This window comes from Pongo abelii, chromosome 1 (genome assembly GCF_028885655.2).
Source record: "Pongo abelii isolate AG06213 chromosome 1, NHGRI_mPonAbe1-v2.0_pri, whole genome shotgun sequence".
Taxonomy (NCBI): domain Eukaryota; kingdom Metazoa; phylum Chordata; class Mammalia; order Primates; family Hominidae; genus Pongo; species Pongo abelii.
In genome coordinates this window covers 223843389-224049748 of record NC_071985.2, presented here as the reverse complement: position 1 = coordinate 224049748, position 206360 = coordinate 223843389, and the positions used below count along the sequence as shown (strand labels likewise).

At 42.8% G+C, this 206360-nt stretch overlaps 1 protein-coding gene across 16 annotated transcripts; it reads left to right on the top strand.

Moving 5' to 3' along the window:
- The first annotated feature begins 31799 nt into the window (after positions 1-31799).
- KIF1B (kinesin family member 1B) lies at positions 31800-205682 on the top strand. 16 transcript variants are annotated; one of them, XM_054556604.2, is made up of 49 exons: positions 32228-32596; positions 37776-37822; positions 53838-54020; positions 77790-77866; positions 80041-80220; positions 83456-83521; positions 90243-90421; positions 91015-91126; positions 94355-94432; positions 95090-95155; positions 95868-95885; positions 98160-98235; positions 99060-99138; positions 100714-100856; positions 105127-105260; positions 113877-113956; positions 114844-114919; positions 117874-117953; positions 118445-118551; positions 119372-119455; positions 119684-119864; positions 119968-120040; positions 142988-143081; positions 144675-144823; positions 146828-147006; positions 147705-147842; positions 149052-149300; positions 157475-157593; positions 159596-159681; positions 160013-160142; positions 160310-160472; positions 162708-162798; positions 164988-165106; positions 166160-166215; positions 168774-168882; positions 170712-170778; positions 171610-171694; positions 175328-175433; positions 183609-183723; positions 184374-184507; positions 185985-186046; positions 189373-189518; positions 189682-189921; positions 192711-192782; positions 195173-195294; positions 198329-198478; positions 198867-199059; positions 199266-199384; positions 200570-205682. In XM_054556604.2, the coding sequence occupies exons 3-49, from the start codon at positions 53915-53917 to the stop codon at positions 200610-200612; spliced, it is 5331 nt and encodes a 1776-aa protein (XP_054412579.1). In that variant the 5' UTR covers positions 32228-32596; positions 37776-37822; positions 53838-53914; the 3' UTR covers positions 200613-205682. The 16 variants fall into 16 exon arrangements, with proteins under 16 accessions (XP_054412573.1, XP_054412578.1, XP_054412560.1 ...); XM_054556589.2 differs by having other exon boundaries at positions 105049-105260; XM_054556598.2 differs by lacking the exon at positions 95868-95885 and having other exon boundaries at positions 31800-32596; positions 105049-105260.
- Positions 205683-206360: the final 678 nt, after the last annotated feature.

Genomic DNA, 206360 nt, shown 5'->3' with positions numbered 1-206360 from the left:
CTTTGGGAGGCTGAGGCTGGTGGATCACCTGATGTCAGGAGTTTGAGACCAGCCTGGCCAGCATGGTGAAACCCCATCTCTACTAAAAATACAAAAAATTAGCCGGGCATAGTGGCAGCGCCTGTAGGCCCAGCTACTCGGGAGGCTGAGACAGGAGAATTGCTTGAACCTGGGAGGTGGAGGTTGCAGTGAGCCGAGATCGTGCCATCGCACTCCAGCCTGGGTGACAGCGAGACTCCGTCTCAAAAAAGAAAAAATATATATTTTTATATATATTATATATATATTTATATATATTATATATATATTTATGTATATTATATATATTTATATATATTATATATATTTATATATAATATATATATTATATATATAATATATATAATATATATTATATTTATATATACTTATATATATATTTATATATTTATATATATTTATATATTTTATATACTTTTTAAATATATATATATTATATATTTTTATATATTTTATATATTTTTTTAATATATTTTATTTATATTTATATTTATATTTATTTCTATATATTTATATATTTATATATTTTTTATATATTTATATATATTTTTATATATGTAAAATGGCCAGGTGCGGTGGCTCACGCCTGTAATCCCAGCACTTTGGGAGGCCGAGGCGGGTGTGTCACCTGAGGTCAGGAGTTCTAGACCAGCCTGGCCAACATGGTGAAACCCCGTCTCAACTAAAAATACAAAAATTAGCTGGGCATGGTGGTGGGTGCCTATAATCCCAGCTACTCGGGAGGCCGAGGCAGGAGAATTGCTTGAACCCAGGAGGTGGAGGTTGCAGTGAGCTGAGATCGCGCCATCGCACTCCAGCCTGGGGGACAAGAGTGAGACTTTGTCTCAAAAAATAGATAGATAGATATTTTCTAAATAAGGAAAAAGTTCATGATAGCAAAAATTTTAGACAATATAAGCAGAAAGAAAAAAAATCCATATTCTCACCATACAGAAGATTCTGTTTAATTGGGTTTACTTTTTACTAAACTTACATCTAAGCTTAGTGCCTCTAGAATTAGGATACTGACTGGCATCTTGCCTAATTTTGTTTGTGTGGTTATCTGACCAGTGTGTACTGCTTGTCTCCTCTGCATCCCAGATTCCAAACTCTTATTTTAATCCTCCAGTTGTCCCCATGAATGTAATAAAATGCTGCTTTATACTGCCATAGGCACTTGTCATTTTGAATAATTCAGAGGTTTCAAGGACTGCCAGATAGGACAGAGACACAGTCAGTCTCCTGCCTGTACTATCTCTAGGGGGAAGATGGTTTGGGTTTCCATTTTTAGAGTCTCAAGAGTTGCTGTTTTGTGTTTGTCTGTAGTCTCTTAATTGTGGATATTGAAATAAATCCCAAAATATATTAAAAGTAGGTCTTGGCTAAAAGGAAGATTGTCAAATAAGAGAATCAGATTGGCAGAAGAGAAATGATCCTTGAGAGAAAGATGATTAAAATCTGCCTTGTGTTGTGACTCAGTGTTGTGTAGATTTTAAAAAGATATTGATCGAATATCTTGAAAAAAAAGCTGAGCACACCGTTCACTTTTTGTAACCTCTGGGTTTGGTACATCAAGTAGTGAGTTTCACAGCAATTTGATTAGAGTGCTAAAGTGACATGAATAGGCCTCATTTGAGTAGGTACTTTTTTTGTTTTTTGGTTTTTGGTTTTTTTCAGACGGAGTCTCACTCTGTCACTCAGGCTGGAGTGCAGTGGCACGATTTTGGCTCATTGCAACCTCCACCTTCCAGGTTCAAGTGATTCTCCTGCCTTAGCCTCCCGAGTAGCTGGGACTACAGCACATGCCACCATGTCCAGCTAATTTTTTTTTTTTTTTTTTTTTTTTTAGTAGAGATGGGGTTTCACCATGTTGGCCAGGCTGGTCTTGAACTCCAGACCTCAAGTGATCCGCCTGCCTCAGCCTCCCGAAGTGCTGGGATTACAGGCGTGAGCCACCACGCCGGGCCTCAAGGTATGTTTTTGATTGAAGGAGACACAGTAGCCTATGAGCTTGATGCTGGTGTCAGATAGTGTTGGTGAAGAAAGTCATTCTGAATTGGTGATGATCATTTGCATTTCATGAGCATATTCTTTGTGCAAGTCACTCTTACATGTATAAATTTTTTTTTTTTTTTTGAGACAGAGTCTCGCTCTGTCACCCAGGCTGGAGTGCAGTGTCGGGATCTCGGCTCACTGCAAGCTCCGCCTCCCGGGTTCACGCCATTCTCCTGCCTCAGCCTCCCGAGTAGCTGGGACTGCAGGTGTCCGCCACCACGCCTGGCTAATTTTTTGTATTTTCAGTAGAGACAGGGTTTCACCCTGTTAGCCAGGGTGGTCTCGATCTCCTGACCTCGTGATCCATCCGCCTCAGCCTCCCAAAGTGCTGGGATTACAGACGAGAGCCACTGCACCCAGCCACATGTATTAATTAATTTAATCCTCCACAACCATAATGTAGTGGAACTGGCACATGAATCTAGGCCATCTGGCCTTTCCAGCCTCATCTCTTCCCGACTCCTGTTGTATGGCAGAGTTCCAGAATGCTAGAAGTTCAGAATAGCTCAGAATGCCCAAGGAGAAGCAGCATAGCATTTTGGAAGGGACTTTGGCCTTGAGGTCAGCTCTAGACCTAACCCCCATTTTAAACAATTAGATAACTTCAGTATCACGGCTTTCATTCGTTACTAGCCACTCACGTTGACCCCAAAGGTATATCTCAAACCCCCGCTTCTCTTTTTTTTTTTTTTTATTTTAACTTTTCTTTTTTTTTTTTTTTTTTAATTTATGAAGTATTTATTGATGATTCTTGGGTGTTTCTCGGAGAGGGGGATGTGGCAGGGTCATAGGATAATAGTGGAGAGAAGGTCAGGAGATAAACACATGAACAAAGGTCTCTGGTTTTCCCAGGCAGAGGTCCTTGCGGCCTTCTGCAGTGTTTGTGTCCCTGGGTACTTGAGATTAGGGAGTGGTGATGACTCTTAAAGAGCATGCTGCCTTCAAGCACCTGTTTAACAAAGCACATCTTTCTTGCACCGCCCTTAATCCATTTAACCCTGAGTTGACACAGCACATGTTTCAGAGAGCAGGGGGCTGGGGGAAAGGCCATAGATCAACAGCATCCCAAGGCAGAAGAATTTCTCCTAGTCAGAACAAAATGGAGTCTCCTATGCCCACCTCTTTCTACACAGACACAGCAACAATCTGATCTCTCCTTCCTTTCCCCACACTTCCTCCCCTTCTCTTCAACAAAACCGCCATCGTCCTCGTGGCCCGCTCCCGATGATCGCTGTCTCTTCAGAGCTGTTGGGTACACCTCCCAGACGGGGCGGCCGGGCAGAGACGCTCCTCACTTCCTCCCAGACGGGGTGGCAGCCAGGCAGAGGTGCTCCTCACCTCCCAGACGGGGCGGCCGGGCAGAGACGCTCCTCACCTCCCAGACGGGGCGGCCGGGCAGAGGCGCTCCTCACTTCCCAGACGGGGCGGTCGGGCAAAGGTGCTCCTCACTTCCTCCCAGACGGGGCGGCCGGGCAGAGGTGCTCCTCACTTCCTCCCAGACGGGGCGGCCGGGCAGAGGCGCTCCTCACCTCCCAGACGGGGCGGCCGGGCAGAGGCGCTCCTCACCTCCCAGACGGGGCGGCCGGGCAGAGGCGCTCCTCACTTCCCATAGGGAAACCCTCGCTTCTCTCCTGTATACTGTACACACTGGCCATCTCAGATGACTAAAAGGTCCTCAGACTTAACATATCCTAACCTGAACTCCGTACGCTTCACCCCACGCCCGCTCCTGTTAGTCTCCTCATCACAGTAAATGACAACTCCATCCTTCCAAGTCGCTCAGGCCACAAACCTTCGAGTCATCCTTGACTCCGCTGTTGTGCTCTCCTCCTATGTCCAATCTGTCCACAAATCTCTCTGCTCAGCTGGGTGCAGTGGCTCACGCCTGCAATCCTAAGCACTTTGGGAGACCAAGGTGGGTGGATCACCTGAGGGCAGGAGTTCGAGACCAGCCTGGCCAACATGGTGAAACCCCGTCTCTACTAAAAATACAAAAATTAGCTGGGCATGGTGGCGGGCGCCTGTAATCCCAGCTACTTGGGAGGCTGAGGCACAAGAATCACTTGAACCCAGGAGGCGGAGGTTGCAGTGAGCCGAGATCAGGCCACTGTACTCCAGCCTGGGCTACAAAGTGAGACTCTGTCTAAACAAACAAACAAAAAAGTCCCTCTGTTCTACCTACAAAATGTATCCCAGAACTTGACTGCTTCTCCCCAGGTCCCCTCCTGTCACTTTGGTTCGAGTTGCTGCTGCTGGCTCTCTCCTGGATTATTCCAACAGCATCACTGGTGCTCCTGCCTCTCCCCTTAACCTCCTTTCTCAGAAAGGCAGGTGGGATGATCTTGTTAAAACTTTGGCTGGGCGTGGTGGCTCACACCTGTAATCCCAGCACTTTGGGAGGCTGAAGTGGGTGGGTCACCTGAGGTCAAGAGTTTGAGACCAGCCTGGCCAACATAGTGAAACCCCGTCTCTATTAAAAATACAAAAATCAGCTGGGTGTGGTGGTGTACGCCTATAATGCCAGCTACTCAGAAGGCTGAGGCAGGAGAATTGCTTGAACCCAAGAGGCGGAGATTGCAGTGAGCCAAGGTTGTGCCACTGCACTCCAGCCCGGGTGACAGAGTGACACTGTCTCAAAAAAAAAAAAAAAAAAAACTATAGCTAGGCGTGGTGGCATGCACCTGTGGACCCAGCTACTCAGGGGCTTTGGCAGGAGGATTGCTTGAGTCCAGGAGGTTGAGGCTGCAGTGAGCCGAGATTGCACCACTGTACTCCAGCCTGGGTGACAAAGTGGGACCCTATCTCAAGAAAAAGAAAGAGGCTGGGCGCGGTGGCTCACGCCTGTAATCCCAACACTTTGGGGAGGCTGAGATGGGCAGATCACGTGAGGTCAGGAGTTCGAGAGCAGCCTGGTCAACACGGTGAAACCCAGTCTCTACTAAAAATACAAAATTAGCCGAGCATGGTGGTGCGTGCCTGTACAAGTCCCAGCTACTTGAGAGGCTGAGGCAGAATTGCTTGAACCCGGGAGGCAGAGGTTGCAGTGACCCGAGATCGTGTGCCATTGAACTCCAGCGTGGGCAAAAAAAGAGCAAAAATTGCGTCTCAAAAAAAAAGAAAAAGAAAAATAAAAGAAAACAAAGAAAGGGGCTGGAAAAAAACCCTAAAGCCAGGTGTGGTGTTGTACGCCTGTAGTCCCAGCACTTCCAGAGGTTGAGGTGGGAGGATTGCCTGAGCCCAGAAATTCAAGGCTGCTGGAGCAGAAGCTCCAGCAAATGCAAGGGGCTATGATCTAGCCACCACACTGCAGCCTAGGTGACAGACTGAGACTCCATCTCAAAAAAAAAAAAAGAAATCCTTATAATAACCTGGAAGGCAAAACGCTCACCTCGCGTTCTCTCTGATCTCATCTCCTACAACACTCCCCTTACTCCAAAAACTCAGCCATCCTGGCCTCATTGCTCTCCACCCCTGCTAGGGGACTAGAATACTTCCTCTATGAAGAATCCTCTTCCCACAGATATACATATGGGTCAGTCACTCCCTTATTTGCTTTAGATCTTTACTCAAATATCACCTTGGTGAGTCCTTCCCTGTCCACCCTATTTAAAAATGTAATTTATTCACCTAACCTTGCCATCCCTTGCTATTCCCTTTCTTTGCATTTTCTCCTTGGCATTTATCACTATATAACATGCTATATCTATTATTTACTTTACAGTCTACTTCCCCCCACTAGAATGTAAGCCCAGGGAGGGCAGAGATTTTTTTCTGTATCCTCAGCACCTATAAGTGTGCCTGGCAAATATATGTGTTGAATGAATTAATCTCTTCATATATTTGTTACTCTAGTTGTATCAGTTATTTATTGCTGCATAACAAAATCACCCCAAAATGGAGTGGCTTGGTTCAATAACCGTGATTTTATCCCCCACAGTTCTGGAAGATCCAAGAGCAAGCTTCCAAGAGGACCAGACAGAAGCTGTGTATTGCCCTTTTACAGCCTAGGCTTGGAAGTCACATAGTGTCACTTCAGCAGCAGTCACAAGCCTGCCTGGATTGAAGGGGAAGAAATGCAGAACCCGCCTCATGCTGGGAGGGAGGTCAACGTCACTCTGTGAGAAGAGCTTCTGGGATGGGAGATGTCGTTCTGACCATCTTGCAAATAAGATCTGCCACGTTCCTCCTCTGGCAACAATTTACATTCTTCATATCTACAAAATGATGCATTCTTTCCTTCCCGTGAGATTCCCAAACAGCATCCCATTAGGGCATCTGCTTCAAGTCCAGCATCTCATCATTGAAATCAAGTCCAGCTGCAGATGAGGCGTCTCAGATGGGATTCTTTGAATGTAGTTCCTTGAGTGTTAATCTTCCAGATTTAAAGATCTGTTAATGAAAGATACAAGTTACCTACACACACATGCACACACACACCACGTGCACACACACACACCACACACCACATAGACACACACGTGCACACACACACCACATGCACACACAACATGTGCACACACAACATGTGCACACACCATGCATGCAATGAAGGGACAGGCATGGGAAAACCATTCTGGATGATTCTGTTCAAAAAGGTGGAAAATGGTACCCCACAGGAGTCACTGGTCCGTAGTATTAATAATTCTGAGATCCAGCCAGGCATATGTCACCAGTTCCTTGTTCAGGGCTCAGTCCTACAGCCCAGGAATTGTTCACCAAGCCTCTCAGCTCCACCCTCTTGGCTCTTTTTTTTCTCTGAATCTTTTCTTCCTTTTCCATAAAACAAAAAACAAAAACTGAGCTTGCAACTAAGCCTTCTCAGTACGTTTCCTGCTTATTAAAAAAAATATATAGGCCAGGCGCGGTGGCTCATGCCTGTAATCCCAGCACTTTGGGAGGCCGAGGTGGGCGGATCACAAAGTCAGGAGTTCAAGAGCAGCCTAGCCAAGATGGTAAAACCCCCGTTTCTACTAAAAATATAAAAAATTAGCCAGGTGTGGTGGCAGGCACCTGTAATTCCAGCTACTCAGGAGGCTGAGGCAGAGAATTGCTTGAACCTGGGAGGCAGAGGTTACAGTGAGCTGAGATGGAGCCACTGCACTCCAGACTGGGTGACAGGCAAGACTCCATCTCAAAATATATATATATAATATAATATATATAATATTATATTATATAATACATTATTATATAATAAATATTATATATATAGGGGTTTAAAAGTCTCTTTTGATGTTGTACTTTCTCTGTCCTGTCCTTTTTCATTTAAGCTGGAGGCACTTTGACCAATTACCTTAAAATGTTGTGGGTTTTCTATGAATCTTCCTGGAGTTTGCTCTATTAGGCAAAAGCCACAGCTACAAGTCTCTTCTGGATAAACTTTTCTCTATTTTGGATTACTTATGTAACTCTTAAATCTTTCTGAGGTCTTAACAAAGGATTCTGAAGTCACTTTTTTTTTTTCGAGACTGAGTCTCACTCTGTCACCAGGCTGGAGTGCAGTGGCGTGATCTCAGCTCACTGCAACCTCTGCCTCCCAGGTTCAAGCGATTCTCTTGCCTCAGCCTCCCGAGAAGCTGGGACTACAGGCGTGAGCCATCAGTCCCAGCTAATTTTTGTATTTTTAGTAGAGACAGGGTTTTACCATGTAGGCCAGACTGGTCTCGAACTCCTGACCTCAGGTGATCCACCTGCCTCGGGCTCCCAAAGTCCTGAGATTACAGGCGTGAGCCACCGCGCCCGGCCTGCGGTCACATTTTTTACCCCATCTTTAGATATCTTCCCGAAAGTGCGCTGTTTTTGATTTCTGACCGGAAGCCATTTCTTAATTTTTTTAATTTTTGTTTTTTTGCCAGTTCATCTCACATTTTTCTACAGGCAATGAAAGAAGCCAAATGGTATTTCATTATTCTGCCTTCACATCTCCTGACATAGATCGTCGAGTTCGCTTGGCAGATTTTCTCCTTTCCACGTTACCGCAGACAACGGCTTTGACAAAATCTCCACCACTGCGTAACAGAGGTCCCCTTTCCTCCAGTTTCCAACAGTATTTACTCACTTTCCTATAAGCCTCACTAACGGTGTTCTCAATACATTTTTATCCTCTGCCTGCTACTCCATCCCAAAGCCAATGCAACATGCATTATACTTTGTTTCAACAGCACCCACTTCCAAAGACCTAAATCTTAATCACCCAAATCTAGTGCCTTAAAACAGAATCTATTAATATCTATCATGGGCTGGGTGCAGTGGCTTACCCCTATAATCCCAGCACTTTGCTTTGGGAGGCCGAGGCGGGCAGATCACCTGAGGTCAGGCGTTCAAGACCAGCCTGGTCAACATGGTAAAACCCCGTTTCTACAAAAAATACAAAAATTAGCCAGGCATGATGGTGGGTGCCTGTAACCCCAGCTACTCAGGAGGCTGAGGCGGGAGAATCGCTTGAACCCGGGAGGCAGAGGCTGCAGTGAGCCGAGATCACGCCACTGTACTCCAGCCTGGGCGACAGACTCCGTCTCAAAAAAAAAAAAGAAATTGTTAATGTCTATCATGGTTTTGGGGTTGACTGAGCTCACTGGGCTGTTCTCACTCAGGGATCTTATGCTGTTACCCGTCAGACGGTGGCTGAGGCTGGAGTCATCCTTAGGGCTTCCTCACTCACATATGGCTGTTGGCTGGCCACACCCATGTGTGCCCTCTGGAGCTAGGTTCCAAGAGCTAGCACCCTGAGAAGACCAGGCAGAAGCTGGGTTTCTATGGGCCAGCAGCCCAGAGGTCTTATAGTGTCACTTCCGCTGTGGCCACAGGCATGCTCGGTTTCCAGGAGAGGAAACACAGACCCCACCTCTCAGTAGGAGGAGTCTCAATGCCATGTTTCAAGAATAGCACGGAGGACTGGAGGTCTTGTTGCAGCCGTCTTAGAAAATAGAACTAGCCACACAGGTTTCTCCCTTTGTAAACTGTCTATCCTTATGTATGTGCTTTTCTGCCCTTTTTCCTCGTGTTTTTTAGGTTTTTGTTTGTATTATTCTAGAACTTACTTCCCAGTCAGTTTTATTTTAATTATTTTATTTATTTATTTATTTATTTGAGACAGGGTCTCACTCTGTTGCCCAGGCTGGAGTGCAATGGCATGATCACAGATCACTACAGCCTCAACTTCCCAGGCTCCAGTGATCCTCCCACCTCAGCCTCCTGAGTAGCTGGCACTACAGGTGTGCACCACCACGCCTGGCTAATTTTTTGTATTTTTTGTGGAGATGGAGTTTCACTATGTTGCCCACTCTGGTCTGAAACTCCCGGGCTCAAGCAATCCTCCTGCCTCGACCTCCCAAAGTGCTAGGATTATAGGCGTGAGCCCTTATGCCTGGCCCACCTTTTCTTTGTTTTGTTGTTGTTGTTTGTTTGTTTGTTTTGTTGTTGTTATTTGTTTGTTTATCTTTGGGCCCCATCTTTTTATTATAAAGTGTAACACTTGGCTGGGAGCAGGGCTCACACCTGTAATCCTACCACTTTCAGAGGCCGAGGCAGGCAGATCACGAAGTCAAGTGATTGAAACCATCCTGGCCAACATGATGAAACCCCATCTCTACTAAAAATACAAAAATTAGCTGGGCGTGGTGGCACGCGCCTGTAGTCCCAGCTACTCGGGAGGCTGAGGCAGGAGAATCGCTTGAATCTGGGAGGCGGAGGTTGCAGCGAGCTGAGATTGCACTACTGCACTCCAGCCTGGCGATAGAGCAAGACTCCATCTCAAATAATAATAATAATGATAATAATAATAATAATAAATAAAGTATAACACCTATGTTAGGCCATTCTTGCATTGCTATAAAGCAAGCTTGTCCAACCTGGGGCCCATGGGCTGCAGGCAGCCCAGGACAGCTCTGAATGCGGCCCAACATAAATTCATAAACTTCCTTAAAACATTATGAGATTTTTCTTTGCGATTTTTTTTTTTAGCTCATCAGCTATCGTTAGTGTTGGTGTATTTTATGTGTGGCCCAAGACAATTCTTCTTCTTCCAATGTGGTCCAGGGAAGCCAAAAGATTGGACACCCCTGCAGTGTAAAGAATATATGAGGCTGGGTGATTTATAAAGAAAAGAGATTGAATTGGCTCATGGTTCTGCAGGCTGTACAAGCATGTGGCATCGGTGTCTCCTTGGTGTTTGGGAAGGCCTCGGGGAGCTTTTACTCATGTTGGGAGGTGAAGGGGGAGCAGGCATTTCACAGAGAAACAGCAGGAGCAAGGTGCGGAGAGGCGCCACTTACTCTCAAACAACCAGATCTGGTAAGAACTCACTCACTATCACGAGTAGAGATGGCACCAAGCCATGAGGGATCCCTCCATGGCCCGAACACCTCCCACCAAGCCTCACCTCCAACACTGGAGATTACATTTCAATATGAGGTTTCGGCAGGGACAAATATCCAAGCTATTTCAACACTTATTCAGCAAAATGGATGAAACATAGATGTACAATTCAGTAAATTATTATATGCGAGGCACAGCAGCTCACGCCTATAATCCCAGCACTTTGGGAGGCTGAGGCGGGCGGATCACTTGAGGGCAGGAGTTCAAGACCAGTCTGGCCAATGTGGTGAAACCCTGTCTCTACTAAAAACACAAAAATTTGCAGGGTGTGGTGGTGCATGCCTGTAATCCTAGCTACTCCGGAGGCTGAGGCAAGAGAATTGCTTGAACTCGGAAAGTGGAGGTTGCAGTGAGCTGAGATTGCACCATTGCACTCCAGCCTGGGTGACAGAGTAAGACTCTGTCACCCAGGCTGGGTGTGGTGGCTCATGCCTGTAATCCCAGCACTTTGGGAGGCCGAGGCGGGCGGATCACAAGGTCAGGAGATCGAGACCATCCTGGCTAACACGGTGAAACCCTGTCTCTACTAAAATTACAAAAAATTAGCTGGGCGTAGTGGCGGGCGCCTGTAGTCCCAGCCACTCAGGAGGCTGAGGCAGGAGAATGGCGTGAACCAGGGAGGTGAAGCTTGCAGGGAGCCGAGATCGCACCACTGCACTCCAGCCTGGGCAACAGAGCAAGACCCCATCTCAAAAAAAAAAAAAAAAAAAAAAGAAAAAAAAAGAAAAGACTCTATTTCCAAAAAAAAAAAAGAAGGCTTATAGTTGGGTAATAACCACTCTGGCAAAGAAACTGAACACTCCCAGTGTCCCAGAAGCCCACCATGTGCTTGCTCCTATAATGATACTCCCAACCTCCATGTGCAGGGGTGCATTATCTGCTTTCTACGGTCACCATTTCCTTACTCTTCTTCATGTCTTTGTCATATAGATATACATCCCTAATCACTATCATTTATTTTTGCCTGTTTTATAAATTTTATTAATATATTTAAATTTATGTTTATTTTCTTTTTTTTAGAGACAGGCAGGGTCTCTGGCACCCAAGCTGGAGTGCAGTGGTACAATCCTAGCTCACTGCAGCTTCAAACTCTAGGCTCAACTGATCCTCCCACCTCAGCCTCCCTCCCGAGTAGCTGGGACTACAGGCGTGCACCACCACACCCAACTAAATTTTTAATTTTTAGTAGATACAGGCATCTCCTGCCTCAGTCTCCTAAAGTGCTGTGCTTACCAAGTGTGAGCCACCATGCCTGGCTTACTTTTTTATTATTAGTTTTAATTGACATAATAATTGTACATATTTATGGCGTGCAGTGTGAAATTTCAATACATGTCTACAATGCAATGTGTAATGGCTGGGAGCAGTGGCTCACGCCTGTAATCCCAGCACTTTGGGAGGCAGAGGCGGGCGGATCACCTGAGGTTGGGAGTTCAAGACCAGCCTGACCAACTTGGAGAAACCACGTCTCTACTAAAAATACAAAAATTAGCTGGGTATAGTGGCAGGTGCCTGTAATCCCAGCTACTCAGGAGGCTGAGGCAGGAGAATTGCTTGAACCTGGGAGGCAGAGGTTGCAGTGAGGCGAGATCGCGCCATTGCATTCCAGCCTGGGTGAAAGAGCAAAACTCCGTATCAAAAAAAAAAAAAAAAAAAAAGGCTTATTCTATTACTTGTTACCAATAGCATCTCTTATCTCTTTAAAGATATTTATTATGTTTATTTAAAACTTCTATTGTGTCCAGTCCATTCATTCTGCTTTCCCTGATATAAGCTGCTCAGTTTATTGTCTCCGATTTCTGGCCATTTGCTCCTCAGATGTCTGGTTATTTTCCCGGGGCTGCATAATCCCCTGGGTGTTATAACCCACCTGGATGGCAACAGCAGTGTGTACTGAGCAAGGTCAAGCCTCAGGCCCTAAGCTGTGCCCTCCTGGTGAGCGTGTGTGTGTTGGAGGTGGACAGAGTTTGTGGCATTAAATTAGAGGCCTCGTAATTCCCCATTTGCCGTCCCCGCACATCACCCTGCCGTTCAAGAAACCTTCCTGTACCTCTCCTCCAGCACTGCTCTTTTCCAAGAACCTTTTACATTTATTTTATTTTATTTTATTTATTTTTGAGACAGCGTCTCACTCTGTTGCCCAGGCTGGTGTGCAGTGGCGCAATCATGGTTCACTGCAGCCTTGACTTCTAGAGCTCAAGTGATCTTCCCACTTCAGCCCCCTGAGTAGCTGGGACCACAGACACACGCCATCATGCCTAGCTAATTTTTTTTTTTTTTTTTTTGAGACAGTCTTGCTCTGTCTCACCCAGGCTGGAATGCAATGGTGTAATCTCAGCTCACTGCATCCTCCACCTCCCGGGTTCAAGTGATTCTCCTGTCTCAGCCTCCCGAGTAGCTGGGACTACAGGCTTGTGCCACCACACTCGGCTAATTTTGTATTTTTAGTAGGGATGGGGTTTCACCATGTTGGCCAGGCTGGTCTCGAACTCCTGACCTCAGGTGATCCACCCTTCTTGGCCTTCCAAAGTGCTGGAATTACAGGCATAAGCCACCGTGCCTGGCCTCATTTTCGTATTTTTTTGTAGAAACAGGGTTTCACTATGTTGCCCAGGCTGGTCTCCAACTCCTGGACTCAAATGATTTTCCCGCCTTGGCCTCCCAAAGTGCTGGGTTTACAGGCGTGAGCCACCGCTCCTGGCCTTACATTTGTTTTAATCAGCTGGTCCTTAGGGAATGGAGAGAAGGGGACACTTTGCGTCAGCCTATCTATTGATGTCGGCCATCTCTCTGCTCCTCTCAACACAGTCAGGCATCTGTGCCTCCCTGAAACTCCTCCTGCACCCTGGGTTGCTTTTGAGAGGTGCAGGACTACAGGGTCATGGGGGCAGGCAGAAGACACGACAGCCTCTCCCAGCTTCCCTTCCGCCCAGAGCTGCACCCGTTCTTTTCCAAGCTGCCACCACCTCCTCTCCCAGAACCCAAATGCCTCTTTCTCCTCAGGATCTCTCAGTCTCTATGTGGTTTCTCAGTTCCATCTGCCTCCTTCTGTGTTCTGGCCTCTCCACTTCAGTGGTGTAGATTACAACTCCATCTGGCCGGGCTTAGAGGCTCACGCCTATAATCCCCAGCACTTTGGGAGGCCGAGGTGGGCAGATCACTTGAGGTCAGGAGTTTGACACCAGGCTGGCCAACATGGTGAAACCCCATCTCTACTAAAAATACAAAAATTAGCCAGGCATGGTGGCACGCGCCTGTAATCCCAGCTACCTAGGAGGCTGAGGCAGGAGAATCACTTGAACCCGGGAGGCAGAGATTGCAGTGAGCCAAGATGACGCCACTGCACTATACTTGGGTGACGGAGTGAGACTCCATCTCAAAACAAACAAACAAACAAACAAACAAAAACCCTCCATCTAATAATCCCGAGAACCTTGTGGTAGATACTCACTCTACAGACGAAGAAACCAAAATTCAGAGAGGTTATGTTACTTGCCTGAGACCACACAGCCTCTCATTGAAATCACTGCAGCTGAGCCTTTTCTCCCTGCCCCCAAATGCTGTAAGCCACTCTTGGGAGAATGAAGAAACACCAGCGAGAGCTTTGCTTCCGTCTTTCCAACCCCTGTGGGATACCAGAATGAATAAAGAAACTGTGGTGTTGCCGGTTTCCAGCAGGCAGTCTCTAAATCTTCCGTCCTTCTGTATCGCGTATTGCTTTTTACGACGGTTTAAATTATTTATGCTGTTTTGTTGAAAGCTAAGCACGTTGGAGAAATGGCCAGTAACGGAAAAGTAAAAAGGGGGCAGGCAGACTGCATTGTGATCGAATGTGATATCTCCAACCTTGTGAGACCTCGAAAGTCTGTTGGTGTAGAGAGAAAAAGAGAGAGAGAGAGAGAGAGTGTGTGTGTGTGTGTGTGAGAGAGAGAGAGAGAGAGAAAACGAAAAAGAGAGAGAGCTGGTTGATGGTCAGAGCTTATCTGGTTACTAGGTCTCTGGTCTCTGTTCCATGCACTGATGGGTTTCCAGCCTCTTTGGAGATTATTCCTCTACCTTTCAGTCTTTTTGTAAAATGAGCATGTTACCTGTCAAGATCACAGGTGTAGAAAGAAATTGCTGATGTCATCGCTTTTTTTAAAAACTTTGAACTCTTGTAAGGAAAAGCCTGCTATAAATAAGCAGGGTTAATTTTTAGTTATAAACACAGTCAATTGTTTATATAAATATTATAGATCTAAATGCTTAGGCTGGGTACAGTGGCTGACGCCTGTAATCCCAGCACTTTGGGAGGCTGAGGCTGGCGGATCACCTCAGGTCAGGAATTCGAGACCAGCCTGGCCAACATGGTGAAACCCCATCTCTCCTAAAAATACAAAAATTAGCCAGGTGTGGTTGCACTGCCTGTCATCCCAGCTATGCGGGAGGCTGAGGCAGGAGAATTGCTTGAACCTGGGAGTCGGAGCTTGCAGTGAGCCGAGATCGCGCCATTGCACTCCAGCCTGGGACACAGAGGAAGACTCCATCTCAAAAAAAAAAATTAAATTAAAAATAAATAAATGCCTAGCTTCTTCCTTAGAGTTGCCTTGTCGTAGAGGGCTGCGTTTTACTGTCTTTGCTTACAATCTAGGGAGGCCTTCAGTGATGCAAAAACGTTTTTCTTTTTATTTGAAAGAGAGTCTCACTCTGTCGCCCAGGCTGGTCTCGAACTACTGACCTCAAGTGATCCGTCCACCTCAGCCTCCCAAAGTGCTGGGATTACAAGTGTGAGTCACGGCGCCCTGCCAGGGTTTTTTTGTTGTTGTTATTTTGAGACAGGGTCTCTGTTGCCCAGGCTGGAGTGCAGTGGCGCAATCACGGCTCACTGCAGCCTCGACCTGCTGGCCTCAAGCGATTTCCCACCATGCTGGCTAATTTTTAAATTGTTTGTAGAGACAGGTTCTCCCTATATTGCCCAGGCGGGTCGCAAACACCTGGGATCAAGCAATCCCCCTGCCTTGCCCTTCCAAAGTGTTAGGATTACAGATGTGAGCCACCACGCCTGACACATTTTTCTTTACCACGGGCTAGAGTGCAGCGGTGCCATCATGGCTCATTACAGCCTGGACCTCCCAGGATCAGACAATTCTCCCGCCTCAGCCTCCTGAGTAAATGGGACTACAGGTGCACTTCACTATGCCTGGCTAATTTTCTTTTCTTTTTTTTTTTTTTTTTGAGACGAAGTCTCACTCTGTCACCAGGCTGGAATGCAGTGGCGCAATCTGGACTCACTGCAACCTCCACCTCCGGGTTCAAGTGATTTTCCTGCCTCAGCCTCCCAAGCAGCTGGGACTACAGGTGCACACCACCACGCCCAGCTAATTTTTTTTTTTGTATTTTTAGTACAGACAGGGTTTCACTATGTTGGCCAGGATGGTCTCGATCTCTTGACCTCGTGATCTGCCTGTCTTGGCCTCCCAAAGTGCTCGGATTACAGGCGTGAGCCACCATGCCCGGCCATGCCTGACTAATTTTTTAAATTATTTTCGTAGATACAGGGTCTCCCTATGTTGCCCAGGCTGGTCTCAAACTCCTGGACTCCAAGTGATTTGCCTGACTCAGCCTCCAAAGTGCTGGGATTACAGGCGTTAACAACCGTGCCCAGCACCAGCTGATTTCTTTAGGATGATTGAGAAATCCTATGGCAGCCAAAGGAGCCTCATCTGCAGGTCTCTCCATGCCTACTGCTTTGTGTCCTATAAATCTAGGGTGCAAACAATATTTCACCTAGAGCATTGCAGGCTGGCCCGATGTTATGACCGTTTATCTCAAATTTTTGTGGCCGGGTGCAGTGGCTCACGCCTGTAATCCCAGCACTTTGGAAGGCCGAGGCAGGTGGATCACCTAAGGTCAGGAGTTCGAGACCAGCCTGGCCAACATGGTGAAACCCCATCTCTGCTAAAAATACAAAAATTAGCCAGGTGAGATGGCACATGCCTGTAATCCCAGCTACTTGGAGGCTGAGGCAGGAGAATCACTTGAACCTGAGAGGCGAAGGTTGCAGTGAGTGGAGATCACGCCATTGCACTCCAGCCTGGGAAACAAGAGCAAAACTCTTATCTCAAAAAAAAAAAAAAGGGTGCATATCCATTTAAATGGCAAAAAAGGGGGTGGAGGGAGATGAGATGAATCAAATTGGTGGATTAGGAGCCATGCACTGATGAAAATAAGATACTTCTAGTAAAAACTGGACGATTTAATGTGTGTGCAGAGTTGGAACTGAGAGTCCATTCCTGCAGAGAAAAATATGGGCTCATTATAGACCAGGATTAAATTCAAACCCCAAATCCCAACTTTCCTATTAATTGACTTGCTTGGGAACTCAGTCAGGAAGGTAGCAAGTGAGGGGAATAAAAATCAAGTTTCTTAGTTCTTACCAATTTTCCTTTTGACCAAATCAAGGACAGAGTCCCAGTTGAAGGGGAAAAAAGGAAACAAATCTTTAAAAAAACGATAAGCAATTCTGTTTCTCTTTGCCAGGAGTGGACTAAGAGCCTGAAATTGCTGCCAAGTAAACTCTAGCCATAAATATCTCATCTTTTTTCTTTTTACAAACTGTATCCTTTTGTTCAAGCGCACTCATTCTTGGCCATTCTTGGCGGGGATGCAGGTATGACCTAATTTTGATGTAAAGTGTGTGGGAGAATTAACTTTTAAAGTAGCACATCTGAAGCTGGGATGTTTGCAGCAGAGAGGATGAATGTGGTTGAATCAGCCACTTAGAATGTTACCTCGCTATTGATAGAATTTCAGATTTTTTCCTCCTTCTTTATTTTTGTTAGTTAATACTTAGTCAATCTCTGTTTGTTTCACATATTCTTTTTTTTTTTTTGAGACGGAGTTATGCTCTTGTCACCCAGGCTGGAGTGCACTGGCTCGATCTTGGCTCACTGCAACCTCTGCCTCAAGGGCTCAAGTGATTCTCTTGCCTCAGCCTCCTAAGTAGCTGGGATCACAGGCGTGCGCCACCACACCTAGCTAATTTTGTATTTTAGTAGAGACGGGGTTTCACCATGTTGGTCAGGCTGGTCTCATACTCCTGACCTCGTGCGCTGGGATTACAGGTATGAGCCACCGTGCCTGGCCCTCTTTTTTTTTTTTTTTTTTTTTTGAGACGGAGTTTTCGCTCTTGTTTCCCAGGCTGGAGTGCAGTGGCGCTATCTCGACTCACCGCAAGCTCTGCCTCCTGGGTTCAAGCGATTCTCCTGCCTCAGCCTTTCAAGTAGCTGGGATTACAGGCAAGCGCCACCATGCCCAGCTAATGTTGTTAGTATTTTTAGTGGAGACGGGGTTTCACCATGTTGGCCAGACTGGTCTCAAATTCCTGACCTCAGGTGATCCACCCACTTCAGCCTCCCAAAGTGCTGGGATTACAGGCATGAGCCACTGTGTCTGGCTGTTTCATGTATTCTAAGGGGAAATCCAGTGTTGTGCTTTAGAGCATGAGGTTTGGAGCCAGGGGTTCCTGGATTTGAATCCTGTCTCCACCACTATTGACTGTGACCATAAAATAAATTACTTACCTCTGTGTTCGTTTCCTGTGGCTGCTGTAATAAATAACCAGAAATTGGGTGAATTGAAACAACAGGATTTTATTCTCTCATAGTTCTTGAGGCCAGATGTCCAAAATCAGCATCACGGGTTAAAATAGAGGTGCTGGCAGGATTATGCCCCTGGAGGCTCTAGGGGGAATCTGTTTCTCACCCCTCCAGTTTCTGGTGGTTGCCAGAGTTACTTGACTTGTGACCTCATCTCCCTGATGTCTCCCTCCATGTTCACACTGCCATGTGTTGTAAGATCTCCCTCTGCCTCCTTTTTTTTTTTTTTCTGAGACAGAGTCTCTCTCTATTGCCCAGGCTGGAGTGCAGTGGCACGATTTCAGCTCACTGCAACCTCCGCCTCCAAGGTTCAAGTGATTCTCTTGCTTCAGCCTCCTGAGGAGCTGGGATTACAGGCGTGCACCATCACGCCTGACTAATTTTTGTATTTTTAGTAGAGACAGGGTTTCACCATGTTGGCCAGGCTGGTCTCAAACTCCTGACCTCAAGTGATCCCCATGCCTTGGCCTCCCAAAGTGCTGGGATTACAGGTGTGAGCCACCTCGCCTGGCCCCTTTTTTTTTTTTAAGCCAAGGTATCACTTTATTGTCCAGGCTGGAGTGCAGTGTCATGATCATGATCATAGCTCACTGTCACCTTGAATTTCTGGGCTCAAGCGATCCTTCTGCCTCAGCCTTCCAAGTCGCAGGGACTACATGTGTGCGCCACCATGCCTAGTTAATTTTTGAAAATTTTTTGTAGAGACAGGGTCTTGCCATCTTGCCCAGGCTGGTCTTAAACTCCTGTGCTCAAGTGATACTCCCACCTCAGCCTCCAGAGTAGCTGGGATTAAGGGGTGAATCACCACACCCAGCCTCTTTTAGTAGAGATGAGGTCTCACTATGTTGCCCAGGCTAGTCTCAAACTCCTGGACTCAAGCAATCCTCCTGCCTTGGCCTCCCAAAATGTGGGTTTATAGACATGAGCCACCATGCCTGGCCTCCAGTGCCTGCCTCCCCCTTATAAGGCTACATGTGATTGCATTTAGGGCTTATTGTGACAATTCCAGTTAATCTCTCCATTTCAAAACTTTAATTTACTCACATCTACAAAGATCCTAATTTATATACAGTAATATACAAGTTCCAGGGATTAGGACCTGGTATCTTTGGTAGGGTTGTAGGGAAGGACGTTTTTCAGTCTCCATAATCCCGTTTTTGTTGTTGTTGTTGTTTGTAGAGATGGGGTTTCACCATGTTGCCCAGGCTGGTCTCAAACTCCTGGGCTCAAGCAATCTGCCTGCCTCAGCCTTCCAATATGCTCAGATTACAGGCATGAGCCACTGTGCCCAGCCATGGCTCCATAACTTTTATTGAGTTCCCTTTTTTGCAGCAATAAGAGGCTCTATTTCATAAAGCTGCCGTAAAGATTATAAAAGATCATCAAGCCCGGGCACGGTGACTCATGCCTATAATCCCAGCACTTTGGGAGGCCGAGGCGGGCAGATCATGAGGTCGGGAGATCGAGACCATCCTGGGTAACACGGTGAAACCCTGTCTCTACTAAAAATACAAAAAATTAGCCGGGCATGGTGGCACATGCCTGTAGTCCCAGCTACTTGGGAGGCTGAGGCAGGAGAATCGCTTGAACCCGGGAGGTGGAGGTTGCAGTGAGCTGAGCTCGCGCCACGTCACTCCAGCCTGGGCAACAGAGTGAGACCCCATCTCAAAAATAATAATAATAATAATAAATGTGAAGTGCTTAATACAATTCTTGGTTTATAGTCAATGCTCAATAAATACCAGCCATTGTCATTACTGTCATCACCATCAACTTAAATTCTTCCTATTTATGGATAGGGAGAAAAAAAACAGAGTAGGTACAGAGTGCTAAGATATTAGAGCCTGAATATACTTTAGAATTCAATTCATCTTCTCTAATTGCCTTATTTTATACGTCAAAAACTGAAGTCCAGAGATATTGACCTGCCCATAACTCCACAGCTAGGAGGTAGCAGGTTCATTTCCTTATAACATTTTAGATACTGTGATTCTGTAATCTGTAGATAGGAAAGCTCATCACAGGAGTGATAAGGGATGAGAGAGAGACAGAGAGACACACAGAGAGGGTTTATTGAGTTCCGGTCTCTTGACTTGAAGGAGACCATGGCTCTCTAGTTATGAACATGAGCAGACATTGCATTTTACAGTCACACTCTCCTTTGATTCCCACAACATGAGGGTGAGGTGGGTATTATCTTCATTCCCATTTTAGAGACCAGGAAACCAGATGATGGATGCGATGCAATTGCTCCACAGCACATAGCAAGTGACAGAATTAGAATCCAAACAGTCCAGCTGGAACGACCAGGTGCTCTCAAGCCCTGTCTAATGCCCTCTCTGTAGTAGATGCTGTCTGTCAGCATGAATTATATATTTACCTCAAGGGACTGTGCTCTAGGCAAGAGAAATATAAAGTTCAGATCAGCCTGGCCAACATGGCGAAACTTACCTGTCTCTACTAAAAATACAAAAATTAGCCGGATGTGGTGGCACGCACCTGTAATCCCAGCTACCCACGAGGCTGAGGCAGGAGAATCACTGGAACCCTGGGGGGCGGAGGCTGCAGTGAGCCGAGATTGCGCCACTGCATTCCAGCCTGGGCGACAGAGCAAGACTCTGTCTCGAAAAATATATATAAAGTTGAGTTTCTATGAGGCACTGGGAGCTGGAGCCCAAATAGGATTAGTGATGTCATTGGGATCATCTCCTTGGATTGGAGATTTGGAGAACAGAGTCGTCGATGGGGTCACCTGAGACACCATGACTCTGCTGTGTATTTTCAGCTGTGGGCATCGTGCTCCAAGCTCTCTGTTTTGTCTAGAATGTCCCTCTTCTTGTGTTCTGGGATCCTTCCTGGCAACTGAACTCGCTCTGATGCTGTAGGGAGCCCATTTCAGGCTTTGTGTCCTGCCCAAGTGTTCCAGGGCCATCTGTCACTGGCACAACAATTTCAGTAAACAACAATTTGGTTTCCTTAATCATGGCTTTAAGACCAAAGTTAATTGATACAAGGTTGTTCTTAATTAGTAAAAATGCCTGTTACAGAAAAATGATGCACGAACTGCAATTCACAAGAAGGAAATCTATGCAGAGTATTCTTATCTGGCCTAAATGATAGCTCCCCAGTCAGGACCAGGGAAAACAGCAAGACATGCTGATTACAGGGCTGACCATGTGTGCAAAGAACCCACAGCTGATGAAAACAAAATCTGGAATTTATCATTGGAAATTAAGAGAACACACGAAATTAAAATTTCCTGGCACTTTGGGACGCCAAGGGGGGCAGATCACGAGGTCAGGAGATAGAGACCATCCTGGCCAACATGATGAAACCCTGTCTCTACTAAAAATACAAAAATTAGCTGGGCATTGTGGCACATGCCTGTAATCCCAGCTACTTGGGAGGCTGAGGCAGGATGATTGCTTTAACCAGGGAATCAGAGGTTGCAGTGAGCCAAGATCGCACCACTGTACTCCAGCCTGGTGACAGAGTGAGATTCTGTCTCAAAAAAATAATAATAATAATTTCACTCTTTCAGTCTTTAAAAAAATAAGACTCTGGTTCTTGGTTTGTTTTTTCTGTCCGGATTCTTTGGTATTTACTATGTGGTCCTTAGGGCCATGGTGATCTCTGTGATTTTTTTTTTTTTTTTTTTTTTGAGACAGAGTCTCGCTCTGTAGCCCAGGCTGGAGTGCAGTGGCAATCTCGGCTCACTGCAACCTCTGCCTCCCAGGTTCACGCCATTCTCCTGCCTCAGCCTCCCGAGTAGCTGGAACTACAGGTGCCCGCCGCAACGCCCGGCTAATTTTTTGTATTTTTAGTAGAGACGGGGTTTCACCGTGTTAGCCAGGATGGTCTCGATCTCCTGACCTCGTGATCACCCGCCTCGGCCTCCCAAAGTGCTGGGATTACAGGTGTGAGCTACCGTGCCCGGCCGATCTCTGTGATTGACTAACCTGCAGTGTGATGAATATGTTACTTGGTAAACTGACATTCATTTAAATATAATTGCTGGGCGCGGTGGCTCAAGCCTGTAATCCCAGCACTTTGGGAGGCCAAGGCGGGCGGATCACCAGGTCAGGAGATCCAGACCATCCTGGCTAACACGGTGAAACCCCGTCTCTACTAAAAATACAAAAAAAATTAGCCGGGCATGGTGGTGGGCGCCTGTAGTTCCAGCTATTCGGGAGGCTGAGGCAGGAGAATGGCGTGAACCCAGGAGGCAGAGCTTGCAGTGAGCCGAGATCGTGTCACTGCACTCCAACCTGGGTGACTGAGCGAGACTGCCTTAAAAAAATAAAATAAAATAAATAAATAAATAAATAAAATTGAGCACTGGAGAAAAGAGAAAAAAAATGACACCAGAAGATTTTGCTACTGCTTGTAGGGATGCAGAAATTCTTTCTTTCTTCCTTCCTTCCTTCCTTTCTTTTTTCTTTCTTTTCCTTTCTTTCTCTGTCTCTCTCTCTCTTTCTTTTCTTCTTTCTTTCTTTTTCCCTCCATCCATTCATCCCTCCCTCCCTTCCTTCCTTCCTTTCTTTTCTTTCTTTTTTTTTGACTGAGTCTTGCTCTGTCACCCAGGCTGGAGTGCAGTGGTGCAATCTCTCCTCACTGTAGCCTCCACCTCCCAGGTTCAAGCAATTCTCCTGCCTCAGCCTCCCGAGTAGCTGGGGTTACAGGCACATGCCACCACACTCAGCTAATTTTTTTTGTGTTTTTAGTAGAGATGGGGTTTTACCATGTTGGCCAAGCTGGTCTCCTGACCTCAGGTGATCCTCCTGCCTTGGTATACCAAAGTGCTGGGATTACAGGTGTGAGCCACCACACACGGCCTAATTTGGTTTTTAAAAATAGCCAAAAGTCGGCCCGGTGCGGTGGCTCACGCCTGTAATCCCAGCACTTTTGGAGGCTGAGGCAGGTGGATCACGGGGTCAAGAGATGGAGACCAGACTGACCAATGTGGTGAAAACCCGTCTCTACTAAAAATACAAAAATTAGCTGGGTGTAGTGTCATGTGCCTGTAATCCCAGCTACTTGGGAGGCTGAGGCAGGAGAATCGCTTGAACCTGGCGGGCAGATGTTGCAGTGAGCTGAGATGGCATCACTGCATTCCAGCCTGGGTGACAGAGTGACACTCTATCTCAAAAAAAAAAAAAAAAAAAAAAAGCCAAACCTCCTTTGGACTCACATGTCGTCAAATAGCTATGTTTTCTGAAATTTTACATATGCTTTTAAAATTTTAATCTTTGTTGGAATAAGCCTTCTTCCAGCATTGCCCCCACCCCCATTTCCATTTTGCCTCTGTCGACCTGGTTAGCTAAGATTTCCAGCAATGCAGCATGTTAGAAATAGTGGTGAAATATCAATAAAGAGACATTCAACGCAGGTTGAGGAACTTTCCAGTGAAGAAGGTGCATGAGTTTTGCAGTCTCTTGGGCTAATTTTCTTTTCTTTCCTTCTGGATTCTAGGCAGTTGAAGCCACCATATAAAAATTGGCCCTAGGCCGGGAGTGGTGTCTCACGCCTGTAATCCCAGCACTTTGGGAGGACGAGGCAGGAGAATCACCTGAGGTCAGGAGTTCATGACTGGCCTGACCAATATGCTGAAACCCCGTCTCTACTAAAAATACAAAAATTAGCCGGGTGTGGTGGCACATGCCTGTAGTCCCAGCTACTCAGGAGGCTGAGGCAGGAGAATCGCTTGAACTCGGGAGGCAGAGGTTGCAGTGAGCCGAGATCACAGCACTGCACTCCAGCCTGGGTGACAGAGCAAGACTCTGTATTAAAAAAAAAAAAAAAAAAAAAATCAGCCCTAGGCCAGGCATGGTGGCTTACACCTGTAATCCCAGCACTTTTGGAGGCCAAAGCGGGCATATCACTTGAGATTGAGACCAGCCTGACCAACATGGTGAAACCCCATCTCTACTAAACCCCATCTCTGACTAATACAAAAATCAGTCAGGCGTGGTGGCAGTTGCTTGTAGTCCCAACTACCAGGGAGGCTGGGAGGCTGAGGCACGAAAATCGCTTGAATCTGGGAGGCGGAAGTTGCAGTGAGCTGAGATTGCGCCACTGCACTCCAGCCTGGGCGACAGAGCCAGACTCAGTCTCAAAGAAAAAAAAAAAATTCAGTCCTCAGCAAACTAGAGACTTGCTGTGCTTATTTCCTGACTAGGTAGCAGACCAGTTCTAAAGCATCTTCCAGTTTTGATTTTCTGATTCCAAATAACCCTGGCATAAGTGGTGCCACTGTACATTAATATTAATGAGTTAAACAAGATTGCATCCTGTTTGTTAAAGTATTCACTGGAAAAAAACAGAAAATGTATTGATTTGTCTTGAACTCCTTATTGTCATTATTTAATACAGTGTTTAATAGATACTTACATAAAATAGACATTAATTAATATTTATAAGGACTTTGCATAGGAAAGCGTATATTTTCTAGATTTAATGGGTAGAGAGCTGCCTAGGCTCTTAAGTCCAAAAACATAAGCAGTTCCTATTTTTACTCATGCAACCTGATCTAGGACTCAAGTACATGTGTTACCTGACCTTGGTTAAAATAACTGGAAAGTAATTCTCTTTATGGGCATGGATGATCCTGTAGAGGATTTTGCCAGAAATGAAATTGGGCTCTTCCCACATTTTTGTCAGTGCAAGAGTCGGCATGTGGCAGTTTTGAGTGAATATGGACTCAGTCAGGAAGGGATTTCCATAACACATTTAAAATATGTGTGGCCGAGACGCGGTAGCCTTTTACAGTGCAGGCTGTGAGACTAGGGCATCTGAAAACCAGGTCAGAGAGAGAGGATTATGGCTTGCTGTCTCCCACCCACTCACACACATTGCTCAGCTGCTGGGGATCAGTCCCACGCCCTCTGATGTAGCTGCCGACCCAGTCTGCAGAGGATTACTGGTGGCATCGCAGCTGGGATGCCTCTGGACAAATATCTTTTTTTTTTTTTTGAGATGGAGTTTCTCTCTTGTTGCCCAGGCTGGAGTACAATGGCACGATCTCAGCTCACTGCAACCTCTGCCTCCTGGGTTCAAGAGATTCTCTTGAATAGAGTATAGAACTGTGCCACCATGCCTGGCTAATTTTGTGTTTTTAGTAAAGATGGGGTTTCACCATGTTGGTCAGGCTGGTCTCAAACTCTTGACCTCAGGTGAACCACCTGCCTCAGCCTCCCAAAGTGCTGGGATTACAGGTGTGAGCCACTGAGCCTGACCTATCATTTTTTAAGTTATGAAGTTATTTACTTTTTTACAGGTGGGGTCTTGCTCTGTTGCCTGGGCTGGAGTGCAGTGGCTATTCACAGGTACAATAAAAGTGCACTGCAGCCTAGAGCTCCTGGGCTCAAGAGATCCACCCACCTCAGCCTCCCAGGTAGCTGGGACTACAGGTGCATCCCACCTTGCCCAGAATAAATTACACATGTATTTTTTAAACAGGTAGTAAAGTATAAAAACTAACATGATGGCCGGGTGTGGTGGCTCACACCTGTAATCTCAGCACTTTGGGAGGCTGAGGTGGGCGGATTGCAAGGTCAGGAGTTCAAGACCAGTCTGGCCAACATAGTGAAACCCGGTCTCTACTCAAAATACACAAAAAATTAGCTGGGCATGGTGGTGTGAGCCTGTAATCCCAGCTACTCGGGAAGCTGAGGCAGGAGAATCACGTGAACCCAGGAGGCGGAGCTTGCAGCGAGCTGAGATCGCGCCACTGCACTCCAGCCTGGGCAACACAGTGAGACTCTGTCTCAAAAAAACTAACATGATACCCACCCACATATACTGTATTAAACACCGTATTAAATAATGACAATAGGCCATGCATATAATTCCAGCACTTTGGGAGGCTGAGGCTGAGGTGGGTGGATCCCTTGAGGTCAGGAGTTCAAGACCAGGCTAGCCAATATGGCGAAACCCCGTCTCTACTACAATTTTTTTTTTTTTTTTTGAGACAGAGTTTTACTCTTGTTGCCTAGGCTGGATTGCAATGGCGCGATCTCGGCTCACTGCAGCATCTGCCTCCCGGGTTCAACTGATTCTCCTGCCTCAGCTTCCCGAGTAGCTGGGATTACAGGCATGTGCCACCATGCCGGACTAATTTTGTATTTTTAGTAGAGACGAAGTCTCTCCATGTTAGTCAGTCTGGTCTCAAACTCCTGACTTCATGCGATCCACTTGCCTCAGCCTCCCAAAGTGCTGGGATTACGGGCGCGAGCCACTGTGCCCAGCCATCTCTACTAAAATTACAAAAATTAGCCGGGTGTGGTGGCACATGCTTGTAATCACAGCTACGTTAGGAGGCTGAGGCACGAAAATTGCTTGAACTCAGGAGGCAGAGGTTGCAATGAGCCGAGATCGAATTACTGCACTCCAGCCTGAGCATCAGAGTGAGACTCCTTCCCAACAAAACAAAACAAAACAAAACAAAACAAAAAAGACAATAATAATAATGACAGGGCCAGGCGTGGTGGTTCACACGTGTAATCCCAGCACTTTGGGAGGCTGAAGTGGGCAGATCACCTCAGGTCAGGAGTTCGAGACCAGCCTGGCCAACACGGTGAAACCCCGTGTCTACTAAAAACACAAAAATTAGCTGGGCATGGCGGTGGGCACCTGTAATCCCAGCTACTTGGGAGGCTGAGACAAGAGAATCGCTCCGCTTGAACCTGGGGGGCAGAGGTTGCAGTGAGCCGAGATCGAGCTACTGCACTCCAGCCTGGGTGAGAAGCGGAGACTCTGTCCCTAAATCAATCAATCGGTCAATCAATCAATCAATAATAGACATTTGCAGAAAAGAAAATGGAAGGCGGAAAATCATCAATGGCAGAAATAACACCTCCGAACTCCAGCCTGGGCGACAGAACGAGACTCTATCTCAAAAAACAAACAAAAAATAATAATAACAATAAGGAGTTCAAGACAAATCAATAAATTCTCTGGTTTTTCCTCCCAAGTCAACATTTCCATCTTCCTGTTATTTTGTTTTTCGAGAAATAAAATATTACAGATACAGTTGCAGATTCTCATGTCATCCTCCCTTTTTTTGTTTGTTGGTTTTGTTTTCCTCTCTTTCTCTCCTGGGTTAATCTCATCCTGAATTTGATGATTGTCATTGTCATCCATGTTTTCACACTTGACTATACATAAATTTAGTCCTAAACAGTATAGTGCTCATATTCATGCTTCAGACTTTATGTATAAATGCCACTGTCCTGCACCTATTATCCTGCACCTTTTTTTTTTTTTTTTTTTTTGAGATAGAGTCTCGCTCTGTCACCCAGGCTGGAGTGCAGTGGCGTGATCTTGGCTCACTGCAAGCTCCGCCTCCTGGGTTCACGCCATTCTCCTGCCTCAGCCTCTGCAGTAGCTGGGACTACAGGCGCCCACCACCACACCCGGCTAATTTTTTGTATTTTTTAGTAAAGACGGGGTTTCACCATGTTAGCCAGGATGGTCTCGATCTCCTGACTTCGTGATCTGCCCGCCTCGGCCTCCCAAAGTACTGGGATTACAGGCGTGAGCCACCGCACCCGGCTTATCCTGCACCTTTCAAATTTTTATTTATTTATTTTTTTGAGACAGAGTCTCACTCTGTCACCCAGGCTATAGTGTCATAATCTCTGCTACCTGCAATCTCCGCCTTCCCAGAGTTAAGGTGATCCTCCTGCCTCAGCCTCCTGAGTAGCTGGGACCGCAGGCACACCACCACACTCAGCTAATTTTTTTGTTGTTGTTGTAGTTTTTGTAGAGACAGGGTTTCAACATGTTGCCCAGGTGTCAAACTCCTGCCCTCAAGCGATTCTACTGCCTCAGCCTCCCAAAGTGCTGGAATTATAGGCATGAGCCCCCACATCCAGCCAGGATCTATTTTTTTTTTTTAACCATATAGTTAAGCAATCATTTCAGTGCTACTTATCATTTGTATTTTCCATTTCCCCACGCTAATTTGTAATGCCAATGTAGTCATATGTTATTATCCTATACCCATGTGGTCTGTTTCTGAACTCTATTCTGTTCTTTTTTATTTTATTTTTTTAGAGACAAGGTCTCGCTCTGTTGCCAGGTTGGAGTGCGGTGGTGTGATCATTGCACACTGTAGCCTCGAACTCTTGGGTTCAAGCAATTCTCCCACCTCAGCCTCCTGAGTAGCCAGGATGTTCCATTTTTATATTTCTATATTCTTGTCAATACAACAGAGTACTAATCTGCACAATGTTACTGAGAATCTTGCTAATTTATGGGCAAGTCCCTATACCTCATTCTTCAAAATTGCCATGGGTGGCTTTGTTACATGATTTTTTTAAAAAAGGACAAGGAATATATTTATCATATAAATTTTACCATCACCTTGTCAAATTCCGTAGAAAATGTGAAATGTTGAAATTTTGATTAGAATTACATTAAGTTTATAGATTAACTTGCTTAGAACTGACATCTGTATTATTATTTTTTTCTTGTCTCAGAATAAAGAATACCTCTCAATTTAGTCATGGCTTCTTTAATGTGTTTCAGTACAGTTGTATGCCTTTTTCCCATATAGATCTTGCTCATTTGTTTATTACATTTTTTGAGACTGAATCTCACTCTTTCGCCCAGACTGGAATGCAGTGACACGATCTCAGCTCACTGCAACTTCCACCTCCCAGAGTACCTGAGATTAACTGCCTCAGCCTCCCGAGTAGCTGGGATTACAGGCATGCGCCACCACATCTGGCTAATTTTTTGTATTTTTAGTAGAGACTGGGTTTCATCATGTTGGCTAGGCTGGTCTTGAACTCCTTACCTCAAATGATTCACCCAACTGGGCCTCCTAAAGTGCTGGGATTACAGGTGCATTTATTCTTAAATATTAAATAGCTTTTATTGCTTTTTTTCTTTTTTTTTTTTTTGAGACAGGATCTCACTCTGTCATTCAGGCTCGAGTGCAGTGGTGCAATCACAGCTCACTGTAACCTTGACCTTCCAGGCTCAATTGTTCTTCCCACTCAGCCTCCCAAGCAGCTGGGACTACAGGTACATACCACCATGTCAGGCTACTTTTTTTTTTTTGTATTTTTTGTAGAGATAGGGTCTCGTTATGTTGCCTAGGCTTGTCTCAAACTCCTAGGCTCAAGCGATCAGCCTACTCTGCCTCCCAAAGTACTGGGATTACAGGTGTGGGCCACAGCACCTGGCCAGGAAGACTTGATTTTTTAAAAAGATCCCATTAAAAATAGCAATAAAGGCCAGGCTCAGTGGCTCACACCTGTAGTCCCAGCAGTTTGGGAGGCTGAGGTTGATGGATCACTGGAGTCCAGGAGCTGGATACCAGCCGTCTCTACAAAAAATAGAAAAATTAGCTGGGCGCGGTGGCGTGTGCCTATAGTGCTACCTACTCAGGAGGCTGAGGTGGGAGGATGGATTAAACCAGGGGCAAGTGTTGAGGCTGTAGTAAACTGTGATCACACCACTGCATTCCAGCCTGGGTGACAGAGTGAGACCCTGTCTAAAATAATAGTAATAATAAAGTCTTCCTATCAAAAAGGAACACTTCGGATTTTTGTGTATTGATTTTGTATCCAGAAACCTGATTGTGATTGTGATTGTGATGGGAGTGTGGCAGTGCACCACGTGACTAGGCCTTCTGATGTTCTTGTATCCTTGCATTCCAGAGACAGCACTACCAGATCATGGCTACGTTCAATTTTCTAGTAATTTATTTATTGTTTTAAAGAGATGCTTTTATACAGAATTTGTAATCTGAGAAACTGGCTGGGCAGTGTGACTTCATCTGTCAGAGAGGCAAAAGGCTTATGCAGAGGGGGCTGTTTGACCTTGGATCCTGGAGCAGCCTTCTTTGCCTTTATTGACCCTTCTGTGCCTTCTGTGTGCCCTTTGGCTAGCTTCTTCTCCTGCCAATCACAATCATATCCTCTTCACTACGTTTTTGTTTTAAATTTTATTTTATTTTTTGTTGAGACAGAGTCTCACTCTATCTCCCAGGCTGGAGTTCAGTGGTAGGATCTCAGTTCACTGCAACCGCCTCCTCGTCCACCTCCCGGGTTTAAGTGATTCTCCTGCCGCAGGTTCCCAAGTAGCTGGGATTACAGGCGTGCCCACCACGCCTGGCTAATTTTTGTATTTTTTAGTAGAGACGGGGTTTTGCCATGTTGGTCAGGCTGGTCTCGAACTCCTGACCTCAAGTGATCCACCTGCCTTGGCCTCCCAAAGTGTTGGGATTACTGTAGTGAGCCACCGCTCCTGGTTCTTCACTACGTTTTAGATTCTTTTTAGATTGTGCTCCATTGAGAGTTCAAACAATACAGCCACCCAGGTTTTCGTAACTCTCCATGGCGCTCATCACAGTACTTAGGCAAGGAGGTTCATGCTATGATGAAGTGGTGTCTACTTGATGAGTTCCTGTTTATTAACCTACTATAGTTTCATTTTACTCTTAGCCTTCAGGAAGCTAAGAGCTGAGTTCTGTGCTCAGTGGCAACATATTTCCTTGACTATGGATTTTTAAAATATTGTTTTTCTCGCCGGGCGCAGTGGCTCATGCCTGTATTCCCAGCACTTTGAGAGGCTGAGACGGGTGGATCACCTGAGGTCAGGAGTTCAAGACCAACCTGACCAACATAGTGAAACCCCGTCTCCACTAAAAATACAAAAATTAGCCGGGCGTGGTGGCGGGCACCTGTAATCCCAGCTACTCGGGAGGCTGAGGCAGGAGAATCGCTTGAACCTGGGAGGCGGAGTTTGCAGAGATTTGACATTGTGCCACTGAGCTCAGCCTGGGCGAGAGTAAAACTCTGTCTCAAAACAAAACATAAAAATTTTTCTTTCTAGGCATGGCTCTCATTCAAACAGCTTTTAAAAAGTCTCTTACTTGTTTCATTACTATGAATTTTATGCCTATTTTAATGCTATACGATTTCACTGCTGTATGCTTTAGTGTAAGCGATGTCAAATCCTTCTGCAGGTAGGTGGAGTTTAAATTCTAAATAAAATGAGAAGTGATCAATAAAAGCGGATGAAGAGTCTGAGGACTTGAGTGGTGGTGGAGATTTTCCAGAATTATTAGTGTAGAAAATTAATTTCGACGTTTTAGTGCATATGCTTGTACATAATACCTTTTACTCACAATAATACTGTATTTAATTCAGGGGAAGACATGTGATTTTACTTTCAATGTCTGCTAGTAAATAAAAAAAATTCACAACCTTATAAAGTAATAGTGCTCGGCCTGGGCCTGATAATTGAATATATTATCACTGAAGATTATATTTTATTAAGTACTGAATTGAACTGTTTCTGAACAGTGAGATTTTTCTTTCCAGCTGAACCTAAATCTGATTTTAAAGAAATCACTGCTCATGCTTTTGTGTCCTCCGGGTTTCTGACTTCCACTCTCCCTCCTTCAAGGGCATCTCCCAGAAGGGGGCTGGGCTCATTAACTCAGGGACGGTGCAAAGCGTTTGTTCCTCTCCTCACAGCCCTTCCGCGGTCTCCCAAGGAGACAAGTGGAATGCCCACCAAGTCATGCTTTTCCATTACTCATTCCGCCTTCTCTCCCGAGGTGGCGCGTGGGAGGTGTTGTGCTCGGGTTCGGTAAGAATAGGCCAGGCAGCTTCTCGCGGGATGCGCTCATCCCTTCTCGGGGTTCCGCTCCCACCGCGCCGCGTTCGGCCGGTTCCGCCTGCGAGATGTTTTCCGACGGACAATGATTCCACTCTCGGCGCCTCCCATGTTGATCCCAGCTCCTCTGCGGGCATCAGGACCCCTGGGCCCCGCCCCGCTCCACTCAGTCAATCTTTTGTCCCCGTATAAGGCGGATTATCGGAGTGGCTGGGGGCGGCTGATTCCGACGAATGCCCTTGGGGGTCACCCGGGAGGGAACTCCGGGCTCCGGCTTTGGCCAACCGGCACCCACTCACTGCGCCGGCCCGAGGGCCACTAGGGGGCGCTCGATGTCCCTGCAGCTCCCCGCAGCAGCCCCACTCCCCGGCTCCCCCTGCGATTGGCTGGCCGCCCCGAGCTCTGTGCTGTGATTGGCCACAGCCCGTGTCCGTCGCGGGCGCCGGGGCGGATACGAGGTGACGCGCAGCGGCCCAGCTCGGGGCGGTGTCCCGCGCTGGCGACTGCGGGCGGAGTTTCGCGAGGACCGAAGCGGGGCAGTCTGACGGCAGCGGTCCTGGGAGTCGCCCGAGCGCGTCGGAGCCGCTCCCCGTCCTCCGCAGCAGTCACCGCCGGCCGTCGCTGCGCCCTGGCCTCCCGCACTCGCGCACTACTGTCCGCCGCCCACCGCCGACCGCCCACCTCCCACCTCGATGTGGTGCCGGGCTGCTGCGTGATGGGGCTGCGGAGCGGCGCCCTGCGGCTCGCGGCGGCCGCTGTTCGAGCTGAGGTGCGTTGGTGCCCGGCCCCCCGCGCCCCCGCGCTCCGCGGCTCCTGTTGACCCGGTCCGCCCGTCGGTCTGCAGCGCAGCTGAGGTAAGGCGGCGGGGCTGGCGCGGTTGGCGCCGCGGCCGCGGGGTTGAGGAGGGGGCCGCTTCCGCGGGGAGGAGCGGCCGGGCCGGGGTCCGGGCGGGGTCTGAGGGGAGATAGCGCGGGACGGGCGCCGGGTGCGGGAGCCTCGCCCTCGGGGGAGGGGACCCCTCCCTAGGCCAGCAGCGAGTCTCGGGCTGGCGTCCAGCGGTCGGCTGGGGCCCCCGCAGTGCCCTGCACCGGCCCTCCGTTTCCCCCGCGCTGCCAGGCCCCGGCTGTGCCCAGCGCTCTCCAGACCCGCCGCTGCCGGGCCGTTCCCTGGGCTCCGCGCACGTTGCAGCCCGGGACGGCTGTGCTCCGTTTGAAGCCATCGTTTCTCATTTTCCCTCTCCCCTTTCCTCCTTTGTGGTGGGCATCGGGCTTCGGCTGGGAATGTGGTTATGCCCTTTGCCAGATGGCGATAGGAAAGGTCATCGCTTGGCGCTGGGGGAGCCGAGGGCTCGAGGCCTGGAAAGAGGGGTGCGATAGGAGGGAGGGGGCTTGTTGGATGCTGGCCAGGTGTGAGGAAGGCTGGTGTGGTCCCGGCGTTCAGCCGACTGGGATTACTCGGGCAGCCATATTGGGAGGATGATCTGACAAATCCTTTAGGAGCTAAGTCCAGTTGCTGGAAGGCACCGAGTGACAGCCCTGGCAGCTTTCAGGGTGACTGGCCAGACCAGAAGCCAAGTTGTGGGGGGTTGGGAGGCTGCTTGAGCAAGCTAGTCATTGTTCATGCAACACAAAACATTCCCGCCCCTAACGCCAGAATGGAGCTTCCAGATCCCTTTTTTTTTTCCTTGATTGCTAAATGAGCTTCCAAGGTAAACTGCCTTCAAGATTCCATTCTTGTTGGGGTGAAATTCCGTGTTTCTCTATTCATCTTCTGCGTCCAGTGCGGGGGCTGTGAAAGGCCTGCTGATGCTTTACATGTGCATAGGCCAATCTGAGAATTGCTAAGGCCACTGTATCAGTATGGAGGTCTCGAGTAGCCGTAGAGCATTGGATGGATAGATTTTCAGAGTCGCTCAACTTGCAGAGAAGAAGTAAACCAGAGTATTCTGATAGTGGGCGAAGCTAGTGGCGGCATTTCTGAGGACGCAGGCTGTCATCTTTGTGGAATCTCGAGGTAGCTGAAATTAGATTGTCAACAGATCCCTTGCTCATATCTCTTACTGCTCTGGGCAGCTGTTCTGCCACCATTGAACATTCCGCTTTGTGTCATGATGTGCCTGTCTGAGCCTGATGAAAGTGTGCTGATGAGATTTGAATAACTCTTAAGAGGTGATATCATGGTGGATATTTTATTTAAAGGCTGGCATTTTGTCTCCTTAGTTTAGTCATAACAAAATCTATTTCTTGTGTTCCTCTAAGAAGTGAGGTGGTGCTTTCTGATTAAGTTGGTATGGTTGTTGGATTATAGAGCAAGTGTTGTTAATGTACTGTTTGAAGGTGGAATATGAGAATTGCACATAGGTTGGTATTGTAAGCAGGTCTGGAGATGATCAATAACTGGGTTCAGCATGAGTCTGTAGATCTGTTCTTTCCTATATCCTAGATGTGGACAGGACCTGGAGAGATGGCATGCCTGCTTTCTTCTTTGTGGCCTTTGCTTTCATTCAAGTTCAATTTGTTAATAAATAGATTCTCATAACTTCTCAGGTTGAACTATGTAAAAAATTTTGGGATGGGTGCGGTGGCTCATGCCTTGTAATCCCAACACTTTGGGAGGCTGAGACAGGAGGATCCCTTGAGCTCAGGAGTTCGAGACCACCCTGGGCAACAGAGTGGGACTCTGTCTCTACAAAAATAAATGAATAAATAAATACCTGGGCATGGTGGCTCATGCCTGTATTCCCAGCTATTTGGGAGACTGAGGTGGGAGGATTGCTTGAGGCTAGCCTGGGCAACAGCAAGACCCTGGCTAAAAAAAAAAATGTGTAGATATATATATGTGTGTGTGTGTGTGTGTGTGTGTGTGTGTGTGTGTGTATATATATATATACATTTTAAAAATTTGGATAGGTTTTGCTAAGCAAAGTCTTAACACTGTTTTTTTGTTATTTTTGTCATCAAGCTTTAGTTTTAAAACTTGTTGAACCAAATGTAACTTCAACAGAAACTAGTGTTTTTTGCATTACACTAATATGAGAGAAATACAGAATGTCTGTTTTGAAATTCCATGCCCTAAGTTAGAAATATTTCGAAGTTTTTAATTTTTAGAGTTACTTTATTAGTATAAAGATCTGAACATTTTTGATTAAAAATAATTTCAGCATTTGGTAAAATCAGACCTGATTGTGAATCTGATATGAAGGCTAGATTTTATGAGTATGTGTAGCTCTGCTCTGATGAGTGTTTTTCCAAAATTTATCCAATTAAGTATAGCTTTTAAGGCTTAGAACAGACTGTTTTTCCTTTTCAAGACCAGATGTGAATGCACTTTTCCTTTTTTCTCGCTTTCTTCTTTCCCATTTTGATTTCGTGCAGGGAATAAGTGTCCAAGAAAGTCTGCCAACGGAGTCTGTCTTAAGGCCAAAGCTTTTTAGTCCATTTTCCCACTGTGGTCTTGTCCTGGGTACAAAGTAAAGGACAATGGGCCCCCTGCCTTCCTATTTGTAATCCCCTTCCCAGGCTGCTAATCAAAGTAGATCTTTTCCAGGAGGAAGCATATACTTTTGGTCTTGTAAACTAACATGGTATAATTTCATAATGCTCTGAAGTTATTTTATGTCTATTTCATGTATTTCTCTTTGAAAGATGGCCTCGTTTGAACAGATACTGGTGAATATCTGGATTCTATGAAAGAGTGTGAATAAGTATGCATACTTCTTGAACTTTTTTTGTGCAGCTTATCGGGATAGAAGAGAAATTAAACAGATGTGACTGTGGTAGGAAAAACCTGCAAAAGGTGCCTTGGGCCGGATCCAGTGGCTCACATCTGTAATCTCAGTGCTTTGGGAGGCTGAGGCGGGAGGATTGCTTCACATCAAGAGTTTGAGACAAGCTTGGACAACATAGCAGGACCCCCATCTCTACCAAAAAAAAAAAAATCTGGATGTGGGTGGTGTGTGTTTGTAGTCCTAGTGCCTCGGAGGCTGAGTGGGGAGGATGGCTTGAGTTTGAGATTACAGTGAGCTAAGACAGCGCCATTGCACTCCACTCTGGGCTCAGACTTTGCCTGCTAAAAATAAAAAGATGCCTTGGACTTCTCGGAGTTGAACTGTTTGGTTAATGGGCCACTGATTCATTGATGCTCTTTTACTATAGGCATTACCCATTAACTGAGGGTGCATGTAGAGATTTAGTTCTTTACCTTCAAGGAACTCACACTTTACCACTTCTTTCTTTCTTTCTTTTTTTTTTTTTTTTTTTAAGACAGAGTCTCGCCCTGTCGCCCAGGCTGGAGTGCAGTGGTGTGATCTTGGCTCACTGCAACCTCCGCCTCCCAGGTTCAAATGATTCTCCTGCCTCAGCCTCCCAAGTAGCTGGGATTACAGGCACCTGCCACCACGCCCAGCTAATTTTTGTATTTTTAGTAGAGACGGGGTTTCACCATGTTGGCCAGGCAGGTCTCGAACTCCTGACCTTCTGATTCGCCTGCCTTGGCCTCCCAAAGTGCTGGGATTACAGGCATGAGCCACCGTGCCCTGCCTTTTTTTTTTTTTTTGTGGGGGGATGGAGTCTTACTCTGTCACTCAGGCTGGAGTGCAGTGGTGTGATCTTGGCTCACTGCAACCTCCACCTCCTGGGTTCAAGCGATTCTCCTGCCTCAGCCTCCCGAGCAGCTGGGACTACAGGTGCACACCACCATACCCAGCTAATTTTTGTATTTTTAGTAGAGATGGGATTTCACCATATTGGCCAGGCTGATCTCGAATTCCTGACCTTGTGATCCACCCGCCTCAGCCTCCCAAAGTGTTGGGATTACAGGCATGAGCCACTGCACCTGGGCTACCATTTCTATATAGAAATGGTGAGATAAAGTTAACTCCAACTCATTTTCATTTTAGTACAATTTAGTATCCTGATATGGTTTCCGTGATTTCCAGTCAGAGCATTTTCAAAATTCTTTGTAATGTTGTATGTACATAATACTGTACTTATTATCTAATACTCAATTGGTACTTTTACAATTGTCTTGTGGTTTTTTGTATATGTGTTTGAAGTCACAAGCTTGTAAATGTTTGATGGATTTATATATATCTATATCTATCTATCTATCTATCTATCTATATTTTTTTGAGGCGGAGTTGCACTCTTGTTGCCCAGGCTGGAGTGCAACGGCCCGATCTCGGCTCACCGCAACCTCCACCTCCCAGGTTCAAGCGATTCTCCTGCCTCAGCCTCCCTAGTAGCTGGGATTACAGGCCTGTGCCACCATGCCCGGCTAATTTTGTATTTTTAGTAGAGATGGGGTTTCTCCATGTTGGCCAGGCTGGTCTTGAACTCCCAACCTCAGGTGATCCACCCACCTTGGTCTCCCAAAGTGCTGGGATTACAGGCATGAGCCACCGTGCCCGGCCTATTTTTTGTATTTAATATCACATTGTTTATACCAAAGCATATCATTCAACCATACTATCCTCTACCATTGCCCGTTTTTTTCCCCTTGAGACAGGGTCTTACTCTATTGCCCAGGCTGGAGTGCAGTGGCGCAGTCATGGCTCACTGCAGCCTTGACCTCCTGGGCTCAAGTGATCCTCCTGTCTCAGTCTCCTGAGTAGCTGGGACTACAGGCATGCGCTACCATGCCCAGCTAATTTTTAAATTTTTGTAGAGTTGGGGGGTCTCACTATATTGCTTATTGCCCAGCCTGGTCTTGAACTCCTGAGCTCAAGTGATCCACCTCAGCCTTCCAAAGTGGGGGGATTAAAGGCATGAGCCGCTGTGCCCAGCCCCATTGCTCTTTTGGATTACTATATTGTTGGCTTAGTTCTCTCTTTCATCCAGATTTTTGACATCATCTTGGCAGATGTCAATGACTATGTAAATAAACAATAACAGAAACAACAATAGTGATAAAATAGCTTACTCATATTGAGCACTTTCTGTGTGCCAGGCTTTTTTCTAAGCACTTTACGTTTATTAACTAATTTAATCTTAATAGCAGCCATATGAAATAAATACCGTTATTTCCATTTTACAGATGAAACTAAAACAGGCCAAGTGACTTCCCCAAGATCATAAGTACTAGTAAGTAACCACTATGCTGAGTTTCCTTTGTAACTACTGTTAACTGTAAAATTTCTTGAATTGAGCTCAAGCAAACATTGGCTTCATTCTGTTCCAGTTGTTCAGTGTTATGGCCACATCTTTAACTTGTCATCATGTTAAGGTCTCAAATTCACCTTCAAGTCTTAAACTGTGATAATTGATAGCTTTCACTTTCATAATCACTTTATGCGTGTTCTCCCACTCTAAGTCTCCTAAACTGTCAGCCTCTTCCAGATTTTACTTCTTTTCCTTCCTTTTCTATACTACGACCTCTGGGTTGCATTGCTTGCAGTTTTTATTCTTTCTTATTATTCTTCAGGACTTACTATGCAGAAGCCAGCCTCACATCATCCCTACCATCCATACCCTCCATTCTTACTCTGTGTCATGGAGAAACCTGCATAGTGCTGGGGATTAGTGCCACAATTAATGTGTAGTCCGAGGTCTCCCTTAAATCTGTCTTTGGTCCCTGTCGGAGCAGTTCTGCTTAGTTCCCTCCTCATTTCTCCACAGTTGCTATTATAAAATCTGGACCCCTTGACTCAAACCTCTCACTGCCCCATGCTTGGCAGAATACCTTGCCTGCCACCTCATAGGAAAAAAGGGCATGAACTCCCTGAGCTTTCCCTTCCTCTACTTACAAACTTCTCTGCCCTCTTTCTTCCGTTCTTTCCCCCAGTGTGAGAAAGAGGTTACTCTGTCTTGGCCTCTGTTAGGGATAGCACTGTTCTAATCTGTAGGAACTTGCAGTATTGGTTACTCTTCTTTTCCCTGCAGTACTTCCCCACTTTCTTTTTTTTTTTTTTTGAGACAGAGTCTTGTTCTGTCACCGAGACTGGAGTGCAGTGGCTTGATCTTGGCTCACTACAACCTCTGCCTCCCGGATTCAAGTGATTCTCCTGCCTCAGCCTCCCGAGTAGCTGGGATTACTCAGCGTGTGCCACCACGCCCAGCTAGTTTTTGTATTTTTAGTAGAGATGGGGTTTCACCATGTTGGCCAGGCTGGTCTGAAACTCCTGACCTCAGGTGATCTGCCCGCCTCTGCCTTCCAAAATGTTGGGATTACGGGCGTGAGCCATTGTGCCCAGCCTTTTCCACTGTTCTTGAACACACTAGGCACAGTCCTACCATAGGGCCCTTGCTCTTACTCTTTCTTTTTCTTTTTTTTTTTTTTGAGACAGTCTTGCTGTGTCTCCCAGGCTGGGGTGCAGAGGTGCAATCTCCTGGGTTCAAGCAATTCTCCTGCCTCGGCCTCCTGAACAGCTGGGATTATAGGCACCCGCCACCAAGCCTGGCTAATTTTGTATTTTTAGTAGAGATGGTGTTTCACCATGTTGGCCAGGCTGGTCTTGAACTTCTGGCCTCAGGTGATCCACCTGCCTCAGCCTCCCAGAGTGCTGAGGTTACAGGCGTGAGCCACCGCACCCAGCTGCTCTTACTCTTTCTTCTGCCTGGAATACTTTTCCCCTGAAATCTGCTTGGCTAACTCCTTCACCTCTTTCAAGTCTTTGCTTAAATCTCAGCACATCAGCAGGCCCACCCTGACTTCATTTATGCACCTGCACAGCAATCCTTCCCACCATCACAATCTTGATCCCCCTGACTTTGCTGTACTCCCCCATGATGCTGATTACATTCTCGATTCTCTATACCTGATTTATTAATTTTAATGTCCTCCCTCTCCCTACTAGAATGTAAATTCCTCCATGACAAGGAGGTTTATCTTTTTTGTTCACTGATTATTTTCCCCAGGAACTGCCTGTTGCATTGTAGGCACCCAGTAAATAGCTATTGAATAAAGTATAGAAATGTGCAAGTCTTTCCTATTACAAATAAAGGGCTGGGGGGAGGAAAAGCCCTCCTTCGTTTCTGTTCCTTCCAATAAAATCCTTTCATTCCTATTTGCTCTCTCCTGCTCATCATAGCCAGGCTCTGACAGTGTCATGGATACTGGCATTTCCCACTTCTGTGCCAACCCATTACAGGCTGGCTTCAATGTCCCCTCCTGCCCTCCACTTCATGGATACTGCCCTTGCTCTGGTTTCCAGCCTTTATTGCTGAAACCAGGAGGCACACTTCACACTTTTGCAGTACTAAGTATGTTACTCATTTCGTTTTTTTCTTCCTTGAACTTTTGGCTACTTCTGTTTGTGGGCTGGTGTCAGTCTTCTGAAACTGCTGTTTTTCTGGCCGCTCACATGGCTATTAAATTCATTCAACATAAATCTTTGTGCAACTTTTTTTTTTTTTTTTTTTTTTGAGACAGAGTCTCGCTCTGTCATCCAGGCTAGAGTGCAGTGGTGTGACCTTGGCTCACTGCAGCCCTCATCTCCCGAGTTCAAGCGATTCTCCTGCCTCAGCCTCCCGAGTAGCTGGGATTACAGTCATGCGCCACCACGCCCAGCTAATTTTTGTATTTTTGGTAGAGACAGCGTTTCACCATGTTGGCCAGGCTGGTCTTGAACTCCTGACCTCAAGTGATCCACCCGCCTTGGCCTCCCAAAGTGTTGGGATTATAGGCGTGAGCCACAATGCCCAGCCGATCTTTATGTAACTTTTAAAAGCTTGCTGTGTCGTTTGGTTTTATTTGTTTTTAGGAACTAGAACTTTGACTACACAACATATTTACAGTGTTAATAGCAGAATAGGCTATTACAGGAAGTTTTTATTTATTTATAATTTATACCAGTTACTACTTCTAGAAAGGATTTGAGCAGCTTACTACAAATATATACAGTGAAGCTATTAAAATATAAATAAGTAAAAAATTATGTAACAAGAAAAAGTAAATGTATAGGTTGCCTCGGCTAATGTGGTTATTGTAATTTAATTTGGAAACATGGAATTTAATGCAAAAAGGGAAAGATAAATTGTACAATTTTCATTCTGGTAAAAGAAAGCCTAGTAGTTTGTCGAGAGAAACCTTTTTTCCTAGTATTAAATTCTAAAGATGTTCTAAGAGAAAATTGTTATAAACATCCTGATATAAAGATATGTACCGTTGGGCGCGGTGGCTCATGCCTGTAATCCCAGCACTTTGGGAGGCCGAGGCTGGTGCATCACTGAGGTCGGGAGTTTGAGACCAGCCTAACCAACATGGAGAAACCCCGTCTCTACTAAAAATACAAATTTAGCCGGGCATGGTGGTGCGTGCTTGTAATCCCAGCTACTCGGGAGACTGAGGCAAGAGAATCACTTGAAACTGGAAGGCGGAGGTTGCAGTGAGCCAAGATCGTGCCATTGCACTCCAGCTTGGGCAACAAGAGCAAAACTCCACCTTAAAAGTAAAAAATAGGCCGGGCCTTATGGCTCACACCTGTAATCCCAGCACTTTGGGAGGCCGAGGCAGGCGGATCACCTGAGGTCAGGAGTTCGAGACTAGCCTGACCAACATGGAGAAACCCCATCTCTACTAAAAATACAAAAAAATCAGCTGAGTGAGGTGGTGCATGCCTGTAATCCCAGCTACTCGGGAGGCTGAGGCAGGAGAATCACTTGAACCCAGGAGGCAGAGGTTGTCGTAAGCCGAGATCGTGCCATTGCACTCCAGCCTGGGCAACAAGAGTGAAACTCATCTCAAAAAAATAAAAAATAAAGACTTACTAGGGCTGGGGACAGTGGCTCACACCTGTAATCCCAGCACTTTGGGAGGCCTAGGTGAGAGGATTGCTTGCACCCAATAGTTCGATATCAGCCTGGGCAGTGAAGCAGGATCTTATCTCTATTAAAGATAAATTTAGTGGCTGGGCGCGGTGGTTCATGCTTGTAATTCCAGCACTTTGGGAGGCTGAGGCAGGCGGATCACCTGAGGTCAAGAGTTCGAGACCAGCTTGACCAACATGGAGAAACTCTGTCTCTACTAAAAATACAAAGTTAGCTGGATGTGGTGGCACATGCCTGTAATCCCAGCTACTCGGGAGGCTGAGGCAGGAGAATCACTTGAACCCGGGAGGTGGAGGTTGTGGTGAGCCGAGATCGCGAGCCATTGCACTCCAGCCTGGGCAACAAAAGTGAAACTCCGTCTCAAAAAAAAAAAAAAAAAAAAAAAAATTACGTAGGTGTGGTGGCATGTGCTTGTAGTCCCAATAACTCCAGAGGCTGAGGGAGGAGGATTGCTTGAGCCTGGGAGATTGAGGCTGCAGTGAACTGTGATTATTCCACTGTACTCCAGCCTGGGCAACAGAGTGAGACCCTGTTTCAATAAATAGATAGGTAGGTAGATAGATATGTACTAAATGTTTTCAACAGCTTCTTTAAATAAAAGGAAAAAATGTTCTTCAAATACCTTTACAAAATAAAATAAAAAATAAACAGGGCAGTGATGCATGCCTATAGTACCCAGCTACTCCTGAGGCTGAGGTACAGCCAAGGAGTTTTGAGGCTGCCATGAGCTTCGCTCACACCACTGCACTCCAACCTGGGCGGTGAAAAAGTGAGACCCCTTTTCTTTGTTTTTTTTCTTTTTTGAGACAGAGTTTTGCTCTTGTTGCCCAGGCTGTAGCGCAATGGTACCATCTTGGCTCACTGCAACCTCCGCCTCCCAGGTTCAAGCTATTCTCCTGCCTCAGCTTCCTGAGTAGCTGGGATTACAGGCGCCTGCCGCCATGCCCAGCTGATTTTTGTGCTTTTAGTAGAGACGGAGTTTCACCATGTTGGCCAGGCTGGTCTTGAACTCCTGACCTCAAGTGATCCACCCACCTTGGCCTCCCAAAGTGCTGGGATTACAGGCATGTGCCACTGTGCCTGGCCAGATAGTAGTTAAAACATTTGGGGAGCGTGACTGAGTCTGTTTAGCCATATTGGAGATTGAAAATCTGATATGTCAGGAGACTACTCTTGTATAGTCCGATTCTTGGATTGGGTTAGAATACAGAAAGAAGCTTTTTTTTTTTTTTTGACATGGAGTCTCGCTCTGTCACTGAGGCTGGAGCGTAATGGTGTGATCTTGGCTCACTGCGACCTCCGCCTCCGAGGTTCAAGCAATTCTCCTGCCTCAGCCTTCTGAGTAGCTGGGATTACAGGCGTGTGCCACCACGCCCGGCTAATTTTTGTATTTTTAGCAGAGATGGCATTTCACCATGTTGGCCAGGCTGGTCTCGAACTCCTGACCTCAAATGATCTGTCCGCCTCCGCCTCCCAAAGGGCTGGGATTACAGGCATGAGCTATTGCGCCCGACCTGCTTTTCTAATATATGATTCATTTTGAACTTCCACAGCATGGCCCATGGTTAACTTTTATCCATAGAGTCAAAAATCAAGAATAAATAGTGACTACATACAGACACACACACACACAGCAATTCTTAAATTTTGGGGGGCCATTTTATCAGTATATCCATTGTCAGCAGCACAGTGTTCGGTCCGAAAACCTGCTTGGTCTTCATGGAAAGTATTGGACTGAGAGATGCAAAATGTGATATAAGGAGGACTTTTTCATAGCATCTGAAAAGGGGATCTCTAGCTACAAAAATTTATTTTTGGGTACATATTTATTCTTTAAATTATAATTCACACTTTAAAATGTAATTCAGAAGAAAATGTTATTTTTTAAATAGCTACTTGTTTCAAATTTGTTTTTGTATAACAAACTGTGCTAATATTGAATTAATTAATTAATTAATTTAGACAGTGTCTTGCTCTGTCGCCCAGGTTGGAGTGCAGTGGTGCAATCTTGGCTCACCGCAACCTGTGCCTCCCAGGTTCAAGCAATTCTCATGCCTCAGCCTCCTAAGTAGCTGGGACTACAGGCATGCGCCACCATGGCTGGCTAATTCTAGTATGGAATTTAAAAGACTGCATTTCTGTTTAATTCTAACAAATGTACTGAATAAAGTATTAGTATATGAGAGGTAAGGGAACTACTGACTGCAACATAGGGGCAGAATGAAATAAATGGAAAAGTGAGGAATCAGTAGAGTAATTTTATGGAGCAAAGGAAAAAAAAGGTATGCCCTTTTACTCAGAAAAGCAGACGGATATTAAGAAATGAATTAATGCATCCAGCTCCATGGTCTCATTTGACCTTGTCCTTGAAAGATGTGAACTTGTAATAGGTTGAGAAGGGAGATTGGGCTTCTAGGAACCCATGTGTATAGTGTAGGAAGGTGGTGGCTAGTGGAGAAGAGGGCTTAGAGTTGGGCAAGGAAAGCTGAAACCGGGGAAGTAGGTTGGATTTTGGAGGCCCTTGAACTTTTAGGTTATGCTCTGAGGCTGTGGCAACCAACTGAAGGTTTTTAAGGAGAGGCAATGGCATGAACTGATCATTTTTTTAGGAATATAATCCTGGCTGTTTTCTATAGAAAAGGGATGTTACAAACACAGACCAACCAAAAAACTAGTATTATTTCATTCTTGTTTATCACTTTACTGAAAGATCAATTTGAGTCTTCTCCTTAGATTCCTTATAATCCGAAGTGCCTTTGAGGGCAAGTGGGAATTCTACAAGATCAAAATTAAGCAATTGGGCAAAAATTGAGAAAAATTCAAATGAATTAGACCTAAATGTTTTATTGTCTCTTTAATGTTAGTGAATGCTTCTGGAATTTTTGCTCCATTCCACTTTCCTAACACTTCTAATTGTATGTCACAAGGAAAAGTGGTCAGCAGAACAGTTTAGAACTCAGGCTGTGTAAGTGATTTAGAGTATGTATGGTTACCTTTTCTACCTTTCTGCTCTGGCTTTCAAAACTTGGAAGATGTATTTTTTTGCTAATTATTAAGAAATGTTGTTTTCCTATAACTTCTTAAAAATACTCTATAGGCCAGGTGTGGTGGCTCACGCCTGTAATCCCAGCACTTTGGGAGGCTGAGGCGGGTGGGTCACGAGGTCAGGAGTTCGAGACCAACCTGGCCAACATAGTGAAACTCTGTCTCTACTAAAAATACAAAAATTAGCCAGGTGTGGTGGCACACACCTGTAGTCCCAGCTACTCTGGAGGCTGAGGCAGGAGAATCGCTTGAACCTGGGAGGCAGAGGTTGCAGTAAGCTGAGATGGCTATTGCACTCCATCTAGCCTGGGTGACAGAGTAAGACTCTTTCTCAAAAACAAAACAAAACAAAACAACAAAACAAAAAACACGTCTGTAAAATTATTGTTTCTCGCTGGATTTTAAACTTGATTTCAGACTTACATAATTTTTCTTTAAAGGAGCAGGGAGTTTTGAAACTAAATCTTTGATGGATGTCTATTATAATGGATACTGTTTATAGTAGTAGAGAAGTGACAGAATAACTCTCTGTAGTCCACTTAACTGTAGCTTTGAATGACTGGATAAAATTTTCACTAAATTTTGAAGATGGTTGCAAGGTGTTTATTTTATTTTATTTTTTTTATTTTTAGACGGAGTCTTGCTCTGTCAACAGGCTGGAGTGCAGTGGTGCGATCTTGGCTCACTGCAGCCTCTGCCTCCCGGGTTTAAGCAATTATCCTGCTTCAGCTTCCGGAGTAGCTGGGACTACAGTCACGTGCCACCACACCAGCTAATTTTTGTATTTCTAGTAGAGATGGGGTTTCACCATGTTGGCCAGGATGGTCTTGATCTCTTGACCTCATGATCTGCCCGCCTCAGCCTCCCAAAGTGCTGGGATTACAGGCGTGAGCCACTGCGCCCGGCCTGAAGTTTTTACCATGAGACAGTAAAATCAGAAAAAATATTTAGGTTTAGGTTGTTTTGGGAAAGTAATTAAATATAAACTTCTAAAAAGGATAGATGTTATTAGCACACAACAATGCCCGGCTAATTTTTGTGTTTTTTTGTAGAAATAGGGTTTCATATGTTGCCTAGGCTGGTCTTGAACTCCTGAGCTCAAGCCATCTGCCTGCCTTGGCCTCTGAAAGTGCCAGAATTACAGCAGGTGTGAGCCAGAGTGTACAGCCCTGACCATGGTTTTTGTTTGTTTGTTTGTTTGAGATGGAGTCTTGCTCTGTTTACCAGGCTGGAGTGCAGTAGTGCGATATCCCAGCTCACTGCAACCTCCGCCTCCTGGGTTTAAGCGGTTCTCCTGCCTCAGCCTCCCGAGTAGCTGGGTTTACAGGTGCGTTTCACCACGCCTGGCTGATTTTTTGTATTTTTAGTAGAGATGGGGTTTCACCATGTTAGCCAGGATGGTCTTGATTTCCTGACCTTGTGATCCACCCGCCTCAGCCTCCCAAAGTGTTGGGATTACAAGTGTGAGCCGCCGCGCCCAGCCTGTTTTGTGTGTGTGTTTTTTGAGATGTTGTTGGCTCTGTTGTCCAAACTGGAGTGCAGTGATGGAATCATGGCTAATTGCAGCCTCCAACTCCTGGGCTCAAGTGATGTATCCACCTCAGCCTCTCAAGTAGCTGGGATTACCCGTGTGCATGCCGCCACACCCAGCTAATTTAAACAAAAATGTTTTTTGGTAGAGAGTGTCTCAATATGTTGCCCAGGCTGGTCTTGAACTTCTGGCCTTGAGCGATTCTTTCACTTCAGCCTCTCAAAGTGTTGGGATTATAGGCGTGAGGTACCATGCCTGGCCCCAATTTATGTTTTTTATTTAATGCTGTTTAAATGTTAGTTTGTTGACATCCAGTTAAATAGGAATTCAACCAAAAAAAGTAACTATTGTATTCAAGACCTATCCTGTGTTGTAGGGCAGCTGTCCCCATTCTTTTCAGCCCCAGGGACTGGTTTTGTGGAAGACAGTTTTTCCACAGACAGGATTGGGGTGATGGTCTCAGGATGAAACTGTTCCACCTCAGATCATCAGGCATTAGATTCTCATAAGGAGCGTGCAACCTAGATCCCTCAGATGCACGGTTCACAATAAGGTTTGCACTTGTATGAGACTCTGATGCCACCGCTGACCTCACAGGAGGAGGAGCTCAGGCAATAATGCTCGCTTGTCCACCGCTCAACTCCTGCTGTGTGGCTGGTTTTTAACAGGCCGCAGACCTGCGCCACTCTGTGGGGTTGAGGACCTCTCTTGTAGAGGATTCGAAACTTGACTAAGGCTGGCTGTGGTGGGACATGCCTGTGTAGTCCCAGCTACTTGAGGCTGAGGCTGCAGTGAGCTGAGATGGTTCCACTGCACTCCAGTCTGGGTGGACAGAGTGAGGCCTTGTCTTAAACAAACAGACAAAAAATTAGCCAGGCATGGTGGTGCATGCCTGTAGTTGCAGCTGCTTGGGAAACTGAGGCAAGAGAGTCGCTTGAGCCTGGGAGGTTGAGGCTGTAGTGAGCCATGATTCCCTTGACAGAGCAAGACCTTGTCTGAAAAAAACAACAAAACAATAAAAAAAGTAATTTATTCTGCCTTGGGTAAGGTCAGTGATTTGAAAAGTGTTAAATAGAGGAGCAATTGTATTTGGTTTTGGGGTGGAGAGAATCCGTCAAGACTTTAGACAGGAGCAAGTGAGAAGGTCCTGGAAGAATAAATTGGAATTTAAAAAGAACAAGACGAAGGACACAGTGGGGAAAGGGAAAGCTGGAGCAAAAACACAGGGGCAGAAAAACTTGGGATGCATTCTGGAAGCCCTCTGGTGGGTGGTTGTAAAAGAATGTGGCTGGAAGGCGGTGTTCATGTGGGCTTGTAAAAATAGGTAGTTTATGTTGCAGAACACTTTGAATGCCATTGTGGGGAGTTCAGTCATTGCTTCGTAGACAGGAGGGGAACTTGGAGGATTTTGAAGTGGACAGTGATAGAAATAGATCTGTACTTCAGGAAGGTGAATCTTGGCAATATTATGTGGTACAGATGGGGCAGATGAAAAGGGATAATTCACCTAATTGGATAACTGGTAAAGATAATAAAAAATATTTTTAAAAAAGAAAATGGGGATATTGTGTGGTATGGATAGGGTAGGAGGAAGAGAGAGAAAGCTGGTTAAGAAGGCCTTGGGTGAGAAGTATTGAAAGCCTAAAAGGTAATGGTGGTGGTAGAAATGGAGAGATTTTATAGATATAAGCCATGTAATTTAGTGACTGATTAGATGGATAGACAAAGCAAGCTTTTAGCCTGTGTGAGAACAGCAGAATGGTGAGAACATTAAAAAGAAATAGAAAGGAGGCCAAAGAGCTGGTATTGTTTTGGGGATAGAGGTTTCGGCTTTAGTTGTGTGAGACTGAATGAAATGCTGGAAGGATAGCTAGGTAGAGGAGTCAAGTAGTCTATAGAAAAATGTATGTGTGTATGTTTGGGGACATTAGGTATTAGAGATGTTAATGTTTTGGTTCATAGTTACAAATACATAGTCCTTTATATCTAAAGCCCACCAAGGAGGTTTCAGCCTTTCTTGTCTTGTTTGTAACATTCAACACTTTGGTAGGTCCTAGGTAGAACACAAAAGAAAAAAGTTTTGTTTTGTTTTTTAAAATTTAAATATCGACAGTATTCAACAACTGTCAACATTTTGGCAATCTTGTTCTGTCATCCCCTAACAAATTCCTTAATATCACCCAGCCTATCTTCAGACTACCCTGATTATCTAAAAAATGTATTTTTAGGCCGAGTGTGGTGGTTCACACCTGTAATCCCAGCACTCGAAGGCCGAGGCTGGAAGATTGCATGAGTCCAGGAGTTCGAGACCAGCCTGGGCAACATAGTGAAACCCCGTCCCTACTAAAAATACAAAAAGCTAGCCAGGCATGGTGGCGTGTGCCTGTAATCCCAGCTACTTGGGAAGCTGAGGTGGGAGAATCACCTGAGCCCAGGAGGTCAAGGCTGCAGTGAGCTGAGATCATGCCACTGCACTCCCCAGCCTGGGCAACCAGAGCGAGACCCTGTCTCAAAAACAAACAAACAAACAAACAAAAAATACATTGTACTTGGTTGATAAATAATGCAAGTCTCTTTTTTTTTTTTTGAGATGAAGTCTCGCCCTCTCACCAGGCTGGAGTGCAGTGGTACGATCTCAGCTCACTGCAACCTCTGCCTCCCGGATTCAAACAATTCTCCTGCCTCAGCCTTCCAAGTAGCTGGGATTACAGGTGCACGTCACCATGCCCAGCTAATTTTTGTGCTTTAGTATGGACGGGGTTTCACCATGTTGACCAGGATGGTCTCGATTTCTTGACCTCGTGATCTACCCATCTCAGCCTCCCAAAGTGCCAGGATGACAGGCATGAGCCACCGTGCCTGGCCCACAAGCCCAGGGTTATAAAACCCTGTCTCCCCAATTATGCTATTTGTTTGAAGAAACTGGTTGATTTATTCTGTAGATTGTTTCATATACTGAATTTGCCTGTTTACATCTTTGATGTATCATCTAAGTTGCTTCTTTCCTCCCTGTATGTCTTCTAAACTGGTAGTCAGATCTAAAGCTTGATTTTATTCAGGGTTTGGTTTTTTAAAAAGTTTTTATTTTAAGGGGAGTGGGGCAAGAATACTTACTAAGCTGTGTATTTCCTTTGTTCGAGACCAGCCTGGCCAACATGTTGAAACCCCATCTCTACTAAAACCACAAAAATTAACCTGGTGTTGTGTTGGGCACCTGTAATCCCAGCTACTCAGTAGGCTGAGGCAGGAGAATCGCTTGCACCCATGAGGTTGAGGCTGCAGTGAGCCAAGATCGTGCCACTGCACTTTAGCCTGGGTGACAAGAGCGAAACTTCATCTCAAAAAAAAAAAAAGAAAAAGAGTTGGGAAAAGGTAACATTCTATAATTCTTTCATTTCTTCTGCATTTATTAGCTAGAATTTTTCTGTAAAGAACTTACCCTCAGCCGGGTGCTGTGGCTCACACCTGTAATCCTAGCACTTTGGGAGACTGAGGTGGGCGGATCATCTGAGGTCAGGAGTTTGAGACCAGCCTGGCCCACATGGTGAAACCTGTCTCTACTAAAAATACAAAAATTACCCAGGTGTGGTGGTGGGCTTCTGTAATCCCAGCTACTCAGGAGGCTGAGGCAGGAGAATTGCTTGAATCCAAGAGAAGGAGGTTGCAGTGAGCCAAGATCATGCCACTGCACTCCATCCTGACCTGGGTGACAGAGTGAGACTCCATCTCAAAAAAAAGAAAAGAAAAAAAAAAGAACTTACTTTCATTGACTATTTGGTTATCCTGGAATATTTTATACAGACTATATAGACTAGATGTATGCTTAGTTCTGTTTTATTTGCTGTTTTCAGGATAATGCATTTTTTTCCCTCTGTAACCATTGATCTATTAATGAAGTTTTTAAAAAAAAGTATCGTAAGCTTATGAATTTATATATTTGATTTTTAAAAATAAATTTGCAGTATTTTTTACATGTTAGGAACAAGAGAACGTTCTTGCTATTGGAAGTGACGTTGAAAGTCATGCTTTAGAGGGGTTGATCTTGCAACAGGGTTAAGCAGTGGTTTAAAGCAGTGCTTCTTAGCTGGGTATTTGTAGCATAATCTTTGAAAATTAACCCAAATCAACAAATCCATGTCTGGGGCCTATCTAGACTGAGAGAGTCTAGACTCCTTTGTTTTTCAAAAGACCCCCGTGTCATTCTGTTTCATACAACTCTGTTTAAGGACTATTGGATCAAAGACTAAAAGCTCAAAGAACAGTCCAGCTATTCCGAGTATCCTGGGTATGTGGTAGTAAGGACATGGATTGAGGTAATGTCAGTGGGAATGAGAGGAAGGGAGGCATAGAATAAAGCAACTTTGTATCTTAGAAGTTTCCATATGGTATTTTGTGAATAATGTTGGTAATAATACAAGGTTTCAAAGAGTAGTGACAAAGATGACTCCAACATTTATGGTATCGGGGCCTGGGAGAATACTGTTGATAGGGAAGATTGGCGGAGATTGCTAGTTTAGGGGAGAAGATAATGGTTTTTTGGACATGAGGAGAGTTAAGATGATGGCTGTATTTCAAAGGGAACTCAGGGAGGTTGCAATGTGTTTTATGTCTTGCTTTTTCTGAATGTATCATTCATTCTCTTGGCATAGTACTCAACTAGTGAATATAAGTCATGCTACATTGATTGGGAAGGTTAATAAATGCTAAGTTTTCATTTGATACATGTGATCATAAAAATATTTGATATTTAAATAAAGAACCATCAGTTTAATATAAAATAAAATGGCAAACAGACTAGAAAAAACATTGTAGCAAATAGAAAAAGATTAATATAAAAATATGTAAACATTTAAAAAAACAAAAAAATCAGTAAACTAGGCAAAGGACTTAAACAGATAATTCTCACAACTGGGAAATGTATTTCATTCATTTCATCAACATTTACTGAGTTCTTGTGTCAGGTACTGTTGTAAGTGCTAGCAAACGAGACAGGAGATCTCTGAGCATTCTGGTGGTAGAGTGAGAGACAGACAGTATGAGATATGGACAATAGATGTGCTCCAAAAAACAAGAATTTCACATAGTGATGATGCTATTAAGAAAATTAGGGGCCAGACGGCCGGGTGCGGTGGCTCACGCCTGTAATCCCAGCACTTTGGGAGGCTGAGGCGGGTGGATCACGAGGTCAGGAGATCGAGACCATCCTGGCTAACATGGTGAAACCCCGTCTCTACTAAAAAAAAAATACAAAAATTAGCCAGGCGCGGTGGTGGGCACCTGTAGTCCCAGCTACTCAGGAGGCTGAGGCAGGAGAGTGGCATGAACCTGCGAGGCGGAGTTTGCAGTGAGCCGAGATCGTGCCACTGCACTCCAGCCTGGGCGATGGAGCGAGACTCCATCTCAAAAAAAAAAAAAAAAAAAAAGAAAATTAGGGGCCAGACGTGGTGGCTCATACCTGTAATCCCAGCACTTTGGGAGGCTGCTGAGGCAGGAGTTTGAGAACAGACTGGGCAACATAACAAGACTTTGTCTCTACAAATAAAATAAAATCTTAGTTGGGTGTGTTGGTGTGTGCCTGTAGTCACAGCTATTTGGGAGGCTGAGGTGGGAGGATCACTTGAGCCCAGGAGTTCAAGGTTACAGTGAGCTATGATTGTGCCACTGTATGGTAGCCTGGACGGGTAGGGCATTGAGGTAGAGAGTGACTTTGGTTTTTATTTTATTTATTTATCCTTTTCTTGGGAACACATCGGTTATAGTGTTGTGTAGTTGGAGGTTAGCATTCCTAATTATCTGGAAAAAATATTGGTCAGATTTAAGTTCTGTTGTGGTTCCTGATAATTGGATTCGTAATTACTTTTCTTTTTTAGATTTTTCCTTTGTTTGGTTATTCTTGAAAAAGATTTTATGTTGGATAGAGTGTAGAGTTTTTCATGACTAGAAAAATTGGTTGTTTCTTTTCTTTTTTTTTTTTGAGACAGAGTCTCACTCTGTGACCCAGGCTGGAGTGCAGTGGCGCTATCTCAGCTCACTGCAACCTCCACCTCCTGGGTTCAAGTGATTCTCCTGCCTCAGCCTCCCAAATAGCTGGGATTACAGGTGCGTGCCACCACGCCTGCTTAATTTTTGTATTTTTAGTAGAGACGAGGTTTCACCATGTTGGCTAGGCTGGTCTTGAACTCCTGACCTCAAGTGATCCACCCACCTCGGCCTCCCAAAGTGCTGGGATTACAGGTGTGAGCCACCGCACCCGGCCGGTTGTTTCTTACAGAAGTTACTTACTTGGATTCTTTTCACACAGTAGTGTTGGCTTTGTTCTGTTGGGAGGGAAACTATTCCTCTAAAAAATGTTCACATTTTTCCTGTTACTTCATTCAGTAGTGAAATGTAATGATTTGACTCTGCCATGAGTCAGTGGCATATCTGAGGGATCTCTGAAGTTAAAGGAAATTGGCCAGGTGCAGTGGCTCACGCTTGTTATCCCAGCATTTGGGGAGACCGAGGCAGGTGAATCTGAGGTGAGGAGTTTGAGACCAGCCTGGTTGACATGGTGAAATCCCGTCTCTACTAAAAATACAAAAATTAGCTGGGCGTGGTGGTGTACGCCAGTAATCCCAGGTACTCAGGAGGCTGAGGCAGGAGCATTGTTGAATCCGGGAGGCAGAGGTTGCAGTGAGCCGAGGTCATGCCATTGCACTCCAGCCTGGGCGACAAGAGCAAAACTCCGTCTTAAAAAAACACAAAACAAAAGAAAACCCAGAAGTTAAAGGACGTCACTGCATAGTTAAAGGAATTGACTAGAAAGTGTCTTTGTCCTTTGCTGTTTAATTACACAATATATACATCATGTAACCAAATGTTTCACACTATAATTAATGTATAGAGAGTTCAGTGCACTTTCTTTTTTTTTTTTTTTGAGATGGTGTCTTGCTTTGTTGCCCGGGCTGGAGTGCAGTGGTGGGATCTCAGGTTCATTGCAGCCTCCACCTTCTGGGTTCAAGCGATTCTCCTGCCTCAGCCTCCCTAGTAGCAGGGATCACAGGCGCACACCACCATGCCTGGCTAATTTTTGTATTTTTAGTAGAGATAGGGTTTTACCATGTTGGCCAGGCTGGTCTCAAACTCCTGACCTCAAGTGATTCGCCCAGCTTGGCTTCCCAAAGTGCTGGGATTACAAGCATGAGCCACCATGCCTGGCCCAGTGCACCTCTTTAAAGAGAAGTAGTAAGTGGTTTGCACGTGGAAAGTTATCTGTTTAAGGAACTTCTTTAGCAAATAAACATTTTGTGTTTTTCATTTATTATTGAAGATCGATCCAGAAACACACACACACAGAGATACCTGTTACTTTGTAGTCACGTTTTTTATTAATAAATAGGGACTTTTTAGGTATAAGAAGGAGATAATAGAAAAGGAAAACAAATTTTAGTTTTTAATTTTCTATTTAATAATTTACTGTTGGGAATATAAGATTTGTAGGGGAGGCCAGGCACAGTGGTGTGTGCCTGTAGTCTGAGCTACTTGGGAGACTGAGACAGGAGGATCACTTGAACCCTGGAGTTCAAAACCAACATAACAAGACCCCATCTCTTAAAAAACAAAACAAAACAAAAGATTTGCACAGGAGAAAAGGGATGAATATCGTTTTTATAAATGGAAACAGAAATAGAACTAAGATACTAGTTCTTATGCTTAAGTTAGCCAGTTCTTGCTTTAATTCTAACTACCTCATACGGAATTTTTTTCTTTTCAAAGGAAACTTGGCTATAACTTCAAAAGAAGATTTGATTCTTTATTTCTGGACTGCATATATATATAACAAGGCCATTAAAATGTCGGGAGCCTCAGTGAAGGTGGCTGTCCGGGTAAGGCCCTTCAATTCTCGAGAGACCAGCAAGGAATCCAAATGCATCATTCAGATGCAAGGCAACTCGACCAGTGAGTACATGTTGTTTTCTCTCAGCTGTGTATCTTACTTTCCTTTCTTCCTTTCCCTGTTGTCTTGCTGTGTTCAGAATAGATGAACATTTGTATATTAACACTTTGAACTTTGCTATTCTGAATGATCCATTGAATGTATTCCCTTCTGTGGTATTTGCTATAGTATATTTAAATATGGACTATTTATTTTACCCTGTAAAATTGAGAAACCCTGAATAACTGAACTAATTTAGCAAGTGTTTATGCTTATTAAATTGAAATTTTAATGATAATAAAGGTATAAACAGTGCTTTTTGCCAAGTCTTAATGTGAAATATACCTATCGAGGCTGCAAGATTCATTGTTTTTCTTTCTAGATTTTAAATAATACTTGATTTTGCCAAGATGATCTTAGAACTTTTCAGTGATTCTTTGAGTTGAACAATGGATATAATACATAGTAAACTTATACATTATTACTAAAGTTATCAGTAATTGCTTCATAGTTTGTTTCTCTATAGAATTGCTTAGGTGAAAAATGACTTAAGTTGTTTCTTTTATACCTGCACTACCAAATTTCTTGGTATGGTTCCATAGGCAAATTATCAATTAAAATAGAGGTAGCCTCTACTGTCTTTAAATCTGTAATTTTGTGATACAGAAGAATCATCACTCTTTCAGGCACAAGTTACTGCTGAAGTACACATTCTAACCTCATTAGCTTGTGCTCCATTTGCCAATGTTCTGTGTAGAGGAGTCTACTGGTGGAAATGTTTGTTCCACCAAAATCTAGCTAGATATTGCAGCCCACATTTCAGGTAGTTCACATACAACTTTGAATGCTCCACTGCTTATACTCTTCTCTGAACTTGACAGATAAGGGCTTGCAACAATCTTTTTTTAAAAAAACATTTGAAGGCCGGGTGTGGTGGCTAATGCCTGTAATCCCAGCACTTTGGGAGGCCAGGGCAGGAGGATTACTTGAGTCTAGGAGTTGAGGCTGCAGTGAGCTGTATTCAGGTCACTGCATTCCAGATTTGGCAATAGAGCAAGACCCTGCTTCAAAAAAAGGGTCTATTTTTGAGATCTCATATATATATTTAAAAAAACTTAAAAGTAGAAGGCTAAACAGCTGTACCATTGTAGTTCACTCTTCTATGTCAACATTGCCAACAGTTCTGTGAATTATATCCAATGAAAAATTGTCAAAGAAAAAGAGATGCAGAAGTCAACATTGAATTGAATACTTTAAATCAGTGAACTTTATGATATATAAATTGTATCTCAATAAAGGTTTTTTTTTTTTTTTTTTTTTTTTGAGATGGAGTCTCACTCTGTTGCCAAGGCTGGAGTGCAGTGGCATGATCTCAGGTGCCCGCCACCACACCCGGCTAATTTTTGTATTTTTAGTAGAGACAGGGTTTCACCATGTTGGCCAGGCTGGTCTCAAACTCCTGACCTCAGGTGATCCACCCGCCTTGGGCTCACAAAGTGCTGGGATTACAGGCATGAACCACTGCGCCTGGCCAAGTTTTGGTTTCCTCAACTATAAACTGGAGGTAATATTACATATTTTACTTATATATATGGCTACCAAAGAGGGTTGTTTTCAGCACAATGCTGAATGCCTAGTGGCTTTTCCACCATACTTTGTCCAAAACCTTTCTAGAGAATAGGCTGACTGGCTCTGCTCTGCCTTGAGTATCCTTTCCATCCCTTCTATCAGATTTGCAAGTTTGCTGTAATGTTAGGCTGTAGGGATCACAGAGTTATACCATGGGACCCTGGCCTTAAGGAACTTTTTTTTTTTTTTTTGAGATAGAATCTCACTCTGTCATCCAGGCTGGAGTGCAGTGGTATGATCTCTGCTCACTGCAACCTCTATCTCCTGGGTTCAAGCAATTCTCCTGCCTCAGCGTCTTGAGTAGCTGGAATTACAGGCACCCACCACCATGCCTGGCTAATTTTTATGTTTTTAGTAGAGATGGAGTTTCACCATGTTGGCCAGGCTCATCGCAAACTCCTGACTTCAAGTGATCCACCTGCTTTGGCCTCCCAGAGTGCTGGGATTATGGGCGTGAGCTGCCGCGCCTGGCTGTTTTTTTTTTGTTTTTTGTTTTTTGTTTTTTTTTGAGACAGGGTCTCACTCTGTCACGCAGGCTGGAGTGCAGTGGTGCATTCATGGCTCACTGCAGCCTTGACCTTCCAGGCTCAATCAATCCTCCTGTCTCAGCCTCCCAAGTAGCTGGGGCTACAGGCATGTGCCACTATGCCCGGCTAGTTTTTTTCTATTTTCTGTACATACGGGGACTCGCTATATTGTGTAGGCTGGTCTTGAATTCCTGGGCTCGAGTGATCCTCACCTTGGCCTCCCAAAGTGTTGGGATTGCAGGTATGAGCCACTGTACCCAGCCTCCCTTAAAGAGTTTTTAAAATTTATGGTTGGAGAGACTAGACATACTAAAATATTTTTTTTTCTTTTTTTTTTTTTGAGACGGAGTCTTGCTCTGTTACCCAGGCTGAAGTGCAGTGGCGTGGTCTCTGGGAGACCAGTGGCTGGTCTCCCGCTCCTGATCTGAAACCTCCGCCTCTTGGGTTCAAGTGATTCTTCTGCCTCAGCCTCCTGAGTAGCTGGAATTACAGACACCTGTCACCACGCCTGGCTAATTTTTGTATTTTTAGTAGAGATGGGGTTTCACCATGTTGGCCAGGCTGGTCTTGAACTCCTGACCTCAGGTCATCCGCCTGCCTCAGCCTCCCAAAGTGCTGGGATTACAGGCGTGAGCCACCATGCTCGGCCAAAATAATTTCAATACAGGATAAAAAGTGATCAAAGTGGTAATTGCCATAACAAAGAATTATTATTTTATTTTATTTTTTGAAACAGGATCTCACTCTTGTTACCCAGGCTGGAGTACAGTGGCACCATCTCAGCTCACTGCAACTTCTGCCTCCTGGGCTCAAGTGATCCTCCCACCTCAGCCTCCCTAGTAGTTGGGACCACAGGTGTGCAGCACTATGCCCGGCAAGTTTTTGTAGTTTTAGTAGAGATGGGGTCTCACCATGTTGCCCAGGCTGGTCTCCCACTCCTGAGCTCAAGCAGTCCACCTGCGTTGGCCTCCCAGAGTGCTGGGATTATGGGCATGAGCCGCTGAACCCAGCCAAAAAAAAAGGATTATTAAAAAGTATAGGCCAGGTGCAGTGGCCCATGCCTGTAATTCCTGCACTTTGGGAGGCCGAGGTGGGTGGATCACCTGTCAGGAGTTCGAGACCAGCCTGACCAACATGATGAAACCTCGTCTCTACTAAAAATACAAAAAAATTAGCTGGGTGTGGTGGAGTGTGCCTGTAATCCCAGCTACTCAGGAGGCTGAGGCAGGAGAATCACTTGAACCCAGGAGGTGGAGGTTGCAGTGAGCCGAGATCACACCACTGCACTCCAGCCTGGGCAACAAGACCAAAACACTGTCTCAAAAAAAAAAAAAAAGCGTAAATGTGAGTTTGGCAGAAAGCAAATATAAGGATTTATTGATGATATTCCATTTAAGCTGGACCTTGGGATGTAAGATTTAAACTAAACATATAGTATATTTGGGCCGGGCACGGTGGCTCAAGCCTCTAATCCCAGCACTTTGAGAGGCTGAGGCGGATGGATCACGAGGTCAGAAGTTTTGAGACCAGCCTGGCCAATATGGTGAAACCCCATCTCTACTAAAAATACAAAAATTAGCCGGACATGGTGATGCGTGCCTGTAGTCCCAGCTACTCAGGAGGCTGAGGCAGAAGAATCGCTTAAACCCTGGAGGCGGAGGTTGCAGTGAGCTGAGATCATGCCACTGCACTCCAGCCTGAGTGGCAGAGCAAGACTCCATCTCAAAAAAAAAAAAAAAAAACCCATATAGTATATTTGGGAAAAATTTCAGAATTGTAGCTTATTACAGCTTATTAGTGGCAGTGTTAGGACTAGATAATGGTACTCCTACCCTCAGCTGATTATAACACATTGTTTCCCTGCATGTACAATTTCGGCAGGAGTAATTTGTGACTTTTAAATTAGCATTAGTCTACTGAAACAAAAATCCTCAGTAGGTTAATCAGCCTTGCAAAAATGCGGGTTAGTTTTCTAGCTAAATATTTTGTCCTGGCTCAGAGATTTACAGTCAGTTTGGTTCCTTTGAAAGGTATCTGTTCTTGGAAGGCAATTAATCATATGAGAACCATTATATCTATTGTATGAGGAACTTTTTTCTGTAGAATATTTGCATTTTCCATTTTCTACTTGTTTTCTGTTTCTGTTTTCAGCCTTCTATGGCAATTTCTTAGTAATTTGACTAATATGTATGCCAAATAATTTTTAAGTGAGAGATTTTTAACATTTGTGTGAAAGATGATATGTTTAGAAAGTATCATTGGCTTGTTTTTTTTTTTTAAACACCATTGGGCTTAGATTGGAAGTGGGCATGCATTTTGAACATAGACTTGTTGGAAATGAATATGCTGTACACATGTGTTAACTGCATTAAAAAGGCTGCTTTGCTGGCAAGCTGGCCTGGACTGCTGCTCACAAGGATTATAACTGATTGCAGATGGAATGCACTAGAATGTTTCTGCCATAAACTCTCTTATGAAAAAGTAGAAGAGTATGAAGACTACTTTAGGGAATGTGCTAAATCTGAAAACTGAGAAGTCGCTATTTTATTTAAGCACTTTCTGGTCTTGGAGGAAATATTTTCCATGGCACAAATAAATGTTACTGCCTTGACATTTTGGAGTCCCAAGCAAATGCAAATGGCTCTGTTCAATAATATCCCATTATATTCCAAGTTCTCCCACTTTAGAAGCATTTCTTATTGTCTTAATTACTTGGTAAAAAGGGAAATGAGCCAAAGTGAATGATCTAACCGCTTACATTTATGGTTAGGTTATTTGTGTAAACCTGGAGACATTAAACCTGTATAAATGTACTCAAAAACAGGAAGTTGATAAAATTGGTTTTCACTTATAATATGAGGTACACTCCATCAAGTGACTGAACTGTGATATTTTACTTTATTTTTACCCACAAATTGTCTCTTGCCCTTTGGTGAATTTCGTTCATATATTTAACAACCTTCCTTTGCCAGGACCTTTTTTTCCCCAGTGCCCAATCTTGGTTGGGATAGAAGTAGCCCTGACTTTTTTTTCCTGTTTATTACTCATATTATATGTCTTATAGGCTTTTTCATTCACATATACATTTCTAAACCAAATGCCGCACAGTATAACTGATACAAATAATGATTTCATGTCCACTATTGAAAATTTGGGGCTGGGTGCAGTGACTCAATGCTTGTAATCCCAGTACTTTGGAAGGCTGAGGCAGGCGGATTGCTTGAGTCCAGGAGTTTGAGACCAGCCTGGGCAACATGGCGAAACCCTGTCTCTACAAAAAATACAAAAAAGCTAGCTGGGTGTGGTGGTGCGCACCTGTAGTCCTAGCTACTAGGGAGGCTGAGGTGGGAGGATCACTTGAGCCCTGGAGGTCAAGGCTGCAGTGAGCCATGATCACGCCACTGTGCTCTAGCCTGGGCAATGGAGTGAGACACTGTTTCAGGAAACAAGAAAGAAAGAAAATTTGGGATGGAGGAAGGGCAAAATGGAGATTTTGGAAAGGAAGAGTTTAGAAAGTAACGCATTTAGGCTGGACACATTGGCTCACGCCTATAGTCCTAGCACTTTGGGAGGCCAAGTTGGGTGGGTCCCCTCAGGTCAGGATTTCGAGACTAGCCTGGGCAACATGGTGAAATCTCATCTTACTAAAAATACAAAAATTAGCCAGGTATGGTGGTGGGCACCTGTAATCCCAGCTACTGGGGAGGCTGAGGCAGGAGAATCACTTGAACCTGGGAGACGGAGGTTGTAGTGAACTGAGATGGAGCCATTGCACTCCATCCTGGGCGACAAGAGCAGAACTTCGTCTCAAAAAAAAAAACAATACAGAAAGTAATGCATTTAGGCCAGGTGTGGTGACTCATGCCTGTAATCTCAGCACTTTGGGAGCCTGAGATGCGCAGATTGCTTGAGCTCAGGAGTTTGAGACCAGCCTGGGCAACATGGCAAAACCCTGTCTCTACCAAAAATACAAAAAATTAGCTGAGCGTGGTGGTGCGCGCCTGTGGTTGCAGCTACTCAGGAGCCTGAGGTGGGAAGATTTCTTGAGCCCGGGAGGTGGAGGTTGCAGTGAGGCAAGCTTGTGTCACTGCACTCCAGCCTGGGTGAGACAGTGAGACTCCATCCAAAAAAACAAAACAAAACAAAACAAAACACCAAAAGAAAGTAATGGATTTAAATTTGTATACTTTTTCTAGTATAAATTACTATAACCACATGAAAATAAGTGTAAATGCATATAAATTATGAACATTGTGAATAATAAACGAGAAAGAAAAGTCATCTGTATTCTTACCTCCTTAACCACAGCGTACTGCTGCTTTTGATGGATTTTTTTTGGTACTTTTTTCTTTCAGTTTTTTTGTTTTTGGTTTTTTTGAGACAGGGTCTCACTCTATCACCCATGCTGCAGTGCAGTGGTGCAATCTTGGCTCACTGTAGCTTCCCCCTCCCTGGTTGAAGCAGTGCTCCCACCTCAGCCTCTCTAGTAGCTGGGACCACAGTCGTGTGCCACCACAACTGGCTAATTTTCATATTTTTTGTAGAGAGAGTTTCTACAAAATACCATGTTGCCCATGCTGGTCCCAACTCTTGGGCTCAAGTGATCTGCCCGTTCTTTCAGTTTTGATGAATACGGACACAAGCAAAATTATTTCCAATGTCACCACACAGAGAGAACTACCATTAACATCTGGATCTGTATTCCTCTAATCTTTTCCTTGCACTTTACACATATTAAGATTTTTATGTAATTGGATTATATGTACTGTTTTTTAGTTTGCTTTTTCTATCTTCTAATTTTTTTATTCTATTGCTGCTGAACAAATTATTTTCTAATATTTTTAATGTTACTATTTTTCTATACAACTTTTGAAATTTTGTAATATGGGTATATTACAACTAGTTTTGTTGGTTTTTTTAAAAGTGTAATTATATGCTTTAATATTCAGGACCAACATTGGAACACAAATGTGTTCCTAGATATTGAACTGTTTTCATTTTTATTTTTTATTTTATTTTATTATTATTATTTTTTTGAGACGGAGTCTTACTCTGTCGCCCAGGCTAGAGTGCAGTGGCACAGTCTCGGCTCACTGCAACCTCTGCCTCCCAGCTTCAAGGGATTCTCCTGCCTCAGACTCCTGAGTAGCGAGTACTACAGGTGCCCACCACCATGCCTGGCTAATTTTTTTTGAGACGGAGTCTTGCTCTGTCACCCAGACTGGAGTGCAGTGGCGCAATCTTGGCTCACTGCAAGCTCTGCCTCCCAGGTTCATGCCATTCTCCTGCCTCAGCCTCCCGAGTAGCTGGGACTACAAGCACCTGCCACCATGCCTGGCTAATTTTTTTGTATTTTTAGTAGAGATGGGGTTTCACCGTGTTAGCCAGGATGGTCTTGGTCTCCTGACCTCGTGATCGGCCCGCCTCGGCCTCCCAAAGTGTTGGGATTACAGGAATGAGCCACCATGCCCAGCCGCTAATTTTTGTATTTTTGGCAGAGACGGGGTTTCCGCATATTGGCCAGGCTAGTCTTGAACTCCTGACCTTGTGATCCACCCGCCTCAGCCTCCCAAAGTGCTGGGATTATAGGCGTGAGCCACCACACCCTGCCGAACCTTATTTATTTATTTATTTATTTATTTATTTATTTATTTATGAGGCGGAGTCTCACTTTGTTGCCCGGGCTGGAGTGCAGTGGTGCGATCTCAGCTCACTGCAACCTCTGCCTCCTGGGTTCAAGTGATTCTCCTGCCTCAGCCTCCCAAGTAGCTGGGACTACAGGTGGGTGCCACCATACCTGGCTAATTTTGTATGTTTAGTAGAGGCGGGGTTTCACCATGTTGGCCAGTCTGGTCTCAAACTCCTGACCTCAAGTAATCCGCCTGTCTTGTCCTCCCAAAGTGCTGGGATTAAAGCCATGAGCCACCACACCCGGCCTGAACCATTTTTAATTCCATAGTGATCTAGCAGTGCCATCGTAAATAGCACTCAGAGTGCAGAAAGGGGATTGCATAGAGTTGGATGGCTAGAAGATGTTATGGAAATTACCTTAAATATTGTTTTCTTCTTGTGATATATCCATTACTTTCAATAACATGAAAAATCAATATAAGAATGGACTGAATGGATTTAAGAATTTATGGGTAGTTCTTTTTTTTTTTTTTTTTTTGGTAGAGACAGGGTTCTAACTTTGTTGCCCAGGCTGGTCTTGAATTCCTGGCCCCAAGTAATCCTCCTACCTTGGCCTCCTAAAATGCTGGTATTACAAGTGTGAACCACCACACCTGGCCCTCATTTCTTAAATATTCCTCAAGAACATGATTTCAGTAGCTGCTTAATATTCTATTCTATTTATGAACCATACTTCATTTATATTCATCCTCTGTTATCAGACACTTGAGCCTTAGGTTCTTCATTTATTGAGTGGAAATGTTGCTGATGCCTTCCCAGTCTGCTCTCTCAGGTTGTGAGGATCAAATGAAATCATGTATACTATATAGCATACTATTTGAAAAATTATGTAAGTTGTTTTTGTGTTTAGTTTTTTTTGTGTGTGTGAGACGAGGTCTTGCTCTGTTGCGCAGACTGAATACAGTGGCACAATCATGGCCCACTGCAGTCTCAACCTCCTGGGGCCAAGTGATCCGCCTACCTCACACCCCTAGTAGCTGGGACTACAGCCACCACACCCAGCTAATTTTTAATTTTTTTGGAGAGGTGGAGTCTCACCATATTGCCCAGGCTGGTCTTGAACTCCTGGGCTGAGGGGATCCTCCTGCCTCAGCCTCCCAAAGTGCTAGGATTACACGCATAAGCCACCATGCCAAGCCTGTGGTTAGTTTTAGTGTCTAAATTTTCAGTGGGAATATAAGTTTAAAGGCAGAAATAATTGAACCTATCACTAAGTTGGAGGCAGTTTTTGCTATTGTGTATTTGGAGTTTCTTTTTATTACATGATATAATTTAATAAGCTTCTTTACCTAAATAAATATTTTTCACATCAAAATGGCTAAGAGAAATACTGGAAAAAATCATCTTGGTGGAAACGTCCTCTTTCTTTGTGCTTTGCATGTTGTTGTTGTAGTCTTTGAGATTGTCATAATTAAAATCCAAAGTAAACTTTGTGCTGCCTTTATATATGCATTTGTTGGTTTCTCATAGAAGAAAGCAGCCATGACCAATGTTTTTTTTTTAATGCCTTCTTTGCAACTCTCAAGAGGTGTTTTGGAGTTCATTTTTAAAAGTCTAGCCAATATCGTGGTGGTGATTGTTTTTGGTAGTTGCCTAGCGAAGTGCGAAGTGGTGTAATGGCAGCTAGCAAAGTCTGGAATGCAGTTCACAAGACCGTGAAAGGGATGCTACCTCTGTCTCTATGTCAGACAAAGGAGGCATTCATAGTTCAGTTTTCAGTGGCACCTGTTTATCAAGGAATGTGCATCGTATAGGTGAAAGCTGTTCTTAGTTGTGTTGTTTAGGGATGAATGCCTTGTACATACATACAGGTGATAAGAATAAGAAATACGAAGTTAGGTTTTTGAGAGCACCTATAGGAAATTAGGTTTTTGTTATTCAGTAAGCCTAGGTGTCAAAGCTTTCAGAGAGATTTTAGTATTGTCTTAGATAAATAATCAAAGCAGTGTGATGACTATTAGGAAAGCACCGAGAAAGGGCGTCTAAATACAGTCATGCGTTGAGAAATGTGTCGGTAGGTGATTTTGTTGTGCAAACAGCATAGAGTGTACTTAAACAAACCTACAGGGCGTAGCCTACTCCATACCTAGGCTCTGTGGTATAGCCTATTGCTCCTAGGCTATAAACCTGAATGTCATGTTACTGTACTGAATACTGTAGGAAATTGTAAGACGTTGGTGGTATTTGTGGATCTAAACATATCTAACCATAGAAAGGGCACAAATATGATAGTAACAGTACGATATTATTAATATAATCTTTTTTTTAGATGGAGTCTTGCCCTGTCACCCAGGCTGGAGTGCAATGGTGCAATCTTGGCTCACTGCAACCTCCGCCTCCTGGGTTCAAACGATTCTCCTGCCTAAGCCTCCCGAGTAGCTGGGATTACAGGTGCCCACCACCATGCCCAGCTAATTTTTGTGATTTTAGTAGTGACAGGGTTTCACCATGTTGGCCAGGCTGGTCTCAAACTCCTGACCTCATGATCTGCCCGCCTCAGCCTCCCAAAGTGCTGGGATTACAGGCGTGAGCCACTGCGCCCGCCCTATTAATATAATCTTACGGGATCACTCCTGTATGTAGACCTTCATGTATGCAGCCCGCTGATGGACAGGTCATTATGCGGTGCATGACTTGTAATTGAGAGGGATGGCAGGGAAAGGTAGGTCATGTCTGAGAAGCCCTTTTGGTTTTGGCTTACCAGAAAACTGTGGGGCCAGAAGTATCAGAAGCAACACAATGAGGAAATGATTTAACTACACTTACTCTTTCCGCACCACATTGTTCTGGTCTGTTACTGACGAGTTCCTTTAGCTGTGAATAAACTTGAGGAGGCAAAATGGGAGATTTTACAATTGCCTTTTAAAAAGGCCAGGTGTGGTGGCTCACGCCCGTAATCCCTGCACTTTGGGAGGCTGAGGCGGGTGAATCGCTTGAGCTCAAGACCAGACTGGCCAACATGGTGAAACCCCGTCTCTACTAAAAATACAAAAAAATTAGCTGGGCCTGGTGGCACATGCCTGTGATCCTAGCTACTCAGGAGGCTGAGGTGGGAAGAACGCTTAAACCTGGGAGGCAGAGGTTGCAGTGAGCCAAGTTCGTGCCACTGCACTCCAGCCTGGGTGACAGAACAAGACTCCATCTCAAAAAACAATTGCCTTTTAGTGGGGAAAAAAAATACCATAATTAGTAATTAACAACAACAAACACTTAAGTTGTGCCAGGCACAATTAGGCAGATTTTAACTTACTGAATCCTTGCAATAATTATATGGCAGGTACTGTTTCCCCATTTCACAGATGAAGGAATTGAGACAAAGAGATATTATTGGCTGTCTTGCCTGGGCTCACATATCTATTAATTGAGGGAAGTAGAAAATGAAGTTGGGCTGTCTCCAGAACCCTTACTATTGGAGAGCATATCACCTCTCACAATATTTATTAAGCAAGTTTTACTATTCTGTGCAGTAATGCTGAATGTCTATGCTTAATTTGAATTTAACTGTTAGATTAAAATTTATTTTGATTTATTTTCTTGATGGAGGGAAATTATGAGGAAAAAGCTGGGGGGAAGGGGCAGATGATTATCAGTTTACATGTCTTTGGGCATCTTAGGTTGAGTGAAATCTAGGCCTTCCAAATCATATCTCTTTAGAATCATTCAAAATTTGCTTAGGAAGAGCAGAATTGTTCATTGAGAGTTTATTCAATGTGTATGCTAAGCAGCATGTTTTATAGAAGAGTTATAATTTTTTTTCCTATTTTCCTATTGTATATTTATTTTTTAATACTCTGGGATCGAGTATACAGTGAATATATATAGTACATTTATCCCTGTTTTATAAGTAAACTAAATTTGTTGTAAATGATTAAGGAACTTTATGATTATAGATCTTTTGCTGAAATCTTCTTTATGGCAATAGGTTTTACTATGTTCCTGTATTGTGAGGAGGGGAGTGAGTTGCCTGTGGGTTTTGGTTTTATGGTTTTAAAATATAAGCAGTGTATAAAATATTTTTATTGTGTGCCATTTTTTTTTTTTTTCTTTTCTTTCTTTTTTTTTTTTTTTTTGAGACGGAGTTTCGCTCTTGTTGCCCAGGCTGCAGTGCAATGGCTTGATCTCGGCTCACCGCAACCTCCGCCTTCCAGGTTCAAGCAATTCTCCTGTCTCAGCCTCCCGAGTAGCTGAGATTACAGGCATGCACCACTATGCCCGGCTAATTTTTGTATTTTTAGTAGAGACGGGGTTTCCCCATGTTGAGGCTGGTCTCGAACTCCTGACCTCAGGTGATCCGACCGCCTCAGCCTCCCAAAGTGCTGGGATCACAGGCGTAAGCCACCGCCCCTGGCCTTCCTTTTTTTTTTTTTTTTTTTTTTTCAGACGGAGTCTTGCTCTGTCGCCCAGGCTGGAGTGCAGTGGCGTGATTTCTGCCCACTGCAAGCTCCGCCTCCCGGGTTCACGCCATTCTCCTGCCCCGGCCGCCCGAGTAGCTGGGACTACAGGCACCCACCACCACTCCCGGCTAATTTTTTGTATTTTTAGGAGAGACAGGGTTTCACTGTGTTAGCCAGGATGGTCTCAATCTCCTGACTTCGTGATCCGCCCGCCTCGGCCTCCCAAAGGACTGGGATTACAGGCGTGAGCCACCGCGCCCGGCCGCCATTTTTCTTAATTGTTGCTGTAGGAGGCTTTTAGAGCGGAAGATTGAGCTGAAGATGTCACTGGGATTTTTAACAAGCCCTAAGCATGCTTGGTTACTAAAGTTAATATAAAGTTGCAGTGTTGCCACACAGATAACATTAATTATAGTTGCAGGCAAAATCTTCAGTAGTTTGCCAACAACAGTGTAATTACTAGACACTGAGATATTAGATAAATTTATTCTGGAGAATTAAAAGGCGTTTAAATACTAATCTTGTTTTGACTGCCTTATTTTCTAGGGCTCAGTAATTAAAGTGTTATTTCTGCATCTTTATGTTAAAGTAGCAAAGTTGTGAATAAGGCAGGGAGAAAAGGGGATAAAATTAGGGAATTTAGTACACGGTCTTAAGTCTTAACTTGAAGCTTCTTCAAGAAAGAGAAGATAGTTGTGGTTCATCAGTAAACTAAGACCTTTGAAACATTTTGTGATAGTCATTTTGATGGCATTTACGTTTATCTTGGATAAAAGTCTTTAAGTCAGCCTTTCTGGAAATTATAGTGTCCTGCCTTTCTCCAGCTCTCCTAAGGTTAGTGTTGGCTACACCATTAGGAATAAAAAACCTGAAGACAAAAGGGAAAAGGTACAAAAGTTGTATGGAGAGGATAAAGGAAGGATAATCTTTCCTTTGGACTTGGAAAAAAATACATTCAGGTCTTAGGTGTTAAAGCTGCCTTTCAGATTTATGAAGGAAAATTTAGGAAAACAGCCTTGAAACCAGATGGGATTTGGATGGTAACCAAGAGGCAAGGCCCCGAGGTGAAAGTGAGCAGAGCAAGTTATTGGGGAAATCAGGAGATAGCCTGAACTCATTCTTCTAGAGAGTCGTGTAAGTGGTTATGATGATAATCATTGTAATAAAGGTAAGGAACATAACGTGACTGACTACTTCAAACAGTTCATTTTCTTGGCTCTTAGTACCCCATACTCTCCTAATTGCCTTCCTTCCTCCCAGGTTGGTTATTCTTTACCTCCTTAGGTTAAAAGTCCACCAGGCTTTTGTCCTCAGATCTCTCTCTCCAGAAAAGAGAGACCCCCTAGATGATTTCTTCTAGTTCTGGGGGCTTAAATGTCATTGAGATGGTGGTAACTCCCAGATTCACTTCTGTAGCCTGGCCCTCTCTCTAGAAGTATAGACTTGTCTACCCAGCTGCCAACTGAACTCTACTTGAAGGCCACAGAAGCATCTCAAACTCAACATGTCCTAAATATAACTATTGTTTTTCCCTTCCTGACCACCCAAAGTGGCTCCTCCTTTCTTTTTATCAATTCTTTTAGTTGCCCAGACCAAAAATACTGGAGTCATTCTTACCTTCTCCGTTTTTCTCATAGGCCACATACATCAATCAGTAAGTCTTGCCATCTTTGCCTTCACAATATATCCTGAATCAGTTACTTTTTGCCATTTCTACTCTAGTCAAGATAAGTACTGCAATAGCCTCCTGTCTCTGCTTTTGCCCTTGTTCCCATGCAGTAGCCAGTCATATTGTAGAAATATACATCAGGGCTAGGTGTGGTGGCTCATGCCTGTAATCCCAGCACTTTGGGAGGCCGAGGTGGGCGGATCACGAGGTCAAGAGTTGGAGACCAGCCTGGCCAACGTGGTGAAACCCCGTCTCTACTAAAAATACAAAAATTAGCCAGGCATGGTGGTGCATGCTTGTAGTCCCAGCTACTCAGGAGGCTGAGGCAGGAGGATCGCTTGAACCTGGGAGGTGAAGTTTGCATTGAGCTGAGATCGTGCCACTGCACTCTAGCCTGCTGGGTGACAGAGTGAGACTCTGTCTCAAAGAAAAAAAAGAAATATAAATCAGATTATGTCACCCCTTTGCAATCAGATCAAGTCACCCCTCTGCTTAAAATTCTTCACTGGTTTCCTGTCACATTTATTTCATTTTAATTAATTTTAATTTTAATTTTTTTTTTGGAGACAGAGTCTTGCTCTGTCGCCCAGGCTAGAGTGCAGTGGCACGATCTTGGCTCACTTGCAGCCTCTGCCTCCCAGGTTCAAGCTATTCTTGTGTCTCAGCCTCCCGAATAGCTGGGACTACAGGTGTGTGCTACCACACCCAGCTAATTTTTGTATTTTTAGTAGAGACAGGGTTTTGCCATGTTGGCCAGGCTGGTATCGAACTCCTGAGCTCAAGCAATATGTCCACCTAGGCCTCCCAAAGTGCTAGGATTACAGGTGTGAACCACTGCGCCCAGTCCTTATCACTTTTAGAATAAAACTAAAAATCCTCACTTTGGCCACACAACCTCACAGAATTTGGCCTCTGGCTGGCTATCTGATTTCACATTTGATCATTATTTGCCCACCTGGCTACACTGCTGGTCTTGCTGTTCCTTAAACTTCATTCAGGTTCCTGCTCAAATATCTCCTCAGAGGTGGCAGCTTGTTTGCTTTTATCTAAAATAGCCACCTCCACCACTTTCACTGTGATCTTTTATCTCCTAACCCGGCTTTATTTTTCTTTCCAACATTATGCTATTTGTATTAGTTAATTGTCTGATGCCATCATTAGAATGTAAGCTCCATGTGGGCAGGGACTTGTTTTCACTAGGTATCTATAGGTCATGGTAGACATGCAAGTATTTGTTAAATGAAAGAATATTTTGAACATTTACTTTATGCTAGGCCTTGAGCCAAAATGTGAGAATTAAATGACAGTTCTGTATAGTTAGGCACTATTATTAATATGCCCATATTACAGATAAGAAAATTAAAAATTAAGGCTTACAGAGTTTATTACATGCTTATAGATGGACCTAGGGTAATGTTAGATACTTAGAGTGGGATCACATTAAAGCCTCTACAGCAGTGGTCCCCAACCTTTTTGGCACCAGGGACCGGTTTTGTGGAAGATAATTTTTCCACAGACGGGGGTGGGGGCATATGGTTTCGGGATGAAACCGTTCCATCTCAGATCATCAGACATTAGTTAGATTCTCATAAGGAGCAGGCAACCTAGATCCCTCACATGTGCAGTTCACAATAGGATTTGTGCTGGTATGAGAATCTGATGCTGCCACTGATCTGACAGCTGCTCGCCTGCTGCTCACCTCCTCCTGTGTGGCCTGGTTCCTAATAGGCCATGGACAGTACCGGTCTGTGGCCCAGGGGTGGGGACCCCTGCTCTACAGCATTCTACTTCATCGGTAAAGTCTTTGAAAATGTCTTCTAGAAATATTTTTAAGGTCACTTTACCTTTTGATCATTGAATATTGGGTCAATTTTGTTGTTGTTGTTGAGACAGGGTCTCGTTATGTTGCCCAGGCTGGATGGAGCGTGGTAGTGCAGTAATGGCTCACTGTAGCTTCAACTTCTTGGGTGCAAGTGATCTTTCTGACTCAGCTTCCTGAAAAACTGGGACTACAGGTGCATGCTACCATACTTGGCTAATTTTTTGTATTTTTAGTAGAGATAAGATCTCACTATGTTGCCCAGGCTGGTCTCAAACTCCTGGGCTCAAATGATCCTCCTACCTCAGCCTCCCAAAGCACTGAGATTACAAGTGTGAGCCACTGTGCTCAGCTGACATAATCTTTTGATGTATGAATGGACCCATCTCTCTCGCTGCCCCTGCAACACCAGATACCGGGACTCATGGATTTCTGATGATGAAAGATGTAGTTCTCATGGGAGTCTTTATGTTATACAAATGGAGAGCAAAGTTCCCAAACATGCTGCAGTGGTTGATGTGTTCTGTCATCTGGTAATAACTGGAGTTATTACAGTCATCCAAGTGAGAGAGGTGGTGGTTGAACCAGGGTGGTCACGATGGTGGTGGGGAGAAGCCATGTTTGGAAAGTAGAACTGATAGGATACATCAGATGTGGAGGATGAAAGAAAAAAGCCAAAGATGGCTCCCAGATCATCTGTGGAATGTTGCTTGTAGGGTCCAGGTCTGGAGTATGCTGTGTGTCCAGAGCAACCTAGATTGAAGAAAAGGCCTCAGGCACAGAAGCTGTAAAAGAGGCCTTGAAAAGCAGCTTGAAAAGGTGGATTATAGGAAGTAAAACAATATGAAGTCTATAATACTTTTAAAACAGTTATTTTCTGACTCTAGTCCTCAAAAATATTCCTAGAGTCCATTCTTTGCAGGAAAAGTGGCGACTTGTCCTAGACAAAGCCTACATGCTGATTCCATGTGACCCTGGGGGTGGGTGCTAAATTCGTAACAGCTTGTGGGTGAAAATATGGTTTATATGTTGAATGTGTTCGTTAATTACTGTAATTCCATTTTTATGTGCATGCTTTCTGTGAAACAAATTAGAAGTCCAACACACTATTTTAGCTCAGTTGACCTTGATACAAGAACTACTGTGTTAATTATGCCCAGTCTTTCAGTAATACAATCCTCTCTCTTTTTTTCTGTGAATGTTAGTAAAACCTACTGGTATTTTATGTATATATTGCACAGCTACACACTGTTTTTCTTTTTATGCTCTTGAAAATGGAATTATTATCAGAGTTGTACATGACACATGGAGGGCATTCATCTGAGTCCTTGGTATAGGGCAGTATAGAGGATCCATAAGACATGGTCCAAGCACTTTCAGGATATATGATGTCGGGGGAGCACCAGAGATTTTTTGACACATTTAAGTAAGGACTTGAATGTCGTACTTTGATTGTTGCCAAGAAGTAGGCTCTTGGCTGGGTACAGTGGCCCGCACTTGTAATCCTAGCACTTTGGGAGGCCAAAACAGGAGAACTGCTTCAGCCCAGGAGTTCGAGACCAGCTGGAGCAACCTAGGGAGACCCTGTCTCTACAAAAAAATAAACAAATTAGCCGTGCATGGTGGCACGTGCCTGTGGTCCCAGTTACTCAGGAGGCTGAGGTGGGAGGATCACTTGAGCCCAGGAGGCTGAGGATGCGTGAGCTGTAATCTCGCCACTGTACTCCAGCCTAGGGTGACAGAGCAAGACCCTGTCTCTAAAAGAGAAAAGAAACAGAATTCTTACATTGTGCTTTATCAGTTAGTGAACTTTTCTTTTTTTGTTGTTGCTTTTTATTTTTTGTGGAGATGGGGGTCTCACTATGTTGCCCAGGCTGGTCTTGAACTTGTGGGCTCAGATGATCCTCCCACCTTGGCCTCCCAAATTGTTGAGATTACAGGCATGAGCCACTGAACCTGGGCCTAGTGTGTTTTTCTTACTTTGGTTTAAAGATCAAATGGAATATTATCATACCTACTGAGTATTGAGAGTTTAAAACAAGGTAAAATACCTATTTAAGAAAAATTAACATATGTGTAAGTGTTTCACTCCTTTAATTCTGTAAACTAGGTATTACCTCAATTTTAGAGAGGACACAGACATGCAGTCATACCCAAGGTCACAAAAAACACCTAAATACAGTATTTCTTAACTTTTTTTTTTTTGAAACGGAGCCTCGCTCTGTTGCCCAGGCTGGGGTGCAGTGGTGCAATCTCGGGTCACTGCAACCTCTGCCTTCTGATTTCAAGCAGATCTCCTGCCTCAGCCTCCCAAGTAGCTGGGGTTACAGGCGCCCGCCACCACGCCCAGCTAATTTTTGTAAATACAGGATTTTTGAATTGTTCTTTGATATGTTGAGAATATTAGGCCAGGCATGGTAGCTCATGACTTTGGGAGGGCAAGGAAAGAGGATTACTTGAGCCAAGAGTCTCAGTCCAGCCTAGGCAACATGGCAAAGCCCCATCTCTGCAAAAAAATTTAAAATTTGGCTTGGCATGGTACTGCACACCTATAGGCCCAATTACTTGGGAGGCAGAGGTGAGAGGTTCACTTGAGCCCAGGAGTTGCAGGCTGCAGTAAGCCATGATTGAGCCACTGTACTCCAGCCTGGGTGACAGACCGTGACACTGTCTGGGGAAAAAAAATGGATTAGTTGTTGATAGAAGCAGTTATTTTAAAAGCAGCTTGGGGGCGGGTGCAGTGGCTTATACCTGTAATCCTAGCAATTTGGGATGCCGAGGCGGGTGGATCACCTGAGGTAAGGAGTTCAAGGCCAGCCTGGCCAACATGGTGAAACCCTGTCTCTAGTAAAATACAAAAATTAGCCAGGCATGATGGCGGGTGCCTGTAATCCTAGCTACTCGGGAGGCTGAGACGGGAGAATCACTTGAACCTAGGAGACAGCGGTTGCAGTGAGCTGAGATCGTGCCACTGCACTCCAGCCTGGGCAGCTGAACTAGACTGTCTCAAAAAAATAAATAAATAAATAAAATAAAAAATAAAAAAATAAAAGCAGCTTGGTTTTGAAGATATAAGTTAGGAACATCTATTAATTTCAGAAGCTTTAAAAGTCTGGGAGAAAGGAATATTGAGGAAGAGGAAAAGGATTTCGTGTGAATTGAGGAATTAACTCATTGGTGTAGTTTTTTCTTTCTTTTTTTTACTAAGGAGAAGAGAACAAAGGTATAAAATCTGAGTAGTCTTTCAGTCATTCTTGGTAGAATTGGTAGCTAAAAGGCTGAGTGAAATATGGCTTAAAAGCTTTATTGGCTGGGCGCGGTGGCTCACCCCTGTAATCCCAGCACTTTGGGTGGCCAAGGTGGGTGGATAACCTGAGGTCAAGAGTTTGAGAACAGCCTGACCAACATGGTGAAACCCTGTCTCTACTAAACATACAAAATTAGCCAGGTGTGGTGGTGCATGCCTGTAATCCTAGATACGTGGCAGGCTGAGGCAGGAGAATTACTTGAACCTGGGAGGCGGAGGTTGCAGTGAGCTGAGATCCTACCATTGCACTCCAGCCTGGGCAACAAGAGCAAAACTCCGTCTCAAAAAAAAAAAAAAAAAAAAGCTTTATCATTTATTTTTTGGCCCTGTCTTATGGTGCAGAGGCTTAAAAGTTTTTTGACAGCAAATTTTCTAGAGGCTAGGAATGTTTATTATAACCATGTTTTTGAGCGGTGAGGACTACCTCAGAGGGCATGCCTTGTCTCATCATTGTTCTTATTGCTGAGCTACCGAAACCTAGAATCTGACTCACACAATATGACACTCATTTCCGTTTTCTTGGTAGAGTTTGTGTGGTCATTTATCTTTTAGATCTTTTAGGAACTACAGTCCTCTTAGTTCCCACTTTTATATTTATTTATTTATTTATTTATGAATGAGATGGAATCTTGCTCTGTTGCCCAGGCTGGAGTGCAGTGGTGCAATCTCGGCTCACTGCAACCTCCGCCTCCCAGATTCAAGCAATTCTCCTGCCTCAGCCTCCCAAGTAGCTGGGATTACAGGTGCGTGCCACCATGCCTTGCTAACTTTTGTATTTTTTGTAGAGACGGGGTTTCACCATGTTGGCCAGGCTGGTCGCAAACTCCTGACCTCAAGTGATCAACCCCCTTCGGCTTCCCAAAGTGCTGGGATTACAGGCGTGAGTGACCGTGCCCAGCCATCAGTTCCCACTTTTAAATGAGAGGTTTTTTGTTTTCGTGGGGTTTTTTTTTTTGTTGTTGTTGTTACTTGAGACAGGGTCTTAGTCTGTCATCCAGGTTGGAGTGCAGTGGCACAATCTTGGCTAACTGCAGCCTGGACCTCCCTGGGCTCAGGTGATCTTCCTGCCTAAGCCCCCTGAGTGGGTGGGAGTACAGGCACACACCACCATGCCTAGCTAACTTTTGTATTTTTTGTGGAGATGAGATTTCACCGTGTTGTCCAGGCTGGTCTCAAATTCCTGTACTCCAGCAATCCTCCTGTCTGAGCTTCCCAAAGTGCTGGGATTATAAGTGTGAGTCACCGAGCCAGGCCATAAAGACAGTTTTTTTTTGTTTTGAGATGGAGTTTTGCTCTTTTGTACCCAGGCTGGAGTACAGTGGCGTGATCTTGGCTCACTGCAACCTCCACCTCTCGGGTTCAAGCAATTCTCCTGTCTTACTTAGCCTCCCGAGTAGCTGGGATTACAGGCGTGCCCCACCACGCTGCACTGATTTTTTATATTTTTAGCAGAGATGGGGTTTCACCATGTTGGACAGGCTAGTCTGCAACTCCTGACCTCAGGTGATCTGCCCACCTCAGCCTCCCAAAGTGCTGGGATTACAGATGTGAGCCACTGTGCCTGGCCAATAAAGAAAATTTTAAACAATGCCTACAGTGTGATTTTAGTGGGGTGGCCACATACATGTAGGTGTGCACATGTATTTCCATGAAAATGCCTTCCTGCCTTTAGCCTTGACAATGCTGCCTATAGAGAATAAGCATTTAAATGATGGTGTCTTGGCTAAGAGTGTGAACTCTGGAGCCAAACTCTTCAAAATTGCATCCTTGAATCTGCCACTAGCTGGCTCTGGAGCCATGAATAACTTATTTAACCTCTCTGTGATGGTTTATCTATCTGTAAAATGGGGGTAATGAAACATCTGCCTCATTGAGTGCTTGGGAGCATCAAATAGGTTAGTAGGTCTGGTGTGGTGGCTCACACCTGTAATCCCAGCACTTTGGGAAGCTGAGGCATGAGGATGGCTTGAGCCCAGGAGTTCAAGACCAGCCTGGGCAACATAGTGAGATTCCAATCGCTACAAAAAAGAAAAATAATTAGCTGGGTGTAGTGGCATGAACCTGTGGTCCCATCTACTCCAGAGGCTGAGGTGGGAGGATCACTGGAGCCCAGGAGGTTGAGTCTGTAGTGAATTGTGGGCCTCAGAGTGAGATCCTGTCTCAGAAAAAAAAAGGTTAGTAGACAGAAAGTACTTATGGCTCAGAGTAAGTGTTCTGTGAATGTTGGCTGTTTTTTAAGTCTTGCATTTAATACCTCTTTGGTTAGAAGTACACTTCTTTGCTTGGATTGCCATTTGCATGTGGAGAGATGTTCTTTCTAGAACCATGTCTCCTTGTCACATGATTATGTACAGTGTGAGCTTTATTAATACTCTGTCAGCATTTGAGGTTGGAACATAAATGCGTGGCTATACCCAGTGGAATCCAGCAAGAGAGAGAACTAAGCACCGTAGCAACTGTTGCTATTTGTGTACTGAGCAACAGCTGTGCGAGACAGATTTATTTTTTAATCCTGATCTCACTGATAGCCTGGGATGTGGCCTTGCCTCAAAGGAGTAGATTGGTTGAGATATCCAGTCTTTGAGGAGATTTCATGACCACATGCCATAAAGATTCTGTTTCATTTGAAATATCAGGAGCTAAAGCTTTGTGTGTATGAGTGAGGGAGAAAGATTAAGCTTTAAAGCATTCATAGTCAGTCCCTGAAATATAGTGTGACTGGATTAATGACATGATAAATCACTTTTAATGTGGGTGGTGAGACTTCATGCATTTCAGTCAAAAAAGTAATTTTGCTGTAATGTGGTTCATTTCCAAATTTTGGCTGCTAACTTACCTAGGATGGATAAACATTATCACAGAATATTTACTGAGCATCTACTTTATACCAGGGTCTGTTCTGAATACTGGTAACATGCAGTTAATTACACTCCAAAATGACTTAGTCTGTGATTCCACTATATACTACATTACATAAATACACACACACTAATCATTTACATACTCATCAACCTTAGATTTCAGAAATAACACTATATTTGTAATGAATGCTTCATTACCAAATGCTTTTCTGAAGTACATAGTAAGATCTTTAAAAAGAGCTTTCATGGCCGGGCGCGGTGGCTCACGCCTGTAAATCCCAGCACTTTGGGAGGCCGAGGCGGGCAGATCACAAGGTCAGGAGATCAAGACCATCCTGGCTAACATGGTGAAACCCCGTCTCTACTAAAAATACAACAAAATTAGCTGGGTGTGGTGGCGGGTGCCTGTAGTCCTAGCCACTCAGGAGGCTGAGGCAGGAGAATGGCATGAACCTGGGAGGCGGAGCTTGCAGTGAGCCGAGATCGTGCCACTGCCCTTCAGCCAGGGCGACAGAGGGAGACTCTGTCTCAAAAAAAAAAAAAAAAAAAAAGCTTCTTTCAAATAGTGGTTGGATTCATTCAATAATTTTCTAATTTTCATTTCTCTTTTTTTTCTTGAGATGAAGTCTTACTCTGTCACCCAGGCTGGAGTGCAGTGCATTGATATCAGCTCGCTGCAACCTCTGCCTCCCGAGTTCAAGTGATTCTCCTGCCTCAGCCTCCCCAGTAGCTGGGATTATAGGCACACACCATTTCTGGCTAATTTTTGTATTTTTGGTAGAGATGGGGTTTCACCATGTTCGCCAGGCTAGTCTCGAATTCCTGACCTCCAGTGATCCACCTGCCTTGGCCTCCCAAAGTGCTGGGATTACAGGTGTGAGCCACCGCGCCCAGCTCCATTTCTGATGTGTTCCAATTTTTCAAGGCTTAACAGGTGCCTTGAAATAGTAATGTGGGCCAGGTACGGTGGCTCATGCCTGTAATCCCAGCAGTTAGGGAGGCAGAGATGTGCAGATTACCTGAGGTCAGGCGTTCGAGACCAGCCTGGCCAACATGGTGAAACCCTGTCTCTACTAAAAATAACAAAAATTTGCCGGTCGTAGTGGTGGGTGCCAGTAATCCCAGCTACTCAGGAGGCTGAGGCGGGAGAATTTCTTGAACCCGGAAGGAGGAGGTTGCAGTGAGCCGAGATCACACCACTGCACTCCAGCCTGGGGAATAGAGCAAGACTCTGTCTTCAAAAAGAAAAGAAATAGAAATGTCGTTCGTTTCCAAATTTTGGCTGCTAACTTACCTAAGGAAGATAAACATTGTCACAGAATATTTACTGAGCATCTACTTTATACCAGGGTCTGTTCTGAATACTGGTAACACACAGTTAATGCTGTTGGTCTGGTTTTTCATGTTCCATGTATAAGTTACCTCTTAAAACTATGATTATTTTCATTCATTCATTCATTTTTGAGACCGGGTCTCAAAATAGGCTGGAGTGCAGTGGCTCGATAACAGCTAACTACATCCTCAAACCTCCGGGCTCAAGCCATCCTCCGACCTCAGCTTCCTAAGTAGCTGGGACTGCAGGCATGTGCCACCATGCCCGGCTAGTTGTTTTGTTTTTTTTTTTTTTTTGTATTTTTTGTAGAGACAGGGTTTCACCATGTTGCCCAGGGTGGTCTTGAACTCCTGACCTCTAGTAATCCACCCAGCTCGGACTCTCAAAATGCTGAAATTACAGGCATGAGCCACTGAGCCCAGCCTATTAATTTTTGATTGCCCTATTCAGATTTAGTAGTATGAATTTACTGATTGGGATGTTTTGAACACACAGAATAACATGTTTAACTAAAGAACTTGTAATTGAGTGACTTATAAAATGAAACATTTTTGTCTTCTAGGTATTATTAACCCAAAGAATCCAAAGGAAGCTCCAAAGTCCTTCAGCTTCGACTATTCCTACTGGTCTCATACCTCAGTGAGTACCCTCACGCCACAGTGCTGCCAGCTCCTGCCTCCTTTCCTCTTTCCTTGCCGATTTGTCTTTTCTCTTAGCTGAGCAGATCCAAGTTTTGCTTCTTAAGTGTTGTCTAGCATGAGTTCATTCTTTGATACAGTGATAAAATATTTTCATTCATAAAGTATTTGGGTTGATGGAAAGTTTATGTACACATATACATAAATATATACACATATATGCATATAGAACATATTTAGTTTACACCAAATTTATACTGAATGTACACTAAGTTTATACTGATTTAGACATTTCTCGAGGATTTATTTATCAGTATCTTAGGATCCTCATTACCAACATTATTGCCCATTGATCTTAGGAAATGCCAAATAATAATAATAATTATTATTATTATTTTTCTTTTGAGACGGAGTCTCACTCTGTCGCCCAGGCTGGAGTACAGTGGTGCCATCTTGGCTCACTGCAACCTCCGCCTCCGAGGTTCAAGCGATTCTCCCGCCTCAGCCTCCCGAGTAGCTGGGATTACAGGCGCGTGGCACTATGCCCAGCTAATTTTTGTATTTTTGGTAGAGACAGGGTTTGACCGTGTTGGCCAGGCTGGTCTCAAGCTTCTGACTTTAAGTGATCCACCTGTGTATGCCTCCCAGTGTGCTGGGATTACAGGTGTGAGCCACTGTGCCTGGCCGGAAATGCCAAATTAAAATTGCTTAGAGTACTGTTAATTTTAAGTTGAATTTTGAGGGAATGGCCAGCAAGATTGGAATGACCACAGAGAAATTGTTTTTTGTTTGTTTGTTTTTGGCCAGGCTGATCTTGAACTCCTGACCTCCTGATCCACCTGCCTCGACCTCCCAAAGTGTTGGGATTAAAGGAGTGAGCCACGGCGCCCGGCCAGTTTTTTTTTTTTTAATTGTAGTAGAGAAATGTGGGTTCTGAACATTTTGAAAGATGAAACCGTGCCTCTACTAAAAATTCCAAAAAAAAAAAAAAAAAAAAAATTAGATGGGCTTGGTGGCGGGTGCCTGTAATCCCAGCTACTTGGGAGGCTGAGGCAGGTGAATCGCTTGAACCCAGGGAGGTGGAGGTTTCAGTGAGCCGAGATCGCACCACTGCACTCCAGCCTGGGTGATGGAACGTGACTCTGTCTCAAAAAAAAAAAAAAGGAAAGAGGCTGCAGATCTACAAGGGAAACAAAAGATTACCAGTATTTAGGAAAATACAAAGTAGGGCCCTTCCTGGTACCCTTACTCAGTGTGGAACCCCAAATGTTGCTGCTTCTTAGGGATTGTTCATAGAGTTTACTTCTGCATCATTCATCTCTTTATTATGTGTTTTTGGTTTTGTTTTTCCTGTTTTGTGTTTTTTTTTTTTTTAAAGACTGAGTCTTGCTCTGTTGCCTAGGCTGGAGTGCAGTGGCGTGATCTCACCTCACTGCAACCTACACCTCGTGGGTTCAAGCAGTTCTCCTACTTCAGCCTCCTGAGTAGCTGAGATTACAGGTGGATGCCACCACACCCGGCTGATTTTTTGAATTTTTAGTAGAGATGGGGTTTCGCCATGTTGGCCAGGCTGGTCTCGAATTCCTATCCTCAAGTGATCTGCCCGCCTTGGCCTCCCAGAGTGATGGGATTACAGGCATGAGCCACTGTGCCCCGCCCTGGGGAATAGATGTTTTAAACTGTTGACAAAGCCTAATTGTCAAGGGAAGGGACTGAGAAGGGGATTGGAAATGCTGTTTCCTGAAAGCTGTGTTTATTGAGAAATAGTCCCAGTAGCTGGAGTGAGTTCAAAGAAGTATTTTTATATGTGGACTTGACCTTTGGTCTTTTATTCTCATTTTCCACTTAAAATCTTGGCGCTGTGAATGAAAGAGTGATACTTTTAAGGTTATAGAAAATGAAATGTAATCATGCCAGATGATTTTATATAGATATTTTTATGTATGGCTGACCTGGATGACTCTAATAGTACATGTGTTTGTGAGTGTGTGTGTGTGCATGTGCGTGTATTTAATGAGAAAAGTAAACTTGTGTATAGGAGGCTTAAAAAATGTGTAGGGAATTTTAGATGACTGTTCTGATTCCAGACACTTTTGTTTATTATGGAAGCAATGAAGTAAGTATAGGAAGAAATATTAATAAAAGGTCATTTATTTCTCCTTTTACTCTTTACAGCCCGAAGATCCCTGTTTTGCATCTCAAAACCGTGTGTACAATGACATTGGCAAGGAAATGCTCTTACATGCCTTTGAGGGATATAATGTCTGTATTTTTGCCTATGGGCAGACTGGTGCTGGAAAATCTTATACAATGATGGGTAAACAAGAAGAAAGCCAGGCTGGCATCATTCCACAGGTGAAAAACAAAACAAAACAAAAATCTTCTCTTCATTATTACTGTTAGTCTTAATTGCTTTAACAGTTATTTTTATTTGGTGAACATTTATGCGGGGATTGTTTTATGTCAGGCACAAAGATGAACAACCCATTATTTTCCCTCAGAGGAGCTTACAATTGAATGGGAAGGATTGAAATGTATACATGTCTGTCATTAAAGGTGGGAAAGTCAGTGTTTTGTAATGATTTTGCCATATATCCAATGCCATATTATTTTATCATTTGAAAAGTGTTACCAGCTTGTTAAAGCTCTGTTGTTCTAAGTCCTGGAGATGGGGGAATATTGTTGATCTGATTTTTTTTCAAATTCCATGTGTAGATTACCTCTGAAGAATGTGATTATTTTTGGTTTTTTTGATAGCCTTATTCGGAGATACTTTCATTTTATTTTCCTAATTTAATACTATTACTTTAAACTTCAAACACTCTGAGATTCTCCCTCTTTTTTTTTTTTTTTTTTTTTTTTTAGAGCAGTTAGTATTATTGGATTTGATCCTTTATTGTTTGGGAATGAAGAAGAGTTCTGACATAGATATTTATTTATTTTTATTTTCATTATTCGTTTCACTTAGGATTTAATGGTGAAAGACATAAGTAGTTAAAAAGAACTTCATTATTTACTTATTTATTTGAGACAGGGTCTCACTCTGTTGCCCATGCTGGAGTGCAGTGGTGTGATCATGGCTCACTGAGGCCTTGACCTCCCAGGCTCAAGTGATCCTCCTGCCTTAGCCTCCAGAGTAGCTGGGACTACAGCCATGTGCCACCACACCTAGCTCATTTTTTAATTTTTTTAATTTTTTTTTTTTTTTTTTTTGAGATGGAGTCTTGCTCTGTTGCCCAGGCTGGAGTGCAATGGCGCCATCTTGGCTCACTGCAACCTCCGCCTCCTGGGTTCAAGCGATTCTCCTGCCTCAGCCTCCCGAGTAGCTAGGACAATAGGCACCCGCCACTATGCCTTGCTAATTTTTGTTTTTTTAGTAGAGGTGGGGTTTCACCATGTTGGTCCTGGTCTGGATCTCCTGACCTCAGGCAATCCGTCCACCTCGGCCTCCCAAAGTACAGGGATTACAGGCATGAGTCACCATGCCCAGCCTTTAAAATTTTTTTTTTAGAGACAGGGTCTCACCATGTTGTCCGGGCTGGTCTCGAATGGACCTGGGCTCCATCCTGGGCTTGGGATGATCTGCCTACCTAGACTTCCGGAAGTACTGGGATTACAGGCATGAGCCACTGTGCGGGGCCTAAAAACTTAAGAAAAAAAAAAAGATTAAGTGAGAAGATTGTATTTTAAAATTTTCCTTTTATAGTCATGCATCACTTAAGGGTGGGGGTACATTTTGAGAAATGCATCATTAGTCGTTAGGTGCTTTTGTCATTGTACAGACATCATAGAGTGTACTTACACAAACCCTAGAAGGTATAAACTACTCCACACCTAGACTGCATTGTATAGCCTTTTGCTCCAAGGCTATAAACTTGTGTAGCATGCTATTATACTGAATACTACAGGCAATTATAATAGAATGGTATTTGTATATCTAAACATAGAAAAGTACATTAAAAATATGATATAAAAGATTTAAAATGGCACAGCTGCATAGTGCTCTTACACTGGAGCTTGCAGGGCTGGAAGTTGCTCTGGGTGAGTCTGAGCGAGTGGTGAGTAAATGTGAAGGCCTAGGACATTGCTTTGCACTATTGTAGACTTTGTAAATGCTGCACACTTAGGCTACACTAAATTTAGTTTTAAAAACAGTTTCCTTTCAATAATTAACCTTAGTTAAATTACTATAACTTTTTTACTTTATAAACTTTAAAATTTTTTAAACTTTCTGATCCTTTTATAATAACCTTTAGTTTAAAACACAAACAGCCCCAGCATGGTGGCTCATGCCTGTAATCCCATCACTTTGGGAGGCCAAGGCGGGTGGATCACGGGAGGTCAGGAGTTCGAGACCAGCCTGACCAACATGGTGAAACCCCGTGTCTACTAAAAATACAAAAAAATGAGCCAGGCATGGTGGCACATGCCTGTAATCCCAGCTACTTGGGAGGCTGAGGCAGGAGAATCGCTTGAACCCAGGAGACGGAGGTTGCAGTGAGCTGAGATCACACCATTGCACTCTAGCATGGGCAACAAGAGTGAAACTCCATCTCAAAAAAGAAAAAAAGAAACCACCCACACAGACACTTTGTACAGCCGTACAAAAATATTTTCTTTCTTCATATCTTTATTCTATAAGCTTTTTTGTATTTTTAAATTTTTTTTTTCTTTCTTGAGACGGAGTCTTGCTTTGTCACCCAGGCTGGAGTACAGTGGCGCCGTCTCAGCTCACTGCAACCTCCGCCTCCTGGGTTCAATCAATTCTTGTGCCTTAGCCTCCCGAGTAGCTGGGACTACAGGCACGTACCACCACGTCTGGCTAATTTTTGTATTTTTAGTAGAGACAGGGTTTCACAATGTTGGCCAGGTTGGTCTTGAACTCTTGGCCTCAAGTGATCTGCCTGCCTTGGCCTCCCAAAGTGCTGGGATTTACAGGCGTGAGCCACTGCACCTGGCCAAATTTTTTTTTTTTTTTAGACAGAGTTTCACTCCTCTTGCCCAGGCTGGAGTGCAGTGGCACGATCTTGGCTCACTGCAACCTCCGCCTCCTGGGTTCAAGTGATTCTCCTGCCTCAGCCTCCAGAATAGCTGGGACTATTTTTGTATTTTTAGTAGAGATGGGGTTTCACCATGTTGGCCAAGATGTTCTCGATCTCCTGACCTTGTGATCTGCCTGCCTCATCCTCCCAAAGTGCTGGGATTACAGGCATGAGCCACCATCCCCAGCCCAAATTTTTAATTTTTGAAAAAAAATTTAAACTTTTTTGTTAAAAACTAAGGCACACATTAGCCTAGTCCTACACAGGGTCAGGATCATCAAGATATCACTAGGTGATAGGAATTTTCCAGCTTTCTTAGAATCTTATGGGGATCACTATCATATATGCAGTCCATCGCTGACTGAATCATGGTTATGCGGCACATGACTGACTTTATTCGAAGCATTAATCATATCTTGATGTTTATGACATAATATATTTTGAGATAGAGCAAGAAAGGACGTCTGGCTAATTCATTGAGCATGCGTGGATGACTTAGTACTCCTCTCATTTGTGCTCTTCATGCCTCTCTCATTCTGCTTCCCTAGTTATGTGAAGAACTTTTTGAGAAAATCAATGACAACTGTAATGAAGAAATGTCTTACTCTGTAGAGGTGAGTACAGCCGTGGGTTGACACCATAGGCCCTTGTTTTCCATTTTCTCAAGCATCACTTAAATGGCTTCAAATTATGACCGTGGTACAGATCACTTCACCATTCCTTCATTTTTGTCCTTTTAGGCTATTTTTGGGTTTGGGGTATAATGAATAGTGTCCTGCTTTAATCTTTTTTTGGGGGGGTGTGCGGTGGGGACACACTCTGTTGCCCAGGCCCTGGAGTGCAGTGGCGTGATCACAGCTCACTGCAGCCTTGACCTTCTGGGCCAAAGCAATCTTACCCCCTCAGCTTCTCAAGTAGCTGGGACAACAGGTGTGTGCCACCACCACCCCTGGATAATTGATTTTTTTGTAGAGATGGAGTTTCCCTATGTTGCCCAGGTTGGTGTTGAACTCTTGGGCTCAAGCAATCTTGCCTTCTCCACCTCTGAAAGTACTGGGGTTGCAGTGTGAATCACTGAGCCCAGCCACAATTAAATCTTTGTTCATAAGTCTGTGCATTTATTTGCAGTTATCTTTTGTATGTTTCTTGGTTTTTAAATAATACATTTGAATTGCCAAATGCCTTTTTGGAAAGTAATGCTGGGTAACAGTTTTCAGTCACACTAGGAGGGTGTAAGCACCCATTGTGCCCTTGCCAACATTTTTCTATTTTTTAATCTTTGCTAATTTGATAATGTAAGTATTCTCTTACTTAAATTTTGAATTTCTTTGATTATTAGTATGGTTGAACATCTTGTAAATTATGCATATGCCTGTTTACATTTTGGGTTCACAATGTCTTTCTGATTCATTTGTGGGAACTCTTCTCCTTTAATATTGTTAATAATGGTTTTTGACAGGCATAGGTTTTAAATATATATAATCAAATCTCCCCCTTTCCCACTTTTTTAATTGCTTATAAAAACTTGGAAAGTAATTATCCATCCTGTGTTTACCCTGGCTCTTTCGTGAAGTCTATAGAATTACTTTATACACATTTGCGTATTTGATAAACATTCTCTCTGTTTTGTATGTGCTTAAAGAAGCTGTTTTGGGGCTCATACCTGTAATCCCAGTGAGAGGTGACAGCGTGCTGGCAGTCCTCAGAGCCCTCACTTGCTCTCGGCACCTCCTCTGCCTGGGCTCCCACTTTGGCGGCACTTGAGGAGCCCTTCAGCCCACCGCTGCACTGTGGGAGCCCCTTTCTGGGCTGGCCAAGGCCAGAGCCGGCTCCCTCAGCTTGCAGGGAGGTGTGGAGGGAGAGGCGCGAGCGGGAACCGGGGCTGCGTGCGGTGCTTGCGGGCTAGCTGGAGTTCTCGGTGGGCGTGGGCTTGGCGGGCCCCGCACTCGGAGCAGCCGGCCGGCCGGCCCTGCTGGCCCCGGGCAATGAGGGACTTAGCACCCGGGCCAGCGGCTGCGGAGGGTGTACTGGGTCCCCCAACAGTGCCAGCCCACCGGCGCTGCGCTCAATTTCTTGCCGGGCCTTAGGTGCCTTCCCGCGGGGCAGGCCTCGGGACTGCAGCCCACCATGCCTGAGCCTTCCCCCGCCTCCGTGGGTTCCTGTGCGGCCCGAGCCTCCCCGACGAGCCCCGCCTCCTGCTCCACGGCGCCCAGTCCCATCGACCACCCAAGGGCTGAGGAGTGCGAGCGCATGGCGCGGGACTGGCAGGCAGCTCCACCGGCAGCCCCGGTGCGGGATCCACTGGGTGAAGCCAGCTGGGCTCCTGAGTCTGGTGGGGACGTGGAGAGAATCTTTATGTCTAGCTCAGGGATTGTAAAACACCAATCGGCACTCTGTATCTAGCTCAACGTTTGTAAACACACCAATCAGCACCCTGTGTCTAGCTCAGGGTTTGTGAGTGCACCAATCAACACTCTGTATCTAGCTGCTCTGGTGGGGCCTTGGAGAACCTTTGTGTCCATACTCTGTATCTAACTAATCTGGTGGGGACGTGGAGAACCTTTGTATCTAGCTCAGGGATTGTAAACGCACCAATCAGCGCCCTGTCAAAACAGACCAGTCGGCTCTACCAATCAGCAGGATGTGGGTGGGGCCAGATAAGAGAATAAAAGCAGGCTGCCGGAGCCAGCTGTGGCAACCCGCTTGGGTCCCCTTCCACACTGTGGAAGCTTTATTCTTTCGCTCTTTGCAATAAATCTTGCTACTGCTCACTCTTTGGGTCCACACTGCTTTTATGAGCTGTAACACTCACCGTGAAGGTCTGCAGCTTCACTCCTGAAGCCAGCGAGACCACGAGCCCACCGGGAGGAACGAGCAACTCCAGATGCGCCGCCTTAAGAGCTGTAAGTCTCACCGCGAGGGTCTGCGGCTTCATTCTTGAAGTCAGTGAGACCAAGAACCCACAAATTCCGGACATACCAGCACTGCGGGAGGCGAGTGGATCACTTGAGGCCAGGAGTTTGAGACCAGCGTGGCCAACCTGGCAAAACCCTGTCTCTACTAAAAACACAAAAAAATTAGCTGGTTGTGGTGGTGCACACCTGTAATCCCAGCTACTCGGGAGGCTGAGGCACGAGAATCACTTGAACCCAGGAGGCAGAGGTTACAGTGAGCCGAGATCATGCCAGTGCACCCCAGCCTGTAGTCTGTCTCAAAAAAAAAAAAAAAAAAAAAGAAGAAGCTGCTGTTTCTCTCTCTTCCTACTTCTCTCTCTCACCGCCCCCCCACCGCACCCTTTTTTGGTATTCACTTTCATAGTAGCTGAAATTATTAAAGTGTTTTGTTACCATGAGTCTGTTTTGAAAGAATAGGCTGCCTTTTAAGCAATCTCGAGATTTTTTTTCTTTTCTTTTTAGTATTTGTTCTGATTCTCTGTAGCCTTACAGCATTTCATTCCTAGTTAATTCATTTAATTGCTTTGGAGTTTTTTCTTCACCTAGAAGGTGTTGCATGAATATGTAAATTCTAAGGAATTCTGTCTTGTGACTGTTATACACCAAAAAGAGAATGTGCTGCCCTAAGCATATTTTGCGTTAAAATGAATTTTCTGAATAGCTTGTCCCATAGTTATTCTTTTTTGAATCAGGTGATAGAATTTTTGAGCTTACAGGTAATAAAAGAAGATGCCCTTTTCTTTTTTATTAGAGTTTCCAGGCTTAACTTGGAGTGGAGCATAGATTCCTAGTTGACACTGTGGTTTCTTGCCACATTTGCAGGACCTCTCTACCTGCCTGTTCTACTTCCTTCCCTGTTTACTCTGCTCCACCCATACTGGCTTTTTTTGCTGTTGCAAGAGCATACCAGAAACATTCCTGCTTCAAGGCCTCTACATTTACTTTTCCTGCCTGAAATGTTGTTCACTTGGATGTCATTTTGACTTAAGTTTCTCACGTTCTTCAAGTCTGCTTAAATCACACACTCTCAATGAGGCTTACCTTGACCACCTTATTTAATACTGTATCTTGCCCTTTACCCCACATACTGAGCTCTCTTCCCCTGTTCTATTTTCTTTTTTCTATCGTACTCATCATGTTCTAACATGCTTTCTCAGTTACCTATTTTTTATGTTTGTTGTTTATTATCAGTATCTGTTGCTAGAAGCATAAGCTCACTGGGGCAGGGTTCTTTGTCTACTTTATTTAGTGGTGTATACCAATTGCCTAGAACAGTGCCTGTAAGAGAACGGTCCTCAGTGAGTTGGATCTGCCAGGTAGCGTCTGGAGTGGTTGGTGCAGAAGTAAAAGAAATGATGATGGCTTTGGATGGATTCACATATCAGAGCATAAGGAATGGAGCACATGAACTTTTACCTAGATTATTTGGGTTCTCTTTGTCTCACATTTATGTGAAAAGGGACAAGTGTTCCAAAAGATGATGTAATATATTCCGGGGATTCAGTATTGTATGTACAAATTTGAGTACACAGCAATGATTGAAGAATCATCTCACTTTCTAGGATGACTTGCTGTCAGAAAGAATATTTGTTGTTCTGTTACTTTACTCTCATAATAGATTAATTACTTTATCTTTCAGAGTTGTCTTTTTTTTTTTGGAGACAGAGTCACTCTGTCGCCCAGGTTGGAGTGCAGTGGCGCGGTCTCGGCTTACTGCAACCTCCGCCTCCCAGGTTCAAGCGATTCTCCTGCCTCAGCCTCCTGAGAGGCTGGGATTACAGGCTCCTGCTACCACGCCTGGCTAATTTTCTGTATTTTTAGTAGACACAGGGTTTCACCATGTTGGACAGGCTGGTCTCGAACTCCTGACCTCATGATCCGCCTGCCTTGGCCTCCCAAAATGCTGGGATTATAGGCATGAGCCACTGCGCCTGGCCTTTTTTTCTTTTTCTTTTTTCTTTTTAAGACAAGGTCTCGCTCTGTTACCTAGACTGGAGTGCAGTGGTGCAAACAGGGCTCACTGCAGCCTTGACCTCCTGGGCTCAGTGATCTTCCTGTCTCAGCCTCCTGAGTAATTTGCACCACAGGCATGTGCCACAGTGCGTGGCTCCCAAAGTGCTAAGATTACAGGCATGAGCTACTGCATCTGGCCAAGTTCTCAATTTTTTGAAATGGATTTTATTATTTTATCATTTTATTTATTTATTTATTTATTTATTTATTTATTTATTTATTTATATTTAGAGACAGGATCTCACTGTCACCCAGGCTGGAGTGCAGTGGCGTGATCTCGGCTCACTGCATCCCCAACTTCCTGGGCTTGAGTGATCTTCCCCTCAGCCTCCCGAGTAGCTGGGAACACAGGCACACACTACCATGCCTGGCTAATTCTTTGTATTTTTGGTAGAGGTGGGGTTTTACCATGTTACCCAGGTTGGTCTCGAATTCCTGAGCTCAAGCAATCTGCCCACCTCGACCTCCCAAAAGTGTGGGGATTCCAGGCATGAGCCACCACGCCTGGCCTTTAACTGATTTTAAAATACAAAATAAGGCCAGATGCGGTGGCTCACACCTGTAATCCCTGCACTTTGGGAGGCCGAGATGGGAGGATTGCTTGAGCCTAGGAGTTCAAGACCAGCCTGGGCAGCATGGTGAGACCCTGTCTCTGCAAAAAAAATTTTTTTAATTAGCTAGGTGTGGTGGCACGTGCGTGTAGTCCCAGTTACTCCAGAGGCTGAGGCAGGAGGATTGCTTAAGCCCAGGAAGTTGAGGCTGCAGTGAGCCATGTTTGAGCCACTGCACTCCAGCCTGGGTGACAGAGTAAGATACAGTCTCAAAAAATATAGAAAAATAAAAACAAAATACAGTATAAAAATACAGTTAGAGACTGAATGAAAGAAAAAGGCAATAGAAATGGAATTAAGGTTCCATTCCAGATACTCTGAAAACATGTCCATAGACATTTAAAGTTTAAAAATGCAGGAGCTGTAATGTAAGCTTGAATAGCTCCATGATACAGAAGGATCTGTTTCCTGGGTAGCATCATAATGTGGCCTATTGTGATGAATTACCCTACTTCAGAGCCTTGTTTGCTTAGAAGTCTGATTTTTGTAGATTCATCAAGAAAAGGACTATCTTTAAAAGTTAAGACTTGGGTAAAGCTCATTTGACTGATGTTATGAAACCAACTTGTTGGTTTGTTACTTTCCCATGAGAAATAACTATTACTCATTGAGGCTAGAACACTCAAGCCATTTGCAAGACTATTTAATATATTATCTTTCTGTGGACAGACCTCTCTGTTGGAAGCCTTTTGGTTGTTTGGTGTGCATGGAATTAGAGGGAGAGGAGTTGCTTAGATACATGTTTAATTGCCCCAGGTTAAGAAATGATAGCTGAATGCATTAATCACCATGATCGAATGGTCCTGCCAATGAGACAAGAATTTATGAAGTATATTGTCTGAGGCTTCTTTCTCCCTCACAAATCTTGGATAGGTCCTGCCACCACCAGCTTTCATGCTGGTCGACCCTCATCCCTTCTGGAGGATACATTGTCCATAGTTAGTAACAGTGTGGTGAGCCTTAATTAGCATCACCCATCTGTTTTGTCTTCTCTGCTCTATAATATTGATATTGTTCCTTGGTTTTAACTCTAATAGAAGTCTTATTTCCGAGTTCTTGGAGTAACCTCAGTGCAAATCCCAGTTACTGACAACAGTATACATTTTAAAAAACATATTGATAACTGATAAATTGCTACTAAAATGTCTTTCAGCAGTCACTACATTCCAGAGAATGGCATGTTTACCTTTCCCTTACAGAGAAAGTCTGAAGGCTGGTTCTAACCTATTCAGTGTAATTATCTGTGAGTATTGTTCATAGACTAAAAGGGCCTAGAGTTATGGCATTTCACTTTGTAAAGGTTGCTGATCTCTAATCTTAGAGCTTTTAATAAAAGTTAAAAATTTTTTTTTTTCTGTATGTGATTTCTTTTGTTTTCTTTTTCTTTCTTTCTTTCTTTTTTTTTTTTTTTTTAAGACAGAGCCTCACTCTGTCACCCAGGCTGAAGTGCAGTGGTGTGATCTCGGCTCACTCTAACCTCCACCTCCCAGGTACAGGCGATTTCTCCTGCCTTAGCCTCCCGAGTAGCTGAGACTACAGGCATGCGCCACCACACCTGGCCCCTTTTTGTATTTTTAGTAGAGACGGGATTTCACCATGTTGGCCAGGCTGGTCTCGAACTCCTAGTTCGAGTGATATCAAGTGATCCGCCCTCCTTGGCCTCCCAAAGTGCTGGGATTACAGGCGTGAGCCACCGCGCCCAGCCTCTGTATGTGATTTCTTTTTCTCTCTAATTCACTTTACTAATTTGTTCATAGGTGAGCTACATGGAAATTTACTGTGAAAGAGTACGAGATTTGCTGAATCCAAAAAACAAGGGTAATTTGCGTGTGCGTGAACACCCACTTCTTGGACCCTATGTGGAGGATCTGTCCAAGTTGGCAGTTACTTCCTACACAGACATTGCTGACCTCATGGATGCTGGGAACAAAGCCAGGTATGGTAGGAAATAGAATAATGACTGAGGTCTTTGGCACCTTTTGAGGTCCTTTTTTCCCAGTTAAGGGTTTGAGGCCACATTTATAGCTATGAAAGTTGCTTTAATTGTGGAGTCCTCTGATCTTTTGACTGTGCTGTAACAGTGAGGGCTTCAGCATGTTAAGTAGCTTCTCATCTAAACAGTACATTGCTGAAACATGTTAGCACTTTCGTTAAGTTTTACTCTTAGGTTTTGATCAAGTCATGGTAAAATGTTAGTTATCATGTATATATGTGGCTATGGTAGTAATTGATTCTGGAATAAATGAGCACCAATAAAGAATAAAAATTAAATGCTTCATTGATTTCTAAAGGGATAGCTGGAGTATGAAAAATGATTCTGATGGGGTGCCTTTGGAATTGGAGAGTAACTTGATGGGCTCACAAATAAGGCAGTATTGAGAGCAATTGTGTAAGTGACAATCTTGCAATCTGTGAATAAGTTTAAGACTATTGCTTGTGATTGTTATGCTTATAATGTGGAGCCTGCTGTCCATTTCAACTCTCATCTAAGAATTCCCTTGTCACGTGGTCACCTTTATGTTTATTTAGGACAGTGGCAGCTACGAACATGAATGAAACAAGTAGCCGTTCCCACGCTGTGTTTACGATTGTTTTCACCCAGAAGAAACACGATAATGAGACCAACCTTTCCACTGAGAAGGTAGGAGAGCTTCAGTCTCTAGGCTTGAGTTGTGAAGGATGGAGATTTTGAGAAGTCCCTTTTGTTGCCCTCTGCTTTTTGTGGAAGGTTGGGTGTTGGGGGATGCTCTTTTACTTAATGGAGGGTGTTTTATACCTCTGCTTATCATCTTTCTTCCACCCTACACCAGTTTTCTGTATAGGTTCTTAAATGAAGTTGCAAGATAGAGAATAGGGTTAAGAAAAAAACAATCCAGGACTTTGGGTCTCAAAAACTACTCAATACAAGACAGTTAAGCAGTCTTGCACGAGAAGGTTCTTTCTTTTCTTCTTCTTGACTGAACCTTTTTATTACCTTATTAGCTGCCTTTGGTATGTGTATTCTTTTGTTTTATTTTTGAGCTATGATAATGTTATAGTGGGATTAAATGTTTAAGCAAATGATATGTTTTATTCCTGGAAAATAACTCCACAACAGTTCTGATGTTCTTCAAATACCTTTCTTTGCTTATTGATTTTTCATTTCCTATAGTGGTTAAATGTCACAGACTTTAGAGTTAGATTGCCTGCTTTGAATTCTGATTCTGCCATTCTTCAGCTATATTACTTTGGGCAAACTACTTAACCTCTTTGTTCCTCAGTTTCCCCATCCATAACAGCCTGATAGGATTGTTAAAAGGATTAAGTGTTAATATAGGTTAAGTGCATACAATAATGTCTGGCACAGAGTAGCCACTCAATAATGTTAATTTTATTGTTATTGTTAGTAATAAAAAATTTATGTTGAATACTACTGTATCTACATCCCTAAGAAGGATGCAACTGGATTTTTAAACTTCAAGTTAGGTTTATTGTACTGGCAATTATAAAAGATCCTTTGCCTTATAAAATGAGTACTTTAGACACCACTGTCACTAATTATTAGAATCACCTTTTATTTGTTGACTTATTTCTAGCTGAAAATGATTTTTAAAAATATACTCCTGCTGGGCCGGGTGTGGTGGCTCACACCTGTAATCCCAGCACTGTGGGAGGCCAAGGCAGACAGATCAAGAGGTCAGGAGTTTGGGACCAGCCTGGCCAGCATGGTGAAACCCTGTCTCTACTAAAAATACAAAAAAATTGGCTGTGCGTGGTGGCATGCGCCTGTGGTCCCAGCTGCTCTGGAGGCTGAGACAGGAGAATCGCTTGAACCCAGGAGGCGGAGGTTGCAGTGAGCCGAGATCGTGCCATTGCACTCCAGCATGGGTGACAGAGCGAGACTCTGTCTCAAAAAAAAAAAAAAACAAAAAAAACTCCTACTGGTCACGGTGGCTCATACCTGTAATCCAAGCACTTTGGGAGGCTGAGGCGGGTGGATCACCTGAGGTCAGGAGTTTGAGACCAGCCTGGTCAACATGGTGAAACCCAGTCTCTACTAAAAATACAAAAAATTAGCCGGTCATGGTGGTGTGTGCCAGTAATCCTAGCTACTCCAGAGGCTGAGGCAGGAGAATCGCTTGAACCTGGGAGGCGGAGGTTGCAGTTGGCTGAGGTTGCGCCATTGCACTTCAGCCTGGGTAACAAGAGCAAAACTTCGTCTCAAAAAAAAAAATATTTCTTATATAGGTGATCAAGTAACTTGCTTAGCCAGAGGTTATAATATTAGTGCTATTTATTAGTATTTATCTGAATGCCAGCAAAGAACATTGTATATGAAAGTGTTTTTTGCCCTTCTCCCATGATGTCGAATCTACAAAATTAATGTTAATCCCATAATCATAGCTTTCCTGATAATTCATTTTGGATACTTTTGTCTAAACTTTCCTGAAGCTTTATTTTTTTACAATGTTATTGAGGTATTATTGAAGTATACAGTAAATGGCACATATTTAAAGTGTAAAATTTGGTCAGTTTTGACGTATTTGTATACCTGTGAAACTAGCGCCACAATCCAGATAATGATAATTTTTATTATTCTCAAAAGTTGCCTCATACTTCTTTGTAGTCTTCCTCTATCCCTTCTTCTGTGGCAATTCCCGGGCAATTCCGGACCTGCCCTTTTGTCAGTATATATTAGTTTACATTTTCTAGAATTTTATATAAATGGAATCATAGAGTATGTACTGTTTTTTGTCTGGAGTCTTTCACTTAGCATAGTGATTTTGAGATTCATCTATGTTGTTGTGTTTATCAATAGTTCCTTTTCATTGTTGATGAGTATTGCATTATACAGACACACCACAGTTTATTAATTCAACTGTAGATGGACTTTTAAATTGTTGCCAGTTTTTGATTATTACAAACGAAGCTGATGTGAACATTTCTGTACAAGTCTTTGTGTAGACATTTGTTTTTGTTCTCTTGGGAAATACTTAGGAGTAGGATGGTTGAGTCTTATTGTAGCTCCTTAAGAAATGTCAAGGCCGGGCACAGTGGCTCACGCCTGTACTCCCAGCACCATGGGAGGCCGAGGTGGGTGGATCACAAGGTCAGGAGTTTGAGACCAGCCTGGTCAACATGGTGAAACCCCGTCTCTACTAAAAATACAAAAAAAAATTAGCTGGGTGTGGTGGTGGGCACCTGCAAGCTCAGCTACTTGGGAGGCTGAGGTGGGAGAATCATTTGAACCCAGGAGGTGGAGGTTGCAGTGAGCCCAGATCGCGCCATTGCATTCCAGCCTGGGTGACAGAGCGAGACTCTGTCTCAAAAAAAAAAAAAAGAAAAGAAATGTCAAATTGTTTTCCAAAGTGATTGTACCATTTTACATTCCCACCAGAAATATGTGAGAGTTCCAGTTGCTTAAAGCTTCACTTTTAGTATGCCATTTAATGAGTTGATGAGTTTTATATATTTTTACAACATACTCTAGTAAATTATGTCATGTTTATCCTAAAGTTACTTTTTTTGAACCGTGATAATTGCTATGAATTTTGTGCATGCTTTTTTTTAATTAAAAAAAACTTTTTTTAGAGACACAAGGGTCTTCTATGTTGCCAGGCTGGAGTGCAGCAGACAGCTTTGAACTCCTGGGCTCAAAGGAGCTTCCCGAGTAGCTGGGACTACAGGCATGCGCCACTGCACCTGCCGTGCTACTGTTTAAACTGACTCTGATAGATGTTGTCTTGATCTTTTTGTGCCATATTTAAAAGCTCTAATACTTTTAGTTTTCTCCATACCTTAATCTTTTACAAAGCATTCTGCCTCTAAATATTTCCTGCTTCTATCTTGCTTATTTTTGAATTGCCCCCATGTTATTGTTCTTTATCAGGTCAGTAAAATCAGCTTGGTGGATCTAGCAGGAAGTGAACGAGCTGATTCAACTGGTGCCAAAGGGACTCGATTAAAGGTATTTATTTTAGCAAATAAATGGCCTTATCAATAAACGGCCACTACCTGTTTTTGTAAATAAAATTTTATTGAAACACAGCTACATACATTTGTTTATGTATTGTCTATGGCTGCTTTTGTACTACAATGGCAGTGTTGTGACAGAGACCATATGGCCCACAAAACCTAAAATAATTTGTGTCTGTCCTTCTATGGAAAAATTTTGCTGACTCCTGATCTGTAACTTCAATGGAAGGATAAGTTATCTAACTAAATAGTTAGGGAGGACATCATAGTCAGGGTGAGAGTTGAATTGCATTTTAAGGAACAGGCAGAATTTGGCTAGATGGAATTAAGAGATGGCAATGGGAATAGGATATACAAGATTCAGATGTGAGAACAGAAATTTCATGTCGATAAGTTGAGGGAAGAAGGCTGCACACATCTGTAAGCTTTTGGAGCACAAATATCTCGAAGATACTTTAGGACTGTGAGTTAGGCATGTGGTCTCAGCATGTTATTATCAAGTGGAAAAGAGGACAGATGGAGGACTAAAGGTTGTTTTTAGAACTTGTAATAAATATGCTAGCATATGGCAAATCATATTTTATGTTCTGTATGATATAGCAGTAGTAGAAATTCTTCATCATTCTTTCATATTTGGTATTTATTTTAGGAAGGAGCAAATATTAATAAGTCTCTTACAACTTTGGGCAAAGTCATTTCAGCCTTGGCCGAGGTGGTAAGTTTTATACTTCGTTATAAGGGGAGTTGTGTCTGTTCAGTAAATATACTTGATGATATTTTATTATTGTTTGTGAAGGCTGTCTTTTTGTGGCCCTTTTCTGTAATCTTGCCTTCCTCCTTTTAGAGCTTTTCAGATAAGATACTAGGTATAACACAGTTTGACTTTGTACTGAAAGTAAAAGATACTAAGGAGAACAAAAGTAAATATAGATCTGTAAAAACTAGAGCAAACACCTAAGGTTTGACTCATTTTTTTGAGCCTTATTTTATGTCTCTCACAAAAACCAAGTAGATTTATTGTCTCTTCTTTTCCTGTGTAATCTTTTCTGAGTAAGATGGAGTATCTTTTGGAGTATTTTGAGCAGTTTGGCTTTGGTGAATGCTGTTGATTGGAGGGCCAGTAGTTTTTTTTTTTTTTTTTTTCCCCCAATAGTTTTGTTCTTTCCTACTCCTTAATGGTAGAACAGTAAAACTAAACAATTTATTTTTTTAAATTAGGGGCTTAGTTGTCTACGTTATTTAAATTAGTCATTGTGTGTTCTAGTTTAGTTTAAAACCTCTTTTTAGTTGCTAAGAAGAATGAAATGCTTTCTTGCTTGCCTTGGAGAAATCATAATCTATGACATGAAATTTAAACAAAATCTAATTTTCTACTTGGAGGCTTATCCTGTGTTCTTATTTTCTCCTTTAAATGCTTTCACCTGTAGGATAACTGCACTAGCAAGGTACGGTGGGGATTGGTAGAGATAAACTAGAATTGACTTTTATGTCTTAAATCCTCACCAGGATGTATGGAGGCATAAGTAGGAATGGAACCTTCAAAAATCTTTTCATCATTTGTTCTCTGGCTCTGGAATTTAGAGTGGCTGTAAATTTAGGGTGACCACAAATCATGAGGTTTCACACCAAAATTAATTTCTAGAACATGATATGCTTTGGAGAAGGAATTAAGGATAAAGGAACAAGGCCGGGCATGATGGCTCATGCCTGTAATCCCAGCACTTTGGGAGGCCAAGGTGGGCGGATCATTTGAGGTCAGAAGTTCGAGACCAGTCTGGCCAACATGGTGAAACCCCGTCTCTACTAAAAATACAAAAATTAGCTGGGCGTGGTAGCGCGTGCCCATAGTGTCCCAACTATTCATGGGTTTTAAACTGAAGTTTTAGGCCTCAAGGATTACATAGTGGAGTGAAAGTTTGTTCCACTAATCTGAATGACTGAAAGGCTTAATTCTCCCTTGAGGTCTGTGCAATCTAAAATTGAACCTGCTATTGGAAATGACTTTCTAATTGGTGGATTGTGTGTCTGTGGGTAGAGTGGAATGAGATGATGTAGACATATTTAATAAGAGATGGAATTAAAATGTTTCTTGCCTACTCCCTTTCCTCCTCAAAAAAAAACAAAAACAAAACACCACAAGACTAGCCACTAAGAGGCCAGCCATGTAGTAGTACCCTTTTTCTGAATAGAAAAAGTGCTTGTGCAATAGTAGGATCATCCTTAGTTTAACCTGGGATTATACCAGGACTGAATTATAAAACTGCTGATTTGCTGGAGTGGTGTTTATCAGTGAGACCCTGGCTTTCTCCTTAGTAGCTTCTTTTTTTTTTGGAGACCAAGTCTCTCACACTGCTGCCCAGGCTGGGGTACAGTGGCACGATCTCAGCTCAATGCAACCTCCACCTTCTGGGTTCAAGCGATTGTCCTGCCTCAGCCTCCCAAGTAGCTGAGATTACAGGTGCCCGCCACCACCCCCCGGCTAATTTTTTGTATTCTTAGTAGAGATGGGGTTTCATCATGTTGGCCAGACTGGTCTCGATCTCCTGACCTCAAGTGATCCACCCACCTTGGCCTCCCAGAGTACTGGGATTACAGGCATGAGCCACTGCGCCCGGCCTCCCCTTAGTAGCTTCTTAAAGTGTCACAACGCAGTAGTCAGCCATTATATATTTGAGTAGCTGTTACCTGTAAAGCATTTACATTAATTTTTACTTTTAGAGAATATAATTTTTTTTCATTTAAGCACTGCCTTTTCATTGGTGCTTTTTGCTTTATCCTGTGGTAATAAGAAGGATCATGAAGAAAGCAGAGTAAGTAGACTTAATAAAACATTCATCTTTCTAAATTAGCAAATCATATCACTTTCTTAGACCTTTTTACTTTTAGTCTTTGCTTTAATAATTGGATTATTTTTGGCATAATTTCCTTTCAAAGAGACCAAATGAGTGTTATTTTACAAGAGTTACTAGATTTGCAACAACCCAACCAATGACATGGTGGTTGGCCAAGTAAATTCACTAACTAGATGACTTGCTCCTACACATCCAACCTGGAATGCACAAGATTAGTATTTTCCCCTGTGCAAAAATAAAAATTGAGGATGGGGTATTTGATGATGTTAGGGAATTATTGTTTATTTTGGTAAATGTGATAATGGTCTTGTGGTATTTTGTTTTGTTTTTAAAAAACATGCCCTTTTCCTTCACAGTAAGAAAAAGGATAAAAAATGATATGGACAGGGATATTAGGTAATAGTATTGTGTTGATGTTAAATTTTTTGAATTTGGTCATTGTTTCCTGTGTAAGAAAATATTCTTATATGCTGAAGTGTTTAGGGGTAAATGGAGATGAGGTCTGCAACTGACTTCAAAATGGGTCAGGAAAATAAAAAGTTGTAGAAAAGTGTTTGGGGGATAATTGAAAGATGATTGGCAGAGTATTGGTAATGGTTGAAGCTGCACGTTGGGTATGGTAGCTCATTATACTGCTCTCTCAACTGTTGTATATATTACACAGTTTTCAAAATAAAATGTAAAATGAAAAAATTACCTTATTGCGTGAGTTTTTGGTATTGTGAAGAATTGAAACTATGATAAACTTCAACAGTGTTGGGGTTGTACTGTAATTTAATTTACTTGAGAATTTTAGACTGATTTGCCTTTCTTGGGAATTTTTTTCCCTAACGAAAAATGCTAAGACCATTTCTTTTCCTTTAATAGAGTAAAAAGAAGAAGAAAACAGATTTTATTCCCTACAGGGATTCTGTACTTACTTGGCTCCTTCGAGAAAATTTAGGTATGGTGACCACTAGTGAAAAGTAGTTATCTTTTTAACTTTGATTATCTTTTGTGGTTAATTGTCCTGTGTCTGTTTTGGAGACAAATAATCTCTAGATATTCACGTTACTACTTGAGTGTTCCTTGCCTGCTTTCATTTTTACTCCTAATTTCAGTTGGTTGGATTCCCTTGGTTTTAAGCCAGGGTATACTCTCATGTCTCCTTTACTTCAGGGCATGAACTGTGCAGTAGTTGTCCTCCCAACTCCCCATACTTGCTTCAGATTATTGCTCTTTCTTCAAAGTTATTTCAAAACTCCATGCTTCTCTGAGGTGCACAAAATTAGACATTGCCAACCCTTATTCCTCCTCATTGCTGATGTTTTCAGACCTTCAAATCACTGTTCTTCATTCACTTCTCCTACTTTTTTTTTTTTTTTTTTGAGATGGAGTTCGCGCTGTTGCCTAGGCAGGAGTGCAGTGGCGCAATCTTGGCTCCCTGCAGCCTCCGCCTCCTGGGTTCAAGCAGTTCTCCTGCCTCAGCCTCCCGAGTAGCTGGGATTACAGACACACACCACCATGCCCGGCTAATTTTTTTGTACTTTTAGTAGAGACAGGGTTTTGCCATGTTGGCCAGGCTGGTCTCGAACTCCTGACCCCGGGTGATCGATCCGCCCACCTGGGTGAAAGAGTGAGACTCCCTCTCAGAAAAAAAATAAAAGAAAGAAATTTGACATTACATTAAATCTTAGGATCTGAGATTACGATATCAGATTTGACACATTCCATAAAATTTTTCTTTTAAAATGAGTGTGATTTGATACTCATGATGAATCTTTTTAGGTGGCAATTCTCGGACTGCAATGGTTGCTGCTCTGAGCCCCGCGGATATCAACTACGATGAGACTTTGAGCACTCTGAGGTACTTTCTTTTGATCTCCGTAGCAACATAGACCACATTGCCATCAGAAGCCATTTTGTGATACCATGGATGTTTTTATGTTGTCTGGGTAGTTATTTATGTAAATAATGTTCCTTTCCTCTCATAACAGGGAAAACTTAGGGAAAAAGTGATTTGTATTATAATAGAATTTACCTCTTTATGGTTTTTCAGTTTCATTGGGAAAGGTATGAACTTTTTATTTTTTTATCCCTCATGGATACCTAGATAAGGCAGGAGCTTTTTCATAGGAAAGATTTTTAAATTGCTCAAGTGAGATTTTTGGGTAACTTTTAGATAATAGTGACATTTTCTTATTCATTTCTATAAAAAGAAGTGTCCCTCTTCTTGTGGTGTTTGTCGTTATAGAAATGCTGAAGTTGGCCGGGCACAGTGGCCCCCACCTGTAATCCCAGCACTTTGGGCGGCCGAGGTGGGCGGATCACTTGAGGTCAGGAGTTTGAGACCAGCCTGGCCAACGTGATGAAACCCCATCTCTACTAAAAATACAAAAATGAGTCGGGCGTGGTGCCATGCACCTGTAATCCTAGCTACTCAGGAGGCTGAGGCAGGAGAATTGCTTGAACCTGGGAGGCGGAGGTTGCAGTGAGCCGAGATGGCGCCACTGCACTCCAGCCTGGAGACAGAGCGAGACTCCGTCTCAAAAAAAAAAGAAATTCTGAAGTCATAATAAGTAATAAAATTATAGGAATATGTAGCAATATTAAAAAATTACCAACATAGCCAGGTGCAGTGGTATGCACCTGTCGTCCTAGCTACTTGGAAAGCTGAGGCAGGAGGATCACTTGAGCACAGGAGTTTGAGGCCAGCCTAGGCAACATAGTGAGACTCTGTCTCTTAAAAAAAAAAGAAAAAAACAATTACCAACAGAATGTTCATAAGAAGTTTTTTTTGTTAGTTTTTGTTTTTGAGTCTTGCTGTGTGGCCCAAGCTGGAGTGCAGTGGCAAGATTGTAGCTCACTGCAGCCTCAGACACCTGGGCTCGTGTGATTCTCCTACTTCAGCCTCTCAAGTAGCTAAAACTATAGGCGCATGCCACTAGGCCTGGCTAATTTTTAAAAATTTCTTGTAGAGATAGGGGGTCTTGTTACGTTACTCAGGCTGGTTTCAAATTCCTGGCCTCAAGTGATCCTCCCCACTTGGCCTCCTAAAGTGTTGGGATTACAGGTGTGAGCTGCCTCCCGAGGCCTATATTTTTTTATGTATGAGTAGGTTTCATTACTTTAGTCTGGAACTCTCTACCCTTCTTCCATGAAAGACACTTGATGTAATGGAATAAACACTATACAGTCTCATAAGTTGGGTTTAAGTCCTCTCGCTGTTATTTCCATTGTGATCTTGGGCAAATCACTTAAATTCATCTGAGCCTTTTTCTTCATCTTTAATAGGTACTATAAAGCTTTATACAAATGTATTATTATCAAGGCTCATAACATGTAAACACTCAGGATATTTGATTTAGAGATAATAGTATGTTACTTATGAGAAGTAGAACATATGAAAAATGACAAGAATGAATTTTCTTTTTGGATCTAGATATGCAGATCGTGCAAAACAAATTAAATGCAATGCTGTTATCAATGAGGACCCCAATGCCAAACTGGTTCGTGAATTAAAGGAGGAGGTGACACGGCTGAAGGACCTTCTTCGTGCTCAGGGCCTGGGAGATATTATTGATAGTAAGTGAATTAAGGATTATTACAAAATCTAATCCTTTCTTCTTCAGGGTTCTTATTCAGAGTTCTTATATTTAAAATAAACTTCAAGTTAAGGAGCATGATGAAGCTAAATGGTAGTGAAAATGTTTTGTTTTGTTTTCTTTTCTTTTTCCTTAAAAAACCCAATGGAAATGATCTCTAGATTCCTTTATGTAATGTGTACCAGGCTATCCATTTGAACTCAGGAAATTAGTTTTAATCGCAAATATGTCACTAGTATTTTTGTTAGAATTCTGTTTTAGATCAGCAGTGAAGTTTATTTGGAACGTTAAATCTGTTATCACTAAGCAATTAATTGCTTCATAGAAATGTTATTTGAAATTTTGAGTTGTGTTTCATGGGTTGCTCTGGATTAGTGTCGTGGCAGTAATATAAGAAACGCACCATTCAAGCCTACCTTCAGATAAGATTCACCTTTGAATGGCCCCCCCCTCCTCCTGTAAAATGCTGGAGTGCCCCGTGCTGCCTATGAACATATGAAGGGGAAAAGTTCAATTCCTATGAAGTTCAAAAACTACACTTCCAGAGGGTATTGTTTTACAATGTTGTATTAAAATTTATCTTAAAAAAATCTCCATGATGTGCCTATCCAATGGCTTATTCAGAAATTCTCTTAAGTGAGTAAAATAGATTATTCATATAGGAATAGAATATGGTAGAATATGGGTTAGTTTAGTAAAGCATTTTTTTTTAGTGTAAAGTTAATCTTATATTCCTTGAAGTTCTAATAAGATTTTCAAGGCCTCTTCTAGTTTAATTCTTCTTATTGATTAGAGTCCGAGTTTAGATGAATACCGTTTGTAAAAATGACACTATATTCTAAGTATTAACTTTTTCATCTCCCCAAATGCCAAAAACTGCTCTGTTCCCTCTCTGTGTCACTGCTGAACCTGAACTTTGACCCTTCTCGTATTTTCCCTCCTGCTTACCTTCAGTTGATCCATTGATCGATGATTACTCTGGAAGTGGAAGCAAATGTGTGTATTTCACATATTGGTTATTTCCAGTACTCTGACTTGCTAATCTGCCTCTGCTGGATCAGCCTTAAAATAAGCTTTGCATGCCGGCAATCCTTACAGGGAAATCCCAGACAGAGCATAGTAAATAGAATCAGAAATGATCCTATTTTTGCCCTTCTTCATGTAGCAAACTAATCTTTGCTGAATTTCAGTTTGTGGCTTGAGTGAGGTTGAAAGGCTTAAGAATCTCTTGCTGCTTCTACTCTTCAGTTTTTTCCATTGTGATTAAATTAAATCCAAAAATCATAGATGATAGCAACTGACACTTACTGATTGGGCATAATATGCCAGGCCCTATTCTAGGCACCTTGAATATATTGTCCCTTTTAATTCTGTTAATGGCTCTGAAAATATTTTATTATGTTCCTTTTACCAATAATCATTTTTAGTCAGCAAAACTATCTATGATTTAAGAGCTCTGTAAATGTTAGGCTAAGACTCATGAGTGCTTGTGCTAAGTTGCTTTTCTCCATATCTTGGGCCTCGGAATGATTAGATAAATGTTTTTTCCTTTTTTTTTTTTTTTTTTAGACAGTCTCACTCTGTCACCCAAGCTGGAGTGTAATGACATGATCATGGCCCACTGCAACCTTGAACTCTTGGGCTCAAGTGATCTTTCCAGCTCAGCCTCCTGAGTATCTGAGACTACAGTTGTTCGCTGCCACACCTGGCTAATTTTTTAATTTTTTATTTGTAGAGCTGAGGGGTCTCGCTATGTTTCCCAGGCTGGTCTGGAACCCCTGACCTCAAGCAGTCCTCCTGCCTCGGCCTCCCAAAGTGCTAGGATTATAGATGTCAGCCACCACACCCAGCCGTTCCTATTTTCATAAGTCACAAATTAAAATAACTTAGGTGTCTAAAATGACTCAGACATTTTTAAAGAGTCACATGAACCTCATTATTCTCTCCATATATATCTTAAGTTGGTGAGGAAATTATTTCTTACCCTTTTAAGGTAATTCATCAAGAAATTGTTATCTTAGAAGAAAAATGTCATGATTTTGGGGTTAATTTTTAGATTTGTACTGAGTTGTTTATTTCTTTTTTTTCTTTCCTTTTTTTTTTTCTTTTTTGAGATGGAGTCTTGCCTTGTCGCCAGGCTGGAGTGCAGTGGCGGAATCTCGGCTCACTGCAACTTCCGCTGCCTGGGTTCAAGCGATTTCTCCTGCCTCAGCCTCCCGAGTAGCTGGGACTATAGGTGCACACCACCACCCCCAGCTTATTTTTATATTTTTAATAGAGATGGGGTTTCATCATGTTGGCCAGGATGGTCTCGATCTATTGACCTTGTGATCCTCCTGCCTCGGCCTCCCAAAGTGCTGGCATTACAGGTGTGAGCCATCAAGCCCAGCCACCTGAGTTGCTTATTTCTACAGTAAGGCATGTAATGAGGCTTGGCAGACAGTGAGAAAATGCGTAGGAGAAACCAAATATAGCCTTGGCTGTGGTTATGAGGTTAGGGCTTAAAGGCACTATAATGTCCTGATACAGAAGTGACTCTTGGACTGCAACAGCTCTGTCTGAGATTTCCAAAGCTCAATGATACTGGTGTGGAAAAGGTGCCTTCTTCTTTTTGTTTTTGTGCTCAAGGTGTTGCTGCTGCCAGCTTGTTGCCTACCTCTTAGCAGCTGCGGCATTTCCTGAAAGACCATGCATGACTAAGTTTTAATTCTGTATTCCTGAGGGAAAGCAGCCCTGACTCCTTCTCGATTTCCATTTTGATCTATTTCTCTTAATTCCTTTTAGGGCTTGCATGTGACCATTGGACCTAAACTCTATCCATCCTGGTTTTTTCTCCCGATGGCTAATTTTTTGCTCCAATCCCTATCCCCCTTTTAAAAGATGCCTCTTTGCTTGTTGCCCTATGTTCTGTATTTGCAGATGGTGGTTTTCAAACTGTCTTGAAGCAACCACTGGCTTTAAGGGAGTTAAAAAACTGGCTTTAATTAAATAGTAGAGATGAGTAAGCCCAGGGAGAACTAATAGTATTTTTTTCCAGCTATGTGTATTGGCTCGTCTCCTTTAAGGAAAACTTACTTAGTTTTGATATGAATTTTAGTTTCTCAGGTTTAAAAATAAGCTAATTTTAAAGTTGGATTGCACCAATACTTATGATTTACCTTTGGTATCTTTTTGCGAAGGATGACTAATGAAAGAAAGTAATGAAAGAAAGTACAAACAGCAAATTAATTAATTTTGTTGTTTGTGGCTTAAATTTTTTTTCTTTTACCAATACTGAGTTTAAAAGCAAAATTAACGGTTCTATTAGAGACTTAGTAAATGGAAGTATGTTCCTAAAACTTGCATTTTATACTAGGAAGCAGGCTTAGCAATGACCCATGGTTATACTGTTAGGCTAATTAAGGGCCTTAAATTAGCAAATAATCAGCCTTATTTTTTGCTTGCTCTGACAAAAGAATGGAACCTGCACTAAAACCATTAATCTGCTAATTGTTCTTCCCTGTTGAGGCAATCAATTAGTCCTGAGTTTTTAACCAGGACTTATACAAAATTCCTCTCATTTCTATAATTACCCCTTTTTTATTTAAGACATATTAAAAATTCTTTTAGCATGTTGAAATGTTGCCATACAAAGCATACTACTCAGTGCACAAATTTTGTTTTAACTAACATTTTCTTGGAAATTTTTGCTGAATTACATGTAACACTGAGCCAGACCAATATGGATTATTATTGATAAATAAATGATCATTGTTTTCCCCTTACTGTTACAAACTACTGGAAAAGCGTAAATCTGAAGACATTGTAGACTAGGAACACTAGAAAGACTGAATGGAAGGTAGTTTGGCTTTTTTAGGGAGAGTGCCTAAGCAGTATCCTTTGAGGCTCTGGTTTATCCCCCTGCAAGATACAGCGTTAACCTACATTGGAATCTTTTAGTTTGTAAATGCAGAAATGATTCTGAACCTGTAGGATACCACTATTAAAGACAGACATGTTTTAGAACTGCCATCTAGAACAGTTGTAACCTGTGTTTGTATTATAGCGTGTCTTGGTCTTGGCGCTTTAATGCTGTCCTTTCTTACAACGATATTCCTTCCTGTCTTTTTTTCTTCCTGTGCTTCTTTCCCTTTTCCCTACTTTTTCTGCCTTCTCTTCTTTCTATCTCCCAGATCTGAAAGATTTTCAGAACAATAAGCATAGGTACTTGCTAGCCTCTGAGAATCAACGCCCTGGCCATTTTTCCACAGCATCCATGGGGTCCCTCACTTCATCCCCATCTTCCTGCTCACTCAGTAGTCAGGTGGGCTTGACGTCTGTGACCAGTATTCAAGAGAGGATCATGTCCACACCTGGAGGAGAGGAAGCTATTGAACGTTTAAAGGTAAGTAATAGTTCAGATTGAATACAAGGTGTTCTGTATAGCTCCACAAGGAAGAACTAGGAGTAAAAATCACTAAGATTTCGACTCAGCATATGGAGAACTCTTTGACTCTTAGAGGTGTCCTGAAAATTGAATTTTCTCCTTTGTAAGCTAATTTCTTTTCACTAGAATGCCTGAGTCTGACATGGCCAGGCAGAGTTGGGAGAAGTGTATGGGCAGTTCATAGGCTGGCAAGGCAGAGTAACGGATTAATAGATGTGTACGTTAATTCTGGGATAGTACATCAAGTTACAGTGAAATCGTTTTGTTAGAAATTTATTTGGAAACGTGGTTTCATTCAAAGATGGAATTCTGTGTAGAGCCGTGCTTCTGTTAATAAAGATAAAGTTTGGGCCGGGTGCGGTGGCTCACACCTGTAATCCCAGCACTTTGGGAGGCCGAGGCGGGTGGATCACGAGGTCAGGAGATCAAGACCATCCTGGCTAACACGGTGAGACCCTGTCTCTACTAAAAATACAAAAAATTAGCTGGGCGTGTTGGCGGGCGCCTGTAAGTCCCAGCTACTCCTGAGGCTGAGGCAGGAGAATGGCATGAACCCGGGAGGTGGAGCTTGCAGTGAGCCGAGATCATGCCACTGCACTCCAGCCTGGGGGACACAGTGAGACTCCGTCTCAAAAAAAAAAAAAAAAAGATAAAGTTTGAACATTTGAGTAGCTGTTCTAGGTTTATTCAAATAGTTATTAAATTATATCTTCTAGAAGTTCACAGAAAGCCTTGATACCCTATGATTACTGTACAGGAAGGTTATCTCCTCCTACGCTGGTACCCATGGGGTCACAGGGCCATAGTGCTGCATGTATACAGATTACTGGCCTATGGCTCCCAGCTTTGCTGTTGGTGGTATTTCCCAGCCCCTTGCTGGCTCTGTCAGGTTCGATCTTATCTCTTTGTATGAATATGAAAGTTAAGAGCAGCAGAGCCTTCTGACTCATAGCTGCTTCTCTTCCTCCTCAATTAATTCAATGCACAGACAGTTGTCACCTGCAGTGCTGAAAGCTGTGCAGGAATCCTACCACCCATCGAATGACTGTGACAGCATCATCTGCTTTGAAGCAAATATTTTTTCTTTCCCTACTTGTCACCTCCAGGAAGATAGTTTGACCCATACCTTTTAGCCATTGTGTTCAAGAGTGCTAGGGTAGGGGACACGGGGAGGACAAAAAACACTTTTTAAGAGTCTGAGAAGTTGCAGTCATGCTGCCAGCCAGCAGTCCTCTTCACAGTCACTTGGTATTCCCCTTGACTGCCACTCATGCAAGGACGATAGAGAACAGTGACACATTGACACATTTAATAGGTAAAAGGCTTGCTGAAAAACTCTTTAACACTAAAGTGAATTAAGCTTGATAATTGAATATGTCAGATGCTTTCATTTTAATTTTCATGTGAGGCTGAAAAAGATTTTATATGAAGAAAGAGGTTCTACTTTTTCTTTCTTAATCAGCCTACCTTTTCCCTTGACATTTTACTTACTTCAAAAGTACAGTGTGGGCCGGGCATGGTGGCTCACACCTGTAAACCCAGTACTTTGGGAGGCTGAGGCAGGAGGATCATTTTAGCTCAGGAGTTTAAGGCTGCAGTGAGCTGATTGTACTGCTGCACTCCAGCCTGAGTGACAGAGCAAGACTCTATCTCAAAAAAACATGCTTTAGAAACAAAAATAAGGCTGGGTACAGTAGCTCACGCCTGTAATTCCAGCACTTTGGGAGGCCAAGGTGGGCGGATCATCTGAGGTCAGGAGTTCAAGACCCGCCTGGCCAACAGCGAAACCCCATCTCTACTAAAAATACAAAAAAATTAAGCCGGGCTCAGTGGCTCATGCCTGTAATCCCAGCACTTTGGGAGGCTGAGGCAAGCAGATCACTTAAGGTCGGGAGTTCAAGACCAGCCTGGCCAACATGGTGAAACCCCATCTTAACTAAAAATAAGCAAATTAGCCAAGCATGGTGGCACACGCCTGTAATCCCAGCTGCTTGGAGAGTGAGGCACAAGAATCACTTGAACTTGGGAGGCGGAGGTTGCACAGCCTGGAGATTGTGCCATTGCACTCCAGTCTGGGCGGCAGAGTGAGACTCTGTCTCAGAAAATAAATAAATAAAAATAGAAAAATTAGCCGGGTGTGGTGGCGTGCATCTGTAGTCCCAGCCACTTGGGAAGCTGAGGCAGGAGAATCCCTTGAACCCAGGAGGCGGAGGTTACAGTGAGCTAAGATAGCACCAATGCCCTCCAGCCTGGGCAACAGAGCAAGACTCCATCTCAAAAAAAAAAAAAAAAAAAAAAAAGGAAACAAACAAAAATAATGTGTTTGTTTCTTCCTTCAGAACATGTAAGTGGAAAGTGAGTGAAGTTCTGCAACACCTAGCAAAGGGAGAAGGAGTGAGAAATCTTTCCATTAAATGTTGTAGGCTGCCGGGTAACTTTTGCTGTTGGTGAAATTGACTTTGAAATTTTACTAAAGACCTTAGTGAAGAGGAGTGGTGAGACTCCGTTCACACATTTTCTCACAATAGGCGTCAGTGACCATGTTGCTTTGCAGGGCTCTTTTCAGAGCCAGAGTGAGAAATAGGGAGCTCCTTGGGAATGAGAAGTAAAACTCCCACTTAACTGAGTCCTTAATATAAAATGTTCTTTTTCTTTGGGGATCTTAAGTCTTAACTATTTGCTTATTAAAGCCTTAGCGCATACACTTGAGATTACCCTTTCCTATGACATTCCTCTTGATGTAAAGGAGAAATTTCTCCCTAACTGCCAAGTGGGACCAATTGAAAATAATGTCACATGTTAGGAGTCAAGACATTAACCAGACTCTTCAAGATTCAGGTTACCCAGTGTCTTCCAAATCATTTCTAGGAAATAACACTGTCATTATTCAGGGAACTCTCCCTCCAACTTCCCTATGTCCCACTAAAGCAAGACAAAACAAAACTATTAACTTCAATCAGAAAACAAATTTCTCTGTTTTAATTCTTCCTTAGGCCAAAATAAAGAACTCTTCTGTTTTCCCTAGTTTTATTCTAGAAAGAAAACAGCTTCCTTAGGGTTTTGTGTTGTCTTGAGTTTTTAATGCAGTGTGGTAGTTCACTGAAGCATAAGCACCTTAGTTCTACTCTTATTTTGTGAATGGTGAGAATTCCTTTCGGGCAGACCTGCATTTTAATGCTGCAGGCAGATAACATCTTTCATCCATAGCGCCAGGGTAATGGTTGTGCAGTAGAAATGCTTGAGAATATCTAGGAACTGGGTTCCTAAGGCATGGTGCTGCAGGAGAAAAATATTATAATGGAAAACAGCAATAGAGGAGGTTAGTTTATTTTCCTAACATTTTATTTCCCTTAGTTTCTTTTTGACTTTAAAAAAGGTCAGTTGATTGGATACTGTTTTTACACACGATGTTGCTGTGGCTTTGTTCACTGAATAGCCTTTTTCCATATGTTAGGTACTCATGTCACACCATTGTAAATATCTTTTTTTTTTTTTTTTTTTTGAGACGGAGTCTTGCTCTGTTGCCCAGGCTGGAGTGCAGTGACGCGATCTCGGCTCACCGCAACCTCCGCCTCCCAGGTTCAAGCAATTCTCCTGCCTCGGCCTTGTGAGAAGCTGGGATTACAGGCGTGCACCCTGCCTCGGCCTTCTGAGAAGCTGGGATTACAGGCGTGCACCACCCCATCTGGCTAATTTTTGTATTTTTAGTAGAGACGGGGTTTCGCCATGTTGGCCAGGCCAGTCTCAAACTTCTGACTACAGGTGATCTGCCTGCCTCGGCCTCCCAAAGTGCTGGGATTACAAGCATAAGCCACCATGCCAGGTCTTCCTGTCAAATAAGGTTTTAAACATGCAGCTGTAGCCACAGCTCTCGTGTTTATTAGTCTGGCATCACAGTCAGTACTGTGAGTGCTGTTGCTTAGGCTTAGCCTGTAAATATCCACAAATACCCATTACAGAAGCAGGCAAGGGCAAATGCTGTGCCAAGCAGCCCAAGGGCCACATTTGGAACCCACTTAGGAAGCATGCTATGTTCAGTACAGTAAAACCTTGGTGATTCAATGGCTTCAACAAATGTTCTGTGTAGTAAGTGTTTTTCATGGAAATATTTCTGACTTGTCCTGGTGATTTCTCTGTTTCCTTAACTGAATCATCAAGAAGAGATTAAATTGTTCATCTGTATGAACATAATTTATTAACCAGTGCTGTAGAAATAACTAGAGATGCAGACAGATATGACGTGAGACCAAAGAGTGAATGACACCTGAGCCCGGCATTCCTTGGAGCTTAAAGAAGAGTTCCTGGTGTCCCTCTGTTTTTTGGAATTTTTTTTTTTTTTTTCAAAGAAAGGAGGATTAAAGGTTTATCTCCTCAACCCCTCATTTCTGAACCATGAATCCACATTTCAAGTTCATCTTACATTAGGCCCCTAGAGTGGGGTATGGGAAGCCCTGGACACCAGCATGCCTACCTGCCAGCAGAATGAGTTGATGCTCCTGAGACTGAATGCTGTTTTGCACTTGGCTTCCCTATTTATACTAAGTTTGCTACTCAGCCTTGAACAGAATATGCTTCACTTTTTCTTAACTTAGGGTGAACTGTTTCATAGAACATTTACTTGAAAGCCTGTTGATCCTGTTTTATTTGAAGAAAGAACAGTGAGTCAGCAAATAGCTCTAGACCTGTCTCAGTGAGTAGTGTGGGCTCACTTAGCTTCTCTGGTCTGTTGGAACGCAGTGGCACCATCTTGGCTCAGTGCAACCTCTGCCTTCCAGGTTCAAGCGAATCTCCTGCTTCAGCCTCCCAAGTAACTGGGACTACAGGTGCATGCCACTGCGCCCAGCTAATTTGTGTATTTTTAGTAGAGATGGGGTTTCGCCATGTTAGCCAGCTGATCTTGAACTCCTGTCTCTGGTCCAGTTTTCTTATCTCGAGAATGGTTCCAGAATAAATGATTTTGCAGGCTTTTTTCAGCCCTGAAGTTGTGCTAATGTGACTCACAGTTATTATTTTCTCCAAGTTTCCCTCAAAGTTTTTAAAAATAGCTTTCTAGACAACCTAAAAATTGCAGCTGAAAATTGTAATAAAAATAAAAGTTGTACCTTACTCATTAAATCTCTTTTCTGCAAAGGAATCATGTTCTGATTTACCCTTCAGTTGGTAAGTAAAATTAGATAAGTCATATTAGAGTTGGCTGCAAAATGGTAAGAGGATTCCTAGACAGTAATTTTGCTTTCTTAGAGTGAGTTCTACAGTTGCCCCAAAATAGGATGGCTTTAATATGACCAGATAATCCTCTGCTCTGAAATAACCTTTTTCTGAAGGTAATCAACTAGGAAGAAATATTTTTAAAATTTCTCATATGTCAGTTTGTATTCCATAATCAACAGTGGTTTGTTGTGGTTAGTACTATAATAAGTACTAGTCAAGATGCCTTGTTTAGGTCGGGTGCATCCTGTTGTCCTGTTTGTTAAAGGTTTTCACTTTGAGAAGATTGTATAGATTTCTACCCAGCTATCTTTAATAGACCTTAAAATTATGTAGTTTATATCATCAGCTTGTCTTGTATTTGCCTATTTAAAATCATATTCAGGGTGGGGCTGGGAGGAAAAGAAAAAAAGAAAAAAAGCAGTCATATGCAAAAGCATTTTCTTTTTTAAAGAGGGGCTCACTGTGTTGCTCAGGCTGGAGTCCAGTGGTACAGTCATAGCTCACTTACGCAGAAGCATTTAACACCACTCTTAGTGGTTGTTGAATAACTTTTGTGGTGCTTTATAGATAAACTATTGAAAACTTGGTTCTTGGCCTTCTCACTCCTTAGGGAATTGTGTGGATTTGTCTTGCTCGCTGGCCCTGTAGTATGACACTTTTGTTCCCTGCTTGTAGAGCAGCACGTGCACTGCATGGTAATCATGCCTGCTGAGGGCTGTATAGAGATGCCATTCAGGTAGCTGTTTTAGCCTTTCAGCCTCTGTGTGTCTTCTGAAGCCTAATGAGAGCCATTTCAGGTGGTTTTTGTCACTTGCCACCCCCAACTGCAGACTGGTTCTAGCTTCTTCCACCTTGTAAGTATAACTCTTTCCTGAAAAAGTACCTCCTACATGGCTGCCTTGATGTAAACCTTACTGATGCCCAGGTTCCTTCTTTCATCTGTTCTGCTTTTTGCCTACCTTTGCTGGTTGTTGTTGTTCTTCATCTTTCTTTTTCTTTTTTTTAAATTTTATTTTAAATCATACCCTCCTATTTGTTCCACCAAACTCATATACTACTTTGCTTTTGCACCTGCTGCCTTGAATCTTTACTCTTGCTTTTTTCACGTGTTCCCTTGCCTTGGCTTTGGTATGTTTTTTGTTTTGAGGTGACATCCAGTCATGTAATATTCTGGAAGTCCAAGAGATCCAGAAAGCCAAACACTAGACAACTTAAGGTTTATTACTCACAAGTCCTTTCTGTGTAGATATTTATGTTTTGGGGTCACAGGCTTCATTAGTAACCTGTTACCATATGAATCATACATTGAAGTGTTTGATGAACTATAACACTTTTCCTTGTTAATCACTACTAGCATCATTACTATCATTTCATTATCATCATCTGACTTTCTTACTTCGTCTGCATGACCAGCATTTTCACCTGTTTTGGCATGTGCTCGTCCCCCTTTTTTGTACTCCTTTTCCTTCCGTTCTTTGCCTAATTGCTACTTGTCCATTTCTCTGTCTGGGCCTCACTCAGCCTTGATTCACCCATGTTACAGAGACCTATGAATACTCCAGTTCTAGCTCTTAGTACACTGTTCTCTTATCTCCTACTGTATTCGTTCTCAGTCCTCAGACATGCTGCTCTAGCAACACATTATTCGTAGAAAACTCCGGGTACTTTCCCACTCTCAGCATACCCCCACATGGCAGCTTCTGCTCTTCTTTGATCTCTGCTCACATATCATTGAGTCTGTGAGGCCTGTCCTGACAACCTCACTTTAGATTGCTCCCTCACCTACTCTTCCCCATGTGTTCTTGCCTTTTGTTGCTTTATTTTTGTCTGGAGCACTTGCCTCTATCTGACATACTGTGTACTTATTGATTAAAATGCATTATATCATGGCAGGGCATGGTGGATCACACCTGTAATCCCAGCACTTTGGGAGGCTGAAGCGGGCGGATCACCTGAGGTCAGGAGTTCAAGACCAGCCTGACCAATATGGTGAAACCTCATATCTACTAAAAATACAAAAACTTGCCGGACATAGTGGTGTGCACCTGCAGTCCCAGCTACTCAGGAGGCTGGGACAGGAGAATCGCTTGAACCTGGGAGGTGGAAGTTGCAGTGAGCCGAGATCGCACAACTGTACGCTAGCCTGGACGACAGAATGAGACTCTGTCTCAGACAAACAAACAAATAAAATAAATAAATAAATAAATAGGATTATATCAGGCTCCTTACTGCAATGTAAATCTTATGAAGGCAGAGATTTTGTTCTCTGCCATATCCATAGGTGCCTTGAAGAAGGCTTGATATGTAATGGGGTTGTATATAAGTATTGAATGAATAAATCATCACTTACTTCTCTCTCTCTCTAGTATATAGTAACCTCCTTGAGAGCAGGAAACATGTTTTGGTTCTTTTTAAATTAAATTTAATTAATTTATTTTTTTAATTTTACTTTATGTTACAGGATGCATGTGCAGAATGTGCAGGCTTGTTACATAGGAATACATGTGCCATGGTGGTTTGCTGCCCCTATCAACCCGTTATCTAGGTTTTAAACCCTATATGCATTAGGTTCTTATATTTATATAAGTGTAAACACTCAGCAAGTGATTGGTAAATTTTCACTTCAGTGGCTGTGTGTCTTCAGATGCGATTTAATACTAAACCTTTCTATGTTGACTGCTGGGTTGTGTTCAGGAGGTTGGTGTGTTATGGCGAAATTGTAGTGAAACAAAAGCAGTAAATACGTTTGGGAACTTTATTCTTTTTTTCTTTTTTTGAGACGGAGTCTCACTCTGTTGCCCAGGCTGCAATGCAGTGGTGCAATCTCGGCTTGCTGCAAGCTCTGCCTCCCAGGTTCATGCCATTCTCCTTCCTCAGCCTCCCAAGTAGCTGGGATTACAGGTGCCTGCCACCACGCCCACGTGGATCACGAGGTCAAGAGCTTGAGACCATCCTGGCCAACATGGTGAAACCCAATCTCTACTAAAAATACAAAAATTGACTGGGTGTGGTGGTACGTGCCTGTAGTCCCAGCTACTCGGGAGGCTGAGGCAGGAGAATCACTTGAACCCCAGAGGTGAGGTTGCAGTGAGCTGAGATCGCGCCACTGCAGCCTGGTGACAAAGGAAGACTCCATCTCAAAAAAAAAAAAAAAAAAGACTTGGAGGATTTATTTGTTTGGGTTGATTTAGTTTTAGGTCTAATCTTTATGATTCTTATCTTACATATTAATAAAAGAAAAATCTCTTTACATTTAATTCTGGCCTGTATCCTCAAAGGGCATGATTTGCTTCTTGCTTTTCTAGCATGGTATGTTAAATTATAAGACTCTTTGCCCCTTTAACTGTGCACTTCCTTCCTTAGGAATCAGAGAAGATCATTGCTGAGTTGAATGAAACTTGGGAAGAGAAGCTTCGTAAAACAGAGGCCATCAGAATGGAGAGGTCAGGAGGTTAAAATCTGGAAATGTTTCTAAGTTTTCGAGGGGATGTGGGTTACTTTATTGTAAGAAAAGATAAAATATAAATTAAAATCAAAGAATCTGCCCTTCTAAAACACAAAACGAAACCAAAAAAAATGGACAGGGATTTATGGCCAGTTGAATTTATGCTTTGAAATGACATCTATATATTTAAATATTATCTAGGGAGTCACAGGTTTAATAGTTACCATATTACATGTTGCTAGAGATTCATAAAAAATGGAACATTTTGGCCAGGCGGGATGGCTCATGCCTGTAATCCCAGCACTTTGGGAGGCTGAGGTGGGCGGATCATGAGGTCAGGAGATCGAGATCATCCTGGCTAGCATGGTGAAATCCCATCTCTACTAAAAATGCAAAAAAAATTAGCCGGGCCTGGTAATGGTCGCCTGTAGTCCCAGCTACTCGGGAGGCTGAGGCAGGAGAATGGCGTGAACCTGGGAGGCAGAGCTTGTAGTGAGCCGAGATGGTGCCACTGGACTCCAGCCTGGGTGACAGAGCAAGACTCTGTCTCAAAAAAAAAAAAGGAATAGCCTCTTCTTTTCTTTTTTATATTAATACGCATATCATTTATGAATTATTGACTATCCCAAAGTCAGTTGAGACAAAGTTCTCATCTCAGTGAATATAACTCTAACAAAGCAAGAGTTAATTTATTTTGAATGTGATGTTGCTTTTAGAAATAACTTCTCATTAATGATGAGATAAGCACATTATTTTATGTTTGCATTATTGGCTATAAACATGGCCAGTTGTTTTTGCTTTGCAGGCTTTATTTTCCAATTCATATTAGACTGATTTAATTGACATTTTGGTATTAGTATTCTGATATACCTGTTTTTTTCCTAGAGAGGCTTTGTTGGCTGAGATGGGAGTTGCCATTCGGGAAGATGGAGGAACCCTAGGAGTTTTCTCACCTAAAAAGGTAGGAAACAATGTTGTGAAACCTAATCAGACAGAGACACTTTTTGTTTGTCTTTGTTACTGGGGCACTTCATGTCTTTCAGGACCTACTCTCCCCCTTATTATCTTGATACTTGCCTTAATTTCAGATATTTCTGATTTCATCTTAGAGCATGGTCTTATAGTACAAAGGCAGCCTATTTCTAAAATGCCTATCTTGTTTACTATTTACAAAAGAAAAAACCTAAGGCAATATGTCTGTAACTTTTGGCCATGATTCAGTTTGTTTAGTCATCTTTATTTGTTGCTTTCTCTTAAATTCCCAGCCTAACCTAGCATACTTTCAGTTTTGGCTACTCTTTCATGTAGATTTTCCCACAGAAGTCGTCTACCCTGCTTTATAATTTTTTGGAACCAATTTCAGCTGTACAGGTTTGTGGAGAATAATAGTGCTTCCATTGGCTTCTGCAATTCGTATTATAGACAGCCATTGTACTGAGTAAGGCAATTCCTGTCCCTATCCTTCTAGACTCCTCTGCTTCCTTCTTCATTTTTTAAAGTGTCTCCAATAGTTACCTTCCTTTTTACATAATCATAGTTATAAAGTAGGTAGCTTTTAGCTAATTAGAATAGTAAGGGTTTTTTTGTTTTTTTCTTAAACTAAGTTGCAACGTCTTGTTGGATACTAGAAAATGACTGTCAAATGGTTATTTTGTGTGCTTATGTATCAGAGAATAGGAGAACATATATCGATGTACAAAGCATGTATTTTATGCCACTAGTAAATGGTCCTTTATTTCAAGTGACCTCACATTGGCTATTGGAGACTTAAACATCTTTATGCATAGGTTCTGTTGATGATCTCTCTAAGTTAGGATACAAGGGGTGGTGAGTTTTGAATTGGTACTTTTATGTGATATGAAATATTCCTGTGGTTTTCACTACAATTCTTCTGGTTAGGTTTTTTTATCCTGGCCACATAACTTTTTTTTTTTTTTCAAATTCCAATGTGTTATTTTCAACAGAAAAGAGTGATGTAAAGACATTTTAGATAAATATTGTAGAATAGAACAGTAAGTATTTATATGTTTATATTATGAAAGGTTAGTGATTTTCACAGTTTTAATAGTTTTTCCTTCAGTAAGGCATGTATTTATTCAGATATGTTACTTAGGATTATATAGATTTTAGCAGTTACAGTTTTGGTAGAATTTAATTGTGCCTATGCATATATCTAATAAAGGTATTTTATAACATCTTACAGTGTTAAAAACTGTGAGGAATTTTTTTTTTTTTTTTTGAGACAGAGTCTCGCTCTGTCACCAGGCTGGACTGCAGTGGTGTGATCTTGGCTCACTGCAACCTCCGCCTCCCGGGTTCAAGCGATTCTCCTGCCTCAGCCTCCCAAGTAGCTGGACTGCAGGCACATGCCACCACGCCCAGCTAATTTTTGTATTTTTAGTAGAGACAGGGTTTCACCATGTTGGCCAGGGTGGTCTTGATCTCTTGACTTCGTGATCCGCCCACTTCGGCCTCCCAAAGTGCTGGGATTACAGGCATGAGCCACTGTGCCTGGCTGGAAAATTTTTATTATAATAACTAGTGAAAATATTATGCATTTAACATAAATCATAAATAACTTGAACAAATGTTGAGATGTAAACTGCATGGAATTCCAGAGTGAGATCTCTGCTTCCAAAGCTTTTTCTTACTTTAATTTTACCCATCTTGCTTTAGCTTTCTAGACTTCTTCATGAAAGGAAGGGATATACCAGTGACCACATCCAAACTCAGTCTTAGGACCTGTTTCTGAGATTCCATTTTTCAAATCATGATGTGCTTTAAAGAATGCTACTCACAAAGGGCTTTGACTTTCTCAAACCAGTCAAGTTCTTCAACTACAAAGGTGGATGCTAGTTGAGAAGATGTGGAGGTTTTTCAAATTTCTCTTTAACCATCTTTTATAGTTCCTTTTCCTACCCCCTCATCTGACTGTTCTTTCATTCTTCCACATTTGCTGACACTCTCTTGAGTAGATTTTGGCCTCAAGACCATGTGACTTATTTTTGGATTCCAGTGGGTTATTTTCACTGAGGAAGGTTGGTTTTTTAAAAAAGATTTTAGAAATATTAGAGTTAGATGAAGAGGATTGTTAGAAGATGTTTATATTATCGAATATCAGTCATTTCAATTTTTTCTTTAAGGTAAAGACTAATAAAATCTTTTAAGGTAAAGACTAATAAATTAATAACTGGGATCATAGAAGAACTGATAAAAATTATAGTGGGAAGTGGTAGGGGGGTATGGGGACATTTTAATAAAAGTAAATATTTCTTGAGATTTTTACCCAGGCATTTACAAAAATTATAATTATTCCATTCAGAGAATTGGCCTGTCCTCATTTTTTCCTTGTGCTTTGACCTTATCAAAAATTGGGTCTTGTTTTTTTATCCCAGAACTCATGTTTTAAAATGGAATGCCAGGCACAGTGGCTCACTCCTATAGTCCCAACACTTTGGGAGGCCAAGGAGGGTGGGTCAGTTGAGGTCAGTAGCTCAAGACCAGCCTGGCCAACATGGTGAAACCCTGTCTCCACTAAAAATAGAAAAATTAGCCAGGCGTGGTGGAGAACACCTGTAATCCCAGCTACTTGGGAGGCTGAGGCAGGAGAATCACTTGAACCTGGAAGGCAGAGGTTGCAGTGAGTCAAGATCATGCCACTGTAGTCCAGACAGAGCGAGACTCTGTCTCAAATTAGTTAATTAATTAAAATAAAATAGAATGCACTTGTTCCATTTGGTGAGGCCTGAAGAGAGTGTTTTCTCTTTATTTTGGAACTGCAACTAGGGATAAAAAGAAATCCTTCTCTAGGCTCTGTGGAGAGTTGGAGAAGCCTGGCCTCTTGTAGGCCCCTGTTGTTACCACAGCTCTTTCATGGTGCCCTGCTCCAAATTGATCATCTGTAATCTCTTTCAGACCCCACATCTTGTTAACCTCAATGAAGACCCACTGATGTCTGAGTGCCTACTTTATTACATCAAAGATGGAATTACAAGGTATATTTCTTTCTTGTTTTGGTCACTTCATGTTTTTTCCCCCTCTTCGATAATTGAATAAAGGGAAGGGGTTGAAAAAATTAATGTAATGATTTGCTGTATTTTTTGTCTGAAATAGTTACAAACTGTCCTCTCTTTCCAAATAATGTGTTTTTGCCAGTGGAGCCAGTTAATATGTAGTTTTTCCCTGAAGACCCTAAATAATTTTTTTTTCCTTTAACAGCTATATATTCCTTAGGGATTTTATTTGACTCATGTCTTTATAATACTGTATGAGTTACATTGGTATATCAGTGCTCCTTGTTTCTTATTCTGATGTAGAGAGGTTGATCATATGTGAGGATAGAAATTCGTAGTTGAAAGCTTCTGATGCAACAAAGCAATACCTTTTTTGTACGTACCAAAGGATATTCTTTGGAATAAAGAGGTTCATTGTTTGTAGTGCTTTCTGTGTCTGAATTTCCCTGGGAAACACTTTCTCTTGTGTTCAGGGTTGGCCAAGCAGATGCTGAGCGGCGCCAGGACATAGTGCTGAGCGGGGCTCACATTAAAGAAGAGCATTGTATCTTCCGGAGTGAGAGAAACAACAGCGGGGAAGGTGAGCATTCCTGGCTGGAGCTTCAGCAACAACATTTTCATTTTATATTCTGAGAAATCCTTAAGACTTTGTATTCTCTGTCTATCAATAGTACTTTCTTATACAATCTAATTCTGAAAAATGGAGAGACCTGGGCTGCTTATGAATGCAGAGATGCACAAGGCTACTTTACATGAAAATAGCTTGGACAAAAGAAGCCTTTTTGTTACTGCCAAGAACTGAGAAGGACATAGGCAATTAGGCTTGGTCTGGAATGTTAATTATTTAATAGAAAAGTAAGAAAATAGCAAATATCCTGGGTAATAGGAGATTTGAAGGACATTAAGTCTTAACCCAGCAGAATTTATTTTTATCTAAAAGGGAAGAAAAAGTCAGTCTTGATTTTTGCCTGGGTTATTAACAAAACAACAATTTAATGATATTTTTCTGTTATATAATTCACTCATCCCCTTAATCAAAATATTAGCTTTTCAGTCTTTAGTTTCTGGTTATTAACCTATGTCTCATCCTTACAATTTCTGACGGTTTTGAGTTTTGTTGACTGAACTGTCAGAGATCACTGAAACTAATATTTCCTATCATCTTCTTAGGTTTATCAAATAGAGTTAAATGTTCTTGTGTTAGCCATAGCCCCAGATAGCCTTTTCTATTGGGACTACTTCTGGTACCCCAAAATGAACTACTGTATAGACAACTTCAGCCACTTGATTGATTGCAGGGATTTATTCTACTTACCACAAATCCTGATAAGCAACTGCTTTCCATTATTTGATTCCAGTAGTTTGTGATGATAACATTAGTTTGTGTTTGTTCCTCTTAGTTATCGTGACCTTAGAGCCCTGTGAGCGCTCAGAAACCTACGTAAATGGCAAGAGGGTGTCCCAGCCTGTTCAGCTGCGCTCAGGTGAGACTGGGAGAGGTTTGCCGTCTTCAGCAATGTGCATATGGCTTCTGTGACAACTTTTAATTTTTGGCTGTTTAAAGGCTGAAGTAATAGCATTAGGATTTTTGTTCTTGTAAAAACAACAGCTCTGAAAGCTGTCTTTTCACATTAGGGAGGGGTGAGGTTATTAAATAGATACTATATATTTAAAAAATTATTTCTTAACCCTGTTTTTCTGTTTTGTGCTAGGAAACCGTATCATCATGGGTAAAAACCATGTTTTCCGCTTTAACCACCCGGAACAAGCACGAGCTGAGCGAGAGAAGACTCCTTCTGCTGAGACCCCCTCTGAGCCTGTGGACTGGACATTTGCCCAGAGGGAGCTTCTGGAAAAACAAGGAATTGATATGAAACAAGAGATGGAGAAAAGGTAATGCACAGTTACACAACCCATATGACTGTTTCTTCTTTTAAACATGTAATATTAATAGCATTCTTGAATTTTTTTTTTTCTTTTTTTTTTTTACTTTTAGGCTACAGGAAATGGAGATCTTATACAAAAAGGAGAAGGAAGAAGCAGATCTTCTTTTGGAGCAGCAGAGACTGGTAGGAGTCCTGAATCTGCTAAACTGTTGGGAAAAGGGTAGCTTGTTCCCATACTTTCCCTGTTCCACAGAGCAGCACTCACCCAAATTGCTTCTGTCTCAATGATACCAAGCACTATTCTTTAATTTCCTTAATGGAGAATGAACTTAAATCTCCCGGTAGCCTTAGCCTGAAAAAATAGTCCACAGAGGTACTCTTTTGGGCTTTTTATGTCTTAAAGCCAAATCTTTACTTCTGCTACAACCAAATACTTTTGAAGGAAATAGAGCTTCTCTGGTAGCCTTTGCCTCTTGATAGTCGTTTTGGAATTTGCTTCAGTGGTGGTTCTTTAAATGATAATTACTCTGAATATTGAATTTGGTGAGAGTTTGCCTTGGTTTTGTTTCTGATCACTCGATAGTACTAATTCTCTGCTCTTGGGCTGACTTTGGGATTGTTCTTACGCTGGGCAGATTTTTTTTTTTAAGTTAAACTGTGTCTAAAAGTGTTGCTGCACAGTTGCATGTGTTACTCCTTTCCTGTTCCCCTGCATGGAGTCTGAATTCTCAATCAGGTTCTCAGTGGCATGTGTGGTAGCGGTGGGAGCAGAGGCTGCATACCCAGCCTGGACAGGACAGAAGGCCTGCTTCCTTTGAGGGAAGGAGGATTTGAGTGAGCAGCTGGAAAGTCTGTGTAAGGTCCCAGCTATTGATATAATACTAATGGCTTCAGCGTTTTATAATGGTAATTGATTTCCCAGATTTGATAGAAACTGAATCTCATGAATAAATAAGTTGATCCATTAGTTAGATTTTCAATTTTAAAGCCAACCAAACAACCAATTTTGGTTAACAAAGCTGTGGTTATAAGAACCTTCTCAGCATTCATTTGATATGTAAGAATAAAGTATAACTAACCTTTGGATACTGTGGATGCAGTTTAGGAAGTTCTCATTTTTTAAGATTCAGTCGTATCTTTTTTTTAAGGTAAGGGGGCATTAGGGAGAAAGTTCAAGCACTGGCTTCTTTCCTTAGTATAAAATACAGCATGTAAACTACAGCCTTATAGTCATGCTCTGTGCTTTGGAGAAGAAGGGGCTAGTGCTAAGTGGGCCAGAAACGTGAAGGACTTGAGCAAAAGCAACCTCTTCCAGAGTACCTCAGTTCTCAGGCATGGGCATGGATTAAACCAGTTAGTTTGTTATCTTGTAAATTATAGTAAAGCCCTAAAAAGAATGGATTGTAAGAATAAATCAAGGGTTTGGGGCAAGATAATAGCAGTGTTACCAGCAGAGGCTCTTTAGGAGGCCTATTTAGCATTAAGTTTTTAATGAAAACGGAAAGAACTAGCTACGATGCGATTAGTGGCTTGAAAGGTTTGTGACACAAGAAGTCTTTTATCTTAATAATGTAGTACATTCTAATAACATGCCTCTGATGGTCTGTGAGAGACCGAATGAGGACAGGTGTAATTAAGCTCTATTATTAACAATAATGCCTTGTATTTGTATAGTGCTTTATAATTTACAGAGTGTTAACATCCATCAATTTATTTGACCCTCAAAACAAAACAACCCTCTTTGTTTACTTATGCATATGTATAAGTAAAATATGTAATATTACCTCCAGTTGAGGAAACCAAAACTTGGCTGGGCGCGGTGGCTTACGCCTGTAATCCCAGCACTTTGGGAAGCCGAGGCGGGTGGATCACCTGAGGTCAGGAGTTTGAGACCAGCCTGGCCAACATAGTGAAACCCCATGTCTACTAAAAATACAAAAAAGTAGCTGGGCATGGTGGCGGGTGCCTGTAATCCCACCTACGCAGGAGGCTGAGGCAAGAGAACCGCTTGAACCCGGGAGGTGGAGGTTGCAGTGAGCCGATATTGCGCCATTGCACTCTAGCCTGGGCAACAAGAGCCTAACTCCATCTCAAAAAAAAAAAAAAAAATGTAGATACTGATTGAGTAAGTCTGGGTTGGGACCTGAGTGTGCATTTCCAACAAGCTCCTAGGTGATGGCAATGCTGCTGGGCCTGGGACCTCACTTAGAATAACTAAGCACGGCAGAATAAGGATGCCTGGTGCTGTCCATAACCAAGAGTTGGTGGTCATTCTGTGCCCTAAAATAAAGATGGCCACTAAATAAAGAGAAAGTGAATGTCTAAGACGTATTTAGTTTCTAGGGAATGTACATACCCTGCAGATAATCAGATTCTGGTTGTTGTTTGCTCTGTGTATCTGAAAGCAAGCCAGGATTTCAAGAGCAGCTTCTTAAAGCAAGGAAGTTGCTTTCCTCTCAAAGGTCTGTCTGTTCCACTTTCATTTCTTGACTTAAGGGAGGAGCTGATTTCTAACACTTTAGCCTGAAGAATATCTACCAGTAGTAATACTGAATGGAAAATGTCTTTATATATTACCCTGTATTGGTCAGTTAACAGATGTATTTCTAATCCACCCTGTGAATAAACATTGAGAGAATACAAAGGAATTATTAATCAGTAAATATTTATTTAATATTTACCACATGTAATCATTTTTTGCATAATGTCAGCATTAAACAATGGAATTCAGGCTCATGAGTTTTCTATTCTGATAGTTCCCAAATGCATCACATTGTTAGGGTGCTGAGTATTTCCTTCAGTTAGTGCTCTGGGATACACTGGTCCTTTCTGTGCTTGCTTTTTACACACAGTTTTGGGATCTTCTCTCTTCTTATTTGCATAAGTTCCTTGCAGAGTCTCTTTAGGAGGCCTACTTTGCATTTGGCATTTAATGAAAGCCGAAGGATCATTTTGTGACATGTGAATTGACCAGACCTCAGTAGCTTTTCCAACTCCTTAATAAATGAATCCAAATATTTTAAAAATCTGGCCAGGCGCGGTGGCTCATGCCTGTAATCCCAGCACTTTGGGAGGCCAGGGCTGGCAGATCACTTGAGGTCAGGAGTTCGAGACCAGCCTGGCCAACATAGTGAAACCCCATCTCTACTGAAAATACAAAAATTAGCAGGACGTCGTGGCGGGTGCCTGTAATCCCAGCTGCTTGGGAGGCTGAGGCAGAAGAATTGCTTGAACCTAGCAGGCGGAGGTTGCAGTGAGCCGAGATCGCGCAACTGCACTCAAGCCTGGGCGATAAAGCTAGACTCAGTCTCAAATAATAATAATAATAATAATAATAATAATAATAATAATATAAATAAATAAATAAATATAAAAAATTCTTTTTTTGACATGGAGATAGGATTTATATCATATAAACTTTGCATCCAGTTTTTAGTATCACCATCAATATGTGACAGGGTGATACATTTGAACTTTAAAGAGGACGTACTCTACAGAGTCAAAATGGCAGTATTTTAGAAAGAAAGAAAATGACGGCTGCTAGATTTAACTTGAGTTGAGTTCTTTTGGATTTATGTAGACTTATTTATATTTTATTTTAGAGTTCAAAGATAACTTTTGTCTCTTAAGCGTGATATTAAAACAATTCTTAGAATACTTGTCATTTCCCGAATTAGGTAATATTCATTTCATCCTTAAGCAATTTGAAGAGGAAAAGAAAAACAGCCAGAAAAAAAGTGATAGTTGTTAGTTATGTGGGAAAGAATAAAAGAGAATTTGTTTATGTTCTGTAAAATTCAGTTTATACATATTTGCAAAAAATCCTCTTCAGGAGTCAGACATAGTTTTTTCTCTAATATTTATGAATGTCATATTTATCACTTAAAATTAGCCATTCTGATTTTTAAAACTAAAAATGGAAAGAAAAATTAATGCAGAGTCTGTATAAATTTAGCAAACTTTTGTTGCTAAGTTATCAAATAGGTGGGAGTTATAAATGGGCTTAGTACTCATTTGTAGGTCAATAGAAATAATACAAATCAGTGGCAAGATTTTTAAATTCAGAGGCCAAATTATTATTATTATTGTGGAAAGTTACTTTTTTGTTCCTTAGAAAGTGACTATACAGGCAAATCTTTGCTTTTGTCAGGTGTGGTGATGTGTGCCTGTAGTCCCGGCTAAGGCAGGAAGATCACTTGAGCGCAAGTGTTTGAAACCAGTTTGGGTCCCTGTCTCAAAAAACAAAGCAAACAAAGAAACAAACAAAAACAACAAACTTTGGTCTAGGAGGCAAGGTACTATTTATCAGTTTCAAGCAAACAAACTCCTCTAGAGATATTTTTGGTAACCACAGTGAATAAAAGATTGACTGTGTTAGTAACTATTTTCATTTACTAGACTGCCCTGAACTACTCATCTGTGAGTTGAGTATTTTTTTTTTTAAGTGAAAGCATGTTTATTAAGAAAGTAAAGGAATAGGCTGGGTGCGGTGGCTCACCCCTGTAATTCCAGCACTTTGGGAGGCCGAGGTGGGTGGATCACCTGAGGTCAGGAGTTCAAGACCAGCCGGGCCAACATGGTGAAACCCCATCTCTACCAAAAATGCAAAAATTAGGTAGGCATGGTGGCAGGTGCCTGTAGTCCCAGCTACTGGGGAGGCTGAGGCAGGAGAATCACTTGAACCCGAGAGGTGGAGGTTGCAGTGAGCGGAGATTGGGCACTCCAGCCTGGGCGACAGAGCAAGATTCTGTCTCAAAAAAAAAAAAGAAAAAAGAAAAGAAAGAAAGTAAAGCAATAAAGAATGGCTACGTCATAGGCAGAGCAGCTGAGTATTTTCTTTTCCCAGCAACTTTTATCTCCCGAATAGAAATTCTTTCTAATCCCACTTATTATTTGGAATTCTAAATCCAACATTGCTTTCATAGAGATCCATGTTATCAAGATTTGCTTGTATTAGTTAAGAGCTATTGGTTATTATCTAAACAGCTCTTGAAATTACATTGTTGTGAAGTCAGGCTGCTGTTTTAGGGGTAAGTAAGGTTTTCTGAAAAAGAGGCAATGGTGCAAAGACAGCTGGAAAGACAGAGTTAAAGATACCTTTTAAAGTGGATCAATTTTATGTAACCAGAGTATAATCTTTGTGTTTTATGTGTTTATTGGAAGAGTTGTCACTTAAAGTGATACTCCTCAAATAGCTAAAAATGTCCTGGGTTTTCCATATAGAAAATACCTCTAAGTTGTACTTATTAAAATGTGACTTGGGGAATTTTAAATTATATTCAGTGGAAGTATATTTGCCCAGCTTAATTTTTGTTCAGGTAATTTATTTCTCAAAATTTTGGGGGTGAAGTCTTTATTGATTTGTGTGTGTGAAAAACAAGACAGAACACACCCACTATGAGGATCCTTTAAAAAAAAACAAAAAAAGCTTTCTTGTTATCCAGATAACACACTTTAATTGTACAATGGAAATGGATAAATTTAACGTGACAAAAAATAGCAAATCCTCTGCTCATGGAAAGATGATTTTCAAACCCTCTTGTCTTACAGAAGAAAACATTTGGTTGATTAAGAACTGACATGGTCTGCTCGTAGGGATTCTTAGCATTTTTAACATCATCCCTGTTTGACCGCTTCTTTTTCTACATTCTCATCTTCTAACTTTTTTCTAGGGCTGCTCTTTTTAGTAAAGCTAAACAAAACCTGGCGTCCTACAGCCTTACTAACCTTTGTTAATCCGCCTGCTCGTCACATCTTTGTATGGCATCTGTGCTCACTCATGGGGGAAAGAGATTCTGGAAGAAGCAACAGCAATAACCAAGGCAAATGTGGGGAAGTGTCTGCATGGGTTGTTAGCATGATGTGTGGGGCCTAGGTTTTACTTCATTTTCTTCAGATAGTGAGGTCATTAAGTCACGCCATTTGAATAATTTCGTATGACCATAGGGTGACAAACTCATCCCTGTTGTCAATTCTCCTAAGAAATTTGGTGGCAAATTTCATCACTTAAGCCAGAAAGTGGAAATTTGGATTAGGGACACCAAATAAGCAAATCTTTATATTAATAGAAATGTACATAGGCGTATGTCTTAATAGACTTCTGCATTATTGAGGGGTTTTTTTGTTTTGTTTTGTTTTTTAGTTTTTTTGGTTTTATTTTTAAATTTGGTTAAGGCTTTTTTGCTTGCTTTTTCTTCGATTTAATTTTCCTTTTTTACATTTTAATTTTGGTTATTTTGGGGCCATTTTTTGATTTTGTTTTTCCAAAGGACGCGGATTCTGATAGCGGGGACGATTCTGACAAGAGGTCGTGTGAAGAGAGCTGGAAACTGATTACTTCTCTGAGAGAAAAGCTACCTCCCAGCAAGTTGCAAACCATTGTTAAAAAATGTGGCCTCCCCAGCAGTGGGAAGAAACGCGAACCAATTAAAATGTATCAGATACCCCAAAGAAGGCGCTTGAGTAAAGATTCCAAGTGGGTCACGATCTCAGATCTTAAAATTCAGGCTGTCAAAGAGATTTGCTATGAGGTTGCTCTCAACGACTTCAGGCATAGTCGGCAGGAGATTGAAGCCCTGGCCATTGTCAAGATGAAGGAGCTTTGTGCCATGTATGGCAAGAAAGACCCCAATGAGCGGGACTCCTGGAGGGCAGTGGCCAGGGACGTCTGGGATACCGTCGGTGTTGGGGATGAGAAGATCGAAGATGTCATGGCCACTGGGAAAGGCAGCACTGATGTAGATGACCTCAAGGTTCATATAGACAAGCTGGAAGATATTTTGCAAGAAGTCAAAAAGCAAAATAACATGAAAGACGAGGAGATAAAAGTCTTAAGAAATAAAATGCTCAAAATGGAAAAAGTCTTGCCACTGATCGGATCTCAGGAACAGAAAAGTCCAGGAAGCCACAAAGCAAAGGAGCTTGTTGGTGCTGGTGTTAGTAGCACCTCTGAGAATAATGTAAGTAAAGGAGACAATGGAGAACTTGCAAAAGAAGAACGTGTTTCCCAGCTGATGAATGGGGATCCAGCTTTTAGACGTGGACGTCTGCGTTGGATGAGGCAAGAGCAAATTCGGTTTAAGAACTTGCAACAGCAAGAGATAACGAAGCAGCTTCGTCGGCAGAATGTACCTCATAGGTTCATCCCTCCTGAGAACCGGAAGCCCCGCTTCCCCTTTAAGAGCAACCCTAAACACAGAAACTCTTGGAGTCCTGGGACACATATCATCATAACAGAAGATGAGGTTATAGAGCTTAGGATTCCAAAAGACAATGAAGCAAGGAAAGGGAACAAAGAAGATAGCCAAGAAAAAGGGGGTAAAGGAGCTTTTAAGGATGCCCAGTTTCCATGGGGCTCTCAAGGAATGAGAAGTCAAGATCACATCCAAGTTAGCAAGCAGCACATTAATAATCAGCAACAGCCACCTCAACTACGTTGGAGAAGCAATTCTCTCAATAATGGCCAGCCGAAAAGTACGCGCTGCCAGGCATCTGCCTCTGCGGAGTCATTAAACTCCCACAGTGGTCACCCCACTGCTGATGTACAGACTTTCCAGGCAAAGCGCCATATTCATCAACACCGTCAGTCTTACTGTAATTATAACACTGGAGGTCAGTTAGAGGGCAGTGCAGCCACTTCCTATCAGAAGCAGACTGACAAACCCAGCCACTGTAGCCAGTTTGTGACACCTCCGCGGATGAGGAGACAGTTCTCAGCACCCAATCTCAAAGCTGGTCGAGAAACCACAGTATAAATCAGTTACTGGACAAACTTGAAATCATGGTGGAAGAAACAGACAGTGTTAGCTCATGATTTGATTTGGTTCTACCTTTGGCCTTGAGTTCTTATTATTTACATTATAAATATTAACTGGTTTTCTATTGTTAAGACAAAACACTGGTAAAAGTTTCAACACCTCCTTTTCGCTTGTATACCATAAATGGGCAGTTTCTGAAATTTTGGATAAAGCATCAAGAACTCCTTTTTCTGAAACGTTCCTCCTTTTTTAATGCCTAGATAATTAATATACTTACTTACACAGACTTGTCCCATCTTGATGTAAGTTTGTTATGTTTTTATAATGCCTATAAATTAATCTGACATCCAGAAAGACCTGCCTCTTAGTTTATGCAGACATTCAAAAGGAGAATTTGATAAGCAGAATTAAATGTCTGTTATTCTTCATAAATGTTAGAAATTGGTTTAAAAGTAATAACATGCAACTGGGTGGGCACAGCTTTGGATTTCTCATCCACGTCTGTTCCCTTCTTTAAATATAATTAGAATTTTGGTAAGCCAAAACTAAAGGTCTTCAAACATATCTTGCAATACATAGCTTTGCATCTTCCACAGAACTTCCACGTCTTCTTTTATTCTGTATTTTACAAAAAACTCATAATGGTTTTTTTCTTTTGAATGTATCAGAATATGTATGAAATTTGTCATATCAGAATCTATAAATTGGCACTGTGTCTGGGATTCTGTTTGTGTTTTGCATTTTGAAGTTCAGTGTGTCATTTGAGACACATGCACACAAAGTGAACTATTCACCAAAATCATGCCAACATAAATACCAACAAAAAACTTGTATAGCTTGTAAGGAGGTTATTTGGCTTGAGAGGGAAGAGGTGGGACAGACATGGGGACAAAGCTACAGCATATGGCTCTGTGGTGCTGCTTTTTTCCAATAGTTGATGAAATAGTGAAATAAAAGTTAACTTTGGTTGGGCTTGGAATAAAGGAGATGATACATAATAAACTATTCTTTGGTTAGCAGTAGTAATGCTTGTAGACACTCAAGGAAGGCGAAGTCCCGATGATCATTTATTGTATCAATACCTCATTTTATTTGGTTGTGGTCTCAGTTTGTCTCACTGGAGAATCCACTAAGAAAGATGGATTTTAATGGGAAGAAAAGAATTATTTTCTACATCGTTCCTCATCTCTTGAGTTTGTCAAAAACTTTTCTAAGAGGCAGTGTGAAGAGCCAGAGATGTCTGAAATTGCCTGACTTCATGTTCTGGAAGATTCCTAAGTCACATGAAATCATCTATCAAACACTTGTCTTCCAAATGGTGTGAAAAACTACAGCCAAGATGGCAGTTAGCATTCAAGGAAGCCTTAAAGATTGTGATTATGTTTTTTTTTCCTTTGCGTGTGGGCACTATGCTTTATTAGAACACATTATTTTTAATCATAGTATTTTTTCTTTGCCTCTAAGAAAATACTTTCTTAATGCACAGAAAGTTGCTTCCAATTAATATTTTTTCCCCTTAAAAAGAGAAGCTTTGAGAGATATTTTTGCTTTCATAGCTAGAACAGTTGAAGTCTTCAACTGAGGTTTTATAGCAGATTAGACATGGGTAAATGATGTCTGTAATGGGTTGACTTACTGAGATGACAATCTCCTGTGCCATTTGGTTTGAATGTACTTGATAGGCTGCTTCAAATCAGTCACTTCAATGCATTTTGTGTAAACCCAGTTGTCCTTTTTTATTCCTCTTTAGACATAAATGTGCTAACTATTCCTTTCTAGACACAATTTATTTTCTAAGATTAAAAATAATAATTGCTAGGTTTGGTGGCACATGCCTACAGCCCCAGCTACTCGGGAGGCTGAAGCAGGAGGATCCCTAGAGCCCAGGAGTTCTGGGCTGTGGTACACTATGCCAGTTGGGTGTAAGTTTGGCATCAATATGGTGATGTCCCTGAAGCGGGAAACCACAAACTTGCCTAAGGAGGGGTGAACCCAGTCCAGGGTGGAAATGGAGCAGGCCAAAACTCCCAGGCTGATCAGTAATGGGATCTTGCCTATGAATAGCCAGTGCACTGCAGCCAGGGCAACAGAGTGAGAACCTGTCTTTTAAAAAAAAACAAAAAAACAAAAAAAAACCACAAAGGTAATATTTATTATATTATTCAGGTTTCACCTCTGTAGCAAAAATAGGCTCTCATTTCCCTAACATGAGATAACATAGGGTAGGTCCATAGATTTTCATTCTTACAGTGGTCTTTTCATGGGAGTGAATGAGTTACTCTCCACTGGTGATTAGGTAACACTGTAGAATGAAGAGTTATATAATATATTCATTTACAGCTGTGGATTGTGGTAAGGACTATGTCCACAGTGATATTCCAAAGAATTGGGTTTATATTTGTGCTTCATCTGTTAATCCCAGGTGTCCTCATGTTGCTGAAATATTTAGATAGCGAAAATATCCCTTAATTTCACAGATGACCAGGAAGAAATTAACCAAGGTTTTATTGACTGCTATGTATGTCCCATGATGCATTTCTGAGCAAATGCTTATCCTAGAGAATAACTCTGTATGAATAAAATTGCTTAATTGAATCTCTTACTAAATAAGTAACTAGTGCCGTGCTTTTGTGAGCTCTTGGTATGGCCCATATTACTTTGTTTTTTGTGTTTGTTGTTGTTGTTTTGTGACAGTCTTGCTCTGTCGCCCAGGCTGCAGCGCAGTGGCACAATCTCAGCTCACTGCAACCTCTGCCTCCTGGGTTCAACCAATTCTCCTGTCTCAGCCTCCTGGGTAGCTGGGACTACGGGTGCACGCCACCATGCCTGGCTAACTTTTGTATTTTTAGTAGAGACGGGGTTTCACCATGTTGGTCAGGCTGGTCTCGAACTCCTAACCTCAGGTGATTCACCTGCCTTGGCCTCCCAAAGTGCTGAGATTACAGGCGTGAGCCACCGTGCCTGGCCTGTTTTTTTAATGTGATTTTTCTCTAAGCTTAAATACCACAAGGCCAAAGAGAAATGGTCATAATTTAAACCATTATTATATTGTTGAGGTATCCCTAGCTATTATTATAGCAAAGTGGGAAAAAAGTGTTTATTCTATTGAAGTTATGTAATGATCCGACATTAATGGGAATATAGAGGAGTCCTAATTAATTGGTATAATTTCACAAAGCAGAATGGTATTCCTTGGAGAGTTAAAGACATTCTCTTTAGTAAGTGTAAACCAAAGGGCATTTTCTTTATTCCTGCTTCTAATTCCTTCTAGCCCAGTGAATTATTTCTCTTTTCACTGGTAATGTGATGAATGGGAATTGTTTATTACATTGAAGTGACTTGAAGTGACCTTTTGTGCTTTAGGTGCAGGTCGACACTGAAAAAAAACAAAACACTGAATTTGTCACACCTATGTCTGCATTAAAGACTGTTTTACTACCGGAAGTTACATAGACTTCCTGCAGTCAGCTGCTGTGCCCCAGTGCCTTACTGGTCCTTTGTAGATTCGCCTTAATGATTTGTACAAATGACTGGGAGGAGGGGATGCTGCCTGTGTCCTGGTGAACCTTAATGAAGGGGCCGTCTTAGGCACACTGCAAAAGAAGCATTTGTCCTGTACTGTTAGAGCCAAAATTGTGATGAGCAATACTGGTAATTGTCCAGTTTATGTCATCTTTCCCAGATTTTAAAACCTGTTCAAGATACTCTTAGCTTGAACCACTTTTGATTGTGAAATGTATTAGGTGTTGTCCCATTATTACTGTAAAATGAAGTTTTGAATCTTCTTGTTAATAAACTGTGGATTTCCCCCCTCAGTTTCTTAAACAACAACAAAAAATGCTTGAAGATTGTCTTTGAGTGTAAGATCTGCCTTTTCAGAAAGGGAGTGTTAGTTTGTAATGTTAAAAAATAAAGACCTCATTCAATAAAAGTTGAAGTCATCTTTTCAGAGTGTGATTTCTCTCTATGTGGGAAGAGGGAAAAGCAAAGCAAGGTAATGCTAACTAAATCTGGTTTTGACTTTTATTTATTGCTTTTTCATCTGAAGATGGTTGTAAACTAAATCTGCTTTTTAATATTTCTATGTGAACTCGATTAGTTTTAAAGCTTTTGCTTTAGCTACCCTTTTCTGTTTAACAAAATTCTATCTTAAGTGAGATCTTTCAGCTCTATTTTATGCCACATTTCACTTACATAAAATCTTTTCTCACAAAAGATGAATAATGATATTACTTTCTGATTTGAGTTTAGTTTAACCATGTTTTCAGTTTTTTCTCTACATACTCTTGGTTTGAATTTCTTTTAAATGAAATGATTTATTTCCCTTTATATGGGCAGAAACTAAATTTCTAAAAAGTTTTGAGTGACTCTGCAGCTTTTCTTTCTCCTTTAACCTCTGCTTTTCTTCACCCAGAGTATCGGTGATACACTAGAGAGGAAACAGGACAAAGCAGAATATTTTTCTGGAACGGACCACTAGTCTCATTGAAAATTTGGACCTGACATTTTTTTTTAATGTTTAAAAACAACATAATCATGCATCATGGGCTAGAATACAAAATCCACATGAGTTTTTAATATGATCTGGAACTTTAGAGAAGTGTTATGCCTGAATCGGTCTGCTTCCAGCCTCATACCCTTTTCCTTCAGGTACTTTGTATTCCTCTGCTGTCAGAGAAACTGATGGAAAAGTTGCAATATCCCTACCATTTATAGGGTGACACAGAAGCTTACAGAGTGATATGTGTAGTGACAATGTGCTGATGAGACTGTGGCCACACAGTGCTGCTGGTGGTGAGGAGCGAAGTTAAGTGTTGTCAACAACTGGGGTGTCATCTTGGGTGTGGATATTTTCCTTCCGGCTATTGCTTGCTAATTATAATCTGCCATTAGGAGCCAAGCCTCTAATGTCTAAAACAGCCTAACCGGAAAACTCAGAATGGTGATATTGATTTTACTTTAAATATCACCTTCTCAGAGGTGCCTTAATTGTACCACCATCATCTCTCATCGAGAGTACTGCAGTACCCTAGCTTGTCTCTTTGCTTCTATTCTTGACCCCTATAATCCATTGTCCACATAGCAACCAACATCATCTTTTAAAAACTTAAATCATATCTTGTCAGTGTCCTCAGGGGCTTTCCATTGCATGAAAGAATCTTAGTCTTACTGTAGTCTCCAAGGCTTTACATGTTTTGGCTGCTTACCTACCACTCTTAACACTGTCATTGTCACACCACAGACACTCTGCCCTTTTGTTCCTTGTATATGCCAAGTTTCTTCCCACCTCTGGGCTCTTGCACTTCTCAAGCCTGGAGCCCATTTCCATCATGCTTACCTCCCCTTCTGGACTTGAGCTCCTCAGCTGTTTCTGCCCAGCCCACCACAAGTTGACTCACTGTTTTAATAATGATGGCCTGTAATTATCTTTTCTTCATACTTGTTTGGTTCTTCCATGAGAATGTAAACTCACCTAGAATAAATGCCATATCTGTCTTACTCACTTCGCCAGTCATATAAATCCATAACCTGGAAGAGTGGTTCTCAAACTTTAATGTCAGTTAGAATTTTGGGGTCTTATGAGAACGCAGACTACTGGGCCCACCTCCAGAGTTTCTGATTCACTAGGTCTGGGGCGAGACCTGATAAATTTGCATAGCTGATAAATTCCCAGGTGATACTGATGCTGCTGGTCCAGTAAACACCTTTGATAACCAGTGATCTGGAATGGGGGCTTGGTAAGCATTTTCTGTAAAACGCTAGATAGTAAATATTTTAGACTTAGTGGACCATGTGGTCTTTTTTGTGAAACTGTTCAACTCTATTGTTGTAGTAGGAAAGCAGCCATAGACAATATGGAAATGAACAAGGGTGGCTGTGTTCCAGTCAAACTGTGTTTACAGAAACAGGCAGTGGGCTGGATCTAGCCCGAAGGCCATAGTTTGCCGACCCCGATCTAGAAGATAGCTACTTCTGATATTTATCTAAAAGATCAGTATGTGACTGTGTATGTGATCTAGAAGACAGATATATGCCAGTTGCTGGGATGAGTGGTAAGTGACAAATGTGTGGTCCCTGGCCTCATGAAGTTCTCAGAGTTATGGAGGGAGACAGCTGTGATAACCACACCAGTAGTGAGTCGGTACATTTGTGACAAGTGCCATGATGGAAAAATACAAGGTGCTCTGAAAGGGTTTAACGAGTGCCTTTGGGAATGAAAGGTGGCCTCTCATTGCTCTTAGCTGACAATGTTTTCGTTTCACTGAGGAAAAAAAGCAATGAGAAGAAACTTTGTTTTCTTCCTTTGTCTAGTTTTGCCTGCATCATCCATCCATACCTGTACTGGGCTTTCCCTCCTGTTAGTGGATAAACTGTCCTTCATCCTCTCCTAGCCCAGCCCTTGCTCCCTGCATTCCATGCCCTCTCAAGAACTTGTTGAACATTTACCCCCTTCTCTTACATCATCAGTTTCTCTCCTGGATTATTCCTGCCAGCATGCAAACATGTCACCAGTTGCAAAAGTTTTCTGTACTTATTACGTCCCACTTGCCCACCTCCCATTCTTTTTTTTTTTTTTTGAGATAGAGTCTCACTCTGTCACCCAGGCTGGAGTACAGTGGCATAATCTCAGCTCACTGCAACCTCCACCTTCTGGGTTCAAGCGATTCTCCTGCCTCCTGAGTAGCTGGGACTACAGGTGAACGCCACCACACCCAGCTAATTTTTATATTTTCAGTAGAGACAGACGGGGTCTTACCATGTTGGCTAGGCTGGTCTTGAACTCCTGACCTTAGGAGATCCACCTGTCTCAGCCTCCCAAAGTGCTGGGATTACAGGTGTGAGCCACCGCTTCTGGCCTCATTTTTTCTTTTCATTATTTCCTATCCTCATTCTTGCTGGAACTCATCTAGTCAGACTCTTGTTCTCCCCTCACCACCAAAGCTGCTCTTATCAGGGTCACGAAAGCTCTTCTTGATGACAGATTCAGTGCATTTTCTCAGTCCTCATCTTACTGAATGTCTCTGGCATTTGACACAGTTGCCTACTCTTCATGGGACACTTTCTTCTCTTGGTTTCTTCTTTTCCTTGAACCTTTCTAGCTGCTCCATCATGGTCTCTGGACACAGACCTTGGCTATTTCTATATGTTTCTCTGTTCCCCCTTCCATTTTTGTACTGATGATGAAGATAATGATAACTCGTATATGGAGCATGTGTTACGTGTGTTAATACACATAAACCTTTTACATGTATTGACTCATTGAGTCCTCACAACACCCCTGTTCTCTAAGGTAGGTATTGCTTATTCCCTTTTCACATACTTTCCCGGTGTAACACGGCTACTCAGCAGGAGAGCCAGAGCCAGTCCCAGGGAGTCATTCTGTCTGCAAACCTCTGCCCCGCCTAGCCTTCTGCTGATTCTCAGGTGTCCTCTCTCTCCAGCCTGGGCCCCTACCCTGAGCTCTAGATGCTGACATATAACTACTACCTGACATCCAAATCACTGGCAGGCACCTTATATTTAAACCATTTGAACTGGAGGAGCTAGCTCAGGCCAGAAATCCAAGTCATCTTTAGTTTCTCTTTTTCTTCTCATCTCATGGTCTGATCATCAGTAGATCCTGTTTGCTCTCCCTGTAAAACATATCCTGACTCCATCTCTTTTCACCACCTTTGCTGCTAGTACCCTGGTCCAAGCCACCACAGTGCTGGACAGTGCTGTGACAGCCTCATGACCATTCTTCTTCTTTCCATATTTCCTCCTAAATCCCACAGAGAATAATGTTTTTAAAACATATCCCAACTCTAAACCACCCAGCAGTTTCCATTAGAATAATATCCCCAGACCTTACCATGGTCTACAAGGCCATCCACACCGCATTTGCTACGTGATTACATCTGATGCATCTCCTACCCGTCTCCCTACTCTGCCATTCCATCCATACAAGTTTTCTTGCTTTTCCTGAAATACGTGGTGCCCCTTTCCATTTCAGGACCTTGGCACTTGCTGTTACTATTACTTTGAGTAGAATAACCCCCGCCAAAGACCTCTGCGTGCTTGCTTAACCCTTCCCAGGCCACTCAGTCTAGAAGTCTGTCTCCCATTCTTCTCCCTGGTAGTCTCTAACCCTACTTTTATCTTTCTTCATACTAGTACTCTCCACTAAAATCTGTCTATATTTTGTTTACTCTTTATCATCTCTGGAACCCTTGTCTTATTGACCACTAGCATTTGGCACATAGTAGGAGCACAAAAGGTATTTGCTGAGTGGATGGATGGATGGATAATGGTTTAAAAATCATGCTCTGGGTTGCCTGGACTCAAGTCCCATTTTTAGCATTTGCTTAACCTCTTTCTTTCTCTTTAACATGAGGCTAACTATATAGTACCATCTTTATTATTTTTTTTGTTTTGTTTTTTGTTTTTTTATTGAGACAGAGTCTTGCTCTGTCACCTAGGCTGGAGTGTGTGGCACGATCTTGGCTCACTGCAACCTCTGCCACCCCGGTTCAAGCGATTCTTGTGACTCAGCCTCCCAAGTAGCTGAGACTACAGGCACACGCCACCACGCCCTGCTTATTTTTTTGTATTTTTAGTAGAGATGAGTTTTGCCATGTTGACCAGACTGGTTTCGAACTCCCGACCTCAGGTGATCCACCCACCTCAGCCTCCCAAAGTTCTGGGATTGCAGGCATGAGCCACCATGCCTAGCCTAGTACCATCTTTATAAGGTTATTGAGAAGATTGTAGTAATTCATGTTTAACATTAAGAACACTTCCTGATACAAAATAAGCTTAAAAATCAGGGTAGATAGATAGGAGAGAACATTCTAGTAGAGAGAACAGCCAGTGCTGTGCCTTTGTAAATATGGGGCATATTTTGAACTAGTTAGGATTTTTTTTTTTTTTTTGAGATGGAGTCTCGCTCTGTCGCCCAGGCTGGAGTGCAGTGGCACAATCTCGGCTCACTGCAAGCTCTGCCTCCTGGGTTCACACCATTCTCCTGCCTCAGGCTCCCGAGTAGCTGGGACTATAGGTGCCCACTACCACACCCGGCTAATTTTTTGTATTTTTAGTAGAGACAAGGTTTCACCGTGTTAGCCAGGATGGTCTTGATCTCCTGACCTCGTGATCTGCCCGCCTTGGCCTTCCAAAGTGTTGAGATTACAGGCGTGAGCCACCGTGCTCGGCCATTAGGATTTCTTATAAACATAAATGTCTACTGAAAAAAATTATTATTATTATTATTATTATTGAGACAGTTTCACTCTTGTTGCCCAGGCTGGAGTGCAGTGGCGAGATCTCGGCTCACTGCAACCTCTGCCTCCTGGGTTCAAGCAATTCTCCTGCCTCAGCCTCCCGAGTAGCTGGGATTACAGACGTGTGCCATCACGCCCAGCTAATTTTTGTATTATTAGTAGAGATGGGGTTTCACCAGTCAGCCAGGCTGGTCTCGAGCTCCTAACTCACCCGCCTCGGCCTCCCAAAGTGCTGGGATTACAGGCATGAGCCACCGCGTCCAGCCAAAATAAATTATTTTTTAATGTGCCTTCCATAATTAGTTTTTGTCACAAAATGAACAGAACAATAGTATGTGAATCTCATTAATTAGCCATTTGTTGTGGGAAATGGTGATGATATACAGTGTCCTTTTTAAAAGCTCATAAGTAGCCTGGTTTGGGGAGGGGGCCAATTCAATAGATGATGTTGATATTTTGACTATCAATTGTGGTCAAAATGCAGTTAAAATTTTTTGTTTATTTGTTTTTGTTGTTGTTTTTGAGATGGCGTCTCGCTGTGTCCTCCAGGCTGGAGTGGAATGGCACAGTCTTGGCTCACTGCAACCTCCACTTCGTGGGCTCAAGTGATCCTCCCACCTTAGCCTCCTGAGTAACTGGTACTACATATGCCCTCCACTAAGTCTGGCTAATTTTTGTGTTTTTAGCAGAAACAGGGTCTCACCATGTTGCCCGGACTGGTCTCAAACTCCTGAGCTCAAGTGATCCATCTGCCTCTGCCTCCCAGAGTGCTGGGATTACAGGCTTGTGCCACCACACCTGGCCCAGTTAAACTTTTTAGATTCATAGGGCTATGGGAAATCTTTTCATGTTAGTTTTGGTTACTAAAGCACAGCCACAGCTGTTAGGGAAAGTCATCCTCATACCTTAACTGTCAGAGTCTGAGAATTTTGTATTCATTGGTAGTTTGACCAGCCAGTCAACTTATTCTTGAAGAAATCCTCAAGATAAAGTATTAACATTTTTTTCTACCTGATGATTTTTAGGTAAAGCAGCAGCTTTTCTCTTTTTGCTAAAATAATTCCATGTAATGTATAGCTTTTCTCCTACTCCCCAGCTTTTTGAGATATTTCAAACAGAGAAGCTGAAAAAAAATACTATAATGAACTTTTGTATACCCATACTTATATATTTTTCCTGAATTATGGGAAAATTATAGCTATCATGACAGTTTACCCCAAATACTTCCATGTTTATCTCCTAAAATCAAGAATATTCTTTTTTTTTTTTTTTTTTAAGACGGAGTCTCGCTCTGTCGCCCAGGCTAGAGTGCAATGGCGCAACCTCGGCTCACTGCAAACTACCCCTCCCGGGTTGAAGTGATTCTCTCGCCTCAGCCTCCCAAGTAGCTGGGACTACAGGCACCTGCTATCATGCCCGGCTAATTTTGTGTTTTTGTAGAGATGGGGTTTCACCATGTTGGCCAGGCTGGTCTTGAACTCCTGACCTCAGGTGATCTGCCTGCCTCGGCCTCCCAAAGTGCTGGGATTACAGGCATGAGCCACTGCACCCAGCCGGGAATATTCTCCTAATACCACTATCCCATCTAGGAAATTTAATACTGATTCAATATTGATTCAATATTATATCATGTACAGTCCATTTTCAAATTTCCTTAATTAAATCAAAAATTAGGAAAGAGAATGTTTTAATCCAAGATCCAGTCAAGGATTATATATTTCATTTGGTTATGATTTTTTAAATATTTCATTATACTGGTATTTTTGAATTGTCTAGGCCACATTCTGATTTGTCTGATTGTTTCCTCAATATTAGATTCAAGTTAAATCTTTTTGTTACGAATGCTATAAAGAGGCTGGGTGCAGTGGCTCACGCCTCTAATCCCAGCACTTTGGGAGGCCGAGACGGGTGGATCACCTGAGGTCAGGAGTTCGAGACCAGCCTGGCCAACATGGTAAAACCCCCTATTAAAAATACAAAATTTAGCTGGGCATGGTGGTGCACACCTGTAGTCCCAGCTACTTGGGAGGCTGGGTCAGGAGAATTGCTTGAACCTGGGAGGCAGAGGTTATAGTGACCTGAGATTGTGCCACTGCACTCCAGCCTGGGTGACAGAGCAAAACTCCATCTCAAAAAAAAAAAAACAGGAATGCTATAAAGGGGCCAGGCACGTTGGCTCACTCTTGTAGTCCCAGCTACTTGGGAGGCTGAGGCAGGAGGATCACTTGAGCCTGAGAGGTCAAGGTTATAGTGAGCTATGATTGTACCATTGCACCCCAGCCTGGGTGACAGAGGGAGACCCTGTCTCCAAAAAAAAGGAAAAAGATTGCTATAATGGTGCTGTTGTGTACTTCCTGTTGCATCACATCAGTAGACATAAAATGTCAATTTGTCCTATTATCAATAATGTTAAAGTTTGGTAAATTTGGTTAATGTGATGTTTCCCAGCTCTCTCCATTGTAAATATATCATTTCCCTTCTTACTAATAGATATTTGGGCATGGACTTTGGATCGTATGCATATTGTTTCCCATGCGTCTTTTACTCAATTATTTTAGCTTTTTGTTGTTTGTTGTTATTGTTGTTGTTTTTAAGATGGGGTCTCTTGCTCTGTAGCCCAGGCTGGAGTACAGTGGCACGATCTCGGCTCAAGTGATCCTCCTACCTCAGCCCCTCTAGTAGCTAGGACTACAGGTGTGTGCCATCACACCTGGATGATTTTTATATTCTTTTGTAGACATGGGGTTTGGCCATGTTGCCCAGGCCAGTATGGAATTCCTGGGCTCAAGCAGTTTGCCTGCCTCAGCCTCCCAAAGTGCTGGGATTATAGGCGTTGAGTCACTGTGCTTGGCCTATTTTAGTATTTATTATCCTTGCTTGATTCAGTTATTACATCTGGGGTTGCAATATGGTGATTTTCCAATTGCCATTTCTTCTGCATTTATTAGCCACTTTTTTTTTTTGGTTTTTGTTTTTCAGATAGGATCTTGCTGTGTTGCCCAGGCTGGAGTGGCTTTTCACAGGCCTGATCATAGCGCACTGCAGCCTTCAACTCCTGGGCTCCAGGGATCCCAGGGGCTGGGCATGGTGGCTCACACCTGTAATCCCAGCACTTTGGGAGGCCAGTAACTGCCTCAGCTTCAGCCTCTCGAGTAGCTGAAATGAACAGGTGCATGCCCCATGCCTGGTAATTAGCTAGCTTTTAAAAAATTTTTATTTAAATAAGAGTTTCCCCTTTTTCTCTCCTTCTTTCAGTATCACCATGGAGTTGTGAATTATTTCTATATTCAATGTACTATGTTATTTTTCTGTTGATTTATTGGCCAGTGGGATCCTGTGTCCTTTTGAAATGGCCCCAGTGGTGTTTGAGTTCTTCCATCCTTTCTGACACAAAATATTTCAGACTCACCTTGTACTTTCCTTGCTTCAGACCTGGAAGCAGCTATTTTTTTCAAGGAGCCCTGGTTCCTTTCAGTGGCATTGGTACTTAGAAACCAAGATCTAGGTGCTAAGTATGCTTAAAAAATAACCTTTTATAAAAAAAAAATTGCCTGAGGCCAGGTGCAATGGCTCACATCTGTAATCCCAGCACTTTGGGAGGCCGAGGTGGGTGGATCACGAGGTCAGGAGTTTGAGACCAGCCTGGCCGACATAGTGAAACCCTGTCTCTACTAAAAATACAAAAAATTAGCCAGGCATGGTGGCACGCACCTGTAGTCCCAGCTACTTGGGAGGCTGAGGCAGGAGAATCGCTTGAACCTGGGAGGCGGAGGTTGTGGTAAGCCGAGATTGCTTCACTGCACTCCAACCTGGGTGACAGAGAGAGACTCCATCTCAAAAAAAAAAATTGCCTGACATTTTGATTAGTACATTTGTATTACTATGTAAGTAATACATAGTAATATTTGTATTACTATGTATTAATACGTTTGTATTACTATGTAAGAGGTCTTTCATGTGTTTTTAAAATGGTTCATCTCTTGGTCCTTCCTCTAGTACTGTGTGGGTAGGCAGGTCAAATGCTAAAATCTTCATTTAAAGATGAAGAAGGTGAGGTTTAGAGAGGATTTAACTTTCTCAGAATTATAAGGCTAGTAAGAACAAGTGCCAGGACCCCAAACCCAAGCCTCTTACCAGTTTAATTTTTTTTTCTTTTTTTTCATAACATGTAGTCTCCTAAAAAGTATGTTTAGGTATCTAATAAAGCTACGTAGTTGGTTCGTGGTCTTGGTCACTGCCTGCCCATCTAAAGAGAACACTTCCTTTGTGAGAATAACTGACAAATGACCAGAACCATAGAGGATATTTGCATCCTTCTGAGCATTGCTTGGGAGCTCCTTTTGTAATGGCGTTTGCTAAATGACTTTCAGCAGTGCTTTGTGATGCATGGAATGTTTGATGTGGGACTTGGAGAGCTCTGTTTGGAAACAGTGGATGGTCATACTTACACCCTTTGTCTCATGACAGCCTGTAATTGGGTCACTGCTAGGGAACCAAAAGAAGCAGGGCTGGGTGCGGTGGCTCATGCCTGTAATCCTAGCACTTTGGGAGGCCAAGGTGGGCAGATCATGAGGTCAGGAGTTCGAGATCAGCCTGGCCAACATGGTGAAAACCCATCTCTACTAAAATATAAAAATTAGCCGGGCGTGGTGGCGGGCACCTGTATGTAGTCCCAGCTATTGAGGAAGCTGAGGCAGGAGAATCGCTTGAACCCGGGAGGTGGAGGTTGCAGTGAGCCAAGATCGCGCCATTGCACTCCAGCCTGGGCAATAATAGAGTGAGACTCCATCTCAAAAAAGAAGGAGGAAACCCTGGCAGTAAATCTTAAAATGCTATGCTTATGCTGTAATTTAGTATTGCGGTGTTTGAAGGTCTCTTGCTTAACCCTACTTATTTTATTTTCACTAAAATTCAAGTTTTTCAAATTAACAACCTAAGGAAACTTTTTAGACATTTGTCCTCTATTCTCTCCCCACTGTGAGAGTTTAATACCTCAGATATACTACATATCTGTATATTGTATATATTTGTACTTCATATATTAAAAGACTAAGATTTTTTTCATTCTCTGAGAACCATTTTTTGGCCCCTTTGGGGTGATATTACCCTTATTGAAAAACGCATGGGATAGATGGAAAAATGAAGGATACATCTGATTTGTATTAAAATAATACTTTTTTTTTTTTTTTTGAGACAGAGTCTCGGTCTGTCTCCAGGCTGGAGTGCAGTGGCGCGATCTCTGTTCACTTCAACCTCTGCCTCCCGGGTTCAAGCAATTCTCCTGCCTCATCCTCCCAAGTAGCTGGGATTACAGGCACGTGCCACCACGGCCAGCTAATTTTTGTATTCTTAGTAGAGACAGGGTTTCTCCATGTTGGTCAGGCTGGTCTCGAACTCCCAACCTCAGGTGATCCACCCACCTCGGCCTCCCAAAGTGCTGGGATTACAGGTGTGAGCCACTGCACCTGGTCAGTAATCCATCTTATAGTTGCATATTGAAAATAAAGTGTCTTAGTTGAATAACTAAATGCAGTCTATAAATTATTTCAGTCCTAATAGCACTATGAGCTTTTGGTTACCTGAAGGCTAAACTCATCCTACTGATCAAAGATAGTAATTTTTCACTCATAGGAAGCATCAAAGTCTACACTCTTAATTTTTTTTCCTTCCAAAGAGTTAGATAATTGAGATTTTTGATGATACTGGTGAATTTAATCTTTTTCAATATTGTTTTTCCCTGGAATTTATTGATATATAAGATATTACTTGAATATATTCTAACGCTTAAGGTATACACACATTATTTCACCTAAAAATTCCCCCTTTCTCCTACCACTACCCCAGATAAAGAACTCTTGAGTCTTTGAGGGAGTAGAAACATACTGCAGTGAGTTTTTTCTTTTTAACATTTACCCATTACAGACCATCTTGTATGCTTTGTGGGTTTTTTTCCTAAACATTTCTCTGTATGTCTTTTTATTATAGTTTCCTGCCTTTGTCTCTTTTCTTTGTCCTTTGCTTTCTCTACTTCCCCCAATATTCCTTCCCATTTCTCTTTCTGTGCACTCTTATTTCTTCCCTCTCCTACTACTGTCTCCTTTCTTTTCATTCAGGACTATGAGAGTAAATTGCAGGCCTTGCAGAAGCAGGTTGAAACCCGATCCCTGGCTGCAGAAACAACTGAAGAGGAGGAAGAAGAGGAAGAAGGTGAAATCTAGAGACCGAAACTTTCCTGTGTATATCTTTTTGAAGTTATATTATCAAATTAGTCATTTATGCATAATCAAAGCTGGATTCCTCTTAGTTGGCCTTATCATTTATTGACATTTTACTGAGCCAGTTTACAGATGATTGAATAGATGTGCAGTATTGAGAATCCAGGCTGTATTTTATGAGGTGGGGATGGGAGTGATAGTGTTCTTAGACCTTCACAAGGTTTCTGAGCACATCTTCATTTAAATCCCTTAGAAAGTTTACATGCACTGTCTCTCATACTGCTGTAGATGTGACTTTTATATATCTGTTACAAATATAGAGCTTAATCTTTGTTAAGATAGTCTGTTCAATTTGAAGCCATTTCTGGCAAATTTCTAATCATATTGCTTAGTCATGTTTGCCTATCTTAGGTTTTCCAGCATTTCTTAGTTGAGTTAGGGCTTTCATTATTACTTACTGCCTTATAATGCAGTATGAACACTTATCACAATTTATTTTTCTACCCAACCTCTTGGCAATCTCAAGACTTCAAACTAACTTTGAAGGAACTCTTAATTTATGTATTACATTTCTTATTTATTTATTTACTTATTTATTTTTGAGACAGAGTTTTGCTTTTGTCACCCAGGCTGGAGTGCAGTGGCGCAGTCTTAGCTCACTGCAACCTCCGCCTCCTGCCTCAGCCTCCTAAGTAGTGGGGATTACAGGGAAGCGCCACCACGCCTGGCTAATTTTGTGTTTTTAGTGGAGATGGGGTTTCACTATGTTGGTCAGACTGGTCTCAAACTCCTGACCTTAGGTGATCTGCCTGCCATGGCCTCTCAAAGTTCTGGGATTACAAGCATGATTCACTGCACCCAGCCAATTTCTTATTTTTAAATAAATGAGATGGTACCTTTTTTCTCTCTGTAACAGAAAAAAAAAAGAAATATATGAAGTCATACAATATAACAGAGGTCAGGAGTTTGTCTTTTTTTTTTTTTTTTTTTTTTTGAGACAGAGTCTCACTTTGTCACCCAGGCTGGAGTGCAGTGGTGCAGTCTCGGCTCACTGCAACCTCTGCTTCCTGGGTTCAAGCAATTCTCATGCCTCAGCCTCCTGAGTAGCTGGGACTACAGGTGCGTGCCACCACGCCTGGCTAATTTTTGTAATTTTAGTAGAGATGTGGTTTCTCCATGTTGGCCAGGCTGGCCTCAAACCCCTGACCTCAGGTGATCCGCCTACCTCTGCCTTCCTAAGTGCTGGGATTATAGACATGAGCCACTGCGCCTAGCCAGGAGTATTTTTTTTTTTACTGTGACCACATGTTATACCTTTTTTTAAAAATAAGAAAAATTTATTTCTTTGTTGTACTATTTTAAATACAAAAGTAGGATTTTTAAAGATTTTCTGAAATGTATATATTGCTTTCATAATATCAACAGAATTTGGTAAGCTTTACTAAAAAGAAGAAGAAACAAAAGCAGCTGAATGGAGAGAAACTGGAAAACACCTCACCTTGATAAAAGAGATAAGCTAGAAGAGAGGTGTAATTTTTATATAGTTGTAAGATTGCCATTAAATATGCATCATTCATTCTTTCAGTTCCTTGGACACAGCATGAATTTGAGTTGGCCCAATGGGCCTTCCGGAAATGGAAGTCTCATCAGTTTACTTCATTACGGGACTTACTCTGGGGCAATGCCGTGTACCTAAAGGAGGCCAGTGCCATCAGTGTGGAACTGAAAAAGAAGGTATGGAGCAGGAGGACACGGGAGAGCCGGAGGCAAAGCCGAGCCTGCTGTGGGTGCATCTGGGCTCTGACCTTGAATTAACCTTTCCTTTGGGGGAACTCAGCTGCTTTGTGCTATAAAGCAGCTTTATATATGTCTTTATTTAATATATGTGCCTGGAACATAGTAGGTACTAATTAAATTTTTGTTAAATAAAATTTTTTAAAAAAACAGATGTTTTCTAGCTTATTTTACAAATAGACTATATTCCTAACAAAAACTGGAGAAACATAGTAATAGAAAAATACTTCTCTTGGGTTTCTGAATAATTTTAATTTTCTTCCGCTTTTCTGTTATTAAGTTTGCACCTCTAAGTTTGGTATGCTTTGCCATTGATCTGCTCCTCCTCTAGGGTCTGAGAGGCACTGTTGTGTAGTGGACAAGCACATGCATCCTGGACGCAGACAGTCCAGGTTCCAGTCCCAGCTCCACAAGTGGTGTTGATCCCCCTAGCCCTGTGCCTCCATTCCCCCACCTACATAATGGGGTTGGCAGCAATACCTGGCACCAAAGGATTTTGTGAAGAATGAAAATGGGCATATGCATAAAGCACTTATAGTACCTGGCATGGTAAAAGGCAATAAATGTTATTCATTTTTGTAAGTATTACCAAAACTTCACACCAAACCTTAGATTCGGTCTTCTGTATGCCCTCCTGTTTATCAGTTTCTTCACTGCTAAGATTACAGTGGAAGATCATATTGTGTAGTAGGTAAGAGCATGGACCACCTAACTTTGGGGAAATTAATTATCTTCTCCTAGAACTAAATTCTAGTTTTAGGGAATACGATATGTTCTTCATTCATAATCTCGGCAGCCTTTCTCATTTTATAATTATTTATTAGCCACTCCTCTCCTCAAGTAAACTAAATAAAGGCAGTAACTGTCTTTTTTTCTTACTACTGTGCGTAGCATTTAATTAATATTAAATAATTGTTTAATAATAATCTGTTGGTGAAACTATAACATGGTAGTGAGAAATAAATGATGCGATGTCGTGAAGTACTTACCGTATAATAAATACTTTTTTTTATGAGATAGGATCTGGCTCTGTCACCCAGGCTGGAGTACAGTGGTGCAATTATGGCTCACTACAGCCTCCACCTTCTGGGCTGGGCTCAGTTTGTAGAGACAGGGTCTCACTGTGTTGCCTAGGCTGGTCTCAAACTCCTGGGCTCAAGTGATCCTTCCACCTCAGCCTTCCAGCTTGCTGGGATTACAGGTGTGAACTTCTATGCCCAGCCAAATAAATGCTTTTAAGAGCAGTAGTTGCAATCCTCTGAATTTAAAATGGGAAACCTTGCTGTGTTTTCATCCTCTCTCATTAGTGAGGGACTAGATATGCATTTTGTGGTCCACCTTTTGGTCTCTAGTATAAATTCTATAAAAGTCTTCATTCATTCAATCAAAATATATTTATAAAGATCTTATGCCGGGTGTGGTGGGTTGTGCCTGTGATCTGAGCCGCCGAGGCAGGTGGATCATTTGAGCTCAGGAGTTCAAGACCAGCCTGGGCAACGTGGTAAAACCCCATCTCTACAAAACATTTTAAAAAATTAGCTAGGCTGGTGATGCATGCCTGTAGTCCCAGGTACTCAGGAGGCTGAGGTGTTAGGATCCCTGAGCCTAGGAGGTGGAGGCTACAGTGCTCTGTGTTTGCATCACTGCACCCAGCCTGGGTGACAGAGTGTAACCTTGTCCCCACCGTGCCTCCCCTCAAGAAGATTTTAGTATGTGCAAAAACACTGCCAGGCTAGGAAAACAAAGTCCTTAAATAGCTTAATTTGAAGTTAGGGTTATTCCCTATGACTGCTAACGGGTGGCCATATTTTTCAGTAGAAAGTTAGTCACAAGGTATTTGTTGAGCACATTCGACCTCTTTCCCATTGGGCATGATTGTATCGTCTCATCTCTGAAGCTTGCTTGCTGAAAACCATTTGTCAATGGTTTATTCTTTCCATTCAGGTGCAGTTTCAGTTTGTTCTGCTGACTGACACACTGTACTCCCCTTTGCCTCCTGAATTACTTCCCACTGAGATGGAAAAAACTCACGAGGACAGGCCTTTCCCTCGCACAGTGGTAGCAGTAGAAGTCCAGGATTTGAAGAATGGAGCAACACACTATTGGTCTTTGGAGAAACTCAAGTATGAAAACATTCATAAAGGCTGGTTGTTTTATTTAGGAAATAACAATGACCTGCTCAAGTGAGCTCCCTCCAGCTCTCCTCTCTCTGAGGACACTGTTGCTTACTTCTCTGTACTTTCTAAATGCTGTTGCTGGCCAATGGTGTTACCATCCATCTGTTTTCTTTTAAGTGAATAAATGCACTCCTCACACACTTTGACATTTGTAAATATTTAAGTTCACCCTCCATAGACCCTCTTTTAAATTTTAAATATTCCAGTTTCATCATATTTCTGTTTCAGATTTGAAACTTATTCATCTTTTCTATCCTGGACCTCAGGATAATCAGTAATAAACATGGAAGTTATAATCTAGCTTCTTTTACATGTAGTATGATGAGGTATTTCCTCCTGTCTCAGCGTATTTGAGATGTCACATACAGTTGACCCATAATATTCCCCCTTATGACTTTTCACCCGGTAGAGGATAGGTGGCCATTCTTGACTTTTGATGGCTTATCTCTAGAATCAAGACACTTTAGATACTGAGTGTTGGTTTCTGTATTTTTGGGCTTCATTCTTTTTAAGTAACATTAAAATAGTGGGAGCAACTCCTTTTTTTTTTTTTGAAGAAAATCTTGAACGGAAGATGCTTCCAAAGTGAAAGTTTAATGCAATCTCATTATATTAACCCAATGTGCTTTGTGTTTACTAAATAGGCAGAGACTGGATTTGATGCGAGAGATGTATGATAGGGCAGGGGAGATGGCCTCCAGTGCCCAAGATGAAAGCGAAACCACTGTGACTGGCAGCGATCCCTTCTATGATCGGTTCCACTGGTTCAAACTTGTGGGGAGGTATGTGATGATTTTGTTGATGTCTCCTTTTAAAATAATGAATAGTTTTAAGTGTTTAAAACCTGAGCAGATAATATAAAAAGTTAAGAGGGAAAAAAAGAGGTGTAAAAAGGCCTTATCTATAATCTTATCCACTCACAACCACTGCGTCATTTGGTATATTTCCCTTCAGTTATATTCAGCAGGCATTTTTGTTTCGAGTCTCAAACTTTCAGCCAAAGTATTTAAATCTTCCCTGACTTTAAACTTACAAAGTGTTCTGTAATTGATTAAGATAAATTTAGAAGGAAAAGAAAACTTATGCCTGTATCCTACAGTTTAAATTCATAGTACAGCTTATCAGATACAATCTCTTGGTGATCTGATTTGTTTTTCCTTTTTTTAAAAAGCAATTCATCCCATTTTAGTCATTGCAAGGGTAAATTAATTGCACGTTGGTAGTCCCCTTCAGCCTCATTTTTTATACATTATTTCCAGCACTTAATGAAAACACATAGTGCCTCTATGAGTCCATATTGAGTCAAGTGTTCTTAGAGGTTTTGAATTTTCAAAGCAGGGAAATTTAATTTTGAGCTTATGATTTCAGAATTTGAATTGCTTTTTCAATTGCAGAAAACCCTGTGATGGTTTTTAAAGAGGCTGGGTGAAAAGGAGTTGCTGAAGTCATAGTATGTTGTGGAAATGAAGTAAATCTTTTCCACTCTACTCTGATAGCAAAGTAGTTTTTCAAAGAGATGAATTGGCCAAACACATCTTACCCTAGCAAAGCACATGCTGCTTTGCCATATGCCATTTCATCCATTTGGGTTTCTGCTCCAAAATGACGTGAGAATTTCAGTAAAAATTGAAAGCCTTCTTGTTTCGCTTTGATGTTGAGTGGGTCCTTTGAGGCCTGGATGCTGATCTTTTATGTGAACTGGAGAATGTAAATGTGTTATAGCACAGTGTTTACCTAGGATGGTCTACTCACGTGTTTCCTTTGCTTTTCTTATTCAAAGGATCAGTCCTTACATAACTTTTTCAACTTGCCCTTGTTCCGTTTCACCTGACCCAAATGATTGATGCTTATTTTATCCTTTTGCTTATCCATTTGCTTTTATTGTGTTGATTCCCCAGTGGATTCTGTCCTGTTGGCACCTATTGCTTCCTGTTTAACCAACTATTCCTCTCTCCCTGGCTGTGTTAATTGGCGTCTTACCTGGTGTCTAGCTCCCCCATTTTCCACGGCTGTGTGAATGAGCGCCTTGCCGACCGCACACCCTCCCCCACTTTTTCCACGGCCGATTCCGACATCACTGAGCTGGCTGACGAGCAGCAAGATGAGATGGAGGATTTTGATGATGAGGCATTCGTGGATGACGCCGGCTCTGACGCAGGGACGGAGGAGGGATCAGATCTCTTCAGTGACGGGCATGACCCGTTTTACGACCGATCCCCTTGGTTCATTTTAGTGGGAAGGTTGGTGAGGTTATTGTGAGAAAGGCGAAAAGGGACCAGCTCTTGCTCTGAAGGCCTCCCTGCTTGCGCAATTTTGGATAACCTTGCATTAGCCAATTCAACTCATGAATGCTCTTTTTCAAGTTCTCCAATACTTCAAGCTCTTTGTCAGTGCTGGTCTGGCTGAGACAGTTCTCAGGCATTGTATGTGAGGTCCTCAGTCTACTCAGCACAATACGTAGCAATATATGAAGACTACATGGAAGACACCTTGTCTTAAATTGCCCAGTAATTTTGTTCTGAAGAAGGGAACCCCAAAGGAGAAAGTAAAGCTAAGAGTCAAACGTAGTGGGTTCAGTGAATAGTATTATGGTCTAGATGTTTCCTTTTTAAAGGATTGCGATTGAAAAAGCATATGGAGGTAACATGAGAGAGGAGGCAGACCGAGGCGAAGGTTTGGCTGAAGAATTTGTGGTACTGCAGGAGTCAGAGGACAAAAGTAGATTCAGGAGTAGAGTTAAATTTATTTTTTGCCTAGTCTACTGAGTCCTAAAAAGAATCAGGAAAGTTAAGCTTCTCCTTTACCTAAAATGGATGCCTTTCTTTGGCCAGTTTCACTGAGCCTATCTACGGATCTTTGGCATCTGCTAAAATTTTAACCTATAGGGTTTATAATGATAAAGCTCAGAAAATCATCTATTGACCCCATCAACAGTGAATATTGGCCAGGCACGGTGGCTCTCCCCTGTGATCCTAGCACTTTGGCTCACACCTGTAATCCCAGCACTTTGGGAGGCTGAGGTGGGTGGATCACCTGAGGTCAGGAGTTTGAGACCAACCTGACCCATGAAACCCGTCTCTATTAAAAATGCAAAAATTAGGCTGGGTACGGTGGCTCACGTCTGTAATCCAGCAGTTTGGGAGGCCAAGGCAGCCAGGTCACCTGAAGTCAGGAGTTTGAGACCAGCCTGCCCAACATGGCAAAACCCTGTCTCTACTAAAAATACAAAAAATTAGCCGGGCATGGTGGCAGGTGCCTGTAATCTCAGCTACTTGGGAGGCTGAGGCAGGAGAATCGCTTGAACCCGGGAGGCAGAGGTTGCAGTGAGACAAGATTGCACAACTGCACTCCAGCCTGGGTGACAAGAGCAAAACTCCGTCTCAAAAAAAAAAAAACAAAACAATGAATATTTGTTCGGTGCTATATGAAACTGCTTTGTGTTAAGACTAGTTCACCAAACTGAGGCAGTGTCTCTGGCTCTCAGTTTGTGCATCCATCTTTCAGTGATGCAGAACTCTCTATGCACATGTTCCTAATACTAGTGTCTTTGTTCATCTCCAGCCTTCATGCTGAGGTAATTTAAATTACAAGTTCAACAGTAGAGCACGCATTGGATTAACCAAAAAGTATGTCCAGGTTTAAAAGTATTAAATTTAAATTTAATGGTACATTAGAATCACATATTGTTGAATCCTTTATGAATAAGGGAATTATGTCAGTGTTAAATGGATGAGTACCAGTTATCTAAAAATTAAAGGATAGCGAGTCTCCTGACCTAGTAGAGACATAGGTTCTAAAATTTATCTCATCAGGTGCAGTGGCTCACACCTGTAATCTCAGCAACTCTGGAGGCTGAGGCCAGGAGTTTGAGACCAGAGTGGGCAACATAGTGAGACCCTGTCTCTTTGAAAATTTAAAAAACAATTAGCCGGGTGTGGTGGTGCATGTCTGTAGTCCCAGCTCCTTGGAAGGCTAGGGCAGGAGGATAACTTGAGCCCAAGAGTTTGAGGCTGCAGTGAGCCATGATTGCACCAATGCACTCCAGCCTGGGGACAGAGCAAGACCCCAACTCTACCAAAAATTATAAAATAAAATAAAACATAATTTGTAGTATGATATTGGTCACATGGTCGGAACCTCATAACAATAACTAAATTAGAAGATGATCATTGTTATGGAAAGGGGGAAAAGAAAAGCTTTTTTGATAGAAATGAAAGTCTCAAGTGTAACTGTAGGTCATAGTATTAGACGGTCTCTGGGTTTTCCAATGGCAAAGGAGCATTTAGAATTTAGTTTTTCCATGGATAAACATAAAGGGATTATGTGGCCATGAATATTGTTTTCTACTGGTGTATCGCCATGAATAGATACTTAGAATTTCAGAGAAGCTGATTTTTATTAAAATTGAGAAAGGTATGTACAAATAATGGGACAATAGTGCTTGCTTCATTTGATGGCTGCCTGTGTTCTTCAGCACATGTCCTTCCTATTCTAAGGGAGTTGGAAGTTAAAACCCAGTTTCTGGCCATAAACATTGTCCCAGTGCTAATTACACAGTTTCTAAAACTGTTGGCTTGTGTTCTATACCATTGCAGTGAAGAGTAGGCAGCTTCATCTTATGTAACATGGTGAGGAGAAGCCTGACCTAATTGTCAGGAGAAGCCTTGGGTCCTAGGCCATCTCTGTCATCTACAACAAGCAACTTAAAGTGAAGCCTTTTGGGCTCTCAAGTGTAAAGTGAATAACAGGTAGAAATAAGGAGCCATAAAGATCTTTTTCAACTTTCATATTCTGTCATCTACACCAGCAAAAATGAATATCCTGGTTAAGACTTCTACTAAGAAGCATTTGTATTTTGAGGAAGTTGTATGGAAACTCAAGACAGTCCCACTTAATGTGGAAATTAACTGAGGATACATGTATTGTTTTCTCTGTAGTTTTATAGTTTTCTTTCTTTTAATCATATCAGATGTAAGTATAGGTATAAAGCAATCAACTCTATTTTGATTTCCACATAAAGTACTTATGGAGCTATGGCCCAGGAATTGATTTTTCCATTTGTTTAGGTTCCCAAGTTCTAACCTTGCAAGAAAGGACTGGGGGAGGAAGTGAAATAATATAATAGCAATCAGTAAAGTGAAGGATAGCTTTCCATTTTTGCCCTTGACTACATTTCTCTTCTACAAACAAAATTTACAATAATGCAACATTACCCAGTTGTGTAGTGGTCATTGTATGTGTAAGGAAAGTAACTACTTTCCTGTTTTTGTGATACACAAGATTGGATTTCTCCTATTGGCATATAATTGCAAATATAAATCACTTGTAAAATTTTTAGTTTCTGGCTGGGTGCGGTGGCTCACGCCTGTAATCCCAGCACTTTGGGAGGCCGAGGTGGGCAGGTCACAAGGTCAAGAGTTCGAAACCAGCCTGGCCAACATGGTGAAACCTCGTCTCTACTAAGAATACAAATATTAGCCAGGCATGGTGGTTTGTGCCTGTAATCCCAGCTACTCAGGAGGCTGAGGCAGGAGAATTGCTTGAACCCGGGAGGCGGAGGTTGCAGTGAGCCAAGATCGCGCCACTGCACTTCAACCTGGGCAACAGAGCAAAGACTCTGTCTAGGGGGAAAAAAAATTAGTTTCTTGTGAAATTCCATTAGTAAGTTTGTTTTTTAGCCATGACTGCCGCTGCTAAAACTTTATATTGCAAGTGAAAAAGAGCTTGTCCCTTTAGCTATTCTCTTATGGCATGCTGGGATGTTATGAACCATCCATCATAATTTGGGATGAAATGTAAAATATTTAAGCTAGTCTTCTGGGTTAAAAGGGGGTTAAAGATGATTATTCTGTCATCTCTCTAAGTACCTTAACTGACATTCTTTCTATAAGTAGCACCATAATTTTGCTAATTTTTCTTATCTTTATGTTGACCAGTTTGTTTCCCTTTTTGAAGTAACTTCATTGAACTTTCTGCTAACGTATCCCTTACATATTCCCCTCTCTCATCCCTGTTCTCCTTCAGTCTGCTAGGTCAAAGTATAAGGATTCTCAAAAATGCAGAGTAATTATGAAAATTCTGTTTAAAAAGCTTCAGAATAGAATGTTTATATAGCATTGATTTGGAGCTAAGGGCTATATTCTGGTAACATAACAAGGTGCTGCCTAGTGAATGTGTGATTGTATAGTCATGGAGCTGATGTCCCTGCCATAGAATTACAGAATTATCTAAAAAGGGAAATCTGTAATAATGGCTTTCAATGCTCCCACACTTGGACTAGCCATTGCCATAGGCAGAAAGGCAATCTCATCTTTACTGTGTGCACAAACAGTACTTTAATGTAATGTGTGCTTAATATAAGCTTTCTTAAAAAAAAAAAAAAGGTGGCTCCTGTTTTTGAATAGCTATTTTTAAGATAAATTAGATATAGTTAGGAATCTAAATGTGTTCTATATAGTTAATATCCATTATGAGGTGGCTCTGAAAAATCAACCTAGTATAAGTTGGATGGCTTTGCTTTTCTGCCTCTGGTATAACCCATTTTTCTAGAAAAGCTTCCACTTCTACTTAAAGATAGAGGCAAATCATTTTCCTGTTCCCTTATGTACATAGATGTTCACTTACCAAATATTTATAGAGTGGCCCAGCCCTCTGCAGACAGTGGTGAGCAAAACCAGACATGGTTCCTGCCCTCATAGACTTATAGTCTGATGGATGACACAGACATAAGTTAAATAATTGCACAAGTAAATGTAAATTATAGCAGTGATGAAATAGTTGTGTGTGTTGTTGGAGATCACATAACATTGGGGGACCTGTTATGAGAAAGTGGTATTTGAAATAAGACCTGAAGATGTGAAATCAAAGGCATGAGGCTGGGTGTGGTAGCTCACGCCTGTAATCCCAGCACTTTGGGAGGCTGAGGTGGGTGAATCACCTGAGATCAGGAGTTTGAGACCAGCCTGGCCAACATGGTGAAACCCCGTCTCAAAAAAAAAAAAAAAAAAAAAAAGACATCAAAGGCACGAGGTGTAGGCATCCAGTGCAGAGAGGACTCCAGGCAGGGGACATGTGCGATGGCTCTTTAATGGCCCAGGCCTTGAAATGGGCAAGTCTAGCTGGGGTGCCCATAATAGAGGAGGGTGATCTGTGTATGTGTTGACTTTGAAAGTGAAATTATCCATTTGATACCTTACGCCAAATTCTTAATCTTTTAAATTCTGTTGCAGTAGTTGTTGTTTGAGGGTCTTGTTTAGAACTTTTTAGAACTTTTCATTCTTACGTTTTTTTACACCAGAGCTTCAACTCTCTGTTTCTTAGCATTTCTCTCTCTCCTGCTTTGGAGCAGACTGAAAGGGAGGTGGCATTATTTCATCTGATTTAATGTTCATTTGCAGTTATTTTTGTTATATTTTTCATTTGTATTTCATTTATGCTCTAGTCATGTTAACATTTGTTTTTCTGTGATGTATTATGTCTGTTTTCTTAATTTTCATTACTTTGAGTTGAAATCCCAAATACCCAGTCCATCCTCCTCCTCTCTTTGTTTTAAAATAGATTTCAGAGCAGGAAAAGCATCAGATAAACATGTGTGTCACTTGGTTTTGTTTGATTTATTGATACAAGTGTCTGTCTTTGTCTTTTGTCTTATGTTCGAAGATCAGCATATACCAAATGGGAAGACTGGAATCATAGTAGGAACTAGATTCTATTTCCCTTTCGCTAATTGGAATGAACACTCTAGCTTTGTGACCACCAGTTTTTATTGCTTTTTTAAAAAAGTAATAGCTACAAAATAAGGAAGAAAATACAAATGTGATAGGACTTTGCTAGTTTGCTTGAAATATGAAGTGTTAGAGCTATAATTTACCTTTTACTTATGCATTTCTGAATTAGGTTTTGAACTCTAGGAGCAAAAGCAAACCTTTTAGGCATCAACTGTCATCTTCTCCCTTAACATTTATCTTTTATCTTTTTTTTTTTTCTCTTGAGATGAAGTCTTGCTTTTGTCCCCCAGGCTGGAGTGCGATGGTGCGATCTCGGCTCACTGCAACCTCTACCTCCTGGGTTCAAGTGATTCTCCTGCCTCGGCCCCCCACCCCGAGTAGCTGGGATTACAGGTGCCTGCCACCACACCTGGCTAATTTTTGTATTTTTAGTAGAGACGGGGTTTCACCATGTTGTCCAGGCTGGTCTCAAACTCCTGACCTCAGGTGACCTGCCTGCCTCAGCCTCCCAAAGTGCTGGGATTACAGGCGTGAGCCACCATGCCCGGCCCTTAACATTTATCTTGATGCCCATTCAGAGTCTCCTCTAATCTTAGAACTCAAAAATTTCTTGCTGCAGAGCTTCTCTGCCCATATGTGTCTGCTGACCTCACCTTGTCAGTCACCCTGCCTGAAGATAATAGTCATTTCTTTTTTTTTTTTTGAGACGGAGTCTCTGTCGCCCAGGCTGGAGTGCAGTGGCGCGATCTTGGCTCACTGCAAGCTCCGCCTCCCGGGTTCACGCCATTCTTCTGCCTCAGCCTCCCGAGTACCTGGGACTACAGGCGTCTGCCACCACACCCGGCTAATTTTTTTTATTTTTCATAGAGACGGGGTTTCACTGTGTTAGCCAGGATGGTCTTGATCTCCTGACCTCGTGATCGGCCCGTCTCGGCCTCCCAAAGTGCTGGGATTACAAGCATGAGCCACCGCGCCCGGCCTCTTTTTTTTTTTTTTTTTTTTCCCCGAGACAGAGTCTCACCCTGTCACCCAGGCTAGAGTGCAGTGGTGCAACTTCGGCTCACCACAACCTCCACCTCCCGGGTTCAAGCGATTCTCCTGCTTCAGCCTCTCAAGTAGCTGGGACAACAGGTGCATGCCACCATGCCCGGCTAATTTTTATATTTTTAGTAGAGACAGTGTTTCGCCATGTTGGCCAGGCTGGTCTCAAACTCCTGGCCTCAGGTGATCCGCCTACCTCAGCCTCCCGAAGTGCTGGGATTAAGGCATGAGCCACCACACCCAGCCAATAATAGTCATTTCTTAAAGTAACAATAAATGGCCAGGCACGGTGGCTCATGCCTGTAATCCCAGCACTTTGGGAGGCTGAGGCAGGCAGATCACCTGAGATCAGGAGTTCGAAACCAGCCTGACCAATGGGGAGAAACCCAGCCTACTCAGGAGACTGAGGCAGGAGAATCGCTTGAACCCGAGAGATAGAGGTTGCAGTGAGCTGAGGTTGCGCCACTGCACTCTAGCCTGGGCAACAAGAGCGAAACTCCATCTCAAAATAAATAAATAAGGTAACAATAAAGACCCATAGGCCAGGCGCGGTGGCTCATGCCTGTAATCCCAGCACTTTGGAAGGCTGTTGTGGGCGGATCACGAGGTCAGGAGATCAAGACCATCCTGGCTAACATGGTGAAACCCTGTCTCTACTAAAAATACAAAAAAATTAGCTGGGCGTGGTGGCGGGCACCTATAGTCCCAGGTACTCGGGAGGCTGAGGCAGGAGAATGGTGTGAACCCGGGAGGCGGAGCTTGCAGTGAGCCGAGATCGCACCACTGCATTCCAGCCTGGGTGACAGAGTGAGACTCCATCTCAAAATCAAACAAAAAATAACCAATAAAGACCGTAATGCTGTGATATGGAATTTATTTTAGAGTTATTAACTGTATTTCGTCCCATTTCCCTGCCTTTTTTGTCTCCTGGTTTCTGTTTTATCTATTGGGAAAAATGAAACAAAACCTCTTTATAATTTCTTAAATTAAAAGGTTAAGCTCGCCTGGGCATGGTGGCTCACACCTGTAATCCCAGCACTCTGGGAGGCCGAGGCAGGTGGATCACAAGGTCAGGAGATTGAGACCAGCCTGGCCAACATGTTGAAACCTCATCTCCATTAAAAATACAAAAATTAGCTGGGTATGGTGGCGCGTGCCTGTAATCCCAGCTACTCGGGAGGCTGAGGCAGGAGAATCACTTGAACCAGGGAGTCGGAGGTTGCAGTGAGCCGAGATCATGCCACTGTATTACAGCCTGGTGACAGAGCGAGACTCTGTCTCAAAAAAAAAAAAAAGATTAAGCTCTTGAATGGGCCCCTCCTCCAACCTGTCCGTAGCAGCATTCATAGAGCAGTATCTTGAAAGTCTGCTTCCAGGTGTGACTCTTCTCCCTACAGTAGTTAAGTTTTAGAGCATGATTTGGTGTGTGTTGGTCTTCGTCAACAGTTCTGCCAAGCGTTTGCTTGTTCATTATCTGTGCTGAAAAGGCAGCTCTAGGCAAATCTGAGAGGATAGGACTGAGAAGGGGTCTTAAGACAAGGCCAGAAGTCAGCTCACAGTTGCAAGAAGATGGTGTCAGTGAATCTGAAAGCCAGTTTATCTCTCCATGGATGCTCTGACATTTGTCTCCTGGTTTCTGTCTCTAGGGCATTTGTTTACCTGAGCAATCTGCTGTATCCCGTGCCCCTGATCCACAGGGTGGCCATCGTCAGTGAGAAAGGTGAAGTGCGGGGATTTCTGCGTGTGGCTGTACAGGCCATCGCAGGTAGGTGACCCTCTTCTGAAATGAGAGCTGTGAGTTCTTTGTCTAGAGACAAAGCAGGCTGATTCCACGTGGGTCACGCTTATATTACACATACAAACTGTGGGGAGTTTGTATGTGTAATATACATACACATACTTTGGAGAAAGCCTTTATTGCTCCTTTCTAGCAATTGTTCCCAACTATCACAAATAGATCCTGCTTAGTCCAGACTACTGCTACTTTGCAATAATGGGGTAAAGAGATTTCCTTAAACATGTTAAATAACAGCTCTTGCATTAACTATATAAAAGTCATTGGCGTGTTTTTTTTTTTTTTTTTTTTTCTTTTATTGAGACAGGGTCTCACTTTGTCATCCAGGCTGGAGTGCAATGGTGCAATCATATCTCACTGCATCCTTCACCTCCAGGCTCAGCCATCCTCCCACCTCAGCCACCTGAATAGCTGGAACTACAGATGCACACCACCATCCCAGCTAATTTTTAAGTTTATAAATTTTATAGAGTTGGGGTCTCATTATGTTGCCCAGCATAGTCTCAAACTCCTGAGCTCAAGCGATCTTCCTGCCCTGGCCTCCCGAAATGCTAGGATTATGGGTGTGGGCCATTGCACCTGGCCAGTCATTGGCCTTTTATTTTGTTTTGAGACGGAGTCTTGCTCTGTTGCCCAGGCTGGAGCGCAGTGGCACAATCTCAACTCACTGCAATCTCCGCCTCCTGGTTCAAGCGATTCTCATGCCTCAGCCTCCCTAGTAAATGGGATTACAAGTGCTCACCATCACACCCAGGTAATTTTTGTATTTTTAGTAGAGACGAAGTTTTACCATTTTGGCCAGGCTGGTCTCAAACTCCTGACCTCAGATGATCTGCCCACCTCGGCCTTCCAAAGTGCTGGGATTACAGGCGTCAGCCACTGCGCCCAGCCTGGCCTAAGTAATGTATCTTAACTGCTTCATTATTAACAAAGGATTGTTAGGCCTTTGTCTTGCTTAGTTTTTTTTTTTTTTCTCAGAGTACTTCTAATAGACATTTGTTTGGCTGCTGTTTTGTAATGCACGGGTCAAGCTGATACAAGCTGATTGTGGTGGCTCGTGCCTGTAGTCCCAGCTACTTGGGAGGCCGAGGCAGGATTGCTTGAGCCCAGGAGTTTGAGGCCAACCTGGGCAACATAGTGAGACCCCATCTCTTAAAAAACAATTGAAAAAAAAAAGATTTTGATATTTTCCATTTTTCCATGATCCAGCCTATGTTCTGAGAAAGAATGTGGTCATTTTCTGTAATCTTTCTGTCTTAATTCCCAAATGCTATGCTGTGTCCAGTGACCTTTCAGCCTTTCCCCCATGGAAACTTGTGACACAGTCACCAGTGTTGAGTATATGGAAGTCTCCTCCACAAGTACAATATAGTATTTTCAAATACTTGTTGGGTATTATCTTGCCAGCATGGAGACAGTCAGGATTTCTAGGTGTGACATTTGAACAATCTCAAGAATAAAACTGATTCTTTTTTTTTTTTTGAGATGGAGTCTCGCTCTGTTGCCCAGGCTGGAGTGCAGTGGTGCGATCTCGGCTCACTGCAACCTCCGCCTCCCGGGTTCAAGCAATTCTCCTGCCTCAGCCTCCTGAGTAGCTGGGATTACAGGCGCCCACCACCACGCCTGGCTAATTTTTGTATTTTTAGTAGAGACGGGGTTTCACTATGTTAGTCAGGCTGGTCTCGAATTCCTGACCTCATGATCTGCCCACCTCAGCCCCTCAAAGTGCTGGGATGACAGGCGTGAGCCACTGCACCCGGCCTAAAACCGATTCTTTATTGACTAGTCTCATTTGAGCTAAGGAAGTTGATAAATCTGCATGAATAGAATGCGAAGCAGCCCATGCCGTGTTACTACTTTGGTATCATTCTCTCATGCCAAAGACTTGAGTTTATAATCCAGCAAGAGCCTTTTCCCTCCCTCCCCGTGTGTAGTCTCACTCAATTCTTGCTAATTTTTTTTTCTGCTTTAGCGGATGAAGAAGCTCCTGATTATGGCTCTGGAATTCGACAGTCAGGAACAGCTAAAATATCTTTTGATAATGAATACTTTAATCAGGTGAGAAACCATCAGGAAGAAGGAAAACCCTGTGGAAAGAGAAAGAATGTTCAGCATTGGAGATCAGTTCTCCTGTAAAACTGAAAAATACAGGGTGCTGGTTGCCACAGAGTAGTTCAGTAGAATATGGGACATGTCTAACAATAATGAAGGTAAAGGTGTATAGACTCAACATTCATATTTTATTCATTGCCTTTCCTCAGACAGCCCTCAGTCCATATAATTTTCCAGTCACTATTATTTGTTGGGCAGATAAACAGAAGTAAGACAACTGGGGAAAAATATGTTTTTATACTACTTTACCATGTACCTGCCCCTGCCTTTTTTTCAGAGTGACTTTTCATCTGTTGCAATGACTCGTTCTGGTCTGTCCTTGGAGGAGTTGAGGATTGTGGAAGGACAGGGTCAGAGTTCTGAAGTCATCACTCCTCCAGAAGAAATCAGTCGAATTAATGACTTGGGTATGTAGACGGAGTTTACTGTGCTTGGGGACATTTTCGACAAAGGGAAAATATTGACCATTATCAAGGGACATAGTGGCCTTCATCAACTAGGAATGGAAAGAATGCCCAACTCCCTCCTTTTTGCATTATTTGAACCATCTGTGTCTTCATTTGACCCTCTTTAGATTTGAAGTCAAGCACTTTGCTGGATGGTAAGATGGTAATGGAAGGGTTTTCTGAAGAGATTGGCAACCACCTGAAACTGGGCAGTGCCTTCACTTTCCGAGTAACAGTGTTGCAGGCCAGTGGAATCCTCCCAGAGTATGCAGATATCTTCTGTCAGTTCAAGTAAGCTGCCCCTTTGCTCTGCCTCCCAGCTAGCTGCTAACCGAGGTGACATCTCTTGTGCACTGTAGAGTGCTTTACATGTGTGAGGGATTAACACTCTTGAGACAAAGACTGACCAGTCTCTGAAGGAAAATACTTTCATCACTCCTATGGGAGTGAGAACCAGAAACCTGTCCTGGAATGCAACAGGGTTCCCTGGCAGGAGGAGCATGCTGCGCATCCTGCTGCAGGGCTCTGCTGTGAGCGGTCCCCCTTTACCAGAAATGTAGGGTCTGATCACATAAGCCTGTTGATGAGTCTTTCTAGTCCTCTTCATGTTGAAATGTCTTATTAGTAAGCCTGAAAGCAATGACTTATCTAGCTAGCAATTATGCCTATTTAATAATCGGGAAAAGGAAAATTTAAACAATGTAAAGAAGGATAAATTCTACATCAACTGAAAAAAGCTAGCATGTAGGGAAGATGTGATACTTCTCATTTCTCATCTACATAGGACTTGCTCTTTCCCTCGGCCCTCTCAAAACCCTGTGCTCTGGATGCTTTCTTCTCAAGACTGCCCCAGGAAAACACTTTTTTGTGAATCTTCAGTTTTAATACCTCCAGACTTCAAGGTGTCTTTTCAGTACTTGGAAAGGGCCACAGTACAAGAGACTGAAGTCTGATCCCTCCATACCTACCGCCCTCAGTTTGCCACTGGTGCCACCAAGAGGCTGCTTTGGGTTCTGCCATCCATCTCCCCTCAGAATGTGCCTTGGCCTTCCCATGGGCCCTAGTGCAGTTTATAAAGCTTTTGTATAGGTTTTATCACAGAAAGTTGAGTTAAATGTGATCTAAATTAAATGTGATCACTATATAGTAAACCACTAATATCATTTGCTACAACTCATAGTTGTTGAAGTATTACCCATTGAGCATTGATTTCACCTATTTAATGTGTTTTCACTCATACCCTCAAACTTAGGGCACAATAGTGTTGACCAAATGAATCTGTTTTTTGGAACTTGCTATTATTCTAATCAGGCAACTGATAACGTTTTATGGAAAACATCTATTTGGTTAACTGATGTCTGAAGTGACAATAATAGTGAGTTGACCTTTGTCCTACCATCTCCTAAAAAGAGCAGCATCTCTACCTGGTGTTAGCTCTGGGGAAAAGGGCATGTTGCTTGTGTTGAAAGCAGCCTCAAAGGCGTCCTGTGTTTTTATAGTCGCTCCTCTGGCCTGTGCCGGGAAGGTATGGCTGCAGAGCACTGTGAATGAGTTCACCTGTCGTCAGGGAACCCCAAGAATGCTGCAGTGCCAGCAGTACAGGAATCAGGGATTTGGAGCACTTGGCAAAAGCATGCTAGTGTTCTCAGACTGGTGAACTAATTTGGAAGACAACAAGTTCATACTACCAGTCTCTCTGTCCCCCCAATTGAAAATATTTTCTTTTTCTCCATTTTTTCTTGATGGAAGGGGTGTCCTTCTGATGGATTTTTCTATCTGGCAGTAAATCTTTGTGTTGGGTCCTCTTTAACTGTGCAGTTCTTTTTATTTCAGACTAACAATAGGGAGAGAGAGAGGGAACGATAACATCTCACTATCTGTGAAAATAACTAAATATAGCCCATTGGTTCAACACATCTTTCCAGAGTATCTTCTATGTGTCAAGACCTGTGGGAAAACGCTTGCTGTCTGGTGGGGAGAGAGGCATATAAATACATTATTACAGTGAAATCATTGCTATTAAGGAAAAAAACGTTACTAGTAATGCGGGAACACAAAACTGTCAGGGTAAGTCAGGAAAGACTGCCTGGAAGAGGTGACATTTGAATCCACAACAGACTCTCAGGTAACTATGCCATCCACAGGCTTTCGCACTAACTGTGGAAGCTTGAGTCTGCTAAATTTTGTCTGTACAAAATGACATTGTTTTTATTTTTAGTAAAAAGCTTTTACAAAAGAAGAGGAGTTAATTGAATTTACTTCTTCACTCTCTCTAAAGCATTCTTGCATATACCTCCATATAGCCAAGTGATCAGGGTCAGTTAATTTTTCAGTCATTTTTGAAATAAAATCTAAAATGCCCTCTGTGCGATATGGAAAAGGTTCTTGACAAGGAATGTAAATAACTTAAAGAATCTGCTTAAGTGGAATGCTTCTTTCTATAGGATCCACATTGGGCTCTTGAAACAGATTCTGATAAAACCATTTAATGCAGTGTTCACGAGTCTTTTTATTTTCTTTATGAAGCTTTTTGCATCGCCATGATGAAGCATTCTCCACGGAGCCCCTCAAAAACAATGGCAGAGGAAGTCCCCTGGCCTTTTATCATGTGCAGAATGTAAGTGACGCGGACCTTTTTGCCAAACATATGTTTTTCTGGTACCTTGGCTTTCTCAGCCCAGGAAGGGTGATAAGAAGAGGTACAAGTCACTGGCTGTGCAGGGGGAGAGTAGACAATAGAGGGCGTGGCTAGAGCGGTGAGGTCATCCACAGTGGCCTGAGCAGCAAGCCTTCTTGTCTGTATCACAATGGGCCTAGTGAGTGGAATGTGGGTTCGTCTGCCAGTAAAATCTTCCATCAGTTTGAATGCAATGAGTTGTTTTAGTGTTTCTGTCCTAGAAAAATAAGCATGCTTAATAAGAGTTTTGTTAAAGTGAATGCATTGTCCTTTAAACCCTAAGATACTTATGTTTCTCGATTGCAAATAACATAAAAAATATCAAATACCTTCTGTAGCTAAATTAAGATTTAGATCTGTTTTCCTTGCAACTGATAGTATAATTAACACATTAATGCCCTTTACAACTGTATTCCTACGTGGAGTAAGAAAACAGACCCTTCCCTCTCTTACATGAATTTCACTCAAACTCTATTTCAAAGTCATCATCCTCATCACAATAGCTAATATTCACTGAGAGTTTATTTTGTGTTAGTCACTGTTCTGAGAGTTTTTGTGTAATTTATCTTTACCTTTATACCATAGATTAAGATAATCCCTGTGTTAGCTGAGATGACTGAAGTCACTTATCAGGCTGGGCGCAGTGGCTCACACCTGTCCCAGCACTCTGGGAGGCCGAGGCAGGTGGATCACTTGAGGTCAGGAGTTTGTGACCAGCCTGGCCAACATGGTGAAATCCCATCTGAGACACGAGAATTGCTTGAACCCAGGAGGGGGAGGTTGCAGTGAGTCGAGATTGTGCCACTGCACTCCAGCCTGGGCAACAAAGCGAGACTCCCATCTCAAAAAAAATAAAAAAGTAATAATAAAAATAAAGTTACTCATCAGTGTTACAAGAGGTAGAGATAGGACTTAAGCTCAGAGAAATGTAGCTCTGGCATTCAGGATCTTCACTACTACATGAAATTGTCTCTCATTCTCTTGCTAACCATGTCTGCTATCTAAAGTAAGAGAGGAAAGGAGAACTTCAAAGATGGAACAAGCAAACACAAAATATGCCGTCTTCTTTTTCATGTTGGTATAAATATAAGCAAGCATGTATCTGATAAACTTTGATCAGCTGCTGTGCACAAGGATTGTGCCTGACAACTGAGGAATGCAGATGAATGTCAGATGCTCCCAGTGAGCTTCGAATTACGATAGGGGAAATAAAATGCATTACATAAACACCAGTCATGCAAAGATGAACATGAGAAAATATTCACTAAATGCAATGGGGGTGGAGAAAGGGAAAGTTATTTCTATTAATGGAAAGCTATTTTAAGTTACTTTTTGTTGGGGAGGATAGTTGGGTGGAGAAAGGGGATAGGAAGCTCCCTGAAGGATGTAGTATAAGCAAGAAAAAGTGTGTCAAACTTGGCATTGTGCCTGGCACATAGGCCATAGTCAGTACGTGCATGGATGTGTGGAAGGGCCTTCCAGGCAGGGTTGCAGCCTGGGCCAGTCCTTGGCACAGCTGAGGAGAGAGCAGGTGAAGGGAGCAGCAGGTGAGTGAGTGAGCCAGAATAGTAAGTGTGGGAAGGACAACAGGGGCCAAGATCAGTTGAGGCAAAGTATGGAAGATCTTGAATACCTGAAGCTGGGAAAAGTTACTTTAGAATTAAAAACATCATAGGGGATCCCCTGTTTTTTGTTGCAAGAGGCCTGCATAGTAAAATACCCAGCAGCTACTGGACACTCAGCAGTAGTAAAGTTGGGCCAGGCATAGTGGCTCATGTCTGTAATCCAGCACTTTGGGAGCTGAGGCGGAAGGATCAGTTCAGCACATGAGTTCAAGACCAGTCTGGGAAACATAGTGAGATACTGTCTCTACAAAAAATTGTTTTAAATTAGCCAGGCATGGTGGTGCATGTCTGTAGTCCTAGCTACTCCGGAGGCTGAGGCAGGAGGATTGCTTGAGCCCGGGAGGGTGAGGCCGCATGAGCCTTGTTTGTGTGCTACAGAGCAAGACCTTGCCTCAAAACAAACAAACAAACAAACAAAAAAACCCAAAATACAGTACTAAAGTTCTGATTGAAGCAAAAATGTGTATTTTCTTGTAATCTTTTCCTAATCTTGCTTGGCTTTAGATTGCAGTGGAGGTCACTGAATCATTTGTGGATTACATCAAAACCAAGCCTATTGTATTTGAAGTCTTTGGGCATTATCAGCAGCACCCACTTCATCTGCAAGGACAGGAGCCTAACAGGTTTGGACCAGATAAGCAAACATTTTTGATGGTATTGTTTTGATTTTTAGTTTCTCAATTGCTGGAAAGGAAGAAATCTTTTGAGGGATTAAGATAACTAAATAAGTATTCTATATTACCCTGTTTCCTCTTTAGAAACTTCACTATCATCTTATAGCCACCTAATCACTGATTTTAGATAGAGCAAATTAAATTTTGACCAGGTGACCTCAAATACCATCTTTTTGTAGGAAGAGACTTTGAATATGGTAGAAATTTGAGGAATATAACATGAAAATTGTTAAAAATTGTTCCTAATGCCCACAGCTTTATGAAACAGAAGCTGTAAGTACAGTCATCAAAACTGCTGAGGAAAGCAACAGTGGGCCTTTCTGATGATGGCGGAGTGTTGGTATTGGCAGAATTTTCTTATTTATTAGCTAAGACTTAGGGGGAGACATTTTTAAAATGAGATTTAGCCTGTTTCACTATCTAGGATTATCTCTATTATCTGGTATTATGCTAGAGTTGAAAATGCAAAAGTCTGCTTCCTTAAAGGGAATTAAAATGTGCTATTGATGTCAACATCCAACTCTTTGTAGTCTTTTTATTTCTCTTGAAAAAACGGGGTTTATTGATTTCTACACTGCAAATAGTCATTACAAAAAGCTTTTTTTCTTTTAAATAAATTCACACAAAGAGAAGTAGAAAGCGATGGTAATGACCAGCAAGAGGAATAATAATTATGTTTATCTTAATGTCTGTGTGCCAGTTCTATTTACGTTAATGTTGGAAAACTCCAACTTGGAATCCAGAACTTCAGATCTGCAAATGGAATGTCTTGAGATAGGCACGTGGAAGTCAAACAGTTTCTCTCTTTTTCCCTGCTTTTAGAAGCTGTACATAAAATGTTGTTTCCTTCTGTACTGTCACAGAACTTTTACGTACATTCTCACTCCTAGTTGTGAAACGCCTAAAGAGAAGGAAATTCAATTTGCAGTCCAGCACAAAGGGGAGAATTTCTAAAATAAATAACTCTTTATAGTCTTGATCTTTGTCTTCTTTTCTTTGCAGTCCGCCTCAGCCGTGCCGCCGATTCTTCCCTCCACCCATGCCACTGTCCAAGCCAGGTGAGCACTCGCTCTGCTTTTTGCATGATGATCTCTTTGTGAATACATCTCTTATTCTGAATGACTTTTCAAATAGAAGTCATATTCGAATTCTTATTCTTCTATATATCCACATGTATTCCTGCTCCTCCTCTTGTATATGTCTAGTAGGAACTAGAATTCCTAGTTGCTGATTTAAAATAAGAAGTAAAGGCCGGGCGCGGTGGCTTATGCCTGTAATCCCAGCACTTTGGGAGGCTGAGGCAGGTGGATCACCTGAGGTCAGGAGTTCGAAAACAGCCTGACCAACATGGTGAAACCCTCGTCTCTACTAAAAATACAAAATTAGCCGGGCATGGTGGCACACGCCTGTAATCCCAGCTACGTGGGAGGCTGAGGTAGGAGAATCACTTGAACCAGGGAGGTGGAGGTTTCAGTGAGCTGAGATTGCACCTTTGCACTCCAGCCTGGGCAACAAGAGCGAAACTCCGTCTCAAAACAATATAAAATAAAATAAAATAATAAAATAAGACAAGAAGTAAGAAACAATAGGGGGCCTTATCTACCATCTCTCTGGTCTTCTATTTGCAGATTTTGATAATCACTCTGTTCCTAAATCTTTCCACTTTGTATGTAACTTCCCATAACTGTCAGGGGACTAGGCATTTCTTTGCATAGTAAATTTATTCTGCATGTTCAGTGATGTTGTTTTGATTTTTCTTTATTTCTGTCCTTTTTCCTCATTGCCTATTCGCCAAATTCCCACCCCACCCTGTGCTCACTCTCCACCCTCTGTATTCCCCATCTTCATCTGCCTTCAGACCATGAGAGAAAGATTGAGCTGATTCGGTTTCTCGTGTCTGGCTATGTGAATGTGCATATGTTGGACACATTTTCTGAGCACGCCAGTGTGCTTGCATCCTCCGCTATTGCCACCTTCCAGGATGAGGCTGACCCATTGCCGCCTTTTCTCTTTCTGCCAGTTCCCAGCTGCCAGAGCGAGAGGGTACCCAAACGAGATGGTTAGTAGCTGAATTAGCTCCACCTTAGATGTAGAACCAACCTCAGGCGCTTGTCCTGAAGCCTGGCTCTCTGCATATGAAACACTGACATTTCCGTTTGCAACTTGAGCTGAATGTAGAGCTCAGCACATTTTCAAGGTTGTATCACATTTTCTTCCTAGAGATTTGGGAAGCACCTTCTCTACATGTGCCTCTTTCACATCACCATCGCAGTGGGGGAGGCCCTTGCATTTGTTTTTATGGATTCTTTGCAATAGTATTTTTAATTTTGAAGATTTTACTAGTAGTTCGTTTGTTAGAATACTTCTGGTTTTGCTTTCTGACCCTTAGATGACTGCCAGGATCACTTACCCTATTTTCTTTCTGACTAGCGTCACCAACTCATGTGAAACTCAGCTGGGCTGAATACTGCTGATAGGGTACACATGTGAATAGTGCTAAATGATTCATAAAGCTCCTTTATATACATTATGTTAATGGATCTTCATGCTCGCTTTTCAAGATAGTAGGCTAAATATTAGGATCTACAGTTTATAAATGAGGAGACAGACTCCCAGAGGTTAAGCAGCTTAACTAAAGTCACATAGCATCAGTACAGTTAAGAATATGGAGTTTAAATCTGACCGGGTATGGCGGCTCGCACCTGTAATCCCAGCATTTGGGAGGCTGAGTCGGACAGATTGCTTGAGCTCAGGAGTTAGAGACCAGCCTGGGCAACATGGCGAAACCCTCTCTCTACAAAAAAATGCAAAAATTAGTCGGGCGCAGTGGTGCACGCCTTTGGTCTCAGCTACTCAGGAAGCTGAGGTGGGAGGATGGTTTGAGCCCAGAGGGCAGAGGTTACAGTGAGCCGAGATCACGCCATAAAAAAGAAATAAAAGAATATGGAATTTAAATCTGAAGAAAATGTATAACATAAGATCATTTACAGAATCCTGTATTTATAAATGAGACCAGTGGGTGGTTTCCAACTTTGTCCTCACATTGGTATCACCTGGGAAACTTTACCCCTCATGGAGGAAGAACTTTGTCCTTCCCTTAGAGATTGTGATTTAATTGATCTGGGGTGTGTCCTGGACTTTAAGGTGTCCAGGTACTCCTATGTGCAGGGAGGTTTGGGAACCACTGGGGTGGAGGATGGGTCTTTTCTTCAGGACATCAGCTTTGATTGAGCCCCTGTGACGTGTGAGGCTTTCCCAAGCATTGTCTCTCCCACGTTAGTCCCATGCTTTACATGCCACAGAACCTGAGATTCTGGAATTGAAAGGTTTCATGAGCACATTTATTCTACGCAAAAGCTGTTTTCTCATCATTAGAGACAGTTTGTTGAGAAAAAAGATACTGATTTCTTTATTTTCCTTGTTCTCTGAATGTAGAGATAACTAATAACTTACAAAGTTTATATTGGTGTTTCTCTGGGTCTTTTGCGTTGAAATCTTTCCTCTGACTCTTGCTGCCTTTCCCAAGTATGTCTTTAAAGACTGACATTAGAGAAGCTTGTATTTTTGCTGAGTAGTCTTGGACCAGATTTTGACATACTCTAAAAACTTTTAAAAGTTCCAGCCACCAAGTTAAACACGATGAGCAAAACCAGCCTTGGCCAGAGCATGAGCAAGTATGACCTCCTGGTTTGGTTTGAGATCAGTGAACTGGAGCCTACAGGAGAGTAAGTCCAACTTAATAAATTTTTAAATAAGGCAAAATGTTTCAAATTAGGAAATGCAATTTTGAATCTTCTTGTATTTGGGTTCATGAATCATTGTTACTGTCAAATTCCAGGGATGGTTTTGTTTTTGTTTTTGTTTTAATAGAGATGCAGTCTTGTTACGTTGACCAGGTTGGTCTTGACCACTCCTGGCCTCAAGCAGTCCTCCTGCCTCGACCTCCCAAAGTGCTGAGATTACAGGCATGAGCCACCACACCTGGCCGAATTCCAGTTTTGAATTGATTTTTGGTGGTCTTGGTATTTGAATCAGATGTTTATCAGAGAACTGACTGTTCAGCATAATAATTTGCCTTCTCGTTAGCAACAGCAAAATCATGGAGACAGGCATCTTGTTATTTTTTGGGTTTTTTTTTTTTTTTTTTTGCTTTTTTTTTTTTGAGAGGGAGGCTTGCTCTGTTGCCCAGGCTGGAGTGCAATGGCGCAATCTCAGCTCACTGCAACCTCTGCCTCCCAGGTTCAAGCGATTCTCCTGCCTCAGCCTCCTGTGTAGCTGGGATTACAGGTGCGTGCCACCATGCCAGGCTAATTTTTGTATTTTTAGTAGAGGCAGGGTTTCACCATGTTGACCAGGCTGGTCTCAAACTCCTGACCTCAGGTGATCCACCCGCCTCGGCCTCCCAAAGTGCTGGGATTACAGGCGTGAGCCACTGCGCCCGGCAGCACCTTGTTGTAAGGGTTTTATCATAATGGGTTTTATCAGTAGTAAAGCAAAAGGAGCATATTGCATAGAATATGGTAAAGACTTACATTACTAATGTCAAGGAGGACATAGAAGGGCAGAATATTTTCCTAGACCAGGGTTTCTCAACCTCAGCACTATTTGGGGCTGGATAATTCTCTGTTGTGAGGGGCTGTCCTGTGCATTTAGAGTATTTTGTAGCATCCTTGGCCCATACCCACAAGATGCCAGTAGCAGCTCCACTCTATTTGTGACAACCAAAAATGTCTTCAGACATTGCCAAATATCCCCCAGGGAGGGCATCCTCAGTTGAGAACCACTGTCCTAGATCAAAGTGATACCATCAGCTTACTCTGTCTGGATGAGCTGAGTTAGAGTAAGTGATTAATGTAATTGTTGTGTATAATCATCTCTAAAATGCTTTTGGAAAAACACAAATGAAAGAGATCTTACTCTTAGGACAGAGGCAAGGGGCTGTATCAGTTAATGTAAAGGGTAGGGGCAAATGTTATCCTAATGTTCTCCTATATGTAATTCTGAGAACCACCATCATGGTCATCATTGGGAAACACTTATTAAGTTCCTACTATGTGTAGGATACTGTGTTAAGTGTGGTTCTGTCAATCTTGTATGTAATTGTCAGTAGTGACAGTGCTTTGTGGAATTTGACTTTTCATAGACAGACCTATGATGTGATTACAAGTTGCATTATGAGGGAGAGGTAGTTACAGTAATTGTTTCTACTGAATTAATTGCTCTCTGAATCTTAAAAAAAACTATAGTCTGAAATTATCTGTGTTTCTTATCTCCTGTCAATTGCCATTGCACTTCTACATTATTTATTGAATACTTAATATCAAGGGGTTGGATGCAACCAAAAGATGTTACTGTCCTTTGACTACTCAAGTCTAGAGAGGATTGAGACACAGATGTGTGGAAAAGACGAGTAAATGCAAATGACTGTATGATTAAATGCCAGCATGGGTGAGAAAGACGTGGGATCAGAATTTATCAAAACAAAGACCACCACGGGCTAACCCTTGCAGATGAAGTAGCACTTAGTTTTTTCTTTTGCATTTCTATTTTTTAGGTATATCCCAGCTGTGGTTGACCATACAGCAGGCTTGCCTTGCCAGGGGACATTTTTGCTTCATCAGGTACTAATGAGGGACCAAAACAGGCATCGGAGGGAACACTGAAAATAATTTAGAATAAGAGACGGAACTCTTTCTTTTTCTCTGTTTTCATCTCTGTTTCAGAGGGTGGGCGGGGCAGTGTCCTGTTGTCATTTTTTTTTCTTTTTTTCTGTGTCTGTTTTTAGATATTTCTTCCTCAGACCTTGGCTTATATTTACCCTTGCTTTTATATGTATTTAGAATAGCTATTTTGAAAAATATTTTATTTCATTCAATTACTCTAATTTGTGTAGCTCCTATGTCACTTTTAATACTTTTCATTTCATGATATTTGGAAGCTCTGTGCTTTCACACCAAAAGTTCTTAATAGGGATAGAGGATGAAGGTTTCAATGGACTAAAAATCTGGTTATGAAATACAGGTCTCCTTTTGGTAAATCAAAAGTAGATTCAGTCAGTGTTCAAAAGTACTTAAGACCCAAGTGGGCATAGGGGCTAGGGATACCATACACTTGGGACATACAATCAGGGCGTGGTTGAATACTTATTATACAAGGGGCTGGGATGCAGCCACATAATCTCCTGTGACAGATTATGGTTTTATTCTTAAAACCATAGGGAAAAAGAATTTTTTAGAAAAGAAAGAAATGAAAACCATATCAGAACCTGACTGTTCCTTAGTCCCTGACACATCTCCCTTTTTTTTGAATAACAATGTGGATAGCATTTTCCCTCTTTCCACACCTCTCCTTCCTGCTCATCCCACATGCCATGCCATACAGTCCAGAAAACAATAGACGAGAGGAGATAATAGATTGCTTCAGCTAAATTGCAACCCTGCTTCATTACCTAGGGCATCCAGCGAAGGATCACAGTGACCATTATCCATGAGAAGGGGAGCGAGCTCCATTGGAAAGATGTTCGTGAACTGGTGGTAGGTGAGTACATTTCCTCAGCCAAGGATAGAACCAGGACTTACAGAGATTTTTTTTTTTTTTTTTTTTTTTTTGAGATAGGGTCTTGCTCTGTCACCCAGGCTGGAGTACAATGAGATCATAGCTCCCTGTAGCCTCAAACTCCTGGGCTCAAGCAATCCTCCTGCCTCAGGTTCCCGAGTAGCTGGGACCACAGGTGTGAGGCACTGTGCCCTGTTCGAGATGTTATTCTTCCCTGTTTGCAGTACATGGAATGTGTGGAAGACCATATTGGGAAACATAGACTATGGAGATGTAGAGGCCTTGAGTTTGAAACTCTGTATTCCTGTTTCTTTGCTCTATCATTAGTGGTATGTTATCCAGCTAACTAACTCAGTTACCAGGGAATGGTCCTGTGGTAGAGGCTGTGAGAGGGCATAAAAGAAATCTCTACTGGCTGGGTGTGGTGGCTCATGCCTGTAATCCCAGCACTTTTGGAGGCTGAGATGGGTGGATTACATGAGCCCAGGAGTTTGAGCCTGGCCAAGGTAGCAAAATCCCATCTCTACAAAAAAAAATGAAAATTAGCCAGGCATGGTGGCATGCACCTGTAGTCTTGGCTACTCAGGAGGCTGAGGTGGGAGGATCGTTTGAACTTCGGAGGTGGAGGTTGCAGTGAGCTGAGATGGCACCACTGCATTCAAGCCTGAACAACAGAGTGGGACTCCATCTCAAAAAAAAAAAAGAAAAGAAAAATCTCTGCTAACTGTGAGCTTGCAGTTCAGTTAGGGAGACAGCATATATATGTGCAGAATGCTTTGATGAATAAATACCAAAATGAAGACAAAGGAAAATCTATGCTAAGAGAGTTAACAGTGAAAACAAGCCAGGAGGACTGAATAGATTTCAAGAAAAATTAGAGAGTTTTTTTTTTTTTTTTTTCCAGACACAAGCATTTTTAGTAAGAGAGTCAGGAATACGTCTAACATGCGAATGACAAGAAACCCCATGGCCAGAGTGGAGAAAGTAAATTAAGGCGTATTGGCTAGATAGTGTGAACTTTAGAATGACAGTCTAAGGCAAGAGTTTGGAACTTTTGTTGCCATAGACCTCTTTGGCAGTAGCGAAGCCTTAGAATTATGTTTTCAAATGTGAGAAATAAAGTTTTTAGGATTACAAAGGAAACCGACAATATTGAAATACAGTTGTTAAAACATTAAGCTCTTCTGTATTGATGCATGAAATAACAAGATTTAGCAGTTATTCTAATTACCATAATTTCCAAGTAGTGATCAATGAAAAAGATATTTTGTGTCCAGGCACGGTGGCTCACGCCTGTAATCCCAGCACTTTAGGAGGCTGAGATGGGCGGATCACAAGGTCAAGAGATCAAGACCATCCTGGCCAACATGGTGAAACCCCATCTCTACTAAAAATACAAAAATTAGCTGGCTGTGGTGGCGGGTGCCTGTAGTCCCAGGTACTCGGGAGGCTGAGGCAGGAGAATCATTTGAACCTGGGAGGCAGAGGTAGCAGTGAGCCAAGACAGCAGAGTGAGACTCTGTTTAAAAATAAATAAATAGCCCGGGCGTGGTGGCTCATGCCTGTAATCCCAGCACTTTGGGAGGCCAAGATGGGCGGATCACGAGGTCAGGAGATCAAGACCATCCTGGCTAACACGGTGAAACCCCGTCTCTACTAAAAATACAAAAAAAATTAGCCAGGCGTGGTGGTGGGCGCCTGTAGTCCCAGCTACTCGGGAGGCTGAGGCAGGAGAATGGCGTGAACCCAGGAGGCGGAGCTTGCAGTGAGCTGAGATCGCGCCACTGCACTCCAGCCTGGGTGACAGAGTGAGACTCCGTCTCAAAAAAAAAAAAAATAAATAAAAAATAAAATAAATAAATAAAAAGATATTTTGCACATGGAGACATCTGTGGTTTCTACTGGGGACAGAGTCACGGGTACTGGCCAATTCTTCTGTGGTTTATTGCCTTCCTTTATGATTGAAGGATATGCCAGTTTTTAGTTAAAGGTTTGTGAAAATGTAATTTTTTTCCCCATCCAAGCTCAAGGACCCTCTGAATTCTATCCACAGAGTGCTTGTGTCTCTCTGGACCAGATTAAGAACCTTGGGGCCAGGCACAGTGGCTCATGCCTGTAATCCCAGCACTTTGGGAGGCCAAGGCAGGTGGATCACTTAAGTTCAGGAGTTCGAGACTAGCCTAGACAACATGGCAAAACCCTGTCTCTCTACAAATAAGCTGGGTGTGGTGGCGCATGCCTATAGTCTCAGCTACTCAGGAGGCTGAGGCTGGAAGCTTGCTTGAACCTGAGAAGTCGAGGCTGCAGTGAGCCATGATCATGCCACTGCATGACAGAGCGAGACCCTGTCAAAAAAAAAAAAAAAAAAAAAAAGAATCCTTGGAAGGGAGATTATGTTCTCTCTTGTCTGGGGCAGTAGTGGTAGTAGCTTTAACTTTATTTACAAAGCGCTGAATGTCCTTTGACAAAGTTAATGTTTATGTGGAACCCTAATACCGAAACAGAAGAGATGCTTTCTGACCAGAGAAGGAGAGGGAGGGTGCAGAGGCAGTGGTTACTATGGCTTCTCTGAAGAATCCTATGATACATTTTTAGTTTGTTTTATTAACAAACTCTGATGTAGTATTTACCACATGCCAGGTGCTTTTCTGAATGCTCCAAAAATACTAGTTTGTTTAATCCTCATAACAACCATATATGGAAGGAATTGTTATTCTCACTTGACATATGAGGGAACTGAGGCTCAGAGAGGTTGAGCCTTAGGCTCAAAGCCTCACAGGTGGTAGGAGTTGGAACCCAGGCAGTCCAGCACTGGAGGCCAAGTCCTTAACCTCTATGCAGTGCTGCATCCGCTAGTGTTAGCTTGGAAACAGAGTGTAGGATTTTGAGCAAGAAAGGGGTGTAATAAAGTCAGCATGGCCAGGTGTGGTGGCTCATGCCCGTAATCCCAGCACTTTGGGAGACCAAGGCAGGAGGATCGTTTGAGCTCAGGAGTTCGAGACCAGCCTGAGCAGCATAGTGGGGCCCCGTCTCTACAAAAAAATAAAATAAAATAAAATAGCTGGATGTGGTGCTGCAGGCCTAAAGTCCCAGTTACTCAGGTGGCTTAGGTGGGAGGATCACTTCAGCCCAGGAATTCAAGGCTGCAGTGAGCTATGATTGCACCACTGCTCTCCAGCCTGGGGGACAGACCAAAACCTTGTTTCAAAAAAAAAACAAACAAGAAACTGTCAGTCAGTGGCTTAAGAAGTTGCTGTTAGGTGAGAGTAGAATGGATTGGAACAGGGGAGGTGTGAATAGCAGGGAGACCAGTTAAATGGCTGTTGCAGGTTCCAGATCAGAGAGGAGGTGGCCTTTTGTGATCAGGGCAATGATATTGTAAATAAAAGTTGGGATGAATGTGAAAAACTCTTTGAATAAATAATCAATATGGTTTCATAGTTAACTCAATGTGGGAAGTAATGGAGTCAGACCGTGGAGGACCCTACAGGTAACCAAATGACCCTTCCAGCTCCTGAACTTACACATAGACTTAAAAGTCTCTTTTGGGCTTAATGAATTCATGTTTTGTTTTTAAGTGTGTCTGTGCTCTGTTTTCTTTATCCTTTCTTTTAGGTCGTATTCGGAATAAGCCTGAGGTGGATGAAGCTGCAGTTGATGCCATCCTCTCCCTAAATATTATTTCTGCCAAGTACCTGAAGTCTTCCCACAACTCTAGCAGGTGGGACACCCAGAGCAGTGTGAAGAGTCCACACTTGCGGGCGTTAATTGGTACACCGTTAGGTTCCTTATTCATTAATGATTCCCAGTTTGGATGAAGAAATTAACTCCCTTCTCCCTTCTAGCTTCAAAAATCTCTTTATTTCTTCACCTGCCTGCTGTGCTCTCCAAAAAGAAAGAAAGTATTGCAGATATTTGTATGTGATCAGTTACTCTTAGAGAATGGAAGTGATCTGTCCCATGTGAGGTTTTAATAGATGTAACAAGTGATAAATGAAAATTGGAGAAAGAAAACTCAGTATATTCCCCAAGGATTTAAAAGTACAAATTAATTATTGCCAAGACTAAATGTTTTCCTGTGAAATGGTTGCTGTGGAGAGAAAAGTTTCTTTCACTCCCAAGTATCATGGAAACGTGCCCTCTGAGATAAAATGAAGCCTCTTGTGTTAAGTCTTTGCTGCTGCTGCTATAGGCTCCATTATCCTTAGTATTTGTTTTTCATTTATGCACAAAAGCGATAAATAATATGAACTCTTATGACCAAGATTGGCTGCCATAAATAATAGATTTTACTGTTTTTTATTTTAAATGTTTCACTTAAAATTATCTTTTACAATCAGGTGATAACAGACAGTTCGTAAAGTACATAGCCATTCTACTTCCCCTTGTAAGACTAGAACTAAACCAGCTGGGATCCTCTTACCTCACTCAGGAAGGGAGTTCTCATTGTCTCAGAGGCTCCGTCTCTATATCCTAGGGGCTGGGAAACAGGAGCGGCTGCCTCTTCTAATGTGGGCTGAGCACACTGCCTTCCCACCACAGGACTTTGCTGTGCTTCAGTCTGCTCCTGAAAAACTTGTTTACATCCATGGAAGGAGGGAAGGAATAAGACAATAGGCAGAAATGGAATGAAAGGTTTGGACCAGGATTAATTTCTTTCTGTTGTTTTCTTGTATTATAGTTTACCATAGGAAAGAGAAAAAAGAAACAAACTTCTGTTTGCTGGCAAGGGCTGTGGAGAAAGAGGGAAGGAGTGAGAGGGTACATATGTATGTCTGGGGAGGGGGAGTGGCAGAAATAAAGAGGGGTGCTTTGACTATTCCATGTGCAAAATCATGAACAATACTATTTCCCTGAAGTCAGCAGTAATTCTGCATAGCTTTCTGTTTTCTGCCAATGTTCAGCTGGGTTTTACTACCACATTTTCTTTGTAGCTATGAAAAATGTATTGTAAATTTCCCCAGGGTACTTAGTAAAATATACAGTATTGGTTGAAATACTGGTTATTCTAATTTTGCCTCCATTAGAATAACTTTAAGAAGTCCTTTAATTCATGCCTAGCAACAGGTCAGGTGCTACAAGAAGTGAATTTGGCTTTGTTAGAAGCGGCTTATCTTGTGAGTTAGAATGCGTTAATCAAAAAAGGCCGAAGTCAAGAATAACAACAACAACAAAAACACCTTAAATATTTCTGTTCTCATTTAAACTATATAAATCTACATTAATTTATCAAGCTTTTGCTGAAAGGTCATGGCCTTTTCTTTAATTATAAGATCATTTACTGGAGTTCTGATTGGCTTTCTTGCAAAACCACACCCATAATTCATCATCTATGACTTTCAGTTTGGTGGAGCAAGAATTAGAAACCTGCGAAGAAAATCTAAGTTCAAAATCCTTTAAACTTTTTATCATTTATTAACATTAATCATTTAAACATTTTATCATTTTCCCCTTTCTTTTACATTTATCTCACCCAAACTTAACAGTTATTTTTAAACAACTCACCATTATCAACCTTTTGAAAACATTCAACTTAGTTTTCACAGGAACAAAAATTATTTATGTTTTCATATTTCATTGATTTGCCTAATGTTTAATAAAGTTAGATAATAATAATTACAACTGGCATAAACAGATTTGGGACCAGATACTACTGACATTTGATAAGCACTCAACTGTTTGGAGCGAAGTGTCTGGGCAAATGAGACATCATTGTAGTTCAGAATGCTCAAGGAGAACTAGCCATCAATCTGTATATTTTAGGGATATGGAAAACATAGGTTAATATGGTAAGTGGCAAAATGGAGTTTGGTTAAGAGAACTTTCGTTCTGTTTGTCTAAGGTTTAATGTTTAAAGTTGAACTTACCTCCAATTTGGGTATATTATGTGTGTATCTTAGAGGGCTTTGCTAATATATTGATAGTGGAGTATAATTGACAAGGGACCATTATTCCTTTTCTTCCCAGTCCTACATTTATGTTAATGCATTGACGTGGTTTTCCCTTAACTCCACAGCAACTTCCTATTAATTCTCAATACTAAGTCACCACTGAAAGGGGTACCGATGGTGGTGGTCTCCACTTTCCCTCCTATGTCTGGCATTTTCCTTAGTTGGAAGTCTCAGGAGAGGGACCCATGTTATTGTAAGTCCTCTATTGAATTGTGTTCCATGGGATTCTCTGTTAATTGTCTATCCACTTGAATTCACTTTGCTTATCAGCAAATTTTGTCTTTTATATATATATATTTTTTCTGATTCTCTCCCTTTATTTCTTTTGTTTTTTTGCTGCACTAACTAAAGCCTTTTCTATGTTTTTGCAGGCTCTTTCTTGATAAGGATATTCCTAGGTATTTTCTGTTTGCTTTTTTGTACATAGGATTCTAGTTTATCAGAATGCTTTCTGTCTTAATGTTGCTTTGCCATTTTAATTTTGTAGTCCTCTCCCCATGTAAACCTACTGTACCTAGGATAGAGCAGACCCTGTTCTGTACCCTAAGAAGCGTATAGCTTCTTAAATGATTTTTAGAGTTTCAAATTATTTTCTCATTCCATTTGCTAAACTTGTCAATTTTATTCTTAGACCCTTTCAAGTTTTCCTCTTCTACATTACAAAGTAGAATGTTTCTCCCTTCATTTCATACAGAATCTCAGGTTTTGTTTTCTGTTCTCCTCTTTATCTGTCTTCTCTCTGTCAAAAGCTTGAAGGGTTTATTGCTTTATAAAACCTGAGTCCATTGCAGCCTTGCAAAACTGTTCACTTTCGTCTCTGTTTTGTCCTGTGTGGTAATAGAGACAAATTTGGCTATTTGGATAGCTGAGTCTGTGAGAAATATTTTATATATATATTTTTAACATTTATCTTTCTCCTGTCAGGGCTGCTTGTTTTATCTGTTTATTTTCTTCTTTTGGAATAGGAAAAATCCTGGTTTGGTATTAAAGGAAGTTTTTAAAAAAATCTGTCTCATTTAGGGAAGAAAATTTAAGGAAGTGATACATGACAATATAACCTAAAATGTTAAAAAAAAATACAACATAAATGGGCTGGGCTCAGTGGCTCACACCTGTAATCCCAGCACTTTGGGAGGCCGAGGCGGGTGGGTCACGAGGTCAGGAGTTCAAGACCAGCCTGGCCAAGACGGTGAAACCCCATCTCTATTAAAAATACAAAAATTAGCCTGGCATGGTAGTGTGCGCCTGTAATCCCAGCTACTCAGGAGGCTGAGGCAGAGGATCGCTTGAACCCAGGAGGCAGAGGTTGCAGTGAGCCGAGATCGTGCCACTGCACTCCAGCCTGGGCGACAGAGCGAGACTCTGTCTCAAAAAAAAAATACATAAACATATTTATATGTTTGACTGATGTTACTGATATAATGATTTTATCCCTCACTTTGGACTCCATTCAGTTTACATTTCAGAGATTCTCCTAATGAACTCAAAAGGGTTCATCAGATGTGACCATAATATATAAGAAGGTGGTTTCTGTTTTGTTTTCTTGAGACGGGGTCTTGCTTTGTTGCCCAGGCTAGAGTGTAGTAGCTATACCTGCAGATGCTTTAAAAAAAAAAAAGAAAAAAAATGCGGCTGGACGCGGTGGCTCACACCTGTAATCCCAGCACTTTGGGAGACCGAGGCGGGCGGATCATGAGATCAAGAGATCGAGACCATCCTGGCCAATAAGGTGAAGCCCCGTGTCTACTAAAAATAGAAAAATTAGCTGGGTGTGGTAGCATGTGCCTGTAGTCCCAGCTACTCAGGAGGCTGAGGCAGGAGAATCACTTGAACCTGGGAGGCGGAGGTTGCAGTGAGCCAAGATCGCGCCACTGCACTCCAGCCTGGCAGCAGAGCTAGACTCTGTCTCTAAATTAAATAAAAAAAAAAATAAATAAATAAATAAATAAATAAAGTGCAGTAGCATGATCATAGCTCACTGCAACCTTGAATTCCTGGGCTCAAGCAGTCCTCCCACCTCAGCCTCCCAAATAGCTGAGACTCTGGACATGTGCCACCATGCCTAACTAATTTAAAATTTTTTTGTAGAGACGGGGTCTCACTATATTGCCCAGGCCTCAAATTCCTGGCCTCAAGTAATCTCCCCACTTTTATCTCCCATAGTGCTGGGATTACAGGTGTGAGCTACCATGACTGACCAGAAGTTGGTTTTTAATTGTTCATAAATAATAAATTCAAAGGAATATATCCTTCAAAGCAGTCACCTTGAAACCTGTTTTTCCTCTGATGCTGCTACTGTTCAGAACATCTTGAGAAATCCATTTGGAATTACTTCTCACCACCTTAGGAGGCATACAGGAAAATATGTCTTGGGATTCAGCCCTGTTTGTAACCCTAAATTCTATTGCCAGCTTGATTAAATTGACATTTCTCCCCAGTCTTGGTTGTATTTCTTACAACCACCTCTCAAGTATTGCCAGTGTAATGGCTCACACCTGTAATACTAGCACGTTCCTGCTAAGGTAGGAAGATCACTTGAGCCCAAGAGTTCAAGACCTGCCTGGGCAATGTAGAACTTGTCTCTACAGAAAAAAAAAAAAAAATTTAATTAGCCGGGTGTGGTGGCTCGTGCTTATATTCCCAGCTACTCAGGAGGCTGAGGTGGGAAGATCACTTGAGCCCAGGAGTTAGATTGTACCAGTGCACTCCAGCCTGGGCAACAGAGCAAGACCCTTGTCTAAAAATAAAATAGGCCAGGCGCAGTGGCTCACACCTGTAATCCCAGCACTTTGGGAGGCCGAGGCAGGTGGATCACCTGAGGTCAGGAGTTCGAGACCAGCCTGGCCAACAAGGTGAAACCCCATCTCTGCTAAAAATAAAAAAATTAGCCAGACTTGGTGGTGGGCGCCTGTAATCCCAGCTACTTGGGAGGCTGAGGCAGGAGAATCACTTAAACCCGGGAGGCGGAAGTTGCAGTGAGCCAAGATCGCACCATTGCACTCCAGCCTGGGCGACAAGAGCGAGACTCTGTCTCAAAAAAATAAATAAATAATTTTTTTAAGTTGAATTACCACCTTTGGTGGGTATTCCAACAGAACTTGCTGCAGCAAGTCCAAAGCAAAAAAAAAAACAAAAAAAAAAAGAAACTTTTTTTGACAAAATAAAAAAAGAAAAATGAAAGAAAAAAATTTTCTCTCAATACAGGAAGACTTTAGTGGAGTCAGAATTTCCTTTGTGTTAACCAGGTTTCTGCAAGTGAAATTTTCTCTTTACGTTAAGTGAAAGCTTAGCCTGAAAACAGAAATGTGAAGAGGCTTTTTTAGACAAATTCAAAACATTTGCCTCAGTTGAAAGAGTCAGTGTCATGAAACCTCAGCAGTGGTCCTGGGAGGTGCCACGTTATGGTTTGGAACTTAATGAAGGCAGCAGCATTGATAGAAATTTCTGTCAAATATCACCAAAGTCATAAATGCCCTCACTCTAAGAAGAGGGGTTTATTTTAACTTTAGCATGGATGTATCCAGCCTCTGAAATGGGACAAATAAGCCCCACCCCTTCTAGGTACTTTGACAAAAACAGGGACACAATAAAAGAGCAGACCTCTGGAGGCTGAGGCAGGAGAATCGCTTGAACCCGGGATGAGGAGGTTGCAGTGAGCCGACATCACGCCACCGCACTCCAGCCTGGGTGACAAAAGCAAGACTCTGTCTCAAAAAAAAAACAACAGATCTCACAATGATAGAGTCAGTTCTCAAGTGGCATCTGTTGAAGCAGTAGATACCGTCACCCAATAGTAGAATATGTCTTAAACCAAATTAAAAATTTCCTTTACACAGAGTTTTATGGACACATGAAGGGTTTCCTCCTGTGCCCAGGGAGCCCAAGAACTATAGAAAGGCCTTCATTGTCCATCATTTCTGTTCCTGTTTGGGTCACTCGGTGGCTTTGTCTTTGACTTGTTAGTTGTTTCTCTATCTTCTGTGTCTTTGTAGAGAAATTTTCTTGACCCACACTCACTGCGTCAAAGACTAGACATTTGAGAGAGTATTAAGTACTTGAAGAAGACTTAGATCTAGAAGCAGCTACGTTAGTTGATCCGACCTCATACACTGCCACTTGGAAGATGAGGTGTGGTCATGGGGTTCAGTTTCAGAAATGTATTGTTCTCTCTGTTGATCGTTTCTGGAGGAAGAAACATGGGGATGTGTTTAGAGGGAGGATATGCCAGCTACTTGTCATAGGAAGTCTAGAAAAGGCAGCCATAGTGAGGTCGCTATTTGAAAAGGAGTAAGAAGGAATGTATTGGGCAGGAAAGAGTGTGCACAGACTCTTCTAGGTGAATCGGGTGAGCTGTGTTCTATCTGCAGAGAACTAGTGATGGTGGGGCAGACCAGGCATCTTCCCCTCCACTTGTCATAGGGGTCTGAGAAGGGAAACATGGGGCAGAATTGGGAATTGATCTGTAACACTGCTTTTAAACTAAGTGCCGTATTTCACATTAGACTTGCAGAACTGGAAGATTTAATGTCAATTAGAGTTAATGTTGTTTTACCAGTAGAAAAAAACGATATTAGAACAATAACAACAAAACTGTTTGTGGGTATCTATTAAATTAAGTTTCCGTTTGTTATATAAATGTAAGATTAATTTTTCAAATGGCTTTTTTTTTAAAGCTAACAAATGGTATTTGGCTGGCTCTACTGTTAACAATTTATTCTCTTTTACTGAAACATCAGTTAAGAATAACCTTGTATTCTTTTATTTAAAATAAGGCTCTCAGCCGGCACAGTGGCTCACACCTATAATCCCAGCACTTTGGGAGGCCAAGGTGGGCAGATTGCTTGAGGTCAGGAGTTTGAGACCAACCTGGCCAACATGGTGAAACCCCTCCTCTACTAAAAATAGAAAAATTAGCTGGCGTAGTGGTGCGTGCCTATAATCCCAGCTACTCAGGAGGCTGAGTCAAGAGAATTGCTTGAACCCAAGAGGCAGAGGTTGCAGTGAGCTGAGATTGCGCCACTGCACTCCAGCCTGGGTGACAGAGTGAAACTCCGTCTCAAAAATAAAATAAAAAATAAAATAAAATAAAATAATGCTCTCTATACTTAAACTCGTCTACCCAGTTTCTACCATTAATCCCTTCAGATATTTCTGTGGCGTTTCTGAGGCCCAGCAGCACTGGATTGAATGATGTTTAGCCCTCTTGTGATGTGAAGATCGAAGCTGACAAATTACCGAGCATTCACTTCCTGCTGTCATCATTAACTGACAGGAGAGCTTACTCAGTCTTTCTTTCTTCTTTCAGTTACTGTCCATACTGACTTATCCATTTCATCTTAATCCCTTTGATTGACCTTACTATTTTTATGTTTATAGGCAGAGGCAGGCTTGTCAAAACAAAATTAAAAAAAGCACAACTGGCCAGGTGCAGTGGTTCACGCCTGTAATCCCAGCACTTTGGGAGGCCGAGGCGGGCAGATCACCTGAGGTCAGGAGTTCGAGACCAGCCTGACCAACATGGTGAAACCCTGTCTCTACTAAAAATACAAAAATTAGCCAGGCGTGGTGGCAGGCACCTGTAATCCCAGCTACTCGGAAGGCTGAGGCAGGAGAATCACTTGAACCCGGGAGGCAGAGGTTGCAGCGATCCAAGATTGTGCCACTGCACTCCAGCGTGGGCAACAGAGCAAAATTCTGTCTCAAAAAAAAAAAAAGAAAAGCACAACTAAGTGTTCCTTAATGATGGGTGGGGTTGGGAGCAAGAGGATGGGGACCTATCTTTTCCTCCTAGGAGATAAGGGTTCCTCTCTGTTATTAGAGTTTGATAAATTGAAAGTGTCCGTTGGTTGGCATACGGTTCTTTAGGATGATTGACAGTGGCAGTACCTGGACTAACGTGACTTTAGCTTGTTTTGGATGATTCCCTCTTGTCTTTCGGACCTTAGGACCTTCTACCGCTTTGAGGCTGTGTGGGATAGCTCTCTGCATAACTCCCTTCTTCTGAACCGAGTGACACCCTATGGAGAAAAGATCTACATGACCTTGTCAGCCTACCTAGAGGTGAGGAAACTTGGAACTTCAGTTGATGCCAACAGTCAGACCTGAACAATGTGCAGGTTACAGCAGGAAGTGGTCAGCGAAGATTCCACTTGTTTTGTCCTCTTTCTTCCTCCACATCCTTAAGTTTTTCATTTTATTATACTTTTCTAACTCTTCTGATTATATTAGATTCTATTCCTGGGTTCTGTTTACTCAAAAAATCACATGACTTTCATTCCAGCTTCAGCTTTAGTAGCCTAATCACCATTGTTTGAAGAATGTGTGATTTTTAAGAAAATGTCACCTCTTGTTTTTGTAGTTGTGGACAGAGTGTAATAGTGGTTAATAGCCCGGACCCAAGACCCAGCCTGTCGGTTCAAATCCCTGTGCTGCCACGTACTTCCTCTATGTCCTTGGAGAAACTCTCTTTGCCTCAGTTTCCTCACCTATCAGGAGAAACAACATTTACCTCAGATAAAAATAAGTGCATCTCTAAGGAGTACTACCTACTCTTGCACATATTATCCATTGGGTGGCTGTTGAAATAATTGGTGGAGCTGAAATCCTTCAGTTCTCACAACTGGGACTAGCTTTCCAAATACGTTCGTGTATAGACTCTAGTCACAGTACTCTGCCTGCACTTCATCAACACCTACCCTGTCTGCTTTCAGCTGGATCATTGCATCCAGCCGGCTGTCATCACCAAGGATGTGTGCATGGTCTTCTACTCCCGAGATGCCAAGATCTCACCACCACGCTCTCTGCGTAGCCTCTTTGGCAGTGGCTACTCAAAGTCACCAGATTCGTAAGTTTTTCACACAAGTTAGCTTCCAGTTTGTTTGTTCAGTACAACAGAATCATTAGTCCTTAAGTATTCTTGGCTTACTGTCTCACGGTTAGTTTACAGTTTATGAACCATTTTGGTAACTGACACCTGGAATGTACTGACTTGCATGCTGACATTTAATAAAATGTTGATGGATGGATGAGTTATGAGGGAAGGAAGGAAGATTCCATTGTGAACACGTCTAAAACAATTTTGCAAAGACTAAATTTGCAAAGACTTTTAAATGTCATCATTATTATTTCTAACAGAGTACCATTGAAATTTTCTTTTTTTAAGATTTGTTATGCATATTTAAGGCATACAAAATATGTCAGGAATAATACAGTGAAGGCCAGACACAGTGGCTCATGTCTGTAATCCCAGCACGTTGGGAGGCTGAGGACAGAAAATTGCTTAAGCCTAGGAGTTTGAGACCAGCCTGGGCAACACAGACCCCATCTCCACAGAAAATTTTAAAATTACCCAGGTGTGGTGGCACACGCCTGTAGTCCCAGCTACTCAGGAGGCTGAGGTGGGAGGATCACTTGAGCTTGGGAGGTTGAGGTTGCAGTGAGCCGTGATAGAGCCACTGCACTCCAGCCTGGGTGAAACAGTGAGACCCTGTCTCAAAATTAAAAAAAAAGAAAAGAAAGAAAAAGGAAAAAAAAAAGAAACAATTCAATGAATACCTGTGTATCACCGCCCAGCTTAAAAATAAGTGTTACTAATACAATAGAAGATATTATACCTCCTACTACTCACAGTCCCCAGAAGTTGTTGATTATCATTTCATTCTAGTCATTGTTTCTCTCATATTGTCTCTCTTATAGTAAGAAAGGACAAATTTTTAGTTTTCACATTTATATTTTAAATTTTCTAGTTTATCATTCAATTTTATTCACCCTATTGAAATAAAGTGTTTAAAAGATAGAGATGAGGTAGGGTGTGGTGGCTTATGCCTATAATCTCAGCACTTTTTGATGCTTATAATCTCAGCACTTTTTGATGCCAAGGTGGAAGGATCACTTGAGGCCAGGGGTTCAAGACCAGCCTGGGCAACATAGTGAGACCCTTATCTCTACAAAAAAATTTAAAAATTAACCGGGTATAGTGGTGCATGCCTGAAGTCACAACTACTCAGGAGGCTGAGGCAGAAGGATCACATTAGTCCAGGAGTTCGAGGCTGCAGTGAGTTGTGATTGCATCACTGCACTCCAGCCTGGGTGACACAGGGAAACCCTATCTCTAAAAAAATAAAATTGAGATGAAAGCAGATTCCCTAGGAAAAGGTATGCTACTTAAGTTCAAAATAAGAAAAGAGCGGTGACAAATAAGAAATGCCTGTAATTATATTTGAGTCCCTGCAGAGAAGACACTATTTTAAGTAGCAGAGATTGAAATTTTCCTGTTTTTGTGCTGTAAGAGATTAAACAATTGTTTTATTTTCTTCAAATAGGAATCGAGTCACTGGCATTTACGAACTCAGCTTATGCAAAATGTCAGACACAGGTAGTCCAGGTAAGCTCTTGTGGATTGAGGAGGTGATAGTTATCTTTGTGTATGTTTCAAGTATCCTGTATTTAGGCTGGGCACGGTGGCACACACCTGTAATCCCAGCACTTTGGGAGGCCAAGGTGGGTGGATCACCTGCGGTCAGGAGTTTGAGACCAGCCTGGCCAACATGGTGAAACCCTGTCTCTACTAAAAATACAAGAATTAGCCGGGTGTGGTGGCATGCACCTGTAGTCCTAGCTACTTGGGAGGCTGAGGCAGGAGATTTGCTTGAACCCAGGAGGCAGAGGTTGCAGTGAGCCGAGGTTGTGCCACTGCATTCCAGCCTGCCTGGGCAACAGAGTGAGACTCCATCTCAAAAAAAAAAAAAAAAAGTAAATAAAAAATATACTGTATTTAAAAACTGGAGAGTCTACCCAAGTAGGATAGATATAAAACCTTTTAGAAACCATGTGTGTTTTACAAGCCAGTTTGGTTGAGGAGGGGTGGTAGGAGTTACCTTTTTCAGAGTTGCAACATTGTTTGGTTTATGATGTACAATTGTATTAAAATTGTATCACAATATCACTAGGCTATGAGTAAAATTGGAGTTAAAAAATTCATGTGGGCTGGGCCCAGTGGCTCATGCCTGTAATCCCAACACTTTGGGAGGCTGAGGTGGGCAGATCATGAGGTCAGGAGTTTGAGACCAGCCTGGCCAATATGGTGAAACCCTGTCTCTCCTAAAAATACAAAAATTAGCCGGGCATGGTGGCATGCACCTGTGGTCCCAGCTACTCAGGAGGCTGAGGCAGAAGAATCACTTGAACCCAGGAGGCGGAGGTTGCAGTGAGCCAAGTTTGTGCCACTGCGCTCCAGCCTGGGTGACAGAGCGAGACTCTGTCTCAAAAAAAAAAAAAAAATTCATGTGAATTAGAATGAATTTGGTTTAGAAAACTTCATAATCATTTCTCTCCCCACTTTAGCCCAAAGATGACTTAGCAGTATAACTTTATAGATGCTATCAGACTGCAATTTAAATTTCCCATGTTTTAGAAAGTCAAATTATTGGCCATGCACAGTGGCTCACACCTATAATCCCAGCACTTTGGGAGGCCAAGGCGGGTGGATCACCTGAGTCCAGGAGTTCAAGAGCAGCCTGACCAACATGGTGAAACCCCCCTTTCTACCAAAAATACAAAAATTAGCCAGGTGTGGTGGCGCATGCCTGTAATCCCAGCTACTCAGGAGGCTGAGGCATGAGAATTGCTTGAACCTGGGAGGCAGAGGTTACAGTGAGCCGAGATTGTGCCACTGCACTGCAGCCTAGCTGACAGAGTGAGACTCAGTCTCAAAAAAAAAGAAAAAAAAATCAAATTATTAAGTCAGATTTGTTCTGTATTCTTTTTAATGTATTTTTAAACTGCTGTTGTTCCTCTAGTTAGGCGGAGTTAAGCAGCACTTAGCATTTCTGTGTTTGTAAACTGAAACATGAACAAAACTTAAGGTTTTCTAATAGCATTTGATTAATGTGAGTTTGAGTCATTTTACAGAATATACATGGAAAACAAGTCAGGGCCCACAGGCAAGACTTAGATAAGTAAAGAAGACTTTGAGTATGAATCCAAGTAGTAGCACCTAATTATTATAATATCCAGATAGTTCCTTGAGGAATTTTTTAAATTAATATAAATTCATGTATTTAATATGTAAAACCAGCATAATACTAAAAAAAATTAACAGGAAGTAATAGAGGCTAAAGCTCTCTGTCATCTGTCAGCCAGTGAGCTACTGAGTGTGTGTATGTGTGTGTGTTCCCTTCTGTCTTTTTTAAAATTTTTATTTTTAGGGACAGGATCTTTTTTGTTGTTGTTGTTGAGATAGAGTCTCGCTCTGTCGCCCAGGCTGGAGTGCAGTGGCGCTATCTCGGCTCACTGCAAGCTCCGCCTCCCGGGTTCATGCCATTCTCCTGCCTCAACCTCCCGAGTAGCTGGGACTGCAGGCACCTGCCACCACGCCCGGCTAATTTTTTTTGTATTTTTAGTAGAGGCGGGGTTTCACCGTGTTGGCCAGGATGGTCTCGATCTCCTGACCTCGTGATCCACTCGCCTTGGCCTCCCAAAGTGCTGGGATTACAGGCGTGAGCCACCGTGCCCAGCCTAGGTACAGGATCTTACTGTTGCCCAGGCTGGAGTGCTGTGGTGTGATCAGAGCTCACTGCAGCCTCCAACTCCTGGGCTCATGCCACTACACCTGGCCAATTTTTAAATTTTTGGTAGAGACAGGGTCTTACTATGTTGCCCAGGCTGGTCTTGAACTCCTGGGCTCAAGTGGTTCTCCTACCTTGGCCTCCCAAAGTGCTGAGATTACAGCATGAGCCACTGTGCCTGGCCTTCCCCCTTGTTTCATCTAGGTATATTTTTATTTATTTGCAATCATTGTATATAGACTTTTTTTTTTTTTTTTTTTTAAGACGGAATCTTGCTCTGTCGCCCAGGCTGGAGTGCAGTGGCGCCATCTTGGCTCACTGCAACCTCTGCCTCCCAGGTTCAAGCGATTCTCCTGCCTCAGCCTCCTGAGTAGGTGGGTTTGCAAGCACCCACCACCACGCCCGGCTAATTTTTGTATTTTTAGTAGAGATGGGGTTTCAGTATGTTGGCCAGGCTGGTCTGGAACTCCTGACCTCAGGTGATAGCCCACCTCGGCCTCCCAAAGTGCTGGGATTACAGGCATGAGCCATCATGCCCGGCCCCATAGTGTATAGATTATTATGGACTATTTAATATTTCTCCATTTTCACCTAACATCATAATTTTATCATTTTCTTAAATTGTATCCCAGTCTTCATAATTATCAAATAATGTAAAACTCAGTTTTTAAAAACGTTCAGTTGCTTTGGTATTTAAATAAAATCCCATATATCTTGAGACCAAACTGTCTTAGTTTGCTACGTATAAGAATTATTAATTTGTGGCCAAGCGCAGTGGCTCACGCCTGTAATCCCAGCACTTTGGGAGGCTGAGGCGGGCGGATCACGAGGTCAGGAGATTGAGACCATCCTGGCTAACACGGTGAAACCCCGTCTCTACTAAAAATACAAAAAATTAGCCAGGCGTGGTGGCGGGCGCCTGTAGTCCCAGCTACTGGGGAGGCTGAGGCAGGAGAATGGCGTGAACCCGGGAGGCAGAGCTTGCAGTGAGGTGAGATTGTTCCACTGCTCTCCAGCCTGGGCAACAGAGCAAGACTCTGTCTCAAAAAAAAAAAAAAAAAAAAAAAGAATTATTAATTCGTTTTGACCTAAACTTAGAATTGAATTTTTTTCTGAAACAAAAACTTGTTTCCTTTTGTCTTAGGCATGCAGAGAAGGAGAAGAAAAATCTTAGATACATCAGTGGCATATGTGCGGGGAGAAGAGAACTTAGCAGGCTGGCGGCCCCGTGGAGATAGCCTCATCCTTGAGCACCAGTGGGAGCTGGAGAAGCTGGAGCTCCTACATGAGGTATCCAGGGGCAGGGTTGCTCAGATGCAAGAACTCTTGGACAAGATTGCCAAAGTATCAGTCTTCCTCCCCTCTGCTGCATGTGATCATAGCTTTTCACTTTTCTCTCCTGAGGTCTTAACGAGCTTTGTGTTTGCTATAGCAGTAGTATTGATCTTCTCAGGTGGAAAAAACCCGCCACTTTTTGCTGCTGCGTGAGAGACTTGGTGACAGCATCCCCAAATCCCTGAGCGACTCGTTATCCCCCAGCCTCAGCAGTGGGACCCTCAGCACCTCCACCAGTATCTCCTCTCAGATCTCAACCACCACCTTTGAAAGCGCCATCACACCCAGCGAGAGCAGTGGCTACGATTCAGCAGACATCGAAAGCCTGGTGGACCGAGAGAAAGAGCTGGCTACCAAGGTGTGAATCCCTTCCTCTTTGTTGAACGTCTTCCCACAAGGCTCTACAAACTAGCCTCTCAGTTTATTCATTTTCATCACCTTTGTTCGAGGTGTTTGAAGGCCTATGATAATACTGTGAATGTAGAAATAAAAAGATGCAGTTCCTACCCTCAATAAGCTTACAGGGCCAGGCACAGTGCCTCATGCCTGTTATCCCACCACTTTGGGAGGCTGAAGCAAAGGGATTGCTTGAGCCCAGGAGTTAAAGACAAGCCTAGGCTAACATAGTGAGACCTTGTCTCTACCAAAACAAAAATTAGGCCAGGCATGGTGGCTCATGCCTGTAATCCCAGCACTTTGCAGGGCTGAGGCAGGTGGATTACCTGAGGTCTGGAGTTTGAGACCAGCCTGGCCAACATGGTGAAACCCTGTCTCTACTAAAAATACAAAAATTAGCCAGGTGTGGTGGTGGGTGCCTGTAATCCCAGCTACTCAGGAGGCTGAGGCAGGAGAATTGCTTGAACACGGGAGGCGGAGATTGCAGTGAGCTGAGATAGCTCCACTGCACTCCAGCCTGAGTGACAGAGTGACACTCCATCTAAAAAAATAAAATAAAATAATAAAAAATTTAAAAATTAAAAAATATAAAGGTTACAGAATATTAGGTCACAAGCATATAATAGAGGTGTGTGTTTCAAATGCTATAGGAGTCAGAGGAGAAGTGTCTGTAGTGGGGAGCTCATGAGCTGACCTTGGAAGGATGCGCAGGAGGGAGGCAGCGGTGTCCCGCGAGATCGGGAGGGAGGCAGCGGTGTCGCGCCTGATTGGGAGGGAGGCAGCGGTGTCCCGCCTGATCGGGAGGGAGGCAGCGGTGTCCTGCATGATCAGTCTTGGGGAGTTCACGTGGGACTGGAACAGGAGGTGTGGAGTGAAGAATCTTGTATACTGCACTGAAGAGTTTATAGTGGATGATGGGAGCAAGGCAGAAATATTTTAAACAGGTATTTGTGTTTTAGAAAGATTTCTGGCCAGGCTCGGTGGCTCACGCTTGTAATCCCACCACTTTGAGAGGCCAAGGCGGGTGGATCACAAGGTCAGGAGATCGAGACCATCCTGGCCAACATGGTGAAACCCCGTGTATACTAAAAATACAAAAACTAGCCGAACATGGTGGCATGCACGTGTAGTCCCAGCTACTAAGGAGGCTGAGGCAGGAGAATCGCTTGAACCCGGGAGGCGGAGGTTGCAGTGAACTGAGATCGTGCCACTGCACTGCAGCCTGGGCAACAGAGTGAGACGCCGTCTCAAAAAAAAAAAATATATTTATCTGGCAGGCAATAAAGAGAATGGATTGATGGTGAAGAGATACGCTGAGGAAGGGAGAATTCTTTATCTTTATTACAGTAATCCCATGAGAAGTGATAAAAGCTTTTTAAAATTTTTTTTTTTTTGAGATGGAGTCTCACTCCTTTCACACAGGCTGGGATGCAGTGGCGTGATCTCGGCTCACTGCAACCTCCGCTTCCCAGGTTCAAGCGATTCTCCTTCCTCAGCCTCCCAAGTAGCTTGGAGTACAGAGGCATGTGCCACTACACCTGGCTAATTTTTTTATTTTTAGTAGAGGCGGAGTTTCACCATGTTGGCCAGGCTGGTCTTGAACTCCCGACCTCAGGTGATCCACCCGCCTCAGCCTCCCAAAATGCTAGGATTACGAGTGTGTGGACGCCCAGCCAGATAAAAGCTTTTTAAAGAAGGCAGAGGTGGCCGGGTGCGGTGGCGCACGCCTGTAATCCCAGCACTTTGGGAGGCTGAGGCGGGCAGATTGTGAGGTCGAGAGATCACTATGGTGTTTTTATTTTTTATTTTTATCTTTATTAAATTTTTTTTTTTTTTTTTTGAGATGGAGTCTTGCTCTGTGGCCCACGCTGGAGTGCAGTGGCACGATCTCAGCTCACTGCAGCCTTCACCTCCCAGGTTCAAGCAGTTCTTCTGCCTCAGCCTCCTGAGTAGCTGGGATTACAGGTGTGCACCACCATGCCCAGCTCATTTTTTGTAGGTGTGTTTTTTTTTTTTTTTTTTTTTTGGAGAGGGGATGGAGTCTTACTCTACTGCCAGGCTAGAGTGCAGTGGTATGATCTCGGCTCACTGCAACCTCCACTTCCTGGGTTCAAGTGATTCTCTTTCCTCAGCCTTCCGAGTAGCTGGGATTATAGGTGCCCACCATGATGCTCAGCTAATTTTTGTATTTTTAGTAGTGATGGGGTTTCACCATGTTGGCCAGGATGATGTCGATCTCCTGACCTCGTGATCCACCTGCCTCATCCTCCCAAAGTGCTGGGATTACAGGCATGAGCCATCACACCCAGCCAAAACCATGGTGTTTTTAGTAATTCACTTTGGTAATCTTGAGAAAGGCTTTTTTAAGCCACTTGCTTTATCTTTATTAGACATACATAGAACTTCCCTTGCTATATACTTAGTTCTAATTTCTAGAGCTGTATGGGCAACATCAGAGCTGCACTGTGAGTTTAGGACATGTTATTTCGCCTCCTGCCTTGTATCCAGGGCTTCATTTAGTCATTGAGGTTTTTGTTTGTTTGTTTTTAAATTTACTGGTTTATTAGAAAGGACAGTGCAAAGGAGACCAATGAACAGCAGATGGACGAATGCATAGGGAGAGGAGATGTGGAGCTTCCATGCCCTCCCCGGGAACTCAGCCCTTCAGGAGCCTCCACGTGGTCAGCTATCCTGAGGCTCCTGGCTGTTGACATTTTATGTTCAGCTTGCACTTCTCTTTCTCTTCTTTAGTGCCTGCAACTTCTCACCCACACTTTCAACAGAGAATTCAGCCAGGTGCACGGCAGCATCAGTGACTGTAAGGTGAGCACATTGACTGTATAATTTTTAGCTAGTGTGTTTTTAACTGATTTCTCCACAGCAGCCCAGATTACCTATTCCTGGTTTTTGCTGCTTTTAAGCAACTTGTCATGGGCATAGCATTGTATTTGAAAATTTATGACATACTGCTCTGGTATTCATTCTAATTTTTCAGAGTCCGAACACTGACTTCTGAAGATAAAAATACTCCTTTGTGTCTCTTAGAGTGATTACCAGATGGGAAACATTTTGGCTTTTTCATGACTCCTTTGGAGGAGAATATTCTATAGGGAGATGGTATGTTATTCTATGCCAGGGTACAAGGAAACCCTGAGATTCCTGGTGGCATAAAGTTTTATTGACTTCAACAAAGAGTGAAGTAAACACTTCAGAGAATTTCTGTGTTATTCACTCAATTCTAGTCAGCTTGACCTTAAACCCTCCCGGCTCATTCCTGCCTTGGGGTCTTTGCACACCTACTATTTCTTTGCCTGGAATTGCCTTTCTCCAGGTATTGTCATGGTTGGCTCCCTTACCTCTTTCATTTTTCTACTCCATTATCACCTCCTGTGAGTGGACTCTGTTAACACCTGATAATAAATCTGACAGCTGTCTGAAACTTTCTACCCACCCCTCTTTCCTGCTTTATTTTTTGCTATAGCACTAATTACTACCTGATGCTTTTTAAAGTGTTTGTTGAGTGGTTTATTGTCTGTCTTAAGCTCCAGGGAGGCAGATCCTCTGCCATATTATTAGAACAATGCCTAGTACATGGAAGGCGCACCACTGTAATACCACTCATATTAATTCAGGGGCTGGGTGTGGTGGCGCATACCTGTAATCCCAGCACTTTGGGAGGCCAAGATGAGAGGATCGCTTGAGGCCAATAGGTTGAGACCAGCCTGGGCAATATAGCACAAATACCCTATCTCTACAAAAAAATTTTTGAAAAATTAGCCAAATGTGGTGGACACACCTATAGGCCTAGCTACTCAGGAGGCCAAGGCGGGATTGCCTGAGCCCAGGAGTTTGAGGCTACAGTGAGGTATGATTGTGCCATTGCACCCCAACCTGTGTGACAGTATTTTTTTGTCTCTTAATAATAATGGACCGGGGGGCCGGCTGCAGTGGCTCATGCCTGTAATGCTAACACTTTGGGAGGCCAAGGCGGGCAGATCACCTGAGGTCGGGAGTTTGCGACCAGCCTGACCAACATGGAGAAACCCCATCTCTACTAAAAATACAAAATTAGCCGGGTGTGGTGGCACATGCCTGTAGTACCAGCTACTCAGGAGGCTGAGGCAGGAGAATCGCTTGAACCCGGGAGGTGGAGGTTGCGGTGAGCCAAGATCGCGCCATTGTACTCCAGCCTGGGCAACAAGAGTGAAACTCCGCCTCAAAAAGAAAAAAAAACAAAAAACAAAAAAAACCAAAATAATGGGCCAGGCATGGTGGCACATGCCTGTAATCCCAGCTACTCAGGAGGCTGTGGCAGAATTGCTTGAACCTAGGAGGTGGAGTTTGCAGTTAGCCAAGATCGCACCACTGCACTCCAGTCTGGGTGACAGAGCGAGACTTTGTCTCTCCAAAAATAAATAAATAAATAAAGATAATGCAGGAGAGGCCAGTGACAGTGGCTCACATCTGTAATCCTGCCTGCTTGGGAGGTCAAGGTCGATGGATCTCTTGAGGCCAAGAGTTCAAGACCAGCCTGGGCAACATGACAAAAACCCCATCTCCACAAAAAAATACAAAAATTAGTTGAGTGTGGTGGTGTGCACCTGTAGTCCCAGCTACTCAGGAAGCTGAGATGGGAGGATCACTTGAGTCCTGGAGGCTGAGGCTACAGTGAGCCAACATCGCACCACTGCACTCCAGCCTGGTAGACATAGCAAGACCTTATCTCGAAAAAGAAAATAATAATAATAACAATAATAATAATGCAGGAGGGCAGTTGGAACATTAAAAAACCAACCTTGCCCCTTTTATAAATGTCTTGATTCTTAGTGTGGCACTTAGGCTGTAAAATATTTGTAGGCTTGTGTTTTTTCTTTTTTGAAAATATTTTCGCCAGTTGTGGTGGTACACGCTTGTAATCCCAGGTACTCAGGAAGCCAGGGCACAGGAGGATCGCTGGAGCCCAGGAGTTGGAGGCCACAGGAAGCTAGGATTGCATCACTGCCCTCCAGCCTGGACAATAGAGCAAGGCCTTGTCTCTTAAAATTTTATCTATGTATTTATTTATTGATAAATAATAATTGTATGTATAGGCTTGTTTTCTTAAATGACCTTCTAAAACAAGATGTATCAAAGTGAGGCGCTGGTTGTTGAAACTCCCTATTGTTATTGTAGAGGCAGCTGAATGTAACTTGTAGTGTTCGGTTTGCTTCCAGTTGTCTGATATCTCTCCAATTGGACGGGATCCCTCTGAGTCCAGTTTCAGCAGTGCCACCCTCACTCCCTCCTCCACCTGTCCCTCTCTGGTAGACTCTAGGAGCAACTCTCTGGATCAGAAGTAAGTACCCAGATTTCACTGAGAGAAGTCAATCTAAGAACGAAGGTAAATGTCAACCTTCCTCTAGCTCAATGGTTCTTGACTGAAGGCAGCACCTTCCCCCTAGGCAGCATTTGGAAATGTGTGGGAGCCTTTTTGGCTATCACAGTGACTGGAGAGGTGCTAGCTACTGGCATCTCTTCACATCATAGCTTACTAACCTTCTGCATCATCACCTCATCATGACTGTCTTCTTCATCCCTTTCTGCTAGTTTTGTCCTCCATTCCTACCCCTGCTTGTCTCCCCAGTCATAATACCAGACATAGGAAGTGCTATCTTGGGAAAAATATTTTGAAACTGTTTTGGAAAAAAATATTTTGATTCCACAGCAAATTATGTAGGTAAGAAAAATAAAGACAAGGCCAGGTGAGGTGGCTCCCAGCACTTTGGGATGCCAAGGCAGGAGGATTGCTTGAGGCTGGGAGTTCGAGACCAGGCTGGGCAACATAGTGATATGCCGTCTCTACAAAAAAATAAATAAGATAGCCAGGCGTGGTGGTCTGTGCCTGTGGTCCCAGCTACTCGGGAGGCTGAAGTGGGAGGATCGCTTGAATCCAGGAGTTCAAGGTTGCAGTGAGGTTTTATTATTGCACCACTGCATTCCACCCTGGGCGACAGAGCAAGACCCTGTCCCTAAAAAAAAAAGAAAGAAAAAGACAGATTTAGTCTAGAGTCCATGATTCATCATCGTAATCCGTTCTTTGCAACATACCCTCTTGTGCATCTCCATCAGTTATGCTCACCTGGTTATCATCCACCTGTCTATCTCACTGTACCAACACTGACACAGGCAAAGGCGGCTGGAGAAAATAACACAACCAGGTAATTCCATTAAATTTAGGATGCCACAGACTGTAGGGACTATTCTGTGCCACTAAGAAAAGAAGAAAAAGCACTGACAACTAACTTAAGCATGCCATCAATTATAAAATGAATCCCAATTTAAGAAATGGTGGCTGAGTGCAGTGGCTTATACCTGTAATCCCAGCACTTTCGGGGGCTGAGGTGGGAGGATTGCTTCAGCCCACAAGTTCGAGACCAGCCTGGGCAACATAGGGAGACCCCCATCTCTACAAAAAATAAATAAAATAGTTGGACATGATGGCATGTGCCTGTGGTTCCAGCTACTCAGGAGGCTCAGGTGGGAGGATTGCTTGAGCCCGGGAGGTTGAGGCTGCAGTGAGCCATGGTTGTACCATTGCACTCCAGCCTGGGTGACAGAGCAAGAAATCAGCCAGGCATAGGGGCATGTACCTGTAATCCCAGCTACTGGGGAGACTGAGGCAGGAAGATTGGTTGAATCTGGGAGGCAGAGCTTGCAGTGAGCGAGACTTGTCTCGCTCTGTCACCCAAGCTGGTGTGCAGCGGCACAATCTCGGCTCACTGCAACCTCCGCCTCCCAGGTTCACACCATTCTCCTGCTTCAGCCTCCCGAGTAGCTGGGACTACAGGTGCCCACCACCACACCCAGCTAATTTTTTATTTTATTTTATTTATTTATTTACTTTTGAGACAGAGTTTTGCTCTCGTTGCCCAGGCCAGAGTGCAGTGGCGCAATCTTGGCTCACTGCAACCTCCGCCTTCCAGTTTCAAGTGATTCTCCTGCCTCAGCCTCCAAAGTAGCTGGGATTACAAGGCGCCTGCCAGCATGCCCAGCTATTTTTTTTTGTATTTTTAGTAGAGATGAGGTTTCACCATTTTGGTCAGGCTAGTCTCGAACTGCTGACCTCGTGATCCACCCGCCTCGGCCTCCGAAAGTGCTGGGATTACAGGCGTGAGCCACCGCACCCAGCCACACCCAGCTAATTTTTTGTATTTTTAATAGAGATGGGGTTTCACTGTGTTAGCCAGGATGGTCTCAGTCTCCTGACCTCATGATCTTCCAGCCTCAGCCTCCCACAGTGCTGGGATTACAGGCATGAGCCACTGCGCCCAGCCTTTTTTTTTTTTTTTGAGACAGAGTTTCACTCTGTCGCCCAGGCTGGAGTGCTGCAACCTCTGTCTCCCGGGTTCAAGCAATTCTCGTGCCTCAGCCTCCTGGGTAGCTGGGATTACAGGGGCCTGCCACCACGCCCAGCTAATTTTTGTATTTTTAGTAGAGACGGCGTTTCGCCATGTTGGTCAGGCTGGTCTCAAACTCCTGACCTCAGGTGATCTGCCCACCTCGGCCTCCCAAAGTGCTGGGATTACAGGTGTGAGCCACTGCACCCGGCCAACTCGATTTCAAAAAAAAAAAGAATGAAGTATAAAAAAAAGTTAAAATGGGCTTTTTAGATTTAGTGAGATACAATGCTATGTTGCTCTACAAAGATACCTAACAATACAGAGTATGGGAATTTATTTCTCACACAATAATCATGAGGGCTGGTCCAGGTCCAGGTCAGTGGTGCAGGTCTACTCTGCACAGCCGTTCAGGAACCCTGGGTCTTCCCATTTGTTTGCTTTTTCTGCCATTTTCTAAGGCAGTGGGCCTCTGAGACTTCAGTGTACATCATCATTCCCTGGGAGGCTTGTTGAAGCCCCCATGGCTCAACCCCACCCAGAGCTTCTCATTCCGTAGGTCTGGCTTGGAGTCTAAAAATTTGAGTTTTTGAACAGTTTCCCAGGTGAAGCTGATGCTGCTGGCTGGGGGCACACTTTGAGAAACATCGCTTTTGGTGTGGCCATGGGACTAAAAAGAAACATATAAAGGAATAGAGTTCATATTCCAGATAATGTGTTCAGAGGGCTTTAATATAGGCAGAGAGACTATGTGACCCAGTGGCCATCAATGATCAATTTCCTTTCATAACTTCAGAAGGATGACACCAGTTGAATTCAGAGTTAACTTTCTGAAGCCAGCCTGTCTCCTCAGCTGAGCTCTCTGCAACTCAAGTTTGCAGCTAGAGTTTAGGGAGGGGCATTGTGTTCCTCCCAGTGAAACGGTACTCAGTATGCCTTGATCATAACTGATGCTCTTGTTACCCTTTTCTTTCTAATCTCTCTATTTTAAAGGACCCCAGAAGCCAATTCCCGGGCCTCTAGTCCCTGCCCAGAATTTGAACAGTTTCAGATTGTCCCAGCTGTGGAAACGCCCTATTTGGCCCGAGCAGGAAAAAACGAATTTCTCAATCTTGTTCCAGATATTGAAGAAATTAGACCAGGGTGAGTACTATAATGAGCAGGAATGCCAGCTATAAAAAACAAATCCACAAGAAGAAGTGACTGGCCAGCTCTTCCCTGTGAGGTCTGTACTGTAGTCTGATGCAATCTGTACTGTAGTCTGATGCAAGTTGAGTCTGGGGTGAGAGGGCCGGCCTGGGTTTCTCCAGCTGGGTCTCATGATGCATCTGCACCCTGGCGCAGCATGTTGCCATGGCATGGTTTCGCTTTTGCTGTATTACTTTGGCAGATAAGATTCTAGGCCAAATAGGTCATTTGCCTGTTTCATCAAATCTAAGGACTTGGCCTAGGTGTGGCGTATTTTGATGGTCCTCAGCACGATTATTTTCTTTTTGTGAGAAACTAACTTTTGTCATATTGTCGTTTTTAGCTCAGTGGTCTCTAAGAAAGGATACCTTCATTTCAAGGAGCCTCTTTACAGTAACTGGGCTAAACATTTTGTTGTCGTCCGTCGGCCTTATGTCTTCATCTATAACAGTGACAAAGACCCTGTGGAGCGTGGAATCATTAACCTGTCCACAGCACAGGTGGAGTACAGCGAGGACCAGCAGGCCATGGTGAAGGTCTGTCCTGCCCTGCCTTGGTTTCTTATTGCCACATGTGCCCTTCCCTTTTGAGTTCTGCACTCTCTGTTATGTGGTGTGAAATTTCCCCTTTCTCTCTGGTTTTGAACTCCTTTGTGAGTGCTATATGGCTTGGGAATATGGTAAGGCAGTCCCCATTGCTGTTTCTGTAGTAACTTTCTTGTCTACCTGCATTTTTCTTTCAGACACCAAACACCTTTGCTGTCTGCACAAAGCACCGTGGGGTCCTTTTGCAGGCCCTCAATGACAAAGACATGAACGACTGGTTGTATGCCTTCAACCCACTTCTCGCTGGCACAATACGGTAAGAAGTTGTTTTTTATTTGTTTGTTTTTTTGTTGTTGTTGTTTTTGAGACGGAGTCTCACTCTTTCTCCCTGAAGTGCAGTGGCTTGGTCTTGGCTCACTGCAACCTCCGCCCCCTGGTTCAAGCGATTCTCCTGACTCAGCCTCCCCAGTAGCTGAGACTACAGGCATGTGCCACCATGCCTGGCTAATTTTTGTATTTTTTGTAGAGACGGGGTTTTACCACAATGGCCAGGCTGGTCTCAAACTCCTGACCTCAAGTAATCCACCCACCTCAGCCTCCCAAAGTGCTGGGATTATAGGTGTGAGCCACTGCACCCAGCCTAGAAGTTGTTCTGTGTTTTCTTTCTCTCTTTGGCTTTTGGCTTCAGGAATATCAGGATAAATAGGAAAGGAAGAATTTTTCTTTTTTTTTTTTGTTTTCTTTGTGGTTTTTTTTTTTTTTTTTTGAGATGGAGTTTCGCTCTTGTGTGGCCCAGGCTGGAGTGCAGTGGCACGATATTGGCTCACTGCAACCTCCACCTCCCGGGTTCAAGCCATTCTCCTACCTCAGCCTCCCGAGTAGCTAGGATTACAGGTGTCCGCCACCACACCCAGCTAATTTTTTTTTTTTTTAATTTTTAGTAGAGATGGGGTTTCACCATGTTGGCCAGGCTGGTCTTGAACTCCTGACCTCAGGTGATCCACCCTCCTCGGCCTCCCAAAGTGCTGGGATTACAAGCGTGAGCCACCACATCTGGCTTGAAAGGAAGTATTTTTCAAAATAAATGTAAAAGAGAGGAAGGACAGGAGTGTAAATTGGTTGTGGGGTGGTAATGAGGCCTCTGCATCTTGTAAGACATTGTCATGTTCTGAAGCACCAGGGAGACTCTGGTCACAAATGTGCACCAATTATTTTCCTTGTTTGTCTTTTTGTTCTCAAGAGGTCTGCAGATGGGGCTCAGGGGAGAGATTAAAGGGAGGACAGTGAGAACCTTAATGGTCTCCCAACCTCCAGCCCTGTGATTAAGCCTCAGGTTCTGAGGGCTTGTGTCACAGGGTCCCAGAGTAGACGGCTTAGAGGACAAGGCCTGCGGTGCCAAATAGGAAGATGCTCCAGGAGGGAGCCTCAGAGGGAGAGGACTGTGAGGGGACAACACTTGTACCCAGACTTCTAATCCTACCTCCCTGTTTGTCCCCCATAGGTCAAAGCTTTCCCGCAGATGCCCGAGCCAGTCGAAATACTAAGTGACTCTGCCGAGTGCCCTCACTCGCCTTCGAGAGATAAAGAAAGCGTTACCTCTCATTTCTCTTTGTGATTCTTGACGGTGACTCTTGTATGTGATCCTGTGGCTTAACTACTTCTCCCTCCTTGTCCAGCACTTTTCTAGCTCTCCCATTCCCCATCTCCATTGCTCTGTACTCTTCTTTTTTCTTGTGCTGAGAATCTTGTTAGTAGCATGTGGCCTAACAAAAGGAAAAAATGTTTTTAAACACACACACACACACACACACACACACACACACACACACACACACACACACACACACACACACACAAAAACACAAAAACTCTGAGGGGATCTGGTGAATCTCCAAATGATTGTGGGTGTACTTTGGCTTCCTTTTGTATGATAGGTCCCCATCATGACCACCTCTGATGTCTGTGCTGCTGTCACCAGGCACCTTGAAAAACCAAGTATGTTTTTCAAGACAACATACTTTTTTTTTCTTTTCTCAGTTTGTGATATCACTTTAATTTTTCTTGGGTGGCTTAGAGACTAAGGGAGGAGACATCTGGCCTTTTTAGAACCTGAGAGGAAAAAACTAATCTTTTTTCCCCTCTGTCTCTTTTTGCCATGGCTAATGCCTGCATTTCCATTCAGGGAAAAGGTGGTGGTGAGCATAGAACTGGAACAGTTATATTCTGAGTCAAAGTTGGGGCTTTTTAGGGCATAATTATGGAATTTTTATTTACTGGTAGAGATGAGACGAGAGGCCTTTTCAGTGGGCCTGGGACAGTGGCTGCTCTTGACCTTGGTGAAGGGAAATGCCAAGGATGCTTCTGGTGGACTTCAGGGGACCCCAGGGTTTGGCCGTGGGCCGTGACAGCGGCAGGCGGTGGGATGCTTGTAGCTCCTCACAGCAGGATTCCTGCCCACTGTTTTTTCTCTGTTGGGAGGGAAGCTCTTTTCTAGGAGTGTCTCAGTTCCGTTTTTGGCATTAGTGATGGTGGTGGTACAGTTGGAATTAGTGCCATGTCATACACAAATGTTCCACAAGGCGGGAGTGTTTCACTTTCTGGTGATAAACTTGATGGTCATAGTTATGATTAAGATAATGCTGGGTAGGCCGGGCACAGTGGCTCACACCTGTAATCCAAGCACTTTGGGAGGCCGAGGCGGGCAGATCACGAGGTCAGGAGTTCAAGACCAGCCTGGCCAATGTGATGAAACCCCGTCTCTACTAAAAATACAAAATTAGTCGGGTATGGTGGCACATGCCTGTAATTCCAGCTACTTGGGAGTCTGAGGCAGGAGAACTGCTTGAACCCAGGAGGCAGAGGTTGCAGTGAGTCAAGATCGCGCTATTGCACTCCAGCCTGGGTGACAGAGCAAGACTCTGTCTCAGAAAAAAAAAAATAATAATAATGCTGAGTAGTGACCTTGTGGTTGTTCCAGCTCCCTTTGATCAAAGAAATGTAGCTTTCAGGCATAAACTTGGAAGTCTCCCTCTGAATCCAGCAGTTGTTTTCATTGATGCTTATCAGGTTGAAGATGCTTTCAGTGAGGCTCTCTATACTCATAAATAAGCAAATGTGGCAGGCTTTGCTTTCTGGATCCCAGGATTAAAACTAACCACGACCACTACTCCAAACAGAACACAATATGCCTAGGGGCACGGATGAGCATCCAGGGAGCCCGGGCCCCAGGCTTTGTTGCGTGTTCCCTGCTCCTCTCCATCTGGTGTGGAAACACTGCCCAGGGAGAAAGGAGGAAGCTCACTGTGGACAGTCTTCTTTCCTTCTGACAGACCAGGTCATCTGGCTTCTGAGATCATCAGAGAAGATAAGTCTGTCTCTTTCAGCTGCCAGTAAGTTTTCCAGGATGAGAGGGGAAAAAGAAAGCCTCCAGTGACTTCGGTTGCTTTGCCAGTTGTCTTGGGATTGTTTTACACCATCCTTTACTTCCCTTGCTCAGACGTCTCTGTTTCACCATCGCTCAGGCATTCAGGAAAGTATCTGCTCACTCCCACTTGGTGAGGTCCTCGGCCTTGAGGTTGCTGACTCTCAGGCGATAGGCAGCTGGATGACTTCCCGCTTCATGCAGCAAAGGCCAGGGGCTCGCGCGCCTCTGCAGAGTTGTTGCTAGGGAGACTTGTGTCATCGTCCACACCCTTGTTTCTCACTTCCTGGTTGGGCTCATCTCTGAAGAACAGGTCTCCCAGCTTTGCTCCTTATCACTGCATTATGAAGAGGAGGAAAAGTGAATCACGGAGAGAGAAAGGAAAGGATAGAATCACAGGCTGCATCTGTACCTGAAAAGTGACCAGTGGAAACTCTATGGCGGATTTTTTTTTTTAACTTTCTTCTTCCTGTTAAAACATAGGTCACTAACTGTGAAGTTATTTGTTTTCTAAGTGGTATGTAAGATTTTCTAATGTAGTTAGAAGTTTCATTGTCTGATGGACACAATATGCCCTTCTGGTTCTATTCAAACCAGCAGGATCTGTCGGTGCTTAGAGATGGCTGCCTGGACTGGAATCAAATCTAATTTCAGGGAAATGAAGATGGAATTTGAAGGTCACTTTTAAAATTAAGTCATTGATGCTGCTGTTACAAAGTGTGACAGAGGATCCATGTCTGTGACACAGGACGGTGGGAAGCCTGAGAGAGAGTGAAATTATGTGATACACTGAAATGACTTTTGTTTTTCTTCTAACTCATACGAAACTGGTTTGGAAAGTCTTTGCTTTGGAAGTGTCAGACATTAGAACAGGCCAAACTGGACTGTCTGTTCATAGCATGCCTGGATAAGAAGGCCTCTTAGGGAGCCAGAGGGAGCAGAGTGGTCGTGTCCTGCGTGCTCTTCACCTTCTGGGGCGCCCCTGCTGTGGCTGGCAGGTGCAGACAGCCTCTGCTGGCCCCCAGCACGTCCAGGGTGGGTGCTCCCTTGCCCGACAGAACCATCCCCACTGTGAAGCTGTGAGAGAAGATTTGTGGCAGGAACTGTTTATGAGGCTCTAATTGTTGCTGTTGTGGCGGGAAAGTTAAGAAACATAGCCCTTAAGGAAACCACCTTTATTTATTTTTTTAAAGCACGCCTTTAAATAAGCAAAAAATTTAAAAGGCAGGAAAGAGAATTCTTAGGCAAATTCAGAGAAATAAGTGCTAGTTAAAACTAATCACCTCCTCCTCTCTCTCTCTCATCCTCCTTTCTCCCATCAAAGCAAAATATGGCCTCACTACCAGCCCCAAATCAGTGCTCAGACCCGCTCTGTGTCTGTGTGCCCTCCTGGGAGTCAGTCAGCGCTCAGGCCAGGACTGTGCAGGGCCAGCCAGCCCATGCACTAGTCAGGAGCACAGGCAAGGGCTGCTTGTGGCAGTGGCCGGGCACCTGAGCCCCAGCTCGTTGTTAAACGTGCTGACGGCAAGGGGCAATGGAGTGAGTTTCCCAACTAAGAAACCACTATTATTTGATATATTTTTTTCCCTTCAGTCACATAGACTTCAGACAACTGCTCCTATTTTTTATGGATTTTTCAGCTCATTTCAGATGAAGGAACTAAGTCATTGTGAACTGTCTCTTGGGATCTAAAAATAAGATGACTTTTCCTGGCACATATTCCAAAGCAAAGACTTTGTTGCCTGCTGCTTATTGTCTAATTTACAGGGATATTTAATTTTGTCAGGTCTATGTATATTTATCCAGCTATACTTACTTGCACAGTGGATTGGAGAGAAAGGATTCTCCAGCGTGCACACTCATCGGTACTCTTTCTGCATTTCTCTCATGCTGTGTCCCGCTCGGGTTCCAATGGACAGTATCAGGGCTTGTTTGACTTGGGTCTTTCAGTTTTCCTTTTGGTTCCCTTTTTAAAATGTGATTGTTAACCTGCCCCTTAAAAAGAAAAGATTCAGCCGGGTGCGGTGGCTCACACCTATAATCCCAGCACATTGGGAGGCCAAGGCAGGTGGATCACCTGAGGTCAGGAGTTCGAGACCAGCCTGGCCAACCTGGTGAAACCCCGTCTCTACTAAAAATACAAAAAGTAGCCAGGCGTGGTGGCGTGTGCCTATAGTCCCAGCTACTTGGGAGGCTGAGGCAGGAGAATAGCTTGAACCTGGGAGGTGGAGGTGCAGTGAGTTGAGACTGCACCATTGCACTCCAGCCTGGGTGACACAGCAGGACTCCGTCTCAAAAAAAAAGGAAAGATTCATTTTGCTGCTGCTCCCAGAAGGTTTGCTGGATGTGTTTACATAGGACTCTAACTTGTGTGCACTGCAGTTGTTCACCAGGGTCAGTGATTCACCCCGGTGTGTGGCCAGACCATGACTGTGTAGCAGGAATGTTTTAATTTGTGCTTCCTTAGTAAATTGAAATATCAGCTGAGAGATTATTTGCTGCTGTTGTTCAAAAGGCCATTTATGAAGTTAGTATTTGAGCCCCATAAGATCTTTGAAAAGCCTCCAATCATTTAAAGGAAGAAATCAGAGTTGCTATAAAATTCACGTAAAAAGCTCATAGCCAAACGGCTGTGCTCAGATGGAAAGTCTGAGCTGAGGTTGGTCTCTTGCCAAACCGTGGCTGTTGTGTGTTGTTCTTCATGTCTTCGAGTTCATTTTTTTTCATTCTGCGTATTCTGGCATCAGTTCACTTGAGGAGTCCATCAGCCTTCTTGTATTTAAGGCATTGTCTTAGACTTTGTGGCTCTAAAGTACTTGTCTGTTGAGATTTCAAGTCTCTTGTCACCATCCTCACACATGACAACAAAACCCATAATGCATAAGTGGCCTTTCTGAACCAAGACTTTGCAAACTGATCTCTCCCCAGTGAAGGAGTTGAGCACATTAGCAACAATGTACATTAATTTTGGATTTTCATTTTCATGTTTTATTTTGTAAATATTATCTGATGTTTGGAGCTTGAGTATACAGACTGTAAATATAGTTCTTGTATTTGTACTAATTCCGATTCTTTTGCTGTATAGCCTTAGATGTGCAATGCAGACATTATCTAACTGTGTATGGTAACCTTGCATCACGGAACTATTAGTGAACGAGGTAAAAATAATAAAGGTACAGCCAGTGCATCAGAAGGCTCTCGATGTGCATTTATTCTTGCACCCCTTGAAAGGTAATTACACAAAGATTTCTTTTCTTGATTTGCAAAGATAATACCTTTCTAAGACAGAAGTCACAATATCATCGCTTAAGTGCTCCTTTCTGATATTCAAAATGGTGGTTTTTATATAACCAAGAAAGCTAATATGGTGCTGTTTCTTTGAAAGTACTTTTCTCCCAAAGATGGAAGTGGTTATTTTAGCTAGAAGATTTGTCGTTTTTCTCCTGAAGCCTCCTTGTATGCCCTCCAATAATTCTGTAGTGTTGTGTTGGCTTTTTTTTTTTTTTTTTCTTTTTGAGACAGTCTTGCTCTGTCACCCATGCTGGAGTGCAGTGATGTGATCTCGGGTCACTGCAACCTCTGCCTCCTGGGTTCAAGCGATTTTCCTGCCTCAGCCTCCTGAGTAGCTGGGATTACAGGCGTGCGCCACCATGCCTGGCTAATTTTTGTATTTTTATTATTATTATTATTTATTTTTATTTATTTATTTTTTTGAGATGGAGTCTCACTCTGTCGTCCAGGCTGGAGTACAGTGGCATGATCTCGGCTCACTGCAACTTTCCGCCTCCTGGGTTCAAGCGATTCTCCCTGCCTCAGCCTCCCAAGTAGCTGGGATTACAGGTGTCCACCACCACACTTGGCTGATTTTATT

Bases quoted from the DNA above. Each gene is read 5' to 3' on its own strand.
- KIF1B (XM_054556632.2), top strand. From the start codon at position 53,915: ATGTCGGGAGCCTCAGTGAAGGTGGCTGTCCGGGTAAGGCCCTTCAAT. The intron at 170,779-171,609 runs GTACTAATGAGG...TTCATTACCTAG, and splicing joins GGACATTTTTGCTTCATCAG to GGCATCCAGCGAAGGATCAC. The intron at 199,060-199,265 runs GTCTGTCCTGCC...TTTTTCTTTCAG, and splicing joins ACCAGCAGGCCATGGTGAAG to ACACCAAACACCTTTGCTGT.